The sequence below is a fragment of the Gambusia affinis genome, linkage group LG14, assembly GCF_019740435.1.
Source record: "Gambusia affinis linkage group LG14, SWU_Gaff_1.0, whole genome shotgun sequence".
NCBI classification, from domain to species: Eukaryota; Metazoa; Chordata; class Actinopteri; order Cyprinodontiformes; family Poeciliidae; genus Gambusia; species Gambusia affinis.
In genome coordinates, this window is record NC_057881.1 from 7576122 (window position 1) to 7818170 (window position 242049).

At 38.5% G+C, this 242049-nt stretch overlaps 3 protein-coding genes and 1 long non-coding RNA gene across 8 annotated transcripts; 1 reads left to right on the forward strand and 3 right to left on the reverse strand.

Annotated features, from left to right (window-relative positions):
* Positions 1-20693: 20693 nt before the first annotated feature.
* Positions 20694-179144, forward strand: ext1b (exostosin glycosyltransferase 1b). The gene is made up of 11 exons (XM_044139032.1): positions 20694-22461; positions 139366-139459; positions 142436-142543; positions 145234-145353; positions 150544-150676; positions 153459-153577; positions 158701-158796; positions 166175-166264; positions 168805-168965; positions 171890-172061; positions 174693-179144. The coding sequence occupies exons 1-11, from the start codon at positions 21518-21520 to the stop codon at positions 174876-174878; spliced, it is 2223 nt and encodes a 740-aa protein (XP_043994967.1). The 5' UTR covers positions 20694-21517; the 3' UTR covers positions 174879-179144.
* Positions 105166-106558, reverse strand: LOC122843908. Its single transcript, XR_006372793.1, has 3 exons — positions 106505-106558; positions 105425-105585; positions 105166-105347 (listed from the first exon to the last, which is right to left on the reverse strand). It is a non-coding gene; the product is annotated as an uncharacterized LOC122843908 (long non-coding RNA).
* A 2603-nt stretch (positions 179145-181747) lies between the features above and the next one.
* med30 (mediator complex subunit 30) lies at positions 181748-227171 on the reverse strand. 4 transcript variants are annotated; one of them, XM_044139033.1, is made up of 5 exons: positions 227047-227171; positions 226402-226684; positions 223228-223386; positions 214795-214902; positions 181748-182305 (listed from the first exon to the last, which is right to left on the reverse strand). In XM_044139033.1, exons 2-5 carry the CDS (start codon positions 226579-226581, stop codon positions 182210-182212), a joined length of 543 nt encoding a protein of 180 aa, XP_043994968.1. In that variant the 5' UTR covers positions 226582-226684; positions 227047-227171; the 3' UTR covers positions 181748-182209. The 4 variants fall into 4 exon arrangements, with proteins under 4 accessions (XP_043994968.1, XP_043994970.1, XP_043994971.1 ...); XM_044139035.1 differs by having other exon boundaries at positions 226402-226601; positions 227047-227135; XM_044139036.1 differs by lacking the exon at positions 227047-227171 and adding an exon at positions 226974-227041.
* A 2452-nt stretch (positions 227172-229623) lies between these two features.
* On the reverse strand, positions 229624-240149 carry slc30a8 (solute carrier family 30 member 8). 2 transcript variants are annotated; one of them, XM_044137706.1, is made up of 9 exons: positions 239964-240149; positions 233418-233578; positions 232963-233109; positions 232187-232340; positions 231904-232067; positions 231708-231820; positions 231035-231140; positions 230816-230950; positions 229624-229985 (listed from the first exon to the last, which is right to left on the reverse strand). In XM_044137706.1, exons 1-9 carry the CDS (start codon positions 239993-239995, stop codon positions 229840-229842), a joined length of 1158 nt encoding a protein of 385 aa, XP_043993641.1. In that variant the 5' UTR covers positions 239996-240149; the 3' UTR covers positions 229624-229839. The 2 variants fall into 2 exon arrangements, with proteins under 2 accessions (XP_043993641.1, XP_043993640.1); XM_044137705.1 differs by lacking the exon at positions 239964-240149 and adding an exon at positions 235723-236258.
* Positions 240150-242049: the final 1900 nt, after the last annotated feature.

Below are 242049 nucleotides of genomic sequence, written 5' to 3' on the forward strand. Positions count from 1 at the left end.
ACAAAACTCATCATTACTTCAATAAATCTCTGCAGATGGGAGCTTATGCTGCTGCAGCTCCACCGTCTCTGCACCTGGCTAACATCTGGAAGAAGCTTTGAGAACGCTGTTTCCATTTTGGTTCAATGTTTACACTTCAAAACACGTTTTTATCCATCTTCTGTCAGATGCAGCTATTGGGATAAAATATGAGATACGTTTTGTGTGTTCTGCTCCCAGATGATTCAAACTTTTTATGTCTCTCAGTTGCGTCCATGCCAGCGATGCACTCAGGGATTTTCAAACCCAAAGTTCCTCTTTGTTGAGTTATTTTAATCCACCAACACGCTCCAAACTAGTGGTGGGCAATATGGACTTAAAGTTTTATCACGATATTTTATAGTAATATTGTGATAACAATAAAAGTGACCATAAGAGCTATTGGTTATTTCTTTTTTGGGTGACTTTTGTTGACTGAATTTCACAGCAATCATAGCTGCTCTTGGGGGAAAAAAATTGTAATACACTTCTTTTAGACAGAGGTCACATAAAAAAGTTTGCATTTAATCATATTTTCACATTTATTGATGAACACAGTGGAAAAAATATTAAAATTAACAACCCCAACAATAGGGACATTTTTACAAGATTGTAATCACTGTTAATTGAAATTTATTGTAGCAACAATAAATCGGGATTCTTATCATAATAAGAAATTTATCACGATGATAAACGAAGTGATAATGGTCCAACACTACTAACTCCAAACCTTTAAATAGTCTGTTTTTCTACTTGTAAAGCTCCTGCTCTTACACAAACACATGTAAATATTCCATTAGCTTTGTGAAGAACCAATCCCATACCTATATTTATCCGACTGTTAAAATGTAAATGTTTTACTTTGGTGAGCGTCTTTTAATGACAGCATGAGAAGAAAGTGAAATTAAAAGAAGCACAAACATTAGAGCGTTGCCACCCACTCACATAAAGCTACAGAGCAACATGAACACAGCAGACTGCAGTTTTATTGGTTTTACTGGTTTCCAGCTATGCACACCTTATCCCAGTGCCGTCGCCTAATTAAATCCAGAACGCATCAAAATATCAGGAATTTGAGCCTCAGAAATGACTTTCAGAGACGACAGAACCCAATTTTAAGTCTTTTAATCTCTCTCTTTTTTTTTCTTTTTCTTTTTTTTTACAGAAATGTTCAGAATGAAGAATTGCTGCCAGGTCAACAACAAATTTCAAAAAAAATTGTTAGCAATGATTGAACCTCTTATTCTGACTATATTTGTTATAATTTCAGCTGAAACCGAATCTCTTCCACACCAGTAGATGACATGGCTGTGGAAAGTTTGACTTTTAAACAAAATGTGCACTTGACTGCAAAGCCTGTGGGATGTTAATTGTTGTCATCTGTACCAGTCCATCAGTGAAACTTTATGGGCCCCCTAAGGGAAATTTGCTACAAAGTCAGCAGTTCCACACAAAAACACTACAACCTCCCCAGAAACCATCAGGCATGAACATGTGCAACAGCAGAGGTCACATTTTAGAGCACTTCTACCTTTTCATGATTCTGACATCATTTAACGACAGCTAGTTATCTTTTTGACAACCCATCTTGGAAATGTTGGCCTTTGAGGTGTAACTAACTCCCAAATCAATGTTTTTTGCTGATAAAATGTCTAAATATGGTTTTACATTTATGTTTCTGTACAAATGTTGGCATTTTCATGTAAATTTGTTTACATTTGTTTAGTGAGTATTTCTACTTTGCGGTAAAAATACTCCTAAAAGTAATTTTTTTTTCCCAAAAAAGTTACTCAAGTAAATGTAATTAATTGTAACTAGAATAATTTTAAATCTGGTTAAAAGTGACCATAATTGCAAACTAAATTAATGACTTTTCAGTCACAGTTTCACTTCTGTTGGCTGTTTTGGGGACTTGACTATTAGAAAACAGTTCATACGACCAGAGACAACAAGAGAGAAAAAGACAGATGTTAAAACAATGCCATAATCGATATATGACATCATGACCCATATAGAGATAAAGGATGCATTAAGATCTGTGAATGAATCAGAACTAGTTCATATCCTTGACTGAATTAACACAGGCGGTTAATTTGGCACTAATACTCCCGTTCAATCAGATAGTTGTTGTCCGTCTCAAGTGAAGAAAAGTTAATTTCTTTTTTAAATTTATTTCTGAAGTAAAGTAAAGTCATTTTTCCTGAGTTGCACTTTTAAACTAAGTAGAATTAAATAGCTTTTTATACCTTTAGAGTTGAGATATGACTGTCTTTGTCCACTGCTGGAGGTGTGGTTAATCCCCAGGAATGGTCCCAAGTACTTTTTGAACACTCTGATTGAGAACAGACACAATATGGTGGTGGATGTAAGACTCACCCAAACAATTGATTCATCAAGTTTCATCTTATGTATATTTTTTCTTATTTAACAAACAGTCCAAAGCAGATTTGGTCTTAACGTTCTGATCTGTCCTCTTGCCTTAGTTTGTACTTTTTATGAAAACCTGTCTCTTAGGATTTAGCCATAAAATCTTAACAAGGAGTTGGGGAAAATCTGCTGACTTCACTCGACACCAGTCATGGGAAATTTATCTGAAAGCAGCAGTGTCCTATAAGTGTTTAACAGGTGTAGTTTGGGTGCTTTGCCATCAGAGTGAGTGGAAACCGTTATCAGTGTTCCAGTTTGCCCTGGGGCGACCTGGCATGTGGCAGTAATGTGCCTGTCACTGCATCCATGACGCGCTCTGAGTGATGAGAAACTCCCTAACTGCTAAACACCAAACTGATTTCATCTGCAACTTTTCATATTCCCTTTTCTGTCACTCCTACACTTTCTCCATGTGTCATTTCCTTCCACTCCTACTCTTTCTCTTTGTCCTGCTCCTTTTACCCTCCTCCTCCTCTGTGATCTAAACAAATTAGGAAACAAATGAGGAGGGAGGAGTGATGTGGGTGATGAGGCATGTCAGAATGTCAACAGATGAGAAGGAGCGTTGATGAGGAGAGTAATGGATAGACAAGGAGCAATAATGCGATAAAAAGAGAGAAGTATTCCCCAAAAAGCTTGACTTGAAAAGAAATGATTAATGAGCCCAGATGTTAAGCTGCTTTTTTGGATGAATCATAGCATTCCCCATGACGAAGCAAAATTATGTCCCAGACGGAACATGGTGTAATCTAATTCTGCTTTCGGCTTCGATAACTTTTCCCTCAGAGAATTGACAAAATTTTTCAGGGCTTTTGCTTAATTTTATTCCACTCCGTACCTCCGTGGTGAAAACAACAGTTCCATTAAACTGCATCTTTAAGGTACTTTTAAAAGATATTGTCCCAGGTCTTTTGTTCAGCATTCAACCTCCCAAGTATTTAAGCATCTTTATCGCAGTCACTCCTTGACGGTTCGTCACATCTACTTACGTCATTTTTCCGTTGTGTCCCTGGTTTCTCTCCATTCTCCTCGTGTCTTCTGGCTGCTTTTCTTACTCCACTCCAAATTTCTGTATTTTTGTAAATTTGGGGGTTTTTTCCAACACTTTTTCCATTAAATATTAAAAAATTGCCTGCTGCCTTCCTCTCTGCACTTGGATCTACTTTAAAAACACTCAACATGACAAATATGAGCACGTCATTTGTTGACAAGAACGAATATGAAGTGAATACTTGATGATGTGAGAACTAAACAATTTGTCAAACATCTACCATTGCTGTCACACACACACACACACACACACTTCAACAGAGGTAGCTCTTACACAATTGATGCCCTGGGCAAGGAAATGCTTCTCGCTCACCACAACAACCCAGCCACCACCGCCTTGGTTTCACTTTTAAGTGCCGTTAAAAGACAAAATAACACAGTTAACACAAGACTACCTCAGACACAGTTTGATCAATAGACAAGTGAGATTTATAGCACATGTACACACTGCAAAAACACAAAATCTTACCAAGTAATTTTTTTTTACTTTGTAGTGAAGACAAAACTAATTCACAAGAAATATGAGCTTGATTTAAGTCAATAATTCCTTATATGGATGAAAAAGTTCCAGTTCCACTGGAGATAATTTAACTTATAGCCAGACATTTCCCCCATGTTATAAGTGAAATAATCTGCCACTGGAACCAGTCCACATTAAGGAATTATTTACTTAAAACAAGGTCATATTTCTTGCTTTAAAGTTACTTGTAAGTTAGTTTTGTCTTATTTAAAGTGTTTTAAGATTTTTGGACTAGAAACTAGACAAAAAAAAAATACTTGGTAATATTTTTGTGGTTTTGTAGTGCATAATCTTCTTCCAAATTGATGCACCTGTAGCTCAAATGTCATTGCAGTTATAAAATAGTAACATTACATAATCACATGCTACGATTATGCCTGTTATTTTATTCTACATCAAAGTATATCAAAACGTTTTTACCAAACCTGTAATTCTTTGTTTAAGAACATGAATCAGGATCCACGTTGCCATGTTCCTCATTTATAGTCTGATTCTTCTCCTCAGTCAAGTTTGCTTGCGTTTTCCTCTCGACTCCTCAGAGGATACGTCTCACTAATAACCTGCTTGTAAAATGGGTCAGGCGTAAAACATCAGCTGAAATTGCTGCAAACTTCCTATGTCAGAAAGCTGGTTTAAAATCCAGCAGTCCAACTCACCCTCCAGCAGGAATAAAACATAAGAAGACCTAACGTTCGTGTAACCAGAAGGCAGCCGGGCCATCCCTGTTGCCCTCGCCGGCAAAACAGGCCATCCATAATTAACCCTGCGCTGTCAAGCCAAAGCAGCAGCCATAACATGTTCTCACATGTCATTCTGAGCCTTCGTTTTCTCCGCCATCAACTCATCGCTAACATCTGTCGCTTCCTGCATGAGGACTGCTGTGTGAGAGAGTGAGGGAAAGACGCTTTGATCTGCCGTGTTTCCTTCACAGCTCTCCCACAGAGGCTTTGAACAGCGAGCGCTACCCCAACCAGAGGGGAAGAAATGTGTTCCTGGCTTGTGTTTGTTGAGGTTGACTCAAGTGATTTATGCACCATTAGCAAGGCCTGATTGAGATATTTGAGCCACAAAAAGCTAAACATAAATATATTTTCCTCAACTTCCTTTTTCCTTTTCTTTTTCCTGTAAATGTTAGCAAATTTTTCTGTGAATAAAGATTTCATTAATCCTGGCGACGGGGACGTAGGCAATTAAAATGTGCGAATCAAGGCGGGGGGAGAGAGCAGGAGCACAATTGACTGAGTTAAAAGGTCAGAGGGGTTAAATCAAAGTGAAAAGAGAAACAAGGAAAGGAGCAAGAGAAAGTGATTAAAAAGTGAAAGGAGATTGATTCTTGCATCCATCTTTGGAGACTAAAATAAGAACTAATCAAATGTGTGGGTGGGAATCTGGAGTGGAAAGCCTGGGGCCGAACTGGGGTCAACTCAAAGACAAAAAGAGTCATGAAAAACGTTTAAAGATTAATTTGTCTCCATCTGGAAACAGCTGTGGGAGTAAAATTGTGCAAAAAAGGATGGCGGAATCACAAGACTATAGCTGAAATGTACAAATAAAAGGAAGATTTACTGTAGCTGGCACAGGTCAGCTCTATGTCTTTATTCAAGAAGAAGCAGCGGGAAATTCCCACACCCACATCCATGTAATCCCAAAGAACAAATCCAACTTTCCTCAGCTGATCTTCCACCGCCATGATGTTCATCATGGTGGTTTATAATCTTATGGAGTGACAGAAAGCAGTTCTACATACACAATTTGTTTTAGTAACTTACTGACGATCGTTTTTGGACAGATTTGGGTCCACAGTTTAAATATTCAGCAGTTCCATCAAACATGAGTTTCATAAGAGGAAACAGACGATCCTGTAGAGGGATTATTTGTTTTGTAGACACAGCGCAACTTGACTACAGAAAGAACCGCTGGTTGCCAAAATCTGTAATGAATTAATTATGTTTGGCATTGTTTATATCACTCTGGTAACCGTTAGACCCTCCCACTGATTTAAGTGAGTCAGAACACACCGGGTGATTGGTGGATGTTTATTGTTTGGGAAAATGTCCGGTGTGTTGACGGGAGGTTTTTTTGACCTCTTTTTGAACTTGAAACATCATATTACGTTAACTTTAATCTTCAACGAAGTTGTAAGAGATTTCTACTTTGGTCAGCTGCTGTTTTAAATGTCCCAAACAAATAAATTTGACATTGACACATTTGTACCTTTTTTTTTTTGTATTATTTTTGTCAGCTTGTTTTGTGGATCGGATCAGTTCTGTCTTTGCGTCTCTAACTTTCAGTTCGTTACAGGTTCGATTTTAAAATGGGTGCCTTATTGACAAGATCTGTCACTTTAACAGCAACTGGATTTTTTTTTAGATGTCTCAGAAAATTTGAACGCATCCAGTTAGGAATCCTTTAAAAACATATTTTTTTCTTCAGTCAAGCAGTATAATTTATGTCTGTCAAAGGGATTGTTGTGTAAAAAATAGTATTTCTAAGCATTTTTCATCCAGACTTGCTTCGTTACTGAATGTTCTTTGAGCTCTCTGTATTGTGCACAATATATGAATAAACCTGATTTTACCTGAACAGTGCTTGGAAATAGTATTTTTTCCACAACAGGATATTGGATTTATCTTCTCTGAGGCATTTGACTTAAGAAAAGCATAAACTACTGCTTTGTTTATGATTTGTTTTTAAACAAAAACTGAGACATTTTGAACTGTTCCTCATAGTGGAACCAATCTGCCCAGAAATACTTCTAGCATCCGTGCCACATGATGAAATAGTCATGTAATCTCAATGTAAATCCCTAAAAAGCAGCCGATGCTCTCAGTCCGCTTTTCCAACACAATGTAGCAATCAAACATGTTCTGATTTCTGCAGGTAAGGAATCGGACCCACTCATGTCCACCCATGGGTTGCCACATAATCCACAGACGTCCCAGCAGTCGTCAACAACTCGGAGTGCGTTTGGTTGGTACGTTGGAAACCGGGTTGGAGTTTAAAACAGACAGCTGCAGCACTGCGCTGCACTGGCAGGGGAGCTGAAACATTAACATTCAATCTGCGCCTCCAGGTTTTTATGCCTGCGTTTCTCCTCAAAAGCAGGGAGAAACTTCCAACAGACTGCAGAGAGGGAGATGTGTGTAGGATTTGTAAAAACATTCTTTCTGCTAGCAATGCGTAGCAAATGTAGTCAAATACAAAGCTGTGATGAGGTATATTCCCCCATTACAGATCTGTCGCACTTAAGATATCAATATGTCAAATACTGGTTGACATATTGATACTATTTCCTAAGCTAAGCTATGTTTGTAACATACCCCAGGTTAGAGGTCAACCAAACACTCAGAAATGTTCCCTCAAAATGTGGATAAACTCTGCAGATGTTAGAAAAAGAGTCATAATGTGATTTATAAACAGTTTTTTACGTTAAAAAGAGTGTGTTTTCACTCCGCTTGTGGGTTAATATGCCCTTCTCAGTGTCTGACAGGCAGGCTGCCGGTAGAGGTTGGTCAGGTTTGCCCTGTGTTTTGTCTTGAAGGCATGACACCAGGTTAAACTGTGGAACATATTGGTCACCCCCCTCACACACGCACACACACACACACACACACACACTCGCAGACGTTTCTGAAACTGGTATGTGTTTTATTCAGTGTGATGACTAATTGTAAAGAAATAAGTGTATTTTTGCAAAGCGAAAGGTTAATTATTTAAGTTAAGGTAGATTATTTTGTCTGTGCCTAGAGCGAAATTAAAACCAAGATTTACAGTTTAGTAAATTGTTAATATTGAGTACAGTCTGAGCCTACTGTGATATCAGAATAGTATTAATTTATTCAATGTTTGATTGATATTAAACTGTATTGGAGAGAATGTGGTAAGATACTGCAGATTCGCTTTATTTCAACACACTGGAATGTTTGGACATTTTAAATGTTTCAGTTATTAGAGACTGAAGTGCAGGAATTTGAGATCAGGGAAATGTTTGTGTAAAATACGTTTTTGCAAAATAAAGAGACTCAGACTTGATGACACAGCCGATCGTCACAGCAACACCCACAACATCATTAGCTCACATCAGACCAGGGCTACATTAGCTATTGAATTTAACCAAACATAAATAATGGTGGATTTTGAAATGTACAACGGTAGTTAAGTGTTCCGTTGAATGTTTTGATAAACACTAACTTTACAACTTAACAAGTCTGATATCTTGATTTCAACAGGAAGACATTAACCATTATTTGTGCAACAACTCTTAAAAACAATACAGGAATTGTTTCTAGTTTGTATTATTCAGTGTGATTTTAAATGCATTTCTTTATCATGCTAGCTTGGTGCTCTTGGGGGCCCCCTGGTGGTGAACTTAACTCGCTTATTCCTTGGGCCGACCCTGCACACTACTACCATGATTAGCTGTTGGCATGGTGTCGTCTCTTAAAGACGTTTTTGGTAAATGTGAAATGAGCCTTTGTGAGGTTTTCAACCCATGAAAGCAACTTTTGTTGAATCATGACCTCTGACCTTAGCTGAACATGTGAGGCCTGTTGTGCTTCAGATGTTGCTCTGGGATTTTTTGTGACCTTCTGGATGAATCAACGCATCTTTGAAAAGTCTTATTTTGACCTAAAATTAAGGTTTTAAAATTATTTAAAAATCTATATGTTTGCTTTAAAAACGTTCCAAGTCTTAAATTCTGTCCAGGCAGGACTATTTAACCTCATATTCTATGTAGTTTTTAATTTTTAATTTTCCCAAAGGACATGTCTGTCAGGTAAAAGTTTGAGTCACACGCAGACAGCTTGATTGCGCAACTCGAGGTGGTTGAGGCTACCGCTAAACTAGCTGCTAATGTGAACCCTTGCTAGCTAGTTAGGTTTTTCACATCTGTTATGGATTAGTTCAAATTTATCACCAGTTGGCTTGAAGATGTTTGTCTTCGCTGTTTCCAACCCAAACAAGGTTCTGAAAAAAAAAAAAAAAGCTTAAGGCTGTAGAGAGCACTGAAAAATATGAACATTTCTTTTGTAAATTTCTGTTGTGATGCAGATCTTTAATTTAATCCCCAATGGTCTAAAAAACATGTTAAGTTTCAGTTGGTGAAACCTGCAAAACTTTCAGGTTTATTTGTTTGTAGCACATTTCAGCCGCAAAACACTGAGCTCAAAAACCTAATTAAGATCAATTAATACTTAATTCAGTTGCTTTCTTACAAACAGCTTCATATAACTTTGTTTCCTTTAATAATTAAAATAATCACTTAAAAATACATTTTATAATTGCTTAAATAAAGCAAATTTGACCTAAAACATTTGCATTCAACCAAAAAGGAAATATACTTCTTCACAGCACTGTATGGAAAGGCCAATAAACAGACTCAAAAACATGAAAATGAAGAATATGTTTATAATTTCAGTATGTTTAAGTCCTATAAAACACAATAGAGTTCTAGTTAGTTATACTGTTTCCCATTAAGTATCATTTTTATTTCTTTAAGTCAAATTTCCTCAAGTTCAGGTTGCAGTATTTAGTTGTAATTAGTTATAATAATCTTTATCTGGGTGTGGTTGGTGAAACTGAGCTCAAAACCTTTAATAATATCACTTAATTGTTAATTCACTTACTTTCTTACATTGTGCAGGTTTCCTTTATTAATTGAAATAATCACTGAAAAACAGATTTTTTTGTAATTGCTCAAATAAAGCAGGTTTGGTCTAAAACATTTGTATTTAAGTTCAGATAAAGAGGAATGTATGGAAGCATAGCAGGCCGCTCAGAGTGTAGATGGCCTGACTTTTTTCACTCTATCAGTGGGATTACTTGAGCCTATTTATCATTCTATATGAGTGTGGCTTGCATGGGTAATTGTAAATTAAGTGGATTACTTTGCAGTGGAGAGCCCAGGGGGAATTAGGGAATCTCTGAATGGATGCAAAATCCTCTCCGTACTGTAGCCTGCAGGTCCCAGCGCAGCATCAGCATTTTCTGCAGCAATATCGGTACGAGCCTCTTTGAAAGATCCTGATTTAATATCAGCTCGGTAGATTTAATGACACCGGCGCTCGTTATGTCTCGGCTCCCTGAAGTGGGGCCAATGCTTCAAGTGATTGGCACATTCATTCCCGAGTGTGCTTAAAAGTAGCTGCTTTATTGGGGTGTATGTTGGACCCCGCTTTTATTCTGTTCAGCCAAGACAGAAGTTTTATTCTTAATTGCGAAGTTTGAAAGTAAGTAAGAGAGGGCAAAGTAGATGTCAAGTTGCTCTTTCGGGGCTTTGTGTAAGATGAAACTGAGAGATGCTTCCTCTGCCTCCTGGCTTTAGTGCCCATACACCGTCCAAATCCCCCAAATCAAAATCCACCTCAAATGAATCGCGGTGGAATACAAATGAGGAAGCAGTGGCGGGGATTTCTGTTTTAATGAGGACAAAAACCTTTCACCACATCTACCCTGAAACGCTTCATTTGCTGCCGCCTGCTGCCTCCTGGCCGGCTCTTCCCCGTAGAGATCTGGGGTTGGAGCTGTGGCGTTTCAGGGCCCTGGCAACAAACGATGTCCTCTCTCCCACATCCCCCAAACATTTAAACCCTTCTCAGTTTGCCCTGAAGCCATCTTGGCTCGGGAGTCGAAAGGTCACCTAAAGTAAATAAAGAATGTGGAGATCACTCGGCATCCCACACACCGACTGAGCAGCACTTTGAGCGGATAGCCAAGGCTACACCATTTAGCATCCAGTAGCCTGAAGCAGTCCGTGAGCCTGGCAGTCTGAGAACAGAAAACCCTGAGTGGAGGTGGACTCCCACTCACTTGCCACAGCTTCATCAGTCACACAACCGCCAGCTGAACCTCTGGCCTTTTTGTCACTGTGCCATTTATGATTGTCAGGTAAGAGAACGGACAACAATATGGAAATAAATAGTTGCCCCTGGTTAGGAGCGAGGTCGGTCCTTTGAGAACTGTTTCGTTACATAATGGATGTATTTCCATCTCCCTCAACTTTTACACAACCGACATAAGCAGGAGGAAGTTTCCCTTTCAAACAGATAACATGAATGCATCTAGTTTACAATCAAAGTCTATGTGGAGGCGCGTTGAGGGTCCGTCGTGGCGAGATTGGTGCATCTAGCGCAGCTAAGATGTGAAGCGTTTGGCGAATCCATTGCGTCCAACGAATACGCCGGCGCTCACTCTTGCCGGAAAACAACGGCAAGAGTGATTTTGACGCGTCCGGCGTGCCCTCAACAATGTCTCCGCATAGACTTTGAATGTAAACCAGACGTGCATAATGCTAGGTGTAGAGCAAAATGTCAAGCATCTGCATTCAAAGTGCACGCATCAAACATGAAGCGTCGGACGCTTTTTTGACACGCAAAATGCTTTTGGTGGGAACGCGCCATAATATTCTTGTGTTTACAAGTGTTTTATTTCGATCATATTGTTTTTTATTGATAAAAGTGTTTCAACACATTATATGTGAAAGTTTTAGTTTTCTGCCTGTGCTCAGACATGCACATGTTATGGTAAGGAACTGACTTTACGGGGGAAAGCCCTCTACGACGCTTAGTTAGACGAGTAAAAGGAATATAATTTTAACATTCGGTGCCACTCTGTGATCACTCCGCTAAGGACTCAGGGCAGTGGTCCAACGCTGAAGTGGTAATCTATTTCTCTGTTTTCTTGGTTTTTCAAGATGATCCCTCCCACAAACGATTCAGGGTGGAACAAATGTCAAATTATTGTCAATGAACACTGCCCAAAAGATTTATGCTCTCCACAGTCAAAAAAAGCATTGCTGAATTACTTCAATACATTTCTTGTCATATTATGTAAGCAATGTTACAAACACTTTTCTAACTCTATTTGTACAAACGTACTGAAATCTCATCAGCATGCATGGCTGCAACAATCAAGATTCAGCTACTTGAAGTCAACAGCTAGTCAGAGTTGAGCCAATAGACTAAAATTAAAGTCTTCTCAGTCGTGCTAATAGCTACATGGAGGAAAGCTAGCAGACCGTCAGACTCGAGCTAAAAGCTAATCAGTGATGTGCCAGAGGGCTCTAGGACTCTAAATCATGTTTAACCAAGGTAAAGAAAGCTAATCTTCTGTTCAGGGACAAGAGACAATTTTTGATATATGTAGCATTTTTATTACACTTTTGTTGTTTTTATTACAACTGAATAAAAGTAGCAGATAGTTAATTGATTGTGCTATAAAACTGACACTACATGCCTGGAAAATATAAAGTTCTGCCCCTATAAGCGCAGTGCTTTATTTTAGCCAAAATTAGATTCATTAGCAGTCTGGATTGGAGGGTGCTCTCCATGCAGCTGAGAGACCGAGAACTGGGTCACCTGTGAGTGCTTTGGGACACAGTGAGGAACCCACTGCAGCTCCCAGTGCTTATTGCAAAGACTTGTACATGCAGCAGAAGCAAAGAGAAGAAGTTTGACTAATTGCTAGTTGCATTTTTGAAAGAGACGGTTTGTAGAAGGATCCAGAAACTCCAGATGTTGTCACTTCATGTCTCCATAAAAGAGTGCAGCTTAAAGGAGGATATTGGTTGTTTGGACGTCTGTCCTGGCGGAGCATGTGGGGTTCTGGAAAGTGTGACGTCACGTGTAAAGGGCCAATAAACTAAACCAAATTACCTGGTAAGATTTATTTTGTTTCTCCCATGGTTTCTAAGTTGAGATTTTTCGGAGTGATGTTTGGTGCGGGTAAGATACTGACTTCTGATAGTTACACCACACAGCCAAAATAAATAAAACTAGACATGGAAAAAAGAATCCAACGTTTCCCAGTGAACTGTAACTGGTTTAGTGAGTCTTTTCACATTATAAACTGGCATTTATCTCGCATACGGAGGACAGGTGCGGACATTCACCACACTTTGGAGGCCTAGTATTTACAGTCATTAGTGGCTGCCTTCGTACCAACACACCCCCCCCCCCCCCCACACACACACACACCCCCACACACACACACACACACACATGCCCATTGTCGCTGAAGCAGCCCAGCTTGTTACATCATCCAGAGCGAAGTTTATCAGCACCTGATCAGCAGAAGCCTGAAGACTCTCAAAGGCTGTTTTGTCTTCGCTCTGCCTGAAACTCCCTGAACCCACAGATTACCTTCCAGCCGCGCGTATTTGTTTACCGCGACCTGAATTTGCAAGTCTTTATGGCAGGCGGCCGTCTCTGCCGGGAAGGGATTTTCACACGGAGTTTATCAGTGCCAGGGAAGCCCAACTCACCAGTGATCCAGGTGTTTGGTTAAACAACGGCCTGGTTTATTTGTTCAGTTGTGTGTGATTTGATAGGAGTGGTTTTGATCTTATCGTTTCATTCACACCGATGAGATGCTGTCAGAGCCACATTTAGGAGATTTACTGGAAAAAACAAGTTCAATGTTACATCATTCCTTAAGAAAATGTTGAAACTATAATTTAATTTTTGTAGTTTTCCATCATTTAGCTAAAGCCACAGTTTGAAGAGTCGTTAAAGGATTAAAATGACGTCAGTGGATAATTATCAGGAGAATGAAACAACACGGCCCGGTAAAAACAGAAACCAATAATCATAAAAACGAAATATCAAGGAAGAAACTGGAGCTAAACATGTCAGCCGAGCGTTTGCTGTGTGGAAAATGACGGGAATTTTCTGTAAACTTCTGGAATCTCCCAAAAGTCTGAATGAAAAATGTTTTCTGATGGAACCAAAACTGACCTTTTGGTTTTGATACAAACAATATTATCCCAAAACAATCTGATTACCCAACAGTGAAACACAGGGGTGGCGGTGTCATGCTCTGGTGTTAGCTTTTCTTCTGATTGCACTTTGTTTTTGATTTTCATCAAGATGGACGTCATCTTTACAGTCTCAAACAGCAGTCAGTTTGGACACAAAACCTACTTATGTCTTCTAGAGAAGAGAAAGTGAAAGTTTGTTTTTATTAGCGTCACAGTGAGCAATAAAATGAAAACAGGAGCTTCCTTTTCTGTAACATAAAGCAGACTTAACTCCTCAAAGTCACCACGTTTCTGTTCATTTCTCAGAAGTCCAGGGAGAGGTTATTTTGAGGGACCAGTCAGGAGCTTGTTGACCTGTTTTGAGTTTAAAATGGGAGATCAGAAAGGAAAAATGTAAAAGAATTAAAAAAAAATAACAGAAACCTTTGGAAACTCCCTGGACTTTCAACTTACTAAGACTAAACTTTAAAGGTTGAACACAATGAGAGAACACAGTGGTACATGTTCTACACCCTTTAGACCGCAGTTTTTCCTTCCACTTAATTTTCATGCAGTGTGTGTCAGTTATCAAGGCATTTCTGTATTTAAGATCATTTTTACTCTTGTTTAATATTAAACATTTCTGATACACTGATTTGTTTTTATTGACTGAATATCAAATCATCAAAATAAAATGAAATTAATTATCATAATGTAAAATAAATCTGTTTTAGAATGACAGAAATCAAGTTGTTGATGATTTTCTATCACAATGAGAAATAAATCAATTACTTGTACAATAAATTAAAACAAACTCAGTAATTTTTATGTATAGGATTTATCATTTGTCTCTTTTCTCTCATTTTCTATCAAAAACTGGATGATAAAAGTTTCCAGTTTGGTGTTTTGGTCTCAACTAGTCATTGTTTACAGATACTAAATAATTCATTTTATTTGTTGTACTAATTTGGGATATTTAAAATGTATTCCAGTTCCAATGTTAAACATTCATCAGAATTTGAGGTATATTAATTTTTGAGAATGTATTCTTGCATTATTATGCCATTATGTTACTTTAAAATGGTCTCAAAAAAAACAATATTTTCATTTATTGCAATAACATCTGGGACAATTTATCATCCAGCAAGATTTGTAATTGTGACAGGCCTAAATGAGATGAATATTCCCTTTAAAAATCTTCTCATGTATAATTTAATTCCTCTGTATTCTGGGAAATAAATCAAAGATTAAGCCGTTGTGAATGCAGCTCATCATCCTTTCCACACCTCGTCTGCTTAGAATAAACTCCACTTCTCATAACAAACCCAACATGAGGATTTTATTTTCCTAATGGGAAGAACCGACGCCAAAGGGATGCATTCCTCTCTTCCAACTCTCCTCCTTTTTTTTTTCATCTGTGCAGATTAAAAAGCAGGATGTTTGACATATGTTGCTTTGTCCAGCTTCTAAGGTTTCACAGCTGCAGAGGCTTTCTTGTCGTCTCATATTTCAGCACCGACAGTTCTGAGGAGGAGGGGATTTTTATTTTCTGTGGTTGGTATATTAGAAGTAAACACGAGGAAGGATGAGGGAGCGGCGAGCAGCAAAGCTCTTTGGACGTATTCCCAGTCCTCGGCACCATCGATCTGAGACCACACAGCCACAAAATGTTCCCAAACAGCTTGGATAAAGTAGGAGTATGTGGTTCCTTTCATGGCAGGGCAGTTAACACAATAGTCTGCAAAAGCCACCGAATGCAGTCCATTTAAAAAATAAAAATCTTAATAATGGGGATCCAATCTATCTAAAAATAACACATCTACTCAAATTACCCACATTCTCTGGTTTCAAGTGTCATTTAACAACCAGACACGAGTTTCATCAAAAGAAGCTCAGAGAAAAATATGTACTAAAGTAAAAGTAGCAGTATTACATGTTTTTACTCTGTTTTGTGTCTTTTTACCAAATACAAGTATTTTTAAAAAGTCTACTCAAGTACTGATGAAATTAATAATTTAATATTTAAAAACTAAATCATTTGACAGACCAAAATGTAAAGTTAAAGTTGAAATGTTGGTATTTTAAGGACTAAAATGACAACAATGCATAAAAGTAACAAAAACTAACAAAATCAGGCAATTTCTTTCTAAATCAGTTTGTTTCAGTATAAAACTCAGTATAAAACTGAAACAAAAACTGCAGGTCTGTGACTTTCACTACATTTTGGTTAAAACCTGTTTGCCTTTCATTCAGTGCGTAAAGAATCAAGTAAGAGTAAAAATATTTAATAATAATATTATTCAAGTAAAAGTAAAAACGTATTTGGTAAAATAGTACTGAGTACTGAGTACAAGTACTGAGTAACAGTACCCACATTCAGTGGGTAGAGAATCCAGAAATTTTATTCAAGAGTACAAATACTTCACAATCGAAATTACTCAAGTAAAATGTATAGTCCAAATACTCCCTAAAGTTCAGTACAGACCAAAAGTTTGGACACACTTTCTCATTGAATTCAGTGAGAAAGTGTGTCCAAACCTTTGGTCTGTACTGAACATTTTTTCAAAAAGTTACTAAAGTAAATGTAACTAGTAACTGCCCAGCTCTGATTAAGTGAAAACAGTCAGGAGAGGCTCTGAAGGATTCCTGAAAGAAGAACCTGTGACTGCGTGAACGGCAACAGATGGATGATTTAGGGAACACGTTCAGCTGCAGGCAGTCGACAAACCTTTCCTACATATAAACTTTTTAACAAAGAATCCAACAGAACGGCCACAGAGACGCGAGCAGCCCGCTGGAACGACACCCGGGCCTCCATCAGCAGCACGCTTCCACGTTGAGTGCTGGCCGACCGCAGGATGCTGGCCTGCCTCCCAGCCAGCCCCGCTAATTAGTCCCCTCTCTTCTGAGCTAATTGGCTGATAAAAAACGAGGATGGCCTCTTCACCCAGCCCCGAGTGTTGTGCCACAAAATGGCAGCGAGGAGGATTATGTTGGCTTATGAGGCATGGTGACACTCGGAGAACAACACTCCTCCGCTATTAGTTTCCCCTTCAAGAGGGTCGCATCCGCCACATCGCTCGGGTTTGTTAGCGGGTGAAGCTTCAGCCCAGTAATGTGTTCTCATTAAATGCCTTGGTGTAAACTAACAAGCAGATCATTCATTTAACAGGACATTGAGGTCTGGGTGATATCAGTGTTACATCATGTAGCAGTAAAATGTATTTTTAGTTAGTGATAATTTTTTTTTTTTTTGTCTTTCTTCCCTGTTGGGATAATGGGTTAGACATCTGAGGTCTACTCCTGACAAAAGGCCAGGCATTAAATTTAAATGGGTCAGAAATATTTCAGACTTGATGAAAAGTTTTCCTCTGAAATACAGCACAGTATGAATGCAAGTGTGGAGCAATCTCTAGTTTCTTTATAGCGTGCCTCCTCTGTAGCATCTTTTTGTGAAATGTGAATAAATTAAGAGCTTTGAGTGAAACATCGTCATGGATGCATTGTTCATGATGCATCAGCCACTTTAAACCTACTGGATGTAACTTTATGAAAAATATGTTTTTTGAGTATTTGTTAAAATTGTTGCGTCACGTGTGCAAGATCCTGTCCCCATCTGCCTGCTTTAGGGCAAAATGCTACTAGCTAACGATGATTAGCATTGGTTTTAGCTGTTAAGTTATCAGTAGAACACACTAAAACTTAAATGTACACCTGATACATGAACGAAAAAGGGAAACAGTGCTTTGCCACAAATTGTCAACTCTTCCACAACTAGATTACAAGGTCAGGAAAAAGATTTAAAGAATCTAAAGAAGAAAGAAATAGCCAGGGAGAGGGAAGTAGTTCAGTTATGCTAGCTTGACTTTGACAAATGTGACATGTAGATGTGCTGTGGAATTTGGTGTCTTTTGGTTTAGTTACAAAGTAAAAGAGGCGACCCTCATACCAACTATGACATATCATCAATAGAGCAGATGTTTAAATTAGCTAATCATCCACCGCAGTGGTAGATTAGCTAATTGCAGCGGTAGCTAATCTGCTACAGAGATCACTTATTAATATAAGCAAAATAAACATCAAGCATAAAAACATAATACTGTAACAGACTGAATGTTCTGTTTGTGTTGGAAATGTTTCAGTGTTTTTTGGTGTCATAAAAAACAACAACGTCATAAAGTGACGTTGTTGCTGCAGCTAGCATAGCCTGTCATGAATGTTCAGTCTGGTTAGCATGGACACCGATGACAGCATATAAATGTTTTTTTCTGTAATGGTAAGTTGTTTTTGTATCCCTAGCACATTTAGCAGCGAGTACATGTGGTTGATTGACAGCACCAAGACCCTCCTCCTGGCTCTGACTGGTTGTTTTTGGTCGGGATTGGTTCATTTCTTCAAACAACAATGGCAGCTCAGAGGAAATCGATATTTTCACAGATTATCTGTCTCACAACAAACAAAACATGGTTTTAAAAAAGTTACATACTGCAGCTTGTTCACCCAATCAGCAGCAAGGAAAATGAATAGCAGACATGGATTGGTTGGTTTGTAAAACCCAGCCATTAGCGTAGCATTATGCCTAATTATTTCAGCATTCTAAGCTGCATTTTCTTTCGAATAGTTTAGGAAAAAAATCCACGAATAGGAAAGTTTTCCATAAATAATTTTAAGTTGTGGTCCATAGAAAAATCCAGGAGTAGGTGACTCCTCAAGTACTGAGCCGCAAATAGGTGGGAGCCCACTGCATTCCACATACCATTGTAACCATTCTGACCTTTGACCTCAACAAGGCTTTTTTCATCCACACAAACTGCTGCTCATTTTCTGTTTTCGGATCATTCTTTTTAAACCTGAGACCTGGTTGTGCATAAAAATCCCAGTAAGATGACAGTTTCTGACCAGTCACCTAAAATCCTCCCCATTTGTCCCACTTTAAGGTTTTATTCATACATAAATACATACATACGCACATTTAAATATACAAAAAGAAAACCTTGAAAAGTACATTTATATCCACTGATGCATCTACTTTAACTGAATAAACACAAAAATACTTCATAATTACAACAAACATAAATACGTCTATAAAATAATACAGAATATAATCTAGTATTACTCCAGTCCTACATTTTAAACTTCGGCGGGTCGTCTTCCTTAATCTATTGATTTGGCTGATTCTTTATTTCTGTTTAACAAAGTAAAAGCCGTTGAACCGGTGTGCAGTCAGGTGAGAGCAAAAGTAACACAAAGGCCTGTTTTGTTCCTCGTTCTGCAACTGAATCTTTTAAAAACAGCAAAGATAACCGTTGATGGATAGAAATGATATTTAACCACCAGCAAGGTGATTTCCAGAGGGCTAATAGCACAAACCTGGCATTCAGTGGATGATTTACTGAATGACAGCGTGTCCCTCAACCTTAGTTTTGGAATTTTTTGACATTTTTGATATTTATTAAAAAACTTGACTCGTTCTCGGCAGGTTACACATTTTTTCTGGATGGATTTGATAAATCCCAGCTGAGGACGTTTCTGTTACAGTAAACTTGAAGGTACAAATAACAATAAAACAAAACAGAGAGCTATGTTATGTGAGTTGGGCTGTAAAATGTGTAATACTTTAAATTTGAAGGCAAACTGCTGCCTCATTTGTTTGTCTCATGACCCAAAAATTGGTAGGAATCTATCACCTTGATCCCGGAATAATTCACAAGGCATCAAAACTCAAATTATTTTACTCCCATGACTGAATTTAAAATTAAAATGTTTAACTGAGGTGTGCAATTTCTATTTTTAAACCCCTTTCTAGTGTTTTACGGTCTTAATCTTACTGAAGCTATTTGGCTTAATTTGCACTTCAGTTTATTTTATGATGTTTTAACTGTCTGTACCTTTTATTTTTTATTTTGCATACTGCGAAAACTCAAATAAAAATTGAGACTTCCTGGTTAAAAACAAAATCATTAAATAATAATAATAAATGCAACAGCGAGGCATCAATGTGGTCAGAGGGGAAATATTTTATTTATAAGAGTAAAAAATAACTTTAAAAGCAAATTGCACAGATATTAGTACCAGTTTAAATGAACTTTAGTACATTCATCCTCATTAGAGGATGTATATTCAAAACACATTCATATTGTTATTGTTAAAATAAACAAGAAATGTTCTACTACTTTAAACTTTGCAGTACACTGTAAAAAAAAACTTGGCTCAGTGTAGTTTCCTTGTTGCTTTGACTCAGTTAAGTTGTATCAACTTTAACCGTCAAGTTCAAAACACTTAATAAGCTATTGCTACAACTTCAATTAAGTTGACTTAACTGTCTTTAGCAATTATATTAAACTGATAATTAATTATGATAATTTTTTATAGTCACCCCAATTCTTTTTTAGGTTTTCACATTACATTGACTCAACGTCAAAATGTTGCATTTTCATAACTTTTTAACTCATTTCTAAGTCAACCTCATAATGTAAATTTTTTTATGAATTTTTATTTTTTCATTATGAATTATGTTGGTGAGTCAAAATTACCAATACAAAGTTTTATGGATATTATTTAAGTCAGAAAAATGTTCAAAATGCATACAGTTGTGTTGGTGTGTTACTAAGAAATTGGTTGTTATCTGATTTAATCTGAATAAAGGTCAAAACATTTCTCCTTTCGCTTCCTGTTGGGGGCGGGTGACAAAATAAATATGAAAAATGAAAAGCAGAAGATTCATCTGCATGTTGTGACCGCATTAAGGTGTATTGAAACCATAAGAGAGGAGAACAAAGCTGAAAATAAAGTCCTAATTGTTAATTAAAGACTAAAACAAAAATAAATCCGTTACTTATTTCCATCTTAAAGGAGACGGTGTTTCGTTTTCTTTTGCGTCCCCCAATTATAAAGTTACAATCAGATAATTTACACCGGTTATGAATGGGTGCTTTCCCCCAAGTCCCGCCCCTTCCGTTCCCACACACGGACCAACCAGCGGCGCCGCTTCCTCTAGGTGGGACGTAACGTCAACTGGCGTCGTGTCGGGATTGGAATGTTAGCGAGCAACAATCGGAACAACTGAGCACTCGGTAATTGGACACTCGGTCTGAGGAATCCTGCCGTTTTTTCCCAACGTTTTCCCAGCGTATCCCTCCAGTTTGAGGCTGCCGCTCGCTTCCCTCTGCTCGGCCGGACAACTTCGCCCGCTCCGCCGCTCTCTTCCGAATATGTTCTTTTGATATTTGTGAGGGAATGAGCGGAGGTGATAAATAAGCAGAGAAATGCAGGGATTCGTCAGGTTACAGTTGGACCGCTGAAGCGTCTCCCGGTGTTTTTGATTCTTCCAAACCGGGCACCATGGAGCGATAAAAGGACAACATCCAGCCGAAGAGGCGTTCACACCGCCGGAGATTCTTTCTTTCTTTCTTCTTCTTTTGCTTTTCTTTTTTCTTTTTTAATTCTACCCGGTGTTCAACATCCAACCTTCACGTCTGGGAGAGCCTCGGGGACCCCGGCCGCTGGCGCTCCAGCCTGGATGAGGGGAAGCGGCCGCAGCGCAGAGGCTCCGGACAGGTCTTTGTCGGTGCGTCGCTGGATGTGGTGAAACTCCACAAGCGGCGTACAAATCGCCCACATGCGCTGGATCAATCGCCGGATCTCGGAGCACAACACGAAGAAGGGCGGTTGGGGATGGAGCGATGCAGCCGGGGCTGGTGAGAGCCTAACTTGGGGCCACTTTAGCTTTGTTATTCCTGAGCAAGTCGCCTCTGTTCCCGGGACACATGCAGGCCAAAAAACGCTACCTGATCCTGCTGTCCGCCGGAGCGTGCCTGGCGCTGCTCTTCTACCTCGGAGGGGTTGAGCTTCCAGCGGCCAGGAGGAGCCGGCAGGACCGCAGCAGGAACGGGTACCGACCCGAGCAGCCATGGCCCCACTACTCGGACCCTTTATACGCCTTCCTGCCCTGGGATCAGACGGACACCGAGGATTACAACCTGCACATATCTCCGACGCAGAAGCGGGACGTGAACAGGAGCGTTTACAGGGGCAAGCGGTGCCGCATGGATTCCTGTTTCGACTTCTCTCTGTGTCAGAAGAACGGCTTCAAAGTTTATGTTTACCCCCAGCAGAAGGGGGAGAAGATCTCGGAGAGCTACCAGAACATCCTATCCACCATCGAGGGCTCCAGGTTCTACACCTCCGACCCGGGACAGGCATGTCTGTTCGTCCTGAGTCTGGACACTCTGGATCGGGACCAGCTGTCCCCTCAGTACGTCCACAACCTGAAGACGAAGGTCCAGAGCCTGCCTTTGTGGAACGACGGCAGGAACCACCTCATCTTCAACCTGTACTCCGGAACCTGGCCGGACTACACGGAGGATCTGGGCTTTGACATCGGCCAGGCCATGCTGGCCAAGGCGAGCATCGGCTCTGAGAACTTCAGGCCCAACTTCGACGTTTCCATCCCGCTCTTCTCCAAGGAGCACCCTCGAACCGGAGGGGAGAGGGGTTTCCTGAAGTACAACTCCATCCCGCCTTTTAGAAAGTACATGCTGGTGTTCAAGGGGAAGCGCTACCTGACCGGGATTGGCTCGGACACGCGGAATGCCTTATACCACGTCCACAACGGGGAGGACGTGGTGCTGCTCACCACCTGCAAGCATGGGAAGGACTGGCAGAAACACAAGGACGCACGGTGCGACAAGGACAACGCGGAATATGACAAGTAAGTTGGATCTCACCACGTTCAAAAAGCTTGTTTTGGAGCTTTTACGCGCCAGGCGTAAAAGTCTGTGCGTAAAAGTGGATCTTACCCACATCCAAAAAGCCGAAGCTGGCGCTTAGGATATGGAAATGTCAACCTGCGCCTGCAGAGTGAAGTTGGAGTTGTGAAGTTTTTCAGGTTAGGCATCCAGCTGTTTACAGGGTGGATACACATTTGCACTTTAGAGTTTGATTTATACAAGTTCATCCTTAATAATGTCAGATTTCTCCTCAATTGAAGGTCTAAAAATTGCTTTCAAGATAGCAGCTTCCTGTTGTCATTAATTTATATTAGGAGCAGAAGTAACATCATGTCAGTTATTTTAGTGAGCATAATAGTTTAGTGTCCTTTATTAGCGGTTAACATGGCTAACATCTGTCTCTGCATGGAGAATTTAGATTTCTTACTGCAACTTTGACTTTGCCAAGAATCTGCTGAGCACGTTCCAGAACAACCCGAGGTTAAAAGAGGTCAGGAAGATAAAACCTGAGCTCCTTGCTGCAAAACAGTCCCGTTATCTGCTGGAAGTCTTGCTCTCTTTTGCTTTCTCGCAGCCCTGCTGAACCACATGGTTTTTCTGTTTTTTAACAGATTTTTGTCTTTTTGTGTTGATTTTAAACAGTTCACTGATATTGAAAATGACTCAAGTTGAGTGATTGTACCACATAAGAACTTTAAAGAGTGTTTATTAGACACACACACACACACACACACACACCAGCTCTTAGATGTTATCTGTTAATTAATCAGAAATCAAGACGGTTTCCATTCAAGCCAAATCTGATAGATTCAGTATAATTTATTTTTTTACACATTGTCAAATACGATTCAGTTCAAGAATACTTTATTAACCCAACAAATTAAATGTTGTGACACATATATTACACAGTTTTCTCCAGAGAGTTGCTGTAGATGCTAATGTCTATGAATAGGAAGAATCTCCTGCAGCAGTCAGTATTACAGTAAGTTTGAAAAAGCCTCTGACTGAAGACGCTGTCTCATAAAGAGGATGCCAAAATTTTCTTGATTTTATGAAAAATCTTTCTATTGTCCCCAGAGCTTCAACAGAACAGAACCAACCTTTCTTATCAGCTTGTTGAGGTTTTTAAATCACTGGTTCTGAATCTATACTGGAATTTGTGAATTCCAGTATAATATATATATCTGTGATTTTAACATGAATGGTTCTGGCTTGAAGGACTGAAGAAGTGCAATTGTGTTAAAATGGTAAAGAGATTTGAAGAACCGCAGATCTTTAAATCCAGGCTAGAGTTTTAAACTTATCATTATCACTAAAGAAAGATAAAAATCTCAACTTATTTATGTTTTACACAGCTTGTATTTAAATTTGTTGGCTAGCAGTAAAACAAATAAATGATTATTTTAACCATATATAAAGTCAAAGTGACAAATACATGCATTCCTTTCTGCAGGTCAATCCACTTGCCTACATATTTATTGAAATCAAGTTCTTTTTAAAATAGATCATTTTAACTCAACTTAAAATGATCTTAAATTAGGAAAAAAATATCTTTGTTACTAAACTTTCAAACACATCAATAACCTTTACTTTCCTACATGTTGATCAATTAATCAGACAAAAAAATTTACACATTCTACAGATTTTTCATTATACCACCAAAACCTTTTTTATACAATATTAAAAATAAATTTACCATAATTTATTGATTCCTCTATGAGAGCTCCTTTTAAACAATAGCACCAATGTACGGAAGGCTGATAGTATCAATAATGAGACGCATATCAATGCCTTGTCGTACTAAACCGTAAACAGCAGGGTGCATAGTTTGTTTGTTTGTTTTTTTTCTCATGCAACGCGTGGGAACCTAAACGTACATTATGTGAAATTCATTAAAAAAACAAAACAGTGGTAGCGTAAGTAACATTCAGTGGCGTTTTATGTTTACGTTATCGTTAAATCTCTCGGTTATTAGTTATCAGTATTTTGCCCAATCAGCAATCTGTAAGGCAGACAAAACTAGAAGATCACTGAAAACACACACCTGTCCTAATCACACGCAGATCAACAATACAGTTTGGTACGATGTTCAACTCACTCTGCCTGTTATTTTCAGATGATAGCAGACAAATGATCCATTTAAAAAAGTTACAGCTTTAGTTTATACACAACCTACATCAAAGCTAGTTTTACTTAGTTTACGGCTGTATTTTCTTTATTTTTATTTCCAAAAACACGGTGGTGAACATTCCTAGCTCCCCTTCTGCCAAGATCAGCAAGTTTTCTTGGGTATTCTCTGTATTTTGTACAGTTTTGACTGAATTACTTCTCTAAATATTTCATTTTTTCCAATAAATGGCCTTTTTTTGAGTCTGCATACTTCAGTTGACAATTAACTAATTGCTAAATTTGTTGACGATTATTTCAACAGTCGTGTAATCGCGAGTAATTATGATTGATCCGATTAATCATTTCAGACCTATATCATTTATATATTCAAGTTATTTACAGACCTGAATCTTTAAATATCTTGATCATGAATAATCCAACACCTGACACGTGTAGGTTTCTCAGCTTGACCTCAACTAGACGTTCTTCCTTTCGTTCCCTACTTTCCTTTCTTTGACCTTTTTTTCCCAAGCAGAAATCTGGGTTTCCTGGGGGAAACTCTGTATTTTGCACAGTTTTGGCTGAATAACGTCTGTAAATATGTTATTTTTTCAGCAAATTGCCTTTTTTTCAATCGGCATACTCCAGTTGAAGATTAATTGACTGCTAAATTCGTTGACCATTATTTCAACAATCGATTAATCGCGATTAATCATGATGAATCATGATTAATGATAGAGGAGTGACGATTAAACGTTTCAGACCTACATTATTTACTTGGTTATTTACAGACCTGAATCTGAACCTGAAGGTCTCACAGATTGACCTCAGCTCCGCGGTCTCTCCTTTCGTTCCCTCCTTTCCTTTCTTTTACCTTCGCTGCTCCGCTAACAGGGAGCACCGCAGCCTTTACAAGAATCTGCACAGACACGTCTGATTTGCAACCTGTATTTAGCGCAAATTAAGTGAAAGTCAGCCATGGGAGCCCTCCGCTATGAAACAGTCGTTAACATCAGAGGGACCTCAGGCTTCCTGCTGCGTAGTTTATGTAAGGCAACACCTTTGATTGAATTATAAAGCGATTCGGTGCAAATAAATCAGTCATAACGGGTTAATTACAGCTTTAATTTGCAGGCGTTAGTGGCATCGTTTCTATCTGGCCCCCCAGGGGACGGCCAATTACCTCTAATTTTGGAAGTCTCGGTTTTGTCAAGTTGGTAATTAATGAACCCCCGCCACCTCCCCTTTGGTTGAGCACCTGTAAACGGCAGGTATGTTTTCACGCAGAGGGCGGGGTCGTCCCAGGTTCACTGGGTTGAACTCGACTGTCAGGCTGATTCCTTCGGGAGTGACTCGGGTTTGAGTTCCTTGGCATTCACGGAGCCTGGATGAACTGGAGGCATGTGATAACAACACTTGTCGGCATTGTTCTTGGAGGGCGTGTTTGCGTCGAAGTGCTGCTGAGGTTAAAGGCAGAGGCCAGAAATATTTCAGCGCGCTTTGTCAGAGAAGAAGAAGAAGCTGCAGGCGCCGATAAGGAGTTTTCAGCTCCGTTTCGCTGAGAGGGTAAGACACTTTTCTCCTGAACTCGGCGTGAACTCGAGAAAACCTCAGACTAACTCGTAAAATGGGAAAGAGCTGGAACAAAACTTCACAAGCACGCACTTGTCTTTCCATTCGTCATCCCCACCAGTTCTCTCGCTCCCTCCATCCCGCTGTTGCCCAGAGAGATGCGACGTCATCCGTGATCTGGTCTACCTCTGCTCCGCGCGTCGCCCTGCCTCCCGACGGCTCACACGGATCATCCTCCGATCGGATCATCGAGCCGGCTCTAGTTCAGGATAAAGTCTTTGTTCCACCGTTGTTTGTTTTTACAGTTGATTTGCTTTGATCAATTCTACTTCCTGTTAGTCATTTAATTTCCAGGATCAGAGATTTAATTTCCAGCATCAGAGCTAGATTTGGTTTCTGTTCTGACAAGAAAGACTCTGAAAAATCTATTTTTAATCTTCTATGCATCACAGAGTTTCTGTTCCTCTTCTGAACTCCTCTGAGGGTTAAAACTTCTGCATCAAACAAATTTAGCTTCCGTGCTCCGTCTGCAAATCTACTCTGGCAACAAAGTTCAACTAAGAAACGAGAACCTCTGCTCCCGTTATGATTTAGTAACAGGTTTAAAAATTAATCAATCTGATGCCTTTCTCTTTTTAATCAACTCTAAAGCCCTGTGGGTGCCGACCCACGCTCCGCAGAAACCCTAACAGAGCGCTCTCAGGTAAATGGATTTCTATACAGTTAGACGGGTCAGATGCCTGGCAGGGAGGCATGTGCTGGTATGACGTTACCTCGGTAAATACCCCAGCTTTGCCCTGTCGCCGTATTATGATTTCAGCTCTAAAATCTGTTATCTTGCTTTTTGTTTGAGCATCTTAGGTGATTTGCTCTCAGATGTTTGCAGAACTGCTGGGCTGATTTTCACCCTTTGACATGACCGCTGTTCCAAACCAACAATTAGGAGAGACGTGAACTTAACTAGATCTTCAAATAATTAAATTTTATTAGGGTCATTGTAGATGGGGGCAGAGGGGAGAAGTAAATTTCTGCCAAAAAAAAAAACAACTGAGAAATTGAGATTAATCTCAGAAATTCTCAAGAAAAACAAGAACATTTCTGAGCTCCAGATGTTGAAAAATTTGTGAGAAAAAACTGGAAAATATTTCTGACTTTTGAAACTTGGATATTCCTGAGTTTTAAAAATAAATTTCTGTTCTTTTTAAATAAATTTTAACATCATTTTAACAATGATCCTAATCCGCCGTCGTAATTTCAAGACGGTATAAATAGAGATGTTGCCGCTGTCCATAAGCACAATTTGCACTTAGGGCAAGGTTCTTCCTCTGTTTGTCTGTTTTCTTACGTTAGCTTAAGTATTAGCATATAGCGAACCTTATTTTATTAAACAGGAAGTTTGTGGGACTTCCCTGAACTTGCAGAGCTAGTAGTTAATTTTGCTCCCACTTTATCTCTGACCAAACGTAGAAAACACTTACACCACAGGAACGGTGTGTCATAAAATCAGAAACCGTGACTTTTCCATATCTCGGTGTACCTCGAAACCAGTAATCGGCGCATGCGTAGTCGCAGGAAAGCCAGGAATGCACATTATGTGTGAGAGCAGCTGCAGACTGCGTCCACATACCTGGGAGCTTGTTTAATGTCACTGCACATCCACCTGCCAGCGCGCACTCGCCCTCCTCTCCGCCCGTCTTCCAGAGGTATGCAGCTGGAAGTCGGCCCATATCATGCAGAAAATGCCTGCCACCCTCCAGCGCCGCACGCACAGCCCCTCACCACGCTCTGTACATTTATCCGATTGATTTTCTTTGCAGTAATAGCCTTCAATTGGAGTCACTCCGGTCCAGTTTTATGGCCGAGCTCCGATGAAAGGAGCCCATTCACTGCTACATTATCCAGGGAGTTTTCAGGGCTGCTGACAATAATCCTCGGAGAGGACAGTGGAGGGGTATTATGGGCTCTGAAATTGTAAAAAAAAAAAAATTAAGTTGGCAGAAATCCCATGCTTTGTGCTGACTAAACCTCTTTAACCGGAATACATCCTCCACGATACATTTTTCCTGGTTTTAGGATCCCACTGGTGCAAAATCATCCCTTCTGTTTATAAGATTCTAATTAGAGCGATGAATCTTTTCATCGGTTAACTCCAGGTATGTACTGTGTCACATTCAGACAGTTGTTCAGTATTTCTCAAGTGCTTTGCAGTTTCTAGGTGGTTTTAGTGCAGCCTGGAAAAGTCCTGTCGTCATTGGACAAAGTCCTCCAGCTTTTCTACGTGTCCCTGAATCACAGGAAGAAATAAACTCCTCAGCATCAACTCAACTTATAAAGATGAGATTCAGGTGTGAAGAAGCAGAGACGCATCTAAAACTCCTTTACCTACAGTTCAGGGGCTGAAACGATTAATCGTGATTAATCCATTATTGAAATAATCAACTAATTTAATAAGCATTTACTGTAATATAGAGACCCCACAACAAAGGCCATTTGCTGAAACCCCCAAACTTAAAGGGCAAAAATTAAGCTAAAACTGATATATCTAAAACTATAATATCTACATTTTGTATACAAGATAAAAAACCCCCCACTTTTATCTGTAATTATTTTCTACCTAAAACTCAAGTTCATAGTTTAGCTGCACCTGGTTCAAATTACGTAAAAAACAAAAACATCGAGCACCTTTTGCGATCCAGTTATTAACCAATAAATACAAAATTAATCAATAGATCAGCCCTGCCTACCCTGGCATTTTACCTCATAAAATGTTTATTACTTAAAACCAGAATTGCATTTGTTGAAAATTCAGAATGTGCCAAATTTTTTATCTGACTATTTGCCAGAATAAACGATTGAATAATTGATTACTGAAATATTGATTCATTGTAGGCCTACTTGTATCCGTCCATTAACCCGTCCTTGTCTTCCTTTTCATCTGTTTGTTTTTCCATTTGTCAATCTGTCCCTTTAGTCCGTCATCCTGTCCACCCATCTTTCAATCACAAAGCTATCATTCCTTCATTCATCCATCCATCCTTTCATTAGTTATAAATCCACCATTCTGTCCATCTGTTTATCCATCCAGGTAATTTATCTGTCCTTTAATCCATCCATGTTTCCCTTCATCCATCATTCTGTCCATCCAGCCATTAATTTTTCTCTTCATCCACTCCTGAGTTTATCCTGTCACCACTCCATAAATCAATCCATTCCATCTATCTATCCAAATGTTCATCCTCGCATCCATCCAACCATTTGTTGTTTTGTTCTTCCTTCCTGTCTTGGTTTTTACTGTAAGAATATCTGCCACAAACTCACACCTGACTTTTAAATTTAAACGTTAAAATCGGCCGAGTCTAGAGGAAGTGGAGGCTTTTAACATGAAAAAGGAGCAGCAGGAGTCCTGCATGTAGGTCGAAGTTGGATCAGTTGGAGCTCCGTGTCCTTTTGGCAAACCGATTATCCTGCAGAAATCAAAAATGCAAGCTCATCTAATAACCCGAGTCAGTCGCCTCTTTACTGCGATGGAGTGTCCCATCAGAGTCTGACGGGACGTTTCTGAGGCTTAGCAGCTTCGTCATCATCCCCCCGTTTAAAACCCATCCGGCTCTGGTGACTCGTATCGACTCTGTACTTCAGGGACTTTACGGGCCGCCGCCGCCGTCGCCGCTCCAGGTCACCCTGAGGGGAGTCGGGGAAACTTTAGGGCGATCAGGAGGAGTGACGGGAAACGGGGACTGGTTATGGATTGTTATTGGCGTTGGTCGTTTAAATGACAGGAACAGCAACCAAACACACCTGTGAGCAGACGGAGGTAGAAATATGAACCTTTCCTCTCAGATCCCCAACCAGAGCTGGGTGCTAACTAGTTACACTTACATGAGTAACTCTTTTAAAAATTTACTTTTTACTGCGCTTTACTTTTACTGGAGTATTATGAAGTATTTCTATTCTTGAGTAAAAATTTCTGGATTTTCTTCCCACTGAATGAAAAACAAACAAAATTTCACCAGACACAGACACACTGCTGCAGTTTTTGTTAAAGTTTTTTTATTGAAAGAAACTGATTTGGAAAAATGTCTTTTGCCTGATTTTGTTATTTTTTGTTACCTATATGAATTATTCTCATTTCTGTTCTAAAACACCAAAATTTCCACTTAACTTTACACTTTGTTCTGTGTGATGTAATTTTTAAACATTAAATGACTGATAACTGGATCAGTTACTCAGCACTTGAGGAGACATTTTACCAAACACTTTTTCAATTTAAGACTTCTAGAAACCTTTTTAAGATCGTTATGAAAGGATTTTAAAACCTAAATCTCCACAGAAATGTACAATCTTGGGTAATTTCTTGGACAGCAACGTTTTACTTTAACTAGAGCGTTTCTACTCTTTCTTGGGTTTAATGTTTGGTTCCTCTTCCCGACTCTGTCGCTGATGTGTGGCTGTCGTTGCCACGTTTCCGTCCCCGCCGGCCGCCGTCGACAGAAACTCTGCAGAACCGGATCCGGTTCTTCCTCTCCTCTTATCTTGCTGAGACGCTGTTACTTCGAGTGGAACAGCCACTCTGATGTGAATGTCAGCGCCCGACTGCGGCCTCCTGTTGGAGATTTGTAAGTGCCTGTGCGGGAAGCAAACAAACATTTGCGCTGCTGCAGGCGAGGGTGTCACACTTCTCGGGCTGCCGTTGTTTGTTTTTTTTTGTTTCTGTACTCAGATTAATAAATCATGAATATTTCATTATTGCCTGCTCTCTCCTAGATAGAGCGTCCGGCTCGTGATGGAGAATGCTAATGATGTAGAGGATAATTAGTTAGAATGCAGTGCGGCGTAATTGGCGCTCTTTGATATTTTGGTGTGTGCGTGTGTGTAAGAGGCAGATTTAAGCCTATAACTACATAAAACCTCTGTTTGTTATTCCATCTTATCAGCCTGCGTAACCATTTCAAATCCCCTCTTTCAGTGCTGAGATCTCTGTCTTGTGCTCGTCTCATTAAAGGCGTCTCAGCTGCGTTTGAGTGCTGATATGTGGGGCGAGTCAGTGTGTCAGGGTAGTTCCTCCTGCCTGACCCGGTTAGCCTCTCAGGCTGCAGACTTTGACAAAGTTAATTTGTTTCCAAGTTACATGCTGACACTTTCTAAATAGTGTAAGAAGGAAAGCAGAGTGTCTGCACATCCTTAAAATGTCTTACATACATGTATAGAAACTTAAGACCTTAAAATGCCTTAAATTTATTAAAGTCATGTATCTTAATACATTAAAAATATTAGCAGGACAATTATTGTCAGGTTTTTGTATTATTGTTTTCATTCTGGCAAAAGTTTGAGTCTTGCACACACATTTGTGAGTCGAGACGGTTGAAGCTTCCTTTAACTTGCTGCTAACAAACTCTAGCTAGCTACTTAGCTTTTGTGTCTGTCCTGGGTAAGTGCAAATATATCAGTTGTCAGGATGAAGATTGTACATTCCTGTGGAGACTTAGTTCTTAAACTCATTTGATAATGGTTTTAAAAAGGTTTTTAATAGTCTTAAATTTATGTATCTAAAATGGTATCAAACATGCCATTTCCACTTAAGCAGTAATGCTTACTGCTTAATTGCAGTAAGCATTAGCTTACTGCTTAATTGTTACACCAATCTTAAGATTTATCAGTTAATCTGTTGGCCAAGTTTCTGGTTGGTATTAGTACAAAATCGTTAAATATTTGGGCATGTTGTGGATTTTTACCACCATCGATTTGAACTGTTGATGCTTGGTGTTGTTTTATGCCAGGTTCTGATGTTGCAGATAAAATCGAGATTCCAGATTATATTTCCCAGTGTTGAAACCAGGTGTGGTCTCTGCTGCTGTAGCCCATCTGTTTTAAGGTTGAACATGCTGTTGAGTCAGAGACGGTGTTCTGTCGTAAACGAGCGGTTAGTCCAGGAATTATTTGTTTTACTTTGGTCCACGCCGCTTCTGTTCACTGGATATTTTCTGTCTCTGCACTGAAATCCCCGTAAATCTGCAGCTTTTGAAATTTCTGATTTCTAGCAGTTGCTGCTATCTGATTGATTTACAGACAATTGAATGAATCCTATATCTTTCAGCTTTTTACAAGAGAAATATTATGAAATTAGGTTGCTTTTTTTCTCCAAAAACCTCTCCGTTACCCTTCAAACACAGCTGACCATCAAATCATTGAACGCTTCTCGTTTCAGATCCAAAGTTTTTGTTGCAACTTGCTTTCATTTCAGCAGGTTTTTCCTGTGTGCTTCTGCTCATCCACCCATATCTGTGTGTGTTTGATCGCTCTTTGTCTGCAGACACAGGCGTGTAAATACAAGCCTGTGTGTGTGTGTTGGAGGGTGCACACATGATGGCCGGGGTCATGACCCTGCTGTCTGAGTGACGAGGACAAAGGCCCACTCTCTGACCCACATTCACTGACGGATTAACAGCACAGCCAAGCCGACCCCCAAACTCAAAGGTGGCGGCGGTGGGAAGCAAGAGAGCGGAAGAACTGCAGAGAAGATGTGGGGGAGGGGAGGCGTGGACACTGAAGCCCAAGTCCAACACCGAGCATCCTGCAGGCGATAAAAAAACATCAAAACAAACCAAAAAACAGTTCAAAAGTAAAAAGATCTTAAACGATTAATCGTGATTGATTGGTTGTTTAAATAACCATCAACTAATTTAATAAACGATTAATTGTTAACTGGAAAATACAAAGTCTGAAAACCCTATCTTTTGAAAAAAACTACATGTTTAGAGCAGAAATTAAGAAAAACCTTCATTACAAAATATATACATATATATACATTTTAGATTTAAGATAAAAATCCCTTTTGCTTACTAAATCTTATCAAGTGATTTTGGTCCAATATGTTCTAGCATTTGGTGCTAAATATCCAAGTATACTTGAAATAAGTCCAACACTATGCATCCTGCTGCTGCTAGTATACACTTGTATACTCTAGGCAATAAAAGTACATCAAATCTAGAAATACCTTGAAAAGTAAAAAAATAATGTTTAAATGATTAATCATGATTAATCGGTTGTTTAAATAATCGCCAACTAATTTAGTAATCGATTAATTGTTAACTGGAGAATACAGATTAAAAAAAGCACATCTGTTGAAAAAGCAACATATGTAGAGCACTAAGTAAAAACATATATGTATACATTTTGGATTTAAGATAAAAACACCTTTTGTTTATACACACACTGCAAAAACACAAAATCTTCCCAAGCAATTTTAGTTTTGAGTGCAAAACACACTTGAAATAAGACAAAACTAACTTTTCAGCAAGATACAAGAACTTGTTTTTAGTCAATAATTCTTTAATATTGTTGGAAAAAATACTAGTTCAACTGACAGATTATTTCTGTTCTAATTCTTGTTATAAGTGCAATAATCTGAAAAATGAAACTAGAACTCTAAGGAATTGCTGACTTAAAACAAACTCATATTTCTTGCTGAAAAGTTACTTATGAGTTAGTTTTATCTTCCAGTGTACTCAGGTATTTGAACTAGAAATTAGACCAAGATACTTGGTGAGATTTTGTGTTTTTGCAGTGTATGTTTTAGTAAAAACTCCTCAAGTTTAAAAGTTTTAGCTTCAGATTCACTAAAGGAATTCTATGTTTATTTCTTTTGATTGAGATTTTTTTTATAAATCACTTAACAACAACCAGTCAGGAAAACTAAAGCAAAAAATATTACATGACAAAAGCAAATACAATAACTGCACCATATTATATAGTTTTAAAAGCCTGGATAAAAAGATAAATCTGAAGTTTAGACTTTAAAAATCCTGGTTAAATGAAATATTTGTAGAGTTTGTCTGATTAATCATCAGAATAATCGATTTCTAAGATAACCATTAGTTTCAGCCCTAAAATATTTCCACTTTGTTCCCAAACCAGCTGGAAATGACTGTTTTATTAGCTATAATTGTAAAAAATGTGAGTTAATATCGGTGCGTGTCCCGCCCCAGGACTGTCAGGAAGCTTTTAAAAAGATGGAGCTAATGAGCGATCTGGTATTAAGAGATGAGCCCTCCTCTCCCTTCCTTCTGTCACAGCTGAAGGCCTCTCATCCCTAACTTGTGCTGATGTAAAAGTTTGCTGGCAGAGAAGTAAAGTGAGGAGCTGAGCAGTTTTGGGAAAGCTCTGACAGCACAGAACAGAAAGGGGAACAAGAACCTCGCTGTGTTCCTGTGAATTCAATTAAACCAGACAGCTCTGTGACCGGCTGCGGCAGAAAGTGATGATCAGGAGAGACTGATTGGTCCTCATTAAATTTTACTGCTGACGGCGGATGAGACGAGGATGCTGGTTCTGCCGGTTCTGTCGGTTCTGTCTGCAGGTTGGAGAGTTAGTCTGAGTCGGGTCTCGGCTTTTCGCCTTCCTGCACTCAGAGGTTGATTCTTGAAGAAGTTTTTGTGCCTTAAAAAAACAGGAATATACAACTTTAACTGCTAAAACACAAAGTCACACCCACCATTTTGGGTCCGGTTCACGTGTGTAAAACTGGAGGCCTGTGGGCCAAATCCGGCCCGCCGTAGCTTTTTATGTGGCCCTCTAGATTCTGGACTTGACTCTGTGTGTTTGGTGGAAACATGCTTCCTTACATGTTTGACCAGGTTTTTTAAGGATATTTTTTGTATCTAATTGGTCTGATATTTGTGATTTCTTAACCTAACTTGGTTATTTATGCAATATATATATATATATATATATATATATAAAAAAAAAAAAAAATTCCCTTCTCACCCACCGCGGGTGGTGATTCTTCTTCCTCTTAGCTCGGGTCCTCTACCAGAGGCCTGGGAGCTTGAGGGTTCTCCGCAGTATCTTGGCTGTGCCTAGGACTGCACATTTCTGGACTGAGATGTCTGATGTTGTTCCTGGGATCTGTTGTAGCCACTGTTCCAGTTTGGGGGTGACTGCCCCGAGGGTCCCGATGACCACAGGCACCACTGTGGTCTTCACCTTCCAGGCCCTCTCCAGTTCCTCCCTTAGGCCCTGGTATTTCTCTAGTTTTTCATGCTCCTTTTTCCTGATGTTGCAGTCACTTGGTATTGCCACATCCACCACAACGGCTTTCCTCTGTTGTTTATCCACCACGACTATGTCTGGTTGGTTCGCCCTCACCATTTTGTCTGTCTGGATCTGGAAGTCCCACAGGATCTTAGCTCGGTCATTCTCCACTACCTTCGGGGGTGTTTCCCACTTTGATCTTGGGGGTTCCAGTCCATATTCTGCACAGATGTTTCTGTACACTATGCCTGCCACTTGGTTGTGTCGTTCCATGTATTCTTTCCCTGCCAGTATCTTGCACCCTGCTGTTATGTGTTGGACTGTCTCAGGGGCCTCCTTGCACAACCTACACCTTGGGTCTTGTCTGGTGTGGTAGATCTGGGCCTCAATTGCTCTGGTGTTTAGGGCCTGTTCCTGGGCTGCCATGATGAGGGCCTCTGTGCTGTCCTTCAGTCCAGCTTTTTCCAGCCATTGGTAGGACTTTCTGATGTCAGCCACTTCGTTATTTGCCGGTGGTACATCCCATGCAGGGGCTTGTCCTCCCATGATGGTTCCTCCGCACCTCAGCTTCTGTTCCCCATTGTTTGAGACATTCACTGAGCACATTGTCTGTTGAGGCTTTGTCCCTGATGTATCTATGGATCTTGGATGTCTCTGCCTTGGATAGTGGTTCTCACACTCACTAGTCCTCTGCCTCCTTCTTTGCGGTTCGTGTAGAGTCTCAGTGTGCTGGATTTGGGGTGGAACCCTCCGCATTGTTAGTAGTTTCCGGTCTTAACATCTGTGGCCTGTATCTCCTCCTTTGGCCAGCTAATTATTCCTGCAGGGTACCTGATTACTGGTAGGGCATAGCTGTTTATTGCACGGATCTTGTTCTTGCCATTGAGCTGGCTTCTCAGGACTTGTCTTATTCGTTGGAGGTATTTGGTTGTGGCTCTTTTTCTTGTGATCTCATCAAGGTTGCCATTTGCTTGTGATATTCCCAGGTATTTGTAACCTTCCTCTATGTCTGCTATTGTTCCTTCTGGGAGTGAGATCCTTCTGTGCGGATGACCTTCCTCTCTTTGTAACCATCCGACCACACTTCTCTAGTCCGAATGACATCCCAATGTCCGTGCTGTATATCCTGGTGGTGTGGATCAGTGAGTCTATGTCTCGCTCGCTCTTGGCATACAGCTTGATGTCATCCATGTAGAGGAGGTGGCTGATGTTGGCTCCATTCTTGAGTCGGTATCCGTAGCCAGTCTTGTTGATGATTTGGCTGAGGGGGTTCAGGCCTATGCAGAACAGTAGCGGGGACAGCGCATCTCCTTGGTATATGCCACATTTGATGGATACTTGTGCAAGTGGCTTGCAGTTGGCTTCAAGGGTAGTCTTCCACAGCCCCATTGAGTTTGCAATGAAGGTTCTCAAGGTTCTGTTGATGTTGTACATCTCTAAGCATTCGATGATCCAAGTGTGTGGCATTGAGTCATAGTCATATATATATATATATATATATATATATATATATATATATATATATATATATAATTTTTCTGAAACATTTACTTCAAGTGGGGAGGTTTTGGATGCACTGTAAAACAAGCTTTTTAAAAAATAAAAAAAATGTTCCGATTTTATTGTTCTTTTGACTCAACTTCTGATTATTTAGTTTCAGGGATTAAAAAAAGTGAGGTGATTTTGCTCAGGTTTTATAGTGCAAGTGCTATAAAATTGGCTCAAATTAATTGGTCTGATTTCCACCTCTTCTTTAAAGGATTTTTTGTTCTGCATTTAATTGATCTGATATTTGTGTTTTCTTAACCTAACTTGATTATTTTTGCAAGAAATGTGTAATTTATTTTTGCACTTGTATATAATAAAATTAGCGTTTGTGTTAAACAAATTGTTCTGACTTCATTGTTCTGTTGACTCAACTTCTGATAATTTATTTTCAATGATTGAAATTTGTTACATTTCCACTAAGTTTGATGCGGATTTTGCTTCTGTTTTATAGTGTAAGTGCTGTAAAATTAGCTCAAATTAGTTTAATTTCCAGTGCTGTTTGGTTTTGTTATATTATAAATTTGTATCTGTTAAAAAAAAGTATATTTTAGTTGCAGATTTCTACCATGTTTGTGGTAATTTTACTGAAGTTTTTTAATCACCATAAAATGAGCTCATTATACGTCGTATTTCACTGATTTTCCGAGTCATTTAAAGCTTTTTCTGCTCTCCAGTGTACAGAGGAATGTCCTCTGGTTAAAGATGCATAAACAAATGTCCCTTTTATGAGCTCTAGTAGAGATTAAACTGAGGTGCTTGAAAGAGAAAGCAGAAATAGGTTTATGCTCCGGCTCCTTTGCTTTATAAAATCTGAACCTGGCAGTAAACGAGGCTTCGGTTATCTTTTCTCTGCTGAACTGAGGCGTTCAGAGTGTGTCGGAGGTCGCCGTGTCTCTGTCCGAACGGGTTGCTTGGTTTTCCTGCTTGGTGGTCTCGTTGCCTCTGGGGATTCGTGTCGATCCTGCAGCTGCTGGCTTGGTGGGCAAATGAGCCCTTTTCTCTCTGAAACCATTCCTACATCTGCGACGGCCTTCTCCCTCTCTCAACGTTTCTGGCTAAATCAAAGGCGCGCTGATCAGAGCACGGTTCTGCGCTGCAGGTCTCCCTCAGGGGGGAGGAGCAGAAGGGGTTGTCAGTTTTTATTGCCCTCCAGAATAGCAGCTTTTATGCCCCGAGAGGCCGTTCAGCAAACACCTACCAACAGGCACATCAATGGGCCGAGAGGAGCGTTTGACGCCAACTTGAACGCCAATCTCCTTCCTTCACAGGGAGGAAAACAAACACTCAGCCCCGCCGCCGGCATTCATATTTAAATAGCAATTGGCAAAAGGAGGAAATCTTAACAAGGGCTAAGAGGAGGAGGGAGTCAAAGGGGGGGCGATGGTTTAAATAAAAGCATTATGTCAGTGAAGAATGCAGGCATGGCGCAGAGTTTAAGGCGCCTCAGCTGCAGGAGAGGAAGGAGGTTCTGTTGGAGCCTGATGGCAGGACTCTTCCCCCCTCTGGTTTGACTTCCACTCTCGGGGTGTAAAAGTCGTCCCTGAAGGGGGTCCGATTGTTTTCCACTTTCCAGTACTTGTGGCTCATTAACAAACCCAGCTTCTCCCCCATATGGACCACAGTGTTGTTCGCTTCTGGCAATGACTATGGCGCGGCAGCCTTCATCAGCCCGGATCTGCTCTGCCAAATTCCTCAACTCTTAAGAGATAAGCAGCAAAGCCAAAACTAAAGAGGAGGAGGAGGAGGAGGAAGAAGAAAGCATTTGGTGTCACCAAGGAGAGTCTTGGTACGTGCACAGTGTGGGTGTGTGGTCGCCTGCAGAGAGCCGTTTTCTTCGTTTTATTAGGAGTTTATTTGCTGCTGCTGCTGCTGAGTGGAGTTTATTCAGCAGCTTGAACGAAGCTGCTGTTTATAGCACAGAGTGGTTACTGGCTATAATTCTGTTTTATTTAATTAACACCTATACTCATTTTCAGTTTCCATCCATCTTCTCCTGTCTCTGCTGCTTTTGATTTGCAAACAGAAAGCCAAAAATGTTGAGTTTGCTGTGAAAATACGACATGAAACTGTTATAAACATGATACAACAACTGTTATAAACATGATACAACACCTGTTATAAACATGATGCAACACCTGTTATAAACATGATGCAACAACTGTTATAAACATGATGCAACACCTGCTATAAACATGTTACAACAACTGTTATAAACATGATGCAACACCTGCTATAAACATGTTACAACAACTGTTATAAACATGATACAACACCTGTTATAAACATGATGCAACACATGTTATAAACATGACGCAACACATGTTATAAACATGACGCAACACATGTTATAAACATGATGCAACACCTGTTATAAACATGATACAACAACTGTTATAAACATGTTACAACAACTGTTATAAACATGATGCAACACCTGCTATAAACATGTTACAACAACTGTTATAAACATGATGCAACACCTGCTATAAACATGTTACAACAACTGTTATAAACATGATACAACACCTGTTATAAACATGATGCAACACATGTTATAAACATGACGCAACACATGTTATAAACATGACGCAACACATGTTATAAACATGACGCAACACATGTTATAAACATGACGCAACACATGTTATAAACATGACGCAACACATGTTATAAACATGACGCAACACATGTTATAAACATGACGCAACACATGTTATAAACATGACGCAACACCTGTTATAAACATGACGCAACACCTGTCATAAACATGATGCAACACCTGTTATAAACATGATGCAACACCTGTTATAAACATGATGCAACACCTGTTATAAACATGATGCAACACCTGCTATAAACATAATGCAACAACTGTTATAAACATGATGCAACACCTGTTATAAACATGATGCAACACCTGTTATAAACATGATGCAACACCTGCTATAAACATGATGCAACACATGTTATAAACATGATGCAACACCTGTTATAAACATGATGCAACACCTGTTATAAACATGATGCAACACCTGTTATAAACATGATGCAACACCTGCTATAAACATAATGCAACAACTGTTATAAACATGATGCAACACCTGCTATAAACATGATGCAACTCCTGCTATAAACATGATGCAACACCTGTTATAAACATGATGCAACACCTGTTATAAACATGATGCAACACCTGTTATAAACATGATGCAACACCTGTTATAAACATGATGCAACACCTGTTATAAACATGATGCAACACCTGTTATAAACATGGAGTCTTAACATGCAATGCAAAGTTCCTCTAAGAGTTGCATTAAACGTCCAGTATTTATCATCTGACCCTTAATGACAGCAGCCGTAAACATTTATTAAGACTGCTTCATGTTTATAACAGGTGTTATATCATGTTTATAACAGTGTTATTGTCAGTTCTGTGCGTTAATCTGTTAATCCAAAATAAATCAACGGGTCAGCCCTGGACTGATAAGTCGATCAGAATTGGCTCAACTTTTAACATGTTTAAGTTAGAATTAGTTTTTTTTGGCTGCAGATGCGTCCTTTGCTATAAATGATCAAAAGTATACTGAAGGAAACGTTCAATAAAATGTTTACTTCCTCATCTATAAAAGGAATTGAGTTGTTTTATCTGCACCTTTTAAAGTATAATATTTTCTTCGAAATAAACTGAAGTGGTTAATGAAAAATCTGCAGAATCTGCCAGTTTTTTTTATCCGATTAATTGGCGGAATAAACGATTAATCATCAAAATAATTGATTAATCGGCAGAATAACTGATTAATCATCTAAAAAACCTAAAACAATTGTTGGTTGCAGTTTTAATAGTTAAAGATTTGCAGCTGTAACTGGAGTGAAAAGTGGGTCTAGTTTTGACTTGTGGAGCTTGAAAACAGACGCTCAACATTTTCCTGCAGTTTTTCCTTGTTAAAAAATGAAACCCTTGAATCGTCTTCCTTCCACTTTCAGATTATATGCTTGTGGTTGTAATGTGACAAAGCAGTACCTTTCTAAACCCGGAAGAATAAAAATATTGTTTTCAGTTCAAATTTTCCGCGATGTCGGCGGCGTTGGCTTCTCTTTCTGCTTGCATGTCACTTTCTGTGGTTGTATCGCTGAGCCTTTATGATGCTTTTCCTTTGCACTGTGGCTTCCTTTTTTCTGCATCCTGACTTACCGCATCCTTGCCCATGGCAGCAAATTAAAAACATGTAGAAGGAGAAGAAACCCGAGCAAGTAAACCCAGGGATGCCGTCAAGAGTCGCAGCCTCGGAAATAAAGACAGAATAGAGAGGCGGAAAGATGAAGTGGAAGGTAGATTCATAACAAAGAGTGTGGCTTGACAGGCTGTATTTTGTATTTTTCTCTGCGCAGGTGAAGCGAAGAGTTTATTTCCCCGGAAAGTTGTGGCATGACAGCACTTTGTTTTTAAAGCCTCTTGCTCACTCAGTAGCGGCGTTCTGCTGTCGGCAGTGAGACAGGCGAACGGCGGCGGGAATTGGTTGAGATGGGAACGTTGGCTACAGAGTGGAGAAAGTTGGAGAACATTATGTAAGTCTGTAAGACCCTGAACAGAAATCCAGCAGTTTGGGACTGGTTCTGGAGGAGGATGGTTCTGTGAGTTGGTTTTCTCCTCGGCGGACCAATCGATACCTTGGAGGCAAAGTTTGAAAGGTGAACACTGTACGCCGTGGGCCGACTCCGGCCCGCCGTAGCTTTTTATACAGAACTTCTCAATTCTAGACTAAACACTAAGTGTGCTTAAATTTTATTTTATCAATCCAATCAATACATATTTATCTGTTTACTGTCAAAGTATATCAATCAGTCCCTCCAGCCCTTTAACCTTTCTGTCAGACAGAGACTTGAAGAGAACCAAAAGCAAAGGAACTGGATTATCTTACAATTAACTGACTGTCGTCCAGGACATGTTACTGTTACTGTGAAAATTGAGCTGTTGGCGTGTCAGGACGGTCATAAGAATGTCAGCAGTCTTCAGTCAGAGGCCTCTTTAGATGTGTTGCAAAACTGACTGCTGCAGGAGATCTTCCCTTCTTATTTACTGCATCATCATCCATGACGACTCTTTGAAGATACTTGGATGATTTGAGTTAGAACAACATTTAATTTCCATTTGTGATCAAATATTATTGAAGTGGATAACTGTGTTGCATTTAAACCCCATCATGTGTCCCTGAACGCACCGACTTTAAGACTAAAACTACAGATGTTCAGAAATACAGCAGCTAAGATACCAAAAGCCTCTTTTACTCTTCATGCATTTCAAACACTCTTCTTCCCACTTTCCAAGTTGTGACATCTTTTGTAGGAGCGTCGCCTCATTTTGATGCGCAGTAAATGAGCTCCAGTTGCTGCGGGCAGCTTTCAGGGACACTGCCTCTATATTGAGGCCAGAGGTCAAATTCTCCTGAGGTTTCTCAGACAAACACGTGTGTGGGTCTGTCTGTGTAAAATAAAGCGGCTCTATTTGCGAGCAGGTCCGGTCTCGGGTTTTCAGGGGATCTTATGTCCTGGGAATGTTTGTTCTCGGTTCAGTTAGGAATGAGCGCCTCGAGGCGCCTTATCACTGCTCTCTATTTTTATGTGTTACTGTGTATTTTTGTCACTTTAAGCCAGAAAACGTTGGACGTTTCAGAATGTGATGCGACAAACTTAAAGATGCAGTGAAGCAGAGGTTGGATTGGTAAATTATTTATAAGAAAAGCCAATTTATTGCTAATGTTAGCATCCATTTGTTTCTATAGTCAGTAAATTGAACATTAAAAACATTTATTTGGACGCCCGAACATAAATCAGACTTATTTTTAGTTTTTCTAGTTATTCAGATTTCTGGATAATAATAATAATAATAATAATAATAATAATAATAATAATAATAATAATAATAATAATAATAATAATAGTGGCTTGTTTATGTTAACTTCTAGATAAATTGTTGCCACTTATTTCTTAGATGTATCTATGTATAAATACAGATCTGGAAAAAATTAAGAGATCATTTAAAATGGTCGGTTTCTATGATTTTACTCTTTACAGGTTTATGTTAAAATGAACATTATGTTATTCTATGAACTACTAACAACGTGTCCCTGAAATTTTAAGCAAAACTTTAGTATTTATTAGCAGAAAATGAGAAACAATCAAAAGAAGGAAAAAGATTCAAATGATGCAAAGAAAACAAGTTTATATGTAACATCAATACTGATGTTTTAACTCAGGAAGAGTTTATGAATCAATATTTGGTGGAGTAACAGTGAGGGTTTAATGGGCTTCAGTGCAGTGGGTAAATTTTGGTATAAATATATAAATATTTTTTGACATTGTTTGTTTTTAGCTCTTCCTCCAGCTCCTTTTTAAAGTCTGCCTGGCTGTGAACACAAGAGTCACATGAGACAAGTGTAGATAATTGTTTCAGATTGGTGAAAATCTGAAATGTTTGCACTGCTACCCACAGGGAGACATTCAGATGTCTGGGCCAGTGTGTGAGTGTGCGTGTGTGTGTGTGTGTGTGTGTGTGCGTGCGTGTGCTCACGTTGGCTGATTCCTTCCATCTGCACTTCATTTTTCCCTCTGCTAACGTTCATCTTTCCGGCCCTCAAGGCGACCTCTTCCACACCTCGATGTTCTCCGCAGCATCTTGTTTGGTCAGAACCAGGTGCTCGTGCTAACCAAAGCTAACCACTCATGTGTAACACCCAGAAGCTACAATTTATGAATAATTCATCAACCAGAAGGATTTTTTTCTTCACATGCTGTACAGTTGTACATGGGGTCAGACGTGAAACTCAAACGGCTCCTTAAATTCTTCCTGATTTAATCACTTCCCTTTTTCAGGACGATAATAAAGATTATTATACTGGGAACTAAATTAAGATCTGATCAGACAGACTTCTCCTCCTTGTTCAACAACCATAAAACCATCAAGTTTTTTATTCGGGGTTTGAATCATTTTTTTCTTGTTTGTATTCCTGTTTTGTATTTTGAACTTTGTTGAGCGCTTAATAAAACCAACGCCTTCTCCAGCAACATCACTAAATGATCTCCTCATTCTTCCAGATTCAAAGATATCCTAATTATAGCTCTAATATTATTAACAATAATAATAAGATCAAGGTTTCCCCCAGAAAACCTTCTAATCCTGGTGGTTGGGTGCTCATTCATCCAGCGCTCCGCCGTATTTTGAGTTAAAAAATGTTTAAAATTGACAGGAAATTTTAAAATCACTTCATAATTATGTGTTATTGAAAGACTAGAAGATTAGTACCTGAACAACAACTAGTTTGTCCCGTTACGTTTGATTGTTTTTGATTAAATAAAATAAATTTTCTCTTATTTAAATGTTTTCCAGAGTTACTCAGAACTTAATGCCAGCCTTATTGTTCTGTAAAAGTGATGCAGCTTTGGTTGGTGAAATGAAAGAATAATAAGTATCACTGAGTCTTTTCCTGTAGTGATAAATAAAGCTTTGCATTCGTTGGTCACTTAGCAACAGTAAGGTTTGATTTATTTTTCCCTCAATGACCATTACAGATATTAAAATGGCACAAAGATAACTGATGTTAGTAGGCAAGTGAATAAAATCACCTTTTAATAAAGAGAATGAATTAAAATCAGGGGATATTTTAACTTTATATCATTTGAATTTGACTTCCCACTATACCACAGCTAAAAGATGTTGCTTTTTAGCCTCAAAAGCTCAACCAAACCACACAAAGGAGTGAAACTGAAGCTCTGAAACTGGAGTGCAATCATCCTGTTGATGCTGGAAGAATCTGGATTAATCCCTCGTTTCTTTTAACGTTCCAGAATCTGGATTTTCAGAGTTTATCTTTTGACTTTGGCTGCTTTATTCTGCCTGTTTTCAGGACTTTTAGTGACAACATGCACCTCTTTTCTTTTTAATAATGACCACACCTACTGTACCTTTTAAAGTGATGAAACAGCTTTTGTTGCTTCACAATAAATTCACGGATCTGTGACGGAGCCAGGTTTGCAGTGACTTTACTTCCTGAGCTAATCAGTGCGTTGAAGCAGGATTAGCATCCCGTAGCCCTGCTAATCACTTCAAAGCTGCCCACATTATCTGCATTATGCTTCCCATCGGCTCAGGTCCTGTTAGTTCAGGATGCAAACTGCCAAACTTTACTGCATGCTCCATACTCTGCACTCAGCCTGACCTTTCTCAGATGCATGCTGGACACGCTCCAGATTTGCTTTCGTTGCCCTTTGGTTTTTGTTTAGTGGATTCAGCATTTTGACCAGATTTGTATTCACTGAAGCACTCTGCTGCTGGCCGCGATCCGAAGACATAGGAGAAAAGTTCATGTTTACAGGAACTGGGATATTTAATTAAAACTACTTATTTTGTGAGGAAAATGTAAATGAAATGCTCCTCCAGGCTGAATGTCGTGTGTAGCGGGAGTGGAAGAGCGACGGTGAAACGCCACGAGGGACGGCGTTGATGTTTAGACACATTTCCAACGACTCGTTTTCACCTTTCCCTCGTCTCAGCTTGTTGTGCTCAGACCCTCCGGTGTGCAGCCAGCAGCTCCAGGTCCGATCTGCAGCGTAGTAGTGCTGCAGCGTGTAGTTAGCGATTGTCAGATAACATTACCCAGCATTACTCTATCAAGGCCATATGTGTCAGGCCGTCACTCCTTATCAGCTTGTTAGCACACGCATGGATGCACACCCTGTTTGCGCTAAGTAAGCAGAGTGCAGCAGGAGGCAAGGCGACTTTATTTATATAGCACCTTTCAGCCAAAGACAATTCAAAGGGCTTGTACAAGAAAATTAGAAAACAAGTAGATTAAAAATGAACAAAATTAACATTGAAACTTTGAATATAATGAATGAATAGAATTAAAAAAGGAGGAGTAGGAGTCGGGCCTGAAACGCTTTTAATTCACGCTCATCTGTCCGGACTGTCATGGCAACGTGGTTTTCTCTGTAGGAAGTGGAGAAAGTACCTGCAAGAGCCTCCATGAAGCTGAACAGAAACAGAAACGACCTTTTGGGTTCAGCCACAACAATCTCTGAACTCACATCCTCCTCAGTCTGTAAGTCAGGGGTGTCCAAAGTGTGGCCTGTGGGCCACTTGTGGCCGTTGGAGGAACTTTGTGTGGCCCCTGCCTGCAAATCAAGATCAGCACAAATGTGGCCTTCTTACACTTTTTGTAATTTATTTACAAAAGTTTATACCTTCTTCTTAAACTGAAAACGTAAAGTACAACACAAATATATAAATATATTTTGTATCACATAAAAATGTCTAGTGACTTGGGCTAGTTTAAACTCGTCCTTTACATTTAGCTAAAAACATCAAAGTTTATAGAAGACCATTCTTATTTTTGTGGTTGGAAATAAACTAAAACATTTTATAGACTTAAAACATATTGTTGGTGAATATTGTTGTTTGCTGTGCAGCTAAAGAGAAAAGATTTTAGCTGGGTTTTTAATGGTTTATGGGTATTAATGGGTATTTCTGGGTTTTTAATGAGTTTGGGTTTTTCAACTTGGTGATTTTGGTTCTTCAAGTGAAAAGTTTGGACACTCCTGCTTTAAGTGAAGGATTTTATGACATCATGTTTTATAAACTATATAAATCAGTTCTTTATAAATGCTCATGTTTTCCAAATGCTGGATAAACTTTCAAAACAATCCATAAATTATCCATTTTTAGGTTTAAACTCTGGATAAGCTGCCTCTTTATTCAACCTAAACCAGTGCTGGAACGATTAATCATGATTAATCAATTATGATTAAAACAATTAATCAAATTATTAATTGATTAATCGTTAACTGGAACAAAAAACTTGCTGGAAAAACTACATTCAGAGCAATGATTATGTCAAAACTATACAAATTACATTTATCTTAAATTTAGCATTTAAGATAAAAACACGTTTGTTTGTCTGTAAGTAAATTTAAGCTCCAAGTGGCCGAGTTTTAGCTTCACCCATTTCAGATTTACTAAATTAATACTATTATATTCCATTTTAGACAATAAAATATTCATGTTTAAAAAAACACAATTGTTTATTTGCATCTTTTAATCAATTAAATTCATGTAGTTAAATTATAAATCTGCAGGTTGTGGCAGTTAGTCGTCAGAATAATCCTTAGATTAATCGATTACTAAAATAATTGTTTTGTTACAGCCCTAAAATAAGTTCACGTCTGAATCATTGATGAGGAAAATTACTCCAGTCAGAATTTAATTTTATTTACCAGGATAAATTCACACTTTTGTTTTTCTAAATCGGCTAACTGATCTGTGAATCTCAAACTTGAATCCAGTTTTTCTTTTCAGGATTCGGTTGTGATAAATTTTTCTTTTTGTACCATTCACCTTTTGTTTGTATGAGTAAAATACTAGTAGTATATTTTTTTGTTTCTCTTTTCACGGTTCCAGATCCAAGGTAGCAAAAATGAACCCAAATCTGAACTAAAGTAAGTTGCTCTAATTAAATCTGTGGCTGTTTGTGCCACATTTACTAAATTTATTCTCTTTCTAATTAAAACTTTTGTTAAAAAGCAAAACTTTATCTGAAAAACGTTCTCCTTTTTTAGCTAGAATAAAGAATAGACATTGGTTTCATAACTTCATGACATTAACTGTTAGTTCCTGCTGATATATCTTCACAGAATCTCATTCTAGATTCATTAAATTTATATGGAAATAATTCATTGTTCACGGATTTTTGATTGATATAAATTGAGACTGATTTATCTGGGTTAATGTAGCGCTTTAACGTTAAAACTCTTGACGCGTTTCTACCCACCACCTTGGGCTCCTACTTAATCTGCTTTTCTCAAACAAAGTTTCACCGCAGAAAAACAAACTCCTCAGAGTCTGAGCGCATTACGTTAATGGGTCGGTTAATATCCGGCAGAAGTGCATCCCCCATTTATGAATCAATACGGCAGTAAGTGGGGGCCTTTATCAGCGGCCAATGGGAGGTTAAATGGGTGATGGAGCGCCAGATTGGTTGGCCATCAGGGTTTTTTATTGAAACATGTTAACAAAGATGAAGTTGATGGGAAAAAAATCTACATTTTTAGAGCTGGATGTATTGATCAGATGATGGAGGATAAATTAGATTCTATTTGTATTCTCTGTTCGGTGTTGGGATCTTTGCCAGACAAATTTAAGCTTTTAGTTTGTTCTATTAATGGCGGATTTGAAAGAAATATGACTGCAGATGGTCAAATTTGATTACATTTGTATTTATCGTCATAATTAGACACATTTCTTTCAGGAAACTTCTTTTTTTTGGGCGTTGTTTCACTTCCATCTCCTCTGATTAATTGGCCTGGTAACAAATGCACAGCGTCACAATCAATGGGTTTCCTGCTGTGTTGATTCGGACCGATCCTGACACTTTTTATCTCGTTATCTCGTGTAGATTCCCACTGATTGAATAAATAATGGGCACGCCGCTCGTTAAACACGAAGCCCTCGCTGTGAGAGGTAGCGCCGCTGCTTGTTTTCCTTCAAAGCCAAGTGATCCTAATGGTGACTTTGATTAAAAAACCTTTGCTCCGATGTAACCAGAGGTGCTTTCTGTTTCAGTTAAAGTACGAGGTAATTTTTCTATTTCACTCTGCAGTTAAAATTGGAAACCTTTTAAACAGCTAATTGTCTTATAAGAAGAGCCACAAGCCATCCTTCTATAAAATCAAAAGCATCTAGTGTTTATTATAGGGCAGAAATGATTAATTAGTTATTAAAATTACCATTAATTAATGCAGTAATCGCCATTCATAGCTAACTGGGGTATATATACTCAAAAAAGGGCTGTTTTCTGAAAAAAGAACATAGTAAGAACAGTAACTAATTGAAAACTGTACAAAATGCCTATTAAGTTTGCATTTAAGATAAAAAAACATTTGTTTGTCAATTTGTTTTACCCAAATCCTCTCAAGCTTTAGCTTCACTGTGTTCAATTCCAGTAAAGGAATGCTACGTTATTGCTTTTTAAGCATTAAAATGCTTATTTTGTTGCTCAAAAAGGAATTGAATTGTTTATTCGTCTTATATGAAAAGGTTTAAGTGGTTAGTTGAAAAATCTGGAGAATGTTCCAATTTTTTATCCTATTAATTGATTAATCGTCAGTTTAATCAATTAATTGCCAGAATAATTGATTAATCATCAGAATAAACGATTAATAAAACAATCGTTTGCTGCCTTCGTGTTTTTGTTTTTGTTTTTTCTAAGCTGTGTCTTCTCTGGCTGCTGGGTGCGGTTCCAGTTCCTCCCAAGTGGTTTTTAAAGATGTGAATGGGAGGCGAGAGGTGGTCAGTCCTTGCAGACAATGGTTTCTTGCGGCTGCCGTTAGGAAGCTGAGCGACATTAAATCAGAGTGACAAGGCAACAAGCAAAGGCAACTTCCGGCTCTCTGCCTCCAAAAGCAAAAACATCTTGCTCTTTTTACACCAATCCTCAGGATAAGGACCTGGGAGATTCGCTCAGGAGGTGTCGGCGCTGGTGACGGTTCTGTTTCTTGTTGTCCCGTCGTACTGGTGTGACTCACATGGAGTTGCCATTTACCCTGACATTTCAGGAGCTCTGCGCTCACTGTGCCTCTCCTTCATCCAGACTCTAAGTGGAAAGCTTTCCAAAGTTTGCTTTACGTGTTTATTTTAGGTTTTCTAACTTTTCAAATGAATATACAGCCACTCTGGACTTGATACTTGTTTTTATATTTTGTTTAAATGTCCTGATGGGGATTTTACTGACTTGGAGATCAATTCAAATGCTTCAAGAATGGGTATTTTGTGTAATAAAGGTTTTTTTTAGTACCTCTAACGTTTACATATACAGTGTTTAAATACTTTATTCCTTCATAATTCACATGGTTTACATTAGTATTATGTTTGTGTACAACTGAGTCTGATGGACTCGGTTTGATTGGGGTCCAGAGGGGCAACATTTGTTACGTTTTCAGCTGGTGTGGTTTGTTTTCTCACTGCACAGAGTCAAACAAAGCAAACAGTTTGAAAACCATTCCCCTCCTCACCTGTGGTGGCGCTGCAACAAGATCCACTGAAGGAAACGCCATAAGTTGAGAGAAAAGATAAAGATAAAAGGATTGTCAGTGAATATGTTCAACCCAAAACATTCTGGTAAAATAAAACAAGTTTGACTTTAGTAACTTTTGCTGTCCACTTTTTAATAGGTCTGTAAAATAATCAGAATTATGGGGTGTTTTTTTAGATGCAGAAAGAAAGTGCTTCTATAAGTGATGAATGATGAAGCATACAGTCCAGGAATGTGATGTTATTTCATTTTAGGCAACATTGTTTTCTTATTTAAAGAAAAAATTTAATTATTTGCATCTTTGAATGAATTTCTAATGTTATTTAAAAAGACTTAAGCGATTCACTTAAGAATCTGCAAAACTGTCGATTTTTTTATCAGATTAGTCGATTAATCGTCAAAATAAGATCAACCGATTAGTAAAATAATTGTCAGTTGCAGCCCTAAAAGGAAGAATAATCCACTCTGCACTTTTTCTGTTGAATCCTGCGATGTAATATTTGGATAAAGTTATAAAACTTGTCTGTAAAGAGTCTGAAAATGCAGTTAGAGGATCATTAATGCATTCATGTTCTCAGAAAACAGAGAAATGAAAACAAAGTCGGTCTGCAGCGGATTGCTGAGAAATAAAAACTCGCAGTGAGGGAAGTTTGTAGCAGTGAATTATGAGCTCAGATTGGTGATTCTGGTGAGCTGCAGCGAAGCCGACCACAGGATGCCTGTAAGCACAACATAAACAGAGAGCATGTGTGTTTCTGAACCCAAGCAGACCACAGAAACTCACTCTGAGCCTGACCCAAACCCAGACACAGACCTCGGTGTGTGTGTGTGTGTGTGTGTGTGTGTACATAAATATGATGTCTGAGGAATGCATGTGTTTGTTTAAAACCACAACACAGCACGCGCACGCAGCCGCTCGGGCCGGTGTGGTCAGCGCTAACCCCCGCTGCATCCAGGCCTCATTTACCATCATATTTCCAGTCTCTTGGGGGGTTCTGTCTCCAGCCGCACACATTTGCTCTGCTTGTATTAATTAAGCGTCCCTCAGTGGAGTGCTGTTGTCGGAGAGGGCTCGGCGGTATTTGTGTGCGACATTGAAGTGATGGAGATCGGCTCTAAGCCTTTAGGAAAAACAACGATGAGGACAAACAGCGCAAACGATCTAATCTGGCTTTAATGGCTTTATCTAATGCATCATGTTTAAACATCAGCTCTACATAATGGCCTTAAGATGAGATATAGTTTCTCCTCATTAATATTTCAAAGGGAGCGCTAAAAGAGGTATTAGTAGAGTCGGAGAAAAACAGACTCAGGAACATGGAAACGTTTCTGTCTCAAATTGTGAAGGTTAAAAGATGAAACCGGTTCTTTCTGGATTAAACTTTAATTTAAACTGCAAAAACATAAAATCTGACCAAGTATTATATGTCTAGTTCTTAGTGCAAATATCTTAATGCAATAAAAATAAGACAAAACTAACTTCATTTCACTGACATGATATTTTCTCCGTATTATGAGTGAAATAATCTCCCAGTGGAGCTGGGTACTTTTTCATCCATATGAAGGAATTATTGACTTAAATAAGTTGACATATCTTACTGAAACAGTACTTTTAAGTTAGTCTTGTCTTATTTCTAGTGAATTAAGATATTTGCATTAGCAGCTGGACATAAAATACTTGATCATACTTTGTGTTTTTCAGTGTAAGAGCGAACCTGCTTGAATCCTGTTGACCAGAACAATGGCAGGAACTGCGTTGTTGAGTCAACTCTTCCGAAACAAACATGTCCGACTTCGACTGAACAAAAACAATCTTCCTGGCTGCTGATTGGCTGATCGGCTCAGTGTTTTGCTGTCGTTCGTTTCTGCAGGGAAGTCGGTTTGAGTTGCACGACGTGCCGAACCGATTCGTGTTGGTATCAAAGCGGCCGCAGCAGATGCAGGTCTGTGTGTCGTGTCACGAATAATCACATCAGGTTAGGTGTTTTTTAAAGATCGAAACGCCAGTCAGGTCACGTTTAGTGTTAATAGAGTAGATTTTGTTTCTGCTTAGACGACTCACGAGTTCATGGGTCAATTTTAAGGATTATTTCACTCAAATGGTGAGCAGAACTGAAATCAGTGGATAAATGGGAAAATATAAAATCTTATGACAGTAATTCATAAGGTTGGAACTAATGATTATTTTAACAATCGAATAATTATTATTCTGATGATTAATCGGGCAGAAAAAAAGGCGCATTCTACAGATTTGTCTTTCTTAGAATATATCAGAAATAGATTAAAATATGCAGATAAATAATTTAATGAATCAAATAAATAAGAAAATAAACATTTCATTGCCTAAAATGATATCGCAAATCTGAATCAGTTGAAGCTGAAACTGCCACTAAAAGAGTTTGAGCCAAAACTTGTTTAAAGTTACAAACGTTTTTTTTATCTTAAATATCAAATTTCTACACTTTTTTCTACAGTTTTGCTTTAGTTACTGCTCTGAATATGTTATGGCCTTTTTTGAACTCATATTCTCCAGTTAACGATTAATCAGTTACTAAATTAGTTAACAATTAGTTCAATAGTAGATTAATCCAGTTAATCGTTTCAGATTAATTTAATTTAAATAAACATGTCATACAGGCTCAGAAGGGAAACTTCAAAAAGCTGCAACATGACAGATTATCCTAATTTCACCAAAACATGACTGAACAGAGTCTGAAAGGTGAACGACCAATAAAAATGGTTCAGTTACATGGTGAGGAACTGAGGATCTGTTGAACTGGACTGATAAAACTTTACATTTAATCCCAGCTGAACCAAACACTTCACTAAAAGCGCCGGTGTAAATAATGGCAGAAGGTCCAGTTAATTCTTCAAACCTCATTGGGACGTTTTCTCCGGGTGTCGCTGGTGGATGGATGAGTCGATGCCAGCCAGACTGAAAATCCTGACTCTCTCTAAAAGTTTGGATCTTTCTTGTATCAATTCTGAAATAGTTCTGTTGCTTTTCCAAAAATCCCCCCTTGTGTCTGACGCATTGCTTCCTGCAGCTCTTCTCCCGGCTTCTCTCTGAGCCAGGCCTCACTTGCCAAGAAAGAAATTTCTTGAGGGTGTAGTCGGGGTGTTAAGAAGAGAAATTAGAATGCATGGTGGTATTTTTTTCGTCTCCCTCCCACTCTCTCAATCCCTTTTGGCCATAGCTCCCTCCTGGCTTTTCTTCGGACTTACCCTTTTTGCCGACCTGTCACTCACTCGCTGCTGGGGGAAAATCCGACTTTCTCTTCAGCCGGGGGATCAAAGCCGGGCCCAGCCGACATACGAGAAGTCACATTCTTGGGCTTTCTGCTGATCCGCGGAGACCTGCCTCGCTGCCCGGCAGTAGAAAAACCTCCCAGTCTTTGTCGTTTGTCTCCCATTTCTCCCCCCGCTTTCCCTTTACGTCCTCATGTAAATCATGAGTCACGCACAGACTGGCACACCTCAGTGGTTTCACCGGTTTATGTGTGTTTGAGTCCAGTAAGGGATTATTCCCAATAGAATCACTCACAGAGAGGGCAGGGAAGAACTCAACTTACCTTCACCGCTTCAGTGACGGAGGGAGGGGAAAGCGGAGGGAAAGACTGGATATCTCAGTTGAGTGTGATTTAATGGGAGCGATGATGAATGCAGTGCATTTAATCCAGGAGGGAAGCTAGGACTCCGTTCTCTTGCTCCACCGACTCACTTCGGTCCAAAACGGATGACTTTCATCAGGGGCAGGACGGAGTGGGTCGGGTTTCCAGGAATGACGAGGAGGGGGGGGTTCTGCTGTTAGAAAGGCGATAGATCTGTTTTTCAAATTTCACTTCCTCTCTGAAGACTTTTGAGTTCAGCTTCAGAAGTTCATATTTCACTCCCCAGCGTCTCGTCATTGTTTAATCATCAAACTGTGAAGCAAGCGATTAAAGTTCTGTCACAAAAAGGAACGTGGAGACTTTGGTTGAAAAGAGCAAATTTTCTGCATCATTACTGTTTCTCCCAAGCGGTTTTTTTCCCTCCAGTTTTTTCTAGATTAAAGTGTGAAAACTTAAAAATTTGCTTCCTTGCAAAGTGCATTAAGAAGTAACGGGGTTTCCCCCAGAAAACCTGCTGCGCCTGATGTTGGCGGCGCTGGGCAGTTATCCAGCAGCCCACCGTGTTTCTGTCAGAAAATGTCAAAGGTTACAAAAATTTGGAGGTGCACGAACAGACATCATAATTTGTCCTTACTGTCACTGTTACTGGAGTTTTAAAAACTCTTTTTAAAACAAACAAATTACGTTTAGCCTGGTGGGGAGGCAGTTAAAGCCTGGAGGCCTGCCAGGCTGGGAGTACATTGAGGAAACCCTGAATAGGAATGTTTTTCCTGATGTTTAGTCCTGTTTTCAGGGCTCCACGCATCTTTCAAAAGCCTTTAAAGGTCTTAAATTCATATAGACAAACAAGGCCTTAAAATGTCTTGAATTTATATGTTTTAAAAATGTAATTTGGCCTTTAACACGTCGATCACAGGTGGCAGGGATAAGAAATCTATTTGAAGTTGTTTTTCTTGTGGAACTTTTCTGTCTTGCAAACGTCTTCGTTGCATTCAGCGGTTGAGGCTATTGCTAACTAGCCGCTAATATATGCTTGCTAACTAGTTAGCTAGGTTTTTTTATGACTTGATTGCATACAGCAGGATCCAACAACCATTCCCTATTTTTATAGTTGTTTCGGTCTTAAATTTTATTCAGGGTGGCATTAAAAATGTATTAAAGTCGACTTGCTGAAACCTGAAGATAGCATGTTTTGACTATCAATATGTTTGTGCTTTGGTGACAAACTGTCCTTTCTGCTGAGTATCTTTTTAGTTTTTTTTATTGAATGAAACGATTTAAGTTTCCTTGATCCATAAGCCACAGGGAAATGTCTCTCTTTCTCTCGCCTTCTGTTTTTTAATCTTATTTCTCTCATCCACAGCATGACATCCAGAAATAGACCTGGACAAAATGGTCCGCTTGCTAACTGCATGCGTCAGAGAGAGATGGGAGCAGAAAAAAAGAGAGAGGTAGTGGAGGAGAGGAGACATAGCAGAGAGTGAAGTGAAGGACAAGCAGAACAGAATGAATATGACCCATCATGATGCGCTCAATAGCTCCAACAGCAGCCTGTTAAGCCCATCAGACGCAGACCTTTACTGCTGTAAAATAAAGAGAAAATGCAATGTTCTCAACTCTCCATCGTGATAAGAGTTTAATATCCGTTTGCTGCAATAACGTTGAGGGCCAAAAAAAAAAAAGGCAGGTTGATGTCTTGCAGTTCTGAAAGCGCACAACGTAATATTTTCACGATAACGGCATTTCGCGCTGGAAGAAGACATCACCCAGAAATCAGCTGCAATGTGGGGAGTTTTTGTATTATGTTGGCAGAGGCTCCACATGACACGCTTCTCAGCAGGAAACCTGCACGGTTTATTGTCGCATTGCTTTCCTGGGTTCAGACTGAGGAGCCGATGGATCTGTGATGTGACCAGCATAAGGTCACATTCACCTCATATCTGGGATACAAACACGTCCTACAAACCGCGAAGGCAGGACTCCAGTAAAGATGACAAATCTTTTGTTGTCATTTGTATCAACCAAGAGATGTTCAGGCTTTGTCACTTTCATTGCTGTCGTTAGAAAACCTACAAAATGTCATGCTTCTTTAAGTCGTGAGTTTCTTTTACATTAAAGCGTTTAGAAAATTTGCTGCAGCAATTTCATTTATATAGCACATTTTCAGCAACAAGGCAGTTCAAAGTGCTTTACAGGAATTAGGAGGAGACACCAAACAACAAAACAAAGACAAAAAGGTAAAAGTGTAAAACTACATATTGGCTTCTCATTTTTAATAAGAATAAGTCGTCCATAATTTATAAGATAGTAGGGATTTCTCTGGATTCTTGTTCTGATAAAACTAAATGCTGGTTCCAGTTGCTCTGGACTTTTGTACAACAGAAAGCTAAATGTTGGTTCTCAATGTTTGATTCTTGTTCTGCGTTGCTACGTAGACGGTACTTTCTAAGTTCCTTCTAGATTTATAAACTAAGAGGAGTTTCTAAAGGTCTGGCTCCGTTATTAAAAGTATAAAGTTAATGTTGGTCTAAAGTAGTTAGTACGCCACAATTTCTAAAAGTAATTGCGTAGTACTACTGTATTAACTGCACAGTAAGTGTTTTGTGTAGTAACTGGTTCTGATGTGATCCAGATTTACAGATGTGAACGTATCTGTTGTTGAGAGTTCATCAAAACACAAATTAAACTATTAAATCCTTCTGGAGTTTTATTAACACAATTTTAAACGTCTGTTTGGATCACATTTATTAGCAAGTTTTCTTCGCCATTACATAAATTTTTTATAAGATTGTTGTCCAGATATGTTCTTTCTTTAACATCAGCAGACGACCACAAGTTTTAACTACCCTAAATGTTGCTGAGCCTCATGTCTGGTGTTTATTTTAATTAAACCACTAGTTGTTGATTTTGTTTTAAGTTTACAGACAAATCATTTTTTACATCTCACAATTTACATAAAAATTACTAAGCGATGATTCAGCTAATCAGACTGAAGGAAGAGTAAACTACTTTTATGTGTTTTCTCCCAAGTTGTAAATGTAAATGTAACTGGACCGGGTCGAACAGAGCCGGTCCTGTTGGTTCTATTGGCCCCGGTCGTTTCGCATTGAGCTGGATACGTCACGTAAATCTAAATCTAAATCTACCCAGGCGACCGCAGAACAGTTTTCTTCTTGGGTCTCCCGTCCCATTTGGGAAAAGATTTACCTCAGCTTTACATCTAACAGAAAAAAAACAAAACAAAAAAAACTTCTGAATGTCGTGTCTGAGCTGGACTATCGTGGGCGGGATTTCCCGGCTGGAGCGACACCAGATGCGGAAATCCCCTCGTTCACAACCTTTCCGACTTCTGATCGGTTCAATTGGAGAAATTTTATTTTACATTTACCAATCAAGCCTTTGGCTGAAGAGGCGATTGTAATCCCAGTGCAGGGTAAGAATAGATTATGACGGGAATTTATTGATGCATCATGTTGAAATGACAAACATCGAGAAACTCCAGAGATCTGGTCTTTGTCCCGCCCCCGCAGCCGATGAACCAATCAACAGCTAACTCCAAACGGCCCGCTCCGTTGGCGTCATTTCAAGTGTGTTAAGACATTTGCACTAGAAACCAGACCAAAAACACTTGGTAAGAGTTTGTGTTTTCACAGTGTGGACAGATTTTCAAACCACTCTTTGTTTTTGTTTTCTCAAAGGGAAAACTGGAGCAGAAATGCCCGGAGTCGGCCTGTGGTCTGTCTGTATGAATGCCAAGGGTCTTACTTACGTTTTGGATTTACACAAACATTTCCAGCCAGAATTTGGCAGTTTTGTTTTATTTAAATTATTGAAAATGATTAGTTTATTGTTGAGCTGGTAAAAATAACTCTTTTAAAACTGACGTATTAAAATCATAACTTCAAACAAGAACCCATCAATGAGAGATTTTAGATTAGAGACACAATTATTTGCACTGTTTCTGTTGATTTCTGGTGGCAAATTGATTTGCTACGTCTGTCGTCTTAAATGTTCAGATGAGCAAGAAATTGATCTGATGGTTTTTCTTCCCGGCTGACTGGTCCGGTCGATGACATTTTCAATCTTAATGCAGTTGATATCGGTATGTTCTGGCTCCTCTATCACCATTCCTGTTTATCTGCAGCAGAAAAGTTCATCATTCAACCCCCTTCGCCCAAAACAACCAGAAGGATCAGTGTTTATATAACCTCGTGAATAAGTAAAAACTTCGGCACTTCCTGGACGTCCTGCTTGAAATCGCGGCAGTCCTCGATCCACGGCCCAGAAATTAAATCTGCTTTCGCGAGCCTCGACTTGAAAGCACCATATCTTTCTTTGAAGTAAAAGAAAAGAAAAGAGGAACGAAAGTGACAGTCTGTTCCCAATATGAGGCTGTTGCAGGAGACATGATAAAGCAGAGCGCCTAGAGCGCAGCCCGAGGAAATGTTTACGGGGTTTTAGAGCTCTAAATAAATCAGCTAAGCTCTACGTTTCCCTTTTATTCCTTTCACTTCGCCGTTTTCTGAAGGGCGAACGATTGCCGAGGGAAGCTTCATCGGTGACAGGCCGACTCTGCAGTGTTTCCTAACGCTTTCCCATTCCTTCTGTTGTTTGTTGCGTGCATTTTGCGTGTGCTACTATTATTCTAACCACATATGTTTGTGGCGGGAAGGCGACATGCGTCATAATGCGCGTGGTCCCACTGCTGCTTTTGCTTTGAGTGTTTGTGCCATGAAAGCCGGGGCAGCGAGGCCATATGGTACGCTCAGCGGACGATCCCATCCAGCAGGAACAACAGAGAGCGAGCTCCTCGGCGTTCAGGAAGGGGGCCAGAGAGCGTTCCCTCGGAGCCTCATTAGGGAATCTGGCAGCAGAGAGGAGGAGGAGGCGATGAAGGCAGCTGGTGGAAGAGGAGGATGGGATGTATAGGTATGCGTTGTTTATGAACAAAGGAGGAAAAAGATTATTAAATTGTGCAGCAGGAAAAACTGCGATTTGAAGGTGACCTATTAGATATTTTCCCACAAAAACATTCTTAAATAATGAGATTTTAGTCTGCTCAGTTCTGCCTGTTTTAGGGAGTCTTGTCACTTTAAATTCAAATAAGCTCCTTCTGGCCAACTCAACCTTTACACTCCCACGAGAAAACGGCTGCAAACTGATGCGCAATTACGCAACCGTACGTCTTTGAACAGCATCAGTAGAGTCTCCTGCACAACTAACAGGAATGCAATCGGTGGTTTCTGGATGTTATGTCAACAACAAAATTCTTGTCTTTTCCAGCAGCCATTGTACAGCAGTGAAACTCTTTAAACCTAAGTTTTTTCTGGACTCATTTATGAACATATTTTATTTTATTTTATTTATTTTATTTATAGGTCATATTTAAACTACTTACAGTCAAAGTTTTCAGTTTTATAATGAAAAACTGAAACGTAACTGGGGTTTTAGAGCGTGTTAGATATTTGCCAATATCTAACACTTTGCATGGAGCTTGTGAACAAATAATTTGCCATTTGGGGCAAGAAAGTATATTCCATTCTATAATAAAACCAGCTGACCAAACGTGATGGGGTTCCACTTTGGTTGCTAGGTTACGGGCGGAACTCTGCTGGGGTTCTGGGGTTGCTAGGAGAGGGAAAGTGCCTGCTGATTTGAGACTTTACATTGGAAAAGTATTTGAAACGACTTTCTGTAGACACCAAAAAATATTAACTTACTGCAAACTGTTTAGAAGCAGCAGAGACCCAAATGGAACTACAAAAAACATGAAAAATATTAATTTTGTGCAATAGGCCTGCCTCAAATGAAACAAAAGGAACACAGAAGAACATTTCTAGGCTTTCCTTTTACTCTGTTCAGCTTTTATCATTTCTTCCCTTCCTTTTGTCTTGATTTGCTCTGACATTCATGCTACCATCTTCTAAAAAAAACAACAAACCTTCTCAAAGCGGTTCGGGTCAAAACGTGGAGCCTCATATGATCCTACTATACTGTTGGAAAATGGATGCATAGAGAAATATTTTTAGAAAACCTAAAGTGATGATGTGTGTTCAGGAAGACTGTGGCTCCATCTGGGGCCTGAAACACAGAGCTGGGAGTTGATTAGCTCAGAAAGTGGCTTGAAGCGCTTCGCTCCAACATCCTGGTCCGTGTTTCCATGCTGCAGATTGTTGTGGTTCGCAGTTCAGCTTCCGCTAATTTACCAGAAGAGTCGTCAGGCTCCGTGGACCCTCAGGGGTCAGGGAAGAGGTCGCTGATCCGTTTCAGCGTTTGCATGTCTGAGCTGCTGATTTTCAGCTGATTTCTGATTTGGTAGCTCAGATCCAAAGATGGTGTTTTACAGCACCAAGTAGAAAAACCCGTTTTAATCTACACTTTATGCATTCAGTCACAAAGTAAGATGTTCACAAATAGTGGTTGGACATAACTGTGTGTAACTCTATCTGGTTTAATAAGACACAAACAGACTCATAAATAGTTTATACCTGCAATATTTACTGCTTTATATTCATGGGAGCCACACTGGACAGTGAACTCTGCTAATGAGGGCTTCTTGTTGCATTTCTAATAGAGCTGAATAACATTGTCCTGTAAGATATTGCTAATTTATTGTCGTGTCAATATGGGAAATGACTGTGTGAGCTAAAACTCACATTGGCTAATTATATACAGCTGAGGCCAGATAATTAAATTAACTGTATAAACAGCAGAAGCATTTTGTTTCACTGTGTCAACGTTTCCTGTTTCAGGTTAGTTGGGATTATGTAATTTTGATTAGATTAGAGATTAGATTTGTATAATTCCATATTGTTCACAAATCACAAAATTTCAGATAAACAGAGGAACACCTGTGTCTGTATTTTATATAAACGCTCCAAATACTCGACTTTCTCATCATGGAAAGCTCAAAGTAAATAAACCAAGACAGCAGGAGGAGAATGCAGATCTCTGTAAGGCTGGTTTGTTCCTTCCAGACAGAAACTGAGAGGAGATTGAGCTTTTTCTGTTTTCCAGCCCAAACTTTTTAATTTGTTGCCTTTGAATATCAGACAGGCATCGTAACTTCCTGTTTTTAAGTCGGTTTTAAAAACACGTCTTCTTCCAACAATATCTGACTTTTGAAAGAAACAATTTCCCCTTTGGGCTCAATACAGCATATTTATTCCATTCTAAAAGCCAAACGAACTGGAGTTACTCTTTGGTTGCTAGGTGACGGGCGGAACACTTCTGGGGGTTGCTGGGCAACGACTTGGGTTGCTAGGTGAGGGGCAGTGCCTGCCGAATGTGAGAGGTTTTGACTGTTGACTTTTATTCTTTGATTTATCTTGTTTTTGTTAAGCACTTTGTGCAAACTTCTGTATTTTTCGTGCTTTATAAGTTAACTGGATGTGAATTTATAACCCCAGGTCAAGAGGACTTTCAAAAGATGCAGGCAAAACCTTCTGGTAAAGTCTCATTAACCAAAATGAATCTATGCTTTTCCATACCGAAGGCGACTCTCTGAAAGCAACACAAGATGGCCAGACTAGTTTGGACTCAGGGACTTTAGTGGAGGCTTTTTGTGGACTTGTCATGTAGTTTGATGAAACTAAAACCATGATCTGAACCGTGGGAAATTCCATCAACCCTGCAAACAGTCCCACACTGCAAAAACACAACATCCTACCAAGGATTTTTGGTTTAGTTTCTGGTGTAAATATCTCAGTACATTTGAAACAAGACAAAAGTAACTTAAAAGTAACTTTTCAGCAGTTAATAGTAGTTTGTTTTAAGTCAGTAATTTATAATATTAGCAATAATCTCTCATAACATGAGAAAAATGGTACAAGTTAAATAATCTGCCAGTAGAACTAGTACTTTTTAATCAATATTAATGACATTTTTACATAAAACAAACCTCTTTATCTTGCTGAAAAGTTACTTGTAAGTTAGTTTTGTCTTATTTCAAGTACACCAAAATATTTGCATCATAAACTAACCCAACAATGTCGATTTTTTTGCAGTGCGCTCCCTATTCTTGTTTTATAAAAAAATTATAGAAGTTGCATGAATCAATAAATTCATGGCAAATCTGTAGTCTGGGAGTGAATTTGGTGCTTTAATGATTCTACAGTGTTCAGCTACCAGTAGCAGAAACAAAGTGTTGAGCCAGAAACATCACATGCATGTCCCGACTCTCAGAGCAACACAAGGGGAAATACAGAAAGTGATAAAAGGGAAGGAAATCTGCGCTTTTGAGCTGTAATTTAATAAATTGCTTAGTTACACCACAAACAACACAAGAACTTTCCCTGTGGGGAGCTGTAATGAGCCAACCACTTCCTGTTTGGCTGCTATCTGCCTCGGTTAAACATCTGACTCTGGATGTTAGGAGCCTCATCTGCTCCTGAAAGCAGCTAAACAATTAATCTAAATCAAAGTCAAATAAAGAAATATGGAGCCAAACATAAAACACGGTAAATTCATAGAATATAGTTAATTTAATGTACTTTGTGTGTTAAATATGCATGTTTAGAGGAGGTGAACTGCTGCGTGTTTCTTTACATTGAAATTGATTTTTCTTGTTTTCTTCCTCTGAGACGTTTCGTTGTTCTGTTTCCTTTTTGAGAGAAGAACGAGTGAACAGAGAGAAGAACGAGTGAACAGAGAAAAGAACGAGTGAACAGAGAGAAGAACGAGTGAACAGAGAAAAGAACGAGTGAACAGAGAGAAGAACGAGTGAACAGAGAGAAGAACGAGTGAACAGAGAAAAGAACGAGTGAACAGAGAAAAGAACGAGTGAACAGAGAAAAGAACGAGTGAACAGAGAGAAGAAACGCTTTAGGGAAGAAATGAAAATCAAAATTCTGGATCTTAGTTGGTAAGAAAGAGGAGATCTCAACTGTTCCTCTTTATCCATCCATCCTGTCGTTTATCCATCCATCCGTCCATCCATCCATCCATCTGTCCATCCATAATCCATCTATCCTGTCGTTTATCCATCCATCCATCCATCTATTTATCCATCCATAAATAGATGGATAAATAGATGGATGGATGAACCGTGGATGAAAATTACAGAATCCATCCATTCTGTAATTTTTCCATCCCTCCATCCATCGTGTCCTCCATCCCCCCATCTTGTTGTTCATCCATCCCTCCCGCTGTCCATTCATCCATCCATCCTGTCATCCATCCATCCATCTCTACTGTTTCCTGTTTTCCACTGAAGCTGTCAGATTCTCTCTGGCTGTAAAACAGGTTTGCTGTTTTTGCCAGAATCGAGTTCAAAATAAACCAGAACAAGAAAAGGAAGCGGCTCTGAAACGAGAGCAGGTGATCGGCGCTGCAGACGGTGCCCTTAAATCCTTCCATCTGCGACTGTTTTCCTACAGGCGGGGTTGGAAGTGTCAGCTTTCACATTGATTGTGTGTGTGGGTGTCGGAGATGCAACAAAATATTTATCTTACAAAAAACACTTCAGTTAGCGGGATTCACTTCAAGTCCTGGGCTGGTGAGCGATCCACCCATAAACGCCACCATTTTGCACTTACATTGGGAATCTGTTGTGTGTTGCTCTTAATGCGCTACTTTATATGCAGATTGTCTTTAAGTCACTATTGACTGGGCCGATTATTCAGCACAAGCGTTTTGAAAAGCGACCGAAGCCTCCTGAAGTTGTTCTGAACGGTATTTCTTCTATAAACGGGTCTAAAGAAGCCGTGGTAATAAACCCTCAACATATTATCAATTTCCCAGCTCTAAAGCTAAAGTGTGCTGTCAGATGGTGAAACAGTGCAGTGTTTACAGTTCATATTACCCTGAAGTTATCTGGGTTATTATATCAATAAAACCTGATATTATCAGCCAGGACTGCAGGTCATCTTAACCCTTTTTAGCTTTGCAAACAGATTGTTGGAATGACTGTATCTCTGAGCTCAAACAGAGTGATGCAGCGTTTCTGAAGGCTGCATTCATCTTGCTACAGTTAATCAAATATTGATGCCTAAAAAGATTAATAATACAAAAAGAACAGCCGTAAAAAAAAAGAAAAAAAAAGACTTTATTCTCATGTTTTATTGCTTTTTAAGACTTTTTGATGTTAGGAAAAACCTAAAGAAATTGGATATCAATTTTTAGATGCCAGATGATGCAACGTTCAATTACCTAATAAATTATATGTAAATCTAAACCTCGCATGTCCGGCAATCATACTGAGCAAGACGGTTGCGAGCTCCAGAGATAAACATGTACAGACACAGAATAAAGGCTAAAGATAGCGGCTAACGCTGGAAAAATAGACACTTTTACAGCAGAACAAGTTTAATCTGACCTGAAAAGCCGCTCAGACAGGAAGAAGCCATAACTCTGTCAAAAACACGTTGATACAAAGACCTTATTTTTGCAGGCATTAAATCATAGCCGTCCCAATCCCAACTGTGATGTAAAGTGGTGGCAGCATCATGCAGTGGGGGTGTACTTATGCAGGAGGGACTGGTGCATTTCACTGAACAGAAGACGACAAAAGGAGAGAACATTATGAAAATATGGATGAAATATCTTCCATATTTCATCAAGAGATGATGAGAAAGTCAACCAGTGAACCTCACTTAGTTGATCCAGTTTTGTCTGGATAAATTTTGGCCCAAATTTCAGAAAACTACACTGAAAAAACTGAGGAGTAAAATTCACTGGAAAAAAATACAACAATTTTAATCAAATGTAAATACAATAATAATTTCTAGTAAATTATATTAACACAAAGCTAAAAATTATTGAATAAATTAGGTAAATTTTGCTTTCAACAAAACGTTGTTACATGGACTTAATCAAGATAAGAGCAAAATATCAATTATTTTTTTTTGTACAGTTTGGCATAATTACTATTCTGTTATGTCAACTATTGGCCATTTTTAAAGTCTTTATACTCAAGTTAGCAATTAATCAATAGATTAATTAGTTGACAATTATTTCAACAGTCGATTAATCGCGATTAATTCGAATAATCGTTTCAACTCTAGTTGTTTTCTAAATTAGTTTGGAAAATGGGACACTGCAGTTTCGTCCAACAACTTCCTGCCTTTTTGTAACAAAGTGTAAGTTAGGAAAAACCTGGTGTTATTGGGATGTTACTCCCAGCGGGCCGCGCAGTTGAAAATAAGTGCACTGCAAAGTCAGGCACTCGGATAAAAGCCCTCTATATTTAGCATTTGGAAGTGGAGCAGTGATGTTTGGAGCTGAACATAAAATACAGTGAAGTGATGGATGTATTTTTGTTCTCCTCTGTGATGCTGCCTGTCCATATTTACTCTGAAGTGTGAGCGCCGGTATGTAAATCTGCGTCTCATTCGTCTGTGTTTATTCTCATGCGCGCTGACAGCCACCAGCTCCCAAACAGTCTAACTAGAGATTGAGTCTGAAATCCCGCTTTGATCCCCACATGTTCCCCTCCTGACTCTCTCTCTCTCTCCCTCCATCCATCCATCCATCCATCCCTTCCTTCTGTCTCTGAATCTGTGGAGCCTCGCCTTTTCATCACATCGATATTTACTGCTGTTTACTGGTGATGTCTGGATGTTTTGTGATCTGTGTCTGTGTGTGTGAAGCATGTATTGGTTCTGACGCGGTGTTTCCGTGCGGAGGGTGGGGGTCCGGTCCGGTCCAGAGGCCGACGGCCCGGTGAAACCAGACACACCTTTACGTCAACCTGACACCCTTTTGTTTGTGTTTTATGTGCCTTTGCGTTCTCATTTAGTCGGCACCTCAGTTGCCTTCAGTCTGCCCTCAGAGAGCCGTAAAGCAGTTTCAAAATGAGTTGTTGGGTTTATCACCTGGCAAGGCTAAAAAAGCTACTTTAAATCTAGAGGGTTTTTTTTTTTTTTTCCTTCCCAGCAACGTTTGAAATGTAGCATCACATTTTATGACGTGTCTGTTGGTAGCGTTGAAGCTGCAGTTTGTATCTTTTATAAAAAAAATGTTTGTTCTTTTTTTTTATTTTTACTTTTTGTTGAAACTATCACCATTCTGTGACAGTATAATATTGCACTGCAAAAACAGCAAACTGTACCAGGTATTTTTTGTCTAGTTTCTAATGCAAACATCTTAATACACTTGAAATAACACAAAGCTAACTTGCAAGTAACTTTTTAGCAAGATTTAGATGCTTGTTTAAGTAAATAATTCCTTAATATTGATGAAAAAGTTCTTCTATTGGCACAAAAATGTCTTGTTATAAGTTAAGTAATCTGCCAATAGAACAAATACTTAATTTTTCATCAATATTAAGGAATAATTTCTAAATCTTGCTAAAAAGTTACTTGTAAGTTAGTTAGTAAAAACTAGACCAAAAAAAGATTTTGTCTTTTTCCAGTGTAGACAGTTAATCCATGAAAAGAGGAATTTCCTCCACGATCCACATGAGCTACTATTGCTGTCTGAAGAAATGCGCTGCTCTCGATGAAAAATAACCAATTAGAGCCAGTAGGCGTGTCTCAGCGCTGTCAATCAACCTCATGTACTCGCTGATAAATCTAAAAGAAACAACTTACTGCTATAGAAAAACTGTTTAACTAGCTTTAGCATTCAGTACAGTCTCTGTTAGCTGTAGCATTAGCAGACAGCAATGGGTAGAAATTTGTCGCTGAGAGTGATTGACAGCGCTAAGACCCGCCTCCTCCCTCTGATTGGTTGTTTGTAGTTTACACGCACAGGTGGAAGAGCTTGATTTATTTTTTTCTTCACAGATTTTCTGTCTCATAAACTGTCATGACACAGTGACAGTTTCAATAAATTTGCACAAAAAAAAAGATATTTTTTCTAAACGTTACATGCTGCAGCTGTAAGGGCTGGTTTTAGACGCCGCCATGCGAACTTCCTGCTGTCGTACATCTGATTTGCTCCAGAGATCTGTTCGGTTGTTGGTTCTCTTTCCACTGAAAGCCGTTTCTATTAATTTTTGAGCTCTTTAGATTTTATGACATCAGAAAGTTGGCAACAACCCACAGCATTTAATAAAAAATTAAACGATTGTGGGCTCCAAAGCTCCAGCGCCACAGCAATTTGTTAATTATGTTGCAGATGCATTTAGTCATTCATTTTTTTCCTTCCCCTTTCATTTAAACGATGATGATTTTATTTAGCTGTTCAGATTTACCAGATTATTATGTTAAACGTTGGAAAAACTGAACTTTCTGACCCAGAAAGCCGTCACTTTCATAGACATTTATTATGTCTCTTTGAAAACGCCGTTTGTTTCATTGTGTGCCATTAAGTCAAGCTAAACTTTTCCTGTTTAAGGTCATTAAGGATTACCAAAAATAGTTTTCTATCCACAACCTTTCTATGAAACACCTCAAAACCTTGACTTTGTTGATCTTATCCACTTTGTAACTGATTTGTTGACATGATTGGGACCATTTTCCACTGGCTGCCCAGGCTTTAGCTCACTGGATGATATTTAGAAATTTCCCTGTTTTTATGTTCCCAAATGTTAACATTGTGGCCAAAAATATTTACTGTAGTGACGAAACCACTTGTTCTTGTCTCCAAAACCAAAAATCTTTGTTCCAGAGAACATTTTAAACTCTAATCTGCTTTTTTACGTTGCTTTTGGAGAATTGGCTTCTTCCTTTCTGAGCGGCCATTCAGTCCAGGTTTGTACTATGAATAATGAAACTCTCACCAGTTTTTGGCTGCATCTTCACAAAATAAATTTCTTTTTCAACAACAAACTAATGTGTATTATTTTAATTAAATAAATTAAATAGTCTGAATTTTTATTGGAAAGACGCAAAAGTTAGGATTCATGGGTTTAAAGAAAAGACATCCAGTTTTAAAATTTATTTATGTCTCAACTAGAAAAGAAAAAGGGAAAAGATTTGGTCAATTTTGAGCAACAAAATCAGGATTTTCTGAGAATGCTTCCTGTATTTAACCAAGTTTAGTAAAGGCAGAGAAAATAAAAAGCTTGGTGAGTTAAAGACAAATACTCTGAGTTGTAGCTAGTATTTCCTACTGGAAACATATTTTTTATTTAAAGATGAGTGGGCATCCATCGTATCGTTTATCATTTCTTGTGACATTTTCACCTGTACATTTGAACGTCTTTCATCTAATTCATGAACAAGCGAACCTGCAATGCTCAATGAAGACATTTTGAGCTTCTTTTTGCCCCCCACACACTCTTCAAAGACGGCCCTCCACTTTAACAATCTCCCCTCGGATGAAACAGTGAAACAAAACATAAAAAAGACCAACAGTTTTTATTACAGCAGCTAATTAAATCAGCCACACTTTGAGCAGTTCAGCTCAGGCGCATCTTTTATGTCCTGCACGCCCTTCGCCTGTGTTCCTGTTTTACTGCGAGTATCACTGCGGGCCGCTCATTGTCTGCCTAATCCCAACCAGCTTTATTTGTGTGAGCATTTGTAAGGCCTCCGTCTCGGCTTAGCGTGACTTAATGCCGCTGAGAGCAGAGCCACTTCTCTACCTTTGATCGGCGGTGGGAGCGAACGCACGGCTAAGGCGCTCTAAGACCACACCAGCATCTCCAGGAAGTCTCCCTTCCTTCCCTCTCACTCTTCTCCTTCCTCCATAATCTCAGCTGATGTTTCTTCTTCTTTAGTTTTTTTTTTTTTTTTTTTGCAGTGACACAGCTGCACAAAAACCTTCCACATGCCTCAACGTCGAGGGGCAGCGAACCGCCGCAGCTAATTCCAGGTTTCATGTCATAAGCAGACAATGACGGAGCGATCTATAATTTTCCTCCCTCTCCTTTTTTCATTTATTTACTTTTTATTTCGAAGACTTCCCCTCTCTGTTTCCGTTCCGTCGGCAGAATTGGGAGCCGGAGGGGTGATGAGGGAATACCTCGTCTTTATCCCCAGCTGCTGCTGTTTTCTGGTGTTTCTACAAGAACAGAATCGCCTCCTTTGGTTTGATACTAATTATCCAAACTGCAGGTACTTTCCCTCGATGTGAAGTGAAAATGTTGGAGTTGTTGGAGCAATAAGAAATAAATCAATTAACGAGCTCTGTCATTTCCATTTGCAATAAAGTTTGCTTTTGAGACGTGGACCTTTCAGGAAAAGCAAAAAGCTGGTGAGTTAAAGACATACTTTATGTTGCAGCTAAAGTACTTCTACTAAAGTAGAAGAAACTTTGGTAGAAGTTTTTCTACTTATTTTCTGGTAGAAAAATAAGTTTTGTTCAGATTGTGTTCAGAGAAACTTTGTAATTCATTTTATTTGTTGTTTTTATCGTTTTGTTAAAATGTCTTCCAGTCCAGTGTTGATTTTAAAGTTTATGGATGTATGAGAATGTGTTGCTGCATTTTCACACCAATTTATTATTTGACAATGGTCTTAAAAAACAATAATATTATTGTTTATTGCAATAACTTCTGGGACAATTTATTATACAGAAAAATGTGATGACTAACCCAAATTTTCATCTATTACCTGATGAAAATTAGATATTAGTAACTTCTAGCAACTGCTGAATACTACCTGTCGTCTTCTTTATTATTATTATTTATTATTATTTACTCTGTGTGTATAATCCGTCCATGGATTAGCGCCCTGACTCTGGTAGTCTGACGTCAGCCGGGCTCCAGGCTGCTCAGCTTAACCCTCCACACCGATTAGTCATTCGACGTTTTACTGCTCCGCTGCATTTTATTTTTGAAAATGCTTCCAATTTCTCTTCATGCTGGCACTCCCGTCTGCGCGCTCATGCCAAACGGCTGAGGTTAGAGCAGGCCAGATGATGTAATGATGCAAATTTTTCCAGAGTCAATCACATGGGAGCCGGCTAAGCAGAGCCTGGGAGCAGCACAGACACCCGTTTAAATTTCTCAACTTTCGTAGCAATACGACCACAAACTACAGTGTATTTTTAAATGCTAGGGTTGCAAAAACACACAATCATTATGTTTGGTTTCTAGCTTAAATATCTTAGTACTTGAAATAAGACAAAACCAACTTACATGTAACTTTTACACAAGAAGCAGGAGCTTGTTTAAAGTCACTAATTCGTTAATAGTGATGAAAAAGTTCTGGTTCCAATGGTAGATTATTTCATGGGAAAATGTCTTGCTACAAGTGGAATAATCTGCCAGTGGATCTAGAACTTGGTTGCTAGGTGACGGACTGGGCTTGGCTGGTGTTGCTAGGTAACGGTGCAGTGCCCCTTGATTTTGAAATAAGGGAAAAAAATTCTAGCAATTTTATTATGAATATTAAGGAATTATTGGCTTGAAACAAGCTGTCCTGTATGTTGTGGAAAAGTTACATATAAGTTAATTTTGTCTCTTTTTTTTTTTTAAGTGTATCTAAGCCAAAAATACTTGGTAAGACTTTGTGTTTTTGCAGTGCAGCATGTTGGAGTAGCTCTGTTACGTTACTCCTGATCTGTTCTTTTTGTAGACTTTGTTCATATTTTTGCTTTTATTCCCTCTGGTTTTGGAATAACAGGATTTTTTTTTCTCTTACTCTTTTACTTTTGGGACCAAAAACTGAAGTAATTCCTGAACTATGATTCCAAATCCCAGAGGAATAGAAAAAGGAGGAACTTCAAACCACCAACTCCAACATCTCTCTGCACTGCTTTCTAATCAGACAGCCACAGAGAAATTTAACGAGTGCTTTCTAGCACCTGATGATGTCACCCAGGACATGTTACTATGGAACCGTATAGATTATGTTAGTCATGAAATTGTAATACAGCACCAATCTTCAGTCAGAGGCCTTTTCAGATATGTTGCAAGACTGACTTCTACCCTTACTGCCCAGATACTTGGATGATTTGAGTTACGACAACATTTGATGAATATAGGACACATAAGCACATCACTGTGAACCATGGAAATGCAAGGAATCCATTGGTTAAAAGAGGATCCCAGTTTTCCAAAAATTAAATCTCCAAAACCAAAAAAGTTTATTAATTGATTAAATTAAGTCAATAACATTACATATCGCAATAGACACTTGATCAATATCAATAGGTAATACAGTCTAATAGAATATTCAGTACATAGAATATCCACTGAACTCCAATCCAGAACCGCACAGCATTCTGGGAGATGTAGGCAGAGGAAATACTTTAGTCGCTCAAACTCTCACAAGCAAGGCTGGTGGAATCAACTGACTCACTCACACTTTGGTTACCTAGCAACTCACTCACACTTTGGTTTCCTAGCAACAACTTCAACAATGTGGTTACCCAGCAACAACTTCAATAATGTGGTTACCTACTAGCAATTTGAGTAACTTGCGCAGCAGCAGTTTAAGGTTTTGCCACCGAAACAGCATGGAGTGAAAACTGGATAAAAGGGGAAAGGTCACACCACCAGTTCGACAGTAACAAAAAACGAATCAATAATTATTGGTATTGTCTGATATGAAACGTAACAAGTTTTTCAGCCGTATCGCCCAACTTTGTGCTGAACTTTCACATAAAATCCCAATAACATACATTCAGTTTGTGCTTGTTCAAATGTTAAAAAAGTTAAGCGGCTTTAAATAAATGTGAAAGCTGCTCCAGATGACATCAGAGGCCATAAAGTTTCTACTTGTGGGCTGTAGCGGTTATGAATAGCTGCTTGCTCACGTTCCCACAGCATCCAGCTTGTTTTGCTGAGGCTTTCATCCCTAAATAAACCAGTGGAAGCCCAGCTGCTGCTCGTCTGCGCTCAGTGTGTTTGTCTCTCGCCTCACTGGAGCGGACGGCTCGGTGCGCGTCGACGGGCCGCGTGTTTACCCTCCGCCGCGGATCCTGGCCGCAGCTATGGGCCGGCTGTGTTTGAAGCCGGTCCTGGACGGAGGCGGGAATGAGAGCGTGAGCTTGTTCGTGCCGAGGTCGATGGATCAGAGGGGGAGCAGGTGGAGGCTGCCGCTACAACCCCCCCCCCCCACCCCCCCACCCCCCCGTGTCCCTTTTCATCATGGTAAAGGTCGGAATCAGGTTGGGAATGGCTGCCGACCCCGAGCAGGAGGCATTCCAGCATTCCTCTGCGGTCAAAATGAGAGCAAGCGAAGCCGCTCCTGGAGATCAAGGCGCCGCCGGGTTATTGCTAGAGCTGCACCAAGTGCTCAAATATTCTGTCAATTACTCAGCCGATTAATCGTATGGAAAAATGTTCACGTTCCACTGATTGTTTTTTGGAGATGCATAAAAAGATGAATATAAACAAATAATTTCATTTCTTTTTAAAATAAGAAAATAAACATTTTATAGCCTGAAAGGCGGGAACTCGGCATTCTTTAGTAAATCTGAACCGGGTGAAGACAAAACCAGGACACTTGGGGAGCAAATATTAGTTTTCAATAATTGATTAATCATGATTAATCTGATTATTTGTTTAAGCCCTGGTGGGGTTTTTTCAGCAAAAGGCTTTTTTTTACTAATAAACTAATCATGATTGATCATATTGTTCATTTTCATCTATTTCTTTCAGCAAAAGGCCATTTTCTGAGTCGATATCCTCCAGTTAACAATTAGTCTATTAATTAGACGATCATTTCAGTGTTTCAACCCGAGAGGTTTTTTTCCAGCAAAAGTCCTTTTTTTGATTTTGTATAGCGATTAATCTATTACTGAATTAGTTGATAATGATTTCAATAATTCTCTGATTAGACCACCTGTTATAAAATATAAAGTGAATCTAATCAAATCATTTCCTTTTTCTTAATGAGAAAATCATAATTTCTTAGTTACAATGCAGTAACAACATTCAGCAGGAATCTGAAGCTAAAACTTTTTCTCCTGAGGGGTTTTGGCTAAAACATAATTATAGACATCCTGAAATGCTACCAGTATATAAATATTTGAAACATTCTGGCTTCATTTCTAATTAATTTCTTAATTTTGCTCTAAATATGGTGTTTTTGAGCAAATGTCCTCTATTTTTTTGTCTATATCCTCCTGTTTACGATTAATCAGTTACTAAAGTAGTTGATTATTATTTCAAAAATCAATTAATCACAATTATTCACGATTAATCATTTCTACCCAAGGTATTTCACTACAAGGGCTGAATGCTGTTCTAGATGTCCCAGTTGAAGCCAAATGTCCTGTAGATGACCTCTTTTATTCTTTGTAAACTCCAGTTAATGATTAATCACTATTAATCATGATTAGCTCCACTTATTCCAGCTCCCTGGGCTGAATGTTGGGCTGCATGTCCCAGCCCAAATGTCCTGCCTGCATCATCTCAGAATCCCAAATTGAAAATATTCCCTGAAATCAAATCTTTTTACGAAGTGACTCGTACCAGAGCTTTAATGGTTTCCTGTGCAAGTTGAGGTGAGAACGTAGCGTGAACAGAATGAGGGAAACTAGTCAGCGAGGAAGCTGAGGCAGCAGATAACAGCCTATCAGGGAGCTCACACGCTTGTAATCCACCCTGTGATAGCTTCAGCTTTAAAGTATCAGGCAGAGACCAGCACGGATTTCCAAGTTCCTCGGTGCTGAAGCCTTCTTATGTGATGCTTTTTTTTTTAGGATTTTTCTGCAGCGTGCTGCGTTCTCTTTGCTGAAATTGGCAGCTCATTCCAGCACCAGGCTCCCCTTAAAACTGGTTTGATGCACAGCTCTTTATGAGTAACAAAAGATTTATTTTTATTACCGGAGAGGTCTTGATGGTGCGCAAGAATTTAAAATGTCAGCTCTAATCTCTCAATCTATTTCCAATATCTGACATTTATTTCCTTAATTCATCTAAAAACATGTTTGGGTTGTTATCAGTGAGGGGCTGAGTCAGGGAGGTGCAGCTCCGGGGACCTGAAAGTCTCAAAAATCTGCTTCCCTTTTTCTCCTTTATCATTTTTTTCCTGCGTTTTGGTTGCATTACTCTGCAGAGATGCTGAAGGCCTCCATAAGAAAATGAGGAACGAGACCAGAACCGAAGCGTGTGTGTTTGTGTGTGTTTGTGTGTGTAGGGCAGAGTGGGAGAGACTGAATGATTTATGAAGATTGATGGCTCACTGTGCCGGGCTAAAGCAGCAGTACATCAATGTGGGAGAATGTCACTCGGTCCTGGAGGATTGTGCACGCAGCCTGACGGGCTGTCTCATAATTTTATTTTTTTTGCTGATGCAGGATCAGCAAACAAATGTGTATCGTAATGAAATGTACCACGTCCATGCAGCTCTGGTGGAGCTGTAACTTAAAGGAAAGGCACTTTGTGTCAGGACCAGCTTCTTACCTCCAGTATCAGTTTTCTCACTTGTTTCCACACAGTATCTGTGGGTGAATTCACACCAGACATGTTTAGTCCACCTTAATCCAACTCCAGTTTGTTTATCTAGAAAGGGCGAATTCCAAAAAAGCGAACTCTGGTCCACCTAAAAACCTCAGTCTCAGTTCGGCTAAAGTGAACTCTGGTTCAGTTTGAATTCATTTATGAATGCCAAGCGCTCCAAAAGCAGGAAGTAGTCTATAGCGCAAAGCATTCTGGGTAAATGCAACCAAAACAAACGCGGGAGTCTGGCACATGCTGGAAATGAATCATTTTATTTTTACAAAATAAATCTTACAGCCTCTAAAATCCGACGCCACTCCATTTTTTTTTCACATTTCGTAAAGAAGGAAGTTTTCTTGACCCATTAAATTTTGTTGGACGATAAATTGTCCCGAATGTTATTGAGATAAATGATAATATTGTTGTTTCAAGACAGTTTTCAAGTATAAAAATTGCATAATAATACAAGCACAAAGATCAAGTAACTTTATATATTTATATATATATATATATATATATATATATATATATATATATATATATATGTATATATATATATATGTATATATATATATATATGTATATATATATATATATATATATATATATATATATATATATATATGTATGTATATTAGCATTGGAACTGGAAGACATTTTAGGTATCCAAAATTAACAAAACAACAGAAACAACAAATAAAATTTGTACTGAAGCCTCTGTAAACAAAATTTCCTTTCAGAAATCACCAGATTGAATCCTTTTGTTACAGTTTTTGTTTAAAAGATACACAAGAAACAAACATTGTTTTTGTTTATCATACGATTAATTGGTGTATTGCTTATTTTGACAGACTTATTTGTTGTTTCGGTCAGTGTTTCCTGGTCCAGCACCCCCACAGGCAAGGAGGGGAACTGGTTTTTTTTTTTACAAGTGCAGTTTGAAAGCAAAGCGCACCATCTAAAAATAACTACAAGAGAGATTTATTGACTTTTAAGTTGCTGTTGTTGATCTAAATCTAACCTGGGTTTGACATCAGTTAGAAATACTGATAACCTTTAGGCCAGGGCATAAAGTTTACACCAGGTTTTAGCAAGTCTCTGTTTAAATGTTGTCGTCAGTGTTGCTTTTGTCTGTTGACTCTTTGCATCTCAGGGACGTTTACATTGAAAAATTGTTGAATTGGTAGAAAATATTGATCCGAAATTGCACAACAGTTAAGAGGCTTTTGAAAAGTTGGAATGATTGTTGGATTTACTTGTGAAATAACCTTCAGTAAGAACGCTTTCTAAAACTGAAACAGTTGTTGTGGAGTTGGAGTCAGCCAGCCGGGACAGACCATATGCTGCTCCTGCTGTCCGGCTCTTTGCTTTCCTTAACGATGTTCTCATGGGTGAACTGCGCTCCAAGTTCGCACAGCATGACTCTACTCACTGACTGTTAGTCCACAACATTTCTGTACAGTTACTCATCTACCAAACGTAAGCAAACAAACACAACAAAGCTCCATTTCACATAAACAAACGTTTTTAAAAGGCAACAAACTCTGCGCTGAGGTCTGATCATTTCCAACAATCGCAGCTATTTATCTTAACTCGGAAGGGCAATTATACGAAGATAATTACTTTGATGTGCAGCAGGAAGCTTGAGGTTTCACTCATGCATGCATTAACAAGTTCAGACTGTGTAGACTACTCCTGACTTGGCCCAATTATTCTCACAGGCCTGGGAAAGCACAGAGACGACGTTTGATGAGGAAATGGAAAATGGAAATCTTTGTTGCCAGAAAGCCTCTTTTCCAACTTATATGAAGAGGCCTATAAAGAAAGAGCTTTGGGCTGCATGCATTTGATTTTTATCTCTTGGTTCTCTTCAGTTTGTGCTAGAAACCAGACATTTACACACACTGCATGAAAACAACACAAAAACCTTTTTTTCTGACTTTAAATTGACTAAACTTTTCACATTTGGTGAAATTGGCGTTTTCAAACTGATTTATATTTCTTAAACGGCAGTAAAATAACTGCTTTTATTCACTCATAATCAGGAAAAATGTTTTTCTAAATGGAAAATCTGGCAGTGGAACTAGAACTTTTTAAATTAATATTGAAGGTTTTTCTTTCCTTAAAACAAGCTCCAATATGTTGTGGAAAAGTTACTGGTAAGTTAGTTTTGTCCTGTTTCAAAGTGTGCTAACAGATTCGCTTAATTCACAACAGGTGAGTTAACAAAAGGAGATAATTTTAAGGCACCACATCAAACATGCTGCTTCCTTGTGCGACTTCCTTAAAAATCTAAAAAAACTGATGGGAACTGTGTACCTCCACAGGTTTGGTTCACTCTGTTTGGGAAGAAGACTGGTTCTCCTGATAAATTGTTTTTCAAATCCACCAGAATAAAAACCCAAAAACGGTCTGACGCTCTTAAGAGTCATTTTTAAAGAGCCACTCAGAGATGAAGAAGCCAAAACGGAAGAATACTGGCAGAAAATATGCTTTACTTTTTAAATAAGTACCATGTGGCCTAAATGAAGTGAAATAAAAATGTTGGTCCATCATGGCAACTTCTTCAGTGACCAGCTACAAAATAAGACTTGGACAGAAATTCACTTGGACCATGACTATAAATATCAATCAATCAAGTTTATTGGTGTTGCACATTTCAGCAGTAAAGCTGTTCAAAGAGATTCACTTCATAAAAACATAATGAGAAACTAAACTTTACATTTTGTCGAGTTCAATCATCAAAATCATCAATAAGTATCAAATATGTTGGTCAATGATTCATTTATTGTGGATCAAAAGCAACTCTTAGCAGTTTTGTTTTTAGCTTTCGTAGAAAGTAGCACAGTGTTTCGGCCGTTTTGCTGTTTTCCGGAAGTTTGTTCCTCACTTGGTTACATCAAGTCTGTTTGAAGGAATCCCAGCAAACAATGGAGGAAAGATTGTTGAAGAAAATTCAAAATGTTTGACCCAAATCCTACAGCAGTTTTACCAAATACTAAAGAAACACCGAGTCTAAACACCCACCAGTTCAGAGTTGCTTTTGAACTGTAATAAATTAAACATTGACCAACATTTTAATGTGTAACAACAGCAGTTTGCAAAATATAATGTTTACTGGTTGACTGCAACAAAGCAATTTGAACTGCCTCGTTGCTGAAATGTGCTGTATCAATCAACTTGATTGACTTACTTAAGGAAATGTATGTAAATTTCTTACTGTGAAGAAAGTAATGAAAACATTTCTGTTTATTGTTGTGACATTTAGCAAAATAAAAAATTCTGGTGATCAAAACCGGAGAAGTTCAGTCTGGTTTGGACAGCGAGAAAACGAATGCAAATATCTGTCTTGGAGACGTTTCGCCTCATCCGTTTTGCTTCTCCTTGGGTTTCTTTATATAAATATATTTTTTAGATGGATCCATTTATCTGCTGGCATCAGTGATCCAGAGTGTGATCCTGCTCTCGTCGTCTCTTAGGTTTGATAAGTTGCGGGATGAGAGGCCAGCGAGGCGCTTCATGTCGGAGGGAGTTAATGTTCTGGCGTACGGAGGGGAATGAATTAGGTGCTAAAGATAAGCGTGTTGCAAACCAGCCATGTTCAACATCCAATCTCATCCCAGGAGGGAAGAGGCAGCAGAGTAAATCAGAAGTTGTCAGAATGTATGGAAGGTCATCATTGCCAGGTTTGTAATGGATCTCTTTGACTGTTGGGCGTGGACGGCCGTAAACAGCTGCACCTTTTCCAAATCTCCCCTCTCTCTTCTTCTTCTTCTTCTTTTTCTCCTTCTCTCGATCATTTATCCTCCACACGCGAGCTCTGGCACCTGGGGAAATGAAGATGGATGATCAGCAGGACGGCGAGAAGCTCAGGAGATAATACAGCAACATTTATGGCCACCTATTTAAGCAAAAACACATTTCACACACCCCACTGTGCCTTATCTGGCTTGTCGTGGGAAATGGATGCGTTTAGCTTTGTGTCGTTGCTTGTTGGTCGTGTTTAAACCATTTGGCTGGTTGCAGCCGGTGAGCTTTAACTGTTTGTAGGAAAGAAATGTGCTCATAAAACTTGTCTAAAAAGATCTTACGCTTTCTGAGAGTTGGGGCAGAAACGATTAATCGTGATTAATCAGTTACTTAGATAATCAACTTAATTTAGAAAGCAATTAATCAATAACTGGAGTTAACTGAAGGCCATTGTCTGAAATAAACCCAACATATTCAGAGCTGTAATTAATGCAGAACTGTGCAAAAAACTTTATTTTGTATCTGATAAAAACAGTTTTTATATAAGATACAGCCACTCCTCAAGTTCTGAAGTTTTAGCTTCACCTGGTTCAGATTTACTAAAGAAATGCTATAGTATTTGATTTTAGCCAACAAAATGTTTATTCTCTTTTATATTGTGTCAAATACTTGGGTTGATTATGGAAAAAACTGTAAGATCTGATTAATCGCCAGAATGATTGATTAATCGATTACTGAAATAATCATTACTTGTGTATTATTTTAAATGTGTTTTTCTGGGAAGTACATAAAATTGGTCTTTTCATGGTTGCACTAAAAAGCAGCCATAAAACATTTCATCATCTTCATCCAACAATAAAAAAACGCTTTCTGAAGCAGAGAAAGGAGCTTATTAATCACATCTGGGGCCTTTTGTACTGACTGAGCTCCTCAGAGAGAGATGCTTGATTAATACCAACCCACTAGAAACCAGGCTAACAACACACACACACACACACTGTAAACTGATCATATATGCGTTAGACGCACGCTAAGCGGTGAGAGCGATCATGCAGACACACTCCATACTGCTCTGTCCTAACCTTTGCATGTGCATCGATTTTAGCCTGGCAGGCACTTGTCCATGCATAGAAAATGTCTACATCGATAATCATCACACACACACACACACACACACACACGCCGAGGCAGAAGGGTGTCTGTTTGACTTATTTATTTATTCAGCAGCCGCTTCTGTCCAGGTCAGGTCGTCTCCAGCAGCTTAATGGACACCAGGCTCTGCCGCATGGAAACATTAGCCAGCCTGAGCGCCTCGCTGCGTGTTTTCGGACTGACAGCCGAAACGCAAACACATACACACACACACACATGCACGCCCTCACACACACTCCTGACTCTGAAATGCTCAGGCTGCTCGTCTGCAGCTACCGTTTGATGTTTTTATAGCAACTCCCAGCCTCTCTATGGCGTTCCCCGGCTGACCTCGCAGGATGCTGCAAACCCACACAAACACTCAGTGGGAGGCACAAACACTAAGATAAACCCAAACACTAACATAAACCCAAGCACAGAGGGAGCGTCTGATTGGATGAAACCAGAGGAAGTGACCGACTTGGCTTCCTGTTTTGGGGGTGCTGCGTTCCCTGAACAGTAAATGAGGTGTACTGAGGAGGTGAAGGCACACAGCTGAAGTCATTAACTCACACACGTCACGCTGATATGTGTGTTTTGGTTGTTTGTTTTGGAGCTGGATCTATTTTAACCAATTCCCTGGGAAAAAAAGAGTTGGTTTGGTTTTTAAGCATCACATTGCAGCACACAGACTTCAAGTCATCAGCTGCGTTTTCGTTGATCATATAATTGCGCAAATTGGAATTACAAAAATAAATGTAAACACGGCAATTTTGATTTAACGTTTTGTGCTAGGAGGACGTAAATTTTTGGAATTAGGCGTATTTCTCAAAACTGCAAACGAAACACTTTTTTACATCATGAGTCATGAGATCAACAACCGGATGTTGCTACTGGCATAAACAATGAAGAAGACAACAGGAAGTGGTATTAGGATGATGGCGGACAGGTTTATTAATGACGTGTGAACAAAAGTACATGTGATTTTAATTGTAATTCTTCTTTAATGGAAGCAAAGTTGCAAAACAACAGATACAAAGTTTTTTGTTTTGTTTTGTTTTTTCAACATTTTTGGGTTGTCAACAAATTTTATGCACATTTACAATGTAAACGCAGCAACTGTTTAAAATGATCTCCAGGTCAAAAAGAGCATAGAAAATGGTAAAATAGTTGTATTTCTAGACTTTGTTTCCTATCAAATTGCATGAGAGATTTATCCACTCAGTTGTTTGCAGACTTGAAAACTCTGGAATCAGTGGATCAAACTTTGTTTATGCGTTAGCAACTACAGCGAATAAATGATCAAATCAAGTCCAAAGAAGGATAAAACAAGTGAGGGTTGGTGCCTCTGGATGAATAACTATCAATCATTCTGGCGATTAATCGATTAATCAGAAGGAAAAAAAAGGGCACATTCTGCATATCATTCATTTAACCACGTAAATCTTTTTTATACAGTATTACAAATAAATTTAACGATGGATATAAAGAAAATCCTTTTTTCAATAAATTTTTTTATTTTCTCACTTAAAATGCAATGCTATAAAACTGCCGTTTATATATTTATCTTAAAATGCAGCATGTGTACTTTGTTGGACAGTTTTGGCTTAATTATTTCTCTAAATATGTTCAATACATGGCCTTTTTTTAAATTCTGTACACTCCAATTAACAATTAATCATGATTAATTGGGATTAGTCGTGATTAATCCGATTAATCGTTTCGGCATGTGATTACTGGTCTTCGTAACTTTTCTTCAGCTTCTCGTTCTCCATGCTGCTTCACCTGTTCGGAGAACTCTGTGGTGTTTCCCACAGATGTGAGAGGAAGCTGCGGTTTGTGAAAAGCTGAGCACCTGCTTCCACGCTGAGGAAAGAGTGCAGGAGCTTATGAGAAGTGCAAACCCAGCTGCGTCATTTCTGGGAACAGTTCAGAGTTTTAGGTGTTTGTGTTCTCTTTAAAATGTAATCCAGTTTAAACTCGTGTGTGCAAACTAAAAAGGAAGTCTGGTTAATTAGCATGATGCAGATCTCGGTCGAAATCAGGGCGTGACGTAAATAAAACCCAACACTTTAACTATCCAGGTGTAAAACAAGGCAGAGTTGCTTGAACTTCCTACGTTTGATGTAATGTAGCAGTAAATGTTGATCTGAACCTGGCAGCACATCATCAGCCCATCTGTCTCCTGATGTTTGTGTTTGACAGTCGCTCTGCTGCTTGTTGAAACCTCCAGGCCAGAACATTATGGAGCCTCTAATGGACCTTTCTAATGGGTTTCAGAAAGAGACAATATAAAACATCTCACTGCAGCGTAGTGCGTAGCCCTGTATGTTTCATAATCTTCATAATCTTTCAGTTATCACTGAGCGTTTCCCTCCTGGTTTCTTCTGTTTGATCTTTAGTGGCTTAGACTGATATGAGATGTTTGGGTTTCCTGTTCCGGACGTAAACATGATGAAGTTCAGAAAGCTGTCAGCTGCTGTTCAGGTTATCACCAACAGCGATCTATGCAGAACAGACACGTTTGAGTCACGTAGATATCAGGAAACGCTTTAAAACAGAAGCAGATCGATGATGCAAGAAGTTAATATCACTTAAATTATTAACTTCTTCTTTCATAAACTTCAACATTTTATTAGAGAACCTTAGAGTTTGGGATAAACGTTTGAAAGCAACAAGGTGAATATTTACATTTTCTGATCAGATATGACTTTAATGTACCAGTGGTCTTGATGTTTAAGGTAAGGTTATTTTATTTATGTAGCACGTTTTCAGGAACAAGGAAGTTCAAAGTGTTTTTATATCATAAAATACAAGAATTGATTTCTTAGGCAGACCAGTGAAGATACAGTTGCAGTAAAGATAAAGACCTGGATGAATTTCTAGATCTTGTTGAGACATTAATCCTCTCATTCTGGAAATGTTCTTCAGGTGACAGAAGGCCGACTTTGCAGCTGTCTTTATGTGGCTCTGAAGGTTCAGGTCAGAGTCCATCACTACTCCTCTCTCTCATGAAATGTTTTCCATTTTCTGTTTATTTGATCTCTTAAATGATACAGAAATCACTCCATTTAGTTAAAATTTGTACATTTCCTTTGACTTTTAGAATTTGCTTTTCACTTTCTTCAACAGTTTGGAGTATTTTACCAGTTTAAATATTAAATAGCGCCCAGCGTCACCCTGCAGCTATGTCAGTTTAGATTCCTCCACACATCTATGTGGAGATGACATTGATGTCCATGAACCGTTCAGTTTCTTGCTCCTCTGATCGTTGAAAATAAAAAACATAAAACAACCAGGCTTGTTTCAGTGCAGATGTTTTTGTTGAGACTCGACCCTCTGCTTGCTCCGAGTCGTTTGTGTTTGCAGTTTATTAACGCGGCTCTCTGGTCTGGGAATCTCAGCTGATGGCTTCCTCTGTGACTTTCCTCCCTCTCGCTCTGCAGCCCACGCAGGCCTGCCTCTGCCGCTCTGACACCTGAGCGCAGAGGCGCAGGTTTGGTTACTTTATCTAAAGGAAAGCAGTGGGTGGAAGGAAGCACACAGCGGCACATCAGCTCTGGAACAGGCGCGCTCGCTTCACGCCGAGAAGAAGACAAAATGTCAGGGCTGGTTGTGGGAGACAACAGGCGGCGCTGCCATGGAGACCGCTGTGGAGTACGGCTGCAGAGGATGACTGCCGCGCTTACAGTCGCTCAAAATGTCAAAACACCCGAGGTTGGGGGTGCAGGAGTCACGCCTGGACCGGATCACTATCAACTTGTTGGCTTTTTTTTTGTTTTTCTGGCGCTCTGACACAAAACCTGCTGATAACTGAGACCTTTCCAGGCGGCACTGTGACCTTTAATTGTTTTGCAATCATGATCCGTCCTGTTCTGCTTCACACTAACCCCAGTTCAGAAGATTTCCCCGCTCCTCTTCACCTTCGTCATAAACAGCATAATAAACACAGCACATGCATATTTCACAAACAGCAGGACCATTAAGGATCCCATTAGACCTCCGTTTGGCTCTGGCACATCTGATATATTCCCTGCATGTTAACCTGATGTTTAATGGCCAGGCGTTTTCCAATCATGCGCCCTGAAGTCCCTCAAAGGGAAAAGAGACTTACTGAAGGGAAAGTGTTCAATGCAGCCATGTGTACAGAAGTGTGATTTATTTATGAAAGATCTGGATTTTATTAAGGCTGAAACGATTAATCATGATTATTTGATTATTGAAATAATCGTCAACTAATTTAGTAATCTATTAAATGTTAACTGGAGTATACAGACTTAAAAAAGGCAATTTGCTTAAAGAATAACACATTCACTTCGGTAATTAAGCTTAAAATATACAAAAAAAATATAGATATTCATCATTTAAGATCATAAAATCTTTAGTTGTAAATATTTTCTACCCAAAACTTCACCCGGTTCATATTCTGTAAATAAAATAAAATAAAACATTAAGCACATTTTCCTCACCTTTTATTAGTTAATCCAAATATAATCGACAGATTAGCCTACACTGTATTGGTAAGTTGATCATAAAGCACAGAGCTTTTCACATGTTGATGCTAAAAGCATTTTTTTTAGCTGAAGGTTCATCATTTGCAACAAATAATCAAGCGTCTACTAAAAGAAGGATCTGTTACTGCAGTTCAGGAAAAAAAAAAATTATTTTCTTCTCTTTTAAAAAAAAAAAAAAGGAATTTAATTGTTTATTTGACATATTTTAATGTCTTCTGTAAACTCTGCAGAATGAGCCAAGTCTTTTTATGCGATTAATTGATTAATCAGATAATAAATAATCGTTAGTTTCTCTGTTTAGAAGCTGGTGAGATTTGCTGAAGATCTCCCCTTTTTTTCCTCTCTTGTTTTCAAAGCGATCTTACTAATTAGTTGAACATTCGTTTTCCTCTTTAGGCAAATTCCTCATTGTTTTTCTGTGAAAATGCAACACAAGCATTTGTGTCAACAGCTGTGCTCCAAATGCACACGGTGTGTAAGAATACACACACACACACACACACACACACACACACAGTCGTGGCCCTCTGGGCTACCGCAGAATCAAAATCGCTGCGTCTCCTCTGCTGCTGCTGCCAGTCATCTGATGGCTTCGCTCCGAGCCACTCCAGGCCGCGTTCGCCTCATCAGCAGCTCGCTCGCTTTCTTCCTGTTTTAACCGCAGCAAACTTTCCCGTCGCCGCAGGCCGTGTGAACGGCTGACTGGATGTCTGACTGAGCGGCTGCCTGGCTGGCTTTGAAAGGACTCTCAGACTGAGGGCTGATGTTTGGTGTTCTCTGCTTACAGTAATTGGTAGGATCAGGCTGCTTCAGGAAGAGGGTGGCAGAGGCAGCGTCATTCAGGAATCAGGATTATTTACAGTAAGGAAGGGTTGGCTTCTGGAGCGCTGACTGGAAGTTTAAAAGAAGAAGTAATAAAACTTGGCTGGAGTTAAGGATTGCCGTTTGTTCCACTTTTAACTCTAGTTTATTTGTGAAGGTGTGAAAGTGCAATTGAAAAATAAATCAAAACAAAAATATCCTCCTGAAAACCCAGGTTCTGTTTGGGTGAAGGTTTGAAAACCCAGTGGACCAGAGACCGATCAGAAAGCAGGAAGTGGAGTACAGTGCAAGGCATTGTGGGTAGCAACCAAAACAACCAAATAGATTGTTTCTGGTCTTTAATCAACAACAATAGAGAAATCCTACAACCGCTAAAATCAGACACTTCTCCATATTTTTTTAAATTTTGTGAAGAAGGAAGCTGCGCCCTTGTCTTCTTCAGAGGTTTCCATGTTGTTTTCTTCACTGGTTCTTGGTGCAGCGCCACCACAGGCTAGGAGGGGAACAAGTTTTTCAAAAGGTTTGGTTTGTTTGACAGTGCAGAGTGAAAGCAAACGGCACCAGCTGGAAATGTAATGAATGTTGCAGCTTTGGTCCCAAATCGAACCGATTCTCCAGGAGTGAAAATATCCTGAAATCCATTTTTAAATGTTTAACAGGAACGATTGGTTAAGTAAGTTTACATTCCTCTAGAACGTAACATGTCTGGTTCTCAAATGTTTTACCATCTCTAAATTACTGCAGTTCCCTTCACGCCTGTTGGAAATGTAGTAATTTAAAACAAAACATTTTACGTTTGGCTGAAACATATTTACAGTTAAATGTGTTTGTATCTTAAATGCAGAATGTATAAATATTTTCTGTAGTTTTGTCTTATTTTCTGCTCTACAAATGCTGTTTTTCCAGCAAATTGCCTTTCTTTTTGAGTCTGCATACTCCAATTAATTACTTACTATTAGATTATTGCAACAATTGATTAATCGATCCAATCCTATATATTAGTTTCAAGATTTTATTTTATTTTTGTTACTTTTAAGAAATTTCTTCTTCGGATTTTTTTCCAGCAAATGACATTTTTTAGTCTGTATTCTCCAGTCAATGATTAAGCAATTATTATATCAGTTACTGTTATTTCAATAATTGATCTGATTAATCTTTTGAACCAGAGTGTAAATGTTACACATCTGGTCTCATAATGAAACCAAAGAAAGTGGATTATTTCATGTTCTTTGCTGTAAATGTTGAGTAAATATGTGGAGCTACAGCTGCAGTCGTCACTAATATCAGTTCTGCAATATTGCAATTGCACAATGTCACTTGCAAGCAGCTCATAGTAGATTAATGTATTTCATCCAACATGATTTAACACACTGCATGACAATTATGTATTGGGCCAGTTGGATGAACCCAAGAAGTTTTATGAACCCTTAACCTGTAGAATGCAAACCTCTCCTCCAGTTTACATCCTACTGAAATCCGATTATTGGCAATAATGGAATTGCTATGGAGCATGTGGCTCTGCGCCGCGCTGCTTAGGGAAGGATGGAGCAAGCTAAGTGGGAAAACAGATTTAACTAAAAAAAAAAAATGAAGAAAAACATATTTCCCAGGTTGCCAACTCAGACGTTTTAGCTTATCTCCCCAAACCATGCTCTGCTTTCCATCCGGCCTAATCCAAACCCATCCTCCTGTTTGACCTCCAGGCTTCCCGGTCCTGGAGGGGGAACCAGTAGGAGTCGAAAATGTGCTTCTTTAGACGTTTGCAGGAAGGGAATCAAAATCTCAGGTGCTGCGTTGAGTCGACTCTGCTGGTTTTACTCGTTTCCACCAGCTCTCCTCCGACGGTGTTTCACTTTCTGTGGTACAAGTGCTAACAGAGGAGAAAATAACAGCCTCGGCGAGCGCCAGGAAAATAGGGGTTATGAGTCCGGCAGTAGATAAGAGGAGAAAATGAGAAGGTGAAATGATTGTCGGGGGAGTAACAGTGCAACAAAAGCAGCACTGAAGGATTCAGAGGCAAAGAGCTTAATGTGGAGCTCTTTTCTGATAAGAAAGAGAGTCTGTGAAAAGGAGGCAAACTCGGTGAGACGAGTGCCTGGCGGATTTGTAAAGGCGAACTGCCGGCATCAACCTGTTTGAGCTGAACAAGAGAGAGCAGCTTAACTCCCAGCCAGAGAGGCTGCTGGTGCTGAACTCCAACACTAATCGAGCTTTTCTCCTTCTGTTTTCTCTCCCTGCGCCGGCCGTCCCCCAACATCGACCGACTCCGTCCAGGTAAGAAACTTTTTCCCTCCCCCGTTTCTTCCTGTGAGTTTGTGTGAGAGTTTGTGGGAGGTCGGGTGGAGCGTGAGAACTGCCAGGGTGGCAGAGCAAACATTTCCCGGCAAATTAGCAGAACACACAAACACGTTTCAGACACTCGGTGCAGGTTTGTAAATACGTTGCTTTTTAAAAGTGAAGTGGAGACGTATTTTAGGCCTTTAGTTTACCGAAGAGGGAAGATCAGCGGACGAGCTGCTGTAGTTTCGAGATCATGTTGTGTTTTTGGAAGAATCGGACTCTTTCTGCTCTGTACCAGTTATTTTTGTTTTCTTTGTGGTTTGTACGATGGAGTATTGGGACTATTACTGATAAAATAATGGAGTAAACAGCAAAAAAACAAAATCATACCAAATATTTTTGGCCTAGTTTTTGTTCCAAGTATCTCAGCCCATTTGAATGGAGACAAAACTAACTTAGAAGTGATTTATTTTTTTTTTTGCCAGATAAGAGCCTGATTTAAGTAAATAATCCCTTACTATTGATGAAAAAGTATTCCATTGGCAGGTTATTTCACTGAGGAAAATGTTTTATTATAAGTGAAAAATCTGAAACTGGAACTTTTTCGTCAATATTAAAGAATTATTTACTTAAAACAAGCTTGAAAACCCAGTGGACCAGAGACCTGGCTTCTAATATCTTGCTAAAAAGTTACTTCTAAGTTCATTTGTCTTATTTCATGTGTGCTGAGATATTTGGACTCTAAACTAAATTGCTTGGTAAAATTTTGATTTTTGAGTAATAAGACAATAACTGTATTAGTGCCACTAACACTGAGCTCAGCATGTTTTGTTTGGAAAACCTTTCAGTAAATCTGTTTGGGAAAAACATCCAAATTTATTTACTAACCTCCTATTAATGTTTATATTGTATATGTTCACATTCATTCTTTTTATTATTACTTATCCATTTATTTTTTTATTGTTGGAGCCTTGAAATGAAATTTTGCTCAATATGTAAATTTTAAATGTACAGTTAAATTAAAATAAAGTCTCCGACTAAATGTCAAACATCTGCACATATTTAGGATTTTTCTGTGTGTCGTTTAGGATTTAATAAGGAAAATATGTAAAACTTTTTTATTTAGTTGAGATTGAGTTGATTAAATTTAACACCTTCATGTTATTTTTAGATGCAGAACTTCAACATTCGCAGATTATAGAAGGGATTATGTTTTAGACTTTCTGAGGTTAAAGTGAGCGCAGCCCAAACCAGATTAATATCGATCTGATCTCAGAGCTTTGTTGACTCGCCTTGCAGCCACGCGATACCAGATCTGCAGTCTCCGGCCTCTCGCTGTGCAGTGTCCAAGATGGCGGCCGGTTCATGGGGTCACTGTTGGTGCAGCAGGAAATGAATCATTCAGGCCAATATTTAAGGATTGCTGTTTTGTTTAGATTTGGAAATTGTTTGGTCCTGAGGACATGTTGGGCTTCCGGGACGTTCAGACGGCCGGACGCTCATAAAACCAGACGTAGGCTTTTCTATTTGTCTAGAGTGGCAGAAAATCAGAGCGTTTGTCTCATTTCCTGTTTAGATCTTATGTTGTTGCTTAGAAAAATATATTTGCTTACATCCTCAAACAACAGACATAATATATAGGGTCTTTATATAAAGTATATAGGGTAACAAGAACTCCCCAAAGCAACAGTTTTCCTGTCTTTAAGCGTCTTTAGGGTTGGCTGAAGGATCGAAACGTCTCCTGTCTCCTGTCCCGTCTCTCCTGGAGGACAGGTCTGCTGTGCCCTGATTGGTGGGAGGTCTGCTGTGCCCTGATTGGTGGGAGGTCTGCTGTGCCCTGATTGGTGGGAGGTCTGCTGTGCCCTGATTGGTGGGAGGTCTGCTGGTTGTGTGCAGCTGCCGGTGGGAGGCTGTTTGGTCTACTCTCTCTCTGGACTGTTTGTGGACAAACAGGAGGACTGAAGGCTGCTTCACTCTCTCTCCTGTCCCTTCATGGCTGTTTCAGCTGGAGCTGGATGAATGGGATGTGTTGTGTTGCATGATACCCCAGACAGATATTCATATTTACACTCAGATGTGGCACAGAAAGGTTTTCTTCACGTTTCTAAGCCTTTATGCAGAATAAGCTTCCTCCTGGCTCAGGGAACAGGACTGTAAACATCAGTCCTACAACAGGGTCAAAGGTTAATGCCAGCAGTTTCATTTCGTCTAAACTAGCCAATGTTTGCAGTGCAGCACTTCCAAAGTCTGGGCTATATTTAAGCAAAAACTATTTTTTTCCATGTGTATAAAAATTTTTTATAGACGTAATGTGTTTATAAATGTATGCCAGAATGCCTACGTAGCATCCAAACTACGTCTGTTTCAGGACAAATTTACAGTAAGTCTGGACAAAAAGTCTGAATTTTATTTAAGTATGAAAGCAAAAAATACCGGAGCTAACTTTTTACTTAGCACTTTAGCATTTTTGCTGACTTTGAAAACATTTAGCACACTTAGCTTCCCCTAAATTAATTTTCTGGGTAACTTCTAAAGCGCTAATTTACTTGGTTGATTTGTAAACACGAACTCTGGTCCGCCTAAAAACCTAGAGGCGGCTCCAAAAGCAGCAAGTCAACTACGCCGCAGAGCATTCTGGGTAAATGCAACCAAAACAAACACAAAGCAGGAGAAATGGGTCGTGGTCTTTTACCCAAAGCAACAGAAATCCTACAAATGCAAAAATCTGACACTAATACATGTTTGTTTACATTTTATAAGGTAAGATGTTACGCTCTCTGTCTTCTTCAGAGGTGCCATTTCCTTTAGTCGTTCTTGGTGCAGCGCCCCCACAGGCAAGGAGGGGAACAGATCATAAACTACTCCAGCTGAAAATGTAACAGATATAGGCGTTTTGGTCCCTTTTGAACCAGTTCTATCTATCATGACTATCAGGTGTGGAAACATTGTTTGTCAGCAGCTTCTCATTCTTTCTATGTATGTTTTGATAAATATGAAACGTTAACATTGGTGTGTTTTGAGGACTAGAGCAGCTAGCTAGTAAATCAAGCTATTAAAACAGAGCGGCAAAGTGTTAAGTTTCCTTTTGGGTGTAGATTACACAGCCATATTGACACTCTATCCCTCCCTCTTCACAGTCTCCTATGAATAACAAACTTTTCTCACTCATTCTTCCCTCTCTGCCCCTCAGTCCCCCCTTCCCCATTCAATAAACTCGGCTTCATTTGCCGCGGCGCTGCAGCGGGCTGCTTGGCAGACGTGACGGCCCTGTCGCGCTGCGCTGACGGTTGAATGCGGCGCGCCGAGCACACTGGTTGCATTGTGCTTTTGATGAGGCCCTACATCTTAGTCACTCGAGAGCCTTCATGTGCGACTGTGTGTATACGTGTAGCTGATGGCGGGGGCACGCACGCCGTGGACTTCAGTGTGCAAAAAAAGATGCAAATGCAGCATTCTGGGAGCACATCAGCTGCATTTTGGCAGCTAGATTTGCCACCAAGCAGCTGCTGACACAGAAATACAGGGATCTCTATTAATATAACCGCTCTGATGAGTGATTATTACCTGGGCACTCGGCTCAACGCAATTAGCAACTGGCTAACACGGTTTTCTCTGAGGGTGAATCCCATTTCACGTCTTGTCCCCACCACTTAACCTCACCTCCGTGATTTGAATGTTCCTGCCAAAGGGGGAAGGGATGTTATTTACAAACCTTCTGTCAAACAACCAGCAGCGTCTGGAAAGGCATGAAAACCTTCCTCAAGCAATAGCTAATTACATCTGCATCTGTTTGGTCTTATGACAGTCAAAAAGCACATAGAAGAAGCTCCTCTACTGCTTTGTTGACTGAACAAATGTCAAAGAACTGAATAAACATGAGATCCCTTTTGTTTGAAAGCAGTGCAGAAACTAAAGCTTCAATTGAAAAGAGCTGGGAATCACTGAAGTTATCAGCTTGCTACTGATTAACTCAGGCATCATAAAGTCATAAACTCTGTAGAAGTTGTTGAATGACTGATAAAGATTAATTCAAGCTACAGTATCAGTTCTTTGGAGGCAAAACAGAAAATATTTTTGGTTCTAATTCTGGTTAGTTGTTCAGATTTAAGAGGTAAAACTTCTGGACCTTTAGCACTAGAGAGCTAAAACACCTGATTCTGATGGGACAGACCGGGATGTCTGTGGATTTTAGGTCTTTTTTGTTCAAATGTGTTGAAAATATGCAAAAAGTACAGAGAACTGCATGAAGTAAAAAACTTTTCCTTTCCCTGCTTTAGAGTGTAAGAGTGTTTTCACACCTGATAGTCACCTGATAGTCCGGTCGGTTCGATTGGGACCAAAGTTGTAACATTTGTTACATTTTTAGCTGTTGGGTTTTACTTTCACACCGCACTGTGTCAAAGAAACCAAACTAACTGAAAAACCTGTTCCCCTCCTCGCCTGTGGGGGCGCTGCATCAAGGACATGACTCAAAAACCTCTGCAGAAGACACAAAATGTTGGAGGATTTCTCTTTGGTAAAAAACCAGGATCCATTTATTCCACCTCCACTAGATTTTGTATGTTTGTTTTGGTTGTATTTACCCAGAATGCCCTGCTCCATAGTCCACTTCCTGCTTTTGGAACTCTCTCCAGTCTGAGTCACATTCAAACCGGACCAGAGTTCACTTCAACCAAACCGAGACCAAGGTTTGGCCAATCAATCAATTAATCAGCCAATCAACTTTATGTGTCAACTTTATATAATAAAAACACAAAATTGAACAAACATTACATTTTGATGAGTACCATCGGTAAACATCAAGATGTTAGTGTTTAATTTATAATATTCAAAGCACTGCCTTATTGCTGAAAATGTACTATATAAATAAAATTACCTTACTTTACATTGCAGCTTGTTTTAGCATAAATTTTAGTTGCCGGTGTTCATGTGACTCTGTGGTTCTGGTTGAAGGTTCTGGTACTTATTCTTTCCCAGGATCCATTGGGACTTTGACTAGTAGGTTGGGGAAGCCTGTAGAAATGGACTTAAGCCCAAATCTCAACCTTTTAGTTTTTATCACATCGACTAAATGAGTCGCATTGAGAAACTTTAAGGTCTGCTGAGACCAAAGCTTCTTCCTCTTTAGATCAGCTCTGTTATCTCCGAAACTTCAATCTTATTAAGTGCTTTACGGATTAGACTTTTGATGGACACTAAAACAATATCTCGAGTGCTTCCCTCATCGTCTCCCGGAGGAAAAGCTGCTGATTCAGTCGAGCTCGTCCTCGCCGTGTTGTTCGCTCTCCTCTCGTCTCGTTTCCCTTCGTTTTTCCTCCCTGCCACACGAACGAACTCTCTGACTCGCACAAGCCCAGTAACGTCTTCCCACCTGATTGCTTTCCCATTTTTCTTGCTGGGAGATTTATGGTTAGGGGAATGTTGGAGACAGGCTATTACCATGTCCTGTTTGAACTCATCAGCCAGACAAAGTGTTCGGGGTGGCTGCGGCGACATTCGCCGGGCTCTTTTACCAAGACACAGTCCCTCCCACACCTCAGTTAACCCCACTTCAGAGGCTTTCTGCCGCACCGCAGAGTTTTTACTTCACATTACGCCGCAGCCCTGATCTGCATGCTGCTGGTTTCTTTTCCTACTGAAAGTGGAGCCATGTTTTCCCTGCACTCTGCCAACGTTTACTCCATGAAGCGGTCACTTTTCTTCATCTATAAGTGTGGAAAAGTGTCGAAGTTTACTCCATTTCAAATACCAAAACTAATTCTAGAAAATGAAGATGAAAGCAAAATAAGTTTTCCTGAGAAAAATCAATAAAAGTGGAGATCTTTACCTTCATTTGATAACTTTTATTGATATCAATCAATAAAGAAGATTAAATCTGTCACATTAAAAATGAATTGCTCGATAAATTTATATTATCTCGTTTTCTATTCTGATTAATAATATTTTTTTAAAGAAATTTTGTTTACAGAGACATCATAAAACATTTCATTTGTGGTTTTAATTAAAGTGGTTTTTATTTTAAATGTCTTTCAATTCCAGTGTTAAGAGCTCTTTATAAAATTAAACTTTATTTTTACTTTGAGAACCCAAACTTGCATTTTTATGCCATTATCAAAATATTATATGAAAATGGTCTTAAAATAAATATATTATCGTTTATCGCAACAATTATTGGGACAATTTATTGTCCAGCAAAATGTGTTATTGTGTCAAACTGGATGAAAATAAGATGTGCTTTCCTTTTTCAAAAATTATTTATTCAAATACGATTCGCACATTTTTCCTCCTCTTCTACGCTTTCTAAATTTATAATAATTTTTAAGGTAATTTATGATTTTAATGAGAACATTTAGTTTTATGTCCATTTTTTCAGATTACAGGAATGCTTTTAACTTGTTTCATTTATTTATTTTTTTTCAGTACTTAACAACTTTCAGAGTGCTGTTGCTCACAAAATGTACTTAAAACCTTACAAAAAATATCTTAAACTTCATAAAGCTTCCTTTATGTACCTTTGGGAGATGAAGACAAATCGATAAGTAGCTTCAAAAAGGGGAAAGAAAGAACACGTTTTAAAACAATCCTCCCAAAATATGTCAAAATGAAACCAAAATACCTCCATCTACTGGAGACGTCCCGGTTCTGATGGTGCCGGTGGACTGTTACTGTTCAGAGGCAAACATAAACAAACATAAACAATCTTGGAATGTAATTTTATGCAGTTAAATAAAGCTGTAAGTATCCAGAGAAAACCAGGCCAGGCTTAAAGGATAAAGATCCTGCTGAGGTTCAAACGCTGCGCCCTTCATGCTTCCCCAAAACGCTCATAAAACGGATTATTAAAACAACAAAACGCGTCTGTGGAGGAGCCTGCTGTGTTGTAAATGGTAAATCATTACCCAATCAAAGTATCAGAGGGTATTAAGGAAGCAAAGCAAACTGAGATCATAAAACAATAAATACAACATAAGTTCTCGTCTCATAAAATTACCCAACTTCACTTCTTTACACATTATGAAACTAAGTGAAACACTGACAACTTGGTCTATTAGTCTTTCTCCTGTTATATTCTTCATTTGTTTAAAACTTCATTTGTGATTTTATTTTTTAGCAGTTTATATTACACTACATAACTGTTCATAAATAAGACTTTAGTTGAAGTGTAATTACAAAAGATAATTTGCTCAAATTGGTAAATAAGTTGAAGAAGCAAACGGATCTAAACACCAGTTCTACGCAAATAAAGGGGAATGTTTTATAACATATAAACATTGAAAATACTTAAAAATCCAACTCTGACAAGGACATTTTAACCTTGAGAAATGTGTTTGAAGGTGAAAGTTCAAACCTGAGAATGGAAAACCTTTTAGTGGCATATTACTTTACAGCTTTAGCTTGTTTTAAAACCCGGTAGACTTGATTCAGTTGGAGGACAAAATTACAACATTTGTTACATTTTCAGCAGCTGCGCTTCCCTTTCACACTGCTGTATCAAATAATCCAAACCTGTTCCCCTCCTGGCCAGTGGGGGCGCTGCACCGAGAACCACCAAAGGAAACGACACAAAGACCTCCAGAGAAGACAAGAGTGAAACTTAATTCTTCACGAAATGTAAACCAAAAAACGAGTATCATCAGATTTTAGTGGTTGTAGGATTTCTGTTTTTCCATAAAAATGGCTACCAGGGGAGGTCACGTGGTCCGGTCCAAGATGGAGGTTTGAGACTCTTCTCCGCTCCAGGCTTAAAATATTCCTTTAACTTCCTTCAGTTAAATACGTCCTTGTCGACTGTGAAACACTTCGGGGATGCCTAGACCGCATCGTGAAAAAGATTTTCCCATTTTTTCCCCGCCGGGCTCTTCCGCCAAGAAGAAATCCGTTCAGAAGGAGCCAAGTCAAGCTGAAGCTAACGCTAGCGTCTCAGAGCTAACCAACGAAACAACTATGGAGCTGATCTTATCTGAGGTAAAGTCGTTGGCCTCCCGGATGAAAGATATGGATGCATCAATCGGTACTCGACTCGATACTATTGATGTCGCACTGGGCGATTTAAAAGCCTCTGTCGGCTCGGTGGAGAGTTCCTTATCGCTGCTCTCTAGTAGAGCGGCAGACTTGGAAAAACGCATGGAGGAGGCCGAGGGGAGAATCTCCGGGACCGAGGACGGCCTCGGTGCCCACGGGACAAGCATAGCCGCCATGGAGAAGTTGGTGAAACACCTGCAGCTAAAAATAGATGACTTGGAGAACCGTGGTCGGCGTAAAAATTTAAAAATTATCAACTTACCAGAGAAAGTAGAGGGCGACACCCCGCTTGTGGACTTTCTCCAAAAAATGTTACCGACCTTGGTCGGTTTACCGGCTGATCATCCAGCATTGGAGATCGAACGGGCCCACAGGGCTTTAGCTCCCGCTCCGGCCCCAGATAAGCCACCACGCAGTATCCTGGTTCGTTTTCTGCGTTATTCGCACAGAGAGGCTGTGCTTAATGCAGCCAAGAAGAAGCGCGACATCCACCATGGCGGCTCTCAACTGAGATTCTACCCTGATCTGTCCGCGGAGGTCCTGAGGAGGAGGCGAGAATTTGGTGCTGTGGTGAAGGCTCTGATCAGCTGCGACAAGTACCGTGGATTTGCCTACCCGGCTCGCCTCCGATGCCTTCACGAGGGGCGAATCCGTTTTTTCGATACGCCTGAGGCTGCCGCTGCATTTCTGGACACTCTTAAATGAGGTATTATTTATTTTTTCCTGATTTGTTTATAAAAGATGGAGGAGGATAGACTTTACATCCACGCTGGGACCCATATAACATTATTTTTTCCTTCCTTTTAAATGTACTATTTTGGAGCGGTTCTCAGTGTGGTTCATTACTTTTGCCTGGACCACGGATGGTGTTTTGAGCGTCCGGTTGTTGCTGTGATCGAACTGTAAAAATCGAGAGTTCTATGCCGTTTGGAAATAACAGTGACATCTTTTGGGGTTCTTTTTTTCTGTCATTTGGGGACAGGATGGGGGAGGGTGAATGCTGCTGTTTGCAGATTCAGTATTTTATTTATTTTATTTTTTTTGGTGTTAAATGTCAGGAGCCTAAATATGTCTTTTCTCTTTTTTATACATACATAAATGTCTATGTACATATTAATCTATTCAAATATGTCATTGGGTGTTTAAGCGCTGTTTTTTGCCCTTACAGTTTGTATGTCTGGGTCTCTTAAGATCGTTACCTGGAATGTACAGGGACTGGGTCATGTGATCAAGAGGAAGAAGGTTTTGACTCATTTGAAAAAAAAAAAACTTGATATAGCACTATTACAGGAAACTAGGTTATCTGTTACAGAACATTTGAAACTTAAAAGGGACTGGGTAGGTAGTGTATATTTTTCCTCCCATTCACAAAATAAGAGGGGTACAGCCATTCTTATACATAAGAATCTTCCTTTTATTCTGGAGCATGAGGAGAAGGATTCAGAGGGCAGATTTATTTTAATTAAGGGCTCAATCCATGGACAACATATAACTATTCTCAATGTATATGCTCCTAATGATGATTCGCCTCAATTTATGTCACAAATGATCTTATTGTTTAACCATCATCGTAAGGAAATCGGTTTTTTAGCTGGTGACTTTAATTGTACAATGAATGCATCTTTGGATAGATCCTCTGCTGCAAAATTGCCAAACCCGAAAGCTTCAGCTGTCTTAAGAAACCTATGCACTGATACTGGTTTGATAGATATTTGGCGACATTTAAATCCTAAAGCAAGGGACTATACATTTTATTCACATCCCCATAACACTTACTCCAGATTGGATTATTTTTTTATCCCGAAGTCATTTTTACATTCTGTTCGAAGCTGTAACATAGACCCCATACTTTTGTCAGACCATGCACCAGTATTTTTAGGTGTTGATCTATTATTTCGTATCCCTAGAACATTCACTTGGAAATTCAATACATCCTTGTTAAATAATAATTCCTTTTGCAACTTTGTTCGGTGTAACCTATTGCAGTTCTGGCTCGAAAACAAAAATTCTCCCGTATCTTCAGGTATAATCTGGGATGCAGCAAAAGCCACTTTACGCGGTCATCTTATATCTTATTGCTCTCACCAAAAAGCAGTTCTCGCAGAGAGGAGAAACAACCTCGAAAAAAAGAGGTGATCCGACTGGAGCAAATACACAAACAATCACCAACATTGTCAAATTTGAAGGCACTAACGGCTGTTAAATCTGAGCTTAATATAGACTACACCCGTCAAGTTCAGAAATTATTACTTTATACTAAACAGAAATACTATGAATTTGGAAATAAGTCCAGTCGCATGCTTTCCCATTTATTGAAAAATCAAGCTAATTGTCGCTCAATTAACATGATCAGAAGGCAGAACAAAGACATCACATACGACCCATTACTTATTAACAGCACTTTCCGGGATTTTTATATATCTTTATATAATACGGACATGGCTGACCCGGAAGATATCTCCTCCTATCTGAGCAGCATATCTCTACCTTCCGTCACGGAAGAAGATCGTGCCTTTTTAGATGCTGATATCACTCCGGAGGAAGTTTGGGCTGCAATTAAATCTATGCCAAACAGAAAATGTCCTGGACCCGATGGATTTCCATTGGAATTTTTTAAGCTATTTTGGCCAGAGATTCAACCAATGTTCATGCCTGCTGTTAATGACATTTTGAGAAATGGCATCCCCCCCTCATGGAGACATGCCTCCATCAGTCTTCTTTTAAAAGAAGGTAAAAGTCCCCTGGATTGTTCCTCCTTTAGGCCTATTAGTTTGCTTAACGTTGATTATAAAATTGTGGCAAAAGTATTGGCCCGGAGATTGGAAAACATCCTTCCTAAAATTATAAATCCAGATCAGGCAGGGTTTATAAAAATGAGATATGGCACAGACAATATACAGCGTTCTTAATGTTGTTCAGTACCTTAATGTCCACAAAGAGCCAGCAGTAATTGTTTCCCTCGATGCCGAGAAGGCTTTTGACCGAGTTGAATGGCAGTTTCTTTTTCAGGTGTTACATAAATTCGGTCTGGGGCCAAATTTTATCAATCTGGTTAAAAGCTTTTATTCAGACCCAACAGCTTCAGTTAACACAAATGGTTTGATGTCTGAGCCCTTCAAGATTCATAGGGGTTGTAGGCAGGGGTGCCCCCTTTCACCCTTATTGTTCACTTTGTTTATTGAACCCCTGGCTGAGATTATCAGGACTAATCCGGATGTATCTGGAATCAATATAGGCGGTAGAAACCATATAATTTCATTATTCGCAGATGACGTTCTTTTGTATATGTGTGATCCTGAGAAATCAGTTCCAGCTGTCCTGGAATCTATGGCTACATTCAGTGCTTTATCAGGATATAAAATCAATTTAGGAAAATCTGTCGCCACCCCTTTCAGCATCCCCTCCGAAAGGTTTATGCAATCTCCTTTTCAAATGTCTATCAGAGGCTTCAAGTATCTGGGTATTTTTGTTACACCTGATCTGAATAATCTTTTTGAAACTAATTACTCACCTTTAATTCAGCAGATAAAAAATGATTTAATAAAATGGGCCCCCCTGCCAACCTCCTTCTTAGGGAGAATCAATATTATAAAAATGAACATTCTTCCGCGACTGAACTATTTATATCAAAATCTTCCCTGCTATTTATCCCCTGCACACTTCAAATTACTAAATTCTCATTTATCTCGCTTTGTCTGGAACAACAAACACCCAAGAGTCAAGTTTTCTATATTAACTAAGCCAAAACATCTTGGAGGTTTGTCGTTACCATCCCTGCAACTTTATTATTGGTCAGCACAACTTAAAATCATATCAAATTGGTTTATGAATAGAAAGAACGCTTTATGGTTAGATCTGGAGTCACAATCTTGTCTCCCCAGCAAACTTAATTCTCTTTTTTTTATAAGTGGCATAGACCAAATGGCTCATCTAAGAAGTAGCTTCATTGTTTATAATACTTTGCTGGCCTGGCGAGATGTGAGGAAATATCTAAATATCTCTCCCACCCTCTCTTCCTGGTCATCGTTAACTTTGAACCCAGATTTACCAGCAGAGATTAGAAGCATTGGCTTGTTTGAATGGTCATCTAAGGGACTGTCAAATATTATGGACATGCTGGACTCTGACTCTGTTAAACCCTTTGAACAAATTACAGCCAATTTCAATATTTCTAATAGAGATTTCTATAAATACCTACAGATCCGTCATTTTGTGAGCTCTCTTTGGAGGACAGGAAAATTACGTACAAAATTGTCAGAGTTAGAGAATATGATTATCATGACCAAATCTCCCAAAGGGCTTATCTCTAAGATATATCATTTACTGTCTGGCTCTGACTCCTCAGGTTATGATGCTATGAAGCTGGTGTGGGAGCGTGACCTAGGACTGACGTTTGATCTGGCAGATTGGGAAGAAATTTGTGATGGGATCTTCCCCAACTCCACCTCAGTTTCTTTACATGAGCAGAACTTTAAATTCTTCTACCGAACTTATTATACACCTGTTCGCCTTCGGAGGATGTTTCCTGATGCTTCAGATCTGTGTCATAAATGCAAAATACATAGGGGCACATTTATTCACTTATTTTGGTCTTGCAACTGTATTCAATCTTTCTGGAAAAGAGTTCATCTCATGATACAAGAGATCATTGGTAAACAGTTCTCACTAACTCCCTCCTTCTGTCTCTTTAACCATCCTTCAGACATTCTACTTAATGCAGACACTAAACATCTGCTTGCAATCCTTTTATTTCTGGCCAAGAAATGTATACTATTGAGATGGTCAGCACCACAGGCCCCTACAGTTGATATGTGGATATCACAGATTTCTGCCATTGTCTCAGTTGAAAAACTCACTCATGACCTTCATCAAAAGTCGGACAAATTTTGGAGGATCTGGGCCCCACTGCAATCCTTTTTACAGGGGCTGTAATTTTTTTTTATTTTTATATATTTTTTTTTTTCTCTTCTTTCTCTCTTACATTCAATGTATCACTCATTTGGCTGTCTGACAGTTGTAACTATTTTGAATCATGACTACTGTATTTTGTGTATGTGGGCTGTATGTATGTATGTTTTTATGTGGACTTTGCAGTGCTCCTTGTTGTTTTGGGGTGGGTTGTTTTTGTTTAATTTTGTTGGTGTTTACATAAAGTTATGAAAATCAATAAAAAAAAAAAAAAAAAAAAAAAAAAAAAAAAAAAAAAATGGCTACCAGAGTCCACATCATAAAAATAACATTTATTACAATAAACAGTTACACACTTAACATAATACTGAAAACGTAGAACATTAATTTGTGAATGCACAATTGTCACACTTTATATGATAAAATAATTACCTTATATTAGAAGCATAAAACATTTTCAGGATTCTAACATTTTGTAATAGAATAATTAAGCATGGCTCTTTTAAAAACTCTAGCATTTGTTGCACTCACAACAGATCCAGGAAGTTTGTTGTTTGTTGTTGTACATGTTTTCATTCCTCTAACAATAACTTTTGTCCAGCAATCCTGATTTTGTCTTTTTGCCATTTCTCTTCTTAGCACATTTGTTTTATTGTCTTTACCCAGAATGCCTTGTACTGTAGTCCACTTCCTGCTTTTGGAGAGGTTCACATATGCAATCAAAGTTCACTTAACAGAGATGAAGGTTCTTAGACGGACCGGTTCACTTCTTTGGTCCACATCAGAGTTTGATTAGGTTTTCACACTTCCACAAACAAACCAGAGTTCGATTAAAGTGGCCTAAACCAGGCTGGTGTGAACGCACCCAAAGTCTGCAGCAACTCTTAAAATATTCTCTGGTTTCTCCATCATTGTTATTACAAAATTTGATAAGATCTTTCTTAAAGCTAAAAATCAAGACTTCGTGTCTTTGTGTGTCGGTGAAGGGAACGTCCATCGGTCTTGTAGGAATGAAGTCGGTCTTTGACTGTGTGAACTTCCTCAGTGGACTATATCACTTTGGGACAAGGGTTGTCACTTCCAGTCAGAAGTGTGTTGATCTGCCTGCTTCCCCGCTGTAGCCCACACACACACTCTCATGGTTTACTGTCATACCGCACTGCCCGGTTCCTGTATAAATTTAATTAGAAACGACTCCGCTTTGGTTGGAGACGTACAGGGAGGAGACGGCAGTCGGCTCACTTGCTGGGGGAATAATGAAACCCACACAGCTCACTGGATCGTCCGGCGCTCATAATAGCCTCCTTGTTTTTTATGTTATTTGTTCTTGTTTGGCTGATTTTGTTTTCCAAAGTCTTTCGAGTGCTGGAGGGCTTCAGTTTTGGCGGTCATCGCCGCTCAAAGCGTCCGTTTCGCCAAGCCTGAATTCCACACTTATCTGCAGGCAGCAGAAAGCGTCTCTGGGGAGCAGAGAGGGAGGAATTCACTCATAAACCCACCCACCGCTTTTGGAGAGGTGTTCAAGGAGAGCAGCGTTAGCCGGTGAAGTAGCCATGTATGTATTTTAGCACATATCAAAGCCTCCCAGAGAGGCTCTTTTCCTCCTTTATCCCCGCGGCTCAGGGTGTATTGGAGCAATAGTGTTGATAGAGGTGTGTGCACACTGATAACGTAAACACTCTCAAGAGGCTTATAAAGAAAATGCTGCTGAATATTTTCCCCTATTGTGCTGCAAGACAAATCAGCTGGCTGACGTAAATGGATAACGAAGCCGCTCCCTGAGCCAAGACGCTCATTAAGGCGGCGGATGAGGCCGCTGGACGTTCGGCTATCCTGTTGAGCAACCGTGGCACAGTCAGAGGTTTGTTTTGCTTCAGTCAACACAAGTGTCACTTCTCAGTTCCCGGAGGAGGGCCCGTCTAAGAACCAGGGCTCCCTGACAAGTCGCAGTGAGCGAGATAGTGGGTGAGCGATGCCAGATTGGCTTTCCGCTGCTGCTCCAAGCAGTCTGATAAACGCAGAGCTGGGTTACAGTGGCTTAAAAATGTTACAGGTGTCACTCACTCATTCATTCTTTTAAGCACAAGCTGGGTTTCTTCCAAAGTGACAAGCCAGGAAAAGCAGGAAACATTTTCTGTCATGGCTTGAAGAAAGTGTAAATTTAAAAATGGTTGTTTTTCACCATTGTGCTGTTTTTGGTATCGTTCCAAAAGCTTCTCACTGCATTTTTTCTTTTAAAGTTGATCTATTATTTTTTGTTGAACAGGTTAGATTTTACTCTGCTCAGTTCTGCCTGTCTTCAGCTGTTATTGGGCGTCTTGTCACTTTAAATCCAAATAAGCTGCTGCTGCTCAACGTTTACACTCCCACATGAAAATGGCTGCAAACAGATCCGCAATTATAAAACTGTATATCTTTGAAAAGCATCAGCAGAGCCTCCTGCACAGCCAATAAGAATGCAGCAAGTGGTTTCTGAATAAGTCAACACCAGAACATTCGTCTTTTCCAGCAGGGCATACAGCAGTAAAACCAGCTGACCAAATGTGCTCAAGTCCTGCTTTGGTTGCTAGGCAACCGGGCCAGCCTTGGCTGGGGTTGCTAGGTAACGGGCAATTTAATGTTTTTTGGTGTTTGGAAAATAAGCCATTTCAAAAACCTCCTGGTTTTTTGAATCACACTGCAACCCCAGCCATGTTCCAGGATGTTTGTTCAGATGGTTTTACTGCTGTACAATGGCTGCTGAAAAAAGACAAGTGTTTTGTTGTTCACTTACAATTCAGAAACAACCTGCTGTATTCTGGTTGTTTGTGCAGGAGGCTCAATTTCTGCTTTTCAAAGATGTATATTTGTGCAATTGTGCATCTGTTTGCAGCCGTTTTCAGGACTGAGTGTAAACGTTGAGTTGGGGGGCGTGGCCACAAGAGCTTATTTGGATTTAAAGTGACAAGACGCCCCAAAACAGCTCAAAATAGGCAGAACTGCTCAGACTAAAATCTCATTATCTATGAATATTTTTGTTCAAAAAGTGTAATGTATATAGTTTGTATAAGACGTATTTTAACCTGCTCAACAAAATACAACAGGTCACCTTTAAGGCATTTTCTTGTGAGTTTGCTTTTCCACCACTTTGAAAATCAAAGTTTGAAATCACAGTTGCTCCTCTGGATAAAAACATACATAATTTATGGGCATCCATTAAACAAATGTCAGTCAGGTCCTCACAGGATCCCCTGTGGAGCTTCTGTCTCACGCCTGGGATTGTGTTTTATTTCCTCTCCTTGTTTATTTCCTCTCTCCGTTTCTCTGAGCGTCCAGATTCTTCTCCCCCCGTCGACTCGGCCATTCATCCGCCTGTTTCCCTGGAGGTCTCTGGGTTTGAGGGGATCCCCTTCAGAGTGTGAGTTTCTCTGGAGCCGGGCCAGCGGCGTGAGAGCCTTTGTTTAAAGAGCGACCCTCTGTAGACTCGCTGTCAGGCTCGCAGAGAGGCCGGCTTGATGAATATCGCCGCTTTTCAGCGAGCCTCGCCTGGTGCTGCGACTCCCCAGCCGGCCAGCGGAAAACCCCGGCCCTCTCCTGCTTCTCTCGCTCGTTCATTTCCGCCGCCTTCCCCTCCGATTCCATCTCATCCGCTTCCTGCTTCTGTCGCTGCCTGAGCTTAATTATTATTAAGGGTTGTTGTACAAGGTTGAGTTCGAGGAGCAAAGCGAATTAAAATCTTTCTTTAATGAGCGCTTCATGTGAACTGCGGTCAGCAGCGCTGCCTGCGGAGAATTTTACACGTACATTTGAAGGTTATTAGCAATCTGGAGTGTCTTCGGGTTCTTCTTTCATGCAGCTCACAGGAATTTGCTCCAACGGGGAGGAGGCTTTAGTATGCTGTTGATGTGATTAAAACATGAGCAGTGTAACGATGTAGCCTTATTATCTCCTCTGCTGTGACCCACAGTTGACTGTTTCCTCCACAGGAAACACTCACAGGGTTTCCTCTTCATCGGGGTGTCCAAACTGCGGCCCGGGGGCCATCTGGGGTGACCCTTCCTAGAGTTTTGGCGGCCCCCAACTGTAGTTCAAGAATGGTTCGAATTTGTCGGATTCAGCTCAGATGGAGACTTTTTATTTGTAATCAGGGTAAAATTATTAGCAACACAATTTTCTTACAATGGAAAATGTTAAGTACGATACGAAGTTTATGTCTTTTTCTAAGCACGCTTCTTTAATACGTAGAAACTTTTGCAACGTACCGTCACAGTTAACTGTTTATCCGCCGTCATCTGTGATAAACGGTGATCACTGACATGAATCTTGTGTCAGGTTTTAAGAATTCAAACTTTTTCTTTTTCAGTATGAAATTATTATTTAACTCAAGAATTTTTGAAACATAAAAGTAGAGCTGCAGCAAACTATTATTTTAGTTATCAGTTATTCTGACAATTAATCATCTAATCGGATAAAAAAAATCTAAAAATTCTAGATTTTTCATTTAAACACTTAAACCATTTTTATACTATATTAGAAATACATTAAAATAAGAAAATAAATGCATTTTAAAATAAGAAAATAAAAATTTTATTGCCTATAATGTTTTTTAAAATTTATCTAACTAGCTGACTAAAACTAACTAGCTAGTTAGCTCAAGACAGCTAACTTGTTTTATCTAGCTAGCTAGATTGATTTAGCTAGATAAAACTAGCTAGTCAGTTTTATCTAGCTAATTTTATCTAGCTAGTTTTATCTAGCTAGTTTTATCTAGCTAGCTGCAGCGCTGCAGAGAGCAAACGGGGAGGGAGCAGGTATCTGCAGCGCCACAAGGAGTGTTGATTGACAGCACTAAGACCCTCCTCCTGAATCTGATTGGTTGTTTCTAGTTAGCCCTGGGAGAAGGTAGTTTGATTTTTATTTTTTTCACAGCTTATCTCTCTCATACATTACTGACAACAAATATGTAAAGAAAATTAAAGTTACATACTGCAGCTATAATTAATGTGGTTTGTCCGTCTTGTGTAATGTTCTGATACGTTTCCAGGGCTCCCTGGTTCTGGTTTTTAATCTGGTGATATCTCACCCACCACAACGATTTAAAGAAAAATCCTTGAGGAAACCCTGAGCTCTGACTTTGGTGTCCTGTGTTTCAAGCAGTGGAGGTTTGGCAGGATTCTCGCCCGTTTTAATGCGCATCAAGTGAGTTTTGTATAAATGATGAGCCAATTAAGCCAGACTGCAGAGGTAGTCTGATTACTGGAGCTTACCGCCACAATGCGACCTAATTCGGTTGTAATGAGCGTGGCTGAGGAGGCCGGCATTACTCACTCTGAACCCCGTCCTGCAGAGATGAGCTCATTCTGTTGAAGCAGCGCTGTGGCTTTACAGATATCTGCCAAGTTCAGACAAAGTCATTGTTCATCTGGCCAAAAAGAGTCGGTGTTATTGTCATAACACGGCGAATCGTGAATCAGACGGCAGATGGCCCGTCGTGTCGCAAGAACGTCTGGAAAAGCTGACGAGGAGCTTTGTGAAATGAAGCAGAGAAAATCCCGTCCTGGAAAAAAAATGGATCCCAACACAAAAGGAAACAATGTTTTATTTTTTCTCTGCTGCTTCACTGAAATGGTTCATTTCTGATAATTAGCAAAACGTAAAGATGGAAAAAATAACAAGGAGGAGAAATGGAATAAAGGAGATTAAAGGTCTGGAAAATATGAAGAAAAACATGAGAGGATGGAAAAATGTTAACCATTTCATCACCGGGTCATCCATCCATCTATTCATCCATCCATTCATTTTTTCACTCATTCATCCATTCATCCATCTTTTCTTCATCTATTTATATTAATTTATCTGCTCATTTTACTCTAAAAGCTGGAAAAACTTTTGACTAACTGGAACTATTAAGTCTGTCATCTTGAGGGCAAAATTCAAATAAATTAGAGAAACATTAAAACATTTTCAGTGTCTCTCAGAGGAAACTCACGTTCAATTTCTAAATAACTTTTTAATCAACCATTTTTTATTTTCAATGCATATAATTAAATCTTGATAAGACATTTTATCTGATGCTGTTGAATATTAGATATTTAACGTCACTTCACCTCGTCGTTTTAGGAATTTTTTTTTTCCGCATATTTAAATAACATCCTTATCTCAACCTCATCAAATCGACTTCCTGTGTCCCATCCCGGCTTATGAAACCGAACACAACGGGAACATTATCCCTTCCACTCCTGCACACATGCACTCATCCCCTGGTGGAGCCAGACGATATGTACGGTCCTGTAAATGACAGCCAGCAGATGGTGCTTCTGACAGCTCTGCTAGCATCCCATGACTGATCTCTGCTGATGTCTTACCTTGCCTGAGGAGATCGGGGCGGTGGTGGAATACCTTCTATGACTCATTAGAGGTGCATCAACGCCGGCTTAGTCACAGGTTAAAAGTTTTTGGAGAGAAGGAGCAGCGGAAAATTTTAGCCATTAATCTTTTCTTGTTGAAGAGCAGACGATTGGGACCTCTTGAAGTAACGAAGGGGAAAAAAATAAAAACAAAGCCTCGTGAGTGCCTGTGGGTGTTTTCGCGTGTCCTAATTAGTCCTGCATTTGCCTGAAACGTTCCCAGACTTTCTCGTCAGACTAGTCCCCCTGGCGTTCATCTCATTCTCCATCTACATGTTTACTATATATATTCTCTCCGTGTTTTAAGTACCAGAGTTTTCCCAGTGGGAGTTGGATTTCCAACACAAATAGACATAAAGAAGATGGATGAGAGCTCTGCTTGGAGAGCAGAAGGAAAGGCATAAACACCAGGCAGTACTATTAGCAAATGGCTCATGTTAGCACACCTTCGGTCAAACAAGGCTTTAAGGCCTCTTTCCAGCCGTTAAGCTAACATTACTCTGACCGCTGAGGAAAGGGAGATGATGGCGCTTCACTGCTAGCTTAAAAAGAAGCTAGCAGTAATTTTAAAGAGGAAATGGGTAATATGATTAATCGTTTAGTCTGTCTTTGGAAAGCTACAACAAATTAATACATAATTATTCTTTGTGGTTGTTTTAAAGACTGCTATTAATGTGAAAACTGCCACTTAGCTGACGATAAAGTGATAACTTCAGCTATAGTTTAAAGTAGCTAAATGTCACAGTTCATGATTAGATTAGCATTAAGCTAAGTAACATTTATTCTTCCACTAACATTGAAAATAGCAAACAGTAAAATTCCAATTCTTAGGACAAATCTAAGCTAAATATTTTGTTTCTGCTTAGCCTAGCGCATAGCTAAATTCCCACTTAGCGTAATATGTTGTTAAACATAAAGCTACATCTGCAATTTGAAGGTCATTCATGTCACTACAGAACTTACTTCTGTGCTATTTTAGCACACAATTATTGCTGGATTAGCACAATGTTAGCGTCCCATTTATCGTATGTACATTACCACAGAGCTTGGTTTAAAGCTGACCTACGGCCCATTCCTCCATTTCGGAACCTGAACTGATGTTTGTGGTTGTCATGGTTACACATTCTAACTGTCCAAAAGCAAAAAAAATGTGGAAATCCAAACTGCAATGCCTCAGCAGAAAGGTTAAGAACAAAACAGTACCAGAATTTACATGCTGCCACCATGAGCGTATAAAACGTTAGCATAAAGCTAAACTCCCACACAGCAAAGTAGCCGATTAGCCTAGCCAAAAAATAACTTCCCATACAGCTTAGTCAGAAGCTAACTTAATACTTAGAAGCCCATTAGCATTGCAGAAATGTAAGCTTACATTTAGCTAATCTTATATTAGCAAAATGTTAACTTTTGACTTAAAATAAAGCTAATTTAGCTTTGAACAAGTACATTTCAAAAGAAGGTATTGAGCAGCACGGATACAAAAATCAAAATGTGGCACCTATTTCTTTGATCCTTGCTAATTGGAGCTAACGCGTTTAGACCGTACCCTTTTATTTATGTCAGAAACAAAACTATCAGCCATTCACTGTACAGCGCATTGCTATTACCAGCAAATTAATCTGGTTTTTCATTACCCGCCATTGCTGGGTTATGGGTGCAGAGCAGAACGGAGAAGCATACGACTCCTCCCTGCGGCCTCTAAATATAAATCTGTGTGACCTTTTTATTTCCCCAGCTGTACCACTGCAAAGTAAATTGCATCAGCTTTAAAAAAAAAAAAAAAGCGCTACAACTTTATTCTCTCTCATCTTGTCTGGCAAATTGCTCTTTTCTCATTTCCAAGTCAGGGTGATTTGTTTCGCAGCTCTGGTTTTCAGTTTCATTCTCTTTTTCTCTTAGACAAAAAATGTTACTCCTGTAATTGTGGAGAAACGTTTGTGCTTTCTATTCCTAATTTCTTGTTTTTGTTACCATTACCCTTAGGAAATAAGCAGAAGTATTCCTCTACATAGAGGTACTATCTGGTTTATTTTGCTTTCCTTTTAGTAATACTTTCGTTTTACTGTCCATACAATATCAATATCAATATTTTTTTGTCATTGATTTTGATCTTTAGCCTAACTACTAAAAGCAAGTTTCTTCACGTAAAAGTCAAAATTACTTGTAGCTCATTGAGTACAGTTTAGCCCTTGGGCATGACTTTTTCCATTTAATTGGGATTTTTGAAGAAATGTTTTTGCAGTTAATCATCTTTCGTTCGTCTAATCAAAAAAGTGCAGTCCTCCAAACTGCTTTCTATCCTATGAAAAGGAGTTAATGATGCACTCCTCTATAGTTGGACCAAATAATGACTCCCCAGAATGGTGTGTCTCAACAATTACTGGATCCCATTTCTCAATGCACGGTGATGGTATGTTGTTTTAAGACCCTTGTGGCCTCAGCTGCTCATTTATTTCCCTTTGCACACTTCCTGTTTATTTTAGGAATGCTAAAAAAAACAAATCCAAGACCTAATTTTAGGCTGAGGCTTCCCTTCTGAGCAAAGAAGATGTTATAAAACTGTTTTCATGGACTAAAGTAGTAATTAGGGCATTAACCTACATGTTTAAAATCTCTGGAGAAACACTTGACCACAGAAAATATGTTTCATTTAAGTAGAAAGGACTGCTTCACCTCAAATATCCTGGTTTTATATTTACGCTCTCAGCTCACAGTCATTAAATGTGTCACTGATATAAACTACTTGAAGAGAAGCTGTTCAAATTGAACAACTTGTTCAAATTAAATCCTTCTGATTCATAATCAGGTACAACAAAGATTTCTGGTGTTTTTGGATTATTATATAGTTGAGGAATTAACAGAATCTTTGCAGAGGAAAAAAATCACATCGGGTATCAATCATTTACTTTACTCACTACTGTTGAACTAAACTTAAGAACTAAATGAAATGTTGACATAGCAGTACACTTCAAGTGTTCACCAAAAGATAAACTCTTTTTATTATTATTAAGACTCAAAGCTGATTTCAAGACCTACAGTAGAAGTTCATTATAGTACGGTTGTCTAACTGGTTATCTAACTAACTCCTGTTAGAGTATTATAACGGTTAGTAATTGGGTTTTTCTGATCTGTTTAAGAGGTGAGATTTAAAGGACAAACTCAAACGTAAGAAGTTCATAACTTTAGAGCCACAGTAGGATAATCTGTTAGCTTTGTTATCATAACTACCAGCAGCACAACAGTAAAAGATGCCTTACTTTTACTCACAGTGTTTGTTCATAACTGTTTTTTCTACATCTGATTGAATCCCTTTGGTTGAAAATAACTTATTGTTCCAAACAGGAAGTCACATTTGTTGTGAAAGGTTTCTTCCTGGCACTGGAGGCTCACCATGTCTAATTCACAGACAATTGGCTTGAAAAATGTTACTAATGATTAAAGGGGATCTAATATGCAAAATTTACATTCTGTTTGTGTTTGTACGTCCATTTGGGTCTTAACTAACTGCCATTTGTTTTGGCAGTTAGTTAATGTTTCAAAAACCTCCCGATTGTTGAGTCACTCTACGTTGTTACCTAGCAACCGTAGCCCAACCCTGGCGGTCACCTAGCAACCCAAGTAAAGCTCCAGCAAGTGTTTCATTGTTGACTTACCATTCAGATAACACTTTCTGAATTATTACTGGAGGCTCCACTTCTGCTTTTCCAAGATGTACGGTTGTATAACTGCGCATCTGTTTGCAGCCATTTTGAGTCAAACTGTATCCGTTGAGTTGGGGGCGTGACCAGCAGCTGTTTGTTTCAATTTAAAGTGACAAGGCGCCATAAAACAGCTCAAAACAGGCAGAACTGACAGAATAAACTTCATTATGTAAGAATGATTTTGTGCAAGAAATGTAACGGACATGTGTTGTTTAGCCCGTAGACCTTTAAGGCCACCTTTAAGACATTGGACCAAGCAATGTAACCTCTGAAGACAGTGCAGCCTCGTGGCAACATGAGAAACTGCAGGAACAATTAGGCAAACAAAAGGAAATATTCAAAGTTTTGACTTCCCTCACTGCATCTGATTGAAAGAACAATTATTTGTATTAGCCACATGGGTTCAACAGCAGATATAAATGTCAGAAAAGCATTCTTTAGTTTAAGACGCTCTACAGGAGTAGTTCATGCTACAGAGATTCAGATCTGTAGCGTGTTGTACCTCACACTTACTCTGTAAGTGTATTGCTGAACACGATGTCCTCCTCTTACTGTCAAAATGTTGAAAGACCTTGCTGCCTCCTGATGTGGAGAAACTCCTGACCTTTGGCATAAAATACATGTTGCTTCTGGGTATTAAGCAGCAGAAACCCAACAGAGGCAGCTCTTCAGCTCTGGGCGATGTGGATGAAAAAGACCTCAATGTTGGAGAGAAACATTCAAGGAAACACGCTTCGGTCTGAGTTTGTGTGTTTGCATTTGGATCTCAACCCACACCAGGGGGATTATCAGGCCTTAGGGAGACATCTTTGTCCAAGTGCTGCCTTACAAATCCATCACAGAAGAATCGCTCATGTTGGTTCGAAGGAGGCGTGTAGATCATCCGAGTGCTAATTAAACGTATTTAACCCGAGGTCGCTGCTAAAGAATACAACAGAAGTCCAGACTTAACCCAGCAGAGAGAGCGGAGGAGAAAGCAAAACAAGCCAAGGCTGGAGGAGAGAGCGCAGAGAAAAAGTCTTAAACACGTTGTAAATGTTTTATTTAGCTGCTTTGAACATCTCCCTCTGAAGGCGTGTGTGTGTGAGTGTGTGTGAGTGTGTACGATGCTACTGCCTACGATGACCCACTTATGCCTGAGGATGATAGTCAGACTAGATAAAAGAGCAGAACTGCAGGGAGCATCTTTATTCTTTATATTACATATTTTTTCCTTGTAAATATCCAAATATATTCATTAAATCAGACTAAGAGGTAGTAGTTTTATAAACTACAGCAAATGAATTAATTACAAGATTATCTATAAACTCAGATTTTTAAAGCATATTAGGAAACAGAGAAATATATTTTCTAATCTCTGATTTAATCTTCAATAAATCAACCTGGATTGAAGTGGGGGATTTTTCTAGGTGATAAATTGTCCCAGAGGTTATTGTGATACATGATAATATTGTTGTTTTGAGACCAATTTCAAGTGCTATAATCAATGAACTTTAATTTTTACTGAATATTTAACACTGGAACTGGAAATATCCAAAATAAATCAACATAAATAACAAAGAGTGAATTATTTAGTCTCTGGAAACAAAATTGTCCTTTAGAAAAGGAATAGTCCAGGCCAAAACATCAGATTAAAAACTTTTATCATCCAGTTTTCAGTAAAAAGAGAGAAAAGAGAAAATCATAATATGATTAATTAATCAATGATTAATTGATTTACTGCTTATTATTGGGATAACTGTATAGTCTATTTTTTGAGGCAACAATCTAAATAAAACCTGCAACCAGGTTGATTTATTGGTTCTTTAGAGATGAAATGTATTTTTGTTGTCATGAAATATGATTAGTTGACATGTGAAAATATTGTATCTGTAAAACAACCTTTAAGCCTCCTTTAATTTATCTTTTTCCATTAATCACTGTTAACTTCCTCTTCTCCATGACTCATAACTTTATTAAATGTTTTCTCATTACTCTAATAAACTTGTTTGCTACAGTAGCTAGCAGCAGAAATGTGATGAACGACAGTGAAGTGCGCGGCGGGTGTATTTATACAGGTGAGCGGGTAAACAAAACACGGTGGGCTGCCGCGCTGTAGTTGATGCTTAATGAAAGTGTAGCTTCACGGACAAACCGGAAACTAAATATATCACCATCCCGGCTCAGCAAATGTGTGGCGGAGCGCATCGTGGCGGTACGACGCCGGTAGATGTGTTTCTGTGTGCGACGAAGGAAGGTGTCAAATCCCGTCATTAACATCAACACAAAAGCTATAAATGACTGGGCTATTTATAGTTTATTAAGCTGACTGAAGATGAATACATAAACTAAAAGCTGGAGTAAAGACATTTTTATAAGGGTATTTGTGAGGGCGCCTCTTTATTATTGAATTGAATATAAATTCAGATTTTTGTATAACTTTTCTTCAGGTTAACAGAAAGCGAGCTATTTTCTAAACTGCAGAAAAGTTATTCATTGGGGATGCTCAAATATAAATTGATATTGATATCTGATGGTAATACTGCTGTTAAGGTAGATTTACCAATATTTTATTTTATGAAATCTTTTATCCGATTACTCGATTAATCGTAAGAATATTTGATAGAATACTTGATTTCTAAAATATTAGCGGCCCTGATGTAGCATCATAGCTGGGACCAGAATGAGGAAACTTGAACCTTTTTTCAAACATGTTTTGTGATTTGAAGAGATAAAATCAGCAGAAATCGGGTTTTTTTTTGTGTGTGTTTTTAAGTTTTGATTGCGCTCTGCGGATACCGGGGCAAAGCGAGCAACATGTCCTTTTTAACACGTAATGTCGTTGTTATGATTAGCACTACTATTAGCATTTATGGCTTTGGTAATTGGACTCTCAGTTGGAGGTAAATCTATTACCGCAGGATTAAACGGAGCGCCGTTCCCTCAGATGTTGGAGTAAAGAAATGCACAGCGTTTTATTTCTGTTGAGTTGCTGCTTTGAGTGGTGTCGGGATGAGACCCCATCATATCCTCTGGGTTTGTGTTTGCCGTTGTGCGACCGGTTTATCAGGCAGACTCTCCATTTGAGGCTTTAAAAGCAGGGGCGGCGGCGCTTCAACTTTCAGGAAGTGGGAAGTGTGCCATCGTCGGAGTGCAGGGTGGGGGAGCAACAACACGGAGCTGCTGCTGCGACGTCCCATTAAGCAGAATTACACGCTCAGATTGGAAACGACATTCCAGTTAGATCAAAGGCGGTCAGATAATTTCCCTCAGCTCTGTTCGGCTGCACAAAAAGCTGAGTCTTGGTGGTTTTTTAAAAGATGTGGTGACTCCAGGTTCGTGCTTTCCTGTCAGGTTTTTAAACGTACAACCTTAAACCATCATTCGTTTTTTAAATCCAAACAGCAACATTATTCACTTTTGCTTCATTGTGGCAGCATATTATACAGAAAATATTAAATAATGAGAGAAATACACAGTTAAATCAAATCAATCACTTCATTAGATAACATAAAGTAGGCTAACCAGCTCTGTTTAGTCTGTTGTTTATTTTCCTAGAAAGTTTGTTTTGTTTTCAGAGGTGTGAAAATGTAGAGCTGGAAAAAACTAAGAGCCCATTAAAACCTCTTGGTTTTTCCACCAAATATAAAATCAGAAGACAAGTACAAACATATTTTCAAATATGCAAAAAATAAATAACATTGTTATTAAACACCATATTGTTTTATCATAATAATTTTAAAATTTCTTTTAAATACGGAAGGAGATTTAGATTGTTTTATCTAACTGTGAAAATTATTTCATAAACTGACAACCTTTAATTGAAATGCATTTTTCTATTGTCGCCACTCCGAGTGATATGTGAACTTTAGAGCAGTGCATTCTGGGTAAGTACAACCAAAAGAAACACAAGAGACAAGCGCTAGTGAGAGAAATGGCTCCTGAGAAATACCTCTAAAATCTACTCCATTTTTGTTTACATTTTTTGAAGAAAGGACGTTGTGCTCATGTCTTCTTAAGTTGTTCACTTATCATGCAGAAACTATTTGTTGCATTCTTGTTGGTTGTGCAGGAGGCCCCACTTCTGCTTTTCAAAGGTTTACAGTTAATTGTCGATATGAAGTGACAAGATGCCCTAAAACAGCTGAACGAACCTCAAAATAGACTAAAATCTTATTATCTAAGAATAATTTTGTTCAAAGATGGGATGTTTATGTTTTGTATGGGCCATAAACTTATCCTATCCTGGTCACCGTTGAGAAAACAGGACTTTGAAAAAGATCAACTCCAAATTCAGTGAATTGGATCATGTGGTGATAATGCTTCTGTCCTTGGCAAACCCTGTCTGTGTTTCCTAACTAAAACTTTTACCTCAGGTTACCTTTCCATGTTCCTGCCTTTTGAAGCTAAGAGGCAGGAATGTTTCTGGAAACCAAAGTCACGGTTCTGTGGGAATAATATCCCTCCGTTCGTTCGCTGTTTGCAGAGACACTGGCGCTCTCTCTGCTCCACTGCACTGCAGAAATTTCTGACTGCGTCTCTTCTTAATGGAAAGGGAATGAGAAAGGAGATAAACCGGAGCCTCGTTTACACGACGCATTTAAATTTTTAAGATTCCCAGTTTGTATCCGTATGAGCACCTGTGAATAAACCGAGACGGACGGGGTTGGAAGCCCCAATACTGTTGTTAATCACTGTCAAATATTCCTCACATCTCAGTTAGGTCCCCACCTCCATTGTTCTTAAATCCTTCACAGATAGAAGAGTAAAGAAGCAGCTGCAGATGGTCAGAGAACGAGAGATCTTGGAAGTGCATGAAGGAACGTCTCACAGACCTGCATTGTTCAACTTCAAGTGCTGAGCCAGAGCTGCCTCTTCATGTTCACTCCCGTCTCATTTATATTGTCTCAGAAGAGGGAAGAGAGCATTTTGATGAGATTATTGCTTTTATAGGGAAGGACGTGAACTTTCCTCTCCATCAAACAAGCTTAACAGTGTGTTTTTAGATTTGAGGCGGGGCTAATGTTTGGAGCAGAATGCGCGTTAAAGTGATCAAATATTGTTTAGGAGTGCAGAAATAGTTTGCTTTTATGGGAGCAGAGTTTCCACAATGACGCTCAGATGTTTTAGTTTTTTCTTAGTTACTTCATTAGAGGCCAAAACCCTCACAGTGAAGCATCGAGCAGCTTAATTTATCTTCTCTACCATCATGTCCAGAGTTACTAGAACACAGTTTTTAAATCTTTTTTAGAGAAAAAAATGGGGAAATATGCAAGAGACAAAGATGCTATAACAATTTGGACTACGAAGGACGAGAAAAGTAATTTTTATTTTAAGTAGGGATTCACAATATATCGGTATCAGATGTCTTAAATTAATTTAAAGAAATGTAACTTGATCTTAAATACGCTAATCCTTACATTTCATTGTTGGACTGTTCGATCTTGTATATAGTTTTTTTTTTCCAGGACTTTTTTATCAGGGAAAAGTTAGCTGCTACTAGCTACTAATTTGTTAGCTAGCTAGCTTATTTGGGTAAGTGAAAATGTATCACCAGTTGGCTGGATATTGTTTTAGCCACTTCTATGAGTTGATATGAGCCATTAGAATCTATCATTCCCTACATTTATAGTTTCAGTCTTAAATTTCATTCAAGCTGGCTTTTAAAACGCCTTAAAAAGTCTTAAATTTGATAAAACCAGAGGCTGTGGGTAGTGAATCATGTTGGTTTTTCGCTCATGTGGAACGGAAAACTGGTTGGGCTCTCAACTGAAAGCAACTTTTTTTTTCTTTCCACCCCGAGTGCTTGTTCTCCCCTGGGTGGGGAGCCTCTTTGTCTGAATCAGAAGCTTCCACTGGTTTTAGCACGCGATGCATGAATATTCTCAGCACGTTACTTTCCGCTGCAATCCTCCCACCGCATAACTAGAGTTTGACTTTTTATTCCTGGCTGCTTGGGAAGGAAAATTAGTCATCTTCCTCTCTCCCTGAGAAAATAAATGTGCAGAAATCCCGGTGGGTGACGGCGCGGAGTCATCCCAGCAGCGGATGTGCCACAACTCCGACGGCGCGCGCTGATACGAGATGACTCGGGGATAACAGCTGCACCCGTGGAAACCTACTTCCTCCTTTTGTCTGCGCGCTCCTCCGTGTGTGACCGTCAGCAACGTACGAGACGATGCTTATCTCCGTCGGTTCACCAGTTAACAGGAAATCAAACGTTATGTATGTCAGATCTGGTTGCGATCGATTTAAATTCTCATCAAACATCACAGCAGCAGTGGAGATGACGCGTCGTGTTTACTGTACATCATCGAGGGTGTGCAAAGTGTGGGTCGGGGGCCATTTGTGGCTCCAAAGCAAATCCAAATCTTTCTGTGGTCCCCAACTGCAGTTCAAGACTGATACATATTTGTTGTTTTTTATTTGTAATCAGGATAAAAATATAATTATTACAACGCAAATATTTGAATTTTTAGGCATTTCATGCAATTTACATAACTATTTGAGTCAAAGTATAAATTTTGATAAAGTATAAATTAATTAAACAAATTTTGACTTGTCATGACAATGACAACAACTGATAGCAACGCTACTTTATGTTTCAGGATTCAAAAACAAAAAACACTCAAACATTTCCCACACAGATGACAGAACATTCAGTCTGTTAGAGCATTATATTTTTAACCTTGATGTTTGTTTAGTGATTAATAAGTGATCGCGGTGGTTGATTAGCTACCGCTGCTATTAGCCAATCTAAAACTGCAGTGGTTGATTAGCTAATTAAAACACCTGCTCTATTGATGTCAGAGTTGGTGCTTAGGTCACCTTTTGTAGCTAAACTGAAACACATCAAATTCCACAGCACATCTACATACTATGGTTGTAATAGTCAAGCTAGCATATCTGACCTACTTCCCTAGAAATTCTTTTTCCTAAAACCTTTTCCTGACCTTGTCATCTAGTTGTCGCAGTGTAGACAATTAGTAGCAAAGCACTGCGTCCCCTTTGCTTTTATATAACAGCCGTAAATTTAAGACTTAGTGTCTTGATAACTTAACTGCTAAACCAATGCTAGTCATTGTTAGCGAGCAGCTTTCTGCCTTCCAGTGAACAGTCGTCATAAAGGTCATCTATTGCATTTATCTGAGAACTTCTTGGCTCAGCCTCCATATCATCTTCTTTGTTTCTTGTTTAAATCATATTTAAATCAGTTTAAATCTCCAGGTTTTAATGATTTCAGGTTCACTTGCCTCACAGATGGAAGTCTGCGATGTTTAATTTACGCTCTGCTTGAGTGGAAAGAATCGTTCTTTTTTCTTTCCTTTTTTGCAGAAAGTACTCTGAACTCCTCTTCCTTTCTTTCTGTCTCCTTCCAGAGCTGCAGCAGCTGTAAATTGGCCTACTTCCATCTCCTGCTCTGTTCCCTCGTATGCTTCCATAATATTATTCTTGCAGGAGATATTAGCCTTTTGCTGAATCTGTCAGGCAGAAAGGATTTAGTGTTGGGTTCGAGCAATTTTAAAATTTTTTTTTGTTCTCTGAAAAGACGTGCAACATCTTGGGTAGTTTTTCTTGGTGCCTCAATGAGATGAGGCCATTTCTCCCCCGTTGCAGGAGGCTTATTAGTTTTCTCTGCCGTTCTGCCGGGCCTGGTTTCTCTCTGCTGGAGCGGCGGGCCGGCTCATGATTGTCTGTGCAGAACTATGAAGTGATTTTCCAGAGTTATCTCGTGATGCTCTGCCTTGAAATAAGTGTTAGTTTCCAACCTGTAGCTGTTCCAGGGTGTTCTTTAAAGTCTTACATTCATTTAAAAATGAATTTAATCTCATATTCCATGTATTTTTTTTCTTCTGAGGAACTTGAAGTCACACTTTGACGTTTTCATTAAGTTCTGTGACTCTAGGCGGTTGCACCTACCGCTAACTACCAGCTAGCATGCACATGCTAGCTGGTAGTTAGCTTTTCTGCGTCTGTCATGGGTAAATACACATTTATTGCCATTTGTCTTCATTTATTCCTTTTTTCCTTCATTTGCCATGTCTATCCTTCCTTCCTTTTCTTTTCCTGTTCATCATTCCTTACATTTTTCCTTCTTTACTTCCTTCCTCACGTTTCTTCTTTTCTTCCTTCAGTCGTTTCTTATGACCATCCTTTTCTCCTCCCTTCTTTCCTCAATTCATTCTTTCTACCTTCTTTCCTTCCTCATGCCCATCCTTTCATTTTTTTTCTTTTATTCGTTTCTTATGTCCATTCCTCCTTCCTTCCATCCTTTCTTCTTTTCTTCTTTCATTTGTTTCTCATGTCCATTTTGTCCTCCTCCTTTCTTTCTTTCCTTCCCTCCTCCCCTTCCATCTTTCTACCTTTGTTCTTTCCTTCCTCATGTCCATCCTTTCTTCTTTTTCTTTCATTCATTTCTCTTGTCCATTCTTCCTTCTTTTATTCCTTTCCTATCTTCTGTACAAATATTTTCCTCATTCTGAATCTTTTCTATATAAACTTACTGGGAACTCTGGGAGTTGGAGTCTGGATGGGATTCTCACAGGTTCCGTTTTTCCTCCATGTCTCTCTTTTTCTTTCTCTCTCTCCATTATTCATGTCTCTTTCTCTCTCTCTCTTTCTTATATTCCTCTTTCTTTCTTTATCTCTCTCTCTCTCTCTGCCTCCTCTCTCTTCTCTCCCACATCGCTGAGGCCACAGTTCCCACAGGCCCCAGGGCCACAGCTGTAGTCTGTCGATTTCTCCCCTTGACCTCTCGGCACTGCGCTGCTGAACAGCTGTTTCATACACACCCACACACACGCACACACACACACACGCACACACTCACTCACACACACTCACAGAGCGCTGCAGGTCAGGCCTGCAGGACGGGGCAGAAGGTTTCGGCGCGTTCAGACAGGAACATGCGGTCTGACATGAACACGAGGTTTCTGCGGTTTGCACAGAAACAGACGCTGCAAATCAAAGGAAGTCAAAGGAAAAGTTGTGCTAACACAACTCAGCGAGCTGCAGAACCACACTGCTGGGTCCTTGAAATCCTGGGAAATCCTTGAATTTCAATTAGGTGTTTGGAAAGTGCTTGATATTCATGGATTTCAAACAAAGTGCAATTTAACGTCTGGAATCTCTGGAGATGATGATTCAAAGAAGGAGTTTACATAAAATCACTGAAAACAGTGTCTTCAGTCAGAGGCTTCTTCCAAGCCCCTGTAATACAGACTGCTACAGGAGGTCTATCCTGCCATGTACAATAACTCTTTGAAGAATTTTGAATTAATTTAATTCCCCTTTGTTTTCAGTAAAGTATTTTTAAATTGGGAAATTTTTCTTAACAGTTGAGACCAGATATTTTTATACCGCCAGCCCTGTCACAATAAACAATAAATCAATTAATCATATAATTAATTAACAGCAGTTCAATAATTTGCATGATTTATATTTTTCCATTTTCTCTCTTTCTATCAAAAACTCGATGATTAAAGTCTTCAGTCTGGTGCTTTGGCCTCAACTATCTTTTTTGTTGAAGAATAATTTCTATAATTCACTTTATTTATTGTTTCTCATGTTTTGTTTTGATATTTAAAACATCTTCCAGTTCCAGTGTTAAATTTTCATTATAATTTAAAGTTTATTGATATTTGAGAATGTTCTTTGTATTATTATTTTCATTATATTGCTTGAAAATGATCTCAGCAATATTATTGTTTAATTCAATACTTTCTGGGACATTTTATCGTCCTGCAACAATTGTTACATGCAGGTTTAGAATTACCAAAATTATTTTTATTTGCTAGTTGCCAGACAATGTCTTTGTAATTTTCTTTATATGTTGTGATTAAGCATTTAATTTGAGAGATTAATTATCTTAACACCATTTATTTGGATTGTTTCACTTTAATTACTTTTTGTTATTGCTCAGTGACATATTGACCTGTGTAATTGAAATAAATATGAAATTTAGGGATATTTTTTCGTAAAATTAGTTCTTTTTTTTTTTCTTTGAATCAATGTATGACATTTAATTTTGTTTTATTTCAGTTTAATTTATTCCTGCAGCAGAATGTAGAATATTACCACAAAACAATGACTCATAAAAATGACAAATAATACATCAAAGTGAATTTAAACTCTCTCTTTTAGTTCATTTGTATTGTTTTTATCTCCAAAGTCTGGGTGCTTGAAAAGTTTAAAAACCTCCCTTGAAAATGCTTGAAAAGTCCTTGAATTTCACTGTGGGAACCCTGACACTGAACGACTCGGCTTCAGTCCAAACCGTCTTCACTTAAAGGCTTAACCGACCCTTTTGTTGCTCAGGGAAGGGACTGCTGTGACCTTTGACCTCTGCCCGCTGACCCCACAGTCGTCTGAGACTCTTTTAGCCTCCATCTGTCAAACAGCTAACGTACATCAGTGGGAGCTTTGGAGTGAACCTGAGCGATGACATAACCGGAGGAATGTGTGAAAATATTCCTGCAGTCGAAAAATTTAGATTTCAGGAAGTTAATTTATGATCTAAATATGGGAACATGTGACAGAATAATGCAGACACAAAGCCAAAAAGGAACGACTCTTGCATTTGAAGCCGAGTTTTGTTTCTTACCAGATTCAATTTACAATTTTAAACATTGTTTTTCTTTCTTCTCTAAGAAAGAAATGACAAATTAGAGAAAGTACTTATTAAAAGTGGCTTTTATTTCAATCATCCCGTCTGTGTTACAAGATCCTAATTGCTGTGCAACAGTTAAGAAGAAAAATTGCTCTGCTCCACAGAAGTTTGACCAAAAAAAAGAAATATGAGGAAAAAAGTGATGGGTTCGAGTTTTTTCTTAAAACATGAGAAAATAGAAACTTAAGAGATAAAGGATAAAAAGTCAGAATGTTTAGATTACAATCAGAATTATGATTTTTGTTACTTTTTAATTTAGAGAAAGAACTTTAAGAGAAACAGTCATAATTCAGAGTTATGAGAAGTCAAAATTTTGAGGAAAACAGAAATGAGAAGTTTGAGGATAAACATCAGAATTTTGCCTTTTTCTCTTATAATTCTTAGAAATTGTCATTTTAAGAGAGAAAAGGTCAGAATTTTTAGATTGAAATCAGAATTATGAGAACTCAGAAATCCAACTCTTTTCGTAGAATATTGAGAAAAAATGTCAGAATTGGGTCAGTACTTTTTTTCTTGAATTTATTTGGAGGACAAAAACAAAATTTTGAGACAAGAAAAAGGTTAATTCTGATGTTAGAATTATGAAAAAATCAGAGTTCCAAACTTTTTCTTAGAATTTTGAGAAAAAATATCAGAATTTTGAGGAAAAAAAGAAATTTGAGAATTCTGAGAAAAATAACAGAATTTTGACTTTTTTCTTGGAATTGTCAAAAGAAAAGTAGTTTTAAGAGAAAAAGTTTTAAAAAAAATTATTAAAATCAGAATTATAAGAATTTCTTTAAACCTTTTTCTCAAAATTCTGATTTTTGTTTGAAATGTTGACACTCAAATTTGTGAGTTATTTTTTTCTGTGGCTCTAATCCTCTTTCACATAAAACAATTTCTCTGTGTTTCTAATTTCACAAGCTCTCTCTCCGTTTTGCTCTCTTCCTCTTCCTGAAAGAGAGTCGTGATCATCCAGTCCCTGCATGTTTCACACAATGAATGACGGGAAACAAAATTACAGCGACTGGCTGTTGAAATCAAAGATGGTGGAATCCATTTTATAGACTTAACCTCCCTTCATGGAGACACGCCTCACTCTGCTTCAGATCGTTTTATTATTCTTTCAGACAGTTTGACGCATGAGTTGTTGTAATTACCGTTTAAGACTGCTAACGTAGCTGCTGGGTCAAGCACACGCAACGTTCCAGGTCGGGTAATTTGTAGCTTCTGGGTCAAACGCAATCAGAAGGAATTTAAAATCAGTGTTCGTATTCTGTGCCACAGCTTTATTTATGAAATTACATGATTCATATGGCATCATAATGCATGTTATTTAGAACAATTAATCAATTATTCAAATAAGAGTCAAATAATTCAGTAATCAACTCCTGATTGTATAGCGGTGACTAATGATCAAATATGTTTCATTTCCAGTGCATGGCTGCTGCTTTCCTCCTTAAATCCTTTCAAAGTAATTATAATTTTAGCCAGTATTGTGTTATTTGTGATTAAAACTGAACTTCCACTAATTTTGCGCTGTAATGGAGGCTCCCTGGATTATTTTCACATTTTCTGAATAATGATTCTGTTGGAACCTGTTGAAGTTCTGATGTGCTGGAGCAGAAAATCCCCCGCTGCCGCCGCCCGGCCTCAGGTAGCGCCTCGCCGCCTCATCGCCTCATCGCCTCGCCGCCTCATCGCTCGGTCGCCAATATTACGATTCGCCCTCTGAGTTTTTCTTGCCGGTGAAGACGATGCAGAATATTAAACTGCAGCTGCGGCGATGCGCCGTGACCTTAGAGGTGACAGGTCAGAGGTCAGTCCTGACAAACAGCCACATTGCAGCTCACACACACTCACACACTGATCCTCACACACACACACACTCACAGGTCTGGAGACGGCAGCTGAATCTGAATGCTGACCTCCAGTAGAAATCTATGATCATGATTTCTTTACTTCCTTCCTTCTGTTTCATTTCTTATTCTCTTGTTTCCCCTCCATCCCTCCTTGTTTCCTGTTTTTTCTTGTGTCCTTCTTTTCTTTCTCATCAATCTTTAATTTCTTCTTCTCCTCTTTTGGACTCTGTGTCCTTTCCTGTTGTTCTCCATCCCTCCTTCTTTTCTCCTTCCCTGCTTGTGTTGATCCTTCTCTCCTTCCTCATGCTGTTCATTCTTATTTCCTCCTTCCTTGTTTCCTTACTCTCCTCCATTTATTCTTATGCTCTCCATCCCTTCCCTCCTTCTTTGTGACCTTTTCTGTTATTTTTCCTTCCTTGCATCCTTCCGTCCTTGTGTTCTTTCTCTTTCTTTCCTCATTTCTTTCCTTTCATCCTTTTTCTAATTTCTTTTTCTTTACTTATCGTCTTTCTTTTCTCCTTTCTTTGTTGCCTTTCCTCCTCTTTCTTTCACTCTTTCTCTATTTAGTTCTTTCTTTCTTCTCCCCTAATCCTTAATTTCCTTTCATCTTTAGATGTTTTTCATTTCCTCCTTGCTTCTTCTCTGACCTTCTTTCCTCTTTTTCTGCCTCCCCTGCATTCTTCCAGCCTACATCCCTTATGTCCTTCCTTCTTTCCTTCTGTTCTTTTTCTCTTCCTTTCTTCCTCTCTTTCTTCCTTCGTTTCCTCCTCTCATCTCCTCTCTGTGTTCAAACGTTTCTCTGTTTTAAATCCCGAATCATTTCGATGCGTCTCATCAGAAACTCCCAGTTTCTCTCCACGCGGGACGGAAGCGCGCTCGAATATTAAACTGCAGCTGCGGCGACGCGCCTTAACCCCGGAGGTGACAGGTCGGAGGTCAATCCTGACAAACAACTCACACACCAAACAAACACACACACACTCCTCCACTGCAGCAGAATGTGAATGCGGACCTCCAGCTGACATCCATCCATGATTAATGAGCCTCCTGGTTAAGTTTGGGCTCCTTAATGAATCCAGTTGGAGAAGTTGAGGAGCCTATAAATATTTGACATGTCTCCTGAATGTGTTTGCATAATTGATGCAGGAATCTAAATTGAATCATAATTGCATCATAGTGGACATTTCGTCCCTCCTCCACCTCTCGCCTTCATTACTTTATTTTATTTTTTTCTGTCCGTTCTCATTGATGTTCCCCTCAGACCAAACGTGGCCCCTTCGCTCCAACTTACGCAACACACACGCGCAGATGGGGGGCCGACAGACAATCAATGCGATCTCTGGGTGTGACTGACACATGGCACTGATGAACTCACTGGGTAGCATATCGCTTCGCTCGCCCCGCCGCCCTGATTGACAGCTGTACCTTCTCCCTGTCTCTCTCTGTCTCTCACACACACCGTCTCAGACATCACGCTGCTCTCCAGTGTCATGCTGTGCTGACATAGTCTGTGTTTGATGCTGATGTCAAACTCGCTCACAAATGATTTGCTGTGTTCCTGACTGCCTGTGAGCGCGAGAGTCAGACGGCAGCAGGGCTGGAGGAGGAATCAGAGCCATGAAAAAATCTGTTGCTTAGTTGAAAATGTCGGGAAACTATGCAATTAGGAAGCATTTGTTAAATATTACAGTAATCGTATCAGATGATGTTAACCTTCTGTCTCTTTTCTGTAATTTCCAGAGTGAATGTCTGCATATTTTCATTAGGACTGCATTTTCTTTGGCCAGTCGCTGATAAACGAGCTTTAAAAAGCCTGACCTGACGATTTTCATTTTGGCCGATACCAATTTTTTTTCCTGAAATGTTTCTAAATATAGCAAGTTATTCACTCAGTGAGGCGACTGTTGTTAATTGCAGTTGTTCGAAAATGACCTGGTCTGTCAGACAAACTGCTCTCACTGGAAAGCAGAAGAGGACAGTGGCTGGCTTTTAGACGTTTATCAAGGTAGATGAGATTTGTGGATAAGATCGATTTCACAAATAAGCATCACCTGATCACCAATCTCCTAAAATTAAGGAACTCAACGGCAGTATATTGACAGTCTGTTAAATCAGTTCACTCGTAGTAAATGTGTTCAGATTAGCTCATACGTTACAATCTCAGTTGAAGTTAACCTTTTCAACTTTTCCATTGTTTCCTGACTGATTCTCTCTATATACAGTTAGCATAGCCATTGACGACAAGGAGTAAATGGTTTTCCTGTAACATAGGGTTGTTATTTAGCAGCGAGAACATGAGGATTATGGACAGCGCTAAGACCCTTCTCCTGTCTCTGATTGGTTGTTTCTGGTGCATTTCTTCGGACGGCAACAATAGCTCAAAGAGGAGGAGATCAATCTTATATTACACTGTCAACATTTTTAATAAATATTTTAAAAATGTATAATAAAAGTTACATTCTGCTACTTTAGGAGAAATAAATCTGGATAAACTTTAATGACAGGACTCTTCAGGATGAGTCCATGTTCATGAAATCCTCTCCTGGAGCGACTGCTGCCAGAATCCAATCATGCACTGAATTAAAAAAGCAGCTTCCTCTCCAAAGTCTGCAGAATAATCAGAGAGAAAAGCTGTTGTATCTCCACTGCTCCTCTGGATTGGAGCCTGGCCTCTGATTGGCTGCGTTCAGGGTCCCAGGTGGCTCCAAAACCCCTGCTTTTATTTTGATTTAGAGGAATCTTCAGTGGGAATACATTAGAGTGTTTTGCAGACAAGTAATTAGGTGCAGTTAAGTTTCTCCTCACCTATTGGAGGAAGAGTTTTGCTGGTGTTAGTCTGCAGGTGGGACCTTGATAATGGTCAGCGGCGCTTTGAAAATAACAAGGCTGGTGTACGAGAGTGTGTGTGCGTGGGTGTGTGTGTGTGCGGTTTATGCTTCATGACGTGAACAAAAGAGAGTCAGAGTGTGAAGAGACTTCAAGAGTTTGGATAACGATTTATTAGAGAGAGCCTGCAGCGACCACGATGTGGATGGATCAAATTAAAGCGTTTCTCTCTCCGTCTCAGGGTGTGTGTGCGTGTGTGTGTGTGTGTGTGTGTGCGTGCGTGTGTGTGTGTGTGAGATGAAAGGCCGCCTCAGTGAGGGGTATCTCTGGCCTTCTCTTTGCTCTTCGTTTCAGTGGCTCTGATGACAAAACGTGTCAGTGTTTAAAAGGGGGACCGCCGCCGCGGAGCATGTGCTGACATGTTTAAATCTGAGACAGTCTCTCACTCGCGGCGCTCCGACATACGAATCGTGCAAACTGCCGCGCACAGCAAGCCACAGCTGGGCTCCAGCGAACATCCTCGGAGTCCGGACCCCTCATCCTCAAGATCACCCAGTCAAGCGCCAATTACTGACTCTATCTCTGCGTGTGGAGGAAAACAGGCACAAAGAGCGATCTTTAGAGTCATCTCGCTGCCCAACAGACCCAGCTCCAGTGGAAATTAGCAAGGGGGAGCAGAGTAAACCAGCTTTTACTTTAATATAAATACATAAACAAACCTTTATGCCACCTTTCACATAAAATAACCATTTTCATTTGAAAGTGACATGTACAAAATGTTGAGTAATTATGTTCTAATTAGCATAAAAAATTAACTCATACATTGCAGAAATCTAAGAATCTAAGGTTTCCAATCTCTGGAGTTTATTTCTTTAAATGCAGAATCAATCGACTCAATGAAGAGTAGAAATAATAGTAAAAGAAAAAAGCATAGTGGAGTAAAAAGGTACATTTTTACTCAAGTAAATGTAACCAGTACTACCTACTTTTTGATAACACCATTAGTAGCTAACAAGCTTAACGGTTGACCCTTTGCACGTGACGTCACGCTCTCCAAAACCCCGCCCACTCCTCCACGACGCGCGTTACAACAACCAATGCGCTCCTTTTCAGACATTTGGTAAATTAATATCGCTTCTATTTAGTTGATTTAAATTTAAAAATGATCATGGGTGCTGCGGGATCGGCTGCAGAAAAAGACAAGGATGAAAACTACACTAGACATTTTATTTTAGAACTTTTAATGAGGAAAGATGACTGCAATACATAGCAGCCGACTGGGTGTAATCGCGGATTTGTAGCGAACACTTTAAACAAGGTAAGAATATTAACGTTAATTTACTTTATAAGTAAGCGTGATTAGAAAAACGTCCAATATTGCATTTTGGAGAAGGTACGTGTCTAACCGTTAGTAACCATGGAAATAGTGCCGCGCCGTCATGCAGCCTAGCATGTATGGAAGAAAACTGGTTAGCATCTCGTCTTTTGTGTTTTTAATGCTGGAAGAAACGCTGTTTATGACATGGTGACATTAATCATGTGGATTGAATTCAGGCAAAGTCAGTAATATCTGTCAACCCGTTAGGAGGGAGGAGGTATTGGTCGTTTCTAAGCTAGCTCTTTCAAGCTTCTGCAAAGGTGTGCTACGTTCACAGAAAAATTAGCTCGACTCGAACGAGTAGAAACCGTGAATAAACTGGCAAAAACAACTTTGAAAAACAATTTCAGTTGCTCTGTTCAATAGTCCCATCCCTCACTTCCAACGACGATCGCGGCCCCTCGTGTGATTTAGTGACGTAGTAGCGAAGTCACGATTTAGCTAACATTAACCGAATATAACGTCATTACTAAACTCACTCTGTTAGCTTGGGGGGAAAACGGCGAAGGTTTTTTTTCTCCTTATTAAGAATATTAGGCGACGCCTAATATTTCTGAATACTTGTGAGGAGTAGCTGTCGTTTGGGTTGAAATTGACTTCACCTCTGACTGCTGTGTAGACGCTAAATGTAACTGAAAAACTGCCGCGGTCTCTCGGGCAGGGGAAGCATCCGAGAGGACAAATTGAAAAGATTGCGAGGGTAAAGCCGTCATCACGAATTAGCTTTGTGCCAGGAAGGGTTCCTGTTACCAGGGTGTTTGTAAAATATGCAGCGGGAATCAGGGATGTCAGTGTGTAGCTGCAAGCAAAGTTTCTGATGTGTGTAAGTCTGCGTCACAATTTACATTACTGCCATAAAAAAAAATATTTTCCCCCTCCAGAGCTTGTGTTGCTGATATTGGTCTAAAATTGTACATGTTAATAGGTCTATCATGGTAACAAAGGTTTAGAAGAAAGCAAAGGACCAGACTGAGGGCTTTTGTTAACCAGTTTATGGTAGAAAAAGAGAAAAACAATAAAGCAATCAAATTAAAATTAATGAGCTAATTTTATTTTATCATGTGATTAATTAATTTATCACAAACCTATGTGTTCATACAAACGTCATGTTTTTATTTTTAAAAGATTAATCCGAACCAATCTGCTTCTATGTGAAAATACAAACTTTGTTAAATCATAAATTAAATGTTTTAACCGCATTCATGGCTCAGGCGTGATTAGGGTTGAAAAACCTGTAATGATATAAACATTTTATATCAGCTGATGTTGATATTTATTGATTCTTTTTTATATATATATCTGAGACTGCCAAACTGTCATGACCTCTCATGTTTTATCTGTAGTTTTCAATCCAGGCAGTTCTTTTTTTATTTTTAAGCAGCTATGATGTACAGAGGTGAAGCTTTAACTTACTCAACAGATTGTTGCTAGGTAACGATGGAATGAGTGAGTTACTAGGTAACCACATAATGAGTCAGTTATTTGATTCCACTAACCTTGCTTAGCTGGTGGATGTTAAGGGTATTAGACGTCTTTCCTCTGCCTACATTTCCCAGAAAGCCGTGCGTTTCTGGATCTGAGTTCATTGAAATTATTGAACATTCTAAATCAAAAAATCACTTTATGTATTTCCGCTTAAGTCCAAAGAATGCTTCATGAAAAGAAAAAACCTAAGTCACTCCAGTAGTCAGATTTATTTAGAATTGTCAAATGTTATGGGGATGTGTGTCTAAAATTTAGTTTTTAAAATGCCTTAAATTCATTTAAAAAATGTAATTTGGACATCAATCAGTCTTAAAATTTGTCGAGGGAGGACAACTTAATGTAGTTATTTTTCTGGCAAGACTTCTCTGTCAGGCAAACGTTTGATTCACATATAAACATCTTCGTAGTTTGACGCATTAAGGGATAATAACAGATAGCTGCTAAGATATCCTTGCAAGCTAGGCTGCTAGCTTTGTTGCCTCTGTCATGGGCATTTTGCCATGCTTTATTGTAATGTAGCAAAGTCCCTCAACTATTCTTTATTTTTATAGTGTTTTTGGTTTTGAATTTCATTCAAGGTGGCTTTTAAAAGTCTTACATTGATTTGCAGAAACTTTGTTTCAGCCCACGTTTAATCCTTGATTTATGCTGTTCAGTGTGAATTAAGATTTAACACATAAGTCAAAAAATGCGTCACAAAGAATAAAAAAAGCATATAAAAGTGAATAAGTCACAGGGCCAGCCAAACTGAAATAAAAAATGTGATTTATAGTGTGGAAAATATGCTAAGTAGAACCTGATGAAGCAGACCAAAATATCTCACACGATCTAAGGAAGCTTAGCAGATAAATTTTTTGTTGGTCTGGAAAGGATAATAAAGCAACCTAATAGGCTTTGGTACTCCACTGGGAACCGTCATCTACAAATGGGGGAAACATGTAACAGTTGCTTCAGAACTGTTGCATGTTGCCTGGCCTATTAAAATAACTTCTGAGGAACATTGTGAACGAACCCAGGAGGTCACAAACGAAACCAGAACAGCTTTTAAAGCACAGCTGGCCTCACTTCCCTTTGTTAAGGTCAGCATTCATGATTCAGCAGCAATAAAGAAACTGGGTTTTCATCTGGCTTCTCTCTGGAGTAAAGTATCTGGAGTAAAAGTAACACATGAAAATGTTCATGAAAAGAACAACGTATCAGCGGTGAAACGTGGTGGTGTGAAATTAGATGTGAAGCAAAAACACCTTTCAGTAGAGGGATTATCAGTCGACGTCACGTTGCATCAGCAGCCTCTTTACTGTGCATGTCGCCTTCAGAACGCAGGGAAGAAAATATTATTCATCTATTCAAACTATTTACAATAATAATTTACAACTCTCCACCAGCCGAGATCATCTCTCTTTGTCAAATGCAACTCTTTCCAGCTTCTGTAGTTACACAAGGTTTTTTTAGCCCATTTTTCTGTTCATCCTGCTTCATTTTTAGTTTCTGATGGTTAACCTCATCACCTGCATTGATGGATGCAGCTACATCTTTGTTCCATCTAATTTTGCGTGCCCTTATTGCTCACCATTTTAGTCTTAGACTCAACATATCTAATTGAGAGCTAATGATCTTTCTGTGAGCAAATTGTTTTAATATTGCTTGGTAATCCGACTTTTCTGCCATTTCTCGTCATTGATGGTTTATTGACAGAATCTGACTTGATGTTGTGTTTTTATTGTTGATTCCATGTTGCATTGTGTTTTTGTGTTTGATTTGTTGTAAAGCACTTTGAAATGCCTTGCTGCTGAAATGTGCTATATAAATAAAGTTTGATTGATTGATTGATTTATCGACTCACCTGCATTTAGTGCATCATCTAGATGCATCTCATTCCCTAATGTCAATAACTTATTTTATTATGCTGTGATAAACAGTTGTAGTATGCTGACAACATGCTAGCTAATGTTAAAACAGCAAGATGAAAGCGGGTAACCATAGCAACCGGTGAGAATTTAAATGCCAGCCAGGCTTTCTCCAGTCAAGTTGTGCTGTGTTTACAAACAAATAATCCCTTTATTAGGGTGCAAATACTTTTTCACTCCACTATAAGACGATGTGTGGACGTTTTATTCTTTGCGGTCCTGGATTCGCTCGCCATCCAGCCCTCATTTCTGTCGTTACACAGATCCAACACAAAGAAACAAAACCACCAGAACATCTTAGAAATCCCTCAAACCTGTTTGCTTTGTAATTCATGCTGCAGCGCTCAGCAACAGGGGCTTTCCAGGGAAAGTCTGACGAGTATGGCTCATCGTGTATTGGCAGCAGAGATATTCTTAATATACATAAGCAGTGAAGGGGGATGTGGAGCGCCTGCATATTGATGGACCGTAACAATCCAGACATTTCCTGAATGTCTGCAGGTAGTTTAGGATTTGTGAAAATGATTCTGGTGTTGTGATTTGACTGAATTCAGTTACAGTGACAGTGACTGAGAACTGCTGAGAGGAGAAAAAAGTAATAACCGATCCATCAGAGGAAAAAGCTGCTGACAGGCAGAAAGACCTTTCATATTGAGATCTTGTTCCAGTTTGAACTATCTTCATGTCAAGATACTTTATATTTAACATCATCTATCAGAATAACTTATATGTGAAATGTTGAAATAATAACGTTTAGGATTTATATCCACATCCTTGTCTTAAACTACCACGTGCTGCACTTCTAATTCTATAGACAAATTACATTACAGCATGATTGTTTGCATGAATTCTTATATTCAAGGTAAATATGATTTCTTTGAAATTATTCATTAGAAAACTACTAGTCTAGAGCAGCTTTGAGTTTAGTAGTCTTGTTTATTTCACAAAGCATCAAAACATTCCCTAAATTTTTTCTAATGTCTGAATTTTGACCAAATGCCCAGAGAGCTGACTCTTACACAGATATCTTATATCTGCAAAATAAGAACAGTTTTATCTATTTGCAAAATTTGATGAGCACCAGACAAAGAACTGATGTAAAAATGTTTGTGGGATTTATTTGTCTTGCCATTCAACGTTGTGCGAGATTTGTATCCTAGAAGGTTGAAAAGTATGGTGGCTCAGAAGGGTCAACAAACTCAAAAGAAAAAAAGCTACAGCGCAACAGTGAAAAGTCGCAAAGCAGTTGTGAAAAGCTGCAAAGTTACAGCAAAAAGCTGGAACACAACAACTAAATCTATAACAGAACAAATGCTAAAGCGAAACTTGTTAGTAAGTTTACCATAACTTGTGTTGGGACTTTTGCATTTTGTTGACCTCTCTGGGCCACCGTAGAAACGTTATTATGCTTTTATGTAGTCTTTAAGCCTCAAAAGGAAATATTGAACCAAAATAAACTCTACATCCATAGATGCAGATGAGGTTTTTGTTGTTGTGGTTTTGTGATAACTTTATAGCACAATTTTAGGCCATTGCAAAAACCGTAATGGACAGGGCATCCACATAGTGAAACATGGTGGTGGCAGTATCATTGCAAAAGGTTTAGGCTCCCAACTTGTGAAGCTGATGAAAACGCACCCCAAAAATTTTGCAAATAATTGCATATAAAGCTAGCTAGCAAAGCATGGAACTAAGGCATCCACATACAAATGTACCTAAAAACAAAATTGAATACTATGCAACTTTTAGCTTCCTCTTCGGAATTATATCCTCCTTTGTGTTGATCTGTCACATAAAATCCCAATAAATTACAGGAAAGGCTGCAGCTGAAATGTGGCAAAAGGTTAAATAGATATTCTAACTGTTGCAAGACTCTGAAACTGGCTTATGTCATCATTGGCTGCAATAAAATGTGTATGTGTCTGCTGCATCAATCATTGAATGGATTCCTCAACAGGCCTCGCTTGTCTGTACACGATGGCTTGGCTTTCCCCTTTCTCAGTGGCCTTTTCTTTAGATTTAATGGTCTTTCTTCACGTCTGAGCCCACGTTGTTTAATTCATGACATCTAGCGTGGGCTTATCCAAAGGTTTCTGGAGGTTGTTGGAATGTTTCTTACACAGTTGCCAAAGTCATGAAATTAAAACGTAGCCTGTGTAGTTTGGATATCAATCAATAGACATAATAATTAGTCATGGGATGACATATCCATGCTGTGTGCTAACTCATCTTGGAAGGAGCAGCCGCTTCAGAAATTCAGCAGACAAGAATTATGAGCTCATGTATTAAGACAGGAAACCAGATTGATAAATATTCCAAAATTAAAAATCCCAAACATAATTTTAGTTTTTCAGGTTTGCATATGCCATCGATTAGTTATCGTCAAAAATCAGTTTTCATGATGATAAAATTCCCTCTTAATGATAAATAAAATAATGATTACCTATCAATAGCTTATGTTAAATAACTTAAATGACTTGACATTTCTTTTTATTACTTATTACATAGCGCAATCTTGGAACTGCTTTAAATTATTTAAACTTACTTTAAATAATTACTTAATTAATCTTTTTGAATATCAATTTTGTCACTACTTTGACTACAGAAGCCTTTTTTACTGACTAATCAGATCGTTGTTGCTTTACATTCCTGAATGTTGGCATAAGCTGTACCTTGACCTAAGGCCTATTAGAAAGATTGATAGCGTTTAGCATCAACTAAGCTGCTAGCTTGTAAGTGTTGCACATTTTATACTCGGGTAAATTGTAAATGCATGAGTATTTTGTGATGTGAAAAAGTGTCTAAACACTTTATTATATGTTTCTTAGCCTTTAACCCTTTAATTGGAGCTAGCCTATTACAGCGCTAAGATTGTTTGCGTTTACTGTCAACAGAGCAGCTAGCTTGTAACTGTTGCGATTTTTCTTTAGTTTTGCTGCCCCATTCCTTTATAAACACTCCTAAATTTAGTCAGTTGATCTCAGTTTTTTCACTGCTGTACAGAAACTTGTTTATTTAGCCAGACATTTGTAACATTACATGCTAGAATGCTAATTGGAGCTAGCATAAGCTGGCAAATGAACGCAAACTAGGAATGATAATGAATTAGTTTGTCCGTGTATAGCAGAAGTTGTACGGCAATGGAGGAAAATTGAACAAAATTGACACACACACACACATTTCCGGATGTGCTCACACAGATGCCAACACACACACACACGCACACACACACACACACACACACTCTTAAATACACAGCTGTGGGGTAAATAAGTAGAGATGTAGCGACTGAACGGACATAAATGCAAAGTAACACTGCAGATGCTTCTGTAGCTCATGTTTGTCACTCTGCCCATGTGAGAACACATTATCTGCCTTAAATGTTTACACAGGGAAACGGCTGGATGGATCCATGAATAACACACTCTCACATTCCCCTTCACCAAACTCTATCTCTGTTAGTCAGGACTGCATTTATCCGGCACATCTGTCGCATTCTCCTGGGAACATGCACAACAATAAGCTCCAGCTTACACACTTATCCTTCGTGGGCGTTTGAGGACTTTTGTTTTTCAGCTACATACTGTTATTAAACTTTTATTTCTCTTATTTTTGTTTTAAATTACATGACTACATGTAACCCTTTAATTAGTAATTATCATGTTTTAGTTCAGGGGTGTCAAACTCATCTTCATTTTGGACCATATCAAAAATCTGAATGTTCTTAAAGGGCCGGATGGCCAGGATGTATTCATGAAACCCTTTGAATTGTTAAATTATCAATAAATATCTGTTTTAGCATTCAAATTAAATAATATTGAACATCTTTTCACACTGATCAGTCCATCCAGGATTTTGTAATTGTTTTTCTGTTTTTTCTGCAATCAAAATAACGGATTTTGTGGTGCTAATTTAGAAATATTTGTAATTTTTAAGGAATTTTTATAATATTTGTGCTAATGCATAATACTAAATGTGACTTTTTACTAATCTCCATATTGGTCACAGACTATAACTTGACATCAAGTAAGGCTGAGGCAGCAGTCACTAAAACTAAATGCTTTTCGCCAATTTTGAGAAACATTTCAGTAAAATCTGAAAAAATGTGAAAATTTGTTGATTTTGTGTGAATTTTGCAGATTTGTGAAAAACTGGAGGGACTTATTGATGTAATTTGTAGTTTCATAAAAAGCTACGGCGTTCCAGATTTGGCCCCCGGGCCTGGAGTTTGACACGTGGTAGTTGATGTAGTGTTTTGTGAGTCACAGGTAACCAAAAGTTTAAACCAAAGTTTGACAATTGAATAGTTTATTTACCAATCATTTTTATCAATTTGAGAGCTCAAATTGCGTTCTGCTCACAAGCCTCCACAGTTTTATAGTTCTGGTTTTGTTCCGGACACCCATCATTTAACCGACTCACACATAAACTCACATTTGGAAGACAGAAATTAGTGAGAGTGAGGAGGAGTACATGAAAGAAGTCCTGGAGGATGATGTAAAAGGAGTCACAAAAAGCAGCAAATTGGATCTTTTTTCTCTCTGCTCCTCTGAAGGCAATCAGACTAGGTGGGGTTGAGAGTTTTCATCACTCTGGAAAACCACATTTAGCTGATGGACTGTCTAGTTGTCTATTTGTTGGCAGCAGTGAAATAAAATGAAACTCTGTTGCACCTTAACTAAACTAAACTCTCATTTTGTCCTTCTGTACATTTATTTTAGTAAATTCCCTGTTGAGTTCTTAAACTTCTGAATTATCAAGTAATTTTTTTGTTTTTATGTGAAATAGAGACATTTGCTGCGATTCCATTGACCGTAAAACTGCACAAATTGAAATTATGAAAATAAATTTGCTTCATAGAAATGACAATTTAGGGAGATAAAAATATTTTTCACAAAATTTTTGTGCTGGGCTTAGGTGGTTTTTCAGCTGTACCGAAATTAGTACAGCACAGACCAAAAGTTTGGACACACAGCTATGTCCAAACTTTTAGGCTGTACCGTATATTTTCACATCACACACGATCAACAACTGGATGTTACTACTGACAGAAATGAAGAAGAAGACGACAGGAAGTGGTAGGAGGATGATGGTAGAGACTGTTCATCAGTGATTTATTGGGTGTGCAGACTTATTCACGTGTGATTGCAGTTGCATTTCTTATTTAATGAAAACACCGCAATTGTGAAATTCTTGATGAAATCACAAGTTTTTGCTTCAAAACTTTATGCTTTTCTGTGAAGAAAAGCATTAATAAAACATTTTCACTCCATGTTTTGTACTATTAAAGAACACCATTACACCACTGCAACCCTGAACTGTTGATATGACAGAACGGATCAGTGCTTTCGTTTTGTTTACGCCAAATTTTGACTCTGCTATCTGAATGTTGCAGTTGAAATGAAGACTCATTGAACCAAGTAACATCCCATCTGTTATTGTCAACTTTTGATGAGCCGCTTTCAACTTTTGGCCTCAGATTGTTCTTGTTCTTGTTCTCACAGGAGTTTCATCTCTTGTTGTCTTCTGTTGCTATACCCACTCTGCTCTGAGGTTCAGTGCAGTCATAGGCGGTGTTCTGTATACTGTGGTTGTAGCAAGCGGTTATTTTTATCCATCAAATCCACCACTCATGAGATATTAAATTTTTTTTCTGACTCTTAAAGATGACTTATTATGCTTCTTTAAACGGCTTAGGATAAGTCTGGTGACGCAAACAATGTTCATTAAATTTTTTGCACAAAATTGTTAATTGATAATGAAATTTTAGTTTGCCAAATCTAAATAAGCTGCTGCTGGCCACGTCCACCAACTCAGCACTTACTCTCACACTTGAAAATGGCTGCAAACAGATACGCAATTACACAACTGTACATCTTTGAAAAGCAGAAGTAGAGCCTCCTGCACAACCAACCAGAATTTAGTGAGTGGTTTTTTTTATGGTCAATCAACAACAAAACACTTGCCTTTTCCAGCAGCCATTGTACTTCGAATACAATTTTGTATAATAGGTTCTCTTTAATTTAAAACCTGCCAAATTAAAGATCACCTCAATCTGATTTATTTCAGCAACATAAATAGAAATACCGATCACTCCTACTACATTACCACAGTCATGTGCTTCTTAAAATAAATGTAATTCCCATCAGTTCCCTCTTCAGTACCTTCACATCCTGACAGGATGATGCACGTCTCTGAGTAATTATGTGCAAGTGAAAGCTCTTAATGACGGGTTACCATGGCAGTGTTGTAGCATGCTCTCATTAGGGACTAAACACCCGATTCAGTTTCTCAACAATCATGAAAAGGCTGCAGAAGCTGAGGTCATCCTATTTGGTTCTGGTTTCATTCTGACTGTGTTGTAGTCTCCTCTTGCCTGACCTTACTTATTACATTTGTGTTTCCAGTCCCTCAGATGTGGGCTGCTAATACTGATTCAGGTGGTTGTTGCACACACACACAAACACACACACACACACACAGATGCAGGTTAATGAAAAAAGCAAAGTTCACACAGAAGCACATTGTGTCGTTTTGATGGTTTTTATGCTCAAATAAAACTGAAGAGCTTCTTTATTGTAGAAAATAACACAACACAGCAACAACGGGAAGCAAAGAAAGATGCTTCTATAACATTCTTCAGTGAAAAGAAAATGATCTGTTAGGTGAATGATGTGGGAAGGTTTTCTTGAGAGGCTTGAAAAGGACATAAAGCAACTTTTCAGCTTGTAGAGACATGGAAAAAAATGGAGACAAATGCAAAGCAATCTGTATCATATTAAAGATGAGGCAGTGGAACTGCCTGCTCAGACTTGTTACATGACTGTTGCTCATTAAACTCCACATTTATATTCATTGCCTTCAGATGCCGGTGTGTCTTGTGGGCTGTTAACTTACTCACGCGGCGTGCGGGTGGACAGATGGCATTGGAAATGAGCTAAGATGGCTTCTTCGTCCCGTCGACAGGTGATGGCACGACAGTGTGAGGGCGTGCAGCTGTCGCCTGTCCTCGCCGCTCTCGTTTTTGCGAGTCTGCGATAACTGTGAGGATGCTCTGCGACACGTAGGTGTGAATGAGGGTGGGATTTTTATCGCCGGCCTTCATGTTCCCACACATTAGTGAAGCGGGGCTTGAGAGGAGACGTTCGGCGGCTACCGGGTTTGTGTTTGAGAGGAAAAAACAGGAAGTCAACCGCTCGATTTAATCCGTATGCAATGTAACAAAACTGAGGAAGCATTAGCAGGCACTGTCACACTCCTGCGCAAAGCACAGCCACAGCATCATCAATGGTGCAGGATCTATGTTAGTGTCCTGTAACCTTCACCTTGTATGGATTATAGTTACTTTAGAAATGATTTTCTGCCTCTGAAGTCTTTTAACCTCAAACCTGGAGAACCTGTAGGCTCATTTTCATTTTATAATGCATAGCACATTGAAAAGGACAGTGTGTACAGGCCTGTCACAGTAAATCAATTCATCGCACGTTAAATTAAAATGAGCTTCTGATAATTTCTCTTTCTACCAAAAGCTAGATGATAAAAGTTTTCAGTCTGGTGCTCTGGTTTTTTCATTCATTTATTCATTTCTTTTGTTGTTTCTGTTGTTTTGTTTATTCATGTTTGGATATTTAAAATGTCTTCCTGGGGCGTGCTGTGATGGTACAGGGGGTTAACACGCCCCACGCTTGGAGGCCTTAGTCTTCGACGCGGATGTCACGGATTCGACTCCCGGTCCCAACGACCTTTGCCGCATGTCTTCCCCTCTCTCTTCACCCTCCTTCCTGTCTGCCTAGTGTCGCAAAAATACGAGCCACTGTAATAACCAAAAACAGTGTGACTTTAACGTCAGCGCAGGAGATAAGCGGCGCCCTATGAGCAAATAAGTCATAACAAAGGGACTATCCGTAGTCAGAAAACGCTGAGTCAGTTGTGTCTGTCAGTCTCAGGTCACATCTGCACTACAGTGTGATGCTGTTATCTAGAACACAGATAATTTGACGAGAGTTCAGGAAAACAGGAAGACTCTGACAGATAAAAAGAACAAAAACTGGCATTTCCACTAAACCATCCATCTAATATAATAGTTTCCACACATACCTGTCAAAACATGGAAAAGCAGCATGAACAACCAGACTGATGCACAGATACACTCGGTTTCTCCACTTCTGTCTCGGTTTATCACACGGAGACGGAGCCAGCTGTGTGGTGGAAGCAGGTGTCACTCTCAGCTCATTACCCCTGGCAGGGTTGATCACCCTGTTTGGAGAGCAATAAGACACACCTCGCTGGAGAAATGGAGGGATCAGGAAGCTGCAGGAGGGACAGAAAGCTGGAAGAAGTGAAAAGATGTCGAGTAGAGGGAAAATTAGCTGGCAAAGTGGCTGAAGACAGAAAGGAAAGAAAGCAAGAAGTAGAAACAGGATGTGAAGTGAAAATGGGATTAAAACAACCAACAAAAGATTATTTTTTCCCTTTTTTCAACTGCCTTTTAAAGTCTAAGTGCAAATGTACCATTAATCAAACAACCAAGATTATTTCTATATCACATTCAGCAACAAAGCAGTTTAAAGTACTTTATGTCAGTGGTCCCCAACCTTTTTAGTACAGCGGACCGGTCAACCCTTTCTAAATTTTCTGCGGGACGGTGGGGGAGGCGTCGTAAGGACAGAGACTGATGCCGTTGTTTCTTATTCATTCTGCTGCATGTTGGCGCGCAAGACGTAACCGACAGCATCCCGCTTAGGATTTTCAGAATAAAAGCTCTTCCAGACTCAATACATAGAACGGACATATTTAATTATTTCTTGCGCGGCCCGGTACCAATTGGTTCACGGACCAATACCGGTCCGCGGCCCAGTGGTTGGGGATCACTGCTTTATGTCATAAAATCAGAAGAATAAGAAGTCAGAAAAACATCATACAGTCACCAGTTGAGAAACCGATAACAAACATTACATCAAATTCATCATTACACATAGAATATGTTGGTCAATGTTCCATTTATTATGACTCAAACTCTAAACTGTTGGGGAGTTTTAGCCTTGATTTAAAGGAAATCAGTGTTTCAGCTGATTTACATTTTTAATTTGGACCTAATATCCCTTTAATTCTTCTTTCTTCAGTGTTACAATTTCCATTATTAGCAGATTATTATTATTTTATTATATTTCATTTTACATGTTTGTTATAACACTATGGTGTCTATACATTGGCAACAAATTGGTCATTATTTGTACATCCAGTTGTTATTTACAATTATCAGTATTACTATCAGGGCTGCACAGTTGGTAGAGCTGTTGCCTTGCAGCAAGAAGGTCCTGGGTTCGATTCCCGGCCCGGGGTCTTTCTGCATGGAGTTTGCATGTTCTCCCTGTGCATGCCTGGGTTTTCTCTGGGTTCTCTGGCTTCCTCCCACAGTCCAAAAACATGACTGTCAGGTTAATTGGTCTCTCTGAAGGTGTGTGTGGATGGTTGTGTGTCCTGTCTGTCTCTGTGTTGCCCTGCGACAGACTGGCGACCTGTCCAGGGTGAACAGAAAATGGATTGATTACTATTATTATAAATTATACTTATGGGTCAGTAAATTTGATGTGCTGTTATTTGATTGATACTTTTGTACACAGAACAAAGATGTTTACATATATAATGATGAGCCATAAACGTCTTATTCACCAAAACACCTCCACTATATTTTACTATATTTAAAAAATATAGTAAAAAATAAATAATAAAAGAAAATAAACATTTACTAAAATAAATACAAGAATAAATGAAATAAAATTAATTAATTAAACAGCTTCTCCTGTTATGAGAGTCAGTTTGCAATCATTTAGTTTTTATATATTATTTGTTGGTTCTTTAGAACAGTAAGTTGGATGAATACCACAACATTCTCTCATTTACACATTTCTGATTATAACGGGGTCGATAAGGGATCCATTTAATTAAATTCACTTCTTGCTTCTTTTCAAACAGAACAGAAGTGGTAAGCTTATTATTTTTGTTCCTGTGTGTTTCTTGTTTTCTCTGTTTTTAAAAACTTATTTGAAGTGAATAAAATAAAACCTGCTGTGTTGGTGAACTCACAGGTAGTTTGTGTCTATTTTGCAGATATGACTACAAGGAGATGCTCCACAACTCCACCTTCTGCTTGGTGCCCCGCGGCAGACGTCTGGGCTCCTTTCGGTTCCTCGAGGCACTGCAGGTAAAAAACAAAGAAAAAGAGAAGCACAAACACACTGAACGTCACCTTCCATTACTAAAAAGAATCATAATTACACCTCTAACACAGATCAGTTATCTGTCTTATACTGTCAGGACATGGTGGCATTTTAAACATGTAAAAAAACATTTTTTTTTTTTATAATTTGTGTACTGCAGCTTTTACCAGGACAGCCACACTGACCTGCTGCACGCTGCAGGATTTTGAGGCTTTCTGGATCAGTCATAACTTGTTACTGCTCTTATTTCTTAGTGGAGACAGATTTTTTTTCTTCCTCCAGCTTCACTTGTCCCCCCCATTCACCCATTTCTCCGCTGCACTGTCCTTTACCTCTCCTTTCCAAACACTTCTGTCCACAGAGTGCGCCCTCAGAAGCGTGCTTATCTCACTATCAGCAGCCACAAACACACACACACACGCCGCACACACGCACACCCCTACTGCACTTCACTCAAGAGTGAAATATGCCCTTTTCTCTCCTTCCTCTATTTGCCTGACTCAATGATCCAGCAGTTTGCACAGTCGTGTTGGAGATGAAGGGTGCAGAGTGTGGAGGCTTTTGAGCTTTGCATGCGGATGCCGCTCCGCTTTGAGGTCAGCGTCGTCTTTTTGGTTCACGTGCGGCTGCTGCCGCCGCATCTGTGGAGCCCGGGGGCCGGCGCTGCTTCAGACAACACCTTTATGACCCGGGAGTGACAGGGCTGTCATTACATCAAACTACCAACACACACACACACACACACACACACACCACCTGTTCTCTGCAGCTCTCCGCCCATCCCTGCATCCCTCTGCCAAAGGTCACATTCAGCCTCACTATCTTCCCGCTTTTCATCTGTTTCTAAGTCTGTGTATCCACTTTCCTTTTGGCTTTTGATCTTTTTATTTTTTATGTTCCCTTTTCTCCTCATCAATCCTGCAGCTCACCACCTCTGAGTAATAAACTCTCCCACACCTGATGTTACCATTTCAAACTGAAGCAGAAGAAAATAGCCACACACAAACGCTGAACACTTGATATTAGGTTCAAAGAATTTAAACTCTGAGCGCGCTCCGTCTCATTGATTTTTTTGTTTTGTTTTTATTTATTTATTACTTTGCGTCTTGTGAATGATTTAGAGATCTTTTATAAATCCAGTAAACACATACCAACCAAGTAATTAAGATATTCTTTTTAAACATCTCAGACTTTGTACGTGTTGCTGCTGTGGGATCAAATGTTGTATAATTTGGTGGGGGGTTTTTTCAACTTTATTTCTTCTGTTTTCACTGCAGAATAATAAACCACAGTATATCAATAGATACATGTTTGCTCTCTGGGCCTATATATTGCTCCTGATCTGGATTGTACACATGTCTTATTTTTATTTATCAGGTATTGGGTCAGAGCTCATGTTTTATATTGTGTTGCTATGATACCAGGATGTGTAACCTTTTCTTCAGGCCTGCATAATGATAAAAAATTTAAAATATTTGTATTTTCAGAGTTTATTTTTGTCTCCTCTAAAAGCTTATGCATCTGCTTATTCATCTGTTCATTCATACATCTGTTTACAGTCCGTTTACACATATATCTCTCCATCCATCCATCCATCCATTTATCATCCATCTGTCAGTTTATCTATCTGCCATCCATCTTTCTATCCGGCTCTCTTTCTCTCTATTTACCCATTTGTCTGTCCATTTCTTTTTCCATCTATCTAGTTTTCTGTCTATCATCCATCCGTTTATTCATCCATATGGCCAAAGTTTCCTCGAGATAACTTCCTAAGCCTGGGCTTGTTGTTTTTGAGTTAAACATTTTTTAAAGGAAATTTGAAAATATATTTAGATAATTATGTGTTATTAGAAGATTAATATGTGTTTTGATTGTTGATTCTATGTTGCATTGTGTTTTTGTGTCTGATTTGATGTAAAGCACTTTGAAATGCCTTGCTGCTGAAATGTGCTGTACAAATAAAATTTGATTGATTGATTTATTAATATCTGAATACCAACCATAAAATCTTAAAAATACTAACATAAAAAACAAACAAACAAATAAATAAGATATGCTTAGCCTGATGGGGGCACAAGTAAAGCCTGGTGGCCCTCCAGGCTTATAATACACTGGGGGAAAAACTCTGTCTGTCCATTCATCCGTTGTTCTGTTTGTCTTTATTGTCTATCCTTCATTCATTTTGATTTTGTTTTATTAAAATAATCTTTAAAATATTTTTACTATAGGAACCTTGAAGATGAGTTGTTTGGGAATGCCCAACATTACCAGCTTTAACGGTTCAGCACTTGAATGGACCCAACCTTAAAATTAAAGGGACTTATGCAAAATTCCCATTTTGTGCATTTTTGAACTTCCATTTGGGTTTCTGTTGCTTCTAAAAGTAGTTAAAGTGCATGAAAAACACCCAGTAGTTTGAAAAACCTCCCGAAGTTACATCCCAAATCACCAGGCTTCCCCTAACCTACTAACCTGAGGTAAGCCCAGAGTGTTACCTAGCAACCCCAGTGGAACTCGGCCCGTCACCAAGCAACCAAAACTGAGTTCCAGCACGTTTGGTCAGCTGGTGTTTACAGCTTCCTCCTGGAAGAGACAAGTGTTTTGTTGTTGACTGTGCATTTGTCTGCAGCCATTTTCTCATCTAAGTGTAAACATTGAGTTGGGGGCGTGGCCAACAGCAGTTTATTTGGATTTAAAGTGACAAGGCGCTTTAAAGGAGCTCAAAAACCAGATTTCAGCAAACTAAAATCTCATTATCTAAGAATAATTCTGGGCAAAAAATGTATTGAACATGTTTGGTTATAGCTTTGAACGTATCCTAAGCTTAGGTCACCTTTACACTTCTTTCCCCATATTTTATATTTACAAATCTCATAAAGATGGGCAGGCTTATTTAGCAGAAAATCACATTGATGCATCATAGATTAAAAACACATGGCTTCCCTCTTTGTGTGTCTCAGGCTGCGTGTGTGCCGGTGATGCTGAGTAACGGATGGGAGCTTCCTTTTTCTGAAATCATCGACTGGAACACCGCCGCAGTCATCGGCGACGAGAGACTCCTCCTGCAGGTAACGGCTCATGTGCAGCTCTCTCACAAAATCGCTTCCTCTGTCTGTCACCTGGAAGCTCCCAACAAATCAGCAGTCGAACCCAAACCCGGGCTTTCAGTCCGATCCGGGTTTGTTTCGCTTTAGGATGACGTGGCTATCAATAAAGAAGAACTCCAGCAGCATACAAAGTCCCTCAAAACGTCTCACAGCGCCTTAGATTGTTATGAGAGGGCAAATAAACAGACCAAGCCAATGAATTTGGTTGGAATTGCCTGTGCTTCATAGGGAGAAAAGTAATTACATGCCCATTAAATCTTAATTTGAATGAAGTACGTGATAATATTGTTTGGCATCAGGAACTCGATATGTGCAGCACCGAATGTGTTTAAGCCATCCTGAATTATTCTCCTAATGTTTGTTATGAATTAAGATATAATGGCTAGTGTGGCTATGTTTTTATTGTTATTTTAAAGTACATATGATTAATGACTATGTGCTACTACTTAATGATAGAAACAGTAGAGAAAATGCTGCAGCACTTTCAAATTTTTTATAAAAGCCTTTTTTTTGAAGATCAAGTGCTTATTCGCAGCCTTTAAAATTTATTTTTGTTGTTGAATAAAATACATTCCCATGTTGTTGTTTTTTAAAATGATTCATAACTATTGATAATTATTGATTAGTTTTTTGTTTTAGATATCTAAAATACTGTCAAACTGGCACAGTTTTCACTCCAGGCTGTTATTTATTACTGTTAAGCAGTTATGAGGCACAGTGGAGAAACCTTAAACTGCTGCTGTGCCAGTTACTCAAAAGGTTGTTGCTAGGTAACCAAAGAGTGAGCGAGTCAGTTGATTCCACCAACTTTCCTCTGCCTACATCCCCCAGAATACTGTGCGGTTCAGGATTATAGGTCAGTAAATGTTCTATTTATTGCAATGCAAAAACAAAATCTGATCAAGTAATTTTGGTCTATTTTCTAGTGCAAATATCTCAGTAAACTCACTTACAACTAACTTTTTAGCAAGATATAGAAGCTTGTTTTAAGTAAATAATTTCTTTAATATTGACAAAAATGTACTTGTTCCATTGGCAGATTATTTCACTTGTAACAAAACATTTTTCCCATGTTCTAAATTAATTTATCTGCCTATGGAACAAGAAATGTTTCATCAGTATTAAGGAATTATTTACTTGAAACAAGCATTTATATCGTGCTAAAAAGTTACCTTTAAGTTAGTTTTGTCAAAAATACTTGGTAAGATTTTGTGTTTTTGAGGTGTGAATATTCTGCAAGACAGCCCATCTATTTATATTGATAACGTATCAATCACAATACATATTCTTATTGATTTATTGTTAGTTTTATTCATAAACCAAAATAAAAAAAAACTCTCCAAGGATCTTTTGAAGATCCTGCTTCGATATTTTCCAGCTAATTAACACTTTAGACCTGAAGGGGTTACATTTAAAGGTGAAGTCTGACATTTTGGTAAATACCCTATTAGTTTTCTTGCTGAGACCTGGATGTGAAATGCGAGTTGATGCTCAGCAGGCTTGATCCTGCCATTTCGCTCACAGCTAAAAAGCAAATTAAAGTACCTCCCAAAATGCCAAAGGCTTCCTAGAGTTAGAGAAATGAAGACTTGACTCTTGACCTGAGCTGAATCCTGAGTGACGGGACTTGACCTGCTCCTTCAAGCGTCAACATCTCAAGTGTTGCTCAAGGGCAGAAACAGCAGATTCATAAAAAAACATTACTTTTTGTCTCTTTGTTATGGTTTCAAAGCTAAAATATTCTTTTGCCAGTTAAACTTTCTTCAACTTTTGTTACATTTACAGGCTTTTAAAGTCACAAAAAGAGGGAAAAAATAGGGAAACCTTAAATACAAACTTAAGCTTTCTGACACAAATGCCTTTTTCCACTAAGCAGTACAGTGCAGGTCCATTTTACAAGTTACAAGATAAATGTAGGGGGTCGCATTTGTCGTTACATTAGCATGATAATGTGCGTGATTTATTTTGTTTTATGTGATTATAAACAACTGGTTTTAAGGTAAACTGTGATACATCACATTCTTGTCAGTCTCTCTCCATTTGAAATTTACTTGTTTTTGCAGTTGCGTCGAAATAAAATTAAACTCTGGTCTTGGTTCATTTGAAGTGAACTCTGGTGCGGTTCGAATTCATATGTTAAAAAAACCAAGCCGACTGGAGACCGCTCAGAAAGCAGGAGGCAGACTAAAACGCAGAGCATTCTGGGTAAATACAACCAAAACAAACATGCTAGTCTAGCGCTAAAAAGAGAAATGACTCGTGGTTTTTTACCAAAGACAAAAAAGAAATCTGATGTTACTCCATTTTTGTTTACACTTTGTAAAGAAGGAAGTTGCGCTCAGTGTTTTTCATGTTGTTTCCTTCAATAGTTTTTTTTTGCAGCGCCACCACAGGTGAGGAGGGGAAAAGGTTTTTCAATTAGTTTGGTTTATTTGACACAGTGAGGTGAGAAATCAAAATGCAGCAGCTGAAATTGTAATAAACCCAATCAAATCGAGTCTACCGGACTATCAGGCATAAAAAACCCTAAAAAACCCCCACTGTATAGTAAAGTATATTTTCTAATTAAACAATGCACTGTAGTTTGCTTTTCATCTGTTGAATTTTCTGTCGGTGTTTGTGGCATCGCTGAGCTTTGCTTGTTTTCACAGATCCCGACCACGGTGCGCTCCATCCACCAGGACAAGATCCTGTCGCTCAGACAGCAGACTCAGTTCCTCTGGGAGGCGTACTTCTCCTCTGTGGAGAAGATAGTGCTGACCACGCTGGAGGTGAGGAGTCGAGGCACGCATCCAAGCATATGCTGCGCACACAAAGCCACCTGCTCCTTTGGCCTTCTGTGTCCTCCTGTTCTCTGCTTCTTCCCTTTTCATCAGTCGTTCTCTCAGAGGGCTTTAGAGTCACTGAAGACTCTGTAACATAAAGCTGGAGTACAAACAGAAGGCTGAGGTTTAAACACAGGGAGAATGGAAATACTACACACTTTGATGAAAAACGTCTTAGTAAAATAATCCAATCTTCATTTAATTTTTACTCTTTTTATATATTCATTCAAAATATACATTAAAGAAGAGATTTTCAAGAAAATCTCAGAGCTTTCTTGTGAACTTGGAAAATTTATTCCAGTGACCTTAAAATGTTATAGTGCTCAGAATGATGTTTTATAACACTGTCAAGGTGGTAAAATTGAAGGATGGCAGTTCTCTACAATGAGGAGAAGGAGTAAATGTAATTTTGTAAATGCCAGAAAACTCAGACATTTTGAGAATAATCTCAGAAATTTTCTAGAAAAAACAGGAAAACTTGCGAGATTCAAAAGTAAAAAATTAGCAAGAAAATAACTGACATTTTGAGATAAATTTCAGAAAGTCAACTTGTTTTTTATAGTGCTCAGAATGATGTTTTATAACACTGTCAAGGTGGTAAAATTGAAGGATGGCAGTTCTTGACTTTTCACAACTTAGGGCAAACTTTTCTCAGAATTGAATTGTCAGAATTTATTTCTGTCTACAATGGCTGTGATCCTCCATCCTAATTTTTAGATTATCAGTTTTTTATAATCACCAGACGATCCCAGCAGCGATTCATAGTTTTCAGGAAGGTTTCAAAAAGGTTTTTACTCTTTTCTTTCTCTGCGGTTAATAGAAATGCTTCTCCACTAATGTCATAAAAGACAGGATAATTCTCAGTTTTAAAAAGAAACTCTCAATGATAGATTTTTATGTCATAACATTTTGCAGAACAAAATGTTCCAAGCCTGCTGAGCTCATCTTAACATTGTTGAAAAACCTAAATGAAATCCTCCCATCCCAGAACGTTGAAGGATCGTTTTAAGTGATGCTTCAGGTTTTATTGTCTGACGGTGAGTCATAGCTCGGTAGTTTCAGTTGTTTTATATTGGTACACATTTACAATTAGCAATAAATCAAATAATTATATAATAAATCAAAACGAGCTCAATAATTTCCATTTGCATCATTTATCGTTTTGTCTTTCCTGTCTCTCTTTATACCAAAGGCTGAAAGACAAAAGTCGTCGATTTGGTGCTTTGGCCTTTTCATTAAGGACAGTTTTGTTTGCAGAGGCTTCATAATTCATTTTATTTGCTGTTTTTGTTTATTTATTTTGGATATTTAAAATGTCTTCCACTTGTAAATGTTCATTAGAATTTAAAGTTTATTAATGTTTGAGAATGTGTTCTCGCTTTATGATGCCATTAGCACTTGAAAACAACATTATTGTTTATCTCAATAACTTCTGGGACAATTTATTTTCCAGCGAAATTGTTTTTTTTTTTAGGACAGTAAATTCATGTTGTTGTAAATATGCTAACCAAAGTTTTATGTTTCATGTTTGGATTGCAATTATTTTAGCATTTTAAGCAAACATGATCTTTTCATCCATCTAATTTAACTTAAAAGCTTCAAATGAATCTATTTGGTTGACATTGTACTATAGAAATATGCTTCTTTTGTTATTATGTGGTCATATTCATCAAATATTATTTAAATCCCCCCATTTTAAAACAGGTGACTCATTCTGTCTAACGTATAGTCATAGAGAAAAATCTTGATTCACCTCTTTTTTTTCTCTAAATCTATCAGATTTTTGTGGTTCACTATCCTCTGTTGAATTTAACTCCCAATTCTTTGGGGAGAAATTCAGCTATGTACAGATCCAAACTTCCCATTTCCACCCACAACCCAAGCTGTGGCCTCAAAGTCAAACTTTTGATCTGCCTCTACATCTTGGGTATGTTTGCTCTCAAGCCTCGCCTCCCTGCGACCGATCACACACAGCGAGTCAGAGGAACATCTCCATATGTCAAGGCGGCCAGACGCACACGGCAGCACCCGGGCATGACCCTGCCGACACTCCGTCACTCTGCTGCGAAGTGCAAGGTGACACTGCGACAGCTTCTGACTCACTGTGTGTGTTTGGCAGGGAGTGTTTGCTTTAACTACGCTGCCGGCTGAAAGCTTAATTCTAACTAATTGTTCTGCAGAAAAAGCTGCAGAGAGAGAGAGGGAGATGTAGAAGAAGAAAGGAAAATAGGATCACGGATGACATTATGCAAGATTAGAAATACATTAAAAAAATACAAGTAAACAAATAAATTCCTTTTTTTTTTATAAGAAAATGATCACAGCAGAATATCTGGATTTTATGTGAAATACATAGTTGTCAGGTTTTAACTTTGAATATTCAATGTACTGATCCAAATCACTTTTGTTTCATATAAGGGAGGCCTATCATGCAAATTTTATATTTTTGCACTTCAATCTGGGATTCTGGAGCTTCTAAAGAAGCTAAAGTTCTTAAAAAACATCCAACGGTTTTTGTACAAAGTTTCTGTTTTTTGGTGTCTGAAAAATGAGCTGCTAAAAGAACATACAGATTTTTTTAGCTGACTCAGCAGGCACTGCCTGTTACCTAGCAACCCAAACTGAGCTCCAGCACATTTGGTCAGCTCGTTTTACTGCTGTATGCGCTTGTACAATGGCTACTGGAAAAGACCGATGCTTCATTGTTGACTTACCATCCAGAAACCACTTCCTGCATTCTTGTTGGATGTGCAGGAGACTCTACTAATGCTTTTCAAAGATGAACAGTAGTATAATTGTGTATCTGTTTGCAGCCATTTTCATGTGAGTGTAAATTTTGAGTTGGTGGGGTTGGCCAGCAGCAGCTTTTTTGGATTTAAAGTGACAGGATGCCCTAAAATGTATGATTTTGAGTTAAAAATGTAAGAAAGATGTTTTGTATGGATCAATCCTAACCTGTTCAGGGAAACATAATAGGTCACCTTTAAAGCAACTTCAGCATTCATGGATTTTCTTGCTATTTATTCGGTCCTTTTGAGTCCTGATTTAATTGTACAATAGGACAGACATCACAGTTTTTCATAGTTTGACTGAAGGGTTACACAACGAGCCAATCAGGCAGTGTTTCCTGTCAGGAAGTGGCAACATTTCAACCAATCACATTGTCAGTATCGCTGGATCTGGGCTGCTGGTACACCCATTAAACTCACCAATTAAAGTCGAGTCCGCAGAAGCAGGATTTATCTATCATGCTCTAATTGGTTGATTGTGGCTGGTCTGAGGTGAGATTGAGTCGTCCATCATGTCCGACTGAGGGCCGCCGTCGGGGGAGGAGCCGCAGCCAAGCGAGCCGAATTGCCCGTCATAAGGTGTAAAAGGCTGCGGGGTTTGAAGGTGGCAGGACGGTTTTTTATAGAGAAGTCGACGGGCTTCTAAGGTAATCTGTTTTTCCAAGGCGAACCGTTATCGACTGCCCTCGGGGACGGAGCTCGGGAAAAGTAATAGAAACTTCCAGTGCGCTGTTGTCCTCTGTTTCCTCACATCACTTCCCCTCTGTGATGAATTTTTGTTTTGCTTTGTCCGTGTTATTACAGCAGCCCTCCCTTCAGCTGTGTTATTAGCTTTTAACAGTGAGAACAGCAATCACAACGCTCACTCTCTGCCTCTTTTCTGAGCTATATATCCGCCTTTTTGAGTTTCCACGCCAACAGCGAGGCAGCTCCTGATTCAATAGCAGCCATAAAACATGGCTGCAAACCTGTGTCTGTTTTACTGAAGCAATTTAGCTTGGCTCAAGGGCGCCGCAGTAATATCTCTGTGCGTTCGCCCGCCTGTTCAGCAGAAGCCGGGGAAAACGGTGGCCATTTTCACGTCTGACCGTTTGACTGACTGCTCTATTTGGGCCCAGAAAGGATTGAGGCAGGCCTGGCAGACTGACGCTTAGATACAGCTGAAGACTCCGTCTGCATTGTCCTGCTATCGTGTTCCCTCCCCCCCATGGCTTCCTTTTTGTGAGACGGACCGGCACAGATGCCGCTGATCTAACCTCAGGTTGGCTGGTCGGGGAAATATTACACAAGAACGCACATTTATTTCAGCTTTGCTTTGGGCTGCAGATCTTCAATAGCTGCTTTTAAGGCAGCATGAAGCAAGCAGTTCAGGAGCTTAGCTATGCTTTCATCATACTTTTATGCTGCTTTTGAAACGTTTATTCAAGGCGGTGGAAGGTGTGGCAGAGGGCTTTTTGCATTTTAAGCAATCCTTTGCAACAAAGGTGTGGATTAGCATTTACAAATACCAAAATCTGAGGTCATATAATTTCATTTATTGCACAAAGAACAGGCAGACAGTGGCTTTCAGAGTATTTACTAGATATGCACTGATCGTCTTTTTTCACTTCTGATACCAATATATGAGGTTTGGCATGTCTGATACAGAAAAACTGAGCTGAATTGACTTAAAATGTTTCTGTTTTAAAGATCTTGAGGACATAATGAATAAACATTTCCATCATAATAGTCATTTAGATAACAAATCTTTAAATGCAACGCCACAAAGCTAACCATCTCTGTAGATAAATGGCAGTATTTCACTTTTAAGCCATCAGCTGACTTTGAAAACACTTGAGTAACATTCTGGTGTGAAAGCAGGAAGCTGTAGCTGCTTCACCTCCTTGTTGTGTGAAAACTCATCTCTGTGTGAAACACTTTATTGGAGTGATTACAAGGCTCATTGATAGTCCTTTATGATTTCATACAGTGTAATCTGAGAGGCTAACAATCAATCTTTTCATCCACTCGTGTAATTCGGATTTTTATGTGCTCTCTGGGACGGCTGTAAAATGTGTGAAGGGGCAGTTTTCTGTTGTTTTTCTGTCTGAGTGGATCAGAAAACCTTACAAATTAAAACTACATTTCAAAGATTCAAAGAAGCCAAGCTATGAAAATGTATTTTTCTTTCTTAGAAAATGGCAGGAGTTTTCCTTTTGAAATCATGCTGATGTTAAAGCTTTTATGTTCCGTGGTAGTGATTATACCAAAGAAAAGCTTTAGACCATCAAAGGACTGTGTTGAGAGTAAATATCAAGCAGAGTATTTTTTTTCCCTGGAATCTTAGGTGGGTTTTTTCTGTTTGCAGATAATCCAGGACCGAGTGCTGGAGCACGGCTCCAGGAGCAGCCTGATGTGGAACAGCCACCCTGGAGGCCTGTTTACCTTGCCGCAGTACTCCGGATACCTGGGAGACTTCCCCTTTTACTACGCCACACTGGGTCAGTAACGCACAAAACCCAGAGCAGCATTAATACAGCGGAGGAATTATACAAAATTCAGATTTTATGCTTCCATTTGAGTCTCTGCTGCTTCTAAAAACAGACCAAACACTTAAAAAACACCCAGATGTTTTTTGGGAGTAAGTTGATGTCTAGTTGGTGTCTAGAAAACAAGCTGTTTCAAAAACCTCCCAATTGTTAAGTCACTTTTGATGGGCAATGCTCCGTTACCTAGCAACCCACGCAGAACTCCAGCATGTTTGGTCAGCTCGTTTTACTGCTGTATTCACTATACAATGGCTGCTGGAAAAGACAAGTGTTTTGTTCTTGACTTACCGTCCAGAAACCACTTCCTGCATTCTTGTTGGTTGTGCAGGAGGCTCCACTTCGTACTTATCGTAAATTAGAGACTTTTTTACAATGCAGTTTAATACACGATTTCTGATATGTTAAAAGGCAGAAATGTTTCTCATGGTGGGATTTTTCTTTTTTAATGTCATGAAGGGCCTTTTTTCCACATAAGCATCTTAAAATGTTGGAAAAAGAGAAAATTCCCACACAGGTCCCATATTTTCTCTAACTGAAATCAGATCCAAGATTTTCTGTGAATTTCCTTCCCTTTCTCTTTATAAGTTTTCATCCAAGAAGATGGTTTCCGTATCATTTCTGTTCAAATCCAGCTGTGGCTTCTGAACTTTATCTGATTGGCAACAAGAGATGGCGTAACGTTGCTGCGGCTGCGTCAGGCTTCTAGTGGAGTGGACGAATGGGTCCGTGACGGATGTCTGTATTAGTTCTGCTGACACACCAGCCCGTCCATCACTGGGTTTAAAGTCAGCAATGCTGCGGCGAGGCCAGATTCCTGCCGCTACGGTTCAACAGAGCCAATATTTCCCCCCTCCGCCACATTTCTGCAACCCTCTCCATCCCTGACTTTCTAACTCCATCATCATCCACTGCTGAAACACACACACACGCACACACACACACCCACACACACACACAGCAGAATGAACTCAGCCAGGTTTTACGCCGGATATGGAAATGGATGGATGCGGTGACAGGTACAGATTACAATGGCTGCAGCTGAATTTGTTTGTCAAGGAGGAAGCAATTAAACATGGATGGGCTTTTAGGAGACAAAGTGGCTTGTCACTGATGGGTAAATGTGTGAAACCAAAGCTAGATCATTTGTTTCTGACTGGCTTTTCTTCTTCCTCTCAAAGAGTCATCGCAGCTCTTTAACTGTAGCTGCGTTTCCATTGCAAACCAATCCTTGTCGATATTCTGCTGATGTATGAAAAACACAATTTTGTAATTGCAGTGTTTCCATTAAATAAGAAATGAAATTAAAATCACACGTGAAAAAATCTTGTTCACATGATAAGTCATTAAAAATCCTGGCAGCAGCAGATGTAAACATGAGATACATTCATCCATCAGCCACTAGAGGAGACGGCGGCGTTTTATTCAGGCGTTGGCGCGACAAACAAGTCAAAGGTCGCTGCCCTAATCTGTCCTCCATGTTATGATGCTGCATTAAAACTTGATGCCAGAAGTACAAAAGTCTGTCTGTGCCTCAAGGCAGCCTGGAGTGTTTATGCAAACTTTCAGGAAGTGAGAAGCGTAATGGAGGCTGATAAAAGCCCTGCATCATGTGCCACAGGCAGAAGACAGCACATGAATCCAAAGTTTAGCAACCCAGACAATAAACTCTGCAGTTTCTGTTTGGGGTTTCATAAACACCTAGCAGCTCTAGACTCATATTTACAGATTTCAGAAAGTCTGCAGAGGAATCACAGATACCGTAGTTTACAAAGTTTGAAAACCGCATATGCTAATCTTCTCAGAAATTGCTCAGTGGCAGAGCGACGAGTCGTCTGACGCTATCTCCTCCCCGCCATGCTTTGCTGGTTTGGGTTAGATTAGATTTAAATTAGGAGACGCTGGACGTCCTTTATGATCTGTCTGCCTCCGCGTCTTTTCCTTCCGTATTTTCAGCTTCGATTACTCTGCTCCAGCAGGAAGTCGGGTTGAATCTAAAGTCACATCAGCGGTCGGTTGTCTCTTTATCGAGCTGCAAGATGAAATATTTAGTGATCAGGAGATTCAGAGTTTTTCCAAACACATTAACATTGTTGAATATTTTAAAGTTGTTTTGAAAAAGGTTCATCCCTGCCAGTTAAACTGTTTGTATTTGTTCCCGCTGACGGCCTCCTCTCCACTGAAAATAGACTATAGACTGAAATACTGAGTGCCTTTAAATCTAGACTAAAAACCCACCATTTTAGTCGCTTTTGAATCATAATCAATGAAACATTAATCAGCAATCTGAAGTGTAACGATGGCATTTGACAAAATGTAGTGGTTCAGATGTTGACTGTTTGTTCTACACCTTTGTATTTTTCTCTTTTTGTGATGTAAAATGCTTTTACATACCTTGTTGCTGAAAGGTACCATACAAATAAAATGTGATCTGATTTTGCTGCTTTCCTTTCACTTTGTATTGTTGTTGGTTGTGCAGGAGGCTCCACTTCTGCTTCTCAAAGATGTACAGTAGTATAACTGCACATCAGTTTGCAGCTGTTTTCATGTGCGAGTGTAAATGTTGAGTTGGGGTCGAGCCAGCAGCTGCTTATTTGGCCCTAAAATGTAGGATTTTGTGTAAAAATGTATTGAACATGTTTCTGTAGATCTAAACGTGTTCAAGGAAACATAACAAGTCACCTTTAAGGTGACAGTCAAAAGCATTAAAGACTGTCTGTATCTGTTTGTGTTTCAGGTATTAAACCGTACCCCAAGTTCACTGCAGTCATCCACACCGTCTCCCCTCTGGTGTCCCAGTCCCAACCCATTCTCAAGCTACTGGTAGCTGTGGCCAAGTCCCAGTACTGTGCTCAGGTAAATATTTGCCGTTATCCTCCAATTCTCAGGTCGCATTATGCGGCTCACGGCGGCCCGCTCCACAATTGCATTTTCCAAGCGGAGCAGAACAGCAGAGCTCATCCCGGGTCTGTGTGTGCTGTGAATTAACTCTGGAGGATTGAATTAGAGCAGCAGTTTGTAGCCAGGGTACATCTGTCTCCATGGCAGCCGAGCCCCCTTCAGCACAGCTGGAGATGGCGTGTATTGATTCCCCAGCTTGCTCCTTACCAAAGAGGGAAATGAAATGGAATTTGCTCCTGGATGGCTGTTTGTTTTTTTTCTTTTTTTGTGGGAGTGTGAGTGGGTGTGTTTTGGTTTGTTTGTGCAGGAAACAGAGTGAATGAGGAAGTAAATCCAATCCAGTATTTATAGTTTGTAACAGTAGTGAAATATTCAGGGTTCCTAAGGTTTTCAGGTCAAAACTCCACATTTTCAGGGTTTTCTTTCCCTTTTAGGCAGAAACACAAACCTTCACTGTAAATGTGTTGGAGAGGCTCATAAAATGTTCTGACCTGCAATATTAAACTGGAGGATACAAAAAATGGATGGATGGGTGGATGGATGGATGGATGGATGGGTGGATGGATGGATGGATGGATGGATGGATGGATGGATGGATGGATGGATGGATGGATGTACTAAGAGACAAATAGGCTGGAAAAATTGGTAGCTGAACAGACAAATTGAGAAATGGATATATAAATAATGAATGAGTAAATAATGGATGGATGATTGGACAATAGAATAGATGGATGAAAGACTGGGTGGATGGATGAACAAATGAAAGAATGGATGGATGGATAAATTAGAAGGATGAATGGAGGAGTGAGCTTCATACAGGCTCCCTCTGGTCCAACGAAGGTAGATTCAGGATTATATGCAGTGGAAGAAATAAAGGGCAGATAATCTCTGTCTCTTAGGGTTCATTCACACCAGCCATGTTTGGTCCACTTCAATCAAGTTCTGGTTCGTTTGTGTAGAAGGTCCGGTTTGTTTGGGGGGGGAGTGAATACACAATCAAACTCTGATGTGGACCAAAAATGACCCAGGTCCGCCTAAAAACCTCGGTCTCAGTTCGGCCAAAGTGATCTCTGGTTCGGTCTGAATGCATATATGAACGCAAAGCAGACCAGAAACCGCTCCAAAAGAAGGAAGTGAACTATAGTGCAGAGCATTCTGGGTAAATACAACCAAAACAAACGCACAGTTCTAGCGCTATCAGGAGAAATGGCTCGTAGTCTTTTACCACAGACAAAATAGAAATCCTACAAGTGCTAAAATCTGACGCTGCTCCATTTTGGTTTATGGAAGGAAGCTGCATTCATGTTTTCATCAGAGGTTTTTCTGTCATTTCCATCAGTAGGTCTTGGTGCAGCACCACCACAGGCGACTGGGGGAACAGGATTTTTTGAAGGCTTTGATTCTTTGAACATATTGCAGTGAAAGCAAACCGATCAACAATCTCATAAAATCAACAAAATCAGGGCTGGTTTATTGGTGTATCCCTATTTTTTTGTTGCAGATACAACCTTTGCTACAATGATCAAGCACTAAAGAGCAGTTACTGCATTTCAAACAATAAAATCTGTATATCTTATTTAGTAAAGAAAATAAGTTTTACTTTAATTAATGTCTAGTATTGCATGAAAAAGACTTAAATTAAAAACTGCAGAATTTGCAAAAAAGATTTGATTAATTGTCAGAATAATTGATTAATCGATAATTAATCGCAGCCATATATCAGTCTGTACCCAGCTTTCTGCTTTGATGGATCTGTTTTCCCGTTTGCCTTCTCCAGGCTGTGCGTGCAGAGCGGAGAGCCGGGTGCACAGCGAAGGGGGGCATTTCTTCCTCTTATCGCACAAAAAAACAAGAGGAGAGCTGCTGTGCTACTAGTGAGGATGAATGAATGAATGAACGGTGAACACTGAAGGGTAAAACTGGACGACAGAAACGTTGTGAGGAGCGCTCTGACTCGGCAGACCTCCTGCTGCGTGTTTTGCAGTTTCCTCCTGCCATCGTTTATCCGGCGCACTCAGACAATACTTCCCTGTCGACAACCAGAGAGGGCGGCGAGCCGACAGAGACTCCATCTGTCTTCCTAATCAAACCGCAGTAGAAGTGTGTGAGCGCATTAACACCCGTCTGTGTGCAGCATACCTGTTGTTATCTCTCTGTGACAGCAGTATTTACCCCCCCATTAGCTTCCTGAAGGATTTCCTTTTTTTTGTTATCTCCATTCACTGAGAATAGGGAGATGATTTAGCGATTTATCAAACAGCTGTACATCATCTTCTTCCTCTGCCAGTGACATATTTTGTACACTAACTCACAGCTGCTGCAGCCTTATGGGAATACCTCAGCACACATCCAAATATCTCCCAGCACATTGCTGTGCAGGTCCAGTCAGGGATCAGAGTCCCCCCGGGGCGAGCCGCGGTGTGTGTGACGTCGCTGCTGCCTGAGTAACACGAAGCTTTATTGATCGCTGCAGGGGAATTCCTGTGGTTCACCTCCGTTGGGACTGGGGACGCCTCTGAGCGGAACCAGGATGGGAGAATCTACAGACTGGCTGGAGGACATTTCAGCAGGGCAGACGTTCGCTGGCGGACGGAGACTGAATGGGAGTCTGCTGCCGTGTCCCAGAGTTTTACTCACCTCAAATCAGGAGATAAACGGGTTAAGCAAGAGTGGATTTTCACTCTGAACTCCGTCTAAATGTGGTTCCCATATCCATCTGCCGAAGTCAGAGCACTGCAAGAAACTCTCCCAACTGTAATTAGGACTATTTTGCTCAGCTATTTTTGGGACAATTAATCAATTGTTCTGACGATTAATCGATTAATGTGATTTTTAAAAACTGGCATGTTCTGCATATTTTTCATCTAATCACAAATACAAATAAGCAAATAACTCGATTCCTTTTTTAAAATAACCAAAATAAACATTTTATTCCCTAAAATTCAACAACATAGCTCGGTAGCAAACAACGCATCAGCAGCTAAAACAATCCCTCCAACACCAACGTGTAAAAAAGTTTTTTCTCCTTTCTGCTCTGTTAATTATGTTGTTTATTATTAATTGGATTGCATAAAGAGATTTTTTTTAACTGAATTTAAACTGGGTGTAACTAAAACTACGTCATTTTGGTAGTTTTGGGTAGAACATTTTTACAGACAGAAGATTTTTATTCATCTTAAATGCAAAATGCATATATTTTTTGCACATTTTGGTGTTTTGTTCTTTCTGCAAATGGCATTTGTTTGAGTCTCTATGGTCCAATTAACGATTAATCAATTATTAAATATAAATCAGCGATTATTTAAATAAGTGATTAATCATGATTGATCGTTCCAGCATAACTATTTCTATAAGCATTATTGTTTCAGATAATGTTTTCTTCACTAATCCATCCATCCATTCATGTTTTCTTTGTCTGATCTGAAATCTGCAACAAAAAATGTAAAAACATGATTAATCTCTAAGGCTGGAATGTTTTCACAGCGTTTTACATCTCAAGCAACTGAAACAGAGAATAAAGGAACAAATTAAGGTGGATTTAATTCTATATCTTTAAAAAAAACATAATACTGCTGAAAAAATTGTAAAGCAATAAAAAAAACTACATGAACTAAACAATTATGGGAAAGAAACACAAAAAGACTCAGAAGAAGCGTAAAGTACCTGTTTGCCCAGGGGAAACTAAACTATATGGCCTCAATAATGCCGAGGATCTGCTACAGTTAATACCAAAAACCCTTCTGACGACTAAAGAGCAAAATAATTTATAAAACAATTAACACAAAAACCCTGAGAAGGAACAAAACCAGGAACACAGAACCCCAGACATTTAGCTTTCATTTAGTCAAAACTCAGAGCAGACAAACGTTTTTGCAGCCAGATAAATAAGAAAGTAGTTCTTTGTTTTTCTGTTTAAGTCGTCTGGGTCGGCCTGACCCACCGGACAAACTCAGACGTATTTGTTCAATCAAGAACAGCACGACCCTGCTGTCTGACTTTAACTAACAGCACTTTGTCATGGTCTGCGTCTCCATATCGTTTCTCACCAGCGTTCTGTGTGACTGTAAACGTGTGTGTGGGTGTGTGTGTTTTTGATTAAATATTAATGAATCCTGCTGTGGTAATTCAGTGAATCAGTTGACCTGCAGGTTGCTGCGTCGCTGTCTGAGTCATCTAAAACATGACATGACCACAGCTGGGGGCGTGACCTCTGCCCCCGACTGGAAAACGTCCTCGGACGCCGTGATTGGATCGTTTCCCGTCTGAAATGCGGCGGCTGCGGCGCCGCTGTGATAATTGGAAAATATTTTATCTCCTCGTTTGCCCTTTGCGGCTCTTTAACATTGAATCAACTGGTAACAAGGTGACATTTTCTGGCCGTCGGCCACATAAATGCCACGTGTTTCGTGGTTTAAATCCCAAGGTTTGTTCCTCTGAGGGTAAAACAGGAATAAACTCTTAAACATGCACAGAAAGGAAATCAGGGTTTCTGACTAGAGTTTTATTTCATTGTGACTTTTAGTTTGTCTAACTCAGCTAGTCTTAATTAGTTTTTAGAGTGTATTTGCTAGATTTTATTTGCTAAATATTTTCACTTTTGCTATTTTCTACTATTTTTTTTTAGAGATAGTTTTGATTTAGCTACTTTTTATTAATAGTTAAATATTGTATCATTTTTGCTAGTTTTATTAGTTAAGTATTGTTGTTAGTAGTTACAGTCATAGTTTTAGTTTTTTCATACTTTGGTTAATTTTTTGGTGCACAATTCATAAAGGTCAAAGTAGAGTGATTATGCTTACATTGATTGGTTTATAAATACTCAACAGAAGGTTCAATAAAAAAAATTTAATTATTGAGTCTGGAGTTTTCTCCCGTCGTGTGAAGTTGGGAGAAACGCAGCGCTGTAATTCACATCGGTTCGAAAGGCAGATAAATAGAATCCTACTCATAAAAACAAAGGATAATATATCTACAATTTAAATGTGTTTTAGTTATTTTGATAAAAGTGATATAGTTTAGTTTTAGTTAACTATAGTAACTTTACAGTAGAAAAAAAATAATTTTTCCGTCTTTTTCAGATCATCGTTCTGTGGAACTGCGACAAGCCGCTCCCAGCCAAACACCGCTGGCCCGCCACCTCGGTGCCCGTCATCGTGATCGAGGGAGAGAACAAGGTCAACACACACACACACTCTCAGATGCCTCACAGGTGTGATTCCTATCATTTCTAATTGCATATTCCCAAACGGTAAACCTACTGTATCCTTATTCACTCTGGGAGTTAATGAGTTTCGATTTGTGCCGCTCTGATCCCATTAAAGGACAGTTTTAGCTTTAATTCAGCCTCAGTAATGAGAGTTTTCCACTCTGGATGACTGGAGCCAAATCCCTCCTGCGTGTTGGACCCAAGGATCAGAACCACAAAGCATTTATTTGCTTTTGTTTCACATTTTTTACCTTAATTGTGATCTAAATTATAATTAAGAATCAACTTTAGTTTGTTTTAGCTTCAACAAAACTGGTATTTAATTTTAAAATCCCTAAAATTAAAGAATCAGCAGAAAACTCATCTGTAGTTGTCTAACAAAAATGATCTCCAGTATCTAACAAAATCAAACTCAGCAGAACATCTGTTTGACAAATTATTCTTGTTACTGGTCACTTTAACATTATTTTTACTATTCAATAAGCTGATATTGAATAATTATTATCATTGAATGATATTTAAATAGTACATATTATTATTTATTATGTTATTTATTGTTTTTTTATTATTCTGTGTTTACTGAGTTGAGCGAAAACAATATTAAACCAAATTATTGTTTTACAGTGGTAAACCTTTCTGGATATTTCCTGCTTAATTATAGTTCAAAGCTTTATGGAAGTTTTATTTTTTGTCATTTTAGACATTTACATTAAAAAAGTATTCAAAATAAAAATTTTCATTTTTAGATTTAGAAAATAGTTTAAATAAGTAAAATAAAACTAAAATCTTAAAAAAAAAATTTAAAAAAAATGTTTTTCTTAGTTGTTTTTTTTTTTTAAATCAAAAATATTCAGATTTTTCTTGTTTTATAAACCTTTAATTTCTTAGGTTTTGTTATATTTATGCTTGAAATAAAAGTTGAATTGTTTTAAAGTTTTTTTTCTACATCTTTACCAGGATTTTCTTCAGAGCGTATGATTTCAAAAAACCTTAATCTCTGCAGAGTTTCATCAGTAAACAGTCAGAGTGGCTGCAGTTCTTCTTCATTTTGTTTTTTAACTATAAAACATGTTTGTAGAATGAGATTACCTGGACAACATGTTTTTCTTTCCCACTTTTGTTTATAACCCTTCATCTACTGAGGAATTGCTCAGTTTGTTGAATTATAGATGTCGATGCTTCAGACTCACCTGAGTGGAAGTGGTTTCCTCTCCGCTGTCAGTCAGCCGGCGGCGGCAGCCGGGTTTGTGGTTTTCCTCCCCCGCCCCTGTGATTCTGAGTGGTTTCTTCCAAGCTGTCAGTCATAACGGGAGGCCTCAGCGTCTGAAAAAGTGAGCAGAACGGGCCCAGCGTTCTGCCCGCCTGCGTATGTGTGTGTGTGTGTGTGTGTGTGTGTGTGTGTGTGCCAGGCGGCCTGTGGTTTGTTGTGATTGTGGTGTTTCTGTGTTTACTGCGGCGAGCCAAGCTGTGTTCTTCACCCCACAGAGGGAGACGCAGGCAGGGCTTTATTTTCTCCCTCCCTTCTTTATCCTGCAATTTCCTTATTTCCTCGTCTTCCTCATAGACGCAATCTTCATCGTTTATCATCATTTCTAATTTATTAGCAGAACAAAACGGTCGGTCTGGTCCAGATCAGACCGCCATGCTTTTATACCCAAAGTGTCCAAGTTGTACCAAACCGTATCGCTGCAGCCGTTTGACCGAACAGGGAGGTAGTGGGACGGTTTTAGCCAAAATAATGCCGAACTAGATTAGGTGATCTTTCTGCTTTCTGCTGGCCAGGAGACTCTTTCCTTATAGATGGAAGAATCCACATCCAGCATACAGACGCCGGTTAACCAAGGATGTCTGTTTCATTCATTTGGAGAAGATTAGACACTGCAAAAATATAAAACCTTACCAATTATTTTTGGTCTAGTTTCTAGTGCAGATATCTCAATATACTTGAGGACAAAACTAATATAAAAGTGACGTTTTATCAACATATAGGTGCTGGTTTTAAGTCAATAATTCCTTAATATTCATTAAAAAGTTCTAGTTACGTTGGCAGATTATTTAACTTGTAAGACTGTTTCCCCACGTTTTAGGTTAATTTATCTGCCAATGGAACGAGTACATTTTCATCAATATTAGTATGAGCAATAATAATAATAATAACAATGATAATGAATTTTATTTGTCAGGGCCCAAGGACACTTTACAACATTAAAAACAAACGGTAGAAAGTGGCTACAAGGACACAAAATAACTAAAAAAGATTAAAGCTAACTTGAACAGATGAGTTTTTAGTTCTGCTTTGAAGGAAAGAAGAGAGTCAATAAAGGAGTTATTTACTTAAAATAAGCCTCTATGTCTGGCTAAAATGTTACTTTAAGTTAGTTTGTCTTATTTGTGTTTTTATGTTTGATTTGATGTAAAGCACTTTGAAATGCCTTGCTGCTGAAATGTGCTGTACAAATAAAGTTTGATTTGATTTGATTTGAAATGTTCTAAGATGTTTGCACCAGAAATTAAACCCAAATCTCTTTTTAAGATTTTGTGTTTTTGCAGTGCAGTCAGAAGATCTGTTTAAAAAATGGCAGCCATTTATATGTTATATTTGAAGGAATTTCAGCAGATAGAACCGTGTTGGTTGTGTTAGGAGGGATTTTTGTGGTTTGTGTCTTTATTTATTGTTTTGTGATGTTAAATAAAAAAAACAATAAAAAGTGCTTGATTCAAAGCTACCAGAATTGCACAAAAATTTCAAAATTTGCACAGAAACATAACGATTAAACCCTACGTAACCTCCTTAGACAGTTTATCGGCTAAAAAGTGAGTTTTACTTTAAATGTAACTTCCTGAAACCCTAATCGGCCAAATATACGACCCCCACTTGTTGCTAAGTGTCTGGTCCGCTGGTCCTCCCTGTCCTCTCTCCTCCTCCGCTGAGAAGCCGGATCGCTGCAGGCGGACTCCCGCTGAGAAGTCTCCCATTCCTGGAGAGCAGCACAAGCCCCGGGCTAATCCATCTCACTTCTAACGTTACAAACATCAGCCTCTCATCCTGCCTTTGTCTCTCTCCCTTGCTTGTCTAGCTGTCACTCTCCTGTCTCCTCATCTCTTGTTTTCTTCTTCTCTGTGTGGAAAAACAAGAGGCAAAGCTAGAGAAGGGATTGTTTGGTTTCCTCTCTTTGTGGCCACAGGATGAAGTGAGACTGAGGGCGAAGAGCTTCTCACGTTTCCTCTGAACTCTGGTTTTCCCTCTTCGTCTGTCGCTCACACGCTAGAAATACGAGCAACACTTGAAGTGATGAGTCTGGATGCTTACATGAGAGCAAGCTGGAGTTAAATCAATGTTTTCCATAGACTCATCAACTCAATATGAGGAAAGGAAATCCCTTTTCCTTCCTCATACACTGCAAAAACACAAAATCTTACCGAGTAGTTTTTGTCTAGATTCTAGTGCAGATATCTTAGAACACTGGAAATTAGGCAAAACCAACCCAAACATAACTTTCAACAAGAAATAGAATCTTGTCAATAATTCTTTAATATTGATGAGAAACTATCAGTTCCAGTGGCTGCAGATTATTTCACTTGTAATAAAACATTTTCTCCATGATTTTAGTGAAATAATTTTCCAATGGCACTGGTAGTTTTTCATCAATAATTAAACAAGCTCTTATATCGTACTAAGAAATTACTTGTAAATTAGTTTTTTCTTATTTTGAAGTGTATCAAGACATTAGTAGAAACTGGAGCTAAAATACTTGGTAAGTTCTTGTGTTTTTTCAGTGTACTAAAGGGATTGTCTGGCTGCATTAATTATTGATCTCAATGAGTTGGTTTAACAGGGTTCTGGTTGGTTTCTGGTTGGTAGCAGTGAAGCTTCCTGCTGGTGGCGCTGCAGCCGGCGTGTTGTTGCTGCGTGTTGCCGCCCTCAGCTGCATCGGTGATTAACACCTGCAGAGGGTGAGGTCACTCCCAGAGCGCAGGTGTTTCTGGAGGAAACGGGTCAGCATGGAGGATGGACTGTACATGACAGCAGGTGGTGTTTTCCTTTAAAAGGCCAGACCTTTAGAAGCTGCTGAGCACTGGATCAGAGGTGAGGGAGACTTTAACTAGACCACAAATTTAAATGTTTCCCAGATTCGGACGAGGAAATACCTTCATCTCCAGAATTTATGCTTACATTCAGCTTCTTATACATCCAACCATCCATTCATCCAACCAACCATTCCCCCATCCATTTTTCCATCCCTCCATCTTTCCATCCAACCAACTGTGCATCATCCATCCTTCATTTTTGCAGTTTTTTCTGCTTCTATACTTAAAAAAATTATCACTCTGAAAAAAGAACACATAAACACACACCGATCAATCGATTAAACATCATGGTTTAAGGATTCTGATCTTTGATTTTAGAATGGAAGACGTGACAGAACCATATGTGTGTGTGTGTGTGTGTGTGTGTGTGTGGGTTTAAACACATTAAACCCATGTGTTTAATTGGTGTGAAGCTGTGGGAGTTGCAGCTCACATCCGGTTCAAATCTCCATCAAGAATCTGTTGTTTCTTTTCTCCTCCTTTCATCACTGCAACTATTTCAATCTAAATATCCTCAAGATGTTGCTCCACTCCTCCATCACTTTCTCCACTTCCTGTGAATATTCAGCAGCTGTCATGTATAATACAGGCCGGCTTCTTCTGCTGCAAAATGTACGCAGTCTGCTTTCAAACGGGCGTGGAGGAGAAGAGTAAATTTGTGCCACATGTATAACACAAGACTTGCAGCATGTATCTGTGTCTGTGTCTATGTTTTTATTGATTTAAAGGAGAAAAGAAGCGCCTGCAGCAGTAATGGAAACTTGTTTCAGCACTATATCACTGCTGAAAACGACAGGCCGCGCCCTGCAGGAAGGAGCAGGAGATTTGCTTTTCCCTCCCATCTTTCCTAGCCGCTATTTGTTGTTGTCATGGCCTGTTGTCTCCCTGAATCCTGTGAATGTGTGAGGTGCCATTAAAAATGCATGCCTTAGATATTGGGAGCTAAAGAGTGAGGGGATTTATTTTTTAATTCATCTCGGGGTGAATTTTTCTGTCCAGATTGAAGGGAGGCGGCGGATCCATGCATGTTTAAAAATCATATTTTGTACAGTTTTATTCTTCCATTTGGTTCTCAGTTGCTTTTAAAAACAATCCAAGCGCTTACAAGAAGACATCCTGACAGTTTTTGCCAATAAGTTTAAACGTTTTTTGATGGGTTTTGATTAGCAATTTCAAAAGCCTTCCAAATGTTAAGAGGTAGCGGCACTGTACTGTTACCTAGCAACCCCAGCAGAGTTCCACCACATTTGATCCGCTGGTTTTACCTCTGTGGGCTGTACAATGGCTGCTGGAAAAGACGAGTATATAGTTGTTGACTTGTCATCCAGAAACTACTTGATTCATTCCTGTTGGTTGTGCAGGAAGCTCCACTTCTGCTTTTCAAAGATGTACGGTTGTACAATTGCCAATCTACTTTTCAGCTATTTTCTTGTGAGTTGTATTTATTTGGAAAAAAGTGACAGGAGGCCCTAAAACATCTTATTGTGAAAGGAGCTCATAATGGGCTGAACTGTCCAGACTAACATCTGAGAATAATTTTGTGCAAAAATGTGTAATGAACATGTTTTGAATAGACCATAGATCTAACCTGTTTTGAGGAAGCATAGTGGGTCACATTTAAAGCTAAATCCACCGTTTTTCTTTAAACGAGAAATCTACTTTTATTCCAAGCAGCTCTGACTCACATTTTCTAACTTGAGTCAGGAAAGTAAATTATCCTTTTTCTTCCTAGATTCTTTCAGCTCTAATTCAACTTCTGACTTTGTTCTTGTTCCGTTAATGTCTTTGGAGAGGAGTAACTGTCTGATAACCATCTGGATGCTACCTGTCCATCTCAATGACTGCTGAGTCAGCAGAGCTGCAGCCATATTTCTGTCGGGACCTGATAACCATCTGACATGCGTCTGCTGGCTTTAACTTGTTTATGGTTTGTTTTACTCTAGATCCATGCATAGCCTGCAGCTCCGTCTGCATGCATGACCTCAGTCACTGAGAGCAGTGAAACCTCTACATCAGTCTGTAGTTGAATCCCAGGAATGCTGGCCGGAAAATCCTTTGTTTTACCTTTTTATGTTGCATTAGTGCATCCAAACAATTAATACTTATTAATGGTTTATTAGATTAAAATTAATTCTTGTCAGTTAACCAGTAACGTTTGCTTATGCCTTTTTCAGTGTTGTAGTTTGGTCTCCAACCAGCAGAGGGCACCGCGGGTCATCTTAAGTGGGTCAAGGTGATAAGGAAACAAAAGTGGCAGTGCTATGCCAGAACAGGAAAGAGAAACAGTCTAAAGAGAGTCCAGGTTGTGATGAAAAATTTATTTCACGTGATTCTGTTTATAAATATAAACACTCGATAAGAAGTTTCTATTTTGTTATATTTTAAAAATTATTTAAGTTTAATAATGTGAGGAAACCACAATTTTATCTTTTACTCGGTCACTATTTAAAACTGCTGACACAAAATAATGTTACAATTTGAGCAGATCAATAAGATTGACTCATTAATCAATAATTTGCATCCCTCTATGAACATTGTTGTCGATTTATTTTTAATACTCCAGCCGCTGCCACTCCTGCACCAGGCTAAATAAAAAAAACACTCCATCTTGTTTAGTCGCCACTCGACCCAAATAAGCAGAAGACGAGTGGAAGAGCTGCCAGCTGAGTTTGTTTGAATCAACAGGAAGTTCTTTTACTGCTAACAAGCTCTTACAATAACTTGCACTCTTCTGAAAGGTTTTTATGGAAACGTATTAGCATTACGCTGCTGTAAATTCACTGTGAACTGCCATTTGTCTTAGGTACAGATGAGTTGAGTCATTTGTAGATGTAGAAATCTGGAATAAACTCGTTGGATCCCAGAGTATTCTCCGCTCCAATTTAGGTTTTGTTAGCATTGCTGTCTTGCTAGATGACTGTTTGTCATTTTCTCAGTGATGTCACTACTGTGTCTCCAAAATGTTTCTGTAATCAGTTCTATCTATTATGACCTGAACACAACTCTTTCCTCAAACCTCCTGTAAACATCTCTGTTCCACGTTTCCTTTGTGAAATGAATAAGATAAATTCTTATACAAAAATGCATCATTCTGTGAATGTGCTTTTGTTTTCTACACTTCCTCAGGAAAATTTATCTGGTTTCTCTTTACTCTTTCAGTCTCTTTGAGGCTCGTAACCAAATAATCATTTATCAGCCCGGTTCTCCAGCTGCTCTGGCTTGTTTGTCACTCTGGGTTCTGTTTCTCCTCCCTGCAGGTCATGAGCAGCCGCTTCCTGCCGTACGAGTCCATCGTGACCGACGCTGTCCTCAGCCTGGACGAAGACACCGTGTTGTCCACCACAGAGGTGACTCCTCACGTTACACCACATCTTTCTGTTAGGCTACCTGCAGATCAAACGCCTTTTTTATGTTTCCTTCAACATGTTAGGGTAGATGTATACAAAACATGTTCATTACACTTAGATTTTAGTTTGTTCAGTTCTGCCATTTGTGAGCTCAATTCATAAAGAGTTGTTTTAAGGCGTCTTGTCACTTTAAATCCAAATAAGATGATTCTGGCCACGCCCCCAAGTCAACGTTTACTCTCAGCAAACAGATGTGCAATTATACAACCGTACATCTTTAAAAGGATTAAGCCAGCATGAGTACAGCAACAACAAATAAATCACATGTGCTGTTTAGTTAGCTTCATGTGAAGACAGTACATACAAAAAGATCATATTCTGAATCTATTTATTGTATTTCTATTTAATTTTATCTGTAGGTACTTTATTAATATACAGTGGTTTATATTTTTTTGATATTTTTATATTAGTGGTGTATATTTTGTTACTGTGACTATTCAGGTGATCAAATTGTTCTGGACCTCAACCTGGGTTGCTAGGTGAGGGACACGTTGGATGCTGATTTGTGACTTAGGCTTTTGAAATGACTCATTTTCCAGACACCAACTTTAACTTTTTGCCAAAAGACAGCAGTGTGGTTTTCTTAAGTGCTTGGCTGGTTTTAGAATCGGTTGAGACCCAAATGGGAGTATAAAACATTTTCAAAATGTGAGTTTTGCCTAATAATTAATCTTTATTCTGGTTTTATTTATACATTTCTCATCTTACTTTCAATTCTGTTCAGTCTATTGGAAACCCATCTGAGCTTGTCCCCTCGCCTAATTGGGAGCAGCAGTGATCTTTTTTTTTGTTTGTTTCTGTTTGTTCCGCATGCTGTCGGGATCATTCCTGGGTTTGGTGTTTGTGTTTGTGTGTGTTTTTGTTGTTTTGTGCTCTTTTCTTGTTTTTTTTGGTTTTTAAACCGGGGACGAGTTCTGGCGCAGCACCATGGGAAGCCAGATGCTGCTTTGAAGAGCGTAGAATTAGATCTCGTAAAAAGGCTGTTGGTGCGGATCAAGATGGCAGAGCCGAGGGAGCCAGGAATCCATCACCCAAAACTAATTCCACCTGTGTTCCTCCCATGAAGATAGCTGAGCACAAACTGTTCTCCGTGGGTTTTAGAAGTCGCAGCTTTAATGTCAGCTCAGAGGAAAACTTTTTCTTCACTGCGACGCTTTTGCGCTTTCATGTAGACAGTCTTTCTTTTTATCCTCCTGTTTACTCCAGAGTTTTATGTGAGGTGCAGTGGAGGGGACGGGGTCCATTTTTGCTTTTGTTTCACAAAGATAACTTCAGTAATCAAATTTATTATGGGAGAAAACCAATCCAAACCTATAAATGAGAAAGAATATTTGCCCCCCATAATGACAGGAACTAACATCATCACTTTGGAGATTGTTGTCCCACTTTTCTTTGGTTATGATGGACTAAATTCGCCTTAAAAAGTCAGAAATGTTTTTTAAAGAAATAAAAGTCTTAACCACTTTATCCATGAGGTTTTTTATCTTCACAAACTTCATTAAGTGATTCAGTCCTCCTAACCGTTTGTTTACCTGAACAGTGTTTTTCCCGTTTCCTAGCAACAACGGGTGACTCGATTTACCACGAACTTTCCTACAAGCTTTAATTTGCGTTTAATATGTATCGCTTTGTGTTTTACTTCTTGAATCAGATCATTGAAATTAAGTAATTTCTACTGTGGATAGTTAACTAAATGCTTCAAACCACAGTTCATACGGCTGCTTGAAATCCTTGAATTTCAATTAAGTGTTTTCAAGTTTTGGAAAGTCCTGGATTTCCATATAAAGTCATTGAAAGTGCTTTATTTTTGAACTTCACAGTTTTGTAATAAAGTTTAATTTAATGTTTCAATAAAAGCCTAAATTTCAAAAGCCTTATTCACAAGTGAAGCCAGTTATTTTTATACACAAATAAAAAAGACACACAAAACTTTTTCTGTTTTTTTTCTCAGTCTGAAGTAAAATCAGACTAAACGTCTTCTCATTTAGGTTTGTTGGAATTACAAAAATTATTTCTATTTGGTATATTCCAAAACACCTACCAAAAACATTTTTTAGAGATTTGTTTTGTAACTCGAAGTATTTAATTTGAGGATTAAGATTATTTACCCACAATTTGCTTGGATTGTTTCAATGTAATGAACATTTATTATCCTGATGACTCAATAACTTATTGTTCCGTGTAACTGAAAAAAAAGTTGGCTTATATGTTATGTTATTGAAATTGTATTGTTATATTTGTGTTTTTCTCAGAGCAGTCGGCACATATAATGTGTGACAGACATTACAAAACACAGGTTTAATTTACCTACAATGTTGAATACTTAACTAATACATTATATAATAGAGAATTGAAATGGTTTTTTAATTAATTTGTAGAGTGTGGCCCTGGAAAAGATTGACAGCGTACTTTGTTGCTTATTTGTTTTTTCTCGTGTTATTGACGGTGAATTCACTCCTCCTTGTTAACGTTTTTTCCAGGTGGACTTTGCTTTCACAGTCTGGCAGAGTTTTCCGGAGCGGATCGTGGGTTATCCGGCCCGCAGCCACTTCTGGGACAGTAACAAGGAGCGCTGGGGCTACACCTCCAAATGGACCAACGACTACTCTATGGTTCTGACCGGCGCCGCCATGTTCCACAGGTACGGCTCTCACACTCTGCTCTCGTTAAGTAGGCATAAATAAATGTGACATATATCAAGTAATATAAATGGGAATGTCTACAGATGAAGGAGGCTTTTCCAAAGGAAGACGTTTCTCAAAAGCCGCATTTGATTGGACGAAATTAACGTCCGTCATTCGACGTTTTCTTTTATTAAATATGCCGAGTGTACTTCTATGGATTCGGACTTTTTATCATTTGTTATTTTTCGTTGTTTTAACCCAGGATATCAGAAGACTTCAGGGTTGGTTACACTTAGATAGATAAATGGCAAACAAGTTGCGTTAGCTGGCCCGACATTAGCAGCGCCTCCATAACGTCTCCTCCCTCCTCTCTTAATAGAACGTCCGGTTATATTTCAAAATAAGAGCATCAACATAAATCTGTTTTAATGGCTAACGATAGTGATTTTCAAGAAACATTGATACCTTGCTTTATAAAAATCAAGACAGTCACCCGTTTGCTTACTCGAATAATGTAAAACTCTATCAGAAGACTTTGTGTTATTGTTCCACTTAGATGTAATAACGACAGATTGTGTTAGGCGGTCAGACGTTAGCAGCGTCTCCATAACTACTTCTTCCGCCTCTCTTAACAGGGTACATCCGATTACATTTCAAAATAAGAGCATCAATATAAATCCGCAGTTTTAATAGCTAACGGTAGTGATTTCTCAGAAATTAGTAGGGAGAGGAAAATGTTGATACCTTTTTATTACAATAAAAGCAAAAGCCGTTATTGTTACTGAAATAATGTGAAACTTAAATAGGTAGTTAAAAACTACTAAAAATATATTATAAACACAAAAATTTACTTACATTGGTTTTTAAGAGAAATACATTGTACCCATAGCTTCTTTTTTTCTTGTTCAACTTTTTAAAACAGTCATTATAGATGATTTCTGCAAGTTTCTGAAATATTTCTGCTGCTGGAAGTAGCCAGTCAATCTTTAGCCAGTCTTTAGAAACGCCCACTTTGAGTCTGCAGAGAACCCCCTCTAGCTCGTCTCCGTTTTGATGGAGCGCTTTGAAGCAGTGATCTGCAGTTCATAAAGTAGATGTGATGTTCAGTGGAGCACAGCCTCAGGAAACCAGGGGTTTGACACCGACTACGTTTTAGAATAAAAGTCGATTTGTCTTGAACGCAGAGCTCTGTAGCTCCTACATGAGGCTCAGCTGATGTCCTGTCAGCTTTAATATGTTAGGAGGACGCCAGAGAGTCAGCACCGCCCAGCGCCTAATCACTCCTAATATGGCTCTCATAACGCTGGAGTAGAAGCATCATTCAGGAAATATAATATGGAAAACACTGGTCTCTCCACTTACTCCCTGTCCTGTTCTCTAAAAGTGTTTTCTAGTCATCTATCCCTTCATCCTTCCATCCATCATCCCAGGTTAGCTCCCATCACTCTGTTGCTGAACAGTTGTTATAAATTGTCCCAGAAGTTATTGTGATAAATAATAATATTGTTTTGAGACCATTTTCAAGTAATTTAAAAATAACAGCAAAATAATGCAAGTACACTTTCTCAAATATCAATAAACTGTAAAATCTTACAAACATTTAACTCTTGAACTGGAAGACATTTTAAATATCCAAAATAAATAAACAAAACAATTGAAAGAGATAAAAAGGAAACTGAATTCATCCGTCTTGTTCTCTTTGCCAAAACATAAAATCTTGCCAACTAATTTTGTGATTCCTGTGAAAATATGTTATCACCACTGAAAAAGGATAAAATTAACTTACAAGTAACTTTTAAACAAGATGTAGGAGCTCGTTTTAAGTCAGTCATTTCTTAATATAGATAAAAAGTAACTGTTTCCACTGGCCGATTATTTCACTTATAACAAGACAATTTTTTGTCAATATTAAGGAAATATTGATTTTAAACAATCTATTATTTCTTGCTGAAAAGTTACTTATAATTTTTGTTTTATTTCAAGTGTACCAGGATATTTACTTTATAATCTAGACCAACTTTACTTGGTAAGATTTTGTATTTTTGTAACACTTTGACTTAAGGAATGCCATGGTATTCCATTTTAGGCTAAGGATATTTATTTTGTTATTCTAAAAGGAATTTAATTATTTATTTGCATCTTTAATGCATTTCTAATATTGGGTTTACTCAAATAAGAGTAGAATTACTTCAGCATATTTTTACTTTCAAGTAAGAGTAAAAAAAGTATTTGGTAAAAAGTCTGCTCAAATACTGGGTAACTGTTGAAATTATCAATAATTCAATATTTAAAAATTGTATAATCACACAGACCAAAATATAAAGTTGAGTGGAAATTTTGGCATTTTAATTATCAAAATGAAAATATATATAAATAACATAATTAAAAAATCAGGCAAAATACATATTTTTTATCTGTTTCAAAAAGTACAGGTAAAAAGTCTGTTTTAACTGTTGAAATTATCAATAATTTGTTCTCAATTACTCACAGTAAGAATTAGTGATAATAAAATGACTCAAGTAATAAATAACTAGTCACCAAAAGTTGAGTGGAAATTTTGGCATTTTAATTATCAAAATGAAAATATATATAAATAACATAATTAAAAAATCAGGCAAAATACATATTTTTTATCTGTTTCAATATAAAACTTGTGAAACTTTAACAAAAACTACAGGTTTATGTGTTTCTGGTGGTTATAATAAATTTGTTCTTCGTTCAGTGAAGTTACTCACAGTATCCAGAGAGTAGTGATACTTCATAATAAATGACTCAAGTAAAAGTAAATGTAACTAGTTACTACCAAACTCGGCTTTAGAGGCTAAATGAAGCTAAACATACCAATTTTTAAAATCTGATTAATCATTTCTAGCAGTCATATTTAAATCCCAAATAGACTAACTGTTCTGTAATCTCAGCTAATCCAGCTCCTGTCTCTTAGGTATTACCACTTCCTGTACACCCACTACCTGCCCAGCAGCATGAAGAACATGGTGGACCAGCTGGCCAACTGCGAGGACATCCTGATGAACTTCCTGGTGTCGGCCGTCACCAAGCTGCCGCCCATTAAGATCACACAGAAGAAGCAGTACAAGGAGACCATGATGGGGCAGGTGAGGAAGACCAAAAAGTAACTTTATTATTGTTACTAAACACCAAAAAGTAACTTTATTATTGTTACTAAACACCAAAAGTAACTTTATTATTGTTACTAAACACCAAAAGTAACTTTATTATTGTTACTAAACACCAAAAGTAACTTTATTATTGTTACTAAACACCAAAAGTAACTTTATTATTGTTATTAAACACCAAAAGTAACTTTATTATTGTTACTAAACACCAAAAGTAACTTTATTATTGTTATTAAACACCAAAAGTAACTTTATTATTGTTACTAAACACCAAAAGTAACTTTATTATTGTTACTAAACACCAAAAGTAACTTTATTATTGTTACTAAACACCAAAAGTAACTTTATTATTGTTACTAAACACCAAAAGTAACTTTATTATTGTTACTAAACACCAAAAGTAACTTTATTATTGTTACTAAACACCAAAAGTAACTTTATTATTGTTACTAAACACCAAAAGTAACTATTATTGTTACTAAACACCAAAAGTAACTTTATTATTGTTACTAAACACCAAAAGTAACTTTATTATTGTTACTAAACGCCAAAAGTAACTTTATTATTGTTACTAAACACCAAAAGTAACTTTATTATTGTTACTAAACACCAAACGTAACTTTATTATTGTTACTAAACACCAAAAGTAACTTTATTATTGTTACTAAACACCAAACGTAACTTTATTATTGTTACTAAACACCAAAAGTAACTATTATTGTTACTAAACACCAAAAGTAACTTTATTATTGTTACTAAACACCAAAAGTAACTTTATTATTAGTAATGCAGTAAATCGTGAAGCTTGTAGCGTTGGACCAGAACCTGAGTTATTATTTTGATTTTCTTCCTTCTTCTGAGCCGTGACTCATCTTGCAGCCATTGTTTCCTTTGAGCTGCAGCCAGCTCTCCCTGCTTCTCAACAGCCTGATTTATAACGCTGTACTTTAGCGAGGCCCCTGGGGGCCGCAGGACGAAAGCTCAGAAACAAGGGAAACGACGTCCAGATTCCCAAAAACACGAAGCAGCTGATGATTGATGGCGACGTTTGTTGCTCCTCTGATGGTTTTCCCGTCTCTGCAGACGGAGTCTGAATCTGAAGTTGAAATGTTAGACGAATTGTTCCAGAGAAATGAAACAGAAGAGGCCGACTGCTTTCATTCATAAAATTAGAGATCGTCATCATGGATCCAACATGATTTAGTAGATCTGAACCATTAGCTTTAATTGCTGTTTGTTCAGTATTTAAAGCGTTTTTATCCATCTGTCCTTCATTTCCTGACAGGATTCCCACGTTTTTCATTTTTAAATCTCATACTCCTCCGTCTGTCTAAGTCTCAATAATCTGCACTGTTTAGATAAAGCAAGTTTATTTATTTAGCAACATCATACACAAATACTTCAGATAACATCAAAATATAAACATAAAAGGAACAAATATTTCAAATAGCTCATTAATCAGATCCTTTGATGAAAAGCTTCTGTAAATAAAAATGTTTCCCGACACACAAAAACACAACAGAGGGAAAAAACATATTTAAGCCTCAGGAGCGACCAAACTGAAAAGACTGAGACTGTATTCCAGAAATGATGGAAAATGAGGAAGTTTGCTGTGTTTGTAGCTTCAGCCGTTGTTTACGTCCTGATTTAACGCCTCGGGCTTCTTCTGCTGCAGAATTATGAGGAAAAAGTTGGAAAAGTTGCAACATGTCCAGTTTATAACAAATTAGATTTATTGTGGAGGTTAAAAAATCACAACTGGGACATTCAGACACATGAAAGTCAGATCTGGGTTACATTTACCTAAATGCTGAGTAAGTAGATCTCTGAAAACCTGCATTATTTTAAGTCATATTTTATATAAGATGTATTTTAATAACTGAAGGTATTGTAATTACTGTGTCCCGTTATTATTTACAATTGTCATTACAGGGTCACCCGGTGGTCGGGTGTTAGTCATTCATCCAGCGGTCTGCCGTGTTTTTGAGTTAAAACATATTTAAAGTTCACAGGAAATTTGAAAATATTACTTGATAATTGTGTGTTATTGGAAGATTAACACCTGAACACCAATTATAAAGTCTTTAAAAAAAAGTAAACATTTTAAAAAGACTTAAGTAATGCTTAGCCTGGTGGGGCACAAGTCAATCCTGGTGGCCCTCCAGGCTTATAATACACTCAGGAAAACCCTGCATTATATTATTATTATTATTATTATTATTAGTTGTTTTTTTTCTTATGAGTTATTTTGTAACCATTTTGTTTTGTAATGTAATTATTTTATTGGCTCTTTAGCCCAGTATACTGAACAGGAACATGAATATTACAACATGGTTTTAATTACATATTTTTGATAATTGATTTGGTAAGTCATCTGTTTTATTAAATTGAGATAAGAGGTTGGATTTAATAAATGTTCACTTCAGAGAGAAAAGTAGTAAACTAATCATTTTGTTCTTGGATTCTCTGTCCTACTGATTGCTCATTTTGTTTTTAAAAACTGGTTTGAAATAAATAAATTTAGCTACAAAACGTCCCGATGTGCCTGGTAAACATAAGAGTGGAACCTAAAGAAGACGTTGGGTTTTAAATGTGTGTTTTCTCCTGCAGTCTTCACGGGCGTCTCGCTGGGCCGACCCGGACCACTTCGCCCAGCGGCAGACCTGCATGAACAAGTTCGCCAGCTGGTTTGGCGCCATGCCGCTCGTCCACTCCCAGATGAGGCTGGACCCCGTGCTCTTCAAGGACCAGGTCTCCATCCTCCGCAAAAAATACAGGGACATCGAGAGGCTCTGACAGGACCGCCGCCCCCTCGGGGGAGACTCCACGCAGGGGGAGGCGCGCGACAGAGACTCCGTGGAGAGCCGGAGGAGCAGCCGGACCACGGCCGGATGGACGGGGAGAGACGGCGCTCTGTCTTCCACTCAGCACATCGCCAATGACCACAGCGCCGCCGCCGCCGCTGCTCCCCGGACCTGATCCGGACGAAACTGAAACAATGCAAACAGAGACACAAACAGAACTGGATGTTTCACACGGCGCGCACTACTGACGACAAAACACAAAAAGAAACTGTGGGTTAGAATATTTTTTTTGTACGAGGAAAAACCCTGGAGGACGTCGACTTTCCTGCTTTCTCCGCACATGTGCAGGATGGTAGAGAGGGGAGGGGCGTTTGAGTTCCTCATCCGCATCAGGACATGAAACCGGACCCGACAGAGAGATCCGACTCCTGTAGGTTGAAGCTGTTCGCACACAGAGCTTTGGTTTAGTTTGCTGGTGTTCTCCCGACACCGGAGAGACGGTTCCCATCACCGGTTCTTCAAATTAAATTAAACTGATTTCAAAGATATTAATAAGTGGATCCAGAGGTCATCAAAGGTCAACAAACCTGGAAACTGAAGGTCAATAACAAAGCATGTTTTTTTTCTTATTTTTCCATACAGTGGTTAGACCAGCTGAACAAATGTGCTGGAGTTCCATTTTGGTTGCTAGGTGACGGGGCAGCGTCTGCATTCCGTAGGGTTTAAAAACTGTTCAATTTGATTTTTTAAAGTGCTTTGGCTGATATTAGAAGCAGTAAAAATTCTGATGGAAGTAGAAAAAGTGAATTTTGCATAATTATCAACAAAACTGCTAAAAGTTGCACCATGTTTGTGCAGCTAAAGATGGCCGCACATTTGATTGATACCAAATTAGCTTTTGTTTTTTTTTAAATACCTTGAATGACCTCTGGAAATATTAATCTCTTTAAAATGATAGCGGCTCAAATGTTTTACACCAATTTATTTTGATTTGACGGTGAGGAATCGGGCCCGGCTCGGTTCCATCCGGCCCTCCGGTTCCTCCATGTTGTCTCCCAACAGCAGGCTGGGACGTCGTCTCATTTCATGACCCATTTTCCTCTCTTCTCCGTCTCTCCGATCGCCGGCTGCTCACAGCGGAGAACAAACCCAAACCTTTTCTTGCATGAACACGATCCTAATGGAGTAAAGATGAATTTTTCATTCGACCGCCATCTTTTCTGTTTTTAATCAGCGCCATTCTGACCTCGCCGTCTGCCTTCGTTGTTTACTGCACATCACGCTGCCTAAACGCTCGTTTTCACGCATCGCTGCCATTTTTCTTTTTGTTTCCCCTCCACATATCAGACGACGTCGGTAGTTTAATTGATTAAAACGTTTTCTCCTCATTCGTCAGGCCTCAGTTAGGAGAGAAGAGCTGGTGATGAAGCATCATGTGTGACCCGCAAACCTTCACCTGAAGACTCGGTTCTGTTGGGTTCGATGAACAATAGTCACATTTTATCCGATTCTTTTTTATTTCATCGATGCAACAGCCTTTTTTTTTTTTTTTCTTTTTTTTTTACAACTTTCAGCATATCATTTCATTGTTTTATACCGTTGTTTTTACTTGTTTTATCTGTTTAATCCGGAGTGTTGGGCCGTTAAGCAGAATCTGGGTTCAACGTACATCTGGTTCTGGTTTCATCTGATACGTCTGGATCCGGATCAAGTCTTAAATGTCTCAAGAGAATTGCAACCAGAACAAACAGTGCCTTGTGAAAGTATCAGCCGGCTTTCATGTGTTTTATATGACCAAACACAAAGTAGTACATAATTTTAAAGTTTAAAACAGATGCCTGAACAGTTGAGTAATCTGAAAAGTGTGGCATGTTTTTTTATTTATTTATTTTTTAAAGTTTAATCAGACACACTGAATCACCTCTGACTGTAAGCCTGTTGGGCTTTAATTTCTACCAACCTTGCACATCTAGAGCTTCCCTCTCAATGCTGAACAGAAGTAACCCCACAGCATGATACTGCCGTCGCCATGTTTTACAATTGTAGCTGAAAACGTTGAATTATGGCCTCATATGAGCAGAAGACATTCTTCCTGTCGCATTCGGCAGATTTTTTGTGGCTTGCAAACAGATTCTTCGTCACCATAATGAGCCTCAAATTTAAACTTTAAAGCAGGAAGTAGAACATAAGCCACACCCACTTTATATTTCTGACCAATCACACCATATTTATTGAAAACTATGTAAGGCTCTCCACATCTTCACTCCCTACCCACATTTACGTTTAAATTAAATCAAAATACAGGCGGACTAGTTACTAATTATCTGACGTCTGAAGGAAACTTTATTCAGGCATGCGCACTTATGCCGCACTTATAAGATTTTCTATTTAATAAATAATTTAGAAACACGAATAATTGTTTGAATGTGTAGTAGCTATTTGAACTTCTACAAGACATTACAGCTACAACTATTGGCATTAATATCTTAATTTATTGAATTGTAAGTTTTTATGCATATTTTGACTCAATTGTAATGAATGAAAAACCTCATTCTGCAAAAAAAGCCTTTGTCACAGCTAACCATTTCCACATACTGTCAGAGTTTAACATGTTGACATACACTTTGGCTGCTAGCTAGTGTTAGCCACTGTTCTAAAATTAGCATTTTAGCTCATTTTAGCTTTTATACGAGCTAATGTGAATATGTTACTTTAGGTCAACACGCTACTGTTAGCCTACATGCTATCATTGTAGCTCTTTCACACTAGATAAATTACTCTGAAATACAATAGTTAGCAACTCAACTGTTAGCATATTAGCTAAAAACACTTGCACATAATGCACTGCTCTGACTTCACTATTAACTTTAGCTCAACGGTAGCACCACAATAGTTGGTGGTACCATTATAAGTACTACTTATTGCTACTTTGTAGCTGTTTAACAGCAATCACAATACCACAAATACATATTTTTAAAAATATACTAAACATTTATATACGCTGTTCAGGACAGCAGTCCAGGGTTTCCCCAGAAAAGCTCTGAGTTCTGGGTTCCAGCAGCCCGTCGTGTTTTTGAGTTGAAATTCGAAAATATCACTTGGTAATTATGTTATTGGAAGATTGAAGATTAACTCCAACTATAAAGTTTTTTAAAAACGGCAGTCATTAAAAAAAACTGTAATAAATAATGCTTAGCCTGGTGACCCGCCAGGCTTAAAATACACTGAGGGAAACCCTGCAGTCGCATAAAGAAGTGTTTTATATCACTGAACTGATCACACTAACTGCACTTAATCATGTTTTCAAATGTATCGATACTCCCATTGAGCAGACAGTGGAGGAAATTGTAAACCTAAATTCAGTTTTAAGGGTTTTAAACTTCAGTAATTGGAATTTATTGTGAGAATAAATCAAATTTCTTAACACAATAAATGAGCAACGTTCTGCACCGATTTCTAAACGTTGTCTTAAAGTTTTCCTCATGATTTTTTGTATAATTAGCTTTTAGCAGGACATTTCACAGTCATGAGCTACTTTGTGTTGGTTTATCATCCGATCCCATTGAACGATGACGGGATACTTTTCCAAAGCACTGTGTTGGACCTGAGCACATCAACCCTGAGCCTCTGAGGGCAGCAGCTGATGTTTGTTCGGTTTGTTTCCTCCTCGCTGAGCACGTCGGTCCGTTTCATCCGTCACACACAAACGGGAAACTTTCAGACTCTAATCTCACAAAAGCATCTCCGCTACTCTAGATTTGGGCCGTCTCGGCTCTCCGCGGGAGTCGAATCACGAAGTCCCGGCACGGATTCGGAGGCAGCTGGGTTGCTCCAGATGGTTCATTACGGTAATGGTTCTGATCCGAGTGTGACGAAGCAAAGTGAGGGGAAAACTCCTCATCGTTTCAGAGAGTTCTGCTGCAGCGTCTGGGTTTTATTTTTATCTTTCTGTTCAGAACCGGACTGTTCCTGATTTGTGCCTTTTATCAACGGGATCCCAAACTTTTACACAACGGAGTCGCAGCTTTACTCACAAACACACACAGCCGTATTGTTTTCCTGTTGGGCACCGTTACCGTGGTGACGGTGTGCGGCAGCTTCCTGTTGATGCGTGAGGGAATCGGTGAAGCCTGGCTGTCCTGATGCCTTTCCTCCCTGTAACTAAGAGAAGACTTTTATAGAGGCTGCAAATTAAATAGATAAATGACCATTTTGTAAGAATGATTTATAATAAAAAATAAACTCATATTTGATTATAGCCGAGTGTCTCAGTTTGTTTCTGATCGATCAGTAGAGCCCAGAGCCGGGTAGCAACTACTTACATTTACTCAGTTACATTTACTTCAGTAACGCTTTTGGAGAAAAAAAAAAAAAGTACTTTAAGATGTATTTTTACTTTTACTTGAGTAATTTTTTATGATGCGTCTCAACTCGAAAAGCAAACATGTTGAAGCTGCAGGATTTTTAATGAAAGAAACTGATTGGGAATAATTTTGAGGTTTTTTTCTTTTGCCTGATCTATTTATTTATTTATTTATTACGTTTATATGAACTACTGTAATTTTCATCCTTAAAATGCTAAAAGTTCCTCTTAACTTTACATTTCAGTCCGTCTGAGTCTCTAGTTTAAACGATTAATAAATTCATCAGTTACTCGGTACTTCAGCTGACTTTTTACCAAACACTTTTTACATTTACTAGAGTTAATTTATGTTGAAGTCATGCTACTCTTCAATAGTAGCACAGTTTTTATTTCTCTTCTCACTGAGCGATATTTTTAAAATTACTTTATTAATCCCAAAGGGAGATTAAATGTTGTAATTGAATAACTCAGATTCTTTTGGATTGGTGAGGGATGTTTGCAGGAATCAAACCAATTCCAGTTTTCTTGTGAAGTTATGCTTTGGCATCAGTTTTACAAATACAAAATATTTAATCTTTCAACACTTCAAAATGTTTATCAGTAGCAGAACTTTAAAACAATTATTTCAAATCAGAACTGCTCACATCAGATCTTCATTACTCAAAGCTTTGCTCTCAAAACATCTTTTTTCCTCATTTTTCTAAGAATTTCTCAAATTCTGGCATGATTGTATCTTTATTCTGCTAATATGACTTTATTCTAGCAATTGCAACTACAACAAAACAATCTGCCACCAAAAATCGATTTGCTCCTGCTGATTTCTGCCTTATTGGATCTTTTAGTGTAAACCTGAAAGAACCAAACATTTCCAGATAATCTGCAGAGAAACATCACAAACTCAGTCGATAAAAGCTTTTCTCTCTCAGTAACGACGGTCCTTCGTATCAAACACACCGGCAGAATCTGCAAAGGCAAAGACTTACAGATCGATGAAGTCACGTGAGTGAAAAGTAGTTTAAAGTAGCCGTAGTGTGTAAAGAATAAAGTCGGAAAACATTCAAAATAATACAAGAAAAAAGTCGGAATAATGTGAGAATGAAGTCAAATTAATACGACGAACGTCGCAATACTTGGTCATAATTTTGAGATTATGACTCAGATTCTTATGAGAATAAAGTTGTAATAATATGAGAAAAAAGTCAAATTAGTAGAAGACAAAATGTTGTAATAAAACAACAACAAAGTCACAATACTTAGTTATAATAAAGTCGTAGTAAAATGAGAATAATGCTAATATTACAATAAAAACTCATACTATTACCAGAGTACTCAAAAAGTACAAGAATAAAATCATAAGTCAAAATAATACAGGAATAAAGTAATAAGAAAATGAAGTTATTTGTCTTTATGCTGGTAATTTTATAACCCCAATGCTTTTTCAAAAAAATAGAAAAATTATAATAAAATCTTCAGTCTAAGGTTGTAATATTACGAGAACTCAGTTCTACAATCCTTAAAAAGAAACTCGGAGAAAAACAAAAGTCCTGCTGAGCCTGAAAGCTCCACACGATCAGAACCTCGATCCGCTTTGAACAACAAAAAGGCTTTTTAAACTGGGAAATAAAGTGACATTTCAGCTCTGAAGAACAGAAGGATTAGCTGTGGAAATGTACCAACCTGTTAGAAGCTGCCAGCAGGTGACTTTCAGGTGAAGTGGCGATGTTTATTAATGAGAGCAGCACTTTTAAATTAGGACTTCCTTTGATGGAGCTTGTTGGAAATTCAAATTAAAAAAGCCGGCGCTCTCTGCAGGTTCGCTGCAGCACAGGAACCGGCTCCTCATGCAGCGCCGCAATCTTGCAACACTGACAGAAGAATTACAATTATCTCAGTGATTTACAGACTTTTAAATACGCAGCGTAAAAATGTTTACATCTGTTTCTCACGGTGAACCAAAGATCAGAGCCTCAAACCTTTCAATCATGCTTCATTTCGTCTCTGGAGAACAGGTGATTTTTCAGCCCAAAACTCCCACCTACACAGGAGTGATTCTCAAAAAGAAAAAAAAAAGAAAAGTAACAAAAAAACCATCTGAAAAATGTTTTATTTATGATTTTGTGCTTCCATTTTGTTTGGTCTCTACTCCCTCTACAAATTGGCAATAAATTAATGGTTTTTTGGTGTCTGGAAAATGAGTCATTAAACAAAAAAAAAAAAACACACACATGGAGGGCCACTTTGCCGTTGCCTAGCAACCCAACTGAGTTCCACCTGTCGCCTAGCAACCCCAGTGAATGCTGAGAAATGGCCGATGGAAAAGACAAACTACTTTGTTGTTGATTTACCATCCAGAAACCATTTGCTGCATTTATCAAGATTTTTTCGCCTGAAGGAGAGATGAGCAAAAATAGGAAATAAATCTCCAAAACTTATAAAACATTCAACAGCATTTTTGTTAGAATGACTTCAAACAAACAAAGAAAACAAACAGCGACTTCTTATGTCTGAAATCTGAAAGGTTTATAGTTGAGCAGAGGATTTAACAGAGTGGTCAGACTGGGCCACAGTGAAGCACTGATGAGTTTACACTGAATCCAGAAGCGATGATTAGCTGTAACTGTAAAGGTTTAGCCACAGTGAGTCCCACGTCCTTCAACTCACAGTCCAATTATCTTCAAACTTCAGTCTGGAGGAAGTACAGTCTGATTAAATACGTCTATAATTTTTTCATTTAGCCTGCAGCTACATAAAACATATTTGATATTTAGGTTAAATAAATCTGATTATTAATCATCGAGGTAGACAGAACTGTCTCTGCCGTCCAGCCCTTCGTCCCTCGTTCTTCTTCTGTGGTTTCCAACACGCTGATATTGCCAGAGTTCCCGTTTCTCATGTAAAGTGCGGTCTGTCCAGTTAGCAACCTGCAGGTCTGCGACCTCAGCGAGATTGGATCGGCGTGTTCAGCTGCGGACGGCCAGCATGGAGTTGATCTCCCAGATGAGGTTCCGCAGTTGGTCCATGATCTGCTTCAGCTGCTGGTTCTTCTGCTTCAGCTTCTGCAGGAAATGCATCATGACACCAGAACAAAACTGAGCAAACCATCAACATTTAGAAACTTACACTGCAAAAAAACACAAAATCTTACAAAGTAGTCTGCTTTAGTTGCTAATACAAATACCTCAGTACACTGGGCACGCTTTTGAGCGGGCACGCTTTTGAGCGGCTAGCGCACGCATCGCTAGCCGCACGATTTGAGCGGCTAGCGCGGCACGTTTTGAGCGGCTAGCGCGGCACGATTTGAGCGGCTAGCGCGGCACGATTTGAGCGGCTAGCGCGGCACGTTTTGAGCGGCTAGCGCGGCACGATTTGAGCGGCTAGCGCGGCACGTTTTGAAGCATTTTGAGCGGCTAGCGCGGCATCGTTGAGGAGTCCGAAGCTAAGGGGTCTCCTCTCAACGCCATCTGATGTCAATCATCTGCATTCAAGCTGCACAAGCAACAAATTTGAACTATCTGACGCATTTTGATGCCTGAAACACATTCGGACTAAAACTGACTGAATTAGACAAACAAAAAGTCAAAACACAATAAACCAGAATGAAAAACCATTATAACTCTGGTTAATACTCTGTACTGCACACCAAGATGGAGGATTGTTTGATTGATTAATTAGTGGAGGGACTTGGGGTTTCCTAATGACTCCTGGCTGAAGGTGAAACAGTAAACACCGTCCACAAAGAGACTTTTAAACTTCAGGTATTCACAACAACAAACCAAGCCTTCCCACATCATCACTGGAAACCTAATCAGGATGACATCAGAGGAGCAAACGAGCTCACCTCCAGTCAGGGCTTTGTCCCCCGGTTTTCTCTGAATGCTTTCCTGAAATCTCTGAGTCAACAGCTGCTGTGGACCCAAAGCTTTACGCACAAACTAATAATGGCTCCTTCACTGCCGCTGCAGCTGGAGACTCTGAACAATAAAATCAAGCACAGCTGCCAAGCGTGGGTTGCAATGGAGGAAAAAAATAAAATACCTCGAAACGTTTGGAGGTTTGGGCAAATTTAGCAGCGGCACATCAGAGAGGAAGAGGAGGAAGAGGAGGGAGCTCCTGTATCTGCAGTGCAGTGAAATCTATTAAGATTAAATCGTCTCGCTCTCTGTAACACTCCTTTAGCCATGACTAATTACCAGCCATTTTTGCGGCCCAGATAACACCTTGAGCGATCGATTTCACACGGCTCTGGTAATATCAGCTGTTTAGCTGATTGTCCTTGAAGATATTCCAGAGTTTGGAAAGCCTGCAGTCTCTTCCTCAGGGGGATTTCTAAACGCTTCTCGAGCTTCTTCACTTCTCAGAGACGTTCGCTTTGATTCTGGGCGCCTTCCTGCGCGACTGCCAGCGTGTATTTTACAGGATTTGCCTCATTACTCTAACAAGTGAGACCCGAAAAACCCCATTTCTCTCTGGTGCTCAGGTAATGCCGCCTCGTGTTTTCAGGAAGTTAGTAAACAAAGAACAGTGTCGTTTTTAATTGGGGTTGAAACGATTAATCGTATTGATCGTGATTAATCGTGATTAATCGGTTACTGAAAGAATAGTCAACTACTTTAGCAATCGATTAATCGTTAACTGTAGTACACAGACCCACAAAAACACATTTTCTGAATAAAAAAAAAAATATTTAGAGCATTAATTAAACCAAAACTGTACAAAAATAAACACATTTTCCATTTAGGATAAAAAATAAAAACTTTGAATGTAAACCTGTTATAATGCTTCTACTTTTAATAAGTTTGTAAACAAAGATTAATGTAGTTTTTAATAAGAGCTGAACAATTAATCGAATCAATCGTGATTAATCGATTATTAAAATTATCGCCAACTAATTAGTAATTGATCAATCATTAATTAGCGTTGTATATAGTTATATAGTTAAGGCCATTCGCTGCATATTTAGAGCAGTAATTAAGCCAAAACATTACAAAAAATACATACATTTAAGATATTTTATATTAAAAAAATCCACCTGTGTAAATAAAATTAGAATTTCTCAGACGCCATAGTTTCACCCAGTTTATATTCATTAAAGAAATGCCATGGTTTTGCATTTTAGGCAATAAAATGTTTATTTTCTTACATAAAAAGGAAGTTAATTAGTTTTTATTTGCATGTTTTATTTATAATACTATAAAAAAAAGGTTTGAAGTGGTTAAAGGAAAACTTTGTACCATTTCATCCAATTAATAGAATCATAAATAGGTTAATTGATTACTGAAATAATTTCTAGTTGCAGCTCTATTTTTAATATCTGCAGCATCAACTTCATTTTATGTTTCTCTAAAAGGAGACATGAAGCAGCAGATTTTTCAGGGCAGCTGCCTGGCATTTCGTGATACAAGAATAATTATCACAGAAATTATGCATCAACCTCAGGGAAATGCAGATTTCATTCATAACCTCATAATTAGTGCAACTCTAATCCTTCACACCTAGATATCCTGCAGATATCCTGCAGATATTCTGCATTCTCTGGTGTTTAGATGCATTTGCAGCTCTGCTCAGACATGCAGTGACCAGTCAACAACTCCTGGATCTACCGTCCGGTCTCTGCCTGACCTGCTGCACGCAGCAGAACTGCCTGCAGAGACAGCAAAGCGGCACAGTGACCCCAGCTGGAATGATTGGCGCGCTTACAGGCAGGTGCAGTCATGTGTGGAGGTAAGCATGTCTGCCTTCATGACCTGGTTTGTGATTTATTCTGGGCTCCGACGGTTGCAATAAAGCAGAAACACACAGCAAGCAACGAGTTCAGCAACCTGTCGCCGCAACTAGAACTGAACAACCTCAAATCAAGAACTGGATGAAGTATTTAATACGTCATGAAGGTGGACGGTTAATTGTATCATTTATCGTTTATCGTGATAAATTCTGATCGTTGTCAAAATAAAGTTAAACTGTCTATGTTCTCATGATGGTGAATTTTACGATTTTTTCCACTATTTGTCCAAAAGATGCACGATATATCGTCACTATCGGCCAATATTAGTGATAATTTAACATATCGTATCGGCCCTATAAATAAAACTGGGCCGATATGAACAACCAATATTTATGTTTGTTAGGTGTGACAAGCCAATAAAATATCCAGCTCTGGAAAAACGTGACACAATCGTTGTTGTGACAACGATCAATCAGAATTCTTACGATAAATTTATTACGATAAATTACAAACGATACAATAAATGACCTCCATGACCTATAAAATAGAGTAACAGACGAAGTTTTCTGCATGATTGTTTTAAAGATCTGCAGCTGATAAAAATTTGAAGATAATGTTGAAACATTAAGATTTTCTATTAAGTATAATTTGTAAAACATGATATAACTTCACGCAGCATTAGGGCCACTAAGAAAATAAAAATAACAGGAATAATAAATTATTAGGTGATTTTTTTACTTCATTCTTGTAATTTAACTTTATTTTATTCTTAGTTTGTCAACCACAAGACGCTCAACATTCCTCTTTTTTGTTATATTTTGTGTTGGAGATGTCGCCACTTCATTCTTCTAATATTACTACTTTATTATCGCAATTTGAAAAAAAAGTTGCCTGATTTTAGAGTTGAACTTAATTAAAAGTCCAAATCAATAAATGCTGTAAAACAAGATGGCCGCCCAGGCCGCACTGACATCTCTGAATTATGGAAACTATATGGTATAAATGGAAAAACTTTGAATTTAATTAAATAGTAAAAACTCATTAATCAATAAAAATCGCTGTAAAACATTTGAACAGAAGACGGTTGAGTAAGTTTTAACTTTTAGTTTGGACTGATAAACAACAATCTTCTAACATTTGGCTCATTTTTGTAAAGAATACATTTATATTTTCATGTAAAAGTTATACATAAACATGACAGTAGCTGTGTTTTGTTCTGTGGATCCGTTTCATGGATCCGTTTCCTGAGCAGAGAAAGCTCAGCTGCTGCAGCTGCGATTAGCGTTTTATCCCAGCAGCTCAGGTTCTGCATCTGTAAACTCACTAAACTCCATGTTACAACCCAAAAACAAAAAACAGCACACATTTGATCCACGTTGAGCCTAATTACCATGATTTCTGGTCATATCAGATTCATTGGCGCTCATAAATTAACGGTATAACTGAGTGTGACCCAAAAGGCGGACAGACGACTGGACCAGGGCGAGATCTGCTTTGTAAACCGAGGGAAGCTGAAAGTAAACCCAGCGGGCGTTTTACAAAGCAGGCCGGGCAAATCCAGGATTACTTTGACTTTGCTGACCAGACGAAACCCAAATCCCTCCGGCACCAGGTAGCTCAATCTGGTGAGGGAGAAACCCAACAACAGAAACTGGAAGTTCGCTTGAGCCAAAAACAAACAAAAACAAATAAAAGAAACAAAAGGTACCTGCACAATTGTTGGGTTTGTTTTTCTGCTAAATAAAAAATAGACCAGTGAATGAATATATATTTCCCAGAGAAAAGAAGAGTCAGATTGTGAGTTTGTGAAGAAGAAGTTTAAAATAGAGTGAAAACTTTATTGAAGAGAAATTAGACTCACAACAACTGATAAACAAAAACTTCATCAATGTTCATCACTCTTATGAAGTCATTCAGTAAAAAAATTACACTTTTAATGCAAAGTTACATTAAAAGAGTCTTCAGTCAGAGACTTCTTCAAGTTCACTGCAGTACAGACTGCTACAGGAGACCCTTCCTGCCAACAGTCATCACTAGGACCCCTCTTATTCAATATCTATATGCTCCCACTGGCTCAGGTTATAACAGGAAATAATATCAGCTACCATAACTATGCAGGTGACACACAGCTCTACTTTACAATGTGACCTTTGACCCCATCCAATCACTGAACAGATGCTTAGAACAGATAAATGTGTGGATGTGCCAAAACTTTCTCCAGCTAAACAAAAACAAAACTGAAGTTATTATTTTTGGACCTAAAGAGGAACGATCTAGAGTTATAGATCTAGAGTTATAGATCTAGAGTTATAGATCTAGAGTTATAGATCTAGAGTTATAGATCTAGAGTCAGTGCACAGCTTCAGTTATTACAACTAAAAATCAGCGATCAGCCCGAAACCTGGGAGTAGTGATGGACTCTGACCTGAACATTCAAAGCCACATAAAAACAGTTACAAAGACGGCCTTCTATCACCTGAAGAACATTTCTAGGATTAAAGGACTAATGTCTCAGCCATATCTAGAGAAACTCATCCATGCGTTTATCTTCAGTCGTATTGATTACTGTAACGGCGTCTTCACAGGTCTGTCCAACAAATCAATCAAACAGCTGCAGCTGATCCAGAATGCTGCTGCTCGTGTTCTCACTAAAACCAGGAAGATAGAGCACATAACACCAGTTTTAAAGTCTCTCCACTGGCTCCCTGTAGCTCAGAGAATAGACTTTAAAATACTGTTAGTTTATAAATCATTGAATGGTTTAGCACCACAATACATTAAAGATTTGCTGCTGTTGTATCAACCTTCCAGACCACTCAGGTCTTCTGGTTCTGGTTCTGCTCTGCATCCCCAGAACCAGAACCAAACGAGTAGAAGCAGCATTTAGCATCTATGCACCAAAAATCTGGAACAAACTTCCAGAAAACTGTAAAACAGCTGAAACACTGACTTCCTTTAAATCTCAACTAAAAACCCACTTGTTTAGAGTTGTATTCGAAACGTAATCAATTGCAAATTTATTGACGAAATCTGACTTGATGTTTTTAATGTTGATTCTATGTTGCATTGTATTTTTGTGTTTGATTTGGTGTAAAGCACTTTGAAATGCCTTGCTGCTGAAATGTGCTATACCAATAAAATTTGATTTGATCATAATAGTAAATACAAGAATTTAAATTTATATGAATTACAGCAACATTTAATTTCCCTCTGGGATCAATAAAGTATTTTTAATTATGGATGTATGGATGTATGGATCTGAAACTCAACTCCACGTTAAAACCTAAAACAAAGAAAAAAGAAACAGCACAAACTCTGATCTAAATTTTGTTAGATTTTATTATGTGATCTCCAAAAGTGAAACCAGGAGTTTCTATTCCGTGTTCGGAGCATTCCTGTGGTTTTCCTCCATCTGATTCGGATCAAAGCGGCCGAGTGGAGGAGGGGAGAGAAAGAAAATTAATTTTTCATAGAAAGTGCTACAGTAAGACTCTTGCTCTGGATCTCTGCTTGTGGTATCAGTTCAGATTTGGGCTCAGGCCACCAGAAGACGCTCTCTGACCCGAATCAATTAGTCACCAACGCCGTCGGCCCACTGGCACGCCATAAAAACCAGTAAACACAGTCAAATGTTGGCCATTAAAAAGCCGCCCCTCATCAGGCCTATTGAGCTTGATAACCACAATCTTTGCATGAATTAATTCAGCTGTAATGTCTTCACATTAAGGCTGATTGGAGAGGCTGTTCTGATCCATTACACATTACAGAAAATCAAAGTAATCTTGTTATAATATCGTTATATGAAGACATTTATCTTCTTTCCCGTCATTCAGCCGGTTTCATCACCGATTAAAAGGACGACTGGCGCTGTGAGAACATCGAGAGCTTTGCTTTCTGACGAAGGGGTTTGAGATAATGGCGAGAATCAGATTCTTCCTTCAAAATACTAACGGACGCTCACGGAAACACGGACGCTCACGGAAACACGGACGCTCTCGGAAACACGGACGCTCTCGGAAACACGGACGCTCTCGGAAACACGGACGCTCTCGGAAACACGGACGCTCTCGGAAACACGGACGCTCACGGAAACACGGACGCAGGGAGAGGAAGGAGGAAAAGCCTTCAGTCCGGATTCCCCGGTTAATCCGCGCCGTCGCTGGCAACTCAAATCGCAGCTTTGACTCAGACGGATCTGGCTGGGAATTACAAGTGTAAGTGTCTGTGAGCGAGGAGCCGGGATTAGAGAGGAGAGCAGAGATATTCTCACCACTAAACTTAATGTAAATCTTTACCTAGAACGCATAAAAACATGACAAATTAACTTCTACATGAACAAAAAACATTAAATCTAATCTGCTTCCCTTTAAAATGCAAAAACTAAATCTTACCAAGTAATTTTGGTTTAGTTTTTAGTGCAAATATCACAGTGCACTTGAAATGAGACAAACCAACTTAAAAGTAACTTTTCAGCAAGATGTGCTGGTTTGTTGTAAGTAAATAAATCTTTGATACTGATGGAAAAGTGCTAGAAGCATTAGAAGATAAATCAACTTACAACATGGGAAAAATGTGAAATAATCTCCAATGACACAAAGTGTTCGGAAATTCCTCGTCTTTCTTTTAATAAATCCGCAGTCCAAAGACACTTCTCTGAATTCAATCTTCAGATTTAATAATAAAAACAGTTTATGTTTAAGCAGGTAAAACTAAAAATAAAAAAATTACAATAAGCTAAATTATAATTTCATGAATTTTACGGCCTGCCAGTAGTTAAAATGTAAAAGTTTTGGGAAAAAGTTTGACGCCACTGTATTAACTGTTTTTGACCATTTTTATCCATTTATTTTGAATATTTAAAATTATCTTCCAGATTCAGCGTTAAGTGGATATTATCAACAATATTATCATTTTATCATCCAGAAACATTTATTATCGTGACAATTCAACTCCACAAAAATAAAAAAATTACAAATGTAAACCAAATATCCAAACTGGCAAAATAAAGTCAAAGTGGTTTATAATAAACTTGACGAAAACACAAATGAACTTCAGTTGAGGGGAAAGCAGAAAGCCATTGGGATGTGAATGTCCTCCAGGAAAAGAAACTTCCTGTCAGGAAGAGGAATTAGGATAACAGAAACTCAAGAGGCTTGTATTTTTAATGGCTGTCGCCAGGAAGATGCCGTCACACTCCAGCCTTAATGATTACTCTAATTTCTGCTCATAAAGTCGCCAAGTTGACAGCGATAAAATCTAAACGGCATTTTCTGATATTAATTGAAAGTCTTTACTTTGTATAATTTATTACACACAAAGAAAACGCCCCAATAATAATCAGTCATAGTATTCAAAACTCTGCAGTCCTTAATAAAAACCAAGTATTTCAGCTTTTTAGGGGTGTGATAGAGCAGTGGGAGCTGGATGAAACCAACGCTGTGTGACTAATTAATAGGAAGCACAGATGATCGCTTCACTCAAATGATTAATCATCATCAACAGAAGGTGATCCGAAAAGTTAGACTTTACTCCTGAGATCCTTCAGACAACAGAAACATGAAAGAGTAAAGATTTAGTAGAGAGACACAAAGACAGAGAGAGACAGAAATATAGAGAGACAGATAGAGAGACAGACAGAGAGAGACAGACAGAGAGAGACAGATAGAGAGAGACAGATAGAGAGAGACAGATAGAGAGAGACAGATAGAGAGAGACAGATAGAGAGACAGATAGAGGGAGAGAAAGATAGAGAGACAGATAGAGACAGAGAGCCAAATGGAGACAGGGACAGCAAGAGACAGACAGTGATAGAAATAGACAGAAGGATATAAAAACAATCAGAATGGGAGAAAGAAAGAGACAAATAGAGGAAAAGACAGAGAGAAACAGAGAGCAAGAGAAATAAAGGGAAAGAGACAGGCACAGAAAGAGAGAGATGGATGAGAAACAGCTAGAGAGAGACAGAGATCTATATTTATATTATATATATTTATATGTAGAACTTGGAGGAAAAACAGAAAACTTGATTCAAAGTATTAAAAGGTCAAATAAGGAGAGATTTGATACATTTTTGAAACTGGACAAGAAGTTAAGGATAATTTTTATCATTCTGTTCTGTAGAAGAAAAATAAGATGTTCCTTAAAAACAGGGTGAAACATACCGAGAGCGCTCCGTAACTCTGGCCTGTTTCAGATTTAATATCATCAAACTGCAGGTCATAATTACAGACAGATGCACCAAACAACCAAATCCTTCTTCACTAGTTATAACAAAAAAACTTTTACTTTTACTGCTGCTCATTAAATGCATGGAAACTGAGTTCAGTAATTTTATAGGAATTATTTAATAAACTAAATATACAGTAAAATAAATGGTAGTTTTCTCTGAGGGAACTTGTAAAAAGCATGAGTTGGGGGCGATAAGCTGCTTGCAGCTCCCTGCCCGCCTGGGAAACCCTCCGACGCTAAATTGGTCCAAGTTTACCATCTGACAGTCTCTCCACAGGGAGGCAGGCCAAGCAGCTTTAATTTGCCTGACATCAGTTAACAAAAAAAAACCTTAATTGACTTTGTAAACTTTATGGCTTTTCCTCGAGAGGAGGGTTTAAGAGGCAGATTGTTGAGTGTTTGGCTCTGGCTTTCCCAGGGGAATTAAGTCTTTAAAGGGGTTCTGAAAGCAGATAAAAGCCTTGGCTCCCAGCAGTGGCAGAAATACAATAATCATGTTGTCATCCTTGCATGCACCTACCAATGGGGTTCTTTCAATACGTCTTCGGTATTGAGGTGGAGAGCTTGCAGCGTCAGCCGACTGTAGCAGAATGGCTGCCATCGATTTGGTACCGAGGCCCGTCGCCTCACGCCTCCTCCTAAGAACTTGCATCCTTGCCAGGTAGCGCCATTGATTGGGCTTCCCTCTAAGATTTGCTCCCCACTGATAATAAATGAGAATCCGGGAGGCAGGAGTGTGATCGCTGTAAAACAGTGCCCGCTGGCGCCCTCTTGTGGTCCGCATGGTACTGCATGTAAATGACCGTTTATTTGCCGTGACGTGAGCTAAAGCTAAAATTGAGAGCTGATTTTCTATTATGACTTACCATTTTTATAATAACTTTCTTGCTTATTTAATTTAAAACTATTTAATCGGCAAATAAAAACAGTAGATAAATACAATTGATATAAATTGGTGGATTATTTTTATGTACCTCTTGCATGTTGTTCACGTCTGGAAATTTTGCGCATGCGCAAAAACATGATTCTTTTACTTGCTATCCGCTTGCCGCGGTAGAAAAACTCAGTTAAATAAATGAAACCTGGAGATGTAGGTATGATTAATTAAGTGCAATGCGCCACAGCAAAGGGGGGAAAATAACTCAGAAAAACCAAAAACGACTCAAACCCACTTTTTTCCCTCCTCGCTTTCTGTGTCGGCTACGTTACACGAAGACTCGTTGCTATAGCAACTGACAACAACGCCATGTTTATGTTTCAGGATTAGACACCAAAAAACACTCAAACATTTCCCACACAAAAAACAGAGCATTCAGTCGGTTACAGTTTTATGTTTGTCACGATATTTTGTAAAAAGTGATGAAAACTGTGACGATAAAAACTATTACTGTTTTCTAAGGTAACTGTATTTCTGTGACGAGGTGGAGGAGTAAACGGAAACAAAAACGGCTACTGAAAAACATTTATTTAGGACACGATTCGCAATCACTACGCTGCACAAAGTACCCCCATTTGAGGATATTTTTTTAATTAATTCATATTTATTGGTGCTCAGTGAACAAACATTGGAGAAACTAGTAAAACTAACAATCCCAGTAATGTTTTGAGGGCAAACAATAAATCAGAATTGTTATGCTAAGATGATCAACGATATGATAAAGGCTCAACTATACACTAATACTATGAAACCTTTAAAAAGATCTTCTAGTTCGCTCTACTGTAAAACCTTTATGATGAAAACTGATCAACTTAAGTATTAAAATAAAAGTCTGCTCCATTGGAGGCACATTATGCATATAAAATGATTAGAATATAACTTTTGCAGTCATTGAAATAAAACAAAATTGTTTTTTGCATGTAGTCGCTTATGTTTGCGCATATTTTGCACATAAACCTGTGTGAACAAGCCTGCATGTTAGCACTGAGATCTGGAAGCTGCCATTTGCAGGGTGATATCCTGCCGTGTCAATTTCAGACCAGGCAGGATGTCGTCCTTTCATCTCCATCAGATGTTTGTCAGAAGCTTATATCATCTAAGGTCACACGTCTCCTCTCACACTCAGAGCAAACATCAGATTTAGAGGCTTTTTAATGGGCAGCAGAGGGCTGTCAGGTTAAAAAAGACCTTTGATCTAAATGTTTTTCAAAAACCGACAACAGTTCTTCAAACGTCAAAAGCACCTCGTGGCTCAGTCGTGCGTTTAATTGGCACAATCGCTCACTGACTTTAAACCGGCTCTCCTGTGGCACGTCTCCAGTGAAGTAATATAGCTTCTAATTACCGCTATTGTCTTAAGAGTGGAGCAAGCAGTGGGGGGAATAGCAAAACACGCAGACTTGTAGAAAGATAAAAGAGGTAATTCCAATTTAATGCTTCCCTTACACCTGTAGGAGATTGGTTAATGCAGAAAGGAGCAGAGAGGAGGCCTGTTAGCCGAGTCTCACCCTGATGGAAACTAAACTGACTCTTCACATACCAAGCAGGTTTTCATGATCTGATGTTAAGATTCCCAGCAGCAAACCAACGTGGAAAAAAGAAAAGCAGCTTTTTGTTCACAGAGTGAAGAGAAGGACGGAGGTAAAGAGAGGATTTCAGAACAGCTTTTAGGAAACATAATCCAAGGAACGCCAGAAATAATGAGAATATTATGATTATTAATGCTTTAACAAGGGGAGCGAGGGAGGGAAAGAGAGGGATGGACGGACGGATGATGATAAGAGCGAGCAACAGTTAGGCATGAGATGGATTAGAAAAGGAGTGGATGGATGGATGGACGGATGGATGGATGGATGGATGGACGGATAAGTGGTATTAAATTGTGTGAACTAAAAATGAAAATCCAATTTCTACCCAAAGCACAGATTTATTAAACCACTAAACAAACTTTATCTAAATTTCAAGAAATTTTCAAACCTTCAAATAAAAACATTTAAGTATTTTCCCACCAGAATAACGTCTGTAAAGACACAAATATCTGAGAACACAAAGCTCTCCATCCCACAGTTGTTTATATTACAGTAACAGTCTAATGACCAGGACAACAGCAGCTGTAATAAAAACCAGCTGAGAACTGCCCTCAACATTAAATCCAACAAAACGCTACAAAATCTCTTACTCCCAAAAGAAAAAACAGCCACCACTGTTTTTCCTAGAGCTTTGAAGCTCTGGTGCCCCTTTGACCCCAGCCAAACAATTAAAAAGCTCCTGGCATACAAAGAGCCCTAATGGGCCGCATATGTGTCTGCTAATAAGACAGAGGTTCAGGCGCCTGCTGTGCACGGCCTGCTAATGCTGGACACTGACCGGAGAGGTGGAGGATGGGAGAGAAGCGATAAAAAAGGAGGAGAGGAGGGAGAAATGAGGAGTGGAGCAGAGCAGCAGGGGTGATGTCTGCAGGACGGGGAAGAAGAAAATCTCAGAGTTTAAAGGTGAACATCTCCTTCCAGACTCAAGAGTTCACAGTTCTCCTCAGATAATTTATAAAGTATAAACATAAAACTTTACTAATAAAATCATCCAACTTCAACTCATCTGTTTTCTCAAACCGCCAGTCAGTCAGTGTAAAATGGCCGCTTGAACTGAGCCAGGTTCTAGTTTCTATTAAAGGGGAGTTTTTCCTCTCCACTGTAGCTACATGCATGAACAGTATGACAGATTGTTGTAATTGTGGTGGCAGTTCTCCAGTAACGGTCTGTAGACTGGACGGCGGTGCTCCCGTAACGGTCGGTCGATTGGAGGGCGGTGCTGCCGTAACGGTCGGTCGATTGGACGGCGGTGCTCCCGTAACGGTCGGTCGATTGGACGGCGGTGCTCCCGTAACGGTCGGTCGATTGGACGGCGGTGCTCCCGTAACGGTCGGCCGATTGGACGGCGGTACTCCAGTAACAATTGGTTGATTGGACGGCGGTGCTCCCGTAACGGTCTGTAGACTGGAGGGCGGTGCTCCCGTAACGGTCGGTCGATTGGACGGCGGTGCTCCGGTAACGGTCGGTCGATTGGACGGCGGTGCTCCAGTAACAATCGGTCAATTGGACGGCGGTACTCCTACCTGTTTCTAGATCAAACTCACCACCGAGATTCATTATCCACAAACATTCAGCTCGCCCAAAGACCAGAGCAAAGACAGACGGATGAGTGAACTGTTTGAATTTATAAACAACCTCTTACTTTTAATTTCTCCTGTTTCCTCATTTGAATAAAGGAGGACAGGCTCGGTAATTAACAAGGCATTAAAAAAGAAAGGCAGTGTGCAACGAGAGATGAGGGGGAGGAGGAAGAGGATGAGGAGGGTGATGAGGGCGCGCGGCAGACAGCAGTAAGAGCGGGAGAGATAGTAACTAAAAGAGGGAAGAGAGGAGCTGTGGAGAATTAATAACAGGCGAGATCTCTCCAAGGCCCCCTTAATGGGCTGTGACAGGAATTTATTCACACTTAGGCTGGTATTAAATCAAACGCCAGGCGAGTGGCGGTGGCAGGCAGCGGCGCAGGGTGGGGAGGCAGGTGGAGAGGTTTCTGCCGCGCCGTCACAAACCCCCTGCAGGGCGGAGGGTTTTCACTGCAAACACACAAAACCTTACCAACTATCTCTGGTCTAGTTTCTAGTGCAAACATCTTGAAATTAGACAAAAACTAACTTTGAAGAAACTTTTTAGCAAGAAATAGGAGCTTTTTAAAGTAAAAAAAAAATCCTTAGTATTGATGAAAAAGTGCAAATTTCAAGTGAAATAATCTGCCAGTGGACATTAGAGCTGGGCATTTATAGTATTATCATTTATCCTGATTAATTTCTTATAAGAATTTTGATTTATCAATGTCAACTGAGATAACGGTAAGGTTAAATAAGTGTTCAACACTTCCTACTCTCTTTCAAAAAGAAAAGTGATAAATTATTTTGTTCTTGGTTATGTATGGACATGTTTTCTCTGTCCTACTGATTGGTTACTTGTTTTTAAAATCCTGCTTGAAATAAATAAATCAAATCGATATAAATTCCAATTAAGAGTAAAAACCCTCCTAAACTCTCCGTAGTGTTGAGATTACAATTATTTTATCAATTATTCTGTTGGTTAATTGGATTAAAAATTGGAACAATCTGCAGATTTTTATTACACAATATTAGAAATACATTAAAAAGATGCAAATAATTCAACTTAAATAAGAAAATAAACATTAATAATAACATAGTAGTCCTTTAGTGAATTTGAACCCAGTGAAGTTCAAAATAAGCCACTTGAAGTATTTTTGGTAAAACATTTACAAAGTGTTTTTAATCTTAAGTGCAAAATGTGTTTATATTTGGTTCAGTTTTGACTTAATTACTGCTATGAATGTTTTCTTTTTTTCAGCAAATGACCTTTTTTGAGTTTATATACTTCAGTTGACGATTAATTACTAAATTAATCATCAATAGTTAATTAATCATTAACTATTAACTAATTGTTAATAGTTAATGATTAATTAGTTAGTATCTTGATTAGATAAAAGATGGTCAAGAGGAAAAAAGGTCCATCACTGTTGCAGTGGTTTGGCCAGTTCAACATGACACCATCTTGGATAGAAACCTGCACCGCCTTTCCCTCCCCCACTTGTTGCTATCTGCTAGAAAAATGAAGACTCCATTAGGGCTGCATCTAACAATTAACTATTAAATAATTGTTAATAGTTAATGATTATTTTAATCGATTAATCTGATTAATCGTTTCATTCTTAGTTGAGATTGTACATCATAATATTTTCTCCACTGCTTATTCAATGATAGCATCAATAAATAATAAATATTAAGTGCAGATTAGTGGTATAAATCACAGTTTCTTAAAATAAACTCCTAGAGAAGTTTCTTTTAATGGATGTTTTTCAAAAGCAGTACTTGTGTTTTGCTTAAAAAGCAGCAATATATATTTCTTATCGACAATTTTGCCATTATCACAATAGTACCATAAAATTTTGTGATAAACCTTTAAGTTCATGTCGCCACAAAAAATAACTGGATTTGGTATGCATTTGGTTTGGTGTTTTCACGGCGTTATCCATGACCCTTGGGAAAAATGGAAAGATGGAGAGACAGAAGGAATGCAAGAGGAGGACAAACGATGAGTGATGTGCCAGTGACAAGACAGGCTGTCCCACGTCCCAGATGGAATGATTATCAAGCAGTCCAGAGAGCCTCTATGAATCATCCTTCCTCCATTCTGCAAAATGCACCATCAGTCAGCCGGCCAGCCAATCAGTCAGTCAGGCAGGCAGAAAGGAAGCTGACAAAAAACACAGAGCTGGTCCAAATTGACACTCTAATGAAAAAAGAAATCCTGCAGGCTAATTTATTTGTTCGTATTCGCAGTTGTCCTTCATTATTTGGCGTGTGACCAGTCATGTTGGGCTGTAATTTTTGGTCACTTGGGTGCCACTGGATTTGTTTTCGGTGTTATTGGAGCAGAAACACAGATGATGGGCGGGACTTTGAATTTATATGCACAATCACATCCAGCGACACCAGAGGTTTGGGCTGCAGAAACGGAGCGACTGCAGCACATTAGGCACCAGTAGTTTACGGCTAATGAATCCCAAAGACTTGCTCCCATGCTCAGATGAACTTTACCCTGTTAGTTACATCACTAGTACTTTATTAATCGATTGATCACAATTAATAGTTCACAAAATGTATATATGTTTTGAACAGGTTGGGCTTAATTACTGCTCTGAATATGTTGCTGTTTCAGCAAATTGCCTGAGTCTGTATACTGGTGTCTTGATTAACCGATTAAATTACTTGACAATTATTTCAATAATTGATTAATCATGATTAATCAATTATTTCAATAATTGATTAATCATGATTAATCATTGCAACCTTAATGCAAAAAATTTTTGCATACATGAACCCAAATAACATGCACATACAAATCACACAAAGCACAAAAAAATGGAGGTAGTTACATTGGAGACTACACACACACACACACACACACACACACACACACACACACACACACACGAGTCAATTAAAACAGATACGACCACAAAGCTTTCCTGTAAGGACTCTGTGCAGAGTGATGAAAAGTGATGCCTCGCCCTTCCATCCTTCCCAACTCCGGGCAGATTGCGTCACCATCCATCAGCCCGACTCTGACAAACAGCAATTACCCCAATCGACAGATAACGAGAGCAAGACTATCATTCACAGCCAGGATGCCTCATAAAGCAGTCAGACATTACCATGCAGAAGTCATTTATCTGGCCCTCCTCTAGTCCGCCTCTTTTCTACTACCTCTTCACCTGATGGCACTGATACTTAAGGCTGATACCTGTTCACACATCCAGCTCCAGGGGGAATCCCAGCCACCCAGAGCAACAGGAATGGAATGAAATTGAGAATGTGGGGGTCAATGGGAGCCTCAAGGGGGGGAAAAGGATTTTTTGCCTGAAATGTTTACTTTTACCCAGATTTCAGAGCTTAAGATCCAGATAACATTAAGCAGAGTTTCTATGTGCTTTAAGTGAATAAAATTTTCCAAACCCACATTTCTTGATTGCTCTGCTTCTTTTTAGCCAAATGTTTAGATATAAACAAGGTTTACAATGAGTTTATGGCTAACATTTCTACAATGGTCACTCCAGTCTGGTAGAGTGGAGCAGGGTTGAAAAATATGGCTGAAAAACTTTGCACAATATAAGCGTTTCAGTCAATATCAATAATTATTGATTAGGTTTTTGTTTTAAATATTTGAAATACTGCCAGACTAGTGGTGTGACCTTTTCTGTATTGTTCATAATTTTCACTCCACGTCATTGTTTTTTAATTTCTAAACTGATAGGAGGGACAGTGGTGAAACCTTAGACTGCTGCTGCGCAAGTTACTCAATAGGTTGTTGCTAGGTAACAAGAGTGAGAGAGTTGCTAGGTAACCAAAGAGTGAGTGAGTCATTTGATTCCGTCATCCTGTTCTTATTGTTGAGACTAAATTAAGGGTGTTTTCACACCTGATTGGGGAACAAAATTGCAACATTTGTTGCATTAATAGCTGCTGCGGTTTGCTTTCACATTGTGCTCTGTCAAACGATCCAAACTAATTGCAAAACCTGTTCTGCCCCCTCACCTGTGGTGGCGCTACAGCAAGAACTACTGCAGGTGACGGCATAGAAACCTCAGAAGACAAGCGCAACTTTCTTCTTAACAAAATGTAAACAAAAGTGGAGTAGCTTCAGATTTTAGCAGTTGTGGGATTTCTCTCTCGTCTTTTTCTCCTGCTAGTGCTAGACTAGTGTATTTGTTTTGGTTGTATTTACCCAGAGTGCCATGCACTATAGTCCACTTCCTGTTTCTGGTGTAGACATAAGCTATTAGGCATACCACAGTTCGCAAAAAATTTGATTGGACATTCGTACCTCCACAAACCAACCAGTCTTTTTAGGCAAACAAATCAAAGTTGGATTAAAGCAGATTCAGTCGGCTGATCTGAATGCAGCCTTGGACATTTACACCATGTTCCAAATTATTACGCAAGTGATATTTTCTAAATGTTTTAATTATTTTTTAAGTGATGGTTTGATGCACCATACTTGATTCTTGACACCTCTCATCATGGTGTGAAAAGGTAATAAGATCTTCGTCTTTTCTCCGTTTATTTAAATCAGAACAAAGCCCCATCGTCAGACTCAGATTGGCATTTTCTTGACAAACTGTTGCTCTGCATTTCACTCCTTCCTCTGGCGATACATCTGTTCATTATGCGCAGCAGCAAGTGGATCTAAATTTTGACAGAAGTCCATTTTTCCCCCAACAAATAATATCTACTGTCAGTATTTCTGAGGCGATATTTGAACCAGCCTGACATATCAGCTGGAGAGTTGGCAGCGTGCTTGGACTTATCTTTTCACTTGTGCGTCGATCTCCTCACTCTGTCAGCAGTCTGCTGCAGAACGCATACAACTCCCCCTGCTTGCTCCGGCTGAATTTCATCAGTTCACAGTTTTTCCTTTAGGAGACGCTATCTGAAAGACGGCGAGCAAACGCTGACAATCTGCAGTCGTTTTCAGATTCATCAGTTTATACCCTCATCAATCATTTCCCTTCACATCAAACAGGCTGATCCTCTGCTGCTGCTTTATGTGGTTTTCTTCATCTCAAATGCAACACGTGGATGTTTTCTTTCGACTTCTTTCCCTCTCAGTGTTTTCTTTGTCCTTTACCCTTCACTTCACATATCAACCCCCACTGACAACATTGCTATCTGTTTGGTCATCCATCTTCAAACGCTTTTCCCACATGAACAGTCCATTTCTCTCCTTTGTACAAACAGGATGCTTTCCTTTCACGCTTCCCTTTCTCCCTCCTCAGCCGCAAATATTTTATTCTCTGCTCCATCTGGTAAGATTTCTCGGGCATTTACTCCTCTTCCTACTCTTCCTTCTTTCTCGCTCTGCCTTATTTTGTTTTACATTTTATCTGCTCGCACTGAAACGGAGCCATCCCATCAGGCTGAAGCGACTGCAGCAGATGCAGCCAGGCCACAAACATCTGCTTCCCATGTCCCGCCGCAGCTCTACTCTGCTGATCAGACTAACCGCTGATACTCCCTAAAGCTCGCTGTCGTCCCTGCTGTCGTGCAGCTGGCCGGCCCGGGAACAATCACAGCTGAAAATGCGGTAAACATGCCAAGCGTACAGTGAATATCTAAAAGCCGATGTCAGAAAAACCTGCTTCTAATTAGCTTAGCTTTTTTCAGTTAGATAAAATAAAAGTTACAAGGTTTCAAACAGAAAAAGTGGCCGTCTTGATTAGATAAAAGATGGTCAAGAGGAAAAAAGGTCCCTCACTGTTGCAGTGGTTTGGCCAGTTCAACATGACACCATCTTTGATAGAAACCTGCACCGCCTTTCCCTCCCCCACTTGTTGCTATCTGCATACATGTTTATCACATTCTGCATATTTTTACTTTAACCACTTAAGCCTTTTTACACAATATTAGAAATTTAATACAAGATGCAAATAAATTATTCAAAAATCCCTTTTTTAAATAAAATAAACATTTTGTTGCATTTCTTTAGCTTATGCTGATTATTTGTAAAGGATGCAACTGCAGTCAGCAACTGAACCTTTTGAGTCTGTATAGATCTATATATAAATCTATATGCATATAGATCTATATATATTCTGCATGATTAATCCAATTGATAGTTTTAGCCCTGGACTACATCCTGTGGAAATTAAAGGAAAGCCACCCATCACCTTATTAGCATACAGTTTTAAAACTCAAGCTGAGATCAAGATATCCCTAAACAAAATTATAATTTTGCTAATAAACAGAATCTTCTTGGATATAAATGGTAATAAAGCAGATTTGTTGCAGTTTTTCCAAGTGGTTTGGTTCAATATTTATAGAAACTCAACAGAATGAGAACAATAAACTTTTTTATTTAAATTAGGCTCCAAACTACACATGTAAAAAAACAAGGAATATTCCATTCAATAAAATGCTGTGAAGATTTGATGAAGATAAATACAAAACAGATCAATTCAATCTACTGTTAAATATGTAGATTTAAATAAAAACTGCATTTCAGTGCAGGTGCTTTTCAGAAAACTGTTGGTTCCACTTGTAAAAATTCAAGTTTCATTGTTCTAAAATCCAAATTGTGAATACAAGCAGTTAAACTTATACATTTCATATCATAATTACATATTAAGCTTAATTATTTTGTGAAGGATTAAACGCCTGTAGAGGAAGTTATTTCTTAAACGTGAGCAGCAGCCGACCACCACGATAAAGATCCGAAACAGAAAAATTTATAATAATTTGCTGAATTATAACTTAATCTATTAAAATTACTCAAGTTTATTCTGTGATTATGCTTTAGCATCAAAACCAAAAGTGTAGAAAACTGCAGTGAACACAAATACACTAGATTTGATGTTTAAAATCAATTTAGATGTTGTAACATTCCCATCACTGTAAGTTATGAATTTGATGTAAGAAGGTGCTTTAAGGTCTTAATACATATAAAATCAGCTCTTATTTTAATAAAAACACACTTTGAAGTGATTAATGAATAGCTGTAACTTCAGAATATTGATCTGAACTGAACTTCCACAGAATAATTCAATGTTAGAAACTCTTTAAGCCAAATCGAGTGTAATTTGTTTTCATTTACGCCGAGGAATCAGAGAAATATCAGGATATACAGAATTAAAAATTTACATAATTTTATGTGCATTTTGCACAAGAAAAAGCCCAGAAAGCCCCAGAACATCTGCTGGGTTAGCCAATGAACTCAAATTAAACCTGGGATTTATTCACTGTGAAGGAAATTGTTTGTTGCAGCCCCACCTTCTCACCTCACACTGACTTCATTGTTTAGCACAAAGCCCTGTTAGCTCCCCATGTGGGATGCTGTTTACCAGAGATGTAAACGTTTGTCTGCCTTCATCACTTATCGGTCAGTTTCCCATCTGTAGACGTTTGAATTGTTAATGTTGCAGTAACATATTCATTCTTGGTCAAATGCCTGTATAATTGTCTTTCAGCGCGTCACATAAACACAGCAGTCCCACTAAAGCTAAGTGTTCAATTAGCAGATCCCGAGCTCGGCTTCAAACAAAACCACAAAACGACAAAGCAAAGCTGCAGCTGTCCAGTTTAATTACACTCAAATATTATACTTTTTTTTTTAAAATGACACAGAAAATTATGCTGTTTGAAAGCAGATTCTGATTGCTGCATTTCATTCTGATTTTATTGCTTTATTTTTACATTTGCATTTATTGGAATCCCAGAAAACAGATTAACCTGAAATACATGTTTTTTTCTTGTTTCTTATATGTCGTGTTGTTGTTTATCATCTCTTTGTGGACTATGATGGCTCCTCCTGAGCGTCGCACTAAAACTGCAGATTAAACAGCTAAATCTAGTCAAAACATTTGCAGAAAGAGTAGAAATGAAGCAAACATTGTAGCTTCACCCTCTCCTCCTCCGGACGTCTGACAAATCACCTGACCCTGGGAATCTCCATCCTCTATCTCCCTTTCCTGTCTTTATTATTTAGCATAATTTGTTAAAAAACATCAGAATTCGTTTTCTGTTAGTGGGCCATACTCACTACGTGTGGGCTGTATTAAGTTTGTGCTGGTTCTGTGTGACACAGACATGATGTGGTTGTGCCCTCGTGGGTCAGGAGGTAGTTTTCTGCGTACCCTCCGATAATATCCTGCAGACTCACAATGTTGCATAATTTAAGGGGAAATAGTCAAGATTTTAATGGGACAAGAATTACTATTTCATTTCCATTTATTAGTTTATTTGACAGGGACAATGCACACAAACTCAGAACATAATAAGTCTGTAGCTGATGTGTTGCACAAAGAATATCATAATCAAATTAAGTTTTAGCACGCATGTAGATTAAATATATAATCCAGAACTGCACTAGTTGTTTTCTTTGAGAATTTCTACAGCTTTTCTTTCCCAGTGAAAAACATATTTTTAAATGTATTTTCTCACTCTGGATAGATGCAGTGCTGCCTGATCTCAACACGCTGTAATTATGAGTTACCATAGCAACTAGTTGTTTACATGCAGGATCAGTTGCTGGAGCTTTACCAAGCTTAACTAAAGCCTAGAATAATTTCCCAAATGAGTTCAGGAGGAGATTTTGTGGAAGCAAATAGTGAACAATTAGAGTTTAGAAGAATTTGACTTTTTTATTTCATTCTAATTGTAAATATGATAAAATAAAAAATAGTTTGAAGATCTAACGAGGAATCTGAGGAATGTAGAAGGATCTGTTGGACCAAGACAGCAGTAGAGGGGAATATTGCAGATTATTTCATTGCCTCCACCGGGCCTTTGGCAAGTTGTGCAGACAGATTCTGCAAACTTCATCATCTTCCTCAGTTTCACTGCAGCAACAACAACAAACGGAAAACCTTTCCTCTCCAATATCCTCATCCACAGCACAAAAAAGTACTGAACAAGTCAATGGTTTTCTAAAATGTATTTCTAACAGGGCAACAGATGAAGTAATCGCATGATAAATTAAACGAGCTCAATAATTTCCATTTGAACTGGATGATAAAAGTCGTCAGTTTGGTGTTTTGGTCTCAACTAGCCCTTTTCTGGAAGGACGATTCTGTTTACAGAGACTTCATAATTAATTTTATTTGTCATTTCTGTTGTTTGTTTATTTTGGATTTTTAAATATCTTTCAGTTCCAGTGTTAAATGTTCATTAGGATTTAAAACGTATTGGTCTCTAAGAACATGTTCTTGCATTACTAATATACAACTTTAAAATGGTCTCCAAACAACAATATTATCGTTTATCTCAATAACTTTTGGAACAATTTATCGCCCAGCAAGATTGTAAAGGCAACAATAAAGTAATAAATTATGTTTTATGCACTAAACGCAGTAAAAGACATCACTTAGTAGGAAGCAAGTAATACTTCAAGAAGTCTTCTATGCATCGTCTCTACCTGGTGCTTTAAAGCTTAACTGCACAATAAAAGGCAGGATGCGTGACAAATGAGACATTCAAGTCAAATAACTGACTCCCTTCCTCAGCTGCCACTGCAGCGTATAGATTCTGTTAAAGGAGTTATATTTGGTACATTTACCTCATTGCTCCAGTAAACAAGTGTTTGTTACACGAAGAAACAGCAACATAATGATTTTTACCAGAGCAAGCTGCTCGTCTCTTTCTGTCTGGCTCATATTTGTGGACACGTGTTTGTACAGCCGAGTGGCGCTCAAGCTGTTGTTCTTAATAAACCACATTGTTTAGCTAGAAAGACTCAACAAGAGAGGAAATAGATTGGCCTTATAATTTATTCTCTTTCATAAGAGATGCAAAGATTCATTAAAGTTTCAAAAGGCTGCTACACAGGTTTTATTCCTGTTTTAGCTGCTGATATTTCCTTCATTTCGGACTGTTGACGAAGCTTTGGTTTTAAATATGCACGACTCTAAACACTAGCAAAAACATTAAATATTCAAATTTTAAAATGGATCATATTTGGAGGAAGGCAGCAATTCAAGAAAGAGGAAGACTTACTTCAGTTTAAACTAGCTGCAGCTTTATAATATTATGCTTCTGAATGAACCATGGATTATTTTATATGTATGAAATCCTAAAATTTAAACGACTATAGTTTAATTTCACCTACACTGCACATCTTCTGGAAATGTTAAATCTCAAAAACTGACATTAAATCCATTCACTGATGTCAATCAAAGTTTTTGACTGACCAGCTGAAAATCATCTTATTCAGGTCACAGACTTGGTTTTTTGATGCAGCTCTACACTGTTGTTCTGAGATTTTCTGTTTTGTGAGACAGCCCAAAAGGTTTTGGACTTTTCTTTGATGTATTTTTAATCATCGTCTTCTGATTCTCCATCACACATTTTAAATTACTTGCAAAAACTGACCTTGTGAAGCAACGTCTATTTAGCTGCACATAATCAAGTGGATTAAACAGAATCACCTTCAACTGTGAACCTTTATCCTTTACTGGATAAAGGTTTAAAATAAAGCTGGACTCTCCTGGAAAGCAGATTTTAAATGTTCAACTGCAAATAATTCATTTAAAGGTGACATATTATGTTTCCTTGATATGGCTGTGGGCTACGCAAAACATGTCTGTTAAATCTTTTGCACAAACTCATTGTAGAAATATTCAATTTTAGCCTGTTCAGTTCTGCTTGTTTTGAGATCCTTTCAGAATGAACGCCCACAACTCGACGTTTACACTCGCACATAAAAATGGCTTCAAACAGATGAGCAATTACACAGCCATACATCTTTGAAAAGCATCAGTAGAGCCTCATGCACAACCAACAAGAATGGAGCAAGTAGTTTCTGAATAATAAGTCAATAACAAAATACGCGTCTCTTCCAGCAGCCATTGCACTGCGCATACAGCAGTAAAATCAGCTGAACAAACATGCTTGAGCTCCGCTCTGGTTGCTAGGTAACGGGGCTGTGCCCGCTGATTTGTGATATCACATTCTGGACGTTTTTGAAATGACTCAACAAACATTAACTTCTTGCCAAGACAACGCTGAGCTGACCCAAATGGAATCACAAAAACATCCAAAATGTACATTTTACACAACAGATCCACTTTAAAACAAAACTGAATAAAGACTGAATAGAAAGAAAGGGCTGAATCAGGAGAGGTTTAAAATATTGTTGATTCAGTGTCTTCTACTTTACTTTAAGAGAATAAAAAGTATATTATCCACTTAATGTGCTAAACAGCCTTCAAAAACACTTTAAGGGCTCAGAGGTAAAGAATGGGAGGTGCTTTAGTTCTTTTATCTTTTTATCACTTGACAGGAATCAATTTCCATACTAATGCTTTGCATAGAGCATCTTCACATCAGAACCACGGTTATCACTTAAGCTACAAAACGATAGCCTCAAAGACCAACGGTGGTGAAAGCAACATCTGCTTTATGTTCGCTGACAGAACAGGAGGATCTGTGTCAGTATTTGCTGAAGCACTGAAATTATTAAAGCATGCGTTGGCTTGTTTATTTACTTAAGCAGCGTCCCGGTGCTCTCTCTGTGGGTGTGGACGGCTTTGTGGGGAACGCTGCTGTTTCTTTTGGACTGGGCTGCGTGCGGTGGAGTTTGCAGGGTTCGCTCGCTGTGATGTTACTGTAGTGTTAACATTTAAAAGCAGCCCGGGGAGCTGTGCTGAGCTCTCAAAATAACCACTTCTTACCTCTGCTGCTGACATTTCTGACTTTGGACCATTATCATAGCAGCAAACAGACGGATTGGCTCACTACTACGAACAGACCAACCGTTTCAGCTCATGCACATTTAAAAAGCACATGCAGAAAGAAAATCTAAAGAGAAAATCTCCTTTAACTTAACTTTAACACACTTAAAGCTGTTTTCAATAAAGATTAGAAATACCTTAAAGTCCTACTAAATAATGTCGTATTCGCTTAAACTGAGATTGAGTTTAATCGAGTCTTTACCTTGTTTTACCATTTATAACTGTTAAACTTTGATGATACTAGCAGGTGGTGTGTGTGGCTGCAGGCCGTTTGCCTCACCTGTATTTCTGCAGGATCTGGGTTTCACTGACCCAAAGCTGATATTTACACACAGTGATTTAATGTCATCTTGCCAGAGACGCTTCCCAGAGAGAGATTGATTCAGGGCTGAAAATAGTATGATGACAAATGCCAACAAATCAAAGTGAGATAGTTTGTGTCATACTCCCGAGGCAAAAACAGCATTTTCTCTTATAATCAAGTCCTCATTCAATTCCTAGTTTATTGCTTTTTAATTCCTGTCTCTCCTTCCCACACATTCAAAAAGTTCACACTATCTGATCAAGACTTTCTGAACAGATTAGAGATTATTTTATTCTGCAGAGTTGCTTCAGCACAAGCAGAAATTCACCAGTTAATTAATTTCCAACCCTTCAAATTGACCTTGTGCAGCCGTGGTGAAGCAACACAGAGTGCAGGATGAAGGTCCGGGCAAATGAGACGGAGCAAAACGCGATGCTGGTCCACGTTTTCCAGTAACATTACACAGAAAAGAAAAAAAAAAATACATGTGTGATAATAAAATACCTCAAAGAAAAACAATGTAATAAATGGTAATGTGTGATACAAGTTTTGCCCAAGAAAATTGACAAGACTTCAACACACAACTATAGACCCTTAAAAAGCAAACAAAAAAATAAATTACATTAAAACCAAGTTAAATTTGTTGTAAGATAAATCCCAAAGACGTAATGAGCCGACAAAAGGCTTAGATCCCTCTACAATGTGACAGAATATAAATCTAGAATTTTAATGTCTATCAGGAATGTCAGCGTTGTTAAATCTGATTTTATGGTTTCAGTTTTTAAATTGTTTAACATTTAAATTTAAAGGAACTGACTAGTTTACTTTATGAAAGGCCCCATAAGACACAGGACCGGCCCTGAACGGTGAAATCAGCTGCACTGCGCATTTAACTTCAGAAATAAAAAAGTGCTTTTGCCTTTTTATTTTGTTGTATAAAAATAACTGGTTTCAACTTCTTTCCATCAAATGTTTGAACTTTATTACAAAACTGTGCAGTTTGAATATCAAGCACTTTCAAGGACTTTCCAAATCTTGAATACAACTAATGTAGATTTTAAAGGACTTAAAGCAACTGTACAAACCCTGGAAACATAAAATTATCCCCTAAAAAACATAAAAACAAGCCTGTTTATGATAAATAATAAACACAAAATGATTTTATTCAGTTGGTATTGAGGCTCTTTCTTTCCCAGAGAAACTCTATTGAGCAAAATCCACCATCAATGTAAATTATTGCTTTGAAACTACAAAACGCTATGAACTGCTTCACAGAAGAGGTTTTACACAGAACGTTTTATTCATTCCTACACTCAATGAAGCACTTTTTACCTCCAAACTGCTGCACAAGCTTGGAGGTCTGCCTTAGTGAATAAATGTTACGTTAAATAGCTTGTTCTACCTTGAAAACCAGTGGAACCAAAACTACAACATTTTTAGAGATAGCTAAAGGCTACAAGCAATAATATGAAGGATCCAATAAGCTTTTGTTCCTGAATGATTTCTTCTCTTTGGCTTTCCAGTTTGTAATTTTAGTTTTTAAGGCTTTGATAAATGTTTTAAAAATTCTGATCAAGAGGAAACTTCTTAAAATGAGTAGAAACAACTGCTTCTAATATTGTGTCTAAAATTACAGAATAAGTCGCCACTTAGGGATGGAAACCTAGAAGATTATTAGAAAAACTAATCACTGTTTTATTGTCAGAATATCTTCATAATTCAATATTAGATAAATGAAAAATTCAGTCAGAGGAAACTATAAAACTGCAGGGAGTGAATTTGTTGGAAGAGTTTAAATATTCACAAAATATCTCTCTGCAGCATGAAAAGCCAGCCACTTTAAAAGGCAAAAACAGATTAAATTTAATTAATTGCAACTGGAGTGGGACTTTAATTTCACCAACAAGAGCAAATTCCAAACACTGTTCTAATGAAATGGAAAACAGCTGAACGTTTAAAAGCAGAATCTCTCTCAAATAAAGCAGAAATCTTTCTGAATTTATCAATAAACAAAGATAAGTGATTCTAGCATAAAACGTTGTCCACCTCTGCTTTACAATGTGTAAAAATCTCATCAAATTCCCATGGCCTTTGAAAGCAGCATGACAAATATATTGTTGAGTCTGCAGCCTTTGATTTAAAGTGTTGCCCTTGAGCGCTGCCATCCTTATCAAATCACATGTAAACGACCCCGGCCTGCTACAAAGCAACTCCACACAACAGAGAAACACCACAGGCACGTCGTTTACCCACCTCTACCAGAAGCATGCATTTAGAGATCGCACTGCATATTAAGGTTTATGATGCGAGATGCATCTCTCAGCCTAATGCATGTTTTAAGATTGCCTGATGTGTTTTTTTGCTTCTATATAAAAGTTATACTACAAAATAAAATCCACACCATCTGCCTCTGGCTGAAGATCTGAGGTTTGAATAAAGATCGAAGTGTTCAGGTTCAGTCGCCATTTGGCACATTTCTGTCTGACTAATTGTGACTTAATAAAAACAACACCATATTGACCAGTTAAGATCCGACATAGTGCATGTAGAGATGGTGGAACTAAAATAACAGAGTCTCCTTCACTCTTCTATGTGGCATCTAAAAATTATTTAACCAATTATTTTACTACAGGAGGGCAATATATGAACAATGCAGCCCAGAAGTTTTAAACCACTCCTAATCCCTTTATATTTCACTTCTAAACAAATTTACAAATCAAATTTTTTTCAGTACATAAAACCTTTAAAGCCACAACATATAAATTTGACCTGAATCAGATTTTCCCGCCCATATTCGAATCGCCCAATGTGTAGTTCTCATGTGACATCGCACTGAACTTTGTAACTGACAGGCCTCTCCCAGGCAGTTGCTATGGAGTTGCTATGACAACGATAAAAAAAAACCCCACAAGCTTAGAACTAACTCTCCCTTTGTTCCTGTCTAACTTATAAACAGCATAAATACATTACAACTATTACTAAAGCACAATTTGAGTACCCTACTCACCTGTGTGTAACACTAAAATAAATATCAGCGATATTTACTGAAGTATTTACTGATGAACTAGCTGAATTACCTTTTAACTGCTAGCTAAGATGAACATGTAGCCTCAAACACTTCTTGGCTAAAGACCTTTGGTCTCGTTTCTTAGACATGTCTTACAGACATTGATTGTTTTCTGGGTGTAGATTTTTAGGACACATACTCCTTTGTTTGTTCTGTACCAGTGAAGTTTCTCTCTTCTTTTAGGACCGCACTGCACAATGCGTCATCATTATTTCTAAAAAAAATTTAAAATGCTTCACTTTCTTAAATGATTCTGTGAAGGAATTCTCTTTGGGAGTAAAATATAAAGGGATTAGGCATTTTACAACATAAAAAGCTACAAGTAAGTACTATTTGTACTTGCTCTGCCAGTCTCCAGTACCTCATTATGAAGAGTTTGCATGTACTTTACAAATCCATGCAAACATTGATTGGAAGCGTCCATGGATTTCAGGCCATGAAGCTCCTACATGGTGTAAACGCTCTTCCCGTTCACTAGATGGTTAATAACTATTTTGTAGTTTGAGATCAGAGGCAGATTATCCACATCACTCGACATATTTTCTTTCTCAGGTTGATCCTGCCAGCAGCCATTCTGTTCATGCATTTTTCTCTCGCACATTGGTCAAGAGTGTCCACATATTTTCTTTTGTGGAAAATATGTTGCGCTTGCCCACTAAGATGACACGGATCATTTCCCGTTCAGACTTGTGAGAACTACCTATTCCGATCTTTTCACCCTCCAAAAAAAATCCCATCTGTGCAGCTTCCATATGTGGTAATAAAATCGGATACAAATCAGATTATTTAACCACGTGCAGTCTGAATGGTCAGGTCACAGTTTATACAATTTTTACATCATAACTCTGCACCTAGTCATGTAACTAGTTCCTACAAACTTCTGACATAAAGACTCTGGATTTTTATGAACTCAAATAGAAGACCGGTTTCAAGTCTTCTTTAGTTCTAGTGTAAAAATGCTTTTTATGTATTTCACAAATCTCTTTATATTTTACCCCCAGAAAGAATTTCTTAACTGATTCATTTTAAGAAGCCAAGAGTTTTCAAGCCTTTTAAAATAATGACGAGAGTACGCAGTGCGGTCCGAAAAGAAGAGAAAAACTGCTATAGAACAAAAGAAGTAGTATGTGTAGATATGTCTAAGAAACAGCACCTGACGCCAGGTCTTTAGCCAAGAACCATGATACTGTTTTCCCTCTGTCAAACCATGTTGTCTTTGTTATTTTTAATAGATTCAACTAAAAAAATTAGAACAATTGGGTTGTTGTCAAAGGCTGCTAGCAACTAAAAGACTAAATATCCAATTTAAAATTGGTTCCTTGCCAAGTTGTCCGTTATTTCAAGACAACCTTGAGTTTAAAAGCCCTTTTATGCCGGAATCAGTCACAGATTGATGTGAAGTGGCTTATTCCTTTATAAATTCACATAATGCAGCACAAAAAAAAGTAAAGAGGCAGATAATTTTCAAGAAGACGTTCAAGAAACCTTAAGGACTGTTGAGCAAGAATCCCACAAGAAGGAATATGTCTCAATTTATTTTTACTAAAATTAAAGCCCACAGATGACTACTAGGATGGATCTAAATTGTCTTTCCATAATAAATGAATGTAAATTAATGCAGAAAAAGTTAATTATAGAGGTTCAAGACAGCCAATGTGAAGAAATAAAATCCATTCCCACAATACCTCAGTCATTAATTAAAACGCCTACAGAACCAGACTAATATTTTTAGGAGCAGCTCAAAGGTTGCACTAATCAATAAGTCCATGAATTTGGTTAAACTCAAAAGAACTGAATATTTTCTCCGTCTACAAGACCTCTCTTCTTTTGACTCTTTCATTAACTTGCAAGAGCCCATGTCAGTCATTATAACATCTTTTTCTGCGCTAAGATTCACCTTGTTTGTCTGCATCGTTGGATTCCCATGACATTTCAGCGCTGACTGACACACGATGTCGGGTTGAAGAAAAGCTCCCAGCACAGCGCTTCGCAGTCTTACAACGCCGCTTCTCTATTAGCGTCGAGAAAAAGCATTTCTGACAGTAAATAAAGCTGAAAAGGCTTTTACGTCTGTTTGATGTCTGACACATGAAAACTGCTCAAAAATGAACACCATAGTCAAGAGAAAGAGAGGAGAAAAATCCGGTTATTGCTGCTGTCTTATTAATATTTAAAACGTAGCTAGCTATGATTTCCTTCCTAGGCTCTGAAAAGACATCAAGATCAAAAACGAGTGAAAGATTTGGAGTTGTACATTTCAGTGAAAAATAATTTATTCCCCACGTCACAAATATTTCAGCCAGAAATAACGTAAAATGTGCTGGTTCCTTTTGAAATCAGGTTATAACAAGAAATAAAATTAGGAACCATAACTATGCATATGATACAGAGCTCCACATTACCAGGTCACCAGGTGACTGAACCCGAACTGATGCTTAGAACAGATAAATGTGTGGATGTGTCAAAACTTTCTCCAGCTGAACAGAAACAAAACTGAAGTTATTATTTTTGGACCTAAAGAGGAACGATCTAGAGTTATAGACCTAGAGTTATAGATCTAGAGTTATAAATCTAGAGTCATAGATCTAGAGTTATAGGTCTAGAGTCATAGATCTAGAGTTATAGATCTAGAGTCAGTGCACAGCTTCAGTTATTACAACTAAAAACCAGCGATCAGCCCGAAACCTGGGAGTAGTGATGGACTCTGACCTGAACCTTCAGAGCCACATAAAGACAGTTACAAAGTCGGCCTTCTATCCCCTGAAGAACATTTCCAGGATTAGAGGATAAATGTCTCGGCAAGATTTGCATAAACTCATCCATGGTTTATCTTTAGTGATATGCAACAGCGTTTCCACAGATCTGTCTAAAAAAAAAAAAAATTTTTTTTTTAAAAATCACACCTGCAGCTGATCCAGAACGCTGCTGCTGGTGTCCTCACCAAAACTAGGAAGACTTTACAATGCTGTTGTTAGTTTATAAATCACTCAACAGCTTAGCATGTACAATGCATTAAAGATCTGTTGTTCCAGAACTGTCAGGTCTTCTGGTTCTAGAACCAAACATGCAGAAGCAGCACTCAATTATTATGCTCCCCTAATCTGAACTAATGTCCAGAAAACTGCAAAACAGCTGAAACACTGAGTTCATTTAAATCACAACTAAAAGCCCACCTGTAAAGAGTTGCTTTTGATTAGTACTAAATGAAACTGATCAACTTATTTGATGTGTGTTGATGATTTTGATAGAGGCATTTGACAACGTGTAATGTTTTTACGATCCAAAATAATTTGAACAAAAACTTCCTAAGACAATTAATTAAATTCAAAAATACTCCATTGGTCCTGGAAGGAAAAGTAAATGTAGTTCTAACTCATACTACACAATTTTCTTCCCAAAAAAAAAAAAAAAGCCAGTGACAGTCGAAGCTTAATATTGGAGTGGCCTACTCAAAGTCCAGGCTTGTGCAAACAGCTAACATCTGAGATGTTTGCATCTGAAATTACATTAATGGCTGTTAAAATCTGTAAAAGAGATTGAATTCATATTTAATAAATGATATGGCTGAATTTATATTCATTTGTTTTATTTATTTTTATTTTTAATTTAGTTTTTATAATGCTGGAATAGTTTGAGAGTAATGTATTTTGTTATATTTTTTTGTAATGTGATTTGTAATTTATTTAATTTTCTTTGTATGTTATGGAATACCATTATGTCGTTTTTGTAATGCCGATAAAAGATTATTTAATTTGGAATGTTTGGTGGGGACTCCTGGAAGAATAGTCCCCTTAAACCCTCAACTAAACACATAAATAAATAGTTTCCTGCTCTGTAGTGTATAGGAATGAGGGACAAAGGCAGTTTGTGTGAAAAGGACAATTAGAAACCCCAACAGTTGATTTGCTTTAAGTTTTAACCGCCACAGAAAAGCCGGGCTCCGTCTCCTGCAGCAGGAGGAAAACACCTAATTAAGTTTAATGTTGTTCTGGATTATGAATGCAAACCACCAGCCCAGGTGAGACCACCTGCATAGCAGCAAAATGCAAGGATAGCTGAGAGTAGCTGAAATTCTCAAAAGAAATAAATTCCCTATTAGCATTTAATAGCATTTCCCTGTAGCCTCCAAACCTCATTTAAATACACAAACTATCAGCAGATAATAAAGTTAACCAAGCGAAGCCCCTTAATTCTGCTGCACGTTATCCAAACAACAGCAAGTCGGCCTTTAAGACATCAAATCAATGCTAATGTTTCACATTACCTGCCTGGAAGAAATTTCATGCTTAATTTCCATGTGTAATCTAGAAGATAATGTGGAAACTTTACTTATTTTTTTCCCCCCAGTAATTACTGTTCACACATTATCTCGTGTTAGCGCCGACTGGAAACCCAACCCGCAAAACAAACACGGCTGTGCTACCAAGATAGAGAACACAATACCTTGTTGACTTCCAGGATTTCTCTCCTCTCCTCGCTGGTGAGGTGGCTCTGCCCGCCAGATCGGTCCTCATGTTTGGAGCCGTCGTCCTCCACAAAGGGTATCAGTTGCTGGAAAGGAGAGAGCAAACAAAAGTGTGGCTTTACTACTTACTGCAAGCAAAGGAGCCGGACTCAGACAACTGAGGCAGATAAAGCTGCACCGTTACACGGCACCTGTGACGCCAAAATTTAGTACTTCCATTTACTGCTTCTAAAAACAACCCAAGCACTTAAAAAACACACACACACAAAAAACACATCCTGCAGGTATATTTTGGCAATAAATTTATTTTTTGGTGTCTGGAGAACGAACTGTTTCAAAAGCCTTTAGGATGCAACGTCACAAATCAGAAGGCACTGCCCGTTACCTAGCAACCCCAGCAGAGATCTGCTTGTCACCTAGCGATCAAAGCGTAACTCCAGCAAGTTTGGTCAGCCGGTTTTACTGCTTTATGCGCCGTACAATGGCTGCTGGAAAAGATAAGTGTTTTGTTGTTGACTTGTCTTCCAGAAACCACTTGCTGTAATCTTGACAGATGTGTAGGAGCCTCTACTTCTGCTTTTCTAAGATGTACTGTCGTATAATTACGTGTCTGCAGCCATTTTCACATGTGAGTGTAAACTTTGAGTTAGGGGGCGTGGCCAGCAGCAAGTTATTCAGATTTAAAGTGACAAGAGGATCTAAAATGGATCATTCTGTAAGAAACTCAAAAAACAGACTGCATCTCATTATTTAAGAATGATTTTGTGCAAAATGTTTCTTATAACCCATAGATTTATGCTCACCTGTTCAAGAAAGCATTATATGTCACCTGTAAGGTTTCATATTTATTGTAATAAAATCTGTTATCAGATTTTATTCAGCATTTTCTTATTTTTCTTTCTCAAATAATAAAACAGACTGAGCATTTTATCCTCATGTAACGTTTAGATTGAAATGTGCTCTAATTTCACTCTCAGATACACTGCATGACCCATCGGCTGTCTTCTACTCTGGTTTCCATGAAACAACAGAAAAAGGGGGATTGAGTGTAAGCTCTCCAGCTCCGGCGGTCTGATTCGCCTCTCTGTGAGAGAAGGAGACAGCAAGTGAGAGATTAATTCATTTTTAAACGCTCTGTGTGCTTGACCTTGTCTGCTTGACACCACCAAGAGGCTGATGTGAAAGAGATTTCAGGCTATGGCTGCATTCTGGGGAGCCGCCTGGGCCGCCGCATGCTTTCTGACGTCATACTGCCCCCTGGTGGTCAAAACAGCGATGGAAGGTGAGAAGCAAGTTTGCTGCAATTTTTTAAAAGCTAGAATGTGCAAACTAAAACTAACCAACTAAATACCTAATTATGTCTTTTTGTAAAGGGAAATCATACTGGTTTATTCACACCCTACACGGCTCCAGTAGGGATTTCATCTACACTCATTATGCGCATGAATATCATCATTTGGTGTTTTCTGGCTTCTTTTCTTGGATGGATTATACAACTGACGTCAATAAATTATAAAAACAGGCTGTACAAGTTTGGATTTATGAGGATTTTCTGTAATTACACAAGCTAAAATTTAATATTTGACAAAATAATCCTTAGCAATTTGAAGATAAACACATTTTGCTTCTGGCATCATCCAGTAGAAAATCTAACATCCAAATTTAATTTAATACTGGAGTTTTAACCAAAACTCCAGTATTAAGGCTGAGCTGAGGCTGTCAACACTCCAGATGTTTCACGCTAGCTGGCGTTAGCTTCTCTAAAACCACTTCTAATGTGAGATTTGGTTTATTTCTGTTGGAACATCCAGAGTTGTCAAAGTTAAAACATTTAGCTGAGCGTGAAAAATTTGGAGGCAGTAGTTTTTTATTATTCCATCCACTTTGTGCCACCATGTTTGACAATTGGTATAATTTGACGCTTCAAATATTATTGTAGTAATTGTGCCAAAACAGCTCAGTCTTTAGCATGGAAACCAGAACTTATAGTCTGTGAGTCCAAATCAAGGGGAAGTTTGTAAAAATCTGTTAATAATCCAGAGGGTTGTATTTGTTTTTGTTTGGTGCCTCAGATACTAAATGGCTCAGAACCAAACGTTTACTTCAAGTGAACAATTTACAACCTTTTTCCATCAAAGACAAAGATTCAAAATCTATCTGAGTTCAGATGTTACATTTAGACCATTTTAAAACTGACTGAAATCAAAGACTTGCTGTTCGTATCGTTTTTGGGGGAGAATTTCTAGGCAGAGGCAAGGTGTAGAGGGGAACATTGATGTTACTGCTTTACTAAACCTTCCCCTTATTTCTTCTTCTTACAGGCCTTTGGTTTGAATTCACACCAGGCTTGTTTAGTCCAGTTTAACCAAACTCTGGTTTGTTTGTCTAGAAAGTTCAGTTCTTGCGGGGTTGTGAATCAAACTGATGCGTTCAAAGAAAGCAAACCTTGTTCCGCCTAAAAACATTGGTCTTAGTTCAGTTGATGTGAACTGTGGTGCAGTTTGAGTGAATCTGTACATAGAAGCTCCAAAAGTAGAAAGTGGATTATAGCACAGGGCATTCTGGGTAAATACAAATAAAATAGACGCACGACTAGCAAAAGAAATTACCTATGGTATTTTACTAAAGACTAGAGAAATCCTACCAATCACTAACATCTGACGCTACTCCATTTTTGTTTACAGTTTGCGAAGAAGGAAGTTGTGCTCATTTGTTCTTCAGAGGTTTTGGTGTCGTTTCCTTCACTGGTTCATGGTGTAGCGCCACCACAGGCAAGAAAGGGAACAAGTTTGTCAAAGGGTTGGCTTTGTTTGACAGAGTGCAGTGTGAATTTGAACCACTGCAGCTGAAAATGCAGCAAATATATAAATTTTTCTCCCTAATCGAATCGATACCAGACTATCAGGTGTGAAAACACACCAAGTATCTCAGGGTGTTATTCACAAATGACAGGAAAATGGAAAATGGAAAATGGATTGGTGCAGCATCTGAAAGAACTATTAAAATGGCTTAAATCACAAGCCGTTTAAAATTATTTAAACTATGCTTAAAAACTAGATCTGTGCCAAAAGAAATCCCACAAAATCAAAAGACGACTGGTGAGAAGAATATCCAACCAGCAACAAAAACTGGTTATGGTGTAATTTTAGGAATATATGTTGTTTGTGTTTAGAGAAACTCCAGAAAAATAAAACTTGTGTATGTATGAATATATCTAAATCACTGACTGGATTGGTATGAAACAAGCTTAGTTTGTACAAGAAAAAGCAAAAATATTCCTGAAAGAACGAAGCTGCTGTTGGCAAAAACAAAGTTAAACAAACATCATGGAGCCTCTCCAAAACTCAGACATTCATAGCAGACAAGATGATGAACAGATTAGGTTGGAGAACCTCCAAGAAGACGCTTTTTCACTCCAACTGTTTTGGATAACTTTACTATAAATGCCCCAAAGTTTTTGGTTAATTTCAGTTTCGCCTGAAGCTTTGCAGCTGCTTGAACCAAACGATGGCTGAAGCGATCAAACTAATAACCAGAGTGAAACAAGCAACACAAGAAAACCTGGAGGGAGTGCAAAAAGAAAAGTTTGTATAATTCAAACACTTTTCAAGGTGGGTTTTTCAAAAATTAATGCAAATGAACTAAAAAAAAAAAAGACTAATTATATAATTTACTACTGTTATTACTAATAACATTTTATATTGTACAGTAGGGATAAGATTAACTAAAATAAAACAAAATTTTATATTTTGAAATGTTTCTCACACACCTTATACACCTGACTGGTCAGAGAAAAGTTACAAAAAAATATTTATAAAAAAATGTTCTTGCTAAGTTTTCTCACATTTAGCAAACAGAAATAATTTTGGTTATTCTAACTAACCAAAAACAAGATAAATTTGGTCTTTTCTAACTTCAGACAGCAAGAAAAAAAGTAAATACTGTTTTCCAAATTTATGCTTTTAGTCAAACAATAGATTGCTAATTATTAGAAAACTGCGCTGTTTGGTTATTAAGTGTTTTTAAGGACCAAACTTTGAAAACACCTCACTGAAATTCAAGCATTTTCAAGGATTTCCAAGCACCCTGAAAAGGTCAGATTGAAATATTTAAATCTAAACTGAAGAAGAAAGGTGAAACATTTCACCCATTTGGGTTTCAAAAGCACCAATAAAGGAAAACTTCCAACCCTGAGAGTTTTCTGGAAAAACTCCCAATCTAAACTGTGACCTTAGAAGAAGAACATTGACATTGTGTATAAGCTGCATCCCAGAAGGAAAACGGTAATGTTTTTCATCAGATCATTTAAGAGCAAAACCGATCCACAGATCGAATCCTGAAGGTAGACGGTCGACTCTGGCGAGGGAGCAGGAAGGAAATAAAATGTGCTGAGCACAGCTGGGGAAAGATGGATGCAGAGAGCACTGTGCATGCGAGTCAGAGTAAATGTATGTGCGAGAATGTGCCTGCGTGAGTCATAACCCCGGCCTTCTCGACAGAAAGATGGATGTGGTTTGCAGCCTGACAGAGAGGAATGAGCTAATGAAGTTCTCCAGGTTGCCTCGGTGAGACAAGAGGAAAAGGGCAGAGGAAAAAAAGCGGAAACTGGAGAAAAAAGAAAACAAGTAATAAGAAAATAACAGGGCGAACGGATAAGGAGAGAGGGAAATGAAACAGCTTGACTGTTCGCTGCAGGAAATGACAAGAGCTGCGGTGAAGTTGAGCAAGAGTGAAATGGAAGAAAAGGAGAATTTGGTGCCTTGCAGAAAAATTTATGCTCCCTAAAGTTTTTCCACCCAACAGCCACAGACTTAAATGTGTTTTATTTACATTTTATGTGACAGTCCAGCACAAAACAATGAATAACTGTGAAAAGGTTTCAGCAAAACGTGAAAGGTAAATCATGAACATCATTAATTTGACAATAACAAATTCTGCTGGAAGATAAATTAGTTATTGCGATAAACAATAATATTGTCACTTTGAGGTCATTTTTAAGAAAAATAATGGTGATGGCATAAAAATGCAATTATACTTAAAGACCAATAAACTTTAAATTCTCACAAACATTTAATACTGGAACTGGAAGGCATTTTAAATATCCAAAATAAATAAACAAAACCACAGAAAAACCAAGTAAAATGAATTATAAAGTCTCTGTAAACAAAATTATCTTTAAAAAAGAAAATGGTTTAATTGAGACCAAAACACCAAACTGAAAAGTTTTGTCATCCAGTTTTTGGTAGAAAAAGGAAAACAATAAATTATCGAGTTTGCTTTAATTTCTCATGTGATTAATTGATTTATTGTGACATTTAATCTCATTTGAATCCAATCGATTCTTGTTTTCTAGAAAACTTCATGATTCAAACTGTATTATAAACACCAAACAGTGAAGCCAGAAGTGTCCAAACACGTGGTGATAGGACCCAAAAACGGTCAAGTTAAAAGTAGTCAAAGGACACAAAGATTGTTAAAATATTTTATTTTATTTTATTTTTTTTTCCCCCACCAGGGGGTCCTTTCTGTCTTTATTCAACAATAGGCTGACAGGAAAGGGGGAAGGAGAGGGGGGAAGACATGCGGCAAATGTCGTTTGGTCCGGGAATCGAACCCGCGACGAGGACTGAGGGTCTCCAAGCGTGGGGCGCGCTAACCTCTACGCCACCGGAGCACGCCCCTTGTTAAATTATTTTAACGTTACATTTTTAGTTTTAAAAGTAAATCCTTCTGTAAATTTGTACCTTGATAAATGAAACCAAATTTAATGTTTCAACTGTTGATTTCTGTTTTTTATGACAACACTTGTTTCTGAAATGCGCTAGACACATAAAATTTGACTTGATTTTGACAAAATAATTTTACAAAAGAAAGTTTGTTTCTCATTTGCAGAAAAATGGTAAATAATTTTTTTAAAAGTGTTGTTTTCTCTTCATGTGTGTCAAATTATTGGAAACAACAGGATGTGATTTGCATTTTCTTAAAAATCTCGCTTTATTTAGCCTAGTTTAAGAAATCGGTGCGCTAAGTCTGCGTCTGGGTATCAACTTCTAGAGGTTGGAGATCTTTTATGCTATAAAACTAAAATGAAAGCCATAAATGTGGCTGATAAAAGAAGAATAACTTATGCTTTCAATTTGGGGAAGGTTTTTTATTTTTTTAAAGTGTTTTGCCTCATTGAATCTGCATAAACTGCCTGGAATGCTGAACCAAATTTGTGGTCTAAAGTCATACAAAATGACTCAAAAATTAAGTTTTTTTTCTCTTAAATCAGTAAAATAAAGTATGGCATACATATGGAGTCAGCCCTGTTTAATTTCATCCCCTTAAATTGCTCTGCTTTGCACATCTGCTGGCTGAAATGTTTGCCAATTCTGTATTTAAAAACATTGAGGTTTGTAGTTGCAATGTGATGAAAAAGTTCATAAGGTGTGACATGTCCAAGAAACTGTAAAAATAAAAACTGGCCAGCAGAAAAAAGGAGAAAAAGAGCAAATATTGAACAGGAAAAGGAAAAAAGATCAACTAATCATGTAAAGATGGAGAAAGATGGAGGGAAAAGCTGCAGCTAACGCCAGCTGGAGAGGAAAGGAGCCTGATGTGTGCACTCAGTCCAGCTGTTCATTAAACAGGTCTGCTGCTAATTAGGCTGCGATGAGGTCACACCGCTCGACTCATTGATTCCACTTCCTGTTTCAGGCAGCCAATAGCGAGCTGCTGTCAGGCTGGCACCTGAATTTTCCCCAGGATGATAAACGACGCAGCCGCTGGGCCAAAATCAACAACGCTCAGCCCCCGTCAAACACAGTGAGCTAAATTATTGGCTGGTCAGCGCCGCTCCGGGCCTCCAGGGGAAATGAATACACATTTAAATAAAGGTGGAGGAAGGAGGTGGAGGTCAGGCGGCAACAGCAAGAGGAACATGTCGCCCTCATCGCAGATTTTGATTTAGAGGTGGAAAAACAAACTCCTGTTCAGATATTACTCAACACAAGGTTGGCATTAAACACAAATTTGTTCCAATTTAAAACCCGTCTCCTCCCACATCCTCCATTTTCCCCAGCGGGAGCCTGGAGAGCAGGATTAGCTCTGAGGCAATCTTTACAGATCGGGATGCGACTGTTGCAGCCGCAAATCCAATCAAAAAGCAGCGGAAAGCCACGCTGCACATGAAGAGCAATCAGAGTCTCCAGGAGAAAGTCTGGGTGTTTGATTTCACATGTACCAAAAGCAAACCACCCTGTGTGCAGACCAGAGCTGAAACCACAAAATGTTATTAATCCATCATTGAAATAAGCCTCAACTAATTTAGTAATCGATTATAATTGCCGCATACAAAGTGTAAAAAAAAAAAAAATGCCGTTTGCAGAAAAAAAAAACGCAGTCAGATTGGTAATTAAGTCAAAACTGTATAAAACACAAATTTTGCACTTAAGATAAAAAAAAAAGTGTCTTTTTTGTCAATTATGTGGCATAATTTTAGCTTCACAAATTCTGTGAAAAGTTAGGGTTTTTTGCTGCAGATTAATCCTTAGCTACAAATAATCAAACAAACAGAGGAGGAATTATGTGTTACTGAATTTTAGGTGATACAATATCCGTTTTATTTTTTTTTAAAACAAGGAATTATATTAATTATTTCAATATTTTAATATATTTTTAAATGGTTAAATAAAAGTTCTGCAAAATATGACAATTACTTTTGTTCAAAAAGTTAATTAATTGTCAAAATAATTAATGGAATAATCATTTGCAGGCCTAATGCATTTTTATTTCTTTAAACTGAGCAGCAGTAGATGGCAACAAGTGGGGGAGGGGAAGCAGTGCAGTTCTGCTCTAGATGTTTTAAGGAAACTCTTTGGTGTCATGTTAAAATGGATAAACTACTGGAACAATGATGGAAAATGTAACTTTATTCCCTTATCCACCCCATATTTTATCAAGACGGCTCTTTTTTTAATCCTTTTTAAAATCTTGTAATTTAAAATTTATTAATGCTAAAAGAAAACAAGTTTTCCCAACATTAGCTTTTAGATATTCACTTTAAATTTGTCATGTTTACCACATTTTCAGATGTGATTTTTCCCAGGTTTTGTCACGTATTTTTAATATTGTATAAAATATAATGAGCATAATCAAAGCAACTCTCCAGGTTTGGTTAGGAAATAACATTATATCATGATGTAAAACTAAAAGAAAAGTTGATTTTACGTAACACTGCCCCTTTAAGAGATGAAGCATGTGTTAGATAGGAATAAATAAATAAATCTAAAGAAGAAAAATGAAACTAATCTTGTGTTTTAGAAGAATAAATACATAACCTGAATTATACAGGGACAAATTTATATATTTTAAAGGAAACTGTATTAAATGTAGTAACTCAATCTGTTGATATTGACAGAACCTCTGACCTCTGGGGGAATCGGGTCCAGCCCGGCGCAGTTCTCGTTGCATTTGTCATAGACCAGTCGCAGCTTGCGAAAGAGAACGGAAAGCATCCGTAGATGCTCCTGAAGTTTCCCCAGCCGGTCCTGATGGGTGTTGGGGTGATACGTCACTCCATTGGGCAGCTGAGAAGAAGAAGAGACAGACCTGGTTCATTTATCTGCACTAAAGGATAAAATAAGGCAAAACTGTTGGACACTTTGATTTATTTTAATCCCAAAATACCTGAATTTATATCCAATTCTAAAAAAAATACTTGTTTTGCTGTCAGATGTTAGAGAGTATAAATTTAAATATTGCACCTAAAATTAGTGTAAATCTGGGTATGATGCTAATTAGATCCACTAGGCACATAAGGAATGAAACAGATTTTTCAATCTCAGTTTGATTATTTTTATTGATGTTCTCAAACAAGACTTTGAAATTGAGGAAAAATATAAGTTTGTATTTCAAATGCAGCCAAATTTCTTTGCTGTGAAATCCAATGAGATGCAAGCCCCTTCTTTGTGAAATGAAATCAGTTTTACAAATTCAATTTTAACATATTTTTGTACAATTATTGGTGTTCATACAATCAACATTTGTAGCATTCATACACCAGCCTGGTTGCATTCGTAAAGTAAGATGCATGAAGCTTATTAGCTTAGCTAGCAGCTGAGGGGTTAAGGATCCAACATATTTTGAAATAAACCCAACAACAGAAAAAGTTGTAATATAATTAGACAGCTCAGATCTCCTGAAGCGTAGTTAACTTGCTTACTTAGCGCAGCTTCACGGAAAATGTTCTTTTTACAAGATTAAATCCAAATTCAGCATCATCAAAACAAAGTCTTCCACCATGGCTGGATGTTTTTTTGTTTTCTTTTCTTTTTTCAGGATTACTGGCATTAAAAGCAACAATGCATTCTTTCATTGAGAGGATCAACAAGCCTCTGAGGCACCAATGTCTGATTATAAACATCCTACATAACATGAACAAGCCTGCCTGCAGGGCGAACAAGGAGACAGAGAAACGGAGACGAGACGGGAATAAAGAGAGCGGAGGAGAGAGGATGAGAGAGGAAGAATTTTTATTAGTAAGACAGACTGTGATCTTAAGAAACAAGTCACAACAATGTTGTTTGTGAATTCTGCTGAGTAAGAAGAATGCTTGTTGGCTTTGATGCAGACAAGCAGCAGGAAGAGCGTCACGGAGGACGATGGAGACGTTCAAGTTGACCTCGACTTTCAGAGAACGGAAAACTGAATGTGGATTCAGGGAAAACTGAGCAACAACCAAATAACTAAAAAGAATCAAGTGAACATAAAATTTAGACATCAGCGTGACCTCAGAGAAAAGGATCACGACTATTCTTGTAAACAGAAATGAGTAGTAACTAGTTACATTTACTTGACTGGAAAAAATGTGCCAGTTACCTTAAATGAAGAGCAAAAATGTATCACATAAACCTAAAGTTTATATTGAAGTTATACTTCTTGTTTGTACACAAGCTTTGTTGTTCTGATGTTTTTTATCTGCTGGAGATCAATAAGTTACAATAAACACTTTATATATTATCACTGAAAATATATTACGCTGCTCTAATATACACATTACCTATTTAAGTATTAGTTTTATGTAAAATTTATAGCTGAAAAAGAGTCTCCTCTGCCAGGATGTTACTTTAGTTTTTTCACATACATTTTCACTTTATATTGTGTGTTTAATGACAACATTTTAAAACAGAGAATCAGATTTTTGGATCAGTTACTCTGTACTTATGTCACCTTTGTTTCAAATACTTATTTCTACTACAGTACTAGTAAATTTCAAAAAACTTTAAATATACTAGTACTGTATTTACATTTTTTTTCTCCCACTAAGATGATTTTTAACTTACATTGCTAATGATTTAAAGTTGGCTGGTCAACTTTAAAAAAAAGCTACTTTTTACTTTTTACTTGAGTAAAAAAAGTTCAAGTGATGCTATTCTTACTTGAGTAAAATTTTTAGCTACTCTACCTATTTCCACTTGTAAACAAAATAAGCTGTTAGCTAAAAACGTCAAGCAAGAAATCAATTTTGCAAAGAAAGCATTTATTCTTCAGAGCCCCTCTAATTGTTTTGATATTATAATTAAAACTCTGTTTTCAGCTGCATCTTCATGGGAGAAGAAGTGGAGGTGGTTGAGGAGAATAAATATGTTGGTGTTCACCTGGAAAACAGACTGAATTGAAGGGACAAAGTAGGCAATACTGAAAGTTTCTTAAGAAAACTTCGATCCTTCGGTATTTATAATCAGATGTTGCACAGATTCAACAATCTAATTTTTTCTGGGACTACTTTGGAAGATCTGGAGTTAATGAAAAGAGATTCATCATAAAAATCAAGAACATTTGATTTTTATGAAGCATACGCTTCATGAGTCTGCATTAGAACAACCACGTCTTCAGTCAGAGGCTTCTCTAGATATGTTGTAACAGAGACAGCTACAGGAGATTCTTCCTGATCACAGCCATTGTGAAGTACAAACTACAATAACATTTCATAATTAGGCCAGAGTGGTGATTATTATTATTATTGTGTCAAATTAATTGGCTTTCTGGATGCCTAAACGTATTAAAAAAAACCTCATAAAACTTGGTGGATGCGTCAGACCGGTGTGACAATTACGTATTATAAGTCCAGGAAACGTGATGGTTGGATGGACAGAACTTTCAAACAGCATTTTTTCCTCTAACTTTCTCATTTAACTCCATTATCTCCATAATGATAATGTGGAAGATACTTAAAGTATTTTAAACTAGGGATCTTCTAATCTACCAAAGGTGACTAAATTATTACAAGTTCAGCTTTATTCCTGTACTTAAAAAAAAAAAAGTACATTCACTTTGGGGTTGCACTAAGCCAAGTTATCATCATCCTTTGTCAGAGTGATATGTCCATTTATTTAGGTAGAACCACTGGACAAATATTAAAGAACATCTAATCCATAAAGTTTTTACACATGTTGCACTATTTCATGTCATAGTGAGGTACATGGACTGTGAAACAGCAGCTAAAGTTCAAAATAGCATCTCTACTAGCTTATAAAAGCTCTGAATCCTAGAAAGTAAATTAGAAAGGGAAAAAAGTGACTCATGAGCAGGTAGGAACAGACCTGCATGTTCCTGAGTAGCTGAAAGATCTCCATCGTCCTGAGGACGATGTCTTGGACAGTCTCCTGGCCGATGCGACACAGTGAGGAAGTGTTGACATCTCTGGCAGCCTGGGTCTGCTGCTGCTGTTGAGGCGGAGGAGGCTGACCAACGAAAGGAGGCACTAGAGGAGGGGTCGTCATGGAGACGGCAGGTCAGGATGCTGAAGGAGGAGAAGGAGCAGCAAGTGTGGGCCCGGGTGGAGTCTCCTTTAAGGCTGATCTACATCAGCACACCTTTACATTCCTTCAATAAAAGGAAAACTCAATCCATATTACTGGTTTAATTGGAAACAGAGAACATTTTACATCACTATGATTAAAATACAAGCAACTCTATAAGTTAAACAGCTGTTACACACACTGATCGTTACAATAAAAGTTATACATTACATTTTAAACAAGTTTCACGTTAGTTAATAGCTTTAAAATGTTATTGTGGACTATCAACAGCCTCTTATAATAAGTGACGGAAAGAAATTGTTGCCTAAGCTAACTCAAACCATACAACTTCATCTTCGTTTGCTTAAACTGACCCGGCGCGACCATAAACGCAGCATTTAACTGAATATTGATGTTAACAGCTAATTAAACGACGGATGATGTTACCTTCGAGGTGATAATTTTTCTCTTTCGTTGACATCTTAAGCCCTGCAACAAGAAACAAGCTTCACTTAGGCACAGCTGCTGCTAATTGTATTTCAGTATCGCGAGAATACGGCGTTCCAGAAATCACGCAGTAAATTCCAGAATAGGTGCGCCCCTGTCTTCCTTCTTCTTCTGGTTCCCTTTCTTCGTTTTCTTTCTGGTTATTTTTTCTAGATTTAGTTATCATATAGAGTATTATTCTCTAATAGTGATAATAGATTCCACATTTTATTCCCTGTATGGAAGAAGTGTCTTGCTGAAAAAGCATTGCGCACTGTACATTTGCTTAGAATTATCTTGACATATTTGTTAAACAGAGAAACAGCGCCCCCACCTGGTATGTAATTTGTATAACATTAATCGCCACACATGCTAGAGAGCTTGGCACCAGATTCAGTTTTCCATGTCTGCGACGCCGCCATATTGGCAGGGTCAACTAGTCGTTTTTCAGTATTCAGCACAGGAGCTGAAACTTTTCAGCAATAGTGACTGCAGACTGAAAATATTCTTTGTATAGTCAAAAAATCAATTTAATTATATTTTATTGTATGAAACAAAGCCCTTAGAACTCCACTTGTGATTCATAATTGCCAAAATGACACAAAGTAATTGAGGCCTGCTGACTAAAATCTGGACTAATTTAGCACAATACAGCAGAATGCTACAAATTTATTCAGTCTATGAATATCTGCTATTACCACCTCTATGTTAAATGTGCTTCTGTCTTTATTTGTACAGATTTGAAATTAATTGTATAAGATTTTTATTTAGTAAGAGAAAGATTTGTCTTGTGGCTTGAAAAGTATTTTATTGCAGAATTCCTATTGTTAATTTAAAGTTCACCCTTTAAAATTCTGTCAAACAAGAGTTTATGTCATCAAAACCTGAAAGGATTTTTTTTTTTTAAGAAATTGGCTTTTACTCTGCTAAGAAAAGGTATAAAAATACAATCTTATTTGTGCTGCCACAACTTAATAATTAAAAATAAAACAATTGAAGGTTGACTTGAAGGAAAATGCATGCTTTCCTTCTCTTCCTGAGCAACTTATCACTGCAAAGCAAAAAGAAAGTGTCGATCAACTCCCTGCAGACTGATGGAAAATAGGTAGATTTTTGGCGTGTTGCTGGGGTCAAACCTCAATGAGGAAAAAATTTGCATCAAAGATCTTCTATCACAGTGGCAGAAATCTTATCATTTTCACATCTCATTACCTCTGCTCTCCTCAGACAGTATACTCTACATGAAAGAAATCAGCTGCTTTTACCTGCAGCATCAGTGGTGCTGCAGTCTGAACAAACATCTACAATATATCCAGATAGAATAATAAAAACAGGAAACAGACTATTTTACAGTCAAAAATAACCTGGAAATGAGCTTTACCGGTCATCACTTTCAAGAAAATGGAGTAGTAATTATTAGTTTAAGGGGTATCAGCATTAAAAGGGATTATCTTTGCACTCTCTAGAGCATTGATCATGCTTTAATTAAATAAGTGGCTCCTCCAGGGAAATACGCTGGAATGAAGGGGGAGCAGCGAGTTACTCTGAGGGCAGCTGCATGTAAAGTCCACTCAGCTCTTCAAAGCAAATTCACTTGAAAGAGCCGGGATTAGAGCTAAATGTTCAGTTAATGGGCAGTAAAAGGATGCAAAAGGGCCTTTACTGTATTTAAACTGTTAGAATCACTTTAACATTTCAATTTTACACTACAATAATTTCAGTTTTCCCTCATAATTAGATGGCATGATGAACAATTAATTTGAATTTCAGTGTTGACTGAGTGGATCTAATAAAACATTTAATCATTTTTGTAGTTTTACAAATGTAAAAAATACATATTTTCTCTTTAAACCACATGTATCTCGAGGCCCGTGGGCCAAATCCGTTCTGCCGTGGCTTTTTATGTGGCTCTGAAGAGTCTAGATTAAATGTGTTTAAATATTACTTCATGAACCAAATCAATTGAGTTTTCATCCGTTTACTGTGAAATTATATCAATCAGCACCAATAATTGGGAGATCATTGCAAATTTTTCTCAAAAATTGTCAAAGACTTTCTTACTTGTACTAAACAGCTGCTTCAGTTTTAATTTATGTCATATTATAATCCATAATCTATACAGCAAGTAATAAAAAGTTGCATCTACCAACATAAATATGCGCAAATATTTCCCAATTAGTACCATAAACACTTTGAATTTAATTGCAAAAAACTCCCCAAAAGTATCACAAAATCCTGACGGGACTGAATAATGTTCAATATTATTGAATTTTAAGAATTCACTGATACTTTAACAGTGTGTGAACCGGTTTTATCAATACATCCTGGAACAACCGGCCCTTTAAGAGCATTCAGGACCTTGATTTGACCCAAAACTAAAATGAGTTTGACACCGCTGTTTTATACAAACTGCTATCATATTAGCACATGATGTGTCTTCCAAAAGTATTGTGTTTATTTGTATTCAGCACCTTGACGCAAAACATTTTTTAAGAATCAGTAAGCTCTAAAAGACACTCAAAATTAAAATTCAGAAAGGAGAAAAGAACAAATTAGAGTTTAATGTAATTTTTCTTTTGCAATGAGTCAAACTATTGTTTTCTTTACAGCCATTGTCATTAAATACCTACAATTATAGGAATTAGTACAAAGTGCACGTAAAATACAGAAACATAAGTTTGTCTGACACGCTGCAGTAATAGAAAACCTTTCCCGGCCGTCCTAGTTGCTATGGAAACAAGTCTCGTCGGGTTCCTAGTTTTTCGGATTTTCACACAGCATACATCCAGGCTTCAGGTCAGCCTGCCGCTCCATTTGAATGGTAATGGAGTGGAAGTTGTAGGAGGAGAAACAGGCCTGGGTCATTTCCCTCAGGACGGTCTGGGCATCAACCGAATCATCTGGAGACACAGATACAGAAAACAACACTTTTAATTCACTTATTCTACATGTAACTGAAATGCTGTTAACATCTAAAGTGAAAAGACCAATAAAGCCGAGAATTTATTACAATAAACACATTTTTTTAATTTTATATAAAGGCATATTTTAGTTCCAAAAAGCAAAAATGTGACTAAGTGGCCTTTTTACTATGTAGGACTGGACAATATGGCTAAAAAAAAAGTTTGGTTTCACAATATAATTGTTTATCAGTAAATATGATTGTTTTGTTTTTTTTGCTGTTTCAAACAAACTGATGGCATGACTTCCCTGTTTTAGCCACAATGTTCACTTCATGCCGCAGTTTTTTTATTTTTAAGCACTTATGAGGCATAGTGGTGGAATCTAAAACTTCTACTGTAGCAGTTACTCAGAAGGTTGTTGCTAGGCAACCAAAGGACCCATGCGTTGCTAGGTAACCAAAGAGTGAGTAAGTCAGTTGATTCCACCAAATGACTCACTAGCTTAAGTTGAGTTATTAAACCCTTTCATCTGCTTATATCTCCCAGAATGCAGTGCGGTTCTGTGAAATTTTATCAGATGTATCATCTATCAATACTGATCCCATGTTGAATCCGCTATATGTTATTGATTTATTCTCCAGCTATATTAGTATGCATTGCTTTTAACCACAATGTGAAAGCAAAGGCAAATTTACACATGCATATGTGGACAATAATATTACAATGATGATTATTATTATTACTTAGATAGGCCAATTAGACCAAAACAACTAACAACTAATTGAAATACAAAACAAGCTTGGAAATAAATGACTGACTTTTCTCACCTATTGCTATGTGTGCAGAGAGAACTGCCTGATTCATGGTGAGAGCCCAGATGTGAAGGTTGTGAACTGCTTTGACTCCGTTTACGGTTAGCAAACGGTCTTGCACCTCACTGTACCTGACCCCCGATGGCGTACCTGGAAAAAACAACAAAGGCAAGACTGAGTGAAAATGATCTAAATCTATGATAATATGTACTAAAAGTACAGTGATGCCCTTACCCTCCATTAGAATAAGCAGGATGTCCCTCATGATGGTGAAGGTGGTGCATAGGACCAGAATGGAGAACAAGAAGGTGCAGATCGGATCTGCGATTTTATATTCTGGCTGGAAGACAAAGAAAATCAAAAAACATAACATAATAAATAGCTATGTAATGAAATGCTATGCTTTATTTTTTTAAATGAATAAATGAGATCTCTCTTTTAAGGAGAAAAGCAAATTATCTGTGAAATCCTTAAAAGGGCAGCTGCAAAGAAAACAAATCTTTTGTTTTGGGCTGGAGACCATTCCAAAAGCAGGAAGTGGATCATGGCCTTTTAAAAAAATTTTCTAATATTGGTTCCCAAATGAACCGAGTCTGCTGGACTATCAGGTGTGAAACGCCCTAAAACACCTACCTGTTCAAGATTATAATTGAGTTTCAAAAAAACCTTTATGAAAACTATTAAGAACATTTAAGTAATTTTCAAAAATATAGTAGTTTCACAATGAAGCAATAAACAAATATCTCTTTTTAATTAATAGAATAAGATTTAAGATGAGGGAAAACGTACATATTTCAGACATTTTAAAAAACCATTTGCAGTTTCCACCACTATGTAACAGCGATGTACAGAAAACAAACTCTTTAAAGCTGAGTTTGTGTTTGAGCCCAAATACAAAATAAGATACCTTGAAGAAGATGATGATGGCACTGACGAGCACGCTGACACTTTGGAGAAGGTCTCCCATCACATGCACAAAAGCTGCTCGCACACTTGCATTCGCCTGCTGAGCCCTCTTTCCTAACACGTATAAAAATAACGAACATCCACATCATATTACGCCATTTTAGTGTCTCAACGATGTTCCAGTTCTTCGATCATACCGTTGCTTGCATGGTTTTCCTCCATGTCTATGCACTCATTTGAATAGATGTTGTTTGGGGTCTGAGTGTTTTCTTTTCCTCTCTTGGGACTGTGACTGTGTCCGTGTGAGGCGAGTCCGCCATGACTGTGGCCGTGACCCGACTGGTGAAGAGTTAAAGCCATTCTGTTGGAAAATAAGGAACAATTTCAATCAGCGCTTTAAGAAAAGCTGTTCTTCAACCTGTTAAAAAATATTTATTGAATACATTAGCATAAATAATAACATTCCTCCATTTTACTCACATAATGTTGGCCACCACTGCACAGGCTGAGGTAATGAGCATCACATGGCCCTCGATCTCGTAGTCATCATGGACGATGCGCTCCACAGCAAGATAAACCAGCACTCCTGTGACGATCCAGATGGTGAAAACTGACAGCAGAGCACCCAAGATTTCTGCATGAACAACAAAACAATGTCGCAAAGAAATCAGGAGAGAATTCCCCAGAAAATATAATCAAACAGCGACTGAATGACTAAGGGGCAAAAAGTTGACCTTGTTTTAGCAGGTAGTTGCTTCTATCCTAACTTTAACTAAAGTTTCTTATTAAAGTGCATCAATTCTCTTTTTGCTAAAGGAACATTAATTTGGCTGGTAGTGATTGAAGATACAGCCTAAAACTGGTTCTGAAGATGCTAGCTTGTTATTATTAGCTAGTTTATAACTATAGAGTTAATTAACTACATGCAACTGTTATGGAATTTTTTTTAACAAAGAGTGAGAAAAAACTGTTTCAAAACCCAAAGAACCAGAGAAAGAATATATTCTTAATCAAAGATGCCAACTTGTTTTCATCAGCTAGCTAGTTTATAACCATGAAGTTAATTAACTACATGCAACCAGCAAGCTAACTTTCCATCCACCCTCTTAAGACATTTAGGATAATTTAGAAAACATTTATACACCTGGAATAAAAGTAAACTCCATACAGAAAGAGCTTGAGGGATTCATAACCAGGTTGTTGGAAAGGAAACATTTGCCAACAGATGCTGTTGGACCCGGCCTATGACTCGGTACCTGCACGATGCCAGCCGTAGCTGAGCCTTTGTGTGGCAGGTCTAGAGGAAAGCCAGAGGGAAAACAAGCTAATGACAAAGCTGGCTAGGTCAGTCAGAAGGTGAGCAGCATCTGTCATCACTGCAAGGCTTCCTGCCAAATATCCTCCTGAAAAGAGAACAATTTAAACAATTACTAAGGGTCTGTCTCCATTAGCGTCAATATTTTGCAACTCTAATGCCTTCAGTTGCATTTGACCTCTGGGTATTTAGGAGAATGCAGGAAAAGCAAGGAGAAAAGACAGAAGGCGGAAATGTAATAAAAAGTTGAATTAAGAAAATGAGAACAGAACAGAGTTAAAAAGAATAAAAGGATGAAAGCTAATGGTCAAAATTAACCGGTATTGTCAAAGATCGCTGAGAAAGATTCAGAATAAAACTAATAAAGCAAGAAAAGGGATTTAAAAAATGACTTACCAGCAATCTCGCCTATCATGAAGAGCAGACAGACGATGGAAACTACGTACAACCTCCTCCTGGCAACTTTTTTCTCCGTCTCTCTGTCCTGCTGAGCGAAGCTGTTGTCATGGCAATGCTTGAAAGTCCCATCCTTCTGCAGTTCTTCATGGTTTGGCACACTGGGTATAGCAAAAAAATATTTTTAAAAAATCAGAATACTATGCAATACTACAGAAAGTTAGAAGTTTGAGATAAAGTCTACCCCAAGAAACAGAGATGGGGACGATTTCATTAAAACAATGAAAAAACTAATATCCAGAGAGAGTCCAACTGGTGATGGAAATGATCTTCTGAACACACCGGACTGTAAGATAGTGAACCTGCACCAACCTCTGCCATACTGATGAGGGGAAACAAGGTTGACTCCTCATGCAAAATATATTTTCACACAATGACTTGTTGGTAAGGTGATAGGAAAAATCTATTTATAACCAGCATTTCAGGACTACAGAACATGTTTAAAGGAGACCTAATATGCTTCCGTAAGCAGGTTAGGATGTTTCTATAAGCTACACAAAACGTGTCCTTTACATTTTTTATATAAACAAATTTTTCTTAGATAATGACATTTCAGTTCTGCCTATTCTGAGCCACTTACCGAATGAGGTTTTAGGGGCTCCTGTCACTTTAAATCCAAATAATCTGCTGCTGACCACGCCCCCAACTCAATGTTTACTCACACACAAAATGGCTGCAAACAGATGTACAGTGATACAATGTACAGGGACGGCTGGTGTAAGTGGGCTAGTAGGGCTAAGCCTGCCCTGACATTTACAATAAAGTTGTTAAAATAAACAACTTAAAAATAAATACATTTTATAAATAATGCATTATGTTTTGTTAAATTTTCAACAAATCCGGAGTCAAACAGCCTGGGGAAAATCCCTGGGTCTTTCCGAGGAGCTAACTTCTGACCGTTACTGTCTGTCCCGGCTCAGAATGATTGACAGGCAATTAGCCACGCCCCCTCGGTATACGGCTCATTTTGGTTGGCCCAGGACGAGCCCTGCCACAGGATTCATCCAATCAGGATGGACTTTCCTCTAGCTCGAGCGTGGTTTGGCGTAGACTGAGAAGGAGCGATGGCGAGTAGTATTAGCATAAACGAGGTGGATTATTTAGCCTTTTTGCCCCAGAAAAGTCGTTGGAGTGACTTTCTTTTTAAATAAGGTAGGTCACATATTGTATCATTTTATCAGTGTGATTGTGTCCAGTGTTGGGGAATAAATTTGGACTGGAGTGGCTCTATGCAATTAGTCTTTGGTATGTTTTCATGGTTATTTATAGCAGGTTTTCTCCTTATTTTTCAAATTGGATGGGTCTCATGAAATTAAAAAAAGAATTATATATATATATATATATATTAGCCCACCCTTCAAATGTCACCCCCAGTCACCACTACAATCAAATATCTTTGAAAAGAATTAGCAGAGCCTCCTGCACAAACAACACTGCAGCAAGTGGTCTACATTTTTACCTTTTTGTAAACTTTATATAGGCTACTTTTATTTTTCTCTTGCTTTCTTTTGTTATTTTGTTTGTACTTCCTCTAACTCATGTCAGAATTTTGAATTGCCTTGCTGCTGAAATTCTGCTATATTAATAAAATTACCTTACCTGCAGGTGCTTAAACAAAGTATGTGCAATATTACCATATCTGGTTATTGAAATTTTATTTTTGAGAGATTTTTTTTTTCCCCGCCAGGGGGTCTTTTGTGGGCTCTAGTGTCCCTTATTTGAAGGTAGGCTGACGGGAAAGGGGGAGAGAGAGGGGGGAGGACATGCGACAAACGTCGGCCGGGTCCGGGAATCGAACCCGCGACCGCCACGCCGCGTCGGGATAGCACGACCTCCAAATGTGGGTCGCCACCCCGCCACCACAGCACGCCCATTCTTGAGAGATTTTAAAGAGTTATTGTATTCAGTGTCCATATTTAGGCTTATTAAATTGACTTAATTACAGTTTAATGAGTTTGAGACAATTAAAAGGACCAATTATGTAAAAATGTAACTGTAACTCAACATCACAGCCCTTAAATCTGAATGATGATAATTTCCCCCAATCAAAAATCATCAAATAAATCGGTTGATCAACAAGATAATTAAATGCAGGTTTGCGTACAGATCCCACATCAGTCCCGTGAGGAAAACTCTAAGTAACAGAAGAACACGAAAAACAAATAATAAAAAGTCAGAAATCGACACTTTTTGCAGTTTTTCCTCTTTAGAAATCACCGATATTCAATATAAAAGTTTGCCTCACCTTCCGGGGAGGCTGTACGATTTGCTCTGTTCTGCCAAAATGTGACGTCTCTCTGGATTCTTGCTTTTGAACATCACTGGAGAGAAATATCTAACACAAATTTCCAGTAGAAAGAGAAAACCTTTCACAGACTCAAATCCGCTTTTCTCTGGCTAAAGCTTTGCTGGTTCTCCACACGCCGACTGCGAATATTTGCACCCATCCTACATTGTAATTAGTGCAAATAGCCAACGCACCCGTGTGCAAATTGCAACCCGTCTGAAGAGGGAGGTGGTCGGGGTGGGAAGAGGTGACGGTTCGACGTTGGGAGGATGCAGAAGTTAAAAGCTCATTGCAACAAAAACTACCAGGGGAAACACTTGTGCAACTAAGTTAACTCTTTCTTAAAGTGGAGAAACTGGTGATTGCAGCACCGACCCAAACTCTGGCCGCTTCACGCAGCGCCCCGCAGCAGCAGCAACAGCTGACTTTGGGGGGTTACGCAACCCGCTGGAAGGGCCGTGTGCCGCGGATTCCTCGTGCGGAATCACATGATTCATCCATGGATCCCCAAACCGGAGTCACATTTAACTCTGTTGACAGAAGTGATGGGTATTGTTCTGTAAGAACAACTTAACTGGTACGAAATGTTTTTGTTTGCGGGGTGGGGGTGCATCGATAAACATCAGAATTGTAAATAATAAACAAAAATGTGAAATATAAACATGAAATGTAATTACTTTCCTTTCGTTGCGATCAGAACAAGATGAACAGAAATTTAAATTGATTAAATTAAATCTGATTTTCAAACAAACATTTAGGGTTTGATCAGCTGGAACTGAGACATTGATTGATTGAATTATTGTGACCGGGATGTTGAAACACACTCATCAAAAACTAAGCAACTACTAAGCCTCAAAACACTTTATAAGCACCATGACGTGTTTTATGACCTTAATCATTAATTGCTTTTAATTTCCGGTGACAGAATATGCCCCATCCCTTTAAATAAACATACCATCCAGTAAAATAAATATACCATTCAGTACAATAAACATTCCTTTGACATCTGGTTCTCAGTTTTTTGTTATTCTAAAATTTAGCTTTTCTGTGAATCTAAAATCTAAATTGTGAAATAGTTTGCTCCTCTGACTTTATTTTTCCTGATTGTTGTCACAAGTTTTTTTTTTTTTTTTGGTTTGGTTTTTTTTGTCATGAGTTTATAGTGATTCTTATGCTTGTTTTAGACTTTTTAGTATTTGTAACCTGTGAATTATGTTGTTCAGGATATTATGACTTATCTCTTTGTACATAAAGTTTAAGATCATGATTTTTGACAACAGCTTCTTCTTATTGCACAGGATGACCTTTACCTGCTCAGACACCAGCAGGTAAAATGTAGTAAAATGCAATTGAATTTTTTTTTTACAATTTCTTAGTTTTGTCTCAAAAATGAACTTTTGATGTTATACAAAAAAAGAAAAAACAATCTTTGCTTTCATCAACCCATAAAAAATTGATCATCATTTCTCGTCAGTCCAGTCAGTTGGGCAAATTTATTAATTCAATTCAGTTGATTTATAAAATGCTAATTTACAATAGGTAATCTCAAGACCATTTACAAAAAAGTAATTTATCAAACAGCGCAGAAATTTAAAGTTAATTTAAATTTAAAAGTTATCCGAGTTAAAAATGCAGATTGCATCTTGTCATTGACTTGACTTGTTTATACGCTTCTCCCTCTTTAAATTACTTTAATTTACTTTTAAAGAGGGAGACTGATTTTAATGACTGATTTGATCCATATTTTCAGGGGAAACCTGTGGAACCAACATGAACATTTGTTTCTTTCCACTGCAGGAGTGGAACTAAGTGAGAAACTGTTGGAAAGAGGTGAGATGTCTGGTGTTCAACATAAAAAGTAAACGTAGTTTAGAGATAACAACAGAATAAAGAAATTCATGAGCGCGGATTCAATATTATTTTTTTAAATATCTTACACAATGTAAAATTCTTGTTCTGTATCAATGAATATTCATTTCTCCTTTCTCTCTGTTTTTCTTCAACTTGGTTAATCCTACTCATAATAAACACATTACACTTGGGTGAAAGAATAATTGACTTTTACATTTATGCACAACTTTGCGGTTTACCGCATGGTATAAAAAATTTAAAATAGTTTTAAATCCCTGACATAAGGATGAAAAATACATCTGATGTTGTTATGTTCCTGCTCCTTGTGTCCAAAAATATTTCCTAAAGACTAATAAATTGTTGGAGCAGATGACCGGTTCCCTCCTTGGTCATGCGGACCCAACAGTTTTTCAGTTCTCATTCTGTCCTGATAACTAGTCACAGCCTTGCTCTCAGTAAATATAAATATCATCTTTGCATTTTTCTTTCTAAATCCTCTTTTAACACTATTTCTTGTCCAGTAGCAGAAATACTTACATTAAGAAACCACAATCCCTGAATTGCATTATTACCAAACGTCTTTAACCGCTGGATAGAATAATTATAGAATTGTACGTATTTATTCATATTTTAAAGATATGTACTTTTAGGACTGCCATCTAGTAAAAAAGCTGCATGAGCTAGTACTGTCTAAAACCCAGTCATCATGTTTCCTCATCTTCTGGAACAGCCACCAGGCAGATCAACGGTTTGACAAACGGTTTGCTTTGTGAAGCACAGCCTCCCTGTGAGGGAATCAAAAGGCTAACATGCCAATCAGGTGCAAGTTGGGCGGGTTAAAGTAAGAGAAACCAGATACTGCATTCAAAGCATGCTGAAGACCAGCAAGCCAAACATTCACATATGTACCGATATGTAGAAGAATATCGCCGTTCAGGAGATACAGGACAGAAGATTTGACTGAATCAAGACGTTGCCCAAAAGTTCAGACTGGGAAGCTAATTGGCAAACTGCTAGCTAAGAATGTGGAGCAGGAAAATAGGTCGTATTTACTTATATTTATGCAAACCAATTGTCTCAAAAGGTTCATATAAAAGACAAGTGTAGATACACTGTGTGATTTTGGCAAACAATATTCTTAAACTCATCTAAAATGTTATTCTCCACAAAACTTCTTTTATTTTCTGCTTACATCAGCAGCAATATATTTGCTACATAGATTAAAGACACACCGTCTCATTGTTTAACAGAACTGTACTGTTCAAAACTTTTCCGTTTGCTTGAGCAGAAATGGCGAAATGTCTGGGTGGGTTAAGATGTTAAACTTTTACCACCCAAAATCCTCACTACTTTCAAATAGTTCACTTTTTATTTTATTTTAGTTGATAATTTGTCCGTAAAAAAGCCGCCTCTCATCTGAACCTCAGTTGTTCTCGAAGCTAACACAAGAGGGCGACACTGAGTCATAAGGAAACCTTTAAGATTTGTTATTTTCAAAGGAGACAGAATAGAATAGAAATGTTATTCATTGTCCCCTCGGTGAGGAAGTGTCTATTCAGCATAAACAAACTGAAATATAAAAATAAGAAAAAAAGACTATGGGGGAAATTGGCAACATAAGGATAATAAATACCGTTTTTAAAAATAACATGATCAGACTAAAACAAATTTGCAACTGAGTGGAATGATTTTAGAAATGCTAGCTACAAATTTCTGAAATTAAGCTACACATTTCTAAAGTTTTTTTGTTTGTTTGTTTTTTTGTGCAAATTTTCAACCTTTGGAGCTCAGATTGTTTTTCCCTGGAAAATCTCTGAGATGAATCTAAAAATTTCAGAGTTTTTGTTACACAATCTTTCAACTTCTGGGGCTTAAAAATTCCCAGAATATTTCCAGAATTTTTTTTTTCTTTCAGAGCTCAGAAATGTCAAAACTTTTTCTAATTTTAAAAAAATATTCTCAAAATATATTTTTTCTTCCAAATGTTCAGTTTGTAGAGATCAGAAATCCCCATCTTTGTTTAGAAAATTTCTGAGCCTAATCTAAAAGTTTTTGAGGTTTTTTTTCTCTGAAATTGTTGTCTTTTGGAGTTCAGAGATTTCCATTTGGTTCTAGAAACTTTCTGAAAATAATCTCAAGTTGTTGTTTTTTCTCATCAGGTTTCGACTTTTGAAGCTGAGAAATTTACATGTTTTATTCCAGAAAATTTCTCATATCAACCTAAAGATTTCTGAGTTATTTTGAAGGTAATGACCCCAATACGTCATCGTACGTCACAAATCCTCAACCTTTTAAAGCGCAACATAAACACCATGCCACATTCACACAATTAGTCTACTTTTTTTTACCCCGTTTGAAAGTTGGTTGCTCTTTTCTGCATCTCTAAAGGTGGAACCAGTGGAAGTCTAAAAATAGCTTCTGGCGCTTATTTCGGTCCGTCCTCTCCGATAAAGACGTTGTGTGTTCGGTTGCCAAAGCGTCCGGACCGCGGCTCGGTTGCCCCGGGAGGAAGGTGGCACGGGAACAGTTAGTCACACATGGCTGCTCTTCACATTTACCTCACAAAAAACAAGAGCGCTAAATGAAGAAGCCCTCCTTCGGTCTTCGAAGATACACAAGCCCCGTCGTCATAGCAACCAACAACGTCCTCAGCTAATCGTCACAGAACGAGCGGATCCGATAAAAACCGGACAATGCACCGACGTCAGTCACATTTCCCTGGTAGGTGACGACATTTAGTTTTTTCTTTTTGGCTAAAAACAGTTGCAGGGATCACGTTTGGATGAGAGAAGGAGAGAGAGAGAAGGTGGAGAAAGGAGAAAGTGATTTCCTCATAAGTGCCGTCCGGTGGAGACCGGTTGAAGATTTCACCGGACAGGGGTGATGGAAGTGGTGCTGACCAGACTGCGGGATTTCTCCTGTAAGACTTCAACCTTTCACGATGACGCAGTTTGGGAGAACAGACCCAAAGTGCGCCACTTCTCCCCGGTGAGAGGGTCGCACACGGCCGGACGAGACGGCAGCCGGTGGGACATTGGGAGCGCACTGGCCTGGCTGCGAGCGGAGCTGGTAAGTAACTAGTTACATGTACTCAGTTACATTTAGCTACTTCAATCGATCAATCGAGTTTAACTGGATAGCACGTTTCAGCAGCAAGGAAGTCCAAAGTGCTTTACGTCATAAAAACACAAAAATAAAAAGTCATCACCAACATTTGAAACATTATTTTGCCAAGTGTCGCCATTACACTTTAAAATGTTGATTCGTGTTTCAAGTTACTTGAGTAACTTTTTGGAATAATGTACTTTTAGGAGATTTTTTTACTATGCTGTACTTTTTATTTTTACATGAAGAACTTTATTTTGAAGTATTGCTACTCTTACTCCACTGAATAAACAACTTGTTTACTTTAGTCAAAAATTCACCAGACACACACCTGCAGTTTTTGTTAAAGTTTCATAAGTTTTTATTGAAAAAATACTGATTTGGATTTTGTTTTTCATTGCCAAATTTTGTCATTTTCTGTTACTTATATAAATTATTGTGATTTTCATCTTCTAAATACCAAAATTTCCACTTAACTTTACATTTTGATCTGTCTGATGATGTAAATTTTAAATATTAAGTCAAGTAGACTTTTTACCAAATACTTTTTACGTGAGTAATTGTATTATTAAGTACTCGTACTACACACCTGTAGTTACAACTTTTGTTAATATTATGAAACTTTAACAAAAACTGCAGGTGTGTGTCTGTCTCTGGTGAATTTTTGGTTAAAACACGTTTGTTTTTCAATCAGGATCCAGAAATTTCACTGAAGTACAAGTACGTAATAATACAATTACTCAAGTAAAAGTAAAGCAGAGTTAAGATACTCCTTACTATAGTTACTCCCCAATTCTGCCATTAACAGAAGTAAAAATCATTATAATGAAAAAAAGACATTGCATATGAGACAAATAAACCTTTTGTGATACTTATAAGAGAAAAGCAAGTTTATTTCGATCAAATTACATTTTAGCCTCTAAGGAGAAGAGAACAACTTTATCCCTGCAGCACATCTGAACCATAAATCCAGCTTCATTTTCCTCACAAGTGAAAGAACTTTGGCACAAACAAAAAAGCCTCTTGATTGAGTCTTTTTGCTCAGCAGCTCTTTCTCTTTCTCACACACACACACACTCACACCCACACACACACACACACACACACACACACACACACAGTGACAGTGTCCAGTGTGGAAGGGACCAGCGTTTGGCATAATGAGTTGGAGCCCAGCAGGCCCCCGTCTCCACTAGGAAAGTTCATGTTTCATCTGTGAGTCGTTCAGTTTCTGACAAAGGCAGTAAGACCGGCATCTTTCAGCCGGAGCACGGACTCTCCGACTGGAGCCGTAATTAACACAGAAAAGAAATGCAGATCGGCCCGCCG

Bases quoted from the DNA above. Each gene is read 5' to 3' on its own strand.
- ext1b (XM_044139032.1), top strand. From the start codon at position 21,518: ATGCAGGCCAAAAAACGCTACCTGATCCTGCTGTCCGCCGGAGCGTGC. The intron at 153,578-158,700 runs GTAAATATTTGC...CGTCTTTTTCAG, and splicing joins AGTCCCAGTACTGTGCTCAG to ATCATCGTTCTGTGGAACTG. The intron at 168,966-171,889 runs GTACGGCTCTCA...CCTGTCTCTTAG, and splicing joins GGCGCCGCCATGTTCCACAG to GTATTACCACTTCCTGTACA.
- med30 (XM_044139033.1), bottom strand. From the start codon at position 226,581: ATGACGACCCCTCCTCTAGTGCCTCCTTTCGTTGGTCAGCCTCCTCCG. The intron at 223,387-226,401 runs GTCTGTTCCTAC...TCTTCTTCTCAG, and splicing joins AGCTACTCAGGAACATGCAG to CTGCCCAATGGAGTGACGTA. The intron at 214,903-223,227 runs GTCAGAGGTTCT...TCTCCTTTCCAG, and splicing joins TGGACCCGATTCCCCCAGAG to CAACTGATACCCTTTGTGGA.
- slc30a8 (XM_044137705.1), bottom strand. From the start codon at position 235,796: ATGTTCAAAAGCAAGAATCCAGAGAGACGTCACATTTTGGCAGAACAG. The intron at 231,821-231,903 runs GTATGATCGAAG...TATACGTGTTAG, and splicing joins GGAAAACCATGCAAGCAACG to GAAAGAGGGCTCAGCAGGCG. The intron at 229,986-230,815 runs GTGAGAAAAGTC...CTGTGTCTCCAG, and splicing joins CTCTGCACACATAGCAATAG to ATGATTCGGTTGATGCCCAG.